The sequence below is a fragment of the Vicugna pacos genome, chromosome 20, assembly GCF_048564905.1.
Source record: "Vicugna pacos chromosome 20, VicPac4, whole genome shotgun sequence".
Classification (NCBI taxonomy): domain Eukaryota; kingdom Metazoa; phylum Chordata; class Mammalia; order Artiodactyla; family Camelidae; genus Vicugna; species Vicugna pacos.
Window position 1 is genome coordinate 2070635 of NC_133006.1, and position 288358 is coordinate 2358992.

At 43.4% G+C, this 288358-nt stretch overlaps 1 protein-coding gene across 3 annotated transcripts; it reads left to right on the forward strand.

Moving 5' to 3' along the window:
- The first annotated feature begins 40728 nt into the window (after nt 1-40728).
- LOC140687538 (trafficking protein particle complex subunit 9-like) lies at nt 40729-221265 on the forward strand. 3 transcript variants are annotated; one of them, XM_072944655.1, is made up of 9 exons: nt 40729-41005; nt 48272-48431; nt 51616-51789; nt 52242-52381; nt 56820-57038; nt 80264-80385; nt 196898-197018; nt 203658-203784; nt 220739-221265. In XM_072944655.1, the coding sequence occupies exons 5-9, from the start codon at nt 57016-57018 to the stop codon at nt 220985-220987; spliced, it is 642 nt and encodes a 213-aa protein (XP_072800756.1). In that variant the 5' UTR covers nt 40729-41005; nt 48272-48431; nt 51616-51789; nt 52242-52381; nt 56820-57015; the 3' UTR covers nt 220988-221265. The 3 variants fall into 3 exon arrangements, 2 of the variants coding, with proteins under 2 accessions (XP_072800756.1, XP_072800757.1); XR_012061915.1 differs by lacking the exons at nt 40729-41005; nt 48272-48431; nt 51616-51789; ... (3 more) ...; nt 203658-203784; nt 220739-221265 and adding exons at nt 140424-140609; nt 194972-195000 and having other exon boundaries at nt 56852-57038; XM_072944656.1 differs by lacking the exons at nt 40729-41005; nt 48272-48431; nt 51616-51789; ... (2 more) ...; nt 80264-80385; nt 196898-197018 and adding an exon at nt 207502-207572 and having other exon boundaries at nt 203535-203784.
- Nucleotides 221266-288358: the final 67093 nt, after the last annotated feature.

Consider the following 288358-nt stretch of genomic DNA (forward strand, 5'->3'; position numbering starts at 1 on the left):
GAGTAAGAATTTAATAGTCGAGAAGTTGTATTTTTGGGTTAAAATTTTGCTTGTGTTTCTGAGTTTGATCCTATGAGAAAGTTCATATTTATGGTCAGGGTCAGAGCAGGTATTAATTGGCCAGTTGAAATCTCCCACTTTGTAAGATCAACAGTGGCCTAAACAGAACTATAAATTCTTTGTAGAATAACGTTTCTGAGGGCTATCTAGTTAGAGCCTTGGAGTAGGGAAACCCACCAAGGTAACACAGAAGTACTAGACATAGGTAATTTATCATAAACTTAACAATTGGAGTAGTTCATAATCAAAGGTTGGAGAAATTATCAAAGTAATTGGTATACAGTCCTGGTCCGGTGTCTTGGGTCAGCAGACTAGCTCAGATGTCGTCTTCTTCTCATCCTGGTATGGAAGCTTTTTCTCCATTTGGGCATTGTTTTAAGGTGAGCAGCGCTCTATAGGCCAGTGCACTGCAGGGGCTGTTTCAGATAGGAAATGAATCCGAGACTCCGTTTCCTTCAGCTTTGGTGTGTATGGTCTAGTTAAGAGTATCTGAAAAAGGGTCTTTCCATTCAGGTTGGAGACAGTTCTTTAAGTCATGCCTGTTGCAGTATGTATAATCCCCTGGCTGCAGGTCATGGGGCATTGGAATTTTACCCAAGGATAGATTACTGAGCTTCAGAATCAAACCTAGAGTATTCTTTTCATAATTCAATTAAACTGTACAGCAGTGTGACATAACAGCAAGGAATGATCTGGGAAGTGTCTTAGTAAATATGGACCTCAATTAACAAAACTAGAATTTAATATCGACTAAAATATAATTTTTTTCTCTCTAAAGTTACCCTCAGTTTTCTCAAATATAGCCAAATCAAGATTAATTTCTTTACAAATTAAATCTGATTATTTGATCATATAGGCTTTTTAAATTGACTGTGTTGGAAGTTTTAATACGGAGTCTCAGGGTAGAATGTTAATAAGGTTTTCTAAGGCCAAGAAAGCCACGTCAAGGCTTTTCATGGATTTTTGCCTTACAGATTTAGGTAAATTCTTTTCTCTTTAAAATCCTTAAAATACCTTTATACTCCTATATCTCTTAGGAGATGATCTCCCTAATTTGTCTGATAGAGCCACTGGGGACCTAAGTATTTTTAGTCTTTTGAGGGATCAGATAGAGAGAAAAGATAACTGTTCCAAGTCTGTATACATAGTTATAATTTATCAAATTGCTGTGAACCATAACTAGCTTAAGGAGAAGAGATTCTTTATGTCTGGGAAACAGGTTAAAAGGCAGTAGTATTTCAAACAATATCAAAAATTATAACCATATTCAGCTGGTTAATCAGTCCCATGTAACTAATTCTTTTAATGAGAGTTTTCATTAGAACTTTAAAATGTCTTACCCAGTTTAGTTCAGTGCTGTAGTTTGAAATTTATTAGAAATCAGTAAATCTCCTTGAAGAGAAAGCATTTTGCAAAACCATCAGAAGAAAACAATTAACTGTCTATAAATGACAAAAGATTTAAAAGCATGGTTAAACACCGTTACACTATAATCAATAAAGAAACCTGTTCACTATACCCATAATTATCACTGGTAACATTTCAGATAAACCAGAATTTTAGGGAGTCCATATAATTTCTACAAAACCTATATTAATAATATTTCTCATTCAATATAACCTTAGAAGTTTTATGATTCATTTGACAATTCCATGTTATTTAAAATGCCAAATGAAACTTTATAGTTAAAAATCTCTCTTTGGGATGTTTCAGGGGCCTTCTGTAGCATCCCAAACTTAACTGGAGATTAAAAGAATTTTAATTAATTAAATTAATTTTTATTTAATTAATTAGAATTTTATATTTGGGGAGCTTTTTGAAAGATTTCAGAACACTTGATCAGATAAACATATAGATCACTGTAATGTAGTACTAATTCATTAACAAGAAAATATGTCAAATGTAAAGGCAGAACAGATCAGCTAAGTGGTATAAGAACTTTTACAATCTGTTACTGAAGGTGGATTAATATTTTAAGAAAATTTTTTCCTCTTAACAGAGAGAAAAACAATTCTAATCTTGTACCAGCTAACTTCTAAGATTCATTTACGTTGCCCAATTTGTTTCTAAACTTAGCCAATTCTGACCACGTACAAAACTTTCCTCAGGGTTCCTTTTCCACAAGCCTTCCACAGCTTTCTATACTTATATTAGAGTGTCCCTTATTTTGTCTTCCATTCAGAGGTAACCAGCTTCAGGAAAAAGTCACTATTTTTCATTAACAAAGTATTATTCCATTCTTACATCTTCCTTTACGCATTTATATTACTTTCCTAGGATACTGAGATCATTCCCTTACTAATAGAGACTATTTCTGTGTGACACCAACCATTTATTAATATTTCTAAACACCTTTAGTTTCACTGTAAGAGGAAGTTAAATGTTAAGTAATTCATATTTCAATCTTATTTTATCTGAAAATGGCATAGATATTTAATAAAATCTTGTCATTTAACTTAATTTAGCACAACTCTAGAATTTAAAGATATCAAACATTTAGAGATTATTTTAAGCATACATTTTTAAAATATATTTTAAATATTTACCCAAAGCTCTCATCTCATTTGCATTTAATTTACTTAAAATTTTACCACAGCACATTACTGTTATTTTTTTTTTTGACAAATCTGCAACAGATATAACAGGATCTTATTTGACTTTCATTAAACCTAGGTACAGTAAAGGTATTATAGTTAAGATGGATGATTTTAAAGATGTCTATATTTATTAGAACATACTTAAACTAAACAATATCAAATATTACCTTAATATTGAATATTTTCCAATTCACATGACACTGAAAGTCAATTTGTTAAGTTTTTATTTTAAAAATACTTAATTTTTAAGCTCTTATATTTTTACATCAATTAAGCAGAGCTCTTTGACTTCGAAATTTTTTTATTTTAGCAGTAGAAATATCTCACTTCTATAATCTGTATGCAGGCTTATAAACAGACAAAAGCTAGAGATCTCATAGCTTCACTTTAAAACTTACTTATATTTATAATAATAGTTGGAGTAAGCTGAATTTGCTTGCTCAAATCACTAAGGCTTACTATTTATGAAACAGATAATTAAGATTTCCTCACAAAGTCTGAAGGACCCGTCAGAGTTCTGAGTTCTAAAATGCCAAAAATTTCATGGCCTCAAGTTTTATTTCGTTGAGCTAATTAGGCTCAGTCCTAGGTCACTGTTTGTTGTATTTATATTTCTGATCTGCAAGACAAAGACACTCTCTACCAGGTCCCCAGATAAATGCTCTGTCACCCAGACCCAATTTTATCTCCTTAATTGGCATTTTTGTATCAGTGAGAAGAGCTGTAAACAAAGAATTCCATGTTTTAAAACTAAGGTTTTCTTTATTTTGTCTTCCAAAGCTTGCATAAGACATTTATTAAGGTCTCTTTTCCTTGAGTTATAAGTTAAACCCAGGGTAAACCTATTTTTTTTTTTAGCTACTCAAATTACTTTTTAGATATACGTTATATTGGACGTCTCAAGTAACTATATTGGTTTCCTTTAATTTGTTCAATTAATATTTTCAGAGGGATAGACATGTGCCCAGCCTTATAATACCAAGAAGGGGAAGCGTTTTTCCACTGAAACATATCTATCCCACAACATAAGCAAAAGGTTTATATAAAGACCATCTAAATATACCAATTTCACAAACTTTTATCTCAATTTTATTAAATCTTATACCTTTAATTTTTATATTTATTAAGTTTAATCAATAATTCTTATTTCTAGAAGGAGTGACAGAAACCTTTTTTTTGTGGGTGTACATTGTATATAATTTTATAGAAGTCTCTAGGATGCCCAAGTTTCAGCCAAAGAGCTTAGGTCCTTCTCGATTTTTAATTTCATTAATTGGTCTGTTGTCCCAATCCTTGATCAAGTATTTCAGTCTACATATAAATATATTTTAAACTGTGGTAAATAAAACGGACTTGTTTGAACTTTAATGTTGGGGGGGAGTAGGTGAACTCTTTGGCCCTTTTTTTTTAACTTTACGTAGTGTAGTATCAAAACCCTGTATGTAAATCCAAAAATGTCCATTTTATTTATCTCATTCAAAATAACCATATAAAAATATTTATCCTTTTGGGATAAGCCACTTATCTGTTTTTTTGACATTTTTACAATCCTTTTTCCAGTTATTCAACCTAATTAACATTAATTATACTAAGTTTTTATTAGCATCTCTAGAAACATTTATCAGAAAGGAAAAACAAAAATGTAGCTTTTCAAACCAGTTATATTTTTATATCTGAGTTCTTAGGTTAACCATTAGATATATTTTTCTGCATTTAAACTTTATTTTAATAGGTACCAATAAAACAGCCGTTTATAATGAGATCTCTTTAAACTTCCACCAATTAAAAAGTTTTTCCAAATTAAAAAATCCATCATATGGCCATCAATTTATATATATATAAATAAATATATATATATATATATATATATAGTGATTTTAAACCAATAAGATGAAGAGGCCCTTCCACATGAGAGTCGGGGTGTTGCCTAAATAAAATTCAAAGGTTTACTCTCCAAAAGCTTAAAGCCTTCGTGGTCCAGGCTGATGCAACAAAGTTTAAGATGGCAAAATATCTGAAAATTGGTACAATCAAAGAATTGCTTAGAATCCCAATTTATTTGCGTCGCCACCGTATGTACACAATACTTGAACTTTTGTAAGGCAGAGTACAAGGTTTCCTTTAAAAACTAAACTAAACATATATATACTTACATGCACACACTTAAAACATCCAGAGAAAGATAAAACGTTTACATTTCAAGGACACAGGAAGAGAAATCCAAGTTCCCACTAAAGGGGATTTTGTTTTTATAAGTTCAGAATGCCAAAAAATGTTTTTATCAGGCCTGGTTATTTCCAGAGTGAGTTTTTTTTTTTCTTATTCCCGATTAATGTTGTAAGTTTTGTATGTACATAAATCTGGCTGGGGTTTTACTTGGAGACTGGCAATCTGTCATTTCTTTTTCTTTTCTTTTCTGTTCTTTATTTTTTTTTTTGAAAGTTCTATTCCCCATTGTAAGGTCGGGTTCTCAGAATAAATTTGCTAGTAAGATTTCCCACAGGGACAACTCTGTGGCATGAAGTCTTTGTGTCTACCACTCCTGGAAGATTCCCTGTCACCCGAGAATGCTGTTACCAGCCAGGAGGATGGTCCAAAATTTGGAGTTGAAAGTTTCCTCATAAGAGTTTTACTTTTATCCTGAAAAATTCAATGGAGGTAACCAAATTGAGGAAAACATTAGACCAGCCTCTTACCTAACCACTCAGTCCTGAACCCAGTGTCTTTCAACTTGGACCCACTCGGGATGTCTCCACTGGGTGGGTAATTCACCTCAGTTTCTTTCAACTGGAGGGCCACGTACCTGGATACACCGCCAGATAAAACTTAGGATCATCAACCAATATGTGAGATCTGAAAACCAGGAGAGACTCAGCCAAATTCATCTGGACCCCCCGAGGAGGCGGATGAGCACAAAGGGCCACTGCTGGTACCAAGGCTCTGGTTACTTGGAGAGTTCAGGTGGAGAGAAATCTGCTGTGGTGCTTCATGGTGTCCAAAACTGTTGACTGAAATAAACGTGCAGCCTAAAAGTTAAGAGTTATGTTTCATTTGGCGGGAGGACTCGAGCCAGGATGACCGTCTCTCAGAACTCTCTGAGGGACTGCTCCCAAGAGGTTGAGGCAGAGCTAGGATATATAGGAGCTTTACAACAAAGACCAGGTTGTTGGAACAATAAAAGATTACTTGTTATCTAAAGAAAGCCAGGTATCTCAAGTTCAAGAATTTAGTGATTTTGTATGAATGGGAGGAAACAAATATTAGGACTCACTGAATTCATTTTTTAGACAAGCACCTAGCTATCTCGGGCCAGTAGCCCGTCCTTTCTTATTCTGAGTCTGCTCAGAGGGCACCATTGTGAGTTGCTGCAGTGGCTGGGCTGCAGGCCTGTCCTCGCCGGGGAGTGGCGGAAGCCTTTAATGACTTGGTATCAGTATTCTTTGTTTACTGACATGGTTGCAGTATTCTCATTCACATTGTAGTATTTTCGTTCACAGACCGAATATGGATAATCTGCAAACTTGGAAAGCAACCGAGATGGAATTACTGCAGATACCTTCTGCTTTAATAAGCCGTGTGCAAACATAAACACGGAGGAAGCATACACTTGGATTTGGAGGTGTAGGAAAGGGATCCTGCACATTGCAGGAGAACGCAATGCAGAATTCCTTAAGTCCAACTTTCTTTACTGTAGTGGTTTCTGAGAACAGTTTATGGTAATTAAACAACATTGACAAACGGTGGCACACATTGCTTTTAAGAGATGGCCGGCTGCAAACTTTTATATTGGACAGGTGGAATTCATAGGCAAGTGGTCAGGTGGATGGGAGAGAGATGGAGCCAAGGCCTGGGCCCAGATTCCGGTTTAAATTGCCATTTCTTCACCATAGGGCCTTGGAATAGAATGCATACTCTCAACCTGTTGGTGAATCTGTGAAATGGGCATGATAATATTCATTTCTTCCTGGGATTGTTGTAAGATCTAAAGAGTATTATAGCACACATGAAGCATTTAACACCCTGGCACTTAGCAGTGTTCACTGTGTGGGGCCGCCCCGCTTAGCGTGCGTCAGAGCCGTAAAGGCAGCATTTGTCTGTTGAGGATGCACTTGTAGCCCCTTGTCTAGGTTGTGAATTTGTTGATTTCCTTTAATACTTGTAACTCTGTGTGACATGGGCAGTTATTTTCATGGACAGATGAGTAATCTCAGGGTAAAGAAGACTTTGTAATTTGCCCAAGGTCAGACCATAATTTTGGGTGCAGGGGCCTCAGTTTAGCATGGGCCCCTGGGCCTTCTGCTCTCTCCGTTCAGCACCAGAGCCAGATATGGAGTTGGCTGTTTCCCTGCCCAGAATATCCGGCAGGACCCAAGACACACCTGGCCCTGTGCTGCTTGAGCAAAAACTCCGGAGGAGAGGGAGTTACAAAAGGGATAAACATAAAAACAGACGACAGCAAACTGTGATCAGCTCTGAGAAGGAAAGGAACACGTCTCGCCGTGCAGAGCTGGGAGCTTTCCCGTCTGGGCTGCTCTGGGGGTGTTCATCTCAGCTAAACAAGTTCTGCTGTTGCAGCAAGGCAGGAAGGCAGGGCGCATGTGGGCAGGTAGACAGGGCCTCATTGATCGTACTCATTCCCCATTAAGCGGCAGCTTTCACGGGCACTTACCTAGTAAACATTGGCCATAATCTTCACGCAATTTGCTTGGTAGTTTTATTGACCCCAGCTTTGAGATGAGGTCATTGAAGCTGGGGAGTTTGTTGCATGCCCGTGATTACCTTGCAAATACCCCCACTGGTCTTTCAACCTAGACTGGTGTGGCTGTCATGCCCCATCCCTGTGAATGGCATCGTGTAGCTTCTCCCAAGTGGCCCAAATGACTGACATTGATATGCTTAATTCGTAGGAAATGGTATGTGGCAATAAGAGAAAAAGATAGTAAGAAATTGTTTGGAAAACAAGAAAAAAACCTATTCTTCCCCAGCTGGGGGAGCGTAACCTGTATCACCCACCCTAATCACTGCCTGTCACCTCCTCCCTGAGGATTCTGTGTTCAGAAGCCACTCTGAGCCTTGGGAGAACATTTTTCCTCATGACACTTTTGACTAGGACCCGCGACATCTCTGTCCCTGGTTAACACTCTCTTCAAAGCCGTTTAAATTTTTTGCAGGTTCCTCCACTCTGATGTAAGTATACCCTATATAACTTCTTGATGCAGCTCCTTAATGAAGATCTTGTGATGGATACCTAGCCAAAACTGGGATGTATGCACATAGAGACTGCAACTTCAGCACATTGTGAGTTCATAATCAGAGGGGTGGGTGACTCAGGAAAGGCTTTTTTAAGGTAACAAGGGGAAAGTGAAAGGACGCTTGCTGTGTGAGAAAGAAACATCTCGGTCACAGCCAGCAAGACACCTGTGTTCATGATGGGGTGTGGCGAGTGCAGAGTTCTCACAAAGAAAGAAGTGATGTGATGGGAGGGAGGACAGTTGGGTAATTTATTGGGGAGGAAAAAAGTGGGCTGAACATTTCCTGGTTGAACAAGAGGATTGTGACATGACGTGCTTGTATTTTGGAGAGAAGGGTTTTGTGGGGACAGGCCTAGGAGTACGCTGTATGGCTGGGGAGTCAGCACAACAGAGAAACACAGAGAACCGGGCAGACCCCAAGGCCCAAGCTGGGGGAGAGGCTGCCCGCAAATTGGAACCCTGGAAGCTGGTTCTGTCCCTTAGCTGGGGCCTCAGACGTCACTTCACAGCCCAGTCCTGTTGATACAAGAATAAAAAACGTTGGGCATGAGAAGGGCTGTGTCCCAGGCTTTCGTTGAGCCCCTGGGATGTGCCCCACCAGATTTTGTTCTTTGACTTCATGCAGTAAAGAATTCAAGAGCAAGCCAGTGTTGAGTAAAGGTATATATATTCAGACAGATACATTGAAATGCAAGAGAAACGTCACGAGGTGTGGGGGTTTCATGCACAGATTAGAAGTAGGTACACACCCCACAGACAGAAGGTCTGTCTTCTCCAAAGAGGGACAGAGAGTGGTGACCGCGAGGTGGCGCTGTGTTGCTTGTTTTCTTGGGCTTGGTGGTTTCATATGCTAAGAAGTAGAAGGACCAGCCTTAGGGCAAGGGGCTAGGATTCCCAGGGAGTTGGCCATTTCCCACCCTTTGACCTTTTGTGGCTATCATTGGGACTGCCATGGTGCCTGGGGCATGTTATTCACCAGGTTACTATTACAATGGATGTTTACTGAATCTCAAGATCTGCTAGAAGTTAAATCTCTTCATCCTGAGCCTCAAGGCCTATTGGGGGTTGAATCCTTCACCATTTTGATGTCAATTGCTGCGGCCTTCCTTGAATGGCTGTGCTCTTCCCCCTTCCATCCTGTATCACTGTGATGACACAAAGACAGCAAAGGCCGGGCCCTAACCGTGCTCCTGCATTTAACGGCAGGAGGTGTGGTGTGGGCTTATGATGACTCTGAGTGGTGAGAAGGATGTTTCAGATTTTCCCACGTGAGACATGGCGACTTACCAGCAGCCTCCCCAGATTTATCTCACGGGCATTATCGCTTGTGTTGTTATGGAAACAAAAGGCCAGCCAAGAAATAAGAATCACACAGAGGGTTGGAGTACTGAGATTTATTACGCTGGCGGGCTCAGAGGGGTTTCTTTTCCAAAGCTCTGAGCACCTCCAAGACGTGCACATGAGGTTTTATAGGGTTAATTACAAGTATGGGGCTAATACCCAATAAGGCTCAAACAACAAAAAGCAAGGAATCAGTACACTGAAGCTTATCAATTTGGAACAGATCACGTTACTGACAACTGTTGACCTTGGATTTTCGGGTTAGCTTATTAGCCCAGTAAACTGACACTAAACTTCAGATTTACCAGGTAGCCCAGCAAAACTTAGATCAGGAAACCGACACTTATCACACTTTGATTTGTGACTTAGCTTGTTAGGCCAGCTGTGGTTTTCCTTCAGTGTCACTTATCTTTTGAATTTTTCTTTTTTTCTTTTTTTTAATATTTAATCCAAATTTAATATCAGGGTTCTTTGGGAAAGAAATTTCTCTTTTTCTTTTCTTTGGTGATCTTTTAGGGGGGCAGTTAATTAGATGTATTTACCTGTTAGTGGAAGCCCTGGGGCTTCAACCCAGGACCCCGTGCACGCTAAGCACACGCTCTACCACCCGCCCCATCATCTTTTCTTTTTGGTTTCGCTGCCAAGAATCCTACAGCTGAATTTCTAGTCAGCCTTAACACTTGCCCTGACTTCATGGAATCCATTTTTATGAGTTTACTTCCCCCTGGTTTCATTTAAGTATTGAATCTCCATTTTCTCTTCACTCTCCGTTTTGCCTTTTGTTGTTATGGTTGTTAAGCTGTGTTTAACAGAATTGTTTAAATTCTCTTTTAGCAAGAGGCTGAATGTAAATAAATATGTAAGCAAACAGCACAATTAAATGCTTTTATACATTCTGAGCTGTTTAGTAGTAACTTAAAAACCGAATTGAATATTAAAGTGATAGCATTTTAAAAATATTTTTTAATTTTTCATAAAAATATAGCTGATTTAAAATATGATATTAGTTTCAGGTGTACAATAGATGCTCCATTTATAGTTACTGTAAAACATTGTCTGTATTCCCTGTGTTGTAAGATACATCCCTCTAGCGTGTTTACATTACATGTTGCAGTTTGTATAAGAAAGTTGGGTAACGCAGAGTCTGGAACGTGGCTGTGTATGACTCAGGTTCACGCTCACCCTGCCTGTCAGAGCTCAGGCCTTCACTCCTTTCTGCAGGGGAGCGAGTGGAGGCAGCTCTCATCAGCGCTGTCACCACCCTCTGAGTGGCAGTGACAGCAGTGACTGTGTGTGGACGTGCAAATTGTTTTTCCAAGAGCTTTATATGCGTTTCTGCATTTAATAATTAAAGCCCTCCTGTGAGGAAGCGTTTTAAGTTTTTAATGCATAATACATTTTATTTTGATATTGATAGATTTCAAACCTCTGGAAAATTTACAGGAGTAGTACAATAAACGCTTAGATACAGTTCACTTTAAAGGGCACTATTTGGCTTTCTGTGTCTGGCTTATTTTAGCATAAAGTTTCAAGGTTCATCCATAATTGTAGCCTGAATCAGTACTTTATTCTTTTTGCTTGATAATATCCTTTTCCTTTGTTTTCGTTTTTGGTCTATTTAAAAATATTTTCATTGAAGTCTTGTTAGTTTATAATTTTGTGTTAGTTTCTTGTGTACAGCACAACACTTCAGCTAAATAGGAACCTACCTGTATTCATTTTCATCCTCTTTTTAAACATAAGTTACTATAAGATATTAAATATATTCTCCTGTGCTATACAGTATAAACTTGCTGTTTATTCTTTACATACTCAGTATCTGCAAATCTTGAACTCCCAGTTTATTCCTTCCCACACCCTCTCCCCACTGGTAACCATAGTTTGGTTTCTATGTCTCTGTGTCTGTTTCTGTTCTGTAGATAAGTTTATTTTTTTGTTTCTTTCTATTTTTTTTTTTTTAGAGTCCACATGTGAGCAATCTCATATGGTATTTTCCTTTCTCTTTCTGGCTTACTTCACTTAGAATGACATTCTCCAGGTCCATTGATGTTGCTGCCAATGTCATTATTTTATTATTATTTTATGGCTGAATAGTAGTCTATTGGACAAATATGCTACAACCTCTTTATCCAGTCATCTCTCAGTGGACATTTCGGTTGCTTCCATGTCTTGATATTGTAAATAGTGCTGCTGTGTACATTGGGGTGTAGGTGTCTTTTTCAATTAGGGTTCCTTCTGGATATATGCCCAGGAGTGGGATTGCTGGGTCATCTGGGAGGTCAATTTTATGTCTTTAGAGGAACATCTATACACTTTTCCACAATGGCTCCACCAAACTGTATCCCCACCACAGTGCAGGTGTGTTCCCAATTCTCCGCAGACTTTCCAGTATTTATTGTCAGTGAACTTCTGAATGATGGCTATTCTGACTGGTGAGAGGTGATACTTGATTGCAGTTTTGATTTGCATTTCTCTGATAATGATAATGAATATTTTTTTTATGTGGCTACTGGCCATTTGTACGTCTTCATTGGAGAAATGTTTCTTTAGGACTTCTGCCAATTTTTGAATTGAATTGTTTGTTTTTCTTTCTTATTAAGTGTAAAAGCTGTTTACATATTCTGGGAATTAAGCCCCTAGCAGTTTCATTTATTGTAAATATTTTCTCCCATTCCATAGGTTGGTTGTCTTTTTGTTTTGCTTACTGTTTCCATAGCTGTGCAAAAGCTTGTAAGTTTAATTAGATCCCTCTTGTATATTTTTGGTTGTTTTTCTATTGCTTGAGTAGACTGCTCTAGGAAAACATTGCTGAGATGTATGTCAGATGTTTTGCCTATGGTTGCTTCTAAGAGGTTTATAGTGTCTTGTCTACATGTTTAAGTCTTTAACACATTTTGTATTCATTTTTGTATATTCTGTGAGGGAGTAGTCTAACTTCAATGATTTACATGCAGCTGTTAAGTTTTCCCTACACCATTTGCTGAAGAGGCTGTCTTTACTCCATTGTATGTTCTCACCTCCTTTGTCAAAGTTTCAATGACCAAAAGTTTGTGGGCCTATTCTTGGTAAATGTGTTTATCCGTTCATTGATGGATGGATATTGTTAGTAACTTTTGGCTACTCTGAATGATACTGCTATGAATATTGATGTGAAATTTTTTATGAGAATATGTTTTCATTCTGTTGGCTGTACATTTGCCCCGCCATATCTGTAGTTTCCACTACATGAATCCAGATGGTTGATTGTAAAGGGACTCGAACATCCTTGGATTATGGTATCCAGGGTGTGGGGTTCCTGAAACCAACCCCCCAAGGATATTGAGAGATGACTCTATATGTAGGAGTGGAATTGCTGAGACATATAACTCTAAGCTTTTGAGGAAATACCAGACTTCTCCAAAGAAGCTGCAACATTGTTCCTTTCCCCTGGCCACATATGAGGTTTCTCTGCCTCCTGAACGACATTTGTTATTGTCCATGTTTTGGTTATAACCATCCTAGTGGGTGTAAAATGAGATCTCATTTTGTTTTTGACTTCCCTAGTGATGCTGAGCATCTTTTCATATGATTATTGGCCATTTGTATATCTATTTAAATTCGTGGTAAATTTAAAAATTGGGTGTATTTTTTTGTATTGTTCAGTTGTAAGCATTCGTTATATATCCTGGATACTACTCTCTTATTAGATACATGCTTTGCAAAATTTTTCTTCTATTCTGCACATTGTCCTTTAACTATATTTTTTTAAACATTAAAACAATTTCTTTACAAGGGAGGTAGTTTGATGTAAAGATTTATTTTATTTTTTTGCAAAGCACGCACTCTCTGACTTGAGATACCCTTTTCCCCTGTCATTTCACTTTCTTGATGATGTCCTTTGTAAGAAAAAGGTTTTAGTTTTGATGAAGTCCAGTTTATCTGCTTTTTCCTTCTATCACTTGTGCTCTTGGTTTTGTATCTAGGAAACCAAAGCCTATCCTAGGCCCACAAAGATTTATACTGTGTCTTCTTTTAGAAAGTTTATAGGTTTAATTTTTACATTTCTGTCTGTGATCTATTTTCAATTAATTTTATTTGTTATATAAAATATGGGTGTTCAGATTCCAGATTGATTCTTTTGCCTGCAGATACCCAGCTGTCCCTGAACCATTAGTTGAATAGACTATTCTTTCAATGGAGTGTTTTTGGCCCCCTAGTGGAAAAGTGTCTGTAAATGTAAGTTTTTCCCCGTGGGTTTTTATTGTGTCTCTTAGACTTATTTATCCAAACTTATGCCAGTATCATACTGACTTAGTACTATAGCATTTTAGTACACTTTAAAGTGAGTCCTCCAACTTTACTCTTCTTTTTCAAGGTTGTTTTTGCTGTCCTGGGCCCCTTGCACGTCCATGTGAATTTTGGGATCAGTTTTTCAATTTTGCATAGAAGTCAGCTGGAATTTTGATAGGGATTCCACTGAATATATAGTTCACTTTGAGGATTCTTAACATTTTTAATAATATTGTCAATCATTCCATGAAAATGGGATGTCTTCCATATATGTAGATCTTTTAAAATTTATTCTGGTGATACTTCAAAAAGTTCAATGTACAAATCTTGTAAATTTTTGTTAAATGTATCTCTCACTTTATTTTTAATGCTGTTGTAAATGGAAAGGCTGAATTTCTTATGGGTGGGACTATGTATCAATCTTCTTATTTGTAGAATTCCTTCACAACAAATACCCTTGGTATATATTTGCTACATAAATCTATCCACAACTATTCCCCACCCCGTGTTATAAGAAACCAAGACCCAAGGTAAGCTACTTGAAAACACCTATGTGGAAGTGAGAAATGAGACCCTTGGGTGGGTCTTTGTGCAGATGATACTGAGAGCTTATTCTGAATGGCTTCTTCTTAATTACTTTTAAACAACCCTTTCAGTGTATTTAGTCAGATACATTAAGATTATGCCCTTTTGATGTGCGGAGTAGCTAAGACTATAATTTTCAAATAAATTCTAGTGAGAGTGTTGTACTTGAAACCTAATTTGCATCAATCTTTGAAGATTTATGTTTCAGGAGCTTTGACTAAAGAACAACTGTCTTTATTCTATAATGAGAACTAAATGCTCAAGCAACATGTAAGAGTTTGAGCAAACTGCCCCCGCCCCGTAGTGCTGGGTGGCTGCAGCTGTAACTGGAGTCAGCACTTACCTCTCCCAGTATGCTTGTGCTGATCTGCTCAAAGTGGTTCGTCCAACAGTTTGTCAGTAGTCTGTTGGACAAAGTCATAAAACATTGATTGAAGGTTGCTAGAATGCAATATATTCTTATTAATATTAAGTAAGCACATATTGAATGCTTACTGTATGATGGAATTGTCCCTCAGCCTCACATGAATATTATTTCTCTTGAAACCTCACATATTTCCTTGTTATTCTCACTTTACAGATAAGGAGACTGAGAATTAGGTCTTCTCTCTTTGGGGGGAGCTCATTATTAATGATGGGCAGTTGTAAGGAAAAAGATATTGATTCATCATGAGAAAACATTTTTGTGAGAGTCAGCAATGAAGAAGATGAACACTGAAGAAGGTGATCATTGTTCGAGTGAGACAAGCCCTGGGTTGTGCGGAGTCAGCATCCCTGTCCTAGACACGGCACGTGTAGAGCTGCGTGGTGGGTGAGGCGGCGCGGCCGTGCAGGGAAAGCGGATGCTGGGGCCTTAGGCTGTACTCAGGCCTGGTTGGGCTTTCTCCTAAGGGGAGTGAACCATCATTGACAGATTTTAAGTAGGAGAGTGGGGTGCTCTCATAGTTCATATTTGTCTTCTAGAATGTTTGGAAACATTTAGAAGGCTTGGCAGGAGATGATGTGATGAGTCAGAGTAGGGTGGCTGCGAGGTGTAGCAGTGTCCAATTTTCAAGTGGTTTTCAGGCCCAGGCTTGTGGCTTAGTAGCCGTGTCAGTTTGAATGACGCACGCAAGGAAGTGAAACAATTTATCTAATCAATTGAAGCAGTGATGTACCCAATTCCCAGGACTATTGTGGAGATCCAGTGAGATACACTGTGCAGTGTGCAGCGTGGTCTCCAGCAGAGGGTCAGTGCTGAGTGAGTGCCAGTGAGTATCTGGTAGGTCAGTTGAGGGTAGTGGGACTCGGTGTCTGAGGATATCTGGTCCCTGAAGGAGGGGTCCATTCACATCTGTGAGTGATGGGCCTGAGTTGGGAGACGCAGGGAGACCTTACCCTCCGACCAGGGGCCCTGGTAAGGACGGCTATGGGAGGAACACCGTGAAGTCAGCTCTTTGCATGTGGAGTTGGAGCTGCCTTTGAGACAACTAACTGCAGTGTCACGAGCTTAAAGAGGAGATCTGGGCCCAGGTTGTGCATTTTCCTAAAATCTCAACTCCTAAGGACGCCGAAGTATTGATCACTGAACGTGAAGTCATACTTTAAAGGACAAACGAATAGTAGTATTATCTCTGTCATCAAAGCTCACGTCTATTTATTCATCACTCACTTTGCTAATTGGGTACTTACAGAGCTCACTTCACCGTCCTCCCGTGGGCTCAGGCTCCACAGAAAAGAGCTGGTGAGACTCCCTCTTTTCTAGAATAAGACACATTTAGCTTGTAGACTTCTGTACCTCGCCAGACTTAGGAAATTAGTTTGTTGGTTTAATTGTATTTTCTGTTGGCCATGTCCTGACAGGAGAGAAATTTTACCTCATGGTCATGTTTCAATTAGCTGTTACTGAGAATTGCTGATCTGATACATAGTGTATGTATTACATTAACTTTGTAGAGTAGTTATCATTTTTCTGTCTTTGCCCTTTAATTTTGTTTGCCCCTTCAGTGTTCTATTCTTTTTGGGGCCTTATTTTTTTTTAATTAAAAAATGTCTGTTAGCAGTTAAGAAAAAGAAGCACAGAAAAAATGCACATGAGAACTAAATTTAGAAAATGTCTAGTGTGTTTTCTGTCTCGGCAATGGAGGGTACTAGAAACTCCTGAAAACCTTCATTACACAAGTTCCTTAAAATGCTGATTGAGAAATAAAACCTTCCTTCCTCATCTTTCAAGCTGCACAACTCATTGTCAAGAAAGTGAGGGAAAATTCTCAGAAGCCAAGACAAACGAGAAAGCAGGGTTTCTGAGAGATACGTGAGCGTTAGAAGCCGTGGTGTGCTGGTTGGCTCCTGAACTGATTTTCAGTTGCCTTGACAGGAGGGAGGGATGTGAGCCCCAGACCTCTCACACTAGGAGTTGGATGGGTGATCATATAATGGGCCAAGCCCATCCTGAGAATCTTGCTTTACTAAAGGGTGAAATAGGAAAAAAAATTCCTCAAAACAAGAAAGTAAGAAAAGTCAATTTTGTTGGAAGAGGGGAAAAATAACAAATCCAAAGTAAGGATATAGTTTAAAGCTGTTCTGGCATGAGAGTGACCACAAACTCCTGGCAGAAAAGCACAGCTACTCCTTGATTGATAAGTTGTATTTTGAATGAATCAGTGAACAGCTATTCCGAAAAAGGCCTCCAGTCTTGTGGATCAAGATACTGGACAGCAAACACCTCTCTTCCAAGGTCTCATTCAAATAACCAGAAAGGTTTTAAAGGAAACTAACAATAATCTGAGTTGTATTTATTGACATTACTATATGCTAAGAATTCAGAGGTGACTATGGAGTTGTCTCCTATTTTATGGACCTTATTTTCTCTTTGGGGAGAAAAATGACATAGTTGGGTATCTTGGTGGAGGGACGTGTTAGTCTGTTGCAATTAGCCAGGAGAGGAGATTAAGGAAACAGTGAAAGATCGGTGAACTTTTTAGCTGAGGACAGTCTTGTTCACTTGGCTTTTAATTGCAGGCTCAATGAGCTGTCACTGGAGGGAATAGATCTTACGGAGGATGGACTTAGCTCAGGCCTCTTTTGAATGGACAAGTGAACCTGGAAAAAGACAGTCAAATCTGTGCAGACATTAAAGTTCACTTGAACGTGCTGCATCCCTGAGCCAAAGATAGGACAAATATGCAGCAATTCTTGAGGACAGAAGAGTGGTTTTTAAGGTTCTCCAAGAATGAATCCCATGGAACCGAGATGGCCAGTTGTCAAACTGAGACTTTGTTCTTTGGACGGTGTACCCAGCAAGGGTATTGGCCTTTTATATGTTTCCATTTGTCTTTAATACATGTCTGTTGATGAGGACATGGGCACAAATGTTTGACACCTTGTCGAGGCGATTTTGGATACCTGCCTAGAAGCACGGGCACAGTTGTGGCTGCTTCATACATCTTGCAGCCCATCCCTTTCCCCGGCTCCGTGATCACGGCAGAGTGGTTCCTTGTTGACCTGTCCGTTTCCTCTGTGACATCATAACCCATGAAAAGACCGGAGCATATTAACTTGGCTTTGTTAAAGTCAAAGAAACAGATCAAATATGGAGTCAGATTTGTTCTTTCCTATTTCAGTAGTACCATGGAGATGGCAGTTTGGGCAGCTTTTTGTAGTGTCCTGGAGGCTTTCTCTCTCAGCTTCTGGGTGCCTCTATTGAAAACCCTTCATTGCTGTCTGGCCTGCTGGTAATGCACACTGCCTGTTTTGCCCTGAAGATGTGTTCTGTTTATAAACTCATCTCTTCTCCTTGGAAAACAACTCAAGAAAAACTCAGTTGGTTTTCCACCAGCCATGGGCAGGGGTGAGGTAAACCGTGTTATTATTTCATAAAATAATAGTAATAATAGTAATAGTCATAGTAGTAGTACTTGTAGTAATAGTAATAATAATAATAATAATAATAATAATAATAATAATAATATTAATAGAAATCTTAAAACAGGACAGAGCACATTGGAGAGAGTCAAAAAATGCTTTCTGGCTTAAATCAAAAGTGATGACTAATGATTCCATGGCTGCTGTATTTGCTAAGCTAATTACTCCTTTGCTCCATTACACATTTCTTTTATCTGAAAAAGAAATACAAGGAAATGGTTTAAAAAAAACTCAGAGAACAAAAATACACAAGTGAAAGAAGTTTTCCCTCATCCTCTGTTCTTTCAGCCCTCTCTGGAGATGCCTCTGTTTACTATCCTTTGGGTGCTTTTCCAGATATGCTTTGCACATTCCCACCTATGTATGTAAATTCCTTTAAAATTTTAGTTATTTTTAACTTAAAGGGGTTTAAATCCTCAAGTGGCATCTGGCCGGGTAATATAACAGAACAAATCTGACTCCATATTAGATTTGTTCCTTTGAATTTAACCCTATGCTCTGTCACCTAGGCTTCATCTTGCTTGTAAAACAATGTTGCCTAGAGCCTGAAATAAACAGGAGACCCTATTCTGAAGGCTCTGACCTTTAAGGATATTTAACACTTTTTCATTCATTAAAAGATAGCAAATTGCAGAATAGAAAATAACGTTTCTTTTGTTGGAGGTTTACAGGGATCTGACCCACGCAGATAGCTGCAAGAAGAAAGGATTCTAACAAGAAGGAATTCCTACACTAAGAAGTTTGCACTAACCAAGCACATAGGAAAGGAGCCTGAATTGTGACTTGGGGAGATGGTTTTCCAGGACATTAGTTTGCCATCTAGGTCTACAGAAACTTGCTATTCCATGCCCCAACATCTGGTCTCCCAACTTATTGGCCTGTCCTGCACTGAGGAGAATTAATTTCGACTTGGTAACACTCCTATCTACCTAGAAAGCTGGGCACTGGAGCTGAGTGTTATGGAAACAGGCCAGCCAAGACAAAAGCACCAATCGGAGTGTTGGAGTACTCAGAATTATTATGCCGGTGGGCTCAGAGGGGCTTCGGCTCCGAAGTTTTGAGTACCTCCAAGACGTGCACATGAGGTTTTAAAGGCTTAGTTACAAGTAAGGGGGCATTAGCCAATAAGGCTCAAAGAACAAAAAGCAAGGAATAAGTAAACTGGAGCTTATCAATTTGTAACAGATCACATTACTGACACTTGTTGAGCTTGGAATTACGAGTTAGGTTGTTAGGCCAATAAACTGACACTAAACTTCAGATTTACGAGATAGCCCAGCATAATTTAGATCAGTAAACTGACACTTATCACACTTAGATTTGTGACTTAGCTTGTTAGCCCAGCTGGACTTTTCCTTCACATGAGGACAGCTCTCCCACACCCAGGGAACTACTGTGAGCCCTTGATGTTTCCACTAGGGTGGGGTATGGTTTACCCAGGAGGGATGGGGACTATGCACCAACACTCAGGCAGTCTGCTCTGTCTGGGGCTCTGATCTTGTACCATCCCGCTCCCCGCCAGCCCAACACCTGGGACAGTGGAGCTAAGGCAGAGATCCTGCCTGCCTGTTTCCCAGCGTGTAAAAGGGGAATATGTGCGCTTCCCAAGGTAGTTCTGAGCGACAACACCTGCGGGTGCTTGGTTCTCAGAGCAACAGAAAACCCAGCTCCGCGTGGGGGCAACGGGTGTGATCTCCCTAGGGTTTCTGCAGAAGCATCGGACGGAGGGTTGGATCACGGTGGTAAAATTGAGCTGCGGGGCTTGAAGGGTAACAGAAGGGTACAGAGGCAGGTCTGCCGCCTAGGGGTGCCCCAGAGGTAAAGCTTTTTTTCTCCAACTCCTCTAAGACCCTCCCTTCTCCAGATCCCTTCCTTCTCTCTGCTCATCCTGTCCATCTGTATCCCTCCAATTTTCCCGTCCTCTCCACCCGCTCCCATCTTCTCCCTCCCTCGCTGTCCCACCTTCTCTCACAGAACCCAGAGAGGAGCGCTGGCCCTCCTGCGCATGCGCAGTCAGTGCCAAGTGGTCCGCTGGTTGGGAGCTCCATATCCGAGCCGGGGATCGGGCCCAAAGGCTTCTCAACTACGTCGCCCGGTAGGCCTTTGGTTCCTGCCTGGGGTCGGGGCCTCTGACTGTGGAAGTGCAAGGTGGGGGCCTCCTGGGAAAGGGGTCAGGCGGCTGCGGGAGGGCGGTCCGCCTGTCACAGACCCCAAGGGCGCTAGTCAGCCCGTGTTCAGATGAATTGCTCAGGCCAGACCCCTCTGCCAGCGCCACCTGCCCCGGCGTCCCGGCCACAGTGTCCAGGGCCTGGTGTGCACCTGCCATCTCTCACCCAGCCGGGATCCACTCAGTCCGCGGCTGGCGTCCCCTTCCCCTCTCCCTCCCGCTAGTCCTCTCCTCCCGGGCTTCCTCTTCTCGTCCGGCGGCCCGTCCCCGCCCCTGGGCGGGCTGTGTCCCGGGCGGGCGGGGTCTGCGGACCCGGACGGGGGCGGGCGCTTGGGACTGTGGCTGGGGCTGTCCTCCGAGCGAGGCTGCAGCCCGCGTCCCCCTCCCCGCTTTCCCTGCCCCGCGACCCCGGGGCTGCCCTGCTCTCCCTTTCCCGCTCCCTGAGGACCAGCTCTGTGGCGTGGGCGCTGCTACCTGGGCTGAAAGCCTCCGGCTCTAACGCCCAGCTTCTCCTGGTGGAGTCGGGAAAAGGGAGCGTCACTGCTAAGCGAGGTTCTGTCTCCCCCCTCCATGTTTCTGCCTCAGGTAAGTACCTTGAACACTTTCAGGTGTTATGATGGCGGTGCTTGTTGATGTCACGTGTTTTTATAGTGAGAGGGATTGCAGTGGTGAAAGCAGGGCTTGGTTCTGTAAAAAATGTGCTGAAGGCATGAGGCTGTGACATCCTCCTTCCTTCCCTCTCCCAGGGTGAAAGGAGTGATCCTCGATTTTCAAAAGATAGTTACAGTCCCTAACTAGCCCAGCCCAGCTATTGTGTGTTAACAGGAACAGCACCACCAGAGGCCTTGGAGACCCAGGGATATTGCAGTCCTAAAGTGCTCCTGGCAGAGTTTGGCTTGTTTAGGTTTTTTGTTTTTCTTAAATTGTGGGACAGACTAGTGTATAAACTGAAAAATAATTGTCAAGAAATAATTTTCATAGGACAGTTTTATTGTGATATAGTTCACAAACCATGAATTCCATCCATTTAAATGGTACAATTCAGCAGCTTTTTGCATATTCACAGTGGTGCATGCATTATTATTCCAGAACGTTTTCATCACTTCAGAAAGAGCAGTGGAAATGAATGACCTATCCACCCCTCCCAAGTGGTGGTTCTAAAGAAATTTCTTGGCTATTCCTGACCATAAATTAACTTGTTATATTCCAAGAAAAATCTGGTAGGAATTCTAACCAGAATTGAAATGAATCTGTCTATCAAAACAGGAAGAATTTATAACTTTATGGCATAAACTTCTTCTACCCATGAATATATCTGGGACCCTATCTTTTCATCTGACCAGAGCCTGGCCCATGTGAAGTTCTCACTACTTTTTGGGCTTGTGAATGATGAGATTCTATACATCGTTAGTTGCAACTGTAGCCTTTCACAGAAGAGAAAAGTAACCTCAGTGAAGCAAGTGACTCTCTGATGGTCAGAAAGAGTGACAGCCAGTGCTGGAGTGATCCAGTGGACTTGGTGTTTGCAGCTAGATTTCTCGACCACCTACAGTTAAGGGGATTAGAGAGTTCTTTTATTTTTTCTTAATGGCGTTGCATTTATTTTTACTTATTTTTTAAAATTATTTTTTATTTAAGTGTAGTCAATTTACAATGTTATTTTCAAGTGTGCAGCAGAGATTCAGTTATAAACATATGCATATGTATATATATATGTTTTAGATTGTTTTTAGTATAAATCACTACAAGAAATTGAATATAGTTCCCTGTGTTATATAGCAGGCCCTTGTCATTTATTTTATATTTACTAATTTGTATCTGTTAATCCCCCCTTTCCTGCCTGCTAAACACAGTTTGCATTCTATGTCCATGTGTCCATTACTAGGAGCACCGTTTTTCCTAGTAATATATGCTCTTTTGCTGCTTTCAGTTTCAGTAATTCCATCTTATCTGTGGGCGCTTTTCTTCTGGTGGCCTTAATGTGGTTTGCACACGTGGTAATAGAGATCTGTATTTGGGAGAACCCCAGGCCTCGTGTAGTCCCTGGTACAGAGTGCCCACTGAATTGATGCTTGAACTGGGAAAAAAGCACAGTAAATGTTGGAATTTCCACTATGGTTGAGAATTCTATAACCTCTTTTGACAAACTTAATATTGGCTGCACCCATTCTGGGTAATTTGGTGGAAATTCATGTTATGGTGGTGAAGAGACGGGGCCTTGTATGCTTCTTCTCTTTCTGTTTTCTAACACTCATTCTCCTGGGCCTTCCAGATCCTCCCCTAGAAGTGCCAGGTCTGGCTTGGTGCTGCACTGAGGCAATATTTGTTAATAAGGCCCTTTCCTCATCTCTTCTGAGCCTCCGGTTTTTTCTCTGCACAATGAGGGCTTAGACTAGATAACTACTTTTCAGTTTCTTTTAAAGCCATGTTTCCTTTGAGAAACAGAAAATGCAAATCTCTCCTCTCAAACCAACCCTTTAGATTTTGAAAAGTCCTCCAAGGAGTGACATAGCTCTTTGTGGAAAATGAATGTGATTGTGATTCCAGGTGACACAGAAAAGACTCTTCAGAGATTGATTGCAGGGAGAGGGCAGGAAATGGGCAGTATGTCACACTTTCTAGTGTGAGCACTGGAGCAGGGGCTTGGATTTAAATACGGTGTCTGACGTGGCCTCTCTCTAATCTTGTAGAATGTGATAAACTTCTCTACCTCAGTTTCTTGATGTGTCAAGTTGGGGTGATAATATTTTAAGGCTTTTGTGAAACATTATGCAAATAAGCCATTTGTGTATGGGTAGAAACAAGACCTGCTAGGGATTCAGGGATTTGTTTAAAAAAAAAAATCTTGTCCATAGCACTCTGTCTGTGTGTATTTAGTAGTTCCTGAAGGGTGAGGGTGAGTCTAAAGTCCATCGTGGGACAGGTGGCCCATGGTTCTCTGTGCCCATGAATGCCCCCTCCTCCCCAGTCCTCTTCCTCAGTCCAGGATGAAGTTCCCTAGTAGATTTACTCAGAGGTCTTGTGAAAATGGCTATTCATTTTATTGTTTCACCAAGAAGGGCTGCCATCATGACCTCAGCCCTCCCCGGCCGCCACACCAACCCGGATCCCACCCCGGTCCATGTCCACTGGCCCCGCCAACGGCGCTGCCATACGTTTACCGTCTGTGAGACGCCGCCCCAGAAAGGATGTCGGCCGCCGACTGACGCGGCCAGAACTAGTGGCCCGGCCAAGCAAACCGCCATCCCCAGCAGCAAACACCGCCATGGCCCCGGGCAGCTGCACACTTCCGGAGCCCGCTGCCTGCCCCAGAAGCGCACGCCAGCCCGCGAGGAGCGCGGCGTCTTTATCCATGGCAACGCCGCGGGGCCCTCCCCTAGCGCTTGCGTCTGCGTCCTCCCGAGGCTAGACGTGCAAGGGCAGAACTTTCGGAGCCAATGGGAGCAAGGGCGCGGCCAGGACGGGGGTGGGGGGAGGCTTATGGGGCAGCTGGGCGGGGCCGGGGCGGGCGGGGCCGCGCGGAGGTCCTCAGCTGCAGGTGGCACCGGCCGGAGGCTGGGGCAATGCTGCCAACAGTGGGCGCGGCGGCGGGGCAGCGGGGCGGGGGCACCCTCACCTGTCTGTGTGCGGGGCTCAGCCTGGGCTCCGCGGCCTCCGCTTGCACCGGAAGTGGACCCAGGCTACCTGTGGGCAAGATAGAGGACTGAGCCCAGGCAGGCACGTCTGGCCAGGTAGGGCACCTGAAGTGCAGATCCGCCAGGCCGGCTGCCGGCCTTGAATACGCGCTGCTAGGCAGTTTCCAAGAAGACGGGATCTGTCCCAAGAGGGGAGGTAGGGCAGGGTGCCAGATGCCTGGTTGGGTGCGGTCTTACAGGAGAGCCACGTTGAGAGGGTGCAGAGCAGCCCCTGTGTTGGCGGGGCTAGGAATTTGGGGTATAGGGTGGGGATGATGTGTGCCATTCCCTGTGGTCTCCCAAAGAACTCGCACCCCCAAGCAAAGGACCCTGCTCCCTCCACCCTTCACTGCATCCCCTGCCTTCCCCAGCACCACCGCCCCTGCCCCCGGAGTGTCCCATGACCTCTCCCCACACCAGGCACCGTCCCTGTTACAGGTACTTATCTCCTGGTGGTTCCAGCCCAAGGGTGGGGGCTGTATCTAACCAGTTAGGATGCCTGGAGCCTTTGTATGAAACCTCAGACTATAATGCAGGCGTGCACAGAGGTCCCTCAAACAGGATTCCCTGCATTCCCTCCCCACCACGCACCCACAGCGCAGCTGCCACACCAGGCCAAGCCTGCAGGAGGACCGCTGTTCCCTCTCCTCCTGTCCCTGATCAAGAGTGCACCGCCCACACTGCTGGGTATTTAGTGGGCCTTAGAAGAGCAGCTGGTATTTTCATGGACAAATATTTGCTCTTTTGGGAAGAGTTGAGTGCAAAGGGATGTAGGGTATGCCTTTTCTGTTGTCCTGGAACTGGTGACTAGGATGCAAACTTAAGTCAAAGCAGTTTTTAGAGAGAGCCGCAATATATCTTACCCAAAGATCACTGTTCCCCTACAAAGGCAACACCACCTGGCGGGTGGGGTCCTGGTCCCTCTTTCTGGAGGTTGGGCTTTGCACCCTCCAGCTGGGACAGAGCCCGAAACAGCTCTGAACACGCTCCAACAGGCTTTCCCAGCACAAACTGCCTTTATTTTGAATCTGGCTGAAGGAAGCAGCTGAGAAATCTGGGTAAATCTTCCTGGGTGTAACCATGCCTTTTGTGCTGAATGAAAGAGCGGCTCTCCACATGCTAACAGCTTAGAACTGAATGTGTGTCGAAGCCTTCATGCATGTAGCATGTTGGGAACAGCGTTTCATGGTGAGGGGAACTCTATAACTTACATGTGTATGGGGAAGCCCTCACTCCAACAGTGTTTTCCTGCACAAACTGCCTTTATTTCGAAATTGGCTCTTGCTGAGAAATCTTGGTAAGTGTTCTTAAGTGTAGCCATGCCCATTATGCAGGATGAAAGAGCGGCTCTACACTTTTTCACATCTCAGAAATGAATGTGTGTTGAAGCCGTCATTCATGTAGCGTGTTGGGAACACAGAATTTAGTGGTGAGAACTATGTAAATTACATGTCTATGATGAAGCACTCTCTCGAGCCGGGTATTCCAGTGCATACTGCCTTTATTTCGAAACTGGCTTCTCAGAAGCCTGTGGTCTCCACTGCAGGTCTGTCTCCAAACCCAGGGCCAGCATGGTAACTCTGCTCCCCCTGTCTATTCTGGAAGTTCTAGGTGTCCTCCATGGCCCTTCCACCATTATGTTTTTGGAAAACCCCGCAGATGGAATGGGCCTGAGAACAGGAGAGCTGGATGCCAGAAGCCACTGCCCAGTGTGAGGCTCCTGGGAGGGGCATCTCCTCTCCGTGGGCTCTGATCTAACCTCCCCTCTCCCCCACCCCCACCCCTCTCCTCCTGCATTTCCTGATTGATCCCTGGATAATGGTCCATACCAGGAATGACCTGGGAGAGGTTTTATGAGTCTTTAAGTGGAAAAAAAAAAGAAATCTTTAGACAAGTTACTGAAAGTAACTTCCAGCTTTACCGGGAAAGACCTCATTCCAATGTTTAAGGCTAGTTGACAGGGTGTCAAATTGCTTAACCACTCACATCTGAGCAAGTGCTACCTCTCTCTCCAGCTCCCCGCAGCATCCACCTGTGGCAACTTGGCCAAAAGAAGGCAAGAAAGCTCTTTCCCCTCGCCAGCACCAGCGTGGCTTTGGAGTCAGTGGAGGCTGAGAGAAAGAGCCCCGCCCTGAGGTTTGAGGGGCCTCCAGCCACAGCCAGAGGAGCGGGGGTTTTCAGAGTGGCCCAGCAGGGAAACCAGGCAAGGCCACCTGGCCCAAGTCTTCCCTGCCCAGAGAGCCCCATGAACTGCTTTGGGCCACACTCCCCGTTTGGGCCCCCTGCAAAAAGATACCACGGGAGCCACACCTGAGAAGGCAGAAGGACAGCCCTTTAGCCTGGGGTCCCAGCAGGTGTGTCCTGTGAGACCTGTGGCCACATAAGTTCCTTGTCTCTCCAGGTCACTGAAGGGACTTTGCTGGGCATCTTGGTGGTCAGGGACATGGGAACACCTCTAAACTCTGAAGAAGGACAGAGAGACTCTTCCTGGAAGCAAGGATTCCAGGGAGACACCTTGCCCAGAACTGGGGGACTGTGTCCTGAGTAGACCCCTGGGAGGCAATGTGGGGCTGTGGGGTCCTCTTCTGAGAAGGGAGCAGGTGAGTTTTCCGGGGGTGGGGTCCTGCTTTGTCCAGACATGTCCTTGTGTAAGACTCATTTACAAACACCTCCAAGTCCACCTAGGGGTGGCCCCAGAGGTGGGGGTAGAGGAGGAGAGTGAAGGGTGCAGACTTAGGGCCCCCTGAGCCACCCAGGGAGCCAAGGGTCAGTGGGAACATCTTGGGAGTCTAGTGCAGGGGTGGAGGACGAGCACTAAGAACATGCCAAGTCATGCAATAAAGTGACCCGTGACCACGAGACACAGGTGGCCGTACACCAAAAGAGGCAGATAGAAATTTAGACCCAGGATCTGAGAACCTTGAGAGGGGCTGGAGGGTCCCAGGAACCCTCAGGAACAGCTCTTCTAGGGGCACAGACATCCCAATACACACATTTCTCATGGAAGCTTTTTGGGGTGCAGAGTGAGTTACCAGGATCCTGAACTTAGTATGGAATCACGGTTCCTGGCAATAAATTGCTGTCATTTGTCCCTGGACATGCACAGGGGAGCTGACTGCTGTGGGGGTCCCTGCAGGACTAGAATCTTCTGGTGTCTGCTCTGTGACCACAGAAACCCAGGGGGATTTCTCAACAGGAGAACCTGGAGACCATGCCTGCAAGGACCACCCTCATGGGATGGCCAAGGAGCTCGTGGTACCCAGGTCACCAAGTGACGAAGTTGTGAGGTTGCCTGGGGAATCGTGGGGGCATGTAGATTTCTGAGGTCAGCACGTGGGCCCAGCACTGCTGGATGGTCTGCACAAAGAGGGGCCTGCCCTCCTGATGATGGCTCTTAACACCTGCAGGGAAACTGCTCCCAGGGCTCCTGGAGGTCCATATTGAGAGTGTCCTGCCAGCCTTGTGGGGTCACCTTCCCCTGATGCAGAAGCAGACCTCTCTCCCTTGAGGCCCAGGGGACACCTGGCTCAGGTGCCACCTGTGTGCCCTGGACACGCAGAGCCCCAGAGCTCTGGCACAGCCTGGGGTGTGGTGGTGTCCGGGCAAGAAAGGCCCTGGGAAGGGGGTCATTCAAGGGCAGAGGCCACTCTGCAGGGATGCTGGACCTGGCAGCAATGCACTGCTTCAGTACTCCCTTGGGTTGGGTCTCCAACCTGTGGGATGGAAGGGCCACTCCTTCCTGTGTTGCAGTCGGGGGAACTAGATCCATCGTCAAGGTCAGCCCTGAAAATGGAGGCTGCGCTACCTCCATTCCTGGAAAGAAAATCAGTCCCCTCCAGTCCAGGTGATTCAGAAAGTCATTCAGCAATGTTCGGGGCCCCCACTTTAGGCTTTGAATTAGAGCTGAGCGGCTTAGGAGGCCAGATCCCTGTCCGTGGCTCCAGGAGCAGGTTTTCTGCTGGGGGACAGGATCCTCACAAACACCTGTGTCTTTGTGGGACACTCCCCTCTGACAAGCTGGGAGGCAGGGTGCAGTTGTGGGAAATCGTGTTTACATGAGCAGAGGGCCACCATGTGGTGGGGGCACAGGAGACTGTGAGAATGAGTCCCACAGCCTTTCTGGAATCAAAAAACTGGCAAATGTGAAAAAGTGCATAATTTGTTTTATTGAACAGGCTGCTTATGTACGTTTGGAGGACCAGGTTCAAGGACTCAGCATCCCTCCAGGACAATAGCCTCAAGAGAAGAACAGACAGAGCAGGAGGAGATCTGGGGTTTCTCCCAGGAATGAGGTGGAACAGGGATTTCTGCAGATTTGCAAGGAGTCCCCGACCACTGAGCATGGGGTTACAGCCCCACGAGACCCCTGTCATGTTTGGCTTGGGCTCTGGTTCTGGCCTGCTCATGTATTCTTCCAGCAGAGTTCCAGAAACTCAGAGGGTGGACTTAGAGGGGCTGCGTTTGGAACCTAGTGAGGAGTTGGAGGGTCCTTTATATTGAGTCCCTTCATCCTAATCACCGTAGCTGAAGCCCAACACCCCCCAGGCCCCCATGGTTGCCGTGGAGGGAGAACAAGCCTGGCAGGCGACCTAGGGGTCCCACTACTGTGTCCTTCCCTTGTCTTCGTTCCCTTTCACCCCGGAAGGTGTGATTGTCTCGTGTCATGGTGGCCTCCACAATGTCCCTCCCAGTAATCTCTCTTCTCCATCAGGTGGGGTTCCCAACCCCGCTCAGCCTTCTCTGCATGGATGCTGAAGGACCAGGCCCACCTGAAGTTCTGAGCTCGAGCAGTAAGGTGGAAACAAAGAAACCAATGGAAAAAAGAAGCAAGTGATTGTGGCAAAGCTCCCCACCACAGAGAAGCTGCCCTGAGTGGAAGGGAGAGTGTGGGCATGCCCGTTTGTTTCCTATCTCCCAGTGCTCTTAGCTTTCTTATTGCCTACCTGCATGGTTACAACAAAATGATCTGCAAAACTGAAAATATTTACTCTCTTGCTTTTACAGAAAAGGCTGGCCAGCCTCTGGTCCGGTACCAGGCAAGAGATTGGAGTTCCTTTCCAGTTTGGAAACATCTTGGCAGGCCCAGGTTTGCAAAGGTCTTTAAGAGTAGTTACGGAGTTTTGCTTTTAAACTTTTTTACGGCTGTATATACTTGTGAGATGTGGTTGTGATGTATAATTCTGAGCCGGGATTTTCTCAAACTGTTTCTCACTTCTTATACCAGACATTCCTAAATTCCAAGTGGAACTGCATATTAAGGAAGCCATGGAATTTAGCAAAAGGATACAGATCTCATTTCCTTTTAAGCATCGGTGTACCTCCATCATGGCAGTATTTGTTATGTGTTATTGATAGGGGAACTAAGTAGTAAACAGATTAATAGAAAATAGGGGATTTTAGGTACACAGGTTCATCTTTTCAACATTGTTTGTAATATTTGCAGTTTAAGATGACCATTCCTGAGAAACAGGCAGCCTCTTAGAATGAAATAGCATTTCCTCTGAACCATAATTAATTTTTATTTTGTAGACAGCAGGAAGGGTAATAACACGTCACACATTTGGGGACGTCAAAGAGAAAATGTAACTTTCTGGGAGCGCACTCCCCCGCCTCCCCCTGCCCTTTTTACTGTCCCATTCTCCCTGGAAGGCTCTTTCTTATCTTCTGCTCATGGCTCCAGTAACTCTTTCTTCCTCCTTGTTCCTCAGCTGGTAAGGTTAGTTTTCTACTTTGAACAAGCAAACAAGCCAACAGAAGAGAAATTTCACAAGCAACTCCCAGCACATCCGCTCGCCTTCTGATGTCTGTGACCTCACTCTCGGTGCCCCACCGCTTATTAAAAGTGGCATCGAAAGCCAGTTCCTCCAAAAGTCCCCGAGGCCCCATCCCTCCCATCTTCTCTGGGTTGTCACTCCCAAAACCATCCTCTCTTTCACTGCCTCATCTATTTTGTTCTCCTGCTAGTTGGCACCATCAGTATATAAACGTCCATCCTCTTAAACCAACAGCACTCCTTGACCCTAATTCACCCCCACCAATTGCCACCCTGTGTCTTTGCAGCAAATCTTTAAGGAGTTGTTTAAACTCACTGTCTGCATCTTCTCTTGAGCCATCCCCTTTTACACCCATTCTGGCTTTTCGCCTGATCCCTCGCTCTATGGAAACTGCCCTGTCAAGGCCATCAGTGACCCCATGTTGCTAAATATAGTGGTCAATTTTGACTCCTCATCATGCTTGGCCCCTCGGCAGCATTTGACCCAGCTCTTCCATCCCTCCTACCCCGTGTTCCTGCTTCACTCAACCCCCAGCCCATCTCTCTGTCTGTTTCTGCTTTTGGCCTGCTGGCTGGTCCTTTGCCAATGTCTCCTGTTTTTTCCAAACATATACTGTGGGTGTTCCCCAGGGTGGGTTCCTGGGCCTCTCCTCTCTCTCTCTGCTATTCCTTTGGTGGAAGCAACCCAGCCTTGGAAATTGGCATGCCATCAATTTCTCGATTTCTCCAAAATTCCCTGATTTCCCCTTTCCATCTGAGCCTTTATCCCTGAGACTCACATCACATTCTTTTCCTTTCATTCATCTTGCTTTCACATTCATACATATGTTCTACTATGAAATTACTTTTCCAAATTTTGAATCAGTACATATATATCATGTAAAATGCTCAAATATGTATTATTTCCACTAAGATGCTAATTCTACCTTAGAACATTTCTGCACTTCTGTATTTATGTGAATAAAGCGAATAGTATTTCTACAAGCCTCATAGTTAAACACTGTTAGTTTGGGGCTATTATGTAACATGAAATAATGGTACATCAACATAGTCGTTTTTCATTTATTTTTATGTAACACCGAGATGAGGTTTTTGCCCTGAAGACTGGTTTTATTGAAATTTTACCTACGTTACGGACAGTCAGTTTATGTGAAAGCCCTCATTTCTCCCCTTTTTGATATATGCTCCATTTGGCTATATATAACATATAACTTGGCATGAAACAAAATTCCCAAATCATTCACATAATACAATTAATATGTTTAATTATATTTTTTAAATGTTAAAAAGAAAAAGAAAACAGATTCCTCTACCTATTAGGCACTTCTGTGGCAATATGTAACACACCCCTTAACCATGACATTGAAGAACTGAGCTGATACCAGCCCCTTTCCACCTGCTCAGCCCCACCTTTTCCCATCCCCTTTCCCATCCGGAGAGGACATCCCTCCCATTGTCCAGGCCCAGATGTTGGAACCATGTCCTTTCTCTCTCTTTCTTTTACACTCACAGACAGCAAATCCAGCTTGTTAGAAAATTCTGGATATTCTGTCTTAATTAAATACCTGCTCTCTGCTCCCCGCCCTCCTAAGAGCCACCTTCAGCCTTTCCTGGATACCAATAGCCTTCTGTTTCCATCTTTGCTTTCCTACAATCTCTCATCCACACAGAGTCAGAGGGAGCCTGTAAAAACATACATTGGGGGTGGTGGGTGTTGCTCAGTGGTAGGGCGCATGCTTAGCATGCTTGAGATCCTGGGTTCAATCACCAGCACATTCATTAAAATAAATAAATTACTTCCCCCCAAAAAACACAAACACAAAAGCATAAGTTGGACTACATCACCCCTCCCCTCAAAACTCACTAAACGGGTCACCATGTCATTAGGAGCCAAAGTCGTCACAAAGGCCTCAGGACCCGGCGTGCTCTGCCTCTCTGCCCACACTCTCCCCCTCACTCTGGGGGCCTCTGGCTCCGGCTCTTCCTTCTTCCTCCGGATCTATTCTGCTTCAAGTTCATTACTCCGTGAGATCTGCCAGGATTGCCTTATTCTCTCCTGCCTGCCTCCCACCCCACCGCCATCACCCGAGTTTGCTCATATCACTCTTTTTTAAAAATTTTTCCAAACTCTTGCTACCCCAACATGCTGCCTGTTTCCTCTGCTAAAATTCTGAGCCCCCAGTGATGGGGAGTCATGTCTATTTTGTTGACTGATAAAGCCCGAGAGCCTTGGGAACGGTCTAGTTAGGAGATTCCCGTATGTAGTAGGAGCTTATACACATTTGCTGAATGAATGTAGATGCCCTGGTCCAATCCGATGGAGCACTTCTGTGACGTGCTCAAAGAATAACTCTCCTTTCCACCTGAGAGGGGGTGACAACTTCCCTGCTGATTAAAGGCAAGAATTTTTTGCTTTATGCTGTTAACCTTAGGCGGGGAGACTGGGGGATCTTCATATATATTTTTAAATTTGGTTCACTCTGCAGTTGGTCTTTGGTCTCTGTATAATTTTGAGAAACTCTTTATAAGTGATCATTCTTTGATCAGATTGAACAGGTTCCAGGGGGAAGGACCAAGCCTGTCCCATCAGCCATCCTATGTGTCTTGTCCTGGGACCCAGTGGATGCTCAGCATGTAAGTGAACCGACAGGAGTGAGTGAAGAGATGGGAGCATCTCATTATTGTGGCGGATCTCTGTCCAATGCCTTGAGATTTGGGGAAGGGTTTACGAGTGCAGAAGGGAGAGCTCAGGTCCTCTGTGCTTTTCCTGAGTGCCCTGGCCTTACCCATTCCCCCAGCCCCCTCTGGGCAGCCAAGCCAAGGAGCTGGGCCACCAGGGGTTGTGCTGATCAATAATCCACCTTCACCCCAATTCCGGGGGTAGGTACACATGGTTGTAGACACTGGAGTCAGGTCCTTGGAGGAATTCCTCACCGAACTATGTTTTGGACCTTTTATTTTTCTCTAGAACCTCCAGCTGAAGAAGATTGTCTTAGACACATGAAAGTTGAGGACACCTTCTGTCCCCTCGCAACCCAGGTGGGCCTGGGAGTCTGCTTTTTCTATTGCCGATGGGCTCGTGTTGATTTGGGCATCCCTGTGCCTGAATTCCTGCAGTACACTCGGTGGTAAGGATGGGGGTGCCTGGCAGGGAGGGAAGCGGGTTGGGAGACTGTACAGCTGGGCTGATGTTAACCTGGGGTGAGCGGGAGCTTGCTGATGCATGGCATCTCGGGGCAGGGAACTCTCCACACTCAAGAGGGGTTCCCACTCCCGCAGGGTCCCTTTGATCAGGGTGCTGGGCTGTCAGGGGACCACAGGGGTCCCAGTGAGGATTAGGGTGCCTTCAGGCAATGGGAAGTGTGGGGTCCAGTGGCAATTGAATTAACTGTGCACCCAAACCCAGCCCCCACCTCTTTCAGCCTGTTTCCTAATCTGCAAAACTGGAATGTTATTAAACATCTCGCGGGGTCATTGATGGGCTGGGACAGACTACACAGTCAGGAGCTGGAATTCTTCTGTCCCCTGATTGTTTGCCTTCTTTCTGACTATTTGCTCTCACAAGCTCAGTCTCTCTGTCTCTCGCTCTTTCACTTCTAAGTTTCTCTCATGCTCTGGTTTCATTTGATTTCCAACCACCGCCCCTCCCCTCCGCCAAACTCCAGATGAGTGAACTTGATTTCTATGTGTCAGTTCCAAATTCCCAGGAAAGATGCTCTGTCACCCTCTGGATCTTCTGTCCAACCCATGAGTTGTGGCCAGATGAGCGAGTCCCTCTGGGACCAGCAGAGGGTCTCTGCCCAGCCCCCAGCCACCACTGTGGGAGCACATAGCTCTCCGTGGAGGAAGTACTGGCTGTGACCTTGTGTCACTAAGTGTGAATTTATGTCTTCTCTTGAACCACCTTCATCCTCCTAAACAAAGATGAAAATTAAACACTCCCGGGATTTGTGTCATGGAACACTCAGGGTGGGGGCTAATGGGGTTGGAATTTCTGCTGTATTTAAGGGGCTACAGTGAATCCCCAACGAGAGCCTGCAAAGGGAACAGCACCAGCCCCACCCGGCACTTAGGGCGCTGAGTCTGCGTGACGTTGAGCCAGGCTTCTGACCACAGCTCAGGGGTCTGGTCTGACCAGTTAGCCTTTGAAACCAACCAGCTTTGGATTCCTCAATCCCACCCTGAGGTTTTACCTGAACCATCAGCTTCTGTATCTCTGAAGACAGATGCTGAGGACCCTTCACGTAAGCCGTTCGCACAGCCCTGTTCAGGCCTTTGTGCTGCACGGTCTGCCCGGCGAGCTGACCGAGGTTGGTATTTTACTGATGTTAGAAGTAGTCTGGTTTCCCGATGTACTGTTTCACTGAACAAGCAACAGAAGCCACTTCTCGCTGATAAAAGCAGAAAAGGGACATAATGAAAAGATACTGGGAGGGTGTGTGGAGTGGCCAGGACCGGAGCCAACCCAGGAGCTGTAGGAGGTGTTAGGGAGCCCCAGGCACCAGGCTGGGAGGGGTGCTACCGGGCCCCCTGCCACCCCAGAAGGGACCCCCCTCCACCCGACCCTCCACCTCACTCACTGCAGGTTCATGTCCCGGCAGGGCCAGGTCACACTGAAGCCACCAGCACACACCTCAGTTGGGGAGCTGGCCCCGTCTGAGCTGCGGGCGTGCCTGGTGTGGGGAGAGGCCCAGTTAGAGGAAGGCAGTTCCCCTACTGTTCCGAGTTAAGGTGCAAGTCAGTGCCCATCACTCAGGAGAGCCAGGCTGGACGGACCTCATTGTGGTGACTAGGCTGTCTGAGTTCACTTATTACTTTCTACGTTTGAAGGCCCTGGAGGGAGAAAAAGTGAAGGTTCTAGTACTTATTTTGTGTTTCCCACGTACCAGGTGTGGTAAACAAGCCACTTCAGACAAGGCCCGGAGCAACCACGTAAATAGGCCACGGAGCAAGTCGTGCAGTCAGGCCTCTGTGGTCCCGAAACCCGTGTCCCCATCGGCTCCATAGTTACCAGTGGAAACTAGGGGGATTTATGGGACTGTGTGCTCCTGTGAGGGCTGGGATATGTGTGTTTAAGTCCACATCTTCAGAAACTCGGCTAGAACCACAGCCACTGATTGCACGGTGGCAGAGGAAGGGAGGATTCCAGCCTCTGGTCCAGCTCGTGTGGAGCTCAGAAGTTCTTCCTCCTGTCCTGAAAATAACACCAAATCTGAGGGAGCTGCAAACCCACTGCTCTTCTTAGATCCCAGAAGACTGAGGGGGAAAGCTGCTTCCAACCCAGAGAGGTTGCAAAGGGAACAGCGGGCAGGCTTGGAGAGTCACAGCTCCCAAGGCAGAACCTGCTTTTGTAAGAACCCTGGGGGCAGGCAGATTTAACAGGTCCCTGAGGCCAGCAGGAGGCTCAGTGTGGGGAAATCAGAGTGTGACAACTCCAGGGGGCCAGTCAGAGAGGCCCCATGCTCTTTTTCATGTATTTTACATCCAGGACCGTGTCCTGTTCTCAGAATGAAGGTCAGAGGATAACTCCTCATGCTTCCTGCCTGGAGAGGAGAAAATAACTGTATTGAAATACACCCAGAACATTCTGTTTCATTGGGGGAAGTTGTTTTTTGTTTGTTTTTTTAATGAGAAATTATTTTACCAGAGCCTAACCAACCTGGGAGAAGGGAAATCCCTTCTGTGTCACCCAAATTGGGGTGGGGGGAAAGAGACACACTTGTGGAGGTCACAGCTCAGGGCACAGGCTCAATGAGAACTAATCACAGGACTGCAGATGCCCTGCTCTGTCCCGCTCCCCCAACACCTTACCTCCATGTCAGTAGGGCCCGTGTGTAATAACAGGAATAATACTAACAGAAGTAAATGTCTCAGGAGTGTCTAGGGAAAACCCAAAGACAGCGGGGAGATGAAAACAAGGACACACAGGCTGTTTTAGCCTCTCACACCAATAGCTGTAGCAAACTACACACAGCCCAGCCCCAGTAGATAAACAGACAACCTCACAGAAGAAATTATTTATTTTGGTTCTCTTACCCAGTGCATTCCATGGTGCATCCTCGCCTAGAATTGAGTGGAAGCAAGTCCATCTCAGAAGGGACATAACTGAAGAGGGATGGCTTCCCAGACTCTGAGGGGCAGAGAGAGCACCAGCCTGGGTTAGAGAAAGGTGAGGGGTGGGGTAGGGTGTGGGCTGCCTTCTTCCCCATATAAGGAACCTTCCTGAGGCCAGCACAGTAGGAGGGAGGGCCATGGGGTGGAAGCAGCCAGACTTCATCCTGAGAACTGTTGGGATGCCTCAAAGGGACCATTCAGGTGCCCAAACTGGGCCCTGATTGAGGGAGCCAGTCGGTCTGACTCAGAGCCCAGGACTGAGGTGGGCTCACAGCAGGCCGGTATTACTTGGCCGGATCCATTTCACTTCTCCGAAGCCCTGTGTAAAACATGAAGCGTGGACGGCCTGGTGAGCACAGCTCTGCCCTCAAGACCGGTTTCAACTCCTCTCTTCCCAGAGAACAGCATCTCTGAACCCGTCCTGGGTGACCTCACAGAGATCACCCTAGTGGCCCAGGCTAGTGACCGGGAACATGTACCTTCCTGCAGGCAACCCCTGACGTCCACTGATGCATCATATACTGGCAAAGAGTGAGTCACTGTGCATTGGTCTAACAGCAGAGACTCTGCCAAAGGCCCAAGAGGTGGTGTGTGGGACATGCAGGGGTGCAGGAGTGTAAGCAGTGCAAAAGTGTAACTGGTGACAGGGGTGCAGGGGCTGTGGAGGGCGCAGGCATTTCAGGGGATGTGGGGGTGGAGGGATGCAGAATTGCAGAGAGTAGCAGGGGTGCAGAGGTGCAGGGAGTGTAGGGATGCAGGGAGGTGCTCAGGGACCTGGCCAGGATAAGAAGGCAAGTGCACATCCTTGCAGTCAGCCTGACCCCGGTAGGCTATTGCAATGCTTTTGGGCTGCGGCGGCGGCGGTGGCGGTTGGGAGGCTGCCCGGGCAAGCCGATCGATTTCTTCTCTTCCCTGCAGCCTGGCCTGGGGTGGGGCTTGGCCGCCGGAGATTCGCCAGATGTTGCACTCCAGGTAAGCTTGCTCCTGGTAGGTGGGGCGGTTAGGTCAGAAGGCAGTGGCAGCGGCAGAGGGGCGGAGCGGGTCTACCCCTGGTGAACGGGTGGAATAGCTGCCTTGTCCCGGCTGCTGGGCCTGGGAGCGGCCTCTTCTTCCCCAGGTCGCCGGACACTCCTGTCCCACTCAGCTTGCTGAGTGCGGAGTGGGGGCGGGGCCGTTAAGGTGCGGGACCCACGGGGGGAGGGAGGCTGCCGCGGGGGAGCCGATCAATTCGCTCCGCTCTCCCCAGAGGCGGAGCCAGGGGCGGCTTCTGCTGCCCTAGAGGCGGGACGCGGGTCTCCAGATGAACTTGCTCCTGGGAGGCGGCGGCGGAGGCGGCAGGGGCAGGGGATGTGTTCCAGGGAGTTGCTCCATTTCTTCTCTCCCCCACGGCCTGGCTTGGGGGCGACGTCTGCCGCCGGAGATTTGCCTCAGGTCCGACTCCAGGTGAGCTTGCTCCTGGGAGATGGGTGCGGTGCGGTCAGGGGGCTGGTAAGGTGGTGGCTGCAGGCATAGGGAGGCTGCCCCGGAGGAGACTGTGGATTAGCTCCATGTCTGCACCGCGTGGCCTGAAGGCGGCCTCTGCTGCTCCAGGTCCCGGGACACCCCTGTCCCATTTTGCCTGCTGGGGGCGGGAGGCAGGGTAGTCAGGGTGCAGGGGTGGCGGTGGTCGGGGGCCTGCAGCGGGGGAGCGGACCATTTGCTCCCATCTTCCCCGCGTCTTGTCCTGGGGGCGGTCGCTGTTGCCCTGTGTTATGAGACGCGTGTATCCTAGTCGGCCTGACCCCGGGAGTTGGACTTGGTACTTTGGGGGTGGTGGCAGCAGCGGCAGGTTTTCCCATGGAACTTGTCCATTTGCTCCCACTTCCCCCCATGGTTTGCCCTGGGGGCGGTCCCTGTTGTCCCAAGTTCGTCGGACGTCCATCTCCAGGTCAGCCTGCTCCCTAGAGGAGGCCACTGTGAGGTCATGGGCAAGAGTGGTGGCTGCTGCGGGGGTAGGGGCTGCCTTGGGGAGCTGGTGGATTGGCTCCCGTCTCCCCGATGGCCTGGTGTGGGAGTGGCCTCTCCTGCCCCAGGTCACCAGACGCACCTGTCCCACTCAGCCTGCTGGGGGAGGGGCGCCCTGGGCGGTGCCTTTAAGGTGCGCGGGTGGCGATGGCGGGGGTAGAAGACCTGCAGCGCGGAGCCTGTCAATTTGCTCTCCTCTTCCCCGTGACCAATCCTGGGGGCGTCCTCTGCTGCCCAAGAAGCCGGATGCCCGTCTCCAGGTCAGCTTGCTCCTGGGAGACGGGCCCGATGCGGTCAAGGGGCAGAGGCAGTTGCGACGGCCGGCTGCCCCGCCTAATGGGGCCACTTCTTCTCCTCTCCCCTGACCTGGCCTGGGGACGTCCTCTCTGGCGCAAGATTCGCCTGACACCCCACACCTGGTCTGATTGCTCCTGGAAGGTGGGCGCGGTGAGATCAGGAGGTGGAGAGGACAGGGGCTGCCCCTGGAGAGCTGGAGGATAAGCTCCAATCTCTCTGCAGGCCTGACGTGGGGGCGGCCTCTGCTGCCCCTCGTTCCCAGGTCACACTTCTTCGGGTCATATTTCCCCGGGGTTGCGGTAGGGTGCGGGGGCGTCGGGGTGTTGGCGGGGGTATGGAGCCTGTCACTCGGGAGCTGGGGGTTTAGCGCCCATCTTTTCCGCAGATTGGCCTGTGGGCAGCCTCTGTTGCTCCAGATCGCAAAGCAATTTCCCTGACAGCTTAGCCACCAGAGGTGGGCAGGATGGGCTGAGAGGGCTGAGGCAGCCGCCAAGGCAGCGACGGAGGGGGCTGTCCCTGGCCAGCTGGTCAATTTGTTCCCATCTCAACCTTTGCTGCCCCAGTTTCGCAGAACGCCCTTCTCCAGTTTATTCTTCTCCAGGGAGGTGGGCGCAGTGCATGCAGCCCGAGGTCTGGGCTCTCCCTTGGGAGGGGCAGAACTCTCTTGTTCTCCTTTGTCTTTATTCTTCAGCGAAGTGGTTACTGGACGCAATTCTTAATTCTGAGAAAGTGTAGCCTGTGTTATGGAAGAGCTGCTGGACAGTGAGGTTTCTGGGTGGATTTTCACATCAGCTGATGCCCCAGGCAGGCAGGAAAGCTATTACTCAGAGCTTCTTAGTCTGGGGTTGGGGATGGCCCCGCCATCCTCACCATGCTTTTTAAAAATGTGTTACTCCCCTCTTTTTCCTAGGTGACATTTTAGGTTATTGGGTCTCAGATTGCTGGCACACTCATCCCTGTTCTCAGACATCTTTTAAACTTGGGTGAAGTGATAAGTAGGGGAAGATGATTTACTGAAAGCTAAGAATACTTAAATTCGCATTAAAGCTACATTCTGTCAATCTTTCTAAAATGATTTTCCTCTGATTCTAAATCCACGACCTAGTGAATGTTGTACTCCTGTGTAAAATCATTGATCTTCACATCACATTTGTTGAGTGGTCAACGAGATTTGTTAATTAGATTATTCCTGAAAGGAAAAGTTCAGGCTTTTCAGAATTCCTTGTCTGATGTCACCCAGGCAGTCACAGTAGAAGACAGAGCTGATATAAAAATCCCTCAGCTGCCTGAACTGCAAAGCTTCTGGGATTACTGATCCCTGAAATGCAGGTGACTCTTGATGATAATCTGGGGGATGGTTTAAATGATCAGATTCTTCCAGTCCTATAAATGGGTTCCGTGGCCCCAGCCCCGGGAGAACTGGACATAAGGGCCATATCGTGTGTGGTGGGATGGGAAGGCAAGGTGTAAGAGCTGGAATCACTGAGATTCCACACTCGCTAAACACAGACTCCAGAGCCTAATTGTTGTCAGGTTCTGTTCTGGATTTGAGAGTGTGTTCATACATGATTCTTGCCCTTCTGGAGTCACTGCCTGGGTGGAAGTAACCTTTACATAGATCTGTGGAGGATGACATTTAAGTAGATGGGCTGTTATGGTTCTCAATGTGCCCAGGCTTGCTCTTCCAGGCACTCGTGGGACTAACGCGAGTCATGTTATTCACTCATTCACTGATTTATTACCCTTGAATTGATCACTCGTCCCACAGTAAGTGAAACAAGGTAACAGGAAGCTGAGTTTTGTCCCCTCTCCTATCACTGATTGTTTTTCAGTCGGGCGCCCTGCGTATGCATTGTGAAACGGTGGTATTTCGTGCCCAATGGGGCAGCACTGTCAGTTCTGAGAATCAGGGGAGACACATGGGTAGGACAGCACCCTGACACACATGGCACCCCCCATCCCGTGAGACAGAATTGTCGATGCTCAGGTGACCCGATGTAGACTGCGGTGCTAAACCTGAGCATGTTTAGTTATCCTGGTGGCTATGAAAATACAGACTACCAGTCGCTACCTCTGGAGACTCTGAGGGTGTGCACCCCAGGATTCTGCATTTTAAGAAGCACTTTAACGAATCCTGATGAAGAGATCTGAGTGTCCCACGGAGAAACACTGGTGTGCGAGGCACCAATATTGAGGATTCTCAGGGAACGATGTCTTTTTAGGATGGTCCATGGGCCCTCACTTTAGACTTTTGCCTTGAGTTTAATTTTATGTGTTCAGAAGTGATGTCTTTCAATCCCAGTGCATGTCAGCATGCTCTGTGCAGGGATTTACTCTCAGTAGATGGCAAAAACTATGATTCTTCAGGTCACCGAGCTACACTGTGAACGATATTTTATTTTGGTTTTCTTTGTAGCAATGCAGAGTCTCCCGAGAAGAGATTTAGACTCAACAGCTTTGTGTCAGACTTTGGAAGACCGCTGCTGCCCAAGGTGTTCTCTGGCAGTGCAATGATGAATCTAGGTCCCTCTTTCACTGCTACATCAATGAAGTGGACCACTTGGACAAGGCCAAAGCTGGTATCCCTACCATAGCCCTTTACAGTGTTATTCGGCTCCAGGAAGCCATCAGATGCAGCAGGTGTCCAGAGGAGGAGCCGAACAGACTCATGAAATGTGACATCCCCAACTTTATCAACACGGACCAGAACTCTGCCTTTGTGGAAGATGATTTCCTGATTTTGTAACTACCGATTGTTCTAGAAAATAAGCCAGTTGCCCAGAACTCACACAAAGACTTGAATTGAGAAACGTGCTTTCTCAGGTATCTTTCTGAAGATGTGAAGTCTGTCTTTGTATGGAAGGAAGTCCCCTTTCACAAAACTGAATGTGTTTGTGTCTGAGAGAGGGAAATGGAGACAGAAAGACGAAGAAGCAGAAGAGAGCCCCCTCAGAAGAGATCTAGTTAAGGTGAGTTTTTGTGCCTTTAAAAAACATTTGGGGTTTTAGGGGGAACAAAGTATTTACACTGTCTTATTCTCCTCATTGGAAACCTTGGCCCCGTCGTCAGAGTCAGCGGCCTTGAACGGGGGTTGCACGCTGCGTTTCATCTGGCACTGCCACTTCCACGCTCTGCCTTTAGCACGTTGCTTTGCCTGTCAGGGTTGCCACCCTTTTAACTGTAAGGTGAGGAGTCTGGAGTAGATGATCCACCCCAGCTCTGCTGTTTTGCAAATTTCTGATTTCGTATTCGGATGAGTCTGGGATACACCCAGAGCAGTATAAACCAGGCCCTACCTCCTGCCTATTGCTGGGGCATCCCTCAGGTCTGTGCCTTCTACTCAACCCTTTACTGAGCCCAGCTTTTGTCAGGAGCCCAAGTGCCTACCGGGATGGCAGGGGACTTGTCTTTCGTGGTCACGGTGGCCAAGAATTCTATTGGTGTGCTGAAACAACTCTTCTGAGATCCTCCACCCACCCCTGCTCAAACCTAATGACAGCACTACGGTTCCTTTCCTAGGAGGAGGATCAATCCATGGTGCATTTTATGACAATCCTGTCCCCAGGGATGCACGGAAGTTTATCAGCTGAGTGAGGGGAGGTGCCTCTGTGTCCCTGTATCTCTGTCTGCTGACAGTTCGCTGCCACCGGCTACTGAACAAGAAAAGTGCTATTCACCATGTTGTGTGTTTTCCAAATGTGTAGGTGATGGTCTTGTGGCTCGTGCGTGGGCTTTGATTTGGGATGGTGAAGGGCTTATAAATACCTCATCAACATGTATTCGAGGTGGCCTGGTGCCACACAGATTTGATTCATGAAGGCATCAAGCCTGCACACTGGTTTGGAAACAACTTGGTTTTGATCATTCACACTGCATGCATGACTCGCTGCTAATCTCTGGGTGGTTTTTTCATTTCAGATTTATTCACCCCATGTCTTGCTTAAGCTGAAAAATACATTTATTTCACCAGAATATTCTCTGATTCTTTGTTTACACACATCCAGTTTTTTTAATTCCTTTAAAAATGATTCTGTGTTTATAATGCCTCCTAATTTCTATCATCTCTATGTTGCCAGTGGCCTGAGACATGCACCAGATTTGATGCCGGAACAGTTCCACCAAAAGAAATCCCTTTGCCGTAATATCTTTTGAGGAAAATATTATTCTTTAAGGCTCTAACAGTAAATCGTAGAAGAAAGCATGGAACATTTCTTGTAGTTAATACATGTTCATGCGAAAAGAAATGATATTTTCATTAAACAATGTTGATTTTAATAACTTTTACAAATGTGAACATTATTATTCATAATTTAAGTAACCAGATAAAACCACAGTTATTTATTATGAAGATTGAAAACTATTTACATGGTCTCTTAATTAGAAGTAGCTTTATTAGAAGACTGAAGGGTATTTAAAAGATGGAAAAATACCCATGATGACACCATCATTTTTATTAACTAAATATCAAGAACTGTGCAGGGATAAGATTTAACCCTCTGCAAACTGCCAAGTTAGCATGAGGTAGTTTGTGGATGCTGCCAGAGGACAGGACACTCCCCCAGGATCAGACACAAAGGACTCCCTGCCAGCACAGAAGGCAGCCTGTGGTTCAAGTTCATATTGGTTCCTGAGTTCCTTTCCTATTGCTGTTGTAACAAAGGACCACAGACTCAGTGGCTTAAAGCAATACACATTCATCTTCTCACTGTTCTAGGGTGCAGTAGTGCAAAGTCAATGTCAGTGGGCTAAAACCAAGGAGTGGCCAAGGCTAAGTTCCACACCTAGGCTCTTGGGAGGGATTCATCATCCTACCTTTCCCAGCTTGCAGAGGTGCTCACACTCCTTGGCCCAGGGCCCTGTGTCACTGTGACCTCTGCTGCCACTTTACATCTCTGTCTCTGACTATATAGATATAGAGGAAGAGTCTTCTACATCTGGTATGGACCCTTTTTCCTACATGGACATTGTATCCTTATTTATGTGCAGATGAAAACCCCTTCCCTCCAGGGTGCGGTGGCATCAGCTCACAAGATGACCACTCTGGGCTTTAAGTGTCCTCTTTGTATTGTCATCAGGGAACTTCTCTTTCCATAGTTAGCTCTGTGTTACTTTGTTGTTATATTTTACCCAGAATTACTGAAAGTTTTACTTAAAAGGGATCCTAATTAGCTCTGTTTACCTGTTTCCAGAGCTGAAAGCTTCAGTTCTAGAGTATCAGTTTGATTTTTCCTAAAAATACATTCCAGTATATTTCTCTGGTGAAAGTCTCTACCCTGTTATCTATTCTCCCATCATTTCCTTATTTTCTTGAATATATTAAAAGTATTTTATAGCCTTTATTGGTAACTCTGATGCCTACATCACCTGGGGTTTGCATCCTTTGTCTAATGCTCCTTATTCTCATGTTATCTGTCATATAGTCTGGACATGTTGCATGTCTAGAAATTCTTTATTACATGGCAGACATTGCAAATGAAAAATCCATGTTATCTTCTGTGAGAGCTTTTCTACCTTCCCGTTAGGCAGACAGTGTGAGGGACTGATCATGTCACTCCAATCAGGCGCTGAGGTGGATCAGGACTAAAGTGCCTTTTTTCTTAAAACAGCTTTGAGGTATACTTGGCAAAATAATTTTCACACGTTTAAAGTGTACAGCTTAATATGTTTTGACGTAAGAATATCCCCAAGGAACCATGACCACACTCAAGACAGTGAACATACCCATCACCCACAAAGCTTCTCTCCTGACTTTTTTTGTCCCTCCCTCCCTCCCCGTCTCTTCCCCTGGGAACCATTGATCTGCTTTCTATCACAACATATTGGTTTGCATTTTCAAGATCCTTATATGAATGGATTCATGCAGTATCTACTCTATGTTGTCTGACTTCTTTCATTCAGTGTAATTATTTTGAGAATCATCTGTGTTGCTGTATTAATAGCTTATTTGTCTTATAGTAGAGTATTGTTTAGTGCTGAGTTTTTACTGAAGAGTTTATTGTGAGCAGTGTTTGTATAGACCATCATTTCTTTCTGCATTTACTTCTTGATGGATGCATGGGTTATTTACAACTTGTGCTATTATAAATAAAATAGCAGTGAATATTTGGTTATAAGTCTTTGTATGGACATATGCTTTTCCTTTCTAAAGCACCAGATGAGGAATGTCTGGATTATATGGTACATAGGTGTTTACCTTTTTAAAAGAATCTGTTAAAGACTTTTCCAAAATGGTTGTACTATTGTAAATTCCTCGTGGTGTGTATCAGTTCTGGTTGCTCTACTTCCTTGCCAGCATCTTGTAAGGTCAGTCTTTCTAACTGTATTCATTCTAGTATGTATGTGAACTAGTATCTCACTGTGGTTTTTAAAAGTATTTCTCTAATCATTAATGACACCTTTAATCAGCATCTTTTCATATGCTTATTATCCATCTGGATATCTTTACTGAAGTGTGTTTTCTGGCCTCATTCATTCAGGTGTTTGAATTATTATTGAATTTTGAGACCTCTTTATTCTGGATCAGATACAAAGAGAGACCATTATCAGATATATGATCTGCAAATAGCTTCTGTCTATGGCTTGTCTTTTCATTTGCTTAGCAGTGTTTAGAAGAGCATTGAAGAGTCTTCATGTTCATAAAGTTCACTCTATCAGTTTCTTTTTAAAATAGATGATACTTTTGGTGTCATAGCAAAGAAAAATTTGCCAAACCCAAGGCCATAAAGCTTAAGCCTATGCTTGTTCTCCTAGCTGTTTTATAGTTTTAGATTTCCTATTAAGATCTATGATCCATTTTGAGGTAAATTTTGTATATTTTGTGAGGTGTGAATCAAAGTTCATTTTTTTTTTTGCGTATCACTATCTAATTGTTCCAGCACTACATGCTGAAAAGATCCTTTCTCCACAGCATCCTTTTTGAGAATCAATTGTCTGTATAAGTCTTGGTTTAGTTCTGAACATTCTATTGTGTTCCATTATTCTATTTTCCTGTTTTACACCAACACCCTAATTTCTGATTACTGTAGCTTTATAAAAAAAAAGTTTGAAAATCAGATAGTGCAAGTCTTCCAACATTGTTTTTCTTGTTCAAAGTTGTTTTGGATTTTTGGGATCCTTTGAATTTTTATATGAATTATAGAATAAGTTTTTAAATTCCTTACATCCTGTTCTGCCAAAATTCCACCCATGTCTTTGGCCGTCTCCAGAGCCACATTTTCTGAAGAAGTCTCTCTAGATCCCAGGTGAAAGGAATTTCCCTTTCGTCTGTGCTCAAATCACATTTGATATTATTTGATTCCATTTAATCATATTTGCCTGTATGTACTTGTCTGATCTTTCCAGCCATTTAGTAAATCTCAAAAGATTAGGAATCTTGACTTGGTTCCCTCTGTGTGCTGAGAAACTAGTTCTATGCTTTGCAGGAGTGAGCCCTGCAGTAAGAGGTATCTGCAGCACACATCTAGCTCATTGCTTGAATATTGTCAAGGAATTCTGCAGATTTAGAATTGTTTATTGATTGTTGTCTCCAAGACGGCTCAGTCTTTTTTATTTCTATTGCTACTGCTGCAGTTTCAAAGAACAATGGGCTAGTTATTTTCCAAATATCAAATCATACTCTAATTGTGTTGTCACGCAAATTATGTGCTGCTGTGTCTTAACAACCTGCTTAGTGTTCACAGGCTCCTTCACTCATGGAAAATTTGGGAGAATGTCATATCCTTAGAGATAGCAATGCTGTCTTTGGCGACCTGAGCAGCAGTATCTGAATTCACTCCTGCTATTTTTCCAGTGTCCCCTCTAGACCTCCTCCAGCCCTCCATGGGGGGCCCTGCAGTTCTGCCCTAGAAAAGCCTGTTGCTTCTCAGGAAGACTTCCCTATGAAACATAATCATGTCCTTCTTGTGGGGACATTCAGTCCAGAGACCTGAAAGCAGGGGAAAATGTTCAGCCTGCTTTTGGTAGAACCTAAATTCTTCCATACTTGTTAGAAGCAATTTCAATGAGGAAACTGTTTTGGCATCTAACAAATCAGCATAAATGACTGATGAGGAAGATCAGCTTCCCCATCCCACTCAGTCGTCATGTTGATGTGACACACACATTGGCAAACATTTTCCCCTGTGAGCAACGTAAAGTTCAAGACGTTATGAATGGCTTTTTATTTTTATTTCTTAGTCTTTCCACATTCACTGTGTCTCGTGAGATTATATGAATCCTGCTTATTTTCAGCCCAGCACTAAACTTTTTAAAAGGATCACGTGTTTAAAAGGCTAGTGGACAATTTTTTAGAAGACAGAAATCCTTAGATTTTGGTCCCAGAGTTGAATCTTGGTTAGTGGTGAATGAAAATTCCCGTTAAAATTTTAAATTCAGTGATATAAAGTCTTAAAAATAGTTAAATATTAGTCAATTTCATTAAAAACTATAAGAGTTATTTACCTTTAAGCCTGTTTCTGGGGCAATTTTGCAATGATTCCCTCCCTTTATCGATTCCCTCTTTATCAGAATCCTTGAGAGGCCCCTGTCATCATTGTCAGTATCATCATCATCATCATGGAACTGATTCTTCTGGAAGATTCTGGGAAAATAAAGAGATGGACGGGATTATGTGTAGGTCAGTGTGTGCATGTACAATAAGAACAGCTGTCAGGCATTAGATGCAAGATACCCATTTCATTTAGGGGAGAATGTGGTCATGAAATCCTGATGTGGTGAATGAAGGAAGCGGTGGGAACAGGATAGTCAATGCAAAGGAGGAGGAAGTGAGTGAGTTGGAGAGCATAGATCCTTGGTTAGTTGATCAGCACATTGGTAAGAATGAGGGGAGTGTGATGGCAGAATCATGTCCCTCCCCGGCCACAGGGTAGCCACCTGTGACATGTTACTGTACATGGCAAAAGGGATGACAGATATTTTAGGATTAAAAATCTTAGAGGATTTCTGTCTCCTAAATTGTCTATTAGTTAGCCTTTAAACCCATGATACATTATTATAGATTAGTGCAGGGGCACAAATAAAAAGGATTCATATAATCTCACCAGACAAACTGAATGTAGAAAGGATAAGGAAGAAAAACAAAAAGTCACTTATAAGTGCCTTGAACCATAAATTGCTCATGAGGAAATGTTACACAAGGTGAATGTCACAGCCACATACATACTGCCTGAGTGGGATGGGACAAGGGGATCCTGAGATGAGACAATAGGGTGAGTAGTCTGGATTGTCCAGGTGGGCTGAATGTAATCACAGGGGTCCTTAAAATGGAGGATATTTCCCAGCTGAGTTTAAAATCAGAGGGAGGTGTAGCGATGGAGCAATGTTCAGAAAGGCTGCTGACCATGAAAATGGAGGAAGTTGAGGGGCACAAGCTAAGGAAGGTGGGTGACCTCTGTAAACTGGAAAAAAAAAAAGGAAACATTCTCTTCTAGACCCTCTAGAAGGAAGGAACCCTGCTGGTATCTTGAATTTATCCCAATGAGAACTGTGTTGGATCTCTGACATCCACAGCCATAAGCTGATAAGTCTGTGCTGGTTTAAGCTATTAAGCTTAATGGAATTTGTTACAGTGGTAATAGGAAAATAACATAGTGAGCGGTAGTGTAAGGGATTAAAGGTCTAGGATGGGGTGTGGAGAGAATTCTGACATTTACACCTAAAAAACAACCAGGTGAAGTGGGAAGGTGTTTTAAGGAAGTCCTACCTGGCAGGGCTGGCAAGCAGACTGGAGTGAGCGAATCCTTGGAGTTAGAGGAATCAATTAAACCTCTACAAGGAAAATAAGAAATAAAATGTAGCAGGGCTTCAGTGTTAGTAGATGTAGGAATGGAAATGGGCAGAGAGATATAAACATTATTTTGAAATTAGCTACAGGTTTGATGACTGCATGTTTGGGAGAGTTAGCCGATGTGTGGACTGAATGCATCCCCTCAAAATCCATATGTCGAAACCTCATCTCCCAGGTTGATGATATAAGGATGCGGGGCCTTTGGGAGGTGATTAGTAGGATAAAATGAGGTCATGAGAGTATTGCCCTCATGAATGGTATTAGTGTTCTTATACAGGGCCCCAAAGTGCTTGCTTCTCTCTCCTCTCTGGGCCATGAAGATAGTGGGAAGACAGCCATCTTCGAGCTGGCAATCCTCTCCCAGATACATTGACCTTGAAAGCCTCAGCCTCCAAACCATAAGGAATATGCTGGTTGTTTAAGCCACCCGACACACGGTAATTTGTTACAGAATCCCAGACTGACGAAGACAGTGGAGAATGCCACTGCGTTTGGCACTGATTGCCTGGAGAATGCTGAAACCCAGGGAAGTGGGCAGCACAGACGTTTACTCATTTAATCCTGCCAACACTGTAGGGGATAGAGTCTACATTTTCCTCGCTATTTAAAAGGTAAGGAAAAAGAGGCACAAATAATAACAATGACAACGACAACAACAACAACAACAGCAACAATAATTTGTCCAAGATTCACACAGAACTCCCTGGAGGGAGAGTGAGAATTAATACTTATGCAGGCTGGCCCCAGAGCCCCTGCTCATAACTACTAAGTCAGATCACCTTGCTTATTTAGATCAGTTTTTTTTCAACTGTGATATGAGTGTACTGTGTCCAGTAACTTATAATTTCAAAATACCTCACTGTAAGGGAAACATTAGTTGCAGGCATTACAACCCACAGAAAGCTAGACATACAAAAATAACTTGTTAGGGCAAGATAACCAATAATGTTTTTAAATATTATACCTGCTGACCCTTTGCAATAAAGTGTTTATTTATAATTCTGTCTGGCTACAGAATAACATCATAATCCTGCATGTGGCTGGTGGCTCCCGTGTTGGACAGCACGGGTCTAGAGAATTTAAATGACTTGCCCAGCCTTGCCCAGGAAGCTCGTGGTGGGATCAGAGCTATAGTCTGGGACTGTTCCTTCCTATCCAACAATTCCCTCATGGAAGTTTAGAAGCTTCTCCTTTGGTGCCCAGCTGTCTATCCGTACTTATGACATCTTGTCAGGTGCCCCGGCCTGGTCCTGAACATCAGCCAGAACCCACTTCTGCTCTTTTTTGGCCAGGTAATACCTTCTAGCAACTTCCATTGCCTTCTTGGCATCAGTTTTTACATGGAAGGGTAGTGGCTAGAGAAGGAAATGTGTCCACATGACAGGTTTTTCATAAATATAGTAGGAGTGGTCAAGAGAAGAAAACCTCAGGAATACGAGTGGAAGCAGGTCATTTAATATACCAAATGCGTACTTTCAATGTATGTTTGTGTTTCCGAGTCCACGCTTGTTCTACTCGTGCATTATAGGCCAACACATCAGGAGACAAGGATTTGGGGCAAGAAATAGCGGCTTTAATTTGTAAAGCCAGCGGAGAAGATGGTAGACCAATGTCCTGGAGAACCATCATCCCAAGTCAGAATTCAGGCTCTTCTTATATTAAAAAGGGGAAGCGGGAATGCTTGGTTGTTGCAAACTTGGTGTATGAATTCTTTGTTGTTAGAATCCTTTGTTCTTGCAGCTCTTCACCTGGGTCAGATCCGTGTAAACCTCCAACAAGCAAATGTTATTTTCTATTCTGTATCTTGTTATCTTTATACGAATGGAAAAGTGATAATATCCTTCAAAGTCAGAGCCTTGAGAATAGGGTCTCCTGTATATTTCAGGATCTAGGCAACATTGTTTCACAAAAGGTGCAGAAACAGCAAGACTAAGCCTAGGAAACAGGGCACAGGTTTAAAGTCAAAGGAACAGATCTAATATGGAGTCAGATTTGTTCTTTCCTATTTCAGTAGTGCCATGGAGAAGGCACTGTGGGCAGCTTTCTGTAGGGTCCTGGAGGCTTTCTCTCTCAGCCTCTGTGCGCCTCTATTGAAAACCCGTCATCGCTATCTGGCCTGCTGGAAAACCAGTCCGCCTGTTTTGCCCTGAAGTTGTGTTCTGTTTATAACTCATCTCTACTCCTTGGAAAACAACTCAATAAAAACTCAGTTGGTTTCCCACCAGCCCTGAGCAGGGGTGAGGGATAGCATGTTATTATTTTATTAAAAAAATATATAAAAGAGTTTTAAAACAGCACTGGGCACATAGGAGAGAGACAATCAATGCTTCCTGGCTTAAATCGAAAATGATGACTCAGTGAGTCTATGGCTGCTGTATTTGCTGAGCTAGTTACTCCTTTGCTCCATTACACATTTATTTTAACTGAAAAAGAAATATATGCATATGGTTAAAAAAATTCAAACAGAGCAAAAAATACTCAAGTGAAAGAAGTTTTCCCTCATCCTCTGTTCTTACATGCCTCCCTGGAGATGCCAATGTTTACAATCCTTTGTGTGCTTTTCCAGATATGCTATGCAAGTTCCCACCAATGTATGTAAATTCCTTTAAAGTTTTACTTATTTTTAACTTTAAGGGATTTAAATCCTCAAGTGGCTTCTGCCACAGTAATAGAAAAGAAGAAATCTGACTCCATATTAGATCTGTTCCTTTGACTTTAACCCTGTGCTCTGTCTCCTAGGCTTCTTCTTGCTTGTAAAACAATGTTGCCTAGAGCCTAAAATATACAGGAGAGCCTATTCTGAAGGCTCTGACCTTTAAGGGTATTTAACACTTTTCCAATCATATAAAGATAACACGTTGCAGAATAGAAAATAACGTTTGTTTTGTTGGAGGTTTACAGGGATCTGACCCAGGGAGATAGCTGCAAGAACAAAGGATTCTAACAAGAAGGAATTCCTACACCAAGAAGTTTGCAAAAACCAAGCACATAGGAAAGCAGCCTGAATTCTGACTTGGGGAGATGGTTTTCCAGGACATTAGTTTGCCATCTAGGTCTACAGAAACTTGCTATTCCATGCCCCAACACTTGGTCTCCCAACTTACTGGCCTGTCCTGCACTGAGGAGAATGAATTTGGACTCAATAACACTTCTACCTACCTAGCAAGTTGGACACTGGGACTGAGGGCAGCTCTCCCACACACAGGGGCCTACGGTGAGCCCTTGATTATTCCCCGAGGTTGGGGTGTGGTTTACCCAGGAGGGATGGGGACTCTACACCAACACTCAGGCAGTCTGCTCCTTCTGGGGCTCTGACATTTTACCTCCCGCTCCCTGCCAGCCCAACATTTGGGACAGTGGAGCTAAGGCAGAGATCGTGCCTGCCTGTTTCCCAGCGTGTAAAAGGGGAATATGTACTCTTCCCAAGGTAGTTCTGAGAAACAACACCTGCGGGTGCTTGGTTCCCTGAGCAACAGTAAACCTAGCTCCTTGTGGGGGCAACGGGTATGATACCCGTAGGGTTTCTGCAGAGACCTTAGCTGGAGGGCTGGGCCAGGGACGTAAAAGATGAGCTGTGGGCAATGACGGGTAAGAGAAGGGTGTATAGGCAGGACTGCTGCCTCCTTCGGGGTGCCACAAGAGGTAAAACGCTTTCTCCCCATCTCTGTTACTCCCCTCCCAATTCCAGATAACTGCCTTCCCTCTGCTCCTCCTGTCCATGTGTCTCCCTCCACTTTTCCCCGCCTCCCCTCCTGCTCCCCTATTCTCCCTCCCTCGGTTCCCCTTCTCTCTCAGGACCCAGAGCGGATCGCTGGCCCTCCTGCGCATGCGCAGTTGCTGCCAGCTGGACCGCGGGTTGGAAGCTCCAGCTCCGAGCCGGGGATCGGCCCCAATGGCTTCTCAGCTCTGTCGCCCTGTAGGCCTTTGGCTACTGCCTGGGGCCGGGGCCTCTGGCTGTGGAAGTGCAAGGTGAGGGGATATCGGGAAAGGGGTGAGGCGGCTGCGGGAGGGCGGTCGGCGTGTCACAGCCCCCCAGGGCGCCAGTCAGCGTGTGTTCAGCTGGATTGCTCGGGCCAGACCCCTCTGCCCGCGCCACCTGCCCCGGCGCCCCGGCCACAGCTGTCCAGGGCCAGGTGTGCCCCTGCGCCTCTTGGCCCAGCCGGGCTCCCCTCAGTCCGCGGCTGGCGTCCGCTTCCCCTCTCCCGCCCGCGAGTCCTCCCCTCCCGGGCTTCCTCTCCTCGGCCGCCGACCCGTCCCCACCACTGGGCGGGCTGTGTCCCGGGCGGGCGGGGTCTGCACACCCGGACGGGGCGGGCGGCTTGGGCTGGGGCTGGGGCTGGCCTCCGAGCGGGGCTGCAGCCCGCACCCCCCCTTTCCCTCCCCCCTAGGGCTGCCCTCCTTTCCCTTTCACCCTCCCTCAGGACCAGCTCAGTGGCGTGTGTGCTGCTCCCCGGACTGAGAGCCTCTGGCTGTAGCGCCCAGCTTCACCTGGTGGAGTCGGGAAAAGGGAGCATCAGTGCTGAGCAAGCTTCTGTCTCCTCCCTCAGTGTTTCTGCCGCAGGTAAGTATCTTGAACACTTTCAGGTGTTATGATGGCGGTGCTTGTTGATGTCACGTGTTTTTATAGTGAGAGGGATTAACAGTGGTGAAAGCAGGGCTTGGTTCTGTTAAAAATGAGCTGAAGGCATGAAGCTGTGATATCCTCCTTCCTTCCCTCTCCAAGGGTGAAACGTGTGACAGTCAATTTTAAAAAGATAGTTACAGTCCCTAGCTAGCCCAGCCCAGCTAGTGTGTGTTAACAGGAACAGCATCACCAGAGGCCTTGGAGACCCAGGGATATTGCAGTCCTAAAGAACTCCTGGCACAGTTTGGTTTGTATTGGTTTTTTGTTTTTCTTAAATTGTGGGACAGACTAGTGGTATAAAAAGAAAAATATTTGTCAAGAAATATTTTTTCATATAACAGCGTTATTGTGATATAGTTCACACACCATGAAGTACATCCATTTAAATGGTAAAATTCAGCAGCTTTTAGCATATTCACAGTTGTGCAACCTTTATTATTCCAGAACGTTTTTATCACTTCAGAAAGAGCAGTGGAAATGAATGACCTATCCACCCCTCCCCAGTGGTGGTTCTAAAGAAATTTCTTGGCTAATCTTGACCATAAATTCACTTGTTACATTCCAAGAAAAATCTGGTAGGAATTGTAATCAGAATTGCAATGAATCTGTCTATCAAAACAGGAAGAATTAACGTCTTTATGGCACAAACTTCTTCTACCCATGAATATATTTCGGACCCTATATTTTCCTCTGTCCAGAGCCTGGCCCATGGGAAGTCCTCACTACTTGTTGGGCTTGTGAATGATGAGATTCTATACATCGTTAGTTGCAGCTGTAGCCTTTCACAGAAGAGAAAAGAAACCTCAGTGAAGCAAGTGACTCTCTGATGGTCAGAAAGAGTGACAGCCATTGCTGGAGTGATCCAGTGGACTTGGTGTTTACAACCAGAATTCTCCACCACCTACAGCTAAGGGGATTAGAGTGTTCTTTTATTTTTTCTTAATGGCGTTGCTTTTATTTTTACTTATTTTTTAAATTATTTTTTATTTAAGTGTAGTCAATTTACAATGTTAGTTTCAGGTGTACAGCAGAGATTCAGATATAAACATATGCATATGTATATACATATGTTTTAGATTGTTTTTAGTATAACTCATTACAAGAAATTGAATATAGTTCCCTGTGTTATATAGCAGGTCCTTGTCATTTATTTTATATTTACTAATTTGTATCTGTTAATCCCTCCTTTCCTGCCTGCTAAATACAGTTTGCTTTCTATGTCCATGAGTCCATTTATAGGAGCACCATTTTTCCTAGTAATATATGCTCTTTGGCTGCTTTCAGTTTCAGTAATTCCATCTTATCTGTGGGCGCTTTTCTTCTGGTTGCCTTTATGTGGTTTGCACACGTGGTAATAGAGATCTTTATTTGGGAGAACTCCAGGTCTCGTGTAGTCCCTGGTACAGAATGCCCACTGAATTGATGATTGAACTGGGAAAAAAGCACAGTAAATGCTGGAATTTCCACTATGGTTGAGAATTCCAGGTTTCAATAACCTGTTTAGACAACCTTACTATTGGCTGCACCCATACTGGGTAATTTGGTGGAAATTCATGGTATGGTGGTGTAGAGACGGGACCTTATATTCTTCTTCTCTTTCTATTTTCTAACACTCATTTTCCTGGGCCTTCCAGATCCTCCCCCAGAAGTGCCCAGGGCTGGCTTAGTGCTGCGCTGAGGCAATATTTGTTAATAACGCCCTTTCCTCTTCTCCTCTGAGCCTCCGTTTCTTTCTGTGCACAATGAGCGCTTAGACTAGATAAATACTTTTCAGTTTCTTTTAAAGCCATGTTTCCTTTGAGAAACAGAAAATGCAAATATCTCCTCTCAACCCAACCCTTTAGATTTTGGTATGTCCTCCAAGGAGTGACATAGCTCTTTGTGAAAAATTGATGTGATTTTGATTGCAGGTGACACAGAAAAGACTCTTCAGAGATTTATTGCAGGGAGAGGGCAGGAAAGAGGCAGTATGTGACACTTTCTAGTGTGAGCAACGGAGCAGGGACTTGGATTTAAATACGGTGTCTGACGTGGCCTCTCTCTAATCTTGTAGAATGTGATAAACTTCTCTACCTCAGTTTCTTGATGTGTCAAGTTGGGGTGATAATATTTTAAGGCTTCTGTGAAACATTATACAAATAAGACATTTGTGTCTCGGTAGAAACAAGATCTGCTAGGGATTCAGGGATTTGTTTAAAAAAAATTCTTGTCCATAGCACTCTGTCTGTGTGTATTTAGAAGTTCCTGGAGGGTGAGGGTGAGTCTAAAGTCCATTGTGGGACAGGTGGCCCATATTTCTCCGTGTCCCAGTTTACCCCCTACTCCCCAGTCCTCTTCCTCAGTCCAGGATGAAGTTCCCTAGTAGATTTACACAGAGGTCTTGTGGAAATGGCTTTTCATTTTATTCTTTCACCAAGAAGGGCTGCCATCATGATCTCTGTGGTCAGGTTTTGAAGGGCTGCCATCATGATATCTGGTAAGAATTCTATGCAATTTGGAGTTCCAATTTAATGAAAAGAAAAAAATTACAAATAGAAAATTAGAACAAGGGTGGTGACAGGGGCTCTTTTAAGTGGACACCATTAGCTTTGTTAGCTTCAGGTGCTGTGGCCTGTTGCCACGAGGACCCATCCTCTTGCTCTGAAGTTGGAGGGACTAGTGGGCTCAGTGGGAATGTTAACTGAGTGTATCTCATGGGCTGGGCATTGTCCTATTTGTACTGTGTGTTCCTTATTTGAGACAGTGAGCTCACCTAACTTCGATAACCTCTTTAAAATATTAGACTTTTAATTTTGAGATGTAATGTAGATTCCCATGTGGTAGTAAGAGATTATATGGAGAGGGCCTATGGACCCTTTGCCCAGTTTTCTTAATGGTTCCATCATGCAGTGTTGGGGTACAATTCATTACTGACTCACTAACAATTTGAGGTTTGTGTTATTGCCCTTATTTCTATTCACGATTAAACTGGGGCTTCGTGAAGCACGCAGGCCTGTCCAGGTCACCCACATTGTTAATGCAGAGTCGGGTGAACGTGGGCTTGGGATTTCCAGGCAGTACCATTATGATGGTTTGTGGCAGGGAGCAGCATTCACTTTGCTTGTTTATTCATTCATTCAACAAACATTTATTGAGTAAACTCTGTGGGTCAGATGCTTTCATAGAGTTATCTGATTCTTCAGCAGTACTGAGAATCAGGTAATGTTTATATTTTTTAATCTGAGAAAATTAGCTCTGAGAGGTTATAACCTCCCCAAAGGAAGTATAACTCATAAAGGAGGGATAGAACATGTGTACAGTCACCTCCTTTTATGCAGGTGGTACCCTATGCATTTTACATTTTCAAACATCCGTAATCCAGATATATTCTTGTAAGGCAAGGCTTTTTTTTTAATTGAAGTATAGTCAAGTTTACAATGTTGTGTCAATTGCAAGGTGTTTTTTGACTTTTGAATTAAAAAATACTTTTTCAGGAGGGAAATTAGGTGTATTTATTTGTTTGATTTTTTAAAATGAGGTACTGGGGTTTGAACCCAGGACCTCGTACATGCTAAGCATGTGCTCCACCAATGAACAGTACCCTCTACCCCAAGGCAAGTTTTCTTATCCATTATTATGAAGCTTAGGAGTTCAAATAAATTGAATAGGAATCCAGATCTTTTGATCCTACTGTGGTCCTTCTCTTTATATTCTGCTGAAGGGGGTTGGGGAAGCATTTCCTTTGTTCATTTCTTTATTCAGCATTTTTGAGCAGTGACTTTGCATCAGGGCCTTGCTAGGTGCTTGGAAATAGAAAATAAGAAATGACCTTTCTCTGCAGAGGCAGGAAGCCTAGACCAAAAGCTGGGTCATGTGATCCGAGCTACAGTAGCCATATGCAGACTCTGAGGACAAACTGTACCCTTGGATTTGCTTTGGCTTCCCTTGTCTTCTGGCTGGTACACACCAGGTCACCGCAACCCAGATGGGCCCGTAGCACACAGCAGAGAATGTACCTCGATCTCCTCTCCCCTCTCGGCAGGGCCTGCAACATGAGCATCCCTGACTACGTGCAGTGTGCTGAGGACCACCAGACTCGTCCTGTTGTGGTCCAATCCATAGAGATCATCTCAGAGGAGAATTTCTTTTGCATCTATCAGCTACTCACCTCGGTTAGCCATATCAGCCCTTGTGGCTCCCAGTGGACACTCTGTATCCACTACAGGCACCGCTATGTGCCCGAGAATCGGTGGAGCGTCTTCCAGAAACACCCCAAGGTCGTGGGCCTTGTCACCATTACCGAATGTCTCTCTGCCAAGGCCTTCGAGAAGCTCCACATGCAGAGGAGCTGTATGGTGCATCGCTTAATGACTCTCAGCTTTTTGTCTTTGTGCAGCATGGGGAGGTAGCCGAGCAGACACGCACCGACGTTGCCTTCAATCTAAGAGTACTGCAGGGTGGTGGAGAAGAGGATCGAGGACTTCACTGAGTCACTCTTCATCTTGCTCAAGTCCAAGTGGCTGGATGGTGGCCCCAAGAATTCTGGGGACAAGATCCCCCTCCCCTGCATCCCGTTTGAGAAGGAGGACTTCATGGGACTGGACACAGACAGCAGGTAAGTTTACCTGGAAGCCAGTCCACCTTGGCTGTGTGCTGGATTGCTTCCCTACATCCAGAAAGGGATCAGCAAGGAAGAAGTCAATCTTGTAGCCAAGGGGGGAGGGAGGTGCAGCCCGCCGGTTTCCAGACATTTCAAAGTGAATCCGCCTTTATTTCAGAGAGATCCTTTTAGGGTTAGTGTGGACACTTACTCCCGCTTTACAGCCAGGAACATGGTGGGACCCCTGGAGTTGCTGTCCAATAAAGTAGCCAAAGCCACATGCTAGGAGCACTGGGGAGGAGGCTGGACTCAGCTGAGATGTACTGTAGGTCAAATGCACATCAGACGCTGAGGCTTGTCTAGTAAAAGTACATAAACTATCTCTCTACTTCCTATATTGATAACATGTCAAAATAATAGTATTTTACATACAGTAGATTAAGTAAGATCTGTTCTTAAAATCACATTCTAGTATTTGTTTTTTGTTTGTTGGTTTGTTTCTTTGTTTCAAATTTTAAACGTGGCAACTGGGAAACTTTCTTTACATGGCTCTCATTTCATTTCTGTTGCGCAGCCTGTCCTGGTACATGCTCATCCCTTTGCTTATAGATGAGATGCTGAGCCCCGAGAGGCAGAACGAGGCGCTGGTTGAGCTGCGGCTGGAGCCGCTGTCACCTGCCTCCCAGGCCCAGCACCTTTTCAGCTCAGGCCGTCTCTTCCTGCCCGACAGCCACCATGCCAAGTTAGGACATCAGAAACACCGCCAGGGACTTCCTAATGAACTCCTTATGCAGGGAAAGGCGTATCACGGTGTATGGGACAGAGCAGGGAAATGTTCATTCCCACTTTGTCCCTGTGATTAAGTCAATGGCCCCACTTTGCCTCGGAAGTACAGATGAGCTCTTCTGGGCTGCCTACCCCCCACCTTCTGCTCTGTTTCCCCGTATATCTATCATGTTTTCCCTCGGGCTGAAGAGGGTGAGATGCCTTTGCCGAGACGTGGTCCCCCTTTGCTGGGGTGAGTGAGGGAAGCTGTGTCCCCCCGGCCTACGGCCTCGGTCCTTGAGTCTGGAGAGGGCTCATGGTGGTCCCACAGGTGGCGGTCAGAAGACCTGGCATGTGCTACCGGGCCCGCTTTGGAGGTGGTGCTCTGTGATTCTTGAACTTACCTAAGATCAGATCCTACTTTCTGGTTGTTGGTAAGTTGGAGGAGAAGATGCTAGGGAATTAATAAAAAGAATGTCTAGACCAGCCCTGTGAGTGAGAAGCACAGGGGACACTAGTCCCACCTGCGAGAGCCCACCTAGCAGGCTCTGGATGAATTTTCTGTTCCTCCCCAGAAATACCTCTATGGCTTAAGGAAGAGGAGAGGCATGTCGTGGCCATGATCTGTACTTGTCCTCACAGGGCCCTGTGATCTACATGCCCGCACTCCCCATCTGCTTCTTGGAGATGAGCTGGCATGTTTAGGAGCCTGGGCACTGCTGAGGGCATAGCTCCCAGCACCGTGCTACACAGAGTCTCGCTCCGTTCACCTCATCTGTCAACTCCTGCTGAGGCCCCAGACATTAGTCAAGTAGGTGCATCAGCGAAACCTAAGCAGGGACCACCTTCTCCCCCTGGACAGACTGGTGAGTGAGCAGTGGAAGCCTGGAGCCCTGCCCCAGCCCCCACGCCAGTGCCACTTCTTTTGTCATAGGAGGCACTGGTGACATTTTTGCTCAACAAATGCTTGTCTCTGAGTCTGCAGACCCACCAGAGAATGCCAGCTTGTTTTTGCCTTTTGAAGTCTGCCCTTGGGACTTGGCGGAGTAGCCGGATGTGTACTTAGCCCACAGTGGTTCAGCGCATTAAACCTGCCTCCTTGTGGGTCTGTCTATTCTGGTACCATAAGGGCTCAGCCAGCATCTGAACGTCATTGAGATAACGCGGCCAGTGAGCTCGGGTCAAGCATATTCTCCTCCAGTCACTTTTACTCCATTGTTTCTTTTACTATTCCACAGTCATTAATTTTTTAAACAATGCTTTGGTGCAGGAGCAGAGCCTCATTCTCTCCTGCTACTCTTGGTGGAAGTGAGTAAAACGGTCCAGACTGAAATGCGACAATAATTTGTAGCTCAAAAGTTGCCTAGTCGCTTGTAGGTCGAATTTTGGTTAGGGGAGCTGAACACGTTGTGGTCCCCCGGCAGCGCCGCTCCCCTCAGGCCCCTGCTTTCCCTTGAGCAGGAGGTGAGGTTGGGCCTCACCATCCCCGCGTCCCTGGCCTCACACACTCACATAAATTCTTGTACATGCAGTCAAAATTATTTTTGTTCTTGTGTGATTCTAATTTTCTCTTGTTCCTCTTTTCCTTTTTCTTTACTCCTTTTTCACTTGTACTGCCCAGTGAGCATGTTGTTGCTTCTGAAAATGTGGGCTGTGCACACCCTGCATTTGAAATAGCCAGATTGCCCTCCGTACAGTCTCCATCGCTTTAAAAAGCAACAAATTAACAGCTGTATTGATCCATCTATTATCTTAGTCATTTTTTATTTTCTAATTTTTTGGAATATTTGCTTTGTTAGCTCATCACCCACTGGTGTTTGATACCTGTTGAAATCCTTGCTTTTGAGGAACATGTTTGGTCCTCCTTTTATTTGGTGACAAATGCGCCCTTATTAAATTTGTTTCATTGTTTTGAAGAAGTAAGATGTGAATTGATTTAGTCGGCTGCTCAGGGATTCTTTTCATGGAGTATTTAAGCTTGTAAGGTCAAACTCTGCAGCATTTTGCTCGATTCCTGCTTTTACACAAACGTGCTCAGCACGCGGTTCCTGGCTGTCGCTGTGTGACGTGCGTGACGTCGCTTCCTGGCCGGCGGTCACTGGTGAGGATGTGGCCGCCACGGAGGTGACAGCTGCAGGGGACGCTGTTGGAGGAAGCGGTCACCGTTTGGTTCTTTAATTTTTTTTTTTTGCATTCAACTTCCCCGTGCCATTTACTTTACTTTGCCTTCATAAAGGGGCAGAATTGGGTCTAAAATCCATGCCACTATTTTTTCCCTTTACGAGGCTGGTTTTTCTGAGTATCAGGACAACATGGCCTTCTCCTAAGTAGCTGGCTCACCTGGATCTGTTGGGCAAAGGGACTGCTAAAAGGGCAGTAGCTTCCTCTCTGCTCCAGCCAGTGGGCATTCAGAGCTGGGTCTGTGGTTTGCCTCAGCAGCCGTGCAGACCTTCCTGCCTCGGCCTTTACTTTTAACCCATGTTGGCAGTAAAGAGCTGAATCCGTTTCTGTTGCAGCTGACGCCCACCACGTGGGCCCCCTAACGTGTCGTTAGTTTGTGGTAGTCAGTCCCCAACACCCCAGTCAACAATGAAGGAAGATGATTTGTCCAACCCAGGACCTTGGATCCTCAACCCTACCCTGGTTCATCTCACCTGGTGGAATTGTTTGGCCACCACCATCATGCTGACCATGAGGCCTTGTTTCTCCTTTCATGCTCTGGTCCAAATGTGGACACTTCATTTTTCACTGAATTTGTCTCGCTTGAGACAGGCCAGAATATCTGAATGAGTCCATCACATTCTGGGTGGGGAACCGAACAGAAGTAAGTGTCGCAAGTAGATGGAGTCTAGGCTGTCCGGGTTGGCAAATGCAGGCTGGGATCTGTGATGGCTGGGCTGTACACTGGACACAGGCCTTTCCCATGGCTCCTGAGAGCCCATGAGTTGAAGTGATAACAGCCTTGCGTGGGTTCCCCCATCCTCATCTGCTCATTGGCAAGTGTGTCTGCTAATTAGGAGCTCCCCCAGACCTCGGGCCCTTCAAAGCTCAGACCATGGGAGAACCTTGAGTCCCTTCTCCTGGGCCTCCTGTGTGAGAATCCACTGCCTTCTGAGGTGAACAGCGGCAGGAGATGCCTCCCCATCCAGGGAGCACCCTACGGAGGACTTTTAGTGCACCATGCTGTGAGCTTGTGTGTTTCCGGCCATGGTCCCTACAGAACTACACTTGAGATGGGCTTATTGATGGAGATAACAGGACTGATTCCAGGGCAGGGCCGGGGGGAGGGAACAGTGGAAATTGAATGTGACCTCAGACACCTCGGTGGGTGCTGGGGCTGTTACTAAAATGGGGAGTCTGGGAGATACCTGACAGGAATGGAATTCCAGAGTAAATGGTGGACATGAGGCATTTTTAAGATGCCATTTGTCATCCAAATTAGGACTTCAAAGAGGCACTCGGGTCGATGAGCCTGGGGCTCAGGTGAAGGAGCCGGACTCGAGATACACGTTGGGAGTCGTCATTCTTAGCTGGTGTTCACAGCCTTGCATGTGAATTAGATCATCTCGAGAGCTGCAGACTGAGACTGAGGGGGGCAGGGCTGTGTCTTGGTTGGAGGAAAGCCCAGACCATACAGCTCTGGTGTGTCAGTCAGTGGCGTTTGCCATTTTCAAAGCAATGCCAGTTATCCTTAAGGGGCCAGGGGCTGGGCAGGGCCAGCCAGGAAGAAATCTGAAGGGAGGGTCGTGGCCACGTGTGCGTCTTGGGAAGGTGCAGAGGCTGCAGGGTACGGGAGGGTAGACTCCTCAGAAGCTAGAGTTGCAGTGAGGAGTGGGGAGAAGTTAGTCACAATCACCTGTGAGGGAGGGAGGGAGGCCTAGGGAGCCCCACCTTACCGGACTCGCTTTCCCATGAACAGAAGGCAGTCAGACAGAGGATCTGAGGTGAGAAGGGATGGGTACTGGGAGGGGAGCCAACCTGGAGAATGGTGCTTGCAAAATTCTGGAATAGTCTCCCTGAAAAATAGAGTTAAAAATCCCCAGACTCTTAAGAACATTGTTAGTGACTTGGGAGGAGGCAGTTGTTTTTCTGGCCTCCTAAGGGTAAGGCATGTATCCAGGGATACACAGAAGATACGGGCAGTCTGTTCCGGGGGCTTGATCGTTACCGGGGGAACAGTGCAAGTTTAAAGGGGGAGAAGGGCAGCGGAGGGAAACTAGCCAGGCCCCGTGTCAGGTACCAGTCGGCCGGCCTACTTGCGTGTTTCATTCACATCCATGCCTCCCAGGTGGGCGGTGGCTGCCCCCTTTTGGGGATTGGGAAGCCTTCTCAGAGGGGTTAAAGAATTGGTCCATTTAGCGACTAGTAAATGCTGTAGCAGGATTCAAGCAGGGCCTTGTCAGAATTCAAGGGCATGTTCTCTCTACTGTTTCCAGTACTTCCCTGTTATACCTGGAATGGTGAAGTGGGTCAGTTTTGGAGCCTTTCAGAAAAAGTATGATTTAAGCGCCTCTGGACTGTTTCACAAAGCTCAGCATTCTTTGATGGTTCTGAAGCACGCAGTGATTTTCGTCCCAGAGAGGTAACGTCTAACTCCTTTGATGATGACGTGGTTGCAAATGGTGTACAGGTGCAAAACCAGACTTTGCAGCTTCTGAAGGGAAACTCTCCAGTTCTCCCTTGGTCGGCTTTCTTCCACAGGATGTAACTGTGCTGCAGCGTAGGCCTGAGCTTTCCATATGGAGTGAGAGTTTAATATCCGATGTTAGCATAAAACGGTCAGATGAAGAAAATCGAAGTTGACAATTTATTTTTGGGTTTCATTAGTCAAAATATACTATCAGTTAATGGCCCATATAGCAAATGAAATTGAGTACAGGACATTGCATTTCTTACTTTGTATTTAGAGTTCTCTTACAGAATAATGTTGCCTGCTTTGGAACATCAGCTCCACCACTCACGGCACCTATCAGTGTGTTGGTGTGATTGCATTTACAGAGTGAATGTAATCTAGGCTTCCTCAGCCTCAAACACTTCAGTGCAGAATCACGGGCTGTAGCCGTCTGTTAGTCACGCAAATACTTCTAAAATTATATGATTCCAGAAAAGAAAGAAGAGAGAGAGAGAGATTGCCTTTATCAAATTTCCTTTCAGTTCTAACTGAAAACTGTTGTTGAGCAGCTCTGGTTTCCTTTGGATAAGAATATATACATTTCTTTGCATGTAACCTGGGTTTTGGGCTAGAACACAAAGTTCTTGCTGTCCACAAGCCACAAAAATAGTAGCCAAATGGCACACGTGTGAAATAGTTTATACTTTTTTCTGAGAAAGTATCCTTGAATTTGGGACTTGGGCTGTGATTTCTGCTTTTTGATTCCCCCACCTGTCTTGTAATCTCTCACTCCTTCCCACGTGGTTCCCAAGTGTTCATGGTCTCAAAGGAGCGGGCAAACACCCAGTTGGTCACCATGTACTGCTGCTATAGATAGAGCCCAGACAAGACCTAAAGGACATTATCAGAGAGGACTTCCTGGAAGAAATGGGCTGTACATTCAGTTGTGAGGACAGAGTAAGAGTCAGCCAAGAGAAGGAGTCAAGAATGTGGCTCAGGTCGCAGGTGCAGCCCGGGCAGAGGCCTGGAGGCTTTTGGCGTGGGGACCCGGGGAGAGTGCCCTGTGCGGTCCAGGGTGGAGGGAGCCCCTGCTGGGGAGGACACTGGAGAGAGTCCGGGGTGTAGGGCTTTGGAAGAAGTTGAGTTTTACTAGAACTGACACAGTAGGCAGTGAAGGGTGTCAACAGAAGTGACCCTCAGGGAAGGTACTTCTGGTTTTGCTTCTGATATACTACAGACAAAAGGGTCGGGACGGGTGAGAGCAGGTATGTCTGTCCCTTTGAGATCCAACCCGTCATTCATTTATTCATAACACGTGCACTTCAGTGAGTCTAGGGGAGAGAGAGTGTAGCCACATAAATAAGCAAAATGTATTTGCTTCTTGAGAGCTTAGCGTTGTCAGTTAGCCTAGAATGTTCTAGGAAGAGAGGAACAAATTGTGGAGGTTGGAGGGAGGGAAGGCTTCCTTGGGAAACAGTCAAAATGAACCTGGAGGCAAGTGGGAAGTAGGAGCAGGTCAGGGGGCTCCTGAGGTCACTGGGGACCTATGTACTGAGATGAGGCTGGGCGAGCAGGGTCTGGGGTGGGGCTAGAACTCTACCAGGGAGCCTCTGAACTGTTTGAAGTGGGGTTGATGTAATCAAATTTGTGCTTTGGGAAGGCTGTCGTGGCTTTGTTTGTGTGTGTAGCGGGGAAGAGGTGGAGGGTGCCACCAACTGGGGGATCATTTGAAGACCATTCACAGGCTGGGATATGGGCTTCGGGGCTACTTGGGGACGGCAGGGGCAGTGTGGATGCCGGCTTTTCTTATGGGGGACTTGTTAGCGGGGCTGCCCTAGAGGCACCTTGTGGCTGGAAGAAAACTGATGGAGGCTGCCAGGTGGACATTCCTCTTCTCTCTTTCCATGCCTAGTGTGATTATCTTAGCTCAGCCAACATTTGGAACAAAAGAGCTAATCTCCAGGGTTGCCCAGGCCTTTGTAGAGCTCCTTCGAGTGAGATCTGATAGGATTTAGGTTTGTGTTCAGATCTGGATGTTCACTTAGCTAGAAACGTCCTGTCATTTCGATTTCCATAGGGGTTTTTATTCCTGATAAAGATTGCTTTCTTGGTGAGAGGAAAATTATTACAGCTGTTGTCTTTTTCAAAAAAAATCATATGTTTTAAGAGCTTTAATATTCAAAAGAATAGGAATATATAAAATATTTAAGGAAGTCTTTGGTGTGGTTTCTTTGCTTTCTGAGCTAATGTGGACTTAGAGCCTTTGTATTACTTAATAGCACATCCTTGTCAGTATTTAAAGAGCTGTTAGTGAGCACCCCAGGCCCCACCTCTCAAAGAATCGTTAAAGTTTGCTCTGAAATAGTGAGGTCATAAACGTCTTGTTTTCAGAAATCAAAAGGTTTTAAATACGCACCATAGCTCCATTTATAAAATAATAATAAGTTCAAAATTAAGAAAATGGAGAATAATTGACTTTTTTTAAAGCCTAAACATAAACTTTCTTGTGCTAATTTTGCAACTGGAAATTTTGAAAAGAAAAATCCTACTGCAATATCATCTACGTGGTATATATATATGAGTTTCACGTTTGAAAAGTAACTGCGCAGTGGTTTTCAAAGTCAGGAGCATTCCAGCTCAAATACTGGCAGTGGTGGCTGCTGGTTTTCAATGGAAGAGCCTAAATTTGCCTTCTTAGCTTTTTTTTTTTTTTTGTACTGCGAAGGTTGAGTAGTGCTTTGCCAGCATGATTTTCGGGCAATTTGAGGGCAGATGTCGTGTTCCAGCAGTGAGATATTTCCATGCATTTTATTTTCTGGACATCACCAGGGCACATGTGGGGTTTGTGCCTGCAGGCTGGAATGCTGCAGGACTCCCTAATCCATCACCATTATGTCCTGGTGCTGCTCCGGTCAGTGAATGATTTTCTGTGACTTGGAGGTAATGTGGTCTGATGGTGATGATCAGACGTGCAGTTAAATGCTATTAATTGAAATAAGAGTAACCTAGAAACATTGCTCTAACAATACAGGATGAGGGAGGAGGATTGGCTGAGCTGCTTGCAGTGGGATGTCTTCTCAGGTGACTCCCTCACCGTGATTCCTGCCAATATCCGCCCCAGCCCTGCACGGTAGTCCTGCTGAAGCAAGCAAGCACTTTGCTCAGAAACGCACTGAATTTCCTTGCGCCTCTGTTTGTTGGCTTTTTTTTGAAAACACATTTTGCCCTTTGCTTAAATGCCATCCATGCTAGTCACCCCTTACACTCATTCTTCTGGACCTCGTCCATACATAGCTGCTGAATGGATGAACAGAATGTAGTATCTCCATGTAGTGGAACATTATTCACACGTAAGAGTGAATAAAAAAGAAAAAAAAAAGAGGAAAATGAAAAATGCCACCTGTTTTGGGAAGTCCACCCTGACTGTTCAACCCACACTTTTCCCTTTGAAACACAATCACTTATGCTCCACTCTACTCTTTTTGATAGTACTTACCACCTTCTAATAATCTTTAACGTTTCCAAAAAAAATAAAAAATAAAGAGATGCTGATGCCACTTCAAAATATACAAGCCTTGCTAACAGCATGTTAATTGAAAGGAAGCAGACACAAACGGCCAGATATTGTTGATTTCAGTGATCTGAAAAGCCCAGAAAAGGCACATGCAGAGGCAGAGAGCAGGTGATGGTTGGAAGGGGCTGGGTGGAGGGGGATTACGGAGTGAATGCTAGTGATAGGGGGATTCTTTTGGGCTGATGAAGTGTTCTGGAAATAGAAGGTGTTGAGGGCTGCACAACTGTGATTGTGCAGAAGACTGCTGAGCGCTGTGTCTGGGAGTGCCTGTTGTTGGGGCATCTTTATTTTGTTCACATCCTGCAATGTGAAGGGCCATCTTCTGCTGTGGTCATTCTACTCCTGTGAGTGGTGAGGGTCAGGACTTTGTAGAGTCCTGTTTCTTTTCTCCCTCTGGCTGAGTGTAGGCAAAAAAATTTAAGCCTGAGAAAGTGCTCCATCTACAGAAATGTCTTTCAGTTTTGCCTGGTGTAAAAATCTTGAGAGCTTTTAACCGTTGAGGCTAGTCTGTGGGGGTAAATAGCCTATGAAGCCTGGGTGAGCCCGGGAAGAGCCGCACTTCCCTCCCAGACACGGGTGGGGATTTCACCCCCTTTCAGGCAGTGAAGGGCCCAGACCCGTGGGCAGACTTGACAATCGTGAATATTTACGTGTATCCGCTGCTTCATCTTGGATATTAATTTCAAGCTGAGTCAGTTTGTGACGGCAGCCTCATCCTACAGCAGGAATTTATAGTATCTGCTCTTTGAGGTGAAGACCTGACAGACTTGATTATTTAACAGTCTGCTTTGAATTGATATCTCAGATTCCTTTGTCAAAAGCAAAACAGCAGAAATACAGACGTCCTTTAATTCCAATGTGACCTGGAACGGGTTTAGTGTCTGTGCCTCAGTGGCCTTATCTGCGGGTGGGGAAGATGATAACAGTGCTTCCCTCAGAGGAGCTGGTGAGGGGAGAGTGAGAAGCACAAATGGAGGACTTACACGAGATGCTCATAAATGACCGAATTTAGTGCTCTCCGCCTGGTGAGGCCTTAGGGGTAGAGATGTCAGAACAGAGCAGTCCTAGCCGGAGCTCGATACGTGATGGTAGCTGTTATGATCAGTATCACCACTGTGGGTTATCAGGTAGTTTTAAGACTTGGTAATATGATTTCATGAATAATGTTAAAAGACTAGACATCTCAGATCCAGTTTACATAGTCCTCAAGATTTCTTCTGAGAATTGGATGGTTTCTTCCCTATCTTAAATCTGAGATGAGTCTCTAAAAATTTCCGTATTCCTCCATCCTTTTGCTTTAATTCTCTATTTCTTAAAAAAACAAAGTTTTTAGATGGAGTTACTGGGGACTGAATTGAGGGCCTCATGCATGCTAAGCACATACTCTCCCAAATGAGGTATAATCTCTTCCCTGATTTTTTTTTAAATTTACATCTTAATTTTCAGAGGTTAGAGGCCTCTAATTATTTTTCTGGAGACTTGTCCATGGACCTGTAAATCTACAATTAATGGACAAAATTTGGTTTATTAAAAAAAATTCTATAGAATATTCTACAGTCCACCCAAAAGGAAATACTCATGGACTTAAAATGTTTCTCCTTTAAGGTGATTTCTCCTGTTTGGTCGAGCTTAATTTGTTAACAGCCATCCTCATCATCATAATGACCAAACTCGCTGTGAGTGGACGCCTAACTGAGGCTAAAATGCTTTGCTCATATTTTACTTCATAGCAAGTGTTTGATTGTAGGTATCAGTGTCTCCTTTTTTGTAGCTGAGGGATTGAGAGATGGGTCAGCTTGCCCCAAATGACACGCAGCTGGCGGTGGCTAGCTCGATGCTGGAATCCAGGCTGCACAGGATGAATTCTCAATTGCTCCTCTAATCAGCTTCCCGTTGAGTGTTTTCCCGAACTCCTGTGAGCCCATAAATGACCGATTTTAGCTATCTCAGCCTGATGAGGTCTTCAAAGGAGAGACACCAGTGAGAATGAGAGGCAGAGTGGCATAAATTAAAATTGTACATTTTCACAAATGTTTTATTCTCAGGTAATGACTGTAAAGGAAATAGTTTTTTAATTTAGTGCTTTGTGAGAACTAAAAACAAAACATTTAAAATAACTATTGTGCAAGAGAGAAGTGGTCTTTGAAAGTCCAACTGTTGCTAATGATGTTACTTGTTTTTTCTAGTGGTGCTTATTTACTGAAAAATTTCCAAACACTGAATTTGTTTTATGTAGTCTTAGTATGAAAGAAAACTTTGTCAGTGAGTATTGTAAGTAAAATCCTTACTCTTTTCTTTCCTGATGATGAATATCTTAGTTGTTTACATGGCTTAAGTATATTTCGTCATTTGTGAAATTTGAGTAATATGGTTTACCTTGTCTGACTGTGAGAGCTGGACGCCTTGTATACAAAGCACCGTAGAGGTGCTTAATAAAAATGTGCTTTCACAGTGACTGATAGTTTAGAAGTATCAACTCTGAATACTAAAAAGGGTAGCTTATTTCTGATGCATATTCAATATGTGTATATATGATATACATTAATATGGCTTAAAGTAACTAGGATTGTTTTTTTTAAGTGCAGTATGAAGCTTTAATGAAATCTGTGTCATTCTAGTGAGACAGGGACTACTTAAATTGCCTTAAGCAGACGACCTTGAAGATTATTTACACAGAATGTAAGCTCAGAATTCATGTTGCCGTGTAACCATCCATCAGACATTTAATTTCTCGGGATCCTGACCAGAACCATTAAGTTTAGAAGAATCCACATTGATTATTATCAGGGAATAAGCTTCTCTCTTTTGTGACTAAAGAAAATTTTGATTTTTTTCTGCACTCTTTTCAGGTTTTAAAATTTCAAAATTTTGATTTGACATGTCACTTTTTTAATAGAGAGAATAAAGCTCATGCTGTTTTAATATGTAAATAAATGTTTTTGTATTTCAATACCCTTCTATGATTTCCTGGCTCTTTGAGAAGTATTTTGCAAGATACTTAGATTACCTACTGTTGGAAAAATACAGACGTGACTTTTATGAATATAGGCGTAGTACAGTTCTGTTGGTTTTTACTACAGTGCAAGACATGAGACCTAGGAGAGCTTTGCTGCTGATTGCCAGGAGGACAGATCTCAGGTCTCAGTCTCCCCTCGTGTAAAATGAAGTGGCTGGACTGGATTCTTTCCTCTTCTAAGATGAGCTTCCATGAGCCTATGTCTTTTGTTTATATTTAGGAGTATTAGCAATATCAGATTAAATACTGAATACCCCTCCATCCCCCCGAAGCAAAGTGCAGTATATGCTACATAAGCTTCTAGTTATCTGATTCTCGTTTCTCATCTTACAGTCAATTTTTGTGTTGCATGTTTCCCGGCAACCTGGAAGGTCTTTTTAGCCATAGGTGGCGCTGTTGCAACTTTTTACAGTCTTAATTTTTCTGTTTGTAAAATAAGGCTTAAACAATGTGATTTTATTTTGATTCCTTTGCTTAATGCTTCAGAATAGCACAACGTCCATTATGTCTTTCTACCTGGAAAATTTTTTCTGCTTATATCATAGTTTTATTCTTTTATCTCGCTGTGAACATTTCAGACTTGCTGTGCAAACAATGGCAAAATCGGGCTTTTCTTCTAGTGTTAGAAACCAGTGAGCCGGGATATTATAAAACAGCTAGAAGCTGCCTCTGGAGCACCATAAAGCTGAAAGGTGTGTTGAGTTCCCTGAGTATTGACCCCGCCGCTGTGTGTTAATTGGTGGGAGTTGATTTGGTACATATATGATGGGGTGTAGTTTCTTGACTTGGGTTTGCCTGCACGTGCTGACACTGAACCATGTGATCCTGAGTCAGCTCGTTCTGAGTTTTCCCCTCGTCTGTGAGAAGGGGACACTCATATCTGCTTTGTAGAATTGTGAGAATTAGTAATTATGTAACATGTTTACCACAGTGGGTATGTCAAGAGAGCTCATAAACTTTAGCTGCTGTTTTGTGTGCAGCCATCATTTTATAGTCTTTGGTAATTACAAAGAAACAAGAAAATAAGAAAAGCTGATTTTATGATGAAAGATATTTGAGGACGTTCCATAATTCCTACACCCATAATTTAGCATCAGCAGAGTCAGAACTGTTACACAGTCGCCCTGGACCAACGTTAAGCCACAGAAATTTTTGTTACTTCATATATGTTGGGGCCTAAGGGGAACCAATACTTATACACATGTTGTCTCCAGCAGCCAACTGAGAGATGACACAAAAGAGTAGGCAGGCGATAAATGTCTTCTTTGTTACTGATGAAGCCACGTTCTCCATGAACTTCAGGGCTGTGGATAAATGAGTGTCATGATACTGTGTCCCAGAAGTAGAGACTCACCCTGTCCCAGGTATCTCTGGGCCACAGCAAGCCTTCCCTTGAGAGAATGAGCCCCATCATGCACAGGGCTGTTCTGCAATGGAGCTGAGCATCCAGGGTGCTTCCCTAGGGTAGTCAACACTGGAGGGAAAGGAAGGGTTTCACATGCCCTGCTTGTCTCCCCGGAATCACAACTCAATCTGTTAATGTGAGGAGGGCTAGCTGTGGGCCAGGGGTCAGGGCTGTGAAGGGAGTAGCACTCTGCATGGCCCAGAGGAGTGGGGAGGAGGTATCCCTTCCATCAGTTTAAACAGGTGGTGGGATGGAACAGAAGGGTTCATCCCATGAGTTTATAAAAGGAGAAATAAGAATTTCCTTTGGGTATTAGTCTAGCCAGGAAACACAGAAGATGATTAGGAAGGAGACTTGTAAACCACTGTAATATTAATTTGACATTTGTTGAGCACCCAAAATGTGCTACATTCTTTTCTGAGCGTTTTACAGAAATGAATCCTTCAATCTTCTCAACAAGCGAGTAAGGAAGGTTTGATTGTTATCCCAGTTTCACAGTGTGGAAATTGAGGCACACAGAGGGTAAGTTGACCAAGGTCACAGAACTAGTAAGTGGCAGAGCAAGTATTTTAACCCTGGCTGTATGGTATTGTGGCTCCCAGAATGGGCTTTGGGTGTTTAGATGTATCTGCATCCCTCGATTTCTGTACGTCTGTGCATCAATTAGCCCAGAAAGGACAGGGAAAGGAGAGTTACACAGGTGCTCACAGTCGTGTCTCGGCAACTGTCCACGAAGAGTGCACCGTGATTAGAATTAATTGTTTTCCAGGCAGCAGATCTGTTGGTATAACAGAAATTTAGTCCATTGAATTCATCTAGAAATCCTTCCTGCTCTGCTTCTGTCCACACTTGCCATGTGACTGCCTGCCCGTGTTTGGGCCGTGGAGGAGAACATATACTCATGGTTGAACTCTGATATTGCAGTCTGGTTCATAGTTTCACATCTTCTGTTACATTAATAAGTTAAATTTCTGGTTTTCTTGCATCAGTGTCTCATGAGTTTGGTTAATGTGAAACCAGTCCATGGGAGCCCAGGGGTTATGATGGTATAAATTTTTAGCACGTTGTGGCACTTCTAGCCATGCAGACATGACTGGGGGATGTACGCCTTTCTCACTGATTTCTCCCAACAGCAGGGTCCTCTCACGGATGTGAGGCTGGGAGCTCTCTGAGTAGCTCAGTCAGAGGCCAAGTCCACCAATCCGAAAATGATGAAGTACCTGGAAGTGGGTTTAATAAAAGTAAAGGGCTTCCAGGTAGTCCGATGGGCTGTTCAAGAAATTTGGTGAAAAGCTGTCCACTGTCTGTGGTTTAGCTGCTTCTTTGCTATTGAAAAGTCTGGAGTAGATGAAGGGATTTTAAAAAGCAGAAAGGAGTGATTTCAGGTGGTACATCCACACCGGTGAGAAGTGATGGATGACCGCCTGTGTGAGGCACAGACAGAGTCTTACAAACTTCATAAAACAGCTTCAAATGCTCTGCCATCTGAGTGCGCTTCATATGGGGTCCAGTTCATCACTGGTCACGCTGTGAGGGCAAGTAACTGACGATGGCAGAAAGGACACGGAGGCATCAAAAAGGTCTCACTCATGTTCCCTGTTTAAAGAATGTGGCACAGTGTATTATATTTGAGCTGGTTTTTCACTGAACAGTTTTTAGTGTTTTCTGGGACTCCCCAGTGCCCCAAGGTTCCATGCAGCTGGGTGTCCCCTCATTGCAGCTCCGTCAGCGCTTGCCCTGGGCTGATGTGGTGTCACGGGAAGCAGGACGGTCAGCGTCCCCGGCTCCTCTGAGCTCCGTCTCCTCATCTGCAGAGCCTGGTTTCCCATCCGTGTCTACTTAGTAGGGTTGCTGAGAATCACACGTGATGGTTATCAGGTGTGATTTCTGGTTGTCTCTGCGATTGGCAAATAGCCAATAATTGATAGAAACTCTTGTTTTTTTTTATTGTAATTGTGTCTCCTAGATTGCAGTGGTTTTTAGTCTGCATTTTTTTATAACTTTACTCATTTTTAAATATGCCCTTATTTTATTTATTTTTTTTTGAGGTACTGGGGACTGAAGCCAGGACATTGTGCATGCTATGCAGGTGCTCTACAACTGAGTAATACCCACCCTCCTTTTCTGCACTTAAAAATAAATATTGCAATACACAAAATAGCTCTTAAACTCCATCATGGGACCTGGTCTCTGTATAGGCAAATGAACACGTATACTATTTCGATAAGAATAAATGCTGTTGAGACATACGTTTCTGAATCTGTTAATGTGCTTAAAAACGATCATAGCTAGTGATAAACACGAGACTTAGATCCAGGACTTTTTAGGGTATGTTTTGCCATCATGGGAAATTACATTCTACCGAGAAGGCTAATTGGGTCTCTTTGATATTTGGATGGTTTAGCAGGTGATCAAGGCTTTCCAAAGCTGACAGTTTTGTATTTTAAACTAACTACAAAGTTATCTTCTAGAAGATGGAAATCCTAAGCTTGTGAATTTCCCAGTAATCCAGGGGGTATGTGTCTGTGTCTGTGTCTGTGTGAACGTTTGTGTGTGTGATTTCAGGAATGTAGAAATAAGTTCCATATAGACTTCTGATATCTTTCTCTTCCAGTTCAAGGTTTAAGCATATACTTACACAAATAAATTGATTTTCTTTTGTCATTTGGCATATTGGCGGGAATAAGAGGTTCTCATACTTGTTTCAGAAGGGTTGGGAAGCATGAGCTTAGAAAACGGGAGGAGAAAGAGGCAGGGAGACACTTCACACTTTGTGCAGTATATGAGAAACGGTAGCTTTTCTTTTCTCTTTTCTTCTAAAGCAAACTGGCTCTGAATTGTAACACACTATTACTCAGAATTGCTTTTCTAATCAGATACAAGTGCCTCAGATTTTTCAAGGCAACATGAATGATGAAATGTGTTTTAGCATTTATCTTTAAAAGTAGTTTTATTTCTCAAGTAAAAGACTATAGCCTGTTTCTTCCAGCGTCTCAAGAAATTCTCATTGATCTATGTACATGTTCTATGTGCTTCTTTTCTTTTCTTTTTTTTTAAGTGCTTGTTTCATTGTGGTGTGAATCAATGTTTAAAATTTCTGGATTTTGATCTTTAGAAAATGCTGATATATCAGAACTGTTAAAAATCTGATTGTTCTTTGGTCCTTGTTTGGTGGGGCACCCTATTGATTACTCTTGTCTGTTAAAGAGAGAAATTCTTCCTCTAGCCTGCAGATCATTAAGTGTATGGTTTGCAGTATGCCTTTAAATTTCATTGAATGCATTGAACATGATTGTCCAGTGAATTTTGAGTTGACTCATAGTAATGACTTTGCTTTGATTCTGTGGCTTTTGCTCCTCTCCACAAGAGCTTGAATTCTCTGTTGCATTTTGTATACGTGTTCTTCACAGTGGAAGAAATTTTGCATTTTTTACAGAGGTGGTTTTTCCTAACACCTCTGAATGCCTTCTGTAATTGATACAACAAAAATCTGTTATTTCAATGCTTAATTATTTCATAAACTAGTTTTTGGCTTAATCAGAAACAATGACAGAGTGATAATAAAAAATAGGAAAACTTTCCTTCCTTTGAAGAATAGAAATCAGGTGGTCAGGCTCACCCATGCTTTGGGCCTGACACACTTAATCTCATGTCATTGTGTATCATGATTCGGAGATGGAGTTGCTTCAGGTTTATTGATTTTTGTTTTAACATTTGTGTTGAATTCTTTCTCCAGGCTTATGTATCCTGTTGGGTTTGTTGAAACTGTAGAAGGGAAACAAAAGCTTTTTTTGGTTTCCGGAGGCCTGAGTTGCTGATGATAAGGGTTGAGGGTGGGCTGAGGAACAGAGTGACACTCCCTCTGCTCCCAGCTGAAATTGATGAACAATGAAATCAATTAAGTGTATCGGTATTTGACCAATAGAAGTTAGCGAGCCCAAACTGGCTAGTTATGCCCAAAGAAAGTACTGAATTCACCTGCAGAATTAGGTGCTTTACCAAGAAGAAGCAGCTTAGAGCAATCAGAAAAATCAGTCCTATGATGAGATATAAAGTAAATATAATATCTTTTATTTCTGAAACTTTTCTACGTTAAGTTGTGTAGAGCTAAAATTAAGTTTCAAGCACCAGGAGTTAACAGTGTGGGTGGTTCTGTATGATCATTATTCAGGAATGTGCCTAGACTCTGCTAGAGTGGCTGAAGCTGGCAGGAAAAGACCCAGAGCCAGGATTTGTCACCTTAGGGTGTCCTCCATAATGGTTCCATGTGGGAGCCCATGATTGGGTTAACAAATTGTAACAGACCCCAGCCGCCTGTCAAATTTAAGAAGAAAACGTATGCTTAGTAACTGCTTTGCAAGCAAGTGCCTGTGCATCCTCACTCCTGTCTCCTTGCCTTAAAAAGCAGAGATAATGCTTTGCTTGCGTAGATGATGTTTTAGATAGCACTCTGCTCATCGCAAAGCAATGACCCAGGCCCACAGCTATAAAGGCTGGGCTTGTGTGCAGTTAGATACTCTATTATCCCCCAAGCAAGGACCTAGCTGGTCTGGTGGTCTGCTTTGTAATTCACATGTCTAAAGAATGTATCTTATTCCCCTCACCCCATGACTTACCTAAAGATACACTAAGCCTTTGTACTCATGGTGGATTCTACAATCTCTGTCTCATCCTTCTTTCCCCAAGTTCCTGCTTACTATCACACAACTGTTAATGACGTTTTCCTTTGATTATACACAATAAATATGGGATCATTTGAGAGGCTCGTGGAGTTGGGTCCCTACGCCCTCTCTCTTTCGTGACTTTTTCCACAGAGTCTTGAGTATTCATTCCCTGTACGTAAGACTTCTGCCAGCCAGAACCCACAGTTCCAGGTGAGAAGGATGCAGGCTTTATCTCTCCTACCCGAGGGAGAGAGAGTAGAAAATTGATATCTGCTCTTCCGTGGTCCCTTCCTGCCCCAGGTCTGCTCCAGTTCACCTGCAGCCTTCTGGCCTCTGCTCACACTGCCTCTGTCCCAGGACTGACAGCAGCCTTTTCTTCCCTGGTAAACATTTCCTGTGCCTTTTAGAAGTTGGTCTCTTCTCTGCAATACAACCCTGGCAGATGTGATGGTGGTAAACGTGCTGGAGGGCAGTCACTTGGGGACTGCCAGGAGCCATGCTGATTCTCCTGAGTCTCTCATTCGGGGTTACAGAACTGTCGAGCAGCAGAGGAAGCCCTTTAACGTGAGGCCAGCTCAGCATTGCATCACTTTCATTTTATTTTTGAATTTTCAGTGGAGAAATTATTTGTAGCAAACTGTTCCAGATTTTTGGCTGCCTGCTTTCCTCACCACCATTTCCTTGTTGGCTCTGGTGCTTGTTGTAAGAACCAGGTTTCTTCTCTGGTTATTTGTAGCAGCTGGGCTTGCCGAATCCTTGATCTGCATTTGAAGCAGAATGCTTCTTCGTGATGTCAAGCTGATTTTCCTATTTCTGAATATTTCGTGTACACTCAGCAACTCTTTCAAGTGAAATGCTCTTGTCCAATTCTGTTAACCCATATTTGCCGATCTCCTGCTTTCATGCTGAGGGCAGTTTCTTCTTCCTGTAATAAAAGTTAGCAATTTGCATTTACTATTTGAAGGTTCTGGCCCTAGGTGCTTTTGTCCTTAACAGTTTTAATACAATTCACCCATTAAAATGTGCAGCGGTTTTTACTCAAAGCCCAGAATTGTGCATCGCAGTCAATCTTAGAATATTTTCATCCCCCAACAGGAAGCCCTGTATGCACAAGCAGTCATTCCCATCTTCCTCATCCTCCCCCAGCCCCAGGCAGCCATTGTTCTCTCTCTATGGATGTGCCTGTGCTGGACATTTCATGTAAAACAAGTTATTTCATGTAAATGGAACTGTCTATTGTGACTGACTTCTTTCACACTGAGTAACTTTTTCAATGTATTTCCAGGTTGTGGCCTGGGTCAGTACTCTATGCTTTGCTATTGCTGAATTATATTCTACTGTATATCTGGGCCCTACTGTTTACCCATTCATCAGGTGATAGTCGTTTGTGTTGTGTCTGCTTTTTGTTTGTGAAGAGTAATGGCGCCGTGAATACTCCTGTAGGAATTTTTATGTGGACATTTGTTTTCAGTTCTCTTACTTGTGTGACCAGAGAGCAGAAATGCTGGGTCATTCATAAACCAAATGTTCAACTCTCTGAGGACCTGCCAGGCTGTTTTCTAAAGTGGCCACCCTGTGTTACATCCTCAAAAGCAAGGGCTGCGCGCTCCGCTTCCTCTGTGTCTTCATTAGTGCTTGTTACACATTTTTTTTATTATAACCTATTGTAGTAAGTGTGAAGCGGTTTCTCCTAGTGGTTTTGACTTGATTTCTTTTACAGCTAATGATATTGAACATCGTTTGATTGTGCTTATTGGCCATTTGTATATTTTCTTTGAAAAATACATTTTCAGATACTTTATACACATTTTAATTGAGTTCTCTTTTTCTTGTTGAGTTGTAGGAGTTTTTTCTTTTATTTGAAGATACAAATACTTAATCAGATAAATAATTTGAAAAAATTTTCTCCTCTCTGATGTTTTTTCACCTTCTGGATGGTGTCCTTTGAAGCAAATTTTTAACATTTGATGAACTCCAATTTATCACTGTTTTCTTTGTTCCTTGAGCTTTTGGGGTAATATTTAAAATCTGAGGTATTTTATTTAAACTTTTATATAAAAAATAACTTAATTCTTAAGACTGTTCTAGGAGATGGGTGCTGTGGCTGTCCCCAGTCTATGGATAGGAGACTGAGGTGCAGAAAATTTCACTGAAATATCAGTGTCACAGCTACCCAGTGCTGTGGGATTTCAGACCCTCATGTTTGTCCCCAGCATTTGTGATCTTCACCACCATGCTCCACTACTGCCTGGAATCATTAATGAAAAAGTTTTCCTTTTTTGATTTCTTGATTGTTTGTTTTCTCATTGGGGAACTCACCTCTTCATTTTCCTTGCAGAGATCTGTGTAGGTTTATTTTAGATCTCATGTACTTATTTATTACACAGGCTCCAGCGATGATTGTGCCTAGTTGATCTAATCAATTCATACTCAAGTCTTTCCTGCTCATGACACTAAAAAGAGAGTCATGATTTACATAATGCTCAAAGAAGAACGTACTTGAGTGATTTTATTTTTCTAACCAATCAAACAAATCAAATAAAAACCCGGTGTTGGAACAGATTATAAGTCCTGCAGAATAGGGTCACTGTCTTCCTTGTGTTTCATTTGATTTGTCACAGTGTCTGGATAGTGCCTTGCTGTCCAACAGTTTTGTGAGTATACGGTGCTCGTGAATCATTGTAAGGAAAGAATTTTGACAACAGACTGTGTTGTTCATTTCACAAGGGAAAAGATCATATAGAAATACTGCTCAGATTTATTTTAAAATTAAGCTTGGTGTTTTGAGAAGGGTTCAAGAAACCATACAAAAATCTTTTTCACTAATTTTAAATCTATCTTAGACACATTATGCATACATAGCAGAGTAACTTATCAACTAGTTTTGACAAGAGGAGTGTATTATTGATTATCTATTTTAGTTGAAATATTCTACCTGGGATAAAGTAATCAGTGCCCATAAATGAACAAATATGTTTGTATTTCTATGCAACATGGGGGCAGACTTCATATGTTTCTATATAATATATATGACTGTGTGTTTTAATCTGTCTGTCAGTGTTTTTATAGTTTTTCAGCAATGTTGTAACTTTAGAATTCTTCTATGGAAATCACCCCCAATTCTAGTGCAGTTTGTACTGTGTATCCTGTCTTATGCATGGGATTCCACTGTCCCCTCTGTGAGGAATTTCTTCTCCTATTGAGTTAGTAGCAGAGTTAAAGGAACTGTGATTTCTAGGCCTTTGCTCTCCATGTGTTTGCAGTTGGCTGTCAATCAAGATTTTCTCTTTCTTGAGTTTTCATTGTTCAATTAGAATTTTGGAAATAACAATTAATATGTTGCAACACTCTCCCTAGAAACTTGATGTGTTTGTGCTTTTCCGTTTCCAATTTACAAAAAATGTAAATTCACTCCTGTTTTTAAATAGTCCTTTTTCACTAGATATTTGTTTACTTCTTTATAGTCAAAATATTTTCTTCCCAATGAATGAATCGGTTTGCATGTTTTAAAAGATACTTTACTTTTTAAATTTCTTATTCTAACAGGTATATTCGTTGTACAGAATTTAGAAAATAAGGATAAACACAATTATAACTTAAAAATGGCCTCTAATCTCACCTGGAGATACAGTTGTAAGGTTTGAAATTGAGAATTACAAGTCCTCTCAAACTCTTCTTCTATTTCAAGTACGGTTTGGTTACTGAGATCCTCGAATTCTCATATGAATTGTAGCAGCAGATAGTCAGTTTCTGCAGAGGAACCCACTAGGATTGTGATCGAGTCCACGTTGAATATATGGATCGCTCTGGGGAGCACTGCCATCCCAAGAATGCTGTCATTTGATTCAGGAATGTGCGTGGTGTGTCTGTCCAGGTATTTAGGTATTCTTTAACTTTTTTCAGCATTGCATAGAGTTTACATTGGATTATTTTACTATATATTTTGCCTTTATACTGAGGACAAGTGTGCAAGGTACCGGGATCAGAAGTGTATTGGAGCTCCGCAACTTGCTGCCACCATGGACGCTGTGCTCTTGCTTCGCCCACTGTACAATGTTGCACAAAATAGGACCTAAGTAACTCTCCCTTGAAAGAATGATTATATGATTGCTGGATGATGCTTGAGATTCCTTGTGATGATGTCTTTTTCCCAGAATTTCGCCTCTTCTTAACTATGCCCTTTCCCTTCCTTTCCTCCAGCCTGTGTTTCAGCCTGCCTGTGGCATTGATTTTCCTTGTCTGTGGACTCTTCCTTTCACTAGTTCGTGATAATGTTACATGTGAGATGTGGAAATTTGCTAGATGTCAAGAAAGAGCAAATCCATTGCATGCTAGATTTTTTAGAGTGTGTTATTGTATTATCGATTGAAATTAAATCAGGCTGACCCATTGAGCCATCCCCTGAGCTCTTTTTGCCTTCCTACAGGTGATACTGCTCTCGTTGCTGCATGTGCCCTTCCCCCAGACTTGGTTTTGGAGTTGAGTAAGTCACCATCACTGGAGCCCTCTCTTTAAATGATGACGAGAACATTTGCTCTATCTCCTTGTTTGGGGACTTCGATGAGATGAGGCAACAGATAAAGAATGGAGCCCCACCTCATTCTGATCCCCGCTCTTTCCATTCCTTTCTCCATGGGAAGAGTACAATTCAAAAATATAAAGATTGTGAGCTAATGAGATAGACAAGACAACCGATCATTTATTAAATACCCTTTCATGCCAGAAACAAATGTATTATACACACAAAAAGCACATAAAATACGGTAGTACTGTGGTTACAAACGAGGGTCCGAGTTCGAGTCCTGGTCTGGAGTGACAAGTCCTGTGAGATGGAGAATTGATAGGTCGGCTTAGCCTCTCTTGGACTTGTTTTCTGTCCTGCAGAGATGGGGCTCGCTAGGCATCCCTCCCCCGTAGAGGTGCTGAGAGGTGTAAAAGACACGTGTAGGCAGACCGAGCACAGCTGCTCTTTCCTCGTAAGTGCAGGATAGCATCGCTTTTGCGGTGATGGCTTTATGACCGCACCATGTAGACTCTCAGTGCTCCAAAGGGATGCCTTGCAGATTGGAGATGGGATTCTCACTTCTGTAAATACCCAAGGATTGTGTTATTGGGCCTTGCTGATTTGACTCTATTCTTTAGAAAGTACATAATGTAGATATATTTTTCAAACATGCATGAATTTTTTCATTTATTATTTATAGTTCTACCCTCTCATCTCTTGGTGTGACTTTTCATGGAATCCAGGAAACAGTCCTAAGCAACCTGCCTCTTCACACTTCTCCGTGGTGGTTTCCTTCCGTGACTAGAAGAGGGTTTTGCATAGGTAATTTTGATTGCTCCCCTTCTCTTGGAGACTCTCTGTTTTTCTGCCCATCTCTCACCTGTCCATCTGTCCATTTCTCTACCCACTCATTCTTCTGACTTGTTTCAATAAGCATTTCAGGCAGCTTACAGAAGAACAGATACCAAATAAACAGGTGAGAAAATGGGGCCAAGTTCATACAGTGAGGCTAGGAGTTGAGCCTGTGTGAGAGTTGCCAGCGTGAGACACACGCCTCTGCCTTGTGACTTATAAGATAGACAACATCAATGTGCCTGAAGCTCCCAGCAGACACAGGGAAACAGGGTTTGTGGGAGATGCTCATTGGCTGTGAAATAAATAAGTGGCTTAGTAGAAGCCCAGCCTTTCAAAGTACTAAGGCTTAGGAGAATATTTTAGTGTCTTCCAAAATCAGATTATTGCATCTTTTCTTTTTCAGAGTTTTATGTATAGTTGGTTTACATTCTATACCTGGAAATTTCTCCAAAACTGCTGCCCACGTGAGTCCCATGTCTCGGGAATGGGGTGGTTCTGCTCATTGACGGGTGTTGGCCAGAAACGGAAAATGACAGCCTCAAAGGAGCCTGGGATTTATCAGTTATGTTTTGTCAGTGCTGTAGATTTCAGAAAATGCTTTCACCTTTTCTTTCCATCTGAGGCAGCAGCGCGCTCTCTTACCAGCATCAGGAGCTCAGGGCCACGGGATGGTGGGGGCTGACTGCACTGCCGTCAAGACAGCTGAGCTAGTCACTGCAGGTGTGGTTCTTTTACATACTGCAGTTCATGCTCTTTACTAGAATGTTTCAACAGGGAGTTAATTAACTGAGTTAATTAACATTTTATAAATATGATGCTTTGTTGAAAAGACAGTCATAGGCAGAATATAAGTTGTGATCACTTTAAAAATGGTTTCATTACTGAAATTTCAGTAGGAAAGATCCAGTTTATCTTATTTCCGCCTCTCTTTAAAAGTAACAAAGAAACAAGACAGAAAAAGCAGAGGATGATTTCTGTTCTTCCTCTCGGCTTGCAGGTGCCCTCACCTCCAGTGGCATCCATCCAGACACCAGCACTGACACTGGCCGTGCTCAGAACTGCCTCAGCCCTGAAGACACTGCTGACAAATGGAAGGGGGCCGCGCCCTGTTACAGCAGGTGCTCTCACTTTGTGGGTCCTTATGTAACTGCGCGGTGTTATTCAGGATCGCCCTTTCTACACTTTGTGACGCTGCTGCGGTGTCTCCTAGTTATTTGTTTCTGTAAGTACTCGTGTAATTTTCCAATGTGTGGTACTAGACATCTAAAAATGCATTTTTCAGATGAAAAATAGTGTGTATTTAATATAAATGTCTGAAAAAAGGGTCAAAAGGATCTATCCTGGTGCCAGTACTCAGAGATAATAATTAACACATTAACATCTATTTTCTGTTCTTTTCATCAGTGTGTATTACCTCTGTCATAAAAACCAGCGAGCAATGTGTGCCTGTATACTGTGTGGAGACCTCCATTTTCCATTCGGCTTATTTCACATTTTTCTACAATATTCTATCTCCCCTGGCATGATTTTTAATGACTAGTATAGCATTCTGTCTTGTGGAGTCCTCGTCCATTTTACTTTGGACTTAAATAAACTTTTAAATTCCAAGTATACTTAACTGAAATTCTGAAAAGAGATCTGTTGTGGTACCGAAAGTCCCCTACATCCCTTCCCCTTTTTTCCTGAGAGTAAAAACTGCTGACAATGTGGAGTATATATTTCATGACCTTTATGCCTATGTCATATAAATAAACACATACATACACGTATTTGAGAAATCTATGTCTATGTGTGTGTATATATGCTTTATTGAAAAATAAGGCCATACTATATGTTTTCCGCAGCTCAGTTTATTCACTCAGGTATATATCACAGACGTCCTCTCCCTCCAGACTCACCCGGTCCTTTCAGATAGAGTAGAGGGTTTTCCTGATATGCAGGTTTGGTCTCTTGTGTAAGGACACCTTTCGTGGGAGCGTACTGTGGACAAGGCCTTGGACCACGCCGAAACACCGGAACTTTAGTGCCCACAGCTCACCGTGATTTACCGCATCATTGTCTTGATGGTGGACACTTAAGTTTTCTCCATTTTCCACTGTCAGAAAGGGTGTTTGACTGGCATACTTCTTATACAAACATTCCTGTGATCTTGTATGAGTATTATTTTCGTTAAGTTTTCTGGAAATTTAGTCCTTGGATGTGACAACTACATAAATCACAGGCTCCTTTCAAGTGAATCAAGAAATTCCTTCTCCTGTGGGGCATGAAAAGATGTAGAATAACTTATGTAACCAATTCTCTATCGCTGGATATGATTTCACTTCAGCTTTTCTTCTCACCATTGTAAACAGTGCTGTGTAAATGCTCTGATAAGTACATCTTTTTGAACTGAATTTTTCTAAATGAAACGATTCCAAAATGTGGAGTTCAGCCTGTGTGTACACACGTTTTTCAGAGTTTACATATCCATTGACATGTCATCCTCCAAAAGATCGCTCACAGTTTGTTCTCTCAAAGATGGACACTAGCTAGAATATCTTTTAAAAATATGTGCCAATATGATGAGCAAAAGTACTTTTTCATTGTTTTAATTTGCACTTGATGACCAGTGAGGTATTGAGCATTTTTCACTCATTAGCCATCTGACTTTTAAAAAGTGAATGATCTCTTTTGTCCTTTGCACACATTTAAGTGAGGCAGCTTCTTGTTGCTTTGTGACAGCTCTATGTATATTATGAACATTAACCCCTTGTCTTCATCAACATGTATCAGAGAGCTTTTCCTTGTCATTTTTTGCCTTTCATTTTGTTCAGTAGGTTCATTTTTGTTGTGGCCCAAAATAATCTTAAGATTGTAAATGTCTTCTTTTGGGGTTTTATTCCTGATATTATTCTTAGAAATACTTTCTTATAATGGTATAAATTTCTTCTGTAGGTTTTTTTAATCTCTAAGATGGAGATGATGATGGTACTTGTTATAGTGAAGAGAAGTTGAATTAACATGAGCAAAGAATTATATTCGCTGTTATTAGTACTTTCTAATATTCACATCACATTCTGTAATTTTTCTTGCGGTCATTATGACTGGAATAGAATTTGTTTTTTCCAGGGGATTCTCTGATTGTCCCAAGACAATTATTGAATTCCTACTTTGCTTTTTAACTTGAAATCCCACCTGTAAAGAATACTTATGTACACTAGAGTCTCTTTTTGAGCTCATGGTTTATTTTTATCAATCTTACTTTCTTACACTAGCACTATATCTTACATATTGTAAACATTTATTTAATATCTGACAGTGCGATTTTTTGATTCTCTTTTCGATCCCAAATTTTCTTGGTTAGTATTATGACTTTATTATTCCTGAAGAATTCTAATATAATTTTTCAAGTTAAAAAAAAAAAAGAAGTGCTGTCGTGGGATTTTTTAGTACTTTTGAATTATCTTTAGGAGAATGTACATTTTTACAAAACTGCTTTCCTCCATACAAAATGTTGATGTCTCTACTTTCACACCTCTTACTTTACCCCACAGTACAGTCGTGTACTTCCTCCATGTACAACATGGGCATTGTTTTTGAGTTTATTCCAGATTATTGTTGATGTTTTTGTTAATTTTTTAAGTCAGAATTTTTTGCTATTGTATATTTTAACTGTTAAAACTGACACCTAGGAAGGCAGATTCGGTTTGTAAATACTCACTTTGTAAGTTCTCATTTAAATTGTAAGTATTAAGTACTTGTTACAGAATCCTTTCTTTTCTGTTTTTAAAAATTTGTTTCCAAGATTCTCAAAATGGTCATAGCAAAGTAGTATAGGTGGGGACAGAGATGGAGAGAGGTAGTGTGGCTCATGTACAAACTGTGAGCACTTTCATGGCTGTGTTTACGCTGGAAAAGCCGCTGAAGAGTCCAGGATAAAACAGGGGTGGCTTTGTATGCAGTTGAAAGCCAGCTTTCTTCCCTGGTGAAGCCTGGTGGGCGTGACAGGTAGATGATCAAGGTCGAATGGAGGTTATTGGCTGCACAGAGCACTGTGTCTGAGAACTGGAGAATATCGCCATGGGAAATGCTTGGTGCCAGGAACAAAGCAGAGGAGCTGGGTACCCTGTGTGTTAAGGAATTTCCAGCCCTCGGAGTGGGAAGATCAGACTCTGCATTCAGATCTGAGTTTGAATTCATCCTCTTTAGTTTACTTGTCCTCTGACTTTTGTCAAGCTATATACCCTCTTTCACTTCCTGTTTTCTTATCTCTCAAAATAGGAGAATTACAGCCTGCTGCAAGATTGTTTGATCAGGTTAAATAATTAGTGTCTATAAGATGCCACGTACAGTCACAAGCTCAGTGAGGAATGGGCTGTCACCTGTTCTTCTGCAACTCAGTGCTTGACAAGACATGTGGGAAAGCCAGTCCCTAATTTGTGTGTGATGCAAGTAGGAACAAAATTAATGTCTTGCCTTTCCCTAGCAGTATACTTACAGCTTTGCTTCATTTACTTCTTTCCTCCTTTCCTTTCCCCTTTCCCATCCTCCACCAAAAGATCCTGAGACTCTCTCAGAATAGTAGATTCAAATTACTTTAAAGGTTGGCTCATCCTCATGAAATGATAGTAACATAAAAAAAATCTGTGCACATCCCACAATACATTGTATTTGATTTACACACACACGTGTGCACACATACACACACACAATCAGGCTACCTTCCACTTGCAGAGGGATAAGGACCACTTTTTCTGAGTTTTCACTCACTGAGCTTGAGAACAATGTCTCTTACTCAGACTTTCACCAGGCTTCGTGCATGGTGTTTTTAATTGAATTTCGGCTTTGTGGCCATAGATATAGTCTCCTAATAGAAGAGAGAAAGTGGAGACATAGACATTCCGCTGAGATATTGGTGTCATCATATTTTAGTTGGAAAGGACTTAAGACAGCATAGAGTCGTAATATTATATGGGTGAGAATCCATGATGTTGTAACTTGGACAAGAACATGGACCTTCTGCCGTCTTGTCCACAAAGGTGAAGAGGCAACTGGGCAGGGGATGGTAGGGATCCTTCTTGCTTGAGTTCCATGTTCTTGCTAGTTTTCATTGCTCAGTTGCCTTTAGTTTATGTCCATGAGGCCTCTCATGGGAAGGTCACTCTGTCCTGATAGATTGAGTTTCTTATCAGCAAAAAGCTCTGGACCCACTCATATTTCCCAGAGTTTTCTGCTGACCTGTTGACACTTTATATAATTGAGACCTAAGAAACTACTGAATATAAAATCCTTATTGTTATTGTTTGCCCTCGAGTTCCATAGGAAGGGGTGCTGTCTCAGGCTGTCTAAAGCCAGATCTGAACAAAGATAGGGTGACAGGCTGTGCTGCTGGTCCTCCACAGTTGAAGGGGATTTCCAACTTAGCTTTATATTCAAGGCAGATGAGTTCAAATCTTGCCTTTACCAGTTATTATCTTTGTGAATTTGGGGAGAAACTGTACTTTTTTGTGTCCAAATTTGTTTATCTGTAAGTAAGTTCAGTATTTATTTTAAGGTTTCTGTTTTAGAATTGAATGAGCTAATACTCTCATTTATACCTAAAATAGTGATCTCATGGTTCTATGCTGGTGCCTTGGTAGTTGATTACTAAGGGACTCCGCAGTGAGATTGGGGGTGGGGGACCCTGGATAATAGAGCTTATATTCCAGGATATGCTTGTAAAAGACTGGATGTGCAGTGGATTTTTAGTAAATATCTACTCCTTTCCTAATCTGCATTGATTGTGTATATATCTTTATACTAATATATGAACAATTTTTATTGCAATTTAAATATCTTTGTAGTATTTACAATATCTAGTTATAAAAATACGTGAAATAAAAAGATTTGAATTTATTTTCTTTTCAATAAGCAAAACAAAATAAAATAGAAAAGAAAAAAGTTTTGAAGGAGTAGAAATAATTTTATTTCTGTGGAATCAATTCCTTGTAATAGGTTTTTTGTTCATGTTGTTAAAAAGCATATAAAATTGATAGGTTGTGAAATACTGGAAATGAGGAAACAGTGGAGACATACTACCTCTAAGGCAGTCAATTTGTTACCAAGTCCAAACTCGTTCTGCTTGCTGCATGACAGGCCAGTTAATCGGGAGATGAGATGTTGGAGTAAGGAAAAGAGACTTTATTTGTAAAGCTGGCAGACCCAGAAAATGGCATATTGTTATCCAGTAGAACTCTCTTCCCCAGGGCAGAATTCAGTCTCCTTTTATACTAAAAAGTGGCGGGGATGTGGCTGGTTGTTGCAAACTTCTTGCTGTATGAATTGTTTGTCCTTGAAATCCTTTGTTCCTGCAGCTGTCCATGTGGGTCAAATTATGGTGCCCCTGTAAATCCTCCAAAAAAAAGAAAGGTTATTCACTATTTTACAACTTGCCATCTATACATAAGTGTAGAAGAGCAAATATCCTTAAAGATCAGAGCCCGGAGAATAGACCCTCCTGGATATTTCAGGCTAAAGGCAACTTTCTTTTACAAAAGGTGCAGAGATAGCAAGTCTGAGCCTAGAAAACAAGGTACAGGATTAAAGCCAAATGAACACATCTAACATGGAGTGAAATTTGTTCTTTCTATTACAATTTCTTTTTCTCCCTCATAAATAATTTTAGTAAGAAACATGAGCAATTTTTTTATTTTTGCTTCTTAATAAAGGACTACAACTACAATTTAGTGAGCAGGGATGCTGTGCGTGCCTTGGTGTCACAGCAAACTCTTGTTGTTGGTGGTCGACCCTGCAACATGCCTGATGCCCCATGAGTGTTGGTGAGGGTCCCCCTAACCAGGGGCTCTATTCAGGAACCACCATATGCGCGTTGACCTCTGGCACCTCTTTTTCAGCTGCAGGAAATTTTTTCAGATTCTATGATAGAAAAATCACTCCAGCTAGGGATAATCAGGGAATAAATGAAGAGGAAAAGGGCTTGAAGTAGAGTAGAAGAGAAAGACAGAAGCTCAGGGAGCCTGGGGGCTTGGCAGCGCTGCCTCGGGAGAGAGAGGAGCAGAGGTGTGGATGGGACCGGCTACGGAACCAGCTCCTGCAGCTTTCCCTGCACCCAAGCCACACAGCTTTTAATAGGGCCCAGGACTCTCTCCTGGCTGGATGTCACCCTGGGCAGAACCTTGAGAGTCGAAGGTAAGGGGTGGGCAGCACTCACCTAGGGGGTCACTGAGGACTTTGTTCAAGTCCACATTAACTTTTCCAGTCATGTGCCTTCACCTGTTCTTTATCTCAGGATCTGAGAAGCAGGAGCAAGGAACTCAGGGAGAGATCCAGGAAGATATCTGACTGTGTTAAGAGACGACAGTCACAGTGACACTGGGAGCGAAGACACTTGCAGCAAAGTAAAATAACTTCACAACTATTGCATCAGAGCTGCATGTGTGAGAGAGCCTAAGCCTGTCTCAGAGTGCAGGGGACAAGCGGAATGGAATGGTAAAATTAACACTGACAATTGAAATTTTGTTAAATAGCCTGCTACTTTTAATTTTATCACTTCAATGTATGCAGGTGTATTTCTATGAGCATTTATAGGTTCACACAACCCCACCAGCCCCTCTTGCCCCCATGGGGGATGGGATTTCTCAAGCACAGTGCCCCTCCTGCTTGCTTGGGCCACGCTGCGGGTCCTCACCTGGGGCCGGACTGCTACAGTACACTGAGTCCCCGAGGCACGGCCTGGGATACATGACAGGAACAACTGTGCTCTTGGCTGAGGGCCTCCATTTCCCCCTGCAGTGTAAGAATGCCGGTGACTCAGTTAGAAGCATGCATCCAAGCCGTCCTTCCGTGTCATCACCATCTAGAAGCGGTGCCTGAATCTTCTGAATTTCTGCAGAATGTGGTTTACAATCACCTTGAACAAGTGAGTGTGTGTCCTCTTTCAAGTGGAGGAGTTACTGCCGTTTTCCTGGAACTTACTCACCACTAGTCCATCTGATTTTTCTGTGCTAGGATTCAGTATGGCCTGCTAATAACTCTGCAGTCAGATCTTGAACCCCTGATGAAGAGGATTATTTATTTTCTTTCTTTAGATGATAGTATTTTACTTTCAAATTTCTGAGTTTTCAGTTCTTGGAGGAATTTTTTCGGGGGTTGGAGAAACAACTTTGCTCTTACCATCTTTGTGACCTGTTGCTATATGCATCTCACCTGTCTTCTGTCACTTGTGAGGCGGTACTATTTTTGACCCTGTCCGGGTTGTTCATATTTTAAAACATAAAATCTGTAAAAGTAGAGTCCCTTTTACTCCAAAGACATTCCACAAATACTCCTTTAATCTGGGTATGGTTTTAAGAAGACACAATAATTAGAATATATACTTGCAGGTTGCCAGTGCAAAATCCCCAAATTAATAGTCAAGCTCAACATCTAAAATCTTTCTAATCTACCATGGATTTGTATGGATAAGTGAAGTAGTTTGCTAAGAACTCAATCCTCCCAAGCTGATGCTCTGCCAGATGGTGGAGCCGAGGGACGAGGGTGTGTCCTGCCCTTTCTGAGCTGACAGTTTCATGGCAAAGACCTTCACCAGGTGAAGAAATTGAAGTTTCTTCTAAGAACAGTGGGTCTGAAATGAGTCCAAAAGCGTGGGAGAGACACAATCACATTTGTCTCAAGTAGGGGAGAGTGGCTGTGGGGCCACTTGGGAGACTCATGAGTCCAGGTGGGCAGTGTTGTTGGCTTCCACTTGAGCGGTGGGACGGTCAGTGGGTAAAAGCGAACAGATTGAAGGCATGTTTAGATGGTAAAGAGGAAAGGATCAATGATTTCTGAGAAGGTAGCATGGAGTAAGGCCCAGGTTTCTGGGTGGATTAATGAGTTAAATAATGGTCCTGCTGTGTTCTGAGGAGGGAAAGCAGCAGAGGGAGTTCTGGGGGAAAACTGATGAGTTCAGCTGTGAGTAAAGTGAAAGGCTGTTAGATGTGTGGTCTGGGAGCTCTGGTGAGAGCCAGTAGTGAGTAGTGGGCGGGGAGAGAGACTTTCAAATCATTTTGTCTTGTGAAAATACATACAAGAATGAGTAATGACACAACCCCTGTATATTCTGGATTTAAAACCCAGTAACATTTTGCTATATTGACTGCAGGGGTTCTTAATTTTTTAATAGAAATAAAATAAATAGAAACAAAATAGTGGAGTTAATGAATATCTTAGAGTTGATGTGTGTCCTTGTATGTATTTTCATACCTCATCTGTTTATAAACATAATCTACAAAAAGTTAACTTGCTTAGCATTAGAGTTAAACAGAGGGACGTGACACACTCTGTTGGTTCAAGGTGATTTCTTGGGCAAATTATGTAGCCTCTCTGTGCCTTAGTTGCATCTTCTGTGACTGCCCCCATGCCCCTCATCACAGCTGATTTCCTAGACTAGAAGTTGGGAGGGAGGCTGCTGAAGGGAGTAAGAGGTGGCAACTGCTAGGGTCACTGAAGAGAGAGACAAAAACAGATTAAAGCCAAGAAACTGAGTGCTAATACCCTCAAAGGAGAAAGACTCCCTTAGTTTTTTGAGCCACTTAGCCTAAGAGAAAGAAAATCATGTGGATCCAAAGCTCTTGAGCATATGAGTATTGTGGGTGGGAGGGTTTCATCAGAAAAGGGTTGAGAAAAGGCCTTTTGGTTTCCCTTTACGTTTCCAGTAAGGATGAGGTGCAGAAGAAAAACCGCCCGTTTCACAGTTGAAGGTGCTGTTTTGTGCGAAACTGACCGAAGGTTGGAAACCATTCATCAGTGGTGCTGGCAAAAGAAGAGACTGCTGGATTGGGTGGGGCACTTGCTGTGACTTCCAGGTGACCTGCTGGCTGGGGGCTGTGAGGCGGGCAGTAGGTTTGCAGTGTGACCTGGGTATAATCCCTGGCAGTGAGGCTGCTGATCTGACTAGCAGAGCTGGGCAGACACCGTCCTAACGGGGCTGCTAGGGATGAGGCCTGGGATACCTGCCATGCTGAGGGCGAGAGGAGAGCTCCCCTGAGGTTGTGTCCCTGTGAAGATTAGAAACGTCCTCCTGCAGGGGAGGAAGAGCCTCTGAGCAGCGGGCCGGATGCACAGGCAAGACCAGCCTGAGCACGGAGATTTCAGGAAGCCGGAATTCATACAGGCCCGAACAGCCTTGTTCCTGAGAAACTGGAGGGAAAAGATGCTGCAAATGCAGGCTAAGTTCAGACACTATTGTGTGTCATGAGTGATAGGAAAAGACTGTTCAGGCAGCCACGAGAGAACCCTGTGGTTGTCCCAGTTGGGCGTCACACAGGAGGGAGGCGCAGAGTTATATACTTTGCCACTTATTAGCTGTGTGACTTTGAGCAATATCACCCCACTTCTCTCTATATATATCTACATCTGTAAAGAGACACAGTGACAAGCTCGTGTCATCAGAATGCTTTGTTTAGCTCTGATCCCCTTTGTCCAGTCCTGTCAGTGCTGCCCTGCAAGGTTCTGCAGCGGCTGCTCTTGCCCTGTGATGGGAGGGCATAAAAGGGCATTGTAGCACCCGAGGGCAGAAAGGGGTTGCTTTAAAAGCAGACCTGTAGCCTCCTGCAGCTGCAGACCTGCATGCAGTTTGGTTCATGTTCGTGGAGAGGACTTTGGAGGCCTTAGCGTCGTCTTAAGACTTGTTTTCCCTTGGGACCTGATTTGCCTTTGCAGATTAATGTTGAAGATTTGGGCTTCTGGCAAAGCTGTTTTCAGAGATGGGTATATACGTAAAATATCATATAAAATAAAATGATTTATTTAACGTGAGCGACTTTGCAGCTGTTGGGAAGAGCTGTGTTGGCCTGGTCTCCACGGAGGACACCAAGGGTCAGCAGAGCGTGCGGGAGGGAAGGCAGCCTGCAGTGCTTCTGCGGGGGGTTCTCCCCAGCATGGTGCTCTGCTGAGTTGACTCTTCTCTGAGTTTGGTTGCCAGAGGAGCAGACAGCAAAGTTATGAGTTCTGGAGGGATTGTATAATGACAGGAAGAAATAGGAACCTGGAGATTTTCTGGACTAAAACACGCTTTTGGTTCCTGATTCAGTGTGTTCCATTACAGAATTGATGAGTTGTGTCTATTCTGGGACTTCATTGAAATAAACCTTCAGCCTAAATGTTAAGGGATTTGGTTTATTTGGCTGGAGGACTCGAGCCGGGATGACAGCCTCTCAGATCACTCTGAGGGACTGCTCCCAAGAGGTAGGGGAGGAGCTAGGATAAATAGAATCTTTACAACAAAGATCAGGTAATTGGAACAATAAAATATTGCTTGTTATCTAAAGAAAACCAGATATCTCAAGTTCAAGTATTTAGTGGTTTTCTATGTATGGTGGGAAGCAAACATTTGGGTCATTGAATTCATTCCTTTGGCAAGCCCCTGGCTATCTAGGGCCAGTATCCTGTCCTTTCTTACTCTGAGTCTGCTCAGAGGGCACCACTGTGAGTGGCTGAGAGGCCGGGCTGTAGGCATGAACTCGCTGGGGGTTGGCAGCAGCCGCTGATGATTTGGATTCAGCATTCTTTGTTTACTGTCATGGTTGCAGTATTTTCATGCACATTGTAGTATTTTCATTCACAGTGTTCCCCCTTGGTCCTAAATTCGACCAATATTTTGAGAGACATTTCATGACCAATTTTGTCCCACGTTGCTAGGATGGCTCATTCCTAGTTCAGGTGAAGAATCTTCTGAGTTGCCATTCAAGGTGTTAGTTTTTTTTATCAGGCCCTGTTGATACTAAAAGTTCTCTGGATCACCTGTCTTACTACTCTATTATGATCCAGGAAGTGTTTAACCTTCTTTGCTCATTCCCATACCTAGAATCACACTATTATATTTATTTTATTCAGGGTTATAAATTTTATCTGTTTCTTCAAGATGTTTAGCCATCATCAATCTTGTGGGCCTAGTTACACATTGGGAAATGTAATAGACAACAATTTTATAAAATAGACAGGATATAAGTAATACAGCTAGTAACGTTAATAAAGTCACGAGTAAGAATTTAATAGTCGAGAAGTTGTATTTTTGGGTTAAAATTTTGCTTGTGTTTCTGAGTTTGATCCTATGAGAAAGTTCATATTTATGGTCAGGGTCAGAGCAGGTATTAATTGGCCAGTTGAAATCTCCCACCTTGTAAGATCAACAGTGGCCTAAACAGAACTATAATTTTTTTTAGAATAATGTTTCTGAGGGCTACCTAGTTAGAGCCTTGTATTAGGGAAACCCACCAAGGTAACACAGAAGTACTAGACATAGGTAATTTATCATAAACTTAACAATTGGAGTAGTTCATAATCAAAGGTTGGAGAAATTATCAAAGTAATTGGTATACAGTCCTGGTCCGGTGTCTTGGGTCAGCAGTCTAGCTCAGATGTCGTCTTCTTCTCATCCTGGTATGGAAGCTTTTTCTCCATTTGGGCATTGTTTTAAGGTGAGCAGCGCTCTATAGGCCAGTGCACTGCAGGGGCTGTTTCAGATAGGAAATGAATCCGAGACTCCGTTTCCTTCAGCTTTGGTGTGTATGGTCTAGTTAAGAGTATCTGAAAAAGGGTCTTTCCATTCAGGTTGGAGACAGTTCTTTAAGTCATGCCTGTTGCAGTATGCATAATCCTCTGGCTGCAGGTCATGGGGCATTGGAATTTTACCCAAGGATAGATTACTGAGCTTCAGAATCAAACCTAGAGTATTCTTTTCATAATTCAATTAAACTGTACAGCAGTGTGACATAACAGCAAGGAATGATCTGGGAAGTGTCTTAGTAAATATGGACCTCAATTAACAAAACTAGAATTTAATATCGACTAAAATATAATTTTTTTCTCTCTAAAGTTACCCTCAGTTTTCTCAAATATAGCCAAATCAAGATTAATTTCTTTACAAATTAAATCTGATTATTTGATCATATAGGCTTTTTAAATTGACTGTGTTGGAAGTTTTAATACGGAGTCTCAGGGTAGAATGTTAATAAGGTTTTCTAAGGCCAAGAAAGCCACGTCAAGGCTTTTCATGGATTTTTGCCTTACAGATTTAGGTAAATTCTTTTCTCTTTAAAATCCTTAAAATACCTTTATACTCCTATATCTCTTAGGAGATGATCTCCCTAATTTGTCTGATAGAGCCACTGGGGACCTAAGTATTTTTAGTCTTTTGAGGGATCAGATAGAGAGAAAAGATAACTGTTCCAAGTCTGTATACATAGTTATAATTTATCAAATTGCTGTGAACCATAACTAGCTTAAGGAGAAGAGATTCTTTATGTCTGGGAAACAGGTTAAAAGGCAGTAGTATTTCAAACAATATCAAAAATTATAACCATATTCAGCTGGTTAATCAGTCCCATGTAACTAATTCTTTTAATGAGAGTTTTCATTAGAACTTTAAAATGTCTTACCCAGTTTAGTTCAGTGCTGTAGTTTGAAATTTATTAGAAATCAGTAAATCTCCTTGAAGAGAAAGCATTTTGCAAAACCATCAGAAGAAAACAATTAACTGTCTATAAATGACAAAAGATTTAAAAGCATGGTTAAACACCGTTACACTATAATCAATAAAGAAACCTGTTCACTATACCCATAATTATCACTGGTAACATTTCAGATAAACCAGAATTTTAGGGAGTCCATATAATTTCTACAATACCTATATTAATAATATTTCTCATTCAATATAACCTTAGAAGTTTTATGATTCATTTGACAATTCCATGTTATTTAAAATGCCAAATGAAACTTTATAGTTAAAAATCTCTCTTTGGGATGTTTCAGGGGCCTTCTGTAGCATCCCAAACTTAACTGGAGATTAAAAGAATTTTAATTAATTAAATTAATTTTTATTTAATTAATTAGAATTTTATATTTGGGGAGCTTTTTGAAAGATTTCAGAACACTTGATCAGATAAACATATAGATCACTGTAATGTAGTACTAATTCATTAACAAGAAAATATGTCAAATGTAAAGGCAGAACAGATCAGCTAAGTGGTATAAGAAGTTTTACAATCTGTTACTGAAGGTGGATTAATATTTTAAGAAAATTTTTTCCTCTTAACAGAGAGAAAACCAAATCTAATCTTGTTCCAGCTAACTTCTAAGATTCATTTACATTGCCCAATTTGATTCTAAACTTAGCCAATTCTGACCACGTACAAAACTTTCCTCAGGGTTCCTTTTCCACAAGCCTTCCACAGTTTTCTATACTTATATTAGTTTGTCCTTTATTTTGTCTTCCATTCAGAGGTAACCAGCTTCAGGAGAAAGTCACTATTTTTCATTAACAAAGTATTATTCCATTCTTACATCTTCCTTTACGCATTTATATTACTTTCCTAGGATACTGAGATCATTCCCTTACTAATAGAGACTATTTCTGTGTGACACCAACCATTTATTAATATTTCTAAACACCTTTAGTTTCACTGTAAGAGGAAGTTAAATGTTAAGTAATTCATATTTCAATCTTATTTTATCTGAAAATGGCATAGATATTTAATAAAATCTTGTCATTTAACTTAATTTAGCACAACTCTAGAATTTAAAGATATCAAACATTTAGAGATTATTTTAAGCATACATTTTTAAAATATATTTTAAATATTTACCCAAAGCTCTCATCTCATTTGCATTTAATTTACTTAAAATTTTACCACAGCACATTACTGTTATTTTTTTTTTGACAAATCTGCAACAGATATAACAGGATCTTATTTGACTTTCATTAAACCTAGGTACAGTAAAGGTATTATAGTTAAGATGGATGATTTTAAAGATGTCTATATTTATTAGAACATACTTAAACTAAACAATATCAAATATTACCTTAATATTGAATATTTTCCAATTCACATGACACTGAAAGTCAATTTGTTAAGCTTTTATTTTAAAAATACTTAATTTTTAAGCTCTTATATTTTTACATCAATTAAGCAGAGCTCTTTGACTTCGAAATTTTTTTTTTTAGCAGTAGAAATATCTCACTTCTATAATCTGTATGCAGGCTTATAAACAGACAAAAGCTAGAGATCTCATAGCTTCACTTTAAAACTTACTTATATTTATAATAATAGTTGGAGTAAGCTGAATTTGCTTGCTCAAATCACTAAGGCTTACTATTTATGAAACAGATAATTAAGATTTCCTCACAAAGTCTGAAGGACCCGTCAGAGTTCTGAGTTCTAAAATGCCAAAAATTTCATGGCCTCAAGTTTTATTTCGTTGAGCTAATTAGGCTCAGTCCTAGGTCACTGTTTGTTGTATTTATATTTCTGATCTGCAAGACAAAGACACTCTCTTCCAGGTCCCCAGATAACTGCTCTGTCACCCAGACCCAATTTTATCTCCTTAATTGGCATTTTTGTATCAGTGAGAAGAGCTGTAAACAAAGAATTCCATGTTTTAAAACTAAGGTTTTCTTTATTTTGTCTTCCAAAGCTTGCATAAGACATTTATTAAGGTCTCTTTTCCTTGAGTTATAAGTTAAACCCAGGGTAAACCTATATTTTTTTTTAGCTACTCAAATTACTTTTTAGATTTACATTATATTGGACGTCTCAAGTAACTATATTGGTTTCCTTTAATTTGTTCAATTAATATTTTCAGAGGGATAGACATGTGCCCAGCCTTATAATACCAAGAAGGGGAAGCGTTTTTCCACTGAAACATATCTATCCCACAACATAAGCAAAAGGTTTATATAAAGACCATCTAAATATACCAATTTCACAAACTTTTATCTCAATTTTATTAAATCTTATACCTTTAATTTTTATATTTATTAAGTTTAATCAATAATTCTTATTTCTAGAAGGAGTGACAGAAACCTTTTTTTTGTGGGTGTACATTGTATATAATTTTATAGAAGTCTCTAGGATGCCCAAGTTTCAGCCAAAGAGCTTAGGCCCTTCTCGATTTTTAATTTCATTAATTGGTCTGTTGTCCCAATCCTTGATCAAGTATTTCAGTCTACATATAAATATATTTTAAACTGTGGTAAATAAAACGGACTTGTTTGAACTTTAATGTTGGGGGGGAGTAGGTGAACTCTTTGGCCCTTTTTTTTTAACTTTATGTAGTGTAGTATCAAAACCCTGTATGTAAATCCAAAAATGTCCATTTTATTGATCTCATTCAAAATAACCATATAAAAATATTTATCCTTTTGGGATAAGCCACTTATCTGTTTTTTTGACATTTTTACAATCCTTTTTCCAGTTATTCAACCTAATTAACATTAATTATACTAAGTTTTTATTAGCATCTCTAGAAACATTTATCAGAAAGGAAAAACAAAAATGTAGCTTTTCAAACCAGTTATATTTTTATATCTGAGTTCTTAGGTTAACCATTAGATATATTTTTCTGCATTTAAACTTTATTTTAATAGGTACCAATGAAACAGCCATTTATAATGGGATCTCTTTAAACTTTCATCAATTAAAAAGTTTTTCCAAATTAAAAAATCCATCATATGGCCATCAATTTATATAGATATAAATATATATATATAGTGATTTTAAACCAATAAGATGAAGAGGCCCTTCCACATGAGAGTCGGGGTGTTGCCTAAATAAAATTCAAAGGTTTACTCTCCAAAAGCTTAAAGCCTTCGTGGTCCAGGCTGATGCAACAAAGTTTAAGATGGCAAAATATCTGAAAATTGGTACAATCAAAGAATTGCTTAGAATCCCAATTTATTTGCGTGGCCACCGTATGTACACAATACTTGAACCTTTTGTATGGCAGAGTCCAAGGTTTCCTTTAAAAACTAAACTAAACATATATATACTTACATGCACACACTTAAAACATCCAGAGAAAGATAAAACGTTTACATTTCAAGGACACAGGAAGAGAAATCCAAGTTCCCACTAAAGGGGATTTTGTTTTTATAAGTTCAGAATGCCAAAAAATGTTTTTATCAGGCCTGGTTATTTCCAGAGTGAGTTTTTTTTTTTTCTTATTCCCGATTAATGTTGTAAGTTTTGTATGTACATAAATCTGGCTGGGGTTTTACTTGGAGACTGGCAATCTGTCATTTCTTTTTCTTTTCTTTTGTGTTCTGTATTTTTTTTTTTTTGAAAGTTCTATTCCCCATTGTAAGGTCGGGTTCTCAGAATAAATTTGCTAGTAAGATTTCCCAGAGGGACAACTCTGTGGCATGAAGTCTTTGTGTCTACCACTCCCGGAAGATTCCCTGTCACCCGAGAATGCTGTTACCAGCCAGGAGGATGGTCCAAAATTTGGAGTTGAAAGTTTCCTCATAAGAGTTTTACTTTTATCCTGAAAAATTCAATGGAGGTAACCAAATTGAGGAAAACATTAGACCAGCCTCTTATCTAACCACTCAGTCCTGAACCCAGTGTCTTTCAACTTGGACCCACTCGGGATGTCTCCACTGGGTGGGTAATTCACCTCAGTTTCTTTCAACTGGTGGGCCACGTACCTGGATACACCGCCAGATAAAACTTAGGATCATCAACCAATATGTGAGATCTGAGAACCAGGAGAGACTCAGCCAAATTCATCTGGACCCCCCGAGGAGGCGGATGAGCACAAAGGGCCACTGCTGGTACCAAGGCTCTGGTTACTTGGAGAGTTCAGGTAGAGAGAAATCTGCTGTGGTGCTTCATGGTGTCCAAAACTGTTGACTGAAATAAACGTGCAGCCTAAAAGTTAAGAGTTATGTTTTATTTGGCGGGAGGACTCGAGCCAGGATGACCGTCTCTCAGAACTCTCTGAGGGACTGCTCCCAAGAGGTTGAGGAAGAGCTAGGATATATAGGAGCACTACAACAAAGACCAGGTTGTTGGAACAATAAAAGATTACTTGTTATCTAAAGAAAGCCAGGTATCTCAAGTTCAAGAATTTAGTGATTTTGTATGAATGGGAGGAAGCAAATATTAGGACTCACTGAATTCATTTTTTAGACAAGCACCTAGCTATCTCGGGCCAGTAGCCCGTCCTTTCTTATTCTGAGTCTGCTCAGAGGGCACCATTGTGAGTTGCTGCAGTGGCTGGGCTGCAGGCCTGTCCTCCCCGGGGAGTGGCGGAAGCCTTTAATGACTTGGTATCAGTATTCTTTGTTTACTGACATGGTTGCAGTATTCTCATTCACATTGTAGTATTTTCGTTCACAGACCGAATATGGATAATCTGCAAACTTGGAAAGCAACCGAGATGGAATTACTGCAGGTACCTTCTGCTTTAATAAGCCGTGTGCAAACATAAACACGGAGGAAGCATACACTTGGATTTGGAGGTGTAGGAAAGGGATCCTGCACATTGCAGGAGAACGCAATGCAGAATTCCTTAAGTCCACCTTTCTTTACTGTAGTGGTTTCTGAGAACAGTTTATGGTAATTAAACAACATTGACAAACGGTGGCACACATTGCTTTTAAGAGATGGCCGGCTGCAAACTTTTATATTGGACAGGTGGAATTCATAGGCAAGTGGTCAGGTGGATGGGAGAGAGTTGGAGCCAAGGCCTGGGCCCAGATTCTGGTTTAAATTGCCATTTCTTCACCATAGGGCCTTGGAATAGAATGCATACTCTCAACCTGTTGGTGAATCTGTGAAATGGGCATGATAATATTCATTTCTTCCTGGGATTGTTGTAAGATCTAAAGAGTATTATAGCACACATGAAGCATTTAACACCCTGGCACTTAGCAGTGTTCACTGTGTGGGGCCGCCCCGCTTAGCGTGCATCAGAGCCGTAAAGGCAGCATTTGTCTGTTGAGGATGCACTTGTAGCCCCTTGTCTAGGTTGTGAATTTGATTTCCTTTAATACTTGTAACTCTGTGTGACATGGGCAGTTATTTTCATGGACAGATGAGGAATCTCAGGGTAAAGAAGACTGTGTAATTTGCCCAAGGTCAGACCATAATTTTGGGTGCAGGGGCCTCAGTTCAGCATGGGCCCCTGGGCCTTCTGCTCTCTCCGTTCAGCACCAGAGCCAGATATGGAGTTGGCTGTTTCCCTGCCCAGAATATCCGGCAGGACCCAAGACACACCTGGCCCTGTGCTGCTTGAGCAAAAACTCCGGAGGAGAGGCAGTTACAAAAGGGATAAACATAAAAACATACGACAGCAAACTGTGATCAGCTCTGAGAAGGAAAGGAACACGTCTCGCCGTACAGAGCTGGGAGCTTTCCCGTCTGGGCTGCTCTGGGGGTGTTCATCTCAGCTAAACAAGTTCTGCTGTTGCAGCAAGGCAGGAAGGCAGGGCGCGTGTGGGCAGGTAGACAGGGCCTCATTGATCGTACTCATTCCCCATTAAGCGGCAGCTTTCACGGGCACTTACCTAGTAAACATTGGCCATAATCTTCACGCAATTTGCTTGGTAGTTTTATTGACCCCAGTTTTGAGATGAGGTCATTGAAGCTGGGGAGTTTGCTGCATGCCCGTGATTACCTTGCAAATACCCCCACTGGTCTTTCAACCCAGACTGGTGTGGCTGTCATGCCCCATCCCTGTGAATGGCATCGTGTAGCTTCTCCCAAGTGGCCCAAATGACTGACATTGATATGCTTAATTCGTAGGAAATGGTATGTGGCAATAAGAGAAAAAGGTAGTAAGAAATTGTTTGGAAAACAAGAAAAAAACCTATTCTTCCCCAGCTGGGTGAGCGTAACATGTATCACCCACCCTAATCACTGCCTGTCACCTCCTCCCTGAGGATTCTGTGTTCAGAAGCCACTCTGAGCCTTGGGAGAACATTTTTCCTCATGACACTTTTGACTAGGACCCGCGACATCTCTGTCCCTGGTTAACACTCTCTTCAAAGCCGTTTAAATTTTTTGCAGGTTCCTCCACTCTGATGTAAGAATACCCTGTATAACTTCTTGATGCAGCTCCTTAATGAAGATCTTGTGATGGAAACCTAGCCAAAACTGGGATGTATGCACATAGTGACTGCAACTTCAGCACATTGTGAGTTCATAATCAGAGGGGTGGGTGACTCAGGAAAGGCTTTTTTAAGGTAACAAGGGGAAAGTGAAAGGACGCTTGCTGTGTGAGAAAGAAACATCTCGGTCACAGCCAGCAAGACACCTGTGTTCATGATGGGGTGTGGCGAGTGCAGAGTTCTCACAAAGAAAGAAGTGATGTGATGGGAGGGAGGACAGTTGGGTAATTTATTGGGGAGGAAAAAAGTGGGCTGAACATTTCCTGGTTGAACAAGAGGATTGTGACATGACGTGCTTGTATTTTGGAGAGAAGGGTTTTGTGGGGACAGGCCTAGGAGTACGCTGTATGGCTGGGGAGTCAGCACAACAGAGAAACACAGAGAACCGGGCAGACCCCAAGGCCCAAGCTGGGGGAGAGGCTGCCCGCAAATTGGAACCCTGGAAGCTGGTTCTGTCCCTTAGCTGGGGCCTCAGACCTCACTTCACAGCCCAGTCCTGTTGATACAAGAATAAAAAACGTTGGGCATGAGAAGGGCTGTGTCCCAGGCTTTCGTTGAGCCCCTGGGATGTGCCCCACCAGATTTTGTTCTTTGACTTCATGCAGTAAAGAATTCAAGAGCAAGCTAGTGTTGAATAAAGGTATATATATTCAGACAGATACATTGAAATGCAAGAGAAACGTCACGAGGTGTGGGGGTTTCATGCACAGATTAGAAGTAGGTACACACCCCACAGACAGAAGGTCTGTCTTCTCCAAAGAGGGACAGAGAGTGGTGACCGCGAGGTGGCGCTGTGTTGCTTGTTTTCTTGGGCTTGGTGGTTTCATATGCTAATAAGTAGAAGGACCAGCCTTAGGGCAAGGGGCTAGGATTCCCTGGGAGTTGGCCATTTCCCACCCTTTGACCTTTTGTGGCTATCATTGGGACTGCCATGGTGCCTGGGGCATGTTATTCACCAGGTTACTATTACAATGGATGTTTACTGAAGCTCAAGATCTGCTAGAAGTTAAATCTCTTCATCCTGAGCCTCAAGGCCTATTGGGGGTTGAATCCTTCACCATTTTGATGTCAATTGCTGCGGCCTTCCTTGAATGGCTGTGCTCTTCCCCCTTCCATCCTGTATCACTGTGATGACACAAAGACAGCAAAGGCCGGGCCCTAACAGTGCTCCTGCATTTAACAGCAGGAGGTGTGGTGTGGGCTTATGATGACTCTGAGTGGTGAGAAGGATGTTTCAGATTTTCCCACGTGAGACATGGGGATTTACCAGCAGCCTCCCCAGATTTATCTCACGGGCATTATCGCTTGTGTTGTTATGGAAACAAAAGGCCAGCCAAGAAATAAGAATCACACAGAGGGTTGGAGTACTGAGATTTATTACGCTGGCGGGCTCAGAGGGGTTTCTTTTCCAAAGCTCTGAGCACCTCCAAGACGTGCACATGAGGTTTTATAGGGTTAATTACAAGTATGGGGCTATTACCCAATAAGGCTCAAACAACAAAAAGCAAGGAATCAGTACACTGAAGCTTATCAATTTGGAACAGATCACGTTACTGACAACTGTTGACCTTGGATTTTCGGGTTAGCTTATTAGCCCAGTAAACTGACACTAAACTTCAGATTTACCAGGTAGCCCAGCAAAACTTAGATCAGGAAACCGACACTTATCACACTTTGATTTGTGACTTAGCTTGTTAGCCCAGCTGGGGTTTTCCTTCAGTGTCACTTATCTTTTGAATTTTTCTTTTTTTCTTTTTTTTAATATTTAATCCAAATTTAATATCAGGGTTCTTTGGGAAAGAAATTTCTCTTTTTCTTTTCTTTGGTGATCTTTTAGGGGGGCAGTTAATTAGATGTATTTACCTGTTAGTGGAAGCCCTGGGGCTTCAACCCAGGACCCCGTGCACGCTAAGCACACGCTCTACCACCCGCCCCATCATCTTTTCTTTTTGGTTTCGCTGCCAAGAATCCTACAGCTGAATTTCTAGTCAGCCTTAACACTTGCCCTGACTTCATGGAATCCATTTTTATGAGTTTACTTCCCCCTGGTTTCATTTAAGTATTGAATCTCCATTTTCTCTTCACTCTCCGTTTTGCCTTTTGTTGTTATGGTTGTTAAGCTGTGTTTAACAGAATTGTTTAAATTCTCTTTTAGCAAGAGGCTGAATGTAAATAAATATGTAAGCAAACAGCACAATTAAATGCTTTTATACATTCTGAGCTGTTTAGTAGTAACTTAAAAACCGAATTGAATATTAAAGTGATAGCATTTTAAAAATATTTTTTAATTTTTCATAAAAATATAGCTGATTTAAAATATGATATTAGTTTCAGGTGTACAATAGATGCTCCATTTATAGTTACTGTAAAACATTGTCTGTATTCCCTGTGTTGTAAGATACATCCCTCTAGCGTGTTTACATTACATGTTGCAGTTTGTATAAGAAAGTTGGGTAACGCAGAGTCTGGAACGTGGCTGTGTATGACTCAGGTTCACGCTCACCCTGCCTGTCAGAGCTCAGGCCTTCACTCCTTTCTGCAGGGGAGCGAGTGGAGGCAGCTCTCATCAGCGCTGTCACCACCCTCTGAGTGGCAGTGACAGCAGTGACTGTGTGTGGACGTGCAAATTGTTTTTCCAAGAGCTTTATATGAGTTTCTGCATTTAATAATTAAAGCCCTCCTGTGAGGAAGCGTTTTTAATGCATAATACATTTTATTTTGATATTGATAGATTTCAAACCTCTGGAAAATTTACAGGAGTAGTACAATAAACGCTTAGATACAGTTCACTTTAAAGGGCACTATTTGGCTTTCTGTGTCTGGCTTATTTTAGCATAAAATTTCAAGGTTCATCCATAATTGTAGCCTGAATCAGTACTTTATTCTTTTTGCTTGATAATATCCTTTTCCTTTTTTTTTCGTTTTTGGTCTATTTAAAAATATTTTCATTGAAGTCTTGTTAGTTTATAATTTTGTGTTAGTTTCTTGTGTACAGCACAACACTTCAGCTAAATAGGAACCTACCTGTATTCATTTTCATCCTCTTTTTAAACATAAGTTACTATAAGATATTAAATATATTCTCCTGTGCTATACAGTATAAACTTGCTGTTTATTCTTTACATACTCAGTATCTGCAAATCTTGAACTCCCAGTTTATTCCTTCCCACACCCTCTCCCCACAGGTAACCATAGTTTGGTTTCTATGTCTCTGTGTCTGTTTCTGTTCTGTAGATAAGTTTATTTTTTTGTTTCTTTCTATTTTTTTTTTTAGAGTCCACATGTGAGCAATCTCATATGGTATTTTCCTTTCTCTTTCTGGCTTACTTCACTTAGAATGACATTCTCCAGGTCCATTGATGTTGCTGCCAATGTCATTATTTTATTATTATTTTATGGCTGAATAGTAGTCTATTGGACAAATATGCTACAACCTCTTTATCCAGTCATCTCTCAGTGGACATTTCGGTTGCTTCCATGTCTTGATATTGTAAATAGTGCTGCTGTGTACATTGGGGTGTAGGTGTCTTTTTCAATTAGGGTTCCTTCTGGATATATGCCCAGGAGTGGGATTGCTGGGTCATCTGGGAGGTCAATTTTATGTCTTTAGAGGAACATCTATACACTTTTCCACAATGGCTCCACCAAACTGTATCCCCACCACAGTGCAGGTGTGTTCCCAATTCTCCACAGGCTTTCCAGTATTTATTGTCAGTGAACTTCTGAATGATGGCTATTCTGACTGGTGAGAGGTGATACTTGATTGCAGTTTTGATTTGCATTTCTCTGATAATGATATTGAATATTTTTTCATGTGGCTACTGGCCATTTGTAAGTCTTCATTGGAGAAATGTTTCTTTAGGACTTCTGCCAATATTTGAATTGAATTGTTTGTTTTTCTTTCTTATTAAGTGTAAAAACTGTTTACATATTCTGGGAATTAAGCCCCTAGCAGTTTCATTTATTGTAAATATTTTCTCCCATTCCATAGGTTGGTTGTCTTTTTGTTTTGCTTACTGTTTCCATAGCTGTGCAAAAGCTTGTAAGTTTAATTAGATCCCTCTTGTATATTTTTGGTTGTTTTTCTATTGCTTGAGTAGACTGCTCTAGGAAAACATTGCTGAGATGTATGTCAGATGTTTTGCCTATGGTTGCTTCTAAGAGGTTTATAGTGTCTTGTCTACATGTTTAAGTCTTTAACACATTTTGTATTCATTTTTGTATATTCTGTGAGGGAGTAGTCTAACTTCAATGATTTACATGCAGCTGTTAAGTTTTCCCTACACCATTTGCTGAAGAGGCTGTCTTTACTCCATTGTATGTTCTCACCTCCTTTGTCAAAGTTTCAATGACCAAAAGTTTGTGGGCCTATTCTTGGTAATTTTGTTTATCCGTTCATTGATGGATGGATATTGTTAGTAACTTTTGGCTACTCTGAATGATACTGCTATGAATATTGATGTGAAATTTTTTATGAGAATATGTTTTCATTCTGTTGGCTGTACATTTGCCCCGCCATATCTGTAGTTTCCACTACATGAATCCAGATGGTTGATTGTAAAGGGACTCGAACATCCTTGGATTATGGTATCCAGGGTGTGGGGTTCCTGAAACCAACCCCCCAAGGATATTGAGAGATGACTCTATATGTAGGAGTGGAATTGCTGAGACATATAACTCTAAGCTTTTGAGGAAATACCAGACTTCTCCAAAGAAGCTGCAACATTGTTCCTTTCCCCTGGCCACATATGAGGTTTCTCTGCCTCCTGAACGACATTTGTTATTGTCCATGTTTTGGTTATAACCATCCTAGTGGGTGTAAAATGAGATCTCATTTTGTTTTTGACTTCCCTAGTGATGCTGAGCATCTTTTCATATGATTATTGGCCATTTGTATATCTATTTAAATTCGTGGTAAATTTAAAAATTGGGTGTATTTTTTTGTATTGTTCAGTTGTAAGCATTCATTATATATCCTGGATACTACTCTCTTATTAGATACATGCTTTGCAAAATTTTTCTTCTATTCTGCACATTGTCCTTTAACTATATTTTTTTTAAACATTAAAACAATTTCTTTACAAGGGAGGTAGTTTGATGTAAAGATTTATTTTATTTTTTTGCAAAGCACGCACTCTCTGACTTGAGATAACCTTTTCCCCTGTCATTTCACTTTCTTGATGATGTCCTTTGTAAGAAAAAGGTTTTAGTTTTGATGAAGTCCAGTTTATCTGCTTTTTCCTTCTATCACTTGTGCTCTTGGTTTTGTATCTAGGAAACCAAAGCCTATCCTAGGCCCACAAAGATTTATACTGTGTCTTCTTTTAGAAAGTTTATAGGTTTAATTTTTACATTTCTGTCTGTGATCTATTTTCAATTAATTTTATTTGTTATATAAAATATGGGTGTTCAGATTCCAGATTGATTCTTTTGCCTGCAGATACCCAGCTGTCCCTGAACCATTAGTTGAATAGACTATTCTTTCAATGGAGTGTTTTTGGCCCCCTAGTGGAAAAGTGTCTGTAAATGTAAGTTTTTCCCCGTGGGTTTTTATTGTGTCTTTTAGATTTATTTATCCAAACTTATGCCAGTATCATACTGACTTAGTACTATAGCATTTTAGTACACTTTAAAGTGAGTCCTCCAACTTTACTCTTCTTTTTCAAGGTTGTTTTGCTGTCCTGGGCCCCTTGCAAGTCCATGTGAATTTTGGGATCAGTTTTTCAATTTTGCATAGAAGTCAGCTGGAATTTTGATAGGGATTCCACTGAATATATAGTTCACTTTGAGGATTCTTAACATTTTTAATAATATTGTCAATCATTCCATGAAAATGGGATGTCTTCCATATATGTAGATCTTTTAAAATTTATTCTGGTGATACTTCAAAAAGTTCAATGTACAAATCTTGTAAATTTTTGTTAAATGTATCTCTCACTTTATTTTTAATGCTGTTGTAAATGGAAAGGCTGAATTTCTTATGGGTGGGACTATGTATCAATCTTCTTATTTGTAGAATTCCTTCACAACAAATACCCTTGGTATATATTTGCTACATAAATCTATCCACAACTATTCCCCGCCCCGTGTTATAAGAAACCAAGACCCAAGGTAAGCTACTTGAAAACACCTATGTGGAAGTGAGAAATGAGACCCTTGGGTGGGTCTTTGTGCAGATGATACTGAGAGCTTATTCTGAATGGCTTCTTCTTAATTACTTTTAAACAACCCTTTCAGTGTATTTAGTCAGATACATTAAGATTATGCCCTTTTGATGTGCGGAGTAGCTAAGACTATAATTTTCAAATAAATTCTAGTGAGAGTGTTGTACTTGAAACCTAATTTGCATCAATCTTTGAAGATTTATGTTTCAGGAGCTTTGAGTAAAGAACAACTGTCTTTATTCTATAATGAGAACTAAATGCTCAAGCAACATGTAAGAGTTTGAGCAAACTGCCCCCGCCCCGTAGTGCTGGGTGGCTGCAGCTGTAACTGGAGTCAGCACTTACCTCTCCCAGTATGCTTGTGCTGATCTGCTCAAAGTGGTTCGTCCAACAGTTTGTCAGTAGTCTGTTGGACAAAGTCATAAAACATTGATTGAAGGTTGCTAGAATGCAATATATTCTTATTAATATTAAGTAAGCACATATTGAATGCTTACTGTATGATGGAATTGCCCCTCAGCCTCACATGAATATTATTTCTCTTGAAACCTCAAATATTTCCTTGTTATTCTCACTTTACAGATAAGAAGACTGAGAATTAGGTCTTCTCTCTTTTGGGGGGAGCTCATTATTAATGATGGGCAGTTGTAAGGAAAAAGATATTGATTCATCATGAGAAAACATTTTTGTGAGAGTCAGCAATGAAGAAGATGAACACTGAAGAAGGTGATCATTGTTCGAGTGAGACAAGCCCTGGGTTGTGCGGTGTCAGCATCCCTGTCCTAGACACGGCACGTGTAGAGCTGCGTGGTGGGTGAGGCGGCGTGGCCGTGCAGGGAAAGCGGATGCTGGGGCCTTAGGCTGTGCTCAGGCCTGGTTGGGCTTTCTCCTAAGGGGAGTGAACCATCATTGACAGATTTTAAGTAGGAGAGTGGGGTGCTCTCATAGTTCATATTTGTCTTCTAGAATGTTTGGAAACATTTAGAAGGCTTGGCAGGAGATGATGTGATGAGTCAGAGTAGGGTGGCTGCGAGGTGTAGCAGTGTCCAATTTTCAAGTGGTTTTCAGGCCCAGGCTTGTGGCTTAGTAGCCCTGTCAGTTTGAATGACGCACGCAAGGAAGTGAAACAATTTATCTAATCAATTGAAGCAGTGATGTACCCAATTCCCAGGACTATTGTGGAGATCCAGTGAGATACACTGTGCAGTGTGCAGCGTGGTCTCCAGCAGAGGGTCAGTGCTGAGTGAGTGCCAGTGAGTATCTGGTAGGTCAGTTGAGGGTAGTGGGACTCGGTGTCTGAGGATATCTGGTCCCTGAAGGAGGGGTCCATTCACATCTGTGAGTGATGGGCCTGAGTTGGGAGACGCAGGGAGACCTTACCCTCCGACCAGGGGCCCTGGTAAGGACGGTTATGGGAGGAACACCGTGAAGTCAGCTCTTTGCATGTGGAGTTGGAGCTGCCTTTGAGACAACTAACTGCAGTGTCACGAGCTTAAAGAGGAGATCTGGGCCCAGGTTGTGCATTTTCCTAAAATCACAACTCCTAAGGACGCCGAAGTATTGATCACTGAACGTGAAGTCATACTTTAAAGGACAAACGAATAGTAGTATTATCTCTGTCATCAAAGCTCACGTCTATTTATTCATCACTCACTTTGCTAATTGGGTACTTACAGAGCTCACTTCACCGTCCTCCCGTGGGCTCAGGCTCCACAGAGAAGAGCTGGTGAGACTCCCTCTTTTCTAGAATAAGACACATTTAGCTTGTAGCCTTCTGTACCTCGCCAGACTTAGGATATTAGTTTGTTGGTTTAATTGTATTTTCTGTTGGCCATGTCCTGACAGGAGAGAAATTTTACCTCATGGTCATGTTTCAATTAGCTGTTACTGAGAATTGCTGATCTGATACATAGTGTATGTATTACATTAACTTTGTAGAGTAGTTATCATTTTTCTGTCTTTGCCCTTTAATTTTGTTTGCCCCTTCAGTGTTCTATTCTTTTTGGGGCCTTATTTTTTTTTAATTAAAAAATGTCTGTTAGCAGTTAAGAAAAAAAAAGCAAAGAAAAAATGCACATGAGAACTAAATTTAGAAAATGTCTAGTGTGTTTTCTGTCTCGGCAATGGAGGGTACTAGAAACTCCTGAAAACCTTCATTACACAAGTTCCTTAAAATGCTGATTGAGAAATAAAACCTTCCTTCCTCATCTTTCAAGCTGCACAACTCATTGTCAAGAAAGTGAGGGAAAATTCTCAGAAGCCAAGACAAACGAGAAAGCAGGGTTTCTGAGAGATACGTGAGCGTTAGAAGCCGTGGTGTGCTGGTTGGCTCCTGAACTGATTTTCAGTTGCCTTGACAGGAGGGAAGGAGTTTAGCCCCAGGCCTCTCACACTAGGAGTTGGATGGGTGATCATATAATGGGCCAAGCCCATCCTGAGAATCTTGCTTTACTAAAGGGTGAAATAGGAAAAAAAAATTCCTCAAGACAAGAAAGTAAGAAAAGTCAATTTTGGTGGAAGAGGGGAAAAATAACCAATCCAAAGTAAGGATATAGTTTAAAGCTGTTCTGGCATGAGAGTGACCACAAACTCCTGGCAGAAAAGCACAGCTACTCCTTGATTGATAAGTTGTATTTTGAATGAATCAGTGAACAGCTATTCCGAAAAAGGCCTCCAGAGTCTTGTGGATCAAGATACTGGACAGCAAACACCTCTCTTCCAAGGTCTCATTCAAATAACCAGAAAGGTTTTAAAGGAAACTAACAATAATCTGAGTTGTATTTATTGACATTACTATATGCTAAGAATTCAGAGGTGACTATGGAGTTGTCTCCTATTTTATGGACCTTATTTTCTCTTTGGGGAGAAAAATGACATAGTTGGGTATCTTGGTGGAGGGAGGTGTTAGTCTGTTGCAATTAGCCAGGAGAGGAGATTAAGAAAACAGTGAAAGATCGGTGAACTTTTTAGCTGAGGACAGTCTTGTTCACTTGGCTTTTAATTGCAGGCTCAATGAGCTGTCACTGGAGGGAATAGATCTTACGGAGGATGGACTTAGCTCAGGCCTCTTTTGAATGGACAAGTGAACCTGGAAAAAGACAGTCAAATCTGTGCAGACATTAAAGTTCACTTGAACGTGCTGCATCCCTGAGCCAAAGATAGGACAAATATGCAGCAATTCTTGAGGACAGAAGAGTGGTTTTTAAGGTTCTCCAAGAATGAATGCCATGGAACCGAGATGGCCAGTTCTCAAACTGAGACTTTGTTCTTTGGACGGTGTACCCAGCAAGGGTATTGGCCTTTTATATGTTTCCATTTGTCTTTAATACATGTCTGTTGATGAGGACATGGGCACAAATGTTTGACACCTTGTCGAGGCGATTTTGGATACCTGCCTAGAAGCACGGGCACAGTTGTGGCTGCTTCATACATCTTGCAGCCCATCCCTTTCCCCGGCTCCGTGATCACGGCAGAGTGGTTCCTTGTTGACCTGTCCGTTTTCTCTGTGACATCATAACCCATGAAAAGACCGGAGCATATTAACTTGGCTTTGTTAAAGTCAAAGAAACAGATCAAATATGGAGTCAGATTTGTTCTTTCCTATTTCAGTAGTACCATGGAGATGGCAGTTTGGGCAGCTTTTTGTAGTGTCCTGGAGGCTTTCTCTCTCAGCTTCTGGGTGCCTCTATTGAAAACCCTTCATTGCTGTCTGGCCTGCTGGTAATGCACACTGCCTGTTTTGCCCTGAAGATGTGTTCTGTTTATAAACTCATCTCTACTCCTTGGAAAACAACTCAAGAAAAACTCAGTTGGTTTTCCACAAGCCATGGGCAGGGGTGAGGTAAACCGTGTTATTATTTCATAAAATAATAGTAATAATAGTAATAGTCATAGTAGTAGTACTTGTAGTAATAGTAATAATAATAATAATAATAATAATAATAATATTAATAGAAGTCTTAAAACAGGACAGAGCACATTGGAGAGAGTCAAAAAATGCTTTCTGGCTTAAATCAAAAGTGATGACTAGTGATTCCATGGCTGCTGTATTTGCTAAGCTAATTACTCCTTTGCTCCATTACACATTTCTTTTATCTGAAAAAGAAATACAAGGAAATGGTTTAAAAAAAACTCAGAGAACAAAAATACACAAGTGAAAGAAGTTTTCCCTCATCCTCTGTTCTTTCAGCCCTCTCTGGAGATGCCTCTGTTTACTATCCTTTGGGTGCTTTTCCAGATATGCTTTGCACATTCCCACCTATGTATGTAAATTCCTTTAAAATTTTAGTTATTTTTAACTTAAAGGGATTTAAATCCTCAAGTGGCTTCTGGCCGGGTAATATAACAGAACTAATCTGACTCCATATTAGATTTGTTCCTTTGAATTTAACCCTGTGCTCTGTCACCTAGGCTTCATCTTGCTTGTAAAACAATGTTGCCTAGAGCCTGAAATAAACAGGAGAGCCTATTCTGAAGCCTCTGACCTTTAAGGATATTTAACACTTTTTCATTCATTAGAAGATAGCAAATTGCAGAATAGAAAATAACGTTTCTTTTGTTGGAGGTTTACAGGGATCTGACCCACGCAGATAGCTGCAAGAACAAAGGATTCTAATAAGAAGGAATTCCTACACTAAGAAGTTTGCACTAACCAAGCACATAGGAAAGGAGCCTGAATTGTGACTTGGGGAGATGGTTTTCCAGGACATTAGTTTGCCATCTAGGTCTACAGAAACTTGCTATTCCATGCCCCAACATCTGGTCCCCCAACTTATTGGCCTGTCCTGCACTGAGGAGAATTAATTTCGACTTGGTAACACTCCTATCTACCTAGAAAGCTGGGCACTGGAGCTGAGTGTTATGGAAACAGGCCAGCCAAGAAAAAAGCACCAATCAGAGTGTTGGAGAACTCAGAATTATTATGCCGGTGGGCTCAGAGGGGCTTCGGCTCCGAAGTTTTGAGTACTTCCAAGACGTGCACATGAGGTTTTAAAGGCTTAATTACAAGTAAGGGGGGATTAGCCAATAAGGCTCAAAGAACAAAAAGCAAGGAATAAGTACACTGGAGCTTATCAATTTGTAACAGATCACATTACTGACACTTGTTGAGCTTGGAATTACGAGTTAGGTTGTTAGGCCAATAAACTGACACTAAACTTCAGATTTACGAGATAGCCCAGCAGAATTTAGATCAGTAAACTGACACTTATCACACTTAGATTTGTGACTTAGCTTGTTAGCCCAGCTGGACTTTTCCTTCACATGAGGACAGCTCTCCCACCCCCAGGGAACTACTGTGAGCCCTTGATGTTTCCACTAGGGTGGGTATGGTTTACCCAGGAGGAATGGGGACTATGCACCAACACTCAGGCAGTCTGCTCTGTCTGGGGCTCTGATCTTGTACCATCCCGCTCCCCGCCAGCCCAACACCTGGGACAGTGGAGCTAAGGCAGAGATCCTGCCTGCCTGTTTCCCAGCGTGTAAAAGGGGAATATGTGCTCTTCCCAAGGTAGTTCTGAGCGACAACACCTGCGGGTGCTTGGTTCTCAGAGCAACAGAAAACCCAGCTCCGCGTGGGGGCAACGGGTGTGATCTCCCTAGGGTTTCTGCAGAAGCATCGGACGGAGGGTTGGATCACGGTGGTAAAATTGAGCTGCGGGGCTTGAAGGGTAACAGAAGGTACAGAGGCAGGTCTGCCGCCTAGGGGTGCCCCAGAGGTAAAGCTTTTTTTCTCCAACTCCGCTAAGACCCTCCCTTCTCCAGAGCCCTTCCTTCTCTCTGCTCATCCTGTCCATCTGTATCCCTCCAATTTTCCCGTCCTCTCCACCCCCTCCCATCTTCTCCCTCCCTCGCTGTCCCACCTTCTCTCACAGAACCCAGAGAGGATCGCTGGCCCTCCTGCGCATGCGCAGTCAGTGCCAAGTGGTCCGCTGGTTGGGAGCTCCATATCCGAGCCGGGGATCGGGCCCAAAGGCTTCTCAACTATGTCGCCCGGTAGGCCTTTGGTTCCTGCCTGTTGCCGGGGCCTCTGACTGTGGAAGTGCAAGGTGGGGGGCTCCCAGGAAAGGGGTCAGGCGGCTGCGGGAGGGCGGTCCGCCTGTCACAGACCCCAAGGGCGCTAGTCAGCCCGTGTTCAGATGAATTGCTCAGGCCAGACCCCTCTACCAGCGCCACCTGCCACGGCGCCCCGGCCACAGTGTCCAGGGCCTGGTGTGCACCTGCCACCTCTCACCCAGCCGGGATCCCCTCAGTCCGCGGCTGGCGTCCCATTCCCCTCTCCCTCCCGCTAGTCCTCTCCTCCCGGGCTTCCTCTCCTCGTCCGCCGGCCCGTCCCCGCCCCTGGGCGGGCTGTGTCCCGGGCGGGCGGGGTCTGCGGACCCGGACGGGGGCGGGCGCCTGGGACTGGGGCTGGGGCTGTCCTCCGAGCGAGGCTGCAGCCCGCGTCCCCCTCCCCTCTTTCCCTGCCCCGCGACCCCGGGGCTGCCCTGCTCTCCCTTTCCCGCTCCCTGAGGACCAGCTCTGTGGCGTGGGCGCTGCTACCTGGGCTGAAAGCCTCCGGCTCTAACGCCCAGCTTCTCCTGGTGGAGTTGGGAAAAGGGAGCGTCACTGCTAAGCGAGGTTCTGTCTCCCCCCTCCATGTTTCTGCCGCAGGTAAGTACCTTGAACACTTTCAGGTGTTATGATGGAGGTGCTTGTTGATGTCACGTGTTTTTATAGTGAGAGGGATTGCAGTGGTGAAAGCAGGGCTTGGTTCTGTAAAAAATGTGCTGAAGGCATGAGGCTGTGACATCCTCCTTCCTTCCCTCTCCCAGGGTGAAAGGAGTGATCCTCGATTTTCAAAAGATAGTTACAGTCCCTAACTAGCCCAGCCCAGCTAGTGTGTGTTAACAGGAACAGCACCACCAGAGGCCTTGGAGACCCAGGGATATTGCAGTCCTAAAGTGCTCCTGGCATAGTTTGGCTTGTTTAGGTTTTTTGTTTTTCTTAAATTGTGGGACAGACTAGTGTATAAACTGAAAAATAATTGTTAAGAAATAATTTTCATAGGACTGTTTTATTGTGATATAGTTCACACACCATGAATTCCATCCATTTAAATGGTACAATTCAGCAGCTTTTTGCATATTCACAGTGGTGCATGCATTATTATTCCAGAACGTTTTCATCACTTCAGAAAGAGCAGTGGAAATGAATGACCTATCCACCCCTCCCAAGTGGTGGTTCTAAAGAAATTTCTTGGCTATTCCTGACCATAAATTAACTTGTTATATTCCAAGAAAAATCTGGTAGGAATTCTAAACAGAATTGAAATGAATCTGTCTATCAAAACAGGAAGAATTTATACCTTTATGGCATAAACTTCTTCTACCCATGAATATATCTGGGACCCTATCTTTTCATCTGACCAGAGCCTGGCCCACGTGAAGTCCTCACTACTTTTTGGGCTTGTGAATGATGAGATTCTATACATCGTTAGTTGCAACTGTAGCTTTTCACAGAAGAGAAAAGTAACCTCAGTGAAGCAAGTGACTCTCTGATGGTCAGAAAGAGTGACAGCCAGTGCTGGAGTGATCCAGTGGACTTGGTGTTTGCAGCTAGATTTCTCGACCACCTACAGTTAAGGGGATTAGAGAGTTCTTTTATTTTTTCTTAATGGCATTGCATTTATTTTTACTTATTTTTTAAAATTATTTTTTATTTAAGTGTAGTCAATTTACAATGTTAGTTTCAAGTGTACAGCAGAGATTCAGTTATAAACATATGCATATGTATATATATATATGTTTTAGATTGTTTTTAGTATAAATCACTACAAGAAATTGAATATAGTTCCCTGTGTTATGTAGCAGGTCCTTGTCATTTATTTTATATTTACTAATTTGTATCTGTTAATCCCCCCTTTCCTGCCTACTAAACACAGTTTGCTTTCTATGTCCATGAGTCCATTACTAGGAGCACCGTTTTTCCTAGTAATATATGCTCTTTTGCTGCTTTCAGTTTCAGTAATTCCATCTTATCTGTGGGCGCTTTTCTTCTGGTGGCCTTAATGTGGTTTGCACACGTGGTAATAGAGATCTGTATTTGGGAGAACCCCAGGCCTCGTGTAGTCCCTGGTACAGAGTGCCCACTGAATTGATGCTTGAACTGGGAAAAAAGCACAGTAAATGTTGGAATTTCCACTATGGTTGAGAATTCTATAACCTCTTTTGACAAACTTAATATTGGCTGCACCCATTCTGGGTAATTTGGTGGAAATTCATGTTATGGTGGTGAAGAGACGGGGCCTTGTATGCTTCTTCTCTTTCTGTTTTCTAACACTCATTCTCCTGGGACTTTCAGATCCTCCCCTAGAAGTGCCAGGTCTGGCTTGGTGCTGCGCTGAGGCAATATTTGTTAATAAGGCCCTTTCCTCATCTCTTCTGAGCCTCCGGTTCTTTCTCTGCACAATGAGGGCTTAGACTAGATAACTACTTTTCAGTTTCTTTTAAAGCCATGTTTCCTTTGAGAAACAGAAAATGCAAATCTCTCCTCTCAAACCAACCCTTTAGATTTTGAAAAATCCTCCAAGGAGTGACATAGCTCTTTGTGGAAAATGAATGTGATTGTCATTCCAGGTGACACAGAAAAGACTTTTCAGAGATTGATTGCAGGGAGAGGGCAGGAAAGGGGCAGTATGTCACACTTTCTAGTGTGAGCACTGGAGCAGGGGCTTGGATTTAAATACGGTGTCTGACGTGGCCTCTCTCTAATCTTGTAGAATGTGATAAACTACTCTACCTCAGTTTCTTGATGTGTCAAGTTGGGGTGATAATATTTTAAGGCTTTTGTGAAACATTATGCAAATAAGCCATTTGTGTATGGGTAGAAACAAGACCTGCTAGGGATTCAGGGATTTGTTTAAAAAAAAAAAATCTTGTCCATAGCACTCTGTCTGTGTGTATTTAGTAGTTCCTGAAGGGTGAGGGTGAGTCTAAAGTCCATCGTGGGACAGGTGGCCCATTATTCTCTGTGCCCCTGAATGCCCCCTCCTCCCCAGTCCTCTTCCTCAGTCCAGGATGAAGTTCCCTAGTAGATTTACTCAGAGGTCTTGTGAAAATGGCTATTCATTTTATTGTTTCACCAAGAAGGGCTGCCATCATGATCTCTGTGGTCAGGTTTTGAAGGGCTGCCATCATGATATCTGGTAAGAATTCTATGGAATTGGGTGTTTCTATTTAATGAAAAGAAAAAAATTACAAATAGAAAATTAGAACAAGGATGGTCACATGGGCTCTTGGAAGTGGACACCATTAGAAGTTGGAGGGACTAGTGGGCTCAGTGGGAATGTTAACTGAGTGTATCTCATGGGCTGGGCATTGTCCTATTTGTACTGTGTGTTCCTTATTTGAGACAGTGAGCTCACCTAACCTCGAAAACCTCTTTAAAAAATTAGACTTTTTATTTTGAGATGTAATGTAGATTCCCATGTGGTAGTAAGAGATAATATGGAGAGAGCCTATGGACTCTTTGCCCAGTTTTCCTTAATGGTTCCATCTTGCAGTGTTGGGGTACAATTCATTACTGACTCACTAACAATTTGAGGTTTGTGTTATTGCCCTCATTTCTATCCACGATTAAATTGGGGCTTAGAGAAGCACACAGGCCTGCCCAGGTCACCCACATTGTTAGTGCAGAGCCTGGTGAACGTGGGCTTGGGATTTCCAGGAAGTATCATTATGATGGTCTTTGGCAGGGAGCAGCATTCACTTTGCTTGTTTATTCATTCATTCAAAAAACATTTATTGAGTAAATTCTGTGGGTCAGATGCTTTCTTAGGGTTATCTGATTCTTCAGCAGTACTGAGAACCAGGTAATGTTTATATTTTTTAAACTGAGAAAATTAGCTCTGAGAGGTTATAACTCCCCCAAAGGAAGAATAGCTCATAAAGGGGGGATAGTACATTTGTACAGTCACCACTTTTTATGCAGGTGGTACCCTAGGCATTTTACATTTGCAAACATCCGTAATCCAGATATATTCTTGCAAGGCAAGGATTTTTTTTAATTGATGTATAGTCAAGTTTACAATGTTGTGTCAATTGCAAGGTGTTTTTTGACTTTTGAATTAAAAAATACTTTTTCAGGAGGGAAATTAGGAGTATTTATTTGTTTGATTTTTTAAAATGAGGTACTGGGGTTTGAACCCAGGACCTCGTACATGCTAAGCATGTGCTCCACCAATGAACAGTACACTCTACCCCAAGGCAAGTTTTCTTATCCATTACTATGAAGCTAAGGGGTTCAAATCAATTGAATAGAATTCCAGATCTTTTGATCCTACTGTGGTCCTTTTCTTTATATTCTGCTGAAGGGGTTTGGGGAAAGCATATCCTTTGTTCATTTCTGTATTCAGCATTTTTGAGTAGTGACTTCATATCAGAGCCTTGCTAGGTGCTTGGAAATATAAAATAAGAAATGACATTTCTCTGCAGGGGCAGGAAGCCTAGACCAAAAACTGGGTAATGTGATCCGAGCTACAGTAGCCATGTGCAGACTATGAGGACAAACTGTACCCCCGGATTTGCTTTGGCTTCCCTTGCCTTCTGTCTGGTACACACCAGGTCACCGCAACCCAGATGGGCCCATAGCACACAGCAGAGTATGTACCTCGATCTCCTCTCCTGTCTCGGCAGGGCCTGCAACATGAGCATCCCTGACTACGTGCAGTGTGCTGAGGACCACCAGACTCTTCCCGTTGTAGTCCAAACCATGGAGATCATCTCAGAGGAGAATATCTTTTGCATCTATCAGCTACTCACCTCGGTGAGCCATATCAGCCCATGTGGCTCCCAGTGGACACTCTGTATCCACTACAGGCACCGCTATGTGCCCGAGAATGGGTGGAGCGTCTTCCAGAAACACTGCAAGGTCGTGGGCCTTGTCACCATTACCGACTGTCTCTCTGCCAAGGCCTTGGAGAAGCTCCACGTGCAGAGGAGCTGTATGGCACCTCGATAATGACTCTCAGCTCTTTGTCTTTGTACTGCATGTGGAGGAAGTCGAGCAGCCGCGCACCGACGTTGCCTTCAAATTTAGAGGACTGCAGGGTGGTGGAGAAGAGGATCGAGGACTTCACTGAGTCACTCTTCATCTTGCTCAAGTCCAAGTGGCTGGATGGTGGCCCCAAGAATTCTGGGGACAAGATTCCCCTCCCCTACATCCTGTTTGAGAAGGAGGACTTCATGGGACTGGACACAGACAGCAGGTAAGTTTACCTGGAGGCCAGTCCACCCTGGCTTTGTGCCGGATTGCTTCCCTACATCCAGAAAGGGATCAGCAAGGAAGAAGTCTGTCTTGTAGCCAAGGGGGTATGGAGATGCAGCCCGCCGGTTTCCAGACATTTCAAAGTGAATCCGCCTTTGTTTCACAGAGATCCTTTTAGGGTTAGTGTGGACACTTACTCCCGCTTTACAGCCATGACCATGGTGGGACCCCTGGGGTTGCTGTCCAATAAAGTAGTCAAAGCCACTGATGCTAGGAGCACTGGGGAGGAGGCTGGACTGAGCTGAGATGTGCTGTAGGTCAAATGCACATCAGACACTGAGGCTTGTCTAGTAAAAGTATATAAACTATCTCTTTACTTCCTATATTGCTTACATGTCAAAATGATAGTATTTTACATACAGTAGATTAAGTAAGATCTGTTCTTAAAATCAGTTTCTAGTATTTGTTTTTTGTTTGTTGGTTTGTTTCTTTGTTTACCATTTTAAACGTGGCAAATGGGAAACGTTATTTACATGGCTCTCATTTCATTTCTGTTGGGCAGCCTGTCCTGGGACAGTCTCATCCCTTTGCTTATAGATGAGATGCTTAACCCCGAGAGGCGGAACGAGGAGCTGGTTGAGCTGGGGCTGGAGCCGGTGTCTCCTGCCTCCCAGACCCAGCACCTATTCTGCTCAGGCCCTCTCTTCTTGCCCGACAGCCTCCATGCCAAGTTAGGACATCAGAAACACCGCCGGGGACTTCCGAATGAACTCCTTATGCAGGGAAAGGCGTATCACGGTGTATGGGACAGAGCAGGGAAATGTTCATTCTCACTTTTTCCCTGTGATTAAGTCAACGGCCCCACATTGCCTCGGAAGTACAGACAAGCTCTTCTGGGCTGCCTACCCCCCCAACTTCAGCTCTGTTTCCCGGTGTATCTGTTGTGCTGTCCCTCGGGCAGAAGAGGGTGAGATGCCTTTTCCGAGACGTGGAAACCTTTGCTGGGGAGAGTGAGGGAAGCTGTGTTCCCCCGGCCTACGGCCTCTGTCCTTGAGTCTGGAGAGGGCTCATGGTGGTCCCACAGGTGACGGTCGGAGAACCTGGCAAATGTTTCTGGGCCCGCTGTGAAGGAAGTGCTCTGTGACTCTTGAACTTAGCTAAGATCAGATCCTACTCTCTGGTTGTTGGTAAGTTGGAGGAGAAGATGCTAGAGAATTGATAAAAAGAATGTCTAGACCAGCCCTGTGAGTGAGAAGCACAGGGGACACGAGTCCCACCTGCGAGAGACAATGTAGCGGGCTCTGGATGAATTTTCTGTTCCTCCCAGACATACCTCTATGACTTAAGGAAGGGGGAGGCATGCTGTAGCCATGATCTGTACTTGTCCTCTCAGGGCCCTGTGATCTACATGCCCGCACTCCCCATCTGCTTCTTAAGATGAGCTGGCATGTATAGGAGCCTGGGCACTGCTGAGGGCATAGCTGCCAGAACCGTGCTACACCAAGGCTGGCTCCGTTCACCTCTCCTGTCAACACCTGCTGAGGCCCCAGGCATTAGTCAAGGTAGGTGCATCGGTGCAACATAAGCAGGGACCACTTCTCCCCCTGGACAGACTGGTGAGTGAGCAGTGGAAGCCTGGAGCCCTGCCCCAGCCCCCACGCCAGTGCCTCCTCTTTTGTCATAGGAGGCACTGGTGATATTTTTGCTCAACAAATGCTTGTCTCTGAGTCTGCAGCCCCACCAGAGAATGCCAGATTGTTTTTGTCTTTTGAAGTCTGCCCTTGGGACTTGGCGGAGTATCCGGATGTGTAATTAGCCCACAGTGGTTGACACTGTCCCCATTGTTTACCCAGAACCTCGTGTACCAGGCATGGCTCCCAGTATCGAAATACAGCAGCGCATTAAACCTCCCTCCTTTTGGGTCTGTCTGTTCTGGTACCATAAGGGCTCAGCCAGCTTCTGAACGTCAGTGAGATAACGCGGCCAGTGAGTTCGGGTCAAGCACATTCTCCTCCAGTCACTTTTACCCCATTGTTGCTTTTAGTATTCCACAGTCATTAATTATTTAAACAATTCTTTGGTACAGGAGCAGAGCCTAATTCTCTCCTGCTACTCTTGGTGGAAGTGAGTAAAACGGTCCAGACTGAAATGCGACCACAATTTGTAGCTCAAAAGCTGCCTTGAAGCTTGTAGGTGGAATTTTGGTTAGGGGCGCTGACCACGTTGGGGTCCCCCGGCAGCGCCGCTCCCCTCAGGTCCCTGCTTTCCCTGGAGCAGGGGGTGAGGGTGGGTCTCACCATCCCCTCATCCCTGGCCTCACACACTCACGTAAATTCTTGTACATGCTGTCAAAATCATTTTTGTTCTTGTGTGTTTCTAATTTTCTCTTGTTCCTCTTTTCCTTTTTCTTTATTCCTTTTTCAATTGTACTGCCCAGTGAGCATGTTGTTGCATCTGAAAATGTGGGCTGTGCACACCCTGCATTGGAAATAGCCAGATTGCCCTCCATACTGTCTCCATCGCTTTAAAAAGCAAAATCTTAATATCTGTCTTGATCCATGTATTATCCTAGTCATTTTGTATTTTCTAATGTTTTGGAATATTTGCTTTGTTAGCACATTACCCACTGGTGTTAGATACCTGTTAAAATCCTTGCTTTGAGGGACCTGTTTGGTCCTCCTTTTATTTGGTGACAAATGCGCCCTTATTAAATTTGTTTGATTGTTTTGAAGAAGTAAGATGCGAATTGATTTAGTCGGCTGCTCAGGGATTCTTTTCATGGAGTATTTAAACTTGTAAGGTCAAACTCTGCAGCATTTTGCTCGATTCCTGCTTTTACACAAACGTGCTCGGCACGCGGTTCCTGGCTGTCGCTGTGTGACGTGCGTGACGGCGCTTCATGGCCGGTGGTCACTGGTGAGGAAGTGGCCGCCACGGAGGTGACAGCTGCAGGGGACGCTGTTGGAGGAAGCGGTCACCGTTTGGTTCTTTAAATTTTTTTTTTGCATTCAACTTCCCCGTGCCATTTACTTTACTTTGCCTTCATAAAGGGGCAGAATTGGGTCTAAAATCCATGACACTATTTGTTCCCTTTACGAGGCTGGTTTTTCTGGGTATCAGGACAACATGACCTTCTCCTAAGTAGCTGGCTCACCTGGATCTGTTGGACACAGGGACAGCTAAAAGGGCCGTAGCTTCCTCTCTGCTCCAGCCAGTGGGCATTCAGAGCTGGGTCTGTGGTTTGCCTCAGCAGCCGTGCAGACCTCCCTGCCCCGGCCTTTACTTTTAACCCATGTTGGCAGTAAAGAGTTGAATCCGTTTCTGTTGCAGCTGACATCCACCACTGACAGCCGTGTCGTTAGTTTGTGGTAGTCAGTCTCCAACACCCCAGACAACCGTGAAGGAAGATGATTTGGCCGACCTAGGACCCTGGATTCTCACCCTCACCATGGTTCATCTCACCCGGTGGAAGGGTTTGGCCACCACCATCATGCTGACCATGAGGCCTTGTTTCTCCTTTCATGCTCTGGTCCAAATGTGAACACTTCATTTTTCACTGAATTTGTCTCGCTTGAGACAGGCCAGAATATCTGAATGAGTCCATCACATTCTGGGTGGGGAACAGAACAGAAGTAAGTGTCGCAAGTAGATGGAGTCTAGGCTGTCCGGGTTGGCAAATGCAGGCTGGGATCTGTGATGGCTGGGTTGTACACTGGACACAGGTCTTTCCCGTGGCTCCCGGGAGCCCAGGAGTTGGAGTGATAACAGCCTTGCGTGGGTTCCCCCATCCTCATTTGCTCACTGGCAAGTGTGTCTGCTAATTAGGAGCTCCCCCAGACCTCGGGGCCTTCAAAGCTCAGACCACGGGAAAATCTTGAGTCCCTTCTCCTGGGCCTCCTGTGTGAGAATCCAGTGCCTTCTGAGGTGACCAGCGGCAGGAGATGCCTCCCCTTCCAGGGAGCACCCTACGGCGGACTGTTAGTGCACCATGTTGTGAGCTTGTGTGTTTCCGGCCATGGTCCCTGCAAAACCACACTTGAGATCAGCTTATTGGCGAAAATAACAGGACTGATTCCAGGGCAGGGCCTGGGGGAGGGAACAGTGGAAATTGAATGTGACCTGAGACAACTAGGTGGGTGCTGAGGCTGTTACTAAAATGGGGAGTCTGGGAGGTACCTGCCAGGAATCGAATTCCAGAGTAAATGGTGGACATGAGGCATTTTTAAGATGCCATTTTTCATCCAAGTTAGGACTTCAAAGAGGCACTCGGCTCTATGAGACTGGGGCTCAGGTGAAGGAGCTGGACTAGAGATACAAGTTGGGAGTCGTCATTCTTAGCTGGTGTTCACAGCCTTGCATGTGAATTAGATCATCTCGAGAGCTGCAGACTGAGGCTGAGGGAGGGGAGGGCTGTGCCTCGGTTGGAGGAAAGCCCAGACCATGCAGCTTTGGTGTGTCAGCCAGCGGCGTTTGTCATTTTCAGAGCAATCCCATTTATCCTTAAGGGGCCTGGGGTTCAGCAGGGCCAGCCAGAAAGAAATCCAAAGGGAGAGTCTTGGCCACGTGTGCGTCTTAGGAAAGTGCAGAGGCTGCAGGATACGGAAGGTTAGAATCCTCAGAAGCTGGAGTTGGAGTGGGGAGAAGGTATTCACAGTCACCTGTGAGGGAGGGAGGGAGGCCTAGGGAGTCCCCACCCTACCGGACTCGCTTTCCCATGAACAGGAGGCAGTCAGACAGAGGATCTGAGGTAAGAAGGATGGGCACTGGGAGGGGAGCCAACCTGGAGAATGGTGCTTGGAAAGTTCTGGAATAGTCTCCCTGAAAAATAGAGTTAAAAATACCCAGACTCTTAAGAATATTGTTAGTGACTTGGGAGGAGGCAGTTGTTTTTCTGGCCTCCTAAGTGTAAGTCATGTATTCAGGGATACACCGAAGATACGGGCAGTCTGTTCCGGGGACTTGATCCTTACCAGGGGGATCAGTGCAAGTTTAAAGGGGCAGAAGGGCAGCGGAGGGAAACTAGCCAGGCCCCGTGTCAGGTAGCAGTCGGCCACCCTACTTGCGTGTTTCATTCACATTCATGACTCCCAGGTGGGCGCTGACAGCCCCCTTTTGGGGATTGGGAAGCCTTCTCAGAGGGGTTAAGGAATTGGTTTGTTTAGCGGTTGATAAATGCTGTAGCAGGATTCAAGCAGAGCCTTGTCAGACTTCAAGGGCATGTTCTCTCTACTGTTTCCAGTACTTCCCTGTTATACCTGGAATGGTGAAGTGGGTCAGATTTGGAGCCTTTCAGAAAAAGTATGATTTAAGTGCCTCAGGACTGTTTCACAAAGCTCAGCGTTCTTTGATGGTTCTGAAGCATGCAGTGCTTTTCGCCCCACAGAGGTAACGTCTAACTCCATTGTCGATGATGTGGTTGCAAATGATATACAGGTGTAAAACCACACTTCGCAGCTTCTAAAGGGAAACTCTCCAATTCTCCCTTGGTCGGCTTTCTTCCACGGGGTGTAACTGTGCTGCAGCATAGGCCTGAGCTTCCGTATGGAGTGAGGATTTAATATCCGATGTTAGCATAAAATGGTCAGATGAAGAAAACCGACATTGACAATTTATTTTTGGGTTTCATTAGTCAAGATATACTATCAGTTAATGGCCCATATTGCAAATGAAATTCAGTATAGGACATTGCATTTCTTCCTTTCTATTTAGAGTTCTCTTACCGAATAAGGTTGCCTGCTTTGGAACATCAGTTTCACCACCACGGCACCTATCAGTGTGTTGGTGTGATTGCATTTACAGAGTGAATGTAATCTGGGCTTCCTCAGCCCCAAACACTTCAGTGCAGAATCACGGGCTGTAGACGTCTGTTAGTCACGCAAATACTTCTAAAATTATATGATGCCAGAAAAGAAAGAAGAGAGAGAGAGAGATTGCCTTTATGAAAGTTCCTTTCAGTTCTAACTGCAAACTGTTGTTGAGCAGCTCTGGTTTCCTTTGGATATGAATATATACATTTCTTTGCATGTAACCTAGGTTTTGGACTAGAACACCAAGTTCTTGCTGTCCACAAGCCACAAAAATAGTAGCCAAATTGCACACGTGTGAAATAGTTTATACTTTTTCTGAGAAAGTATCCTTGAATTTGGGACTTGGACTGTGATTTCTGCTTTTTGCTTCCCTCAACCGTCTTGTAATCTCTCACTCCTTCCCACGTGGTTCCCAAGTGTTCGTGGTCTCAAAGGAGCGGGCAAACGCCCAGTTGGTCACCATGTACTGCTGCTATAGATAGAGACCAGACAAGACCTAAAGGACATTATCGGAGAGGAATTCCTGGAAGAAATGGGCTCTACATTCATTTGTGAGGACAGAGTAAGAGTCAGCCAGGAGAAGGAGTCAAGAATGTGTCTCAGATCGCAGGTGCAGCCCGGGCAGAGGCCTGGAGGCTTTTGGCGTGGGCACCCGTGGAGAGTGCCCTGTGCGGTCCAGGGTGGAGGGAGCCCCTGCTGGGGAGGACACTGGAGAGAGTCCGGGATGTAGGGCTTTGGAAGAAGTTGAGTTTTACTAGAACTGACACAGTAGGCAGTGAAGGGTGTCAACAGAAGTGACCCTCAGGAAAGGTACTTCTGGTTTTGCTTCTGATATTCTACAGACCGAAGGATCGGGACGGGCGAGAGCAGTTATGTCTGTCCCTTTGAGACCCAACCGGTCATTCATTTATACATTACACGTGCACTTCTGTGAGTCTAGGGGAGAGAGGGTGTAGCCACATTAGTAAGCAAAATGTATTTGCTTCTTGAGAGCTTAGCATTGTCAGAATTTGACTTAGCCTAGAATGTTCTAGGAAGAGAGGAACAAATTGTGGAGGTTGGAGGGAGGGAAGGCTTCCTTGGGAAACAGTCAAAATGAGACTGGAGCAAGTGGGAAGTAGGAGCAGGTCAGGGGCCCCTGTGGTCACTGGGGACCTGTGTACTTAGGTGAGGATGGGCGAGCAGGGTCTGGGGTGGGGCTAGAACTCTAACAGGGAGCCTCTAAAGGGTTTGAAGTGGGGGTTGATGTAATCAAATTTGTGATTTGGGAAGGCTGCCGTGGCTCTCTGTGTTTGTATAGCGGGGAAGAGGGGGTGGGTGCCACCAACTGGGGGATCATTAGAAGACCATTCACAGGCTGGGATATGGGCATCCGGGCTACTTGGGGATGGCAGGGGCAGTGTGGATGCCGGCTTTCCTTATTGGGGGACTTGTTAGCGGGCCGACCTAGAGGCATTTTGTGGCTGGAAGAAAACTGATGGAGGCCGCCAGGTGGATTTTCCTCTTCTCTCCTTCCCTGCCTAGTGTGATGATCTTAGCTCAGCCAACATTTGGAACAAAAGAGCTAGTTTCCAGGGTTGCCCAGGACTTTGTAGAGCTCCTTCGAGTGAGATCTGATAGGATTTAGGTTTGTGTTCAGATCTGGATGTTCACTTAGCTAGAAACGTCCTGTCATTTCGATTTCCATAGGGGTTTTTATTCCTGATAAAGATTGCTTTCTTGGTGAGAGGAAATTTAATACAGCTGTTGTCTTTTTCAAAATAATCATATCATTTAAGAACTTTAATATTCAAAAGAATAGAAATATATAAAATATTTAAGGAAGTCTTTGGTGTAGTTTCTTTGCTTTCTGAGCTAATGTGGAGTTAGAGCCTTTGCATTACTTAATAGCACATCCTTGTCAGTATTTAAAGAGCTGATAGTGGGCGCCCCAGGCCCCACCTCTCAAAGAATCGTTAAAGTTTTCTCTGAAATAGTGAGGTCATAAAGGTCTTGTTTTCAGAAATCAAACGGTTTATAATACGCAGCATAGCCACATTTATAAAATAATAATTAGTTCAAAATTAAGAAAGTGGAGGATAATTGATTTTTTTAAAGCCTATAAATAAACTTTCTTGTGCTAATGTTGCAAATGGAAATTTTGAAAAGAAAAATCCTACTGCAATATCATCTACATGGAATACATATATGAGTTTTACGCTTGAAAAGTAACTGCGCAGTGGTTTCCAAAGTCAGGAGCATTCCAGCTCAGATACTGGCAGTGATGGTTGCTGGTTTTCAATGAAAGAGCCTAAATTTGCCTTCTTAGCTTTTTTATTTTTGTATTGAGAGGGTTGATTAGTGCTTTGCGAGCATGATTTAGGGGCAAATTGAGGGCAGATGTCGTGTAAAAACAGTGAGATATTTCCATGCATTTTATTTTCTGGACATCTCCAGGGCACATGTGGGGTTTGTGCCTGCAGGCTGGAATGCTGCAGGACTCCCTAATCCATCACCATTATGTCCTGGAGCTGCTCAGGTCATTGAATGCTTTTCTGTTGCTTGGAGGAAAGGTGGTCTGATGGAGATGATCAGATGTGCAGTTAAAGTGCTATTACTTGAAATAAGAGTAACCTAGAAACATTGCTCTAACAATACAGGATGAGGGAGGAGAATTGTCTGAGCTACTTGCAGTGGGGAGTCTTCTCATGTTTCTCCCACACCGTGACTCCTGCCAATATCCGCCACAGTCCTGCACGGTAGTCCTGCCGAAGCAAGCAAGCACTTTGCTCAGAAACGCACTGAATTTCCTTGTGCCTCTGTTTGTTGGCTTTTTTTTGAAAGCACATTTTGCCCTTTGCTTAAATGCCATCCATGCTAGTCAACTCTTACACTCATTTTTCTGGAACTCGTCCATAAATAGCTGCTGAATGGATGAACAGAATGTAGTATCTCCATGTAGTGGAACATTATTCACACGTAAGAGTGAATGAAAAAGAAAAAAAAAAGAGGAAAATGAAAAATGCCACCTGTTTTGGGAAGTCCACCCTGACTGTTCAACCCACACTTTTCCCTTTGAAACCCAATCACTTATGCTCCACTCTACTCTTTTTGATAGTGCTTACCACCTTCTAATAATCTTTAACGTTTTCAAAAAAAAAAAAAAGAAAGAGATGCTGATACCACTTCAAAATATACAAGCCTTGATAACAGCTTGTTAATTGAAAGGAAGCAGACACAAACGGTCAAATATTGTTGATTTCAGTGATCTGAAATGCCCAGAAAAGGCACATGCAGAGACAGAGAGCAGGTGATGGCTGGAAGGGGCTGGTTGGAGGGGGATTAGGGAGTGACTGCTAGTGATAGGCGGATTCTTTAGGGGTGATGAAGTGTTCTGGAAATAGAAGGTGATGGGTGCTACACAACCGTGATTGTGCAGAAGACTGCTGAGCGCTGTGTCTGGGAGTGCCTGTTGTTGGGGCATCTTTATTTTGTTCTCATCCTGCAATGTGAAGAGCCATCTTCTGCTGTGGTCATTCTACTCCTGTGAGTGGTGAGGGTCAGAGACTTTGCAGAGTCATGTTTCTTTTTTCCCCCTGGGTGAGTGTAGGCAAAAAAAGATTTAAGCCTAAGAAAGTGCTCCATCTGCAGAAATGTCTTTTTGTTTTGCATGGTGTAAAAACCTTGAGAGCTTTTAATCGTTGAGGCCAGTCTGTGGGAGGAAATAGCCCGTGAAGCCTGTTTGAGCCCGGGAAGCACCGTGCATCTCTCCCAGACACGGGTGGGGATTTCACCCCCGTTCAGGCAGTGAAGGGCCCAGACCCGTGAGCAGACTTGACAATCGTGAATATTTACGTGTATCCGCTGCTTCATCTTGGATATTAATTTCAAGCTGAGTCAGTTTGTGGTGGCAGCCTCATCCTACATCAGGAATTTATAGTATCTGCTCTTTGAGGTGAAGACCTGACAGACTTGATTATTTAACAGTCTGCCTTGAATTGATATCTCAGATTCCTTTGTCAAAAGCAAAACAGCAGAAATACAGACGTCCTTTAATGCCAATGTGACCTGGAACGGGATTAGCCTCTGTGCCTCAGTTGCCTTATCTGTGAGTGGGTAAGATGATAACAGTGCTTCCCTCAGAGGAGCTGGTGAGGGGAGAGTCAGAAGCACAAATGGAGGACTTACACGAGGTGCTCATGAATGACCTAGTTTAGTGCTGTCAGTCTGGTGAGGCCTCAGGGGCAGAGATGTCAGAACAGAGCAGTCCTAGCCGGAGCTCGATCCGTGATGGCAGCTGTTATGATCAGTATCACCACTGTTGATTATCAGGTAGTTTATGACTTGGTAATATGAATTCATGAATAATGTTAAAGAACTAGATATCTCAGATCCAGTTTACATAGTCCTCAAAATTTCCTCTGAGAAATAGATGGTATCTTCCCCATCTTAAATCTGAGATGAGTCTCTAAAAAAGTCTGTATTCCTCCATCTTTTTGCTTTAATTCCCCATTTCTTAAAAAACAAAGTTTTTAAATGGAGTTACTGGGGACTGAACTGAGTGCCTCATGCATGCTAAGCACATACTCTCCCACATGAGGTATAACCTCCTCCCTGATTTTTTTTTAATTTACTTTCTTAATTTACGGAGTTTAGAGGCCTCTAATTCTTTTTCTGGAGACTTGTCCATGAACCTGTAAATCTATAATTAATGGACAAAATTTGGTTTATTAAAAAAATCAATAGAATATTGTGCAATCCATCCAAAAAGAAATGCTCATTGACTTAAAATGTTTCTCCTTTAAGGTGATTTCTCCTTTGTGGTCTAGCTTAATTTATTAACAGGCATCCTCATCATCATAATGACCAAACTTGCTGTGAGTGGACACCTACCTAAGGCTAAAATGCTTTCTTCATGTTTTAGTTCATAGCAGGTGTTTGATTGTAGGTATCAGTGTCTCCTTTTTTGCAGCTGAGGGATTGAGAGATGGAGCAGCTTGTCCCAAATTACACGCAGCAGGCTGTGGCTAGCTCGGTGCTGGAACCCAGGCTGCACAGGATGCTTTCTTAATTGCTCCTCTAATCAGCCTCCCGTTAAGTGGTTACCCAAACACCTGTGACTCCATAAATGGCCGAGTTTAGTGATCTCAGCTTGATGATGCCTTCAAAGGAGAGACACCATTGAGAAGGTGAGACAGAGTGGCAGAAATTACAATTGTTTATTTTCACAAATTTATAATTCTCAGGTAATTACTTAAAAAGTTAATTTTATATTTTAGTGCTCTGTAAGCACTAAAAACATAACATTAAAAATAATTATAGTGCAAAAGAGAAGTGGGCTCTGAAAGTCCAACCACTGCTATTGATGTTACCTGTTTTTCTCTAGTGGCCCTTATTGACAGAAATACTTACAAAGACTGAATTGGTTTTATGTAGTCTTAATATGGAAGAAAAGATTGTCAGTGAATATTGTAAGTAAAGTCTTTACTCTTTTCTTTCCTGTTGATGAATATGTAAGTTGTTTTCATGGCTTAAGTACATTTCCTCATTTGTGAAATTTTAGTTATATTGTTTAATTTGTCTGACTGTGAGAGTTAGACGCCTTGTATACAAAGAACACAAGAGGTGCTTAATAAAAGTGCTGTCACAATGACAGATATTTTAGATTGATCAACTCTGAATACTAAAGAGTGTCGCTTATTTCTGATGCATATTTAATAAGTATATGTATGATATATTTGAATATGGTTTAAAGTAACAAGGATTCATTTTTTTTTGGTGTAGTATGAAGTTTTAATGAAATCTGTATCATTCTAGTGAGACAGGGACTAGTTAAATTGCCTTAATCAGATGACCTTGAAGATTATTTACACAGAATATGTATTGTTACAAATCAGAATTTATGTTGCCGTGTAACCATCCACTCAGATATTTAAATTCGTGGGATTCTGACCAGATCAAATAAGTTTAGTAAAATCCACATTGATCATTTTCAGGGAATAAGCTCCTCTCTTTTGTGATTAAAGAAAATTTTGATTTTTTTCTACACTCTTAACAGGTTTAAAATATCAAAACATTGATTTGACACATTACTTTTTTAATAGAGAGAATAAAGCTCATGCTGTTTTATTATGTAAATAAATATTTTTGTATGTCGACAATCTTGTATGATATTCTGGATCTTTGAGAAGTATTTTGCAAGATATTAGATAACCTACTGTTGGAAAAATACAAACGTGACTTTTATGAACATAGGCGTAGTACAGATCTGTTGGTTTTTGCTACAGTGCAAGACATGAGGCCTAGGATGCCTTTGCTGCCGATTGCCAGGAGGACACATTCCATGTCTCAGTTTCCCCTCCTGTAAAATGAAGTGGCTGAACTGGATTCTTTCCTCTTCTAAGATGAGTTTCCATGAGCCTATGTCTTCTGTTTATATTCAGGAGTATTAGCAGTATCAAATTAAATACTGAATATCCCTCCCTTCCCCCGAATCAAAGTGCAGTATATGCTACATAAGCTTTTAGTTATCTGATTCTCCTTTCTGATCCTACAGGCAATTTTTGTGTTGCATCTTTCCCGGCAACCTGGAAGGTCATTTTAGCCATAGGTGGCACTGTTGCACCTTCTTACAGTCTTAACATTCCTGTTTGTAAAAGAAGGCTTAAATAACTTTATTTTATTTTGATTTCTTTACTTAATGCTTCAGAAGAGCCCAATGTCTTTTATGTGTGTCTACCTGGAAAAGTTATTCTGCTTATATCTTAGATTTATTCTGTCATCTCACTGTGAACATTTCAGACTTGCTGTGCAAGCAATGGGAAAATCGGGCTTTTCTTCTAGTGTTAGAAACCAGTGAGCCGGGATTTTATAAAACAGCTAGAAGCGGCATCTGGACGACCTTAAAGGTGAAAAGTGTATTGAGTTCCCTGAGTTTTGACCCCGCCGCTGTGTGTTAATTGGTGGTAGGAGATTTGGTACATATACGAAGGGGTGTAGTTTTTTGACTTGGGTTTGGTTGCACGTGCTGCCACTGAGCCACGTGAGACTGAGACAGTTCGTTTTGAGTTTTTCCCTCGTCTGTGAGATGGGGACATTCATATATGAATTGTAGAATTGTGAGAATTAGAAATTATGTGCAGTGTTTACCACAGTGTGTATGTCAAGAGGGCTCTTAAACTTTAGCTGCTGTTTTGTGTGAAGCCATCATTTGGGAGTCTTTGGCAATTACTAAGAAACAGGAAAATAAGAAGAGCTGTTTTTATGATGAAAGATATTTGAGGAGGTTCCATAGTTCCTATACCCATAATTTAGCATCAGCAGAGTCAGGACAGTTACACAGTCGCCCTGAACCAATGTTAAGCCACAGAATTATTTGTTGCTTCATATATTTTGGGGCTTAAGGAGATCCAATACTTATACACATGTTGTCTCCAGCAGCCTACTGAGAGATGACACAAAAGAGTAGACAGGCGATAAATGTCTTCTTTGTTACTGATGAAGCCACGTTCTCCATGAACTTCAAGGCTGTGGGAAAATGCGTGTCATGATACTGTGTCCCAGAAATACAGACTCACCCTGTCCCATGTAGCTCTGGGCCACAGCGAGCCTTCCCTTGAGAGGACCTGCCCCTTCATGCACAGGGCTTTCCTGCCATGGAGCTGAGCATCCCAGGTGTTTCCCAATGGTGACCAACACTGGAGTGAAAGGGAGGGTTTCACATGCCCCGCTTGTCTCCCCGGACTCACACCTCACTCTGTTAGTGTGATGAGTGCTAGCTGTGGGCCAGGGGCCAGGGGTGTGAAGGGAGAAGCACTCTCCATGGCCCAAAAGAGTGGTTAGGGGGCATCCCCTCCCTCAGTTTAAACAGGTGGTGGGGTGGAACATAAGGGTACTCCCCAATTGTTTATAAAAGGAGAAATAAGGATGTTCTTTGGGACTTAGGCTAGCCAGGAAACACATAAGATGATTAGAGGGGAGACTTGTAAATCACTTTGATATTAAGTTGACATTTGTTGAACACCCAAAATGTGCTACATTCTTTTCTGAGCATTTTACAGAAATGAATCCTTCAATCTTCTCAACAAGCGAGTAAGGAAGGTTTGATTGTTATCCCAGTTTTACAGTGTGGAAATTGAGGCACACAGAGGGTAATTAAGTTGGCAAAATCACAGAACTAGTAATTGGCAGAGCTGGTATTTAAACCCTGGCTGTCTGGTTTTGAGGCTCCCAGAGATGGGCTTTTTGTGTTTAGCGTTATCAGCATCCCTGAATCTTTGTACCTCTGTGCATCAGTTAGCCTATAAAGGACAGGGAAAGGAGAGTTACATGGGTGCTCATAGTCATGTCTTGCCGCTGTCCACGGAGAGTGCACCGTGATTGGCGTTAATTGTCTTCTGGGCAGTAGATCTGTTCGTATAATAGAAATTTAGTTCATTGAGTTAATCTAGAAACCCTTCCTGCTCCGTTTCTGTCCATGCTTGCCATGTGACTGCCTGCCCGTTATTGGGCAGTGGAGGAGAAAATGTACTCATGGTTGAACTCTGATATTTCAGTCTGGTTCATAGATTCACGTCTTCTGTTACATTAATAAGCTAAGTTTCTGGTTTTCTTGCATCAGTGTCTCATGACTTTGGTTAATGTGAAACCAGTCCATGGGAGCCCAGGGGTGATGACGGTATAATTTCTGAGCACGCTGTGGCACTTCTACCCATGCAGACGTGGCTGAAGGATGTCCACCTTCCTCACTGATTTCCCCCAACAGCAGGGTCCTCTCCCACCCCTGGATGTGAGGTTGGGAGCTCTCTGAGTAGGCCAGTCAGAGGCCCAGTTAACCAATCAGAAAATGATGAAGTACCTGGAAGTGGGTTTAATAGAAGAAAAGGGCTTCCAGGTAGTCAGATGGGCTGTTCGAGTCCATTTGGTGAAAAGCTGTCCACTGTCTGTGGTTTAGCTGCTTCTTTGCTATTGAAAAGTCTGGAGTAGATGAAGGGATTTTAAAAAGCAGAAAGGAATGATTTCAGGTGGTACGTCCACACTGGTGAGAAGTGATGGATGACCACCAGTGTGAGGCATAGACAGAGTCTTACAAACTTCATAAAACAGCATTAAAAGCTCTGCCATCTGAGTGCACTTCATATGGGGTCCAGATCATCATTGGTGACGCAGTGAGGGCAAGTAACTGATGATGGCAGAAAGAACATGGACGCATCAAAAAGGTCTCGTTCACGTTCCCTGTTTAAGGGATGCGGCACAGTGTAATATATTTGAGCTGGTTTTTCACTGAAAAATTTTTAGTGTTTTCTGGGACTCCCCAGTACCCCAAGGGTCTATGCAGCTGGGTGTCCCCTCAGTGCAGCACTGTCAGCGCTTGCCCTGGGCTGACGCGGTGTCACACAGAGTAGGACGGTCAGCGTCCCCGGCTCCTCTGAGCTCCGTCTCCTCATCCGCAGAGCCTGGTTTCTCATCCGTGTCTACTTAGTAGGGTTGTTGAGAATCACACGTGAAGCTTCAGGGGTGACTTGTGGTTGTCTCTGTGATTGGCATATAGTGAATATTTGATAGAAACACTTGTTTTTTTAGTATAATTGTAGTACCTAGGTTGCAGTGGTTTTTAGTCTGCGTTATTTTATAACTTTATTCTTATTTTTTTTGTTTTGCAACTTTGTTTATTTATTTTTATTTTTATTTTTTAACATTTTTTATTGATTTATAATCATTTTACAGTGTTGTGTCAAATTCCAGTGTTCAGCACAATTTTTCAGTCATTCATGGAAATATACACACTCATTGTCACTTTTTTTCTCTGTGATTTATCATAACATTTTGTGTATATTTCCCTGTGTTTATTCTTTTTTTTTTACATTTTTTATTGATTCATAATCATTTTACAGTGCTGTGTCAAATTCCAGTGTTCAGCACAATTTTTCAGTCATTCATGGACATATACACACTCATTGTCACATTTTTTTCTCTATGATTTATCATAACATTTTGTGTATATTTCCCAGTGCTATACAGTGTAATCTTGTTTATTTATTCTACAATTTTGAAATCCCAGTCTATCCCTTCCCACCCTCTACCCCCCCCCCCGGTAACCACAAGTCTGTATTCTCGGTCCATGAGTCTATTTCTGTCCTGTATTTATGCTTTGTTTTTGTTTGTTTTTGTTTTTTAGATTCCGCATATGAGCGATCTCATATGGTATTTTTATTTCTCTTTCTGGCTTACTTCACTTAGAATGACATTCTCTAGGAGCATCCATGTTGCTGCAAATGGCATTATGTTGTCGGTTTTTATGGCTGAGAAGTATTCCATTGTATAAATATACCACATCTTCTTTATCCAGTCACCTGTTGATGGACATTTAGGTAGTTTCCATGTTTTGGCTATTGTAAATAGTGCTGCTATGAACATTGGGGTGCAGGTGTCATCCTGAAGTAGTTTTCCTTCTGGGTACAAGCCCAGGAGTGGGATTCCTGGGTCATATGGTAAGTCTATTCCAGTCTTTTGAGGAATCTCCACACTGCCTTCCATAGTGGCTGCACTATTCTTATTTTTAAATATGCACTTAGTTCATTTATTTTTTTGGAGGTACTGGGGACTGAAGACAGGACATTGTGCATGCTAATCAGGTGCTCTACAACTGAGTAAAACACACCCTCCTTTTCTGCACTTGAATATAAATATTGCTATACACAAAATAGCTCTTAAACACCATCATGGGACCTAGTCACTGTATAGACAATTGAACACGTATGCTATTTCAATAGGAATAAATGTTGATGAGACATACATTTCTGAATCTGTTAATGTGCTTAAAAACGATCATAGGTAGTGATAAACACGAATCTTTGATCCAGTACTTCTTAGGGTCTGTTTTGCCATCAAGGGAAATTACATTCTACAGAGAAGGCTAATTGGGTCTCTTTGATATTTGGATGGTTTAGCAGATGATGAAGACTTTCAAAAGCTGAAAGTTTTGTATTTTAAATTAACTACAAAGTTATCTTCTACAAGTTGTAAGTACTAAGCTTGTGAAGTGCTCAGTAATCCAGGGGGTATGTGTCTGTGTCTGTGTGAACGTTTGTGTGTGTGATATCAGGAAGATAGAAAGAAGTTCCATATAGACTTCTGATAACTTTCTCCTCCATTTCAAGGTGTAGGCATATATTTACATAAATAAATTGATATTCTTTTGTCATTTGGCATGTTGGGAATAAGACTTTCTCATACTTGTTTCAGAAGGGTTAGGGAGGTTGAGCTTAGGAAATGGGAGGATATAGAGACAGGGAGGTTCTTTAAACTCTGCAGAATGAGAAATAGTAACTTTTCTCTTTTCTTCTAGAGCAAACTGTCACTGAATTGTAACATAATATTACTCAGAATTGCTTTTCTGATCAGATACAAGTACCTCAGATTTTTTAAGGCAACATGAAAGATGAAATATGTTTTAGCATTTATCTTTAAAAGAAGTTTTATTTTTCAAGTAAAAGGTTATAGCCTGTTCTTTCTTCCAGCGGTACAAGAAATTCTCATTGATCTATATAAATGACCTCTGTGCTTAGATTCTTTGTGTTTTTTTTTCTTTAAGTGCTTGTTTCATTGTGGTTTGAATGAATGTTTAAAATTTCTGGATTTTGATCTTTAGAACATGCTGATTTATCAAAACTGTTAAAAACCTGATTGTTCTCTGCTCCTGGTTTGGTGGGACAACCTACTGATTTCTGTTGTCTGTTCAAGAGTGAAATTCTTCCTCTAGCCTGCAGATTATTAAGTGAATGGTTTGCAGTGTGCCTTTAAAATTATTTGTATGCATTGAGCATGTTTGTCCAGTGAAATTTAAATTGACTCATTGTAATGACTTTGCTTTGATTCTGTGGTTTTGATCCTCTCCACAAGAATTTGAATTCTCTGTTGCATTTTGTATACGTGTTCTTAACAGGGGAAGAAATTTTACATTTTTTACAGAGGTGGGTTTTCCTATCCCCTCTGAATGCCTTCTAAAATTGATACATTAAAAATCTGTTATTTCAGTGCATAATTATTTCATAAACTATTTTTTGGCATAATCAGAAACAATGACCAAGAATGATAATAAAAAATACGAAAACCTTCCTTCCTTTGAAGAATAGAAATCAGGTAGTCAGGCTCCCTCATGCTTTGTGCCTGACACACTTAATCTCATGTCATTGTGTATCATGATTCGGAGATGGAGTTGCTTCAGGTTTATAGATTTTTGTTTTAAAATTTGTGTTGAATACTTTCTCCAGACTGATGTTTCCTGTTGGGTTTGTGGAAAGAGTAGAAGGGAAAAAAATACTTTGTTTTGTTTTCAGGAGGCCTGAGTTGATGAGAAAAGTGTTGAGGGTGGGCTGAGGAAAAGAGTGACACTCCCTCTCCTCCTGGCTGAAATTGATGAACAAAGAAATCAATTAAGTATATCGATATTTGACCAATAGAATTTAGCGAGCCCAAACTGGCTAGAAATGCACAACGGAAATTACTGAATTCAGCTGCAGAATGAGGTGCTTTACCAAGTAGAAGCAGCAGAGAGCAATCAGAAAAATCAGTAATATGATGAGATATAAAAGGAATATCTTTTATTTCTGAAACTTTTCTACGGAAAGTTGTGTAGAGCTAAAATTAAGTTTCAAGCATCAGGAGTTAAGAGAGTGGGTGGTTCCGTAGGATCGTTATTCTCGGATGTGCGTAGACCCTGCTAGAGTGGCTGAAGATGGCAGGAAGAGACCCACATCCAGGATTAGTCATCCTAGGGTGTCCTCCATAATGGTTCCATGTGGGAGCCCATGATTGGGTTAACAAATTATAACACAGCACAGTCGCCTCTGAACTTTAAGAAGAAAAAATATGCTTTGGTACTGCTTTGCAAGCAAGTTCCTGTGCATCTTCACTCCAGTCTCCTTTCCTTAAAAAGCAGAGACAATGCTTTGCTTGTGTAGTTGAGGTTTTAGGTAGCACTCTGCTGGTTGCAAAGCAAGGACCGAGACCCTCAGCTATAAACGCTGGGCTTGTGTGTTGTTAGTCTATTATCCCCAAAACAAAGACCTGGCTGGTCTTTTGGTGTGCTTTGTAATGAACATATCTAAAAGTGTATCTTGTTCCCCTCACCCCATGACTTCCCTAAACATACACTAATCCTTTGTACTCATGGTGTATTCTACAATCTCTGCCTCATCCTGTCTTTCCCGAATTTCCTCCTTACTATCTCACAACTGTTAACGAATTTTTCCTTTGATTATACACAATAAATATGGGAACATTTGAGAGGCTCATGGAGATGGCTCCCTACTCCCTCTCGATTTCTTGACTTTTTCCACAGAGTCTTGAATAATCATTCCGTGTCGGTAAGACTTCTGCCAGCCAGAACCCACAGTTCCAGGTGAGAAGGATGCAGGCTTTATCTCTCCAACCGGAGGGAGAGACAGAAGAGAATTGAGATATGCTCCCCCGTGATCCCTTCCTGCCCCAGGTCTACTGCAGTTCACCTGCAGCCTTCTGGCCTCTGCTCAGTGGGCCTCTGTCCCAGGACTAAACTCATCCTTTTCTTCCCTTGTCAACATTTCCGGTACCTTTCAGAACTTGGTCTCTTCCCTGCAATTCAACCCTGGCAGATGTGATGGTGGTCAGCGTGCTGGTGGGCAGTCCTTTGGGGACCCCCAGGAGCCATGCTGATTCTCCTGAGTCTATCAATCTGGGTTACAGAACAGTCGAGCACCGAAGGAAGCCCATTCACGTGATGTCAACACAGCATTTCATCACTTTCATTTTATTTTTAAATTTTCGGTGGAGAAAATATTTGTAGCAAACTCTTCCAGATATTCGCCGCCTGCTTTCCTCACCACCATTTCCTTGTTGGCTCTGGTGCTAGTTTTATGAATCAGGATTCTTCTCTGCTCATTTCTGGCAGCAGGGCTTGCCGAATCCTTGATCTGCATTTGAAGCAGAATGCTTCTTCGTGATGTCAAGGTGATTCTCCTATTTCTGAATATTTCGTGTACACTCAGCAACTGTTTCAAGTGAAATGCTCTTGTCCAATTTTGGTTAACTCACATTTGCTGATCTCCTGCTTTCATGCTGAGGGCAGTTTCTTTTTCCTCTAATAAAAGTTAGCAATTTGCATTTACTCTGGAAGGTACTGCCCCGAGATGCTTTTGTTCTTAACAGTTTTAATACAATTCACCCATTAAAATGTACATCGGTTTTTACTCTATGCCCAGAATTGTGCATCCCATTCAATCTTAGAACATTTTCATCCCCCCAACAGGATGCCCCGTATGCATAAGCAGACATTCCCATCTTCCCCATCCTCCCCCAGCCCCAAGGAGCCACTTTTCTCTCTGTGGATTTGCCTGTGCTGGACATTTAATGTAAATCGAGTCACTTCATGTAAGTGGAACCGTCTATTGTGACCGACTACTTTCACACTGAGTAACGTTTTCAATGTTTGTCCATGTTGTGGCCTGAGTCACTATTCTATTCTTTGCTATTGCTGAATAACTTTCCACTGTATGGCTGGGCCCGTCTGTTTACCCATTCACCAGGTGATAGGCATTTGGGTTGTTTCTGCTTTTTGGCTGTGATGAGTAATGTCGCCGTGGACACTCATGTGGGATTTTTTATGTGGATATCTGTTTTCAGTTCTCTTTCATGTGTGCCCAGAGAGCAGAATTGCTGGGTAAGTCAGAAACGAAATGTTCAACTCTCTGAGGCCCTGCCAGGCTGTTTTCCAAAGTGGCCACGCTGTGTTACGTCCTCACCAGCAAGGGCTGTGCGCTCCACTTCCTCTGTGTCCTCATTAGTGCTTGTTACCATTTTTTTTATTATAACCTATTGTTGTGAGTGTGAAGCGGCTTCTCCTAGTGGTTTTGACTTGATTTTCCTTACAGCTAATGCTATTGAACATCATTTCATTGTGCTTATTGGACATTTCTATGTTTTTCTTGAAAAATACCTTTTCAGAACATTTATTAATTTTTTAATTGAGTTGCCTTTTTATTGTTGAGTTGTAGGTGTTTTTTTTCTTCATTTGGAGATACAAATTCCTTATGAGATAAATGATTTGAAAAAATTTTCTCTAGTGTGTTGTTTTTTCACTTTCTGAATGGTGCCCTTTGAAGCAAAGTTTTAAATTTTGATGAACTCCAATTTATCTCTGTTTTCTTTGTTCCATGTGTTTTGGGCTATTATTTTAAATCTGAAGTATTTTATTTAAGCTTTTATGTATAAAATATCTAAATTTGTAGAAACAGTCTAGGAGATGGGTGCGGTTGTTTTCCCCCGTCTTTGGATAGGAGACTGAGGTGCAGAAAATTTCACTGAAATATCAGTGTCACAGCTACCCAGTGCTGTGGGAGTTCAGACCCCTCATGTTTGTCCCCAGCATTTGTGATCTTCACCACCATGCTCCACTACTGCCTGGAATCATTAATGAAAACATCTTTCCTTTTTTGATTTCTTGTTAGTTTGTTTTCTCATTGGGGACCTCATCTCCTTATTTTCCTTTCGGATGTCAGTGTAGATTTATTATAGGGCTCATGTAGGCAGAAGCATTGCTATCAGTTAACTTCTATATTACTCACTCTCCAGTGATGATTGTTGCTAGTTGACCTAATCAAGTCATGCTTAAGTCTTTCCTGCTCATGACACTAAAAACAGTCATGACTTACAGAACGCTCAAAGAAGAAAGTACTTGATTGATTTTATTTTGCTACCCAATCAAACCAATCAAGTAAAAACCCTAGTGTTGACACAGACTATAAGCCCTCCAGAATAGGGTCACTGTCTTCCTTGTGTTTCATTTATTTGGTCACAGTGTCTGGATAGTGCTTTGCTGTCCAGCAGTTTTGTGAGGATACTGTGCTCGTGAATATTTGTAAGCACAGAATTTTGACAACAGACAGTGTTGTTCATTTCACAAGGGAAAAGATAATATAGAAATACTGCTCAGATCTATTTTAAAATTAAGCTTGGAAATTTGAGAAGAATTCAAGAAGCCATACAAAGCTCTTTTTCACTAATTTTAGATCTATCTTAGATACTTTATGGTTACATAGCAGAGTAACTTATCAAGTAGATTTGACAAGAGGAGAGTTATATTGATTATTTGATTTAGTTGAAATATTCTACCAGGGATAAAGTCATAAGTGCCCATAAATGAACAAATATGTTTGTATTTCTATGCAACATGGGAGCAGACTACATATGTTTCTATATAATATATATGACTGTGTGTTTTAATCTGCCTGTCAGTGTTTTTTATAGTTTTTCAGCAATGTTATAACTTCAGAATTCTTCTAAGTTATTCACTCCCGATATTACTGCAGTTTGTACTGTGTATTCTATCTTATGGATGGGATTCCACTGTCCCCTCAGTGAGGAATTTCCTCTCCTATTCCGTTAGTAGCAGAGTTAAAGGAACTGTGATTTCTAGGCCTTTGCTTTCCATGTGTTTGCAGTTGGCTGTAAATCACGAATTTCCCTTTCTTGAGTTTTCATTTTTCAATAAGAATTTTTAAAATAATTGTTAATATGTTTCACCAGTCTCCCTAGAAACTTGATGTGTTTGTGCTTTTCAGTTTTCAATTTATGAAAATTGTAAATGCACACTTGTTTTTAAGTAGTCCTTTTTCACTAGATATTTGTTTACTTCTTTAGAGTTAAAATAATTTTTCCCAATGAATGAATCGGTGTTCATGTTTTAAAAGATAACTTACTTTTTATTTTTCTTATTCTAACAGGTATATTTGTTGTACAGAATTTAGAAAATAAGGATAAACAAAATAATAACTTAAAAATGGCCTCTAATCTCACTTGGAGATACAGATGTAAGGTTTGAAATTGAGAATTACAAGTCCTCTGACGTTGTACTTCTCTTTCAAGTACGTTTTGGTTACTGAGACCCTCGAATTCCCATATGAATTGTAGCAGCAGCTAGTCAGTTACTGCAGAGGAGCCCGCTGGGATTGTGATCGAGACCACGTTGTATGTATGCATCGCTCTGGAGAGCACTGCCATCCCAAGAATGCTGTCATCTGATCCAGGAATCTGCGTGGTGTGTCTTTCCAGGTATTTAGGTATTCTTTAATTTATTTCAGCAATGTGTATGGTTTACATAGTATTATTTTATTTATTTTTTGCCTTTATACTGAGGACAAGTGTGCAAGGTACCAGGATTAGAATTGTATTATAGCCCCGCAACTTGCTGCCACCATGGACGCTGCGGTCTCTCTTTGCCCTTTGTAAAATCTCGCACAAAATAGGACCTAAGTAACTCTCTCTTGAAAGAATGATTATATGATTGCTGGATGATGCTTGAGAGTCCTTGTGATGATGTCTTTTTCCCAGACTTTCCTCTCTTCTTAACTATGCCCTTTCCCTTCCTTTCTTCCAGCCTGGGTTTCAGCGTGCCTGTGGCATTGATTTTTCTTGTCTGTGGACTCATCCTTTCACTAGTTCATGATAATGTTACATGTGGGCTGTGGAAACTTGCTAGATGTCAAGAAAGAGCAAATCCATTGCATGCTAGATTTTTTAGAGTGTGTTATTGTATTATCGATTGAAATGAAATCAGGCTGACCCATTGAGCCATCCCCTGAGCTCTTTTCGCCTTCCTACAGGTGATACAGCTCTCGTTGCTGCATGTGCCCTTCCCCCAGACTCGGTTTTGGAGTTGAGTAAGTCACCATCACTGGAGCCCTCTCATTAAAAATGAAGAAAACCTTTGCTCCTTCTCCCTGGTTGGGGACTTGGATGAGATGAGGTAACAGATAAAGAATGGAGCCCCACCTATTTCTGACCACCGCTCTTTCCGTTCATTTCTCCAGGGGAAGGGTACAATTCAAAAATATAAAGATTGTGAGCTAATGAGATAGACAAGACAACCGATCATTTATTAAATATCCTTTCATGCCAGAAACAAATGTATTATACACACAAAAAGCACATAAATTACGGTAGTACTGTGGTTACAAACGTGGGTCCGAGTTCGATTCCTGCTCTGGAGTGACAAGTCCTGTGAGATGGAGAAATGGTAGATCGGCTTAGCCTCTCTTGGACTTGTTTTCTGTCCTGCAGAGATGGGGTTCGCTAGGCATCCCTACCCCGTAGAGGTGCTGTGGGGTGTAAATGACGTGAGTGGGCAGCCCGAGCACACCTGCTCGTTCCTCGTAAGTGCAGGATAGCACAGCTTTTGCGGTGATGCCTTTATGACCACACCGTGTAGACTCTCAGTGCTCCGAAGGGATGCCTTGTGGATTGGAGATGGGATTCTCACTTCTGTAAATACCCAAGAATTGGGTTATTGGGCTTTGCTGATTTGAATCTATTCTTTAGAAAGTACATAATGTAGATATATTTTTCAAACATGCATGCTTTTTAACTTTTATTATTTATACTTCTACCCTCTCATCTCTTGGTGTGACATTTCATGGAATCCAGGAAACAGTCCTAAGCCACCTGCCTCTTCACACTTCTTTGTGGTGGTTTTCTTCCCTGACTAGAAGAGGGTTTTGCATAGGAAATTTTGTTTGCTCCCCTTCTCTTGGAGTCTCCCTGTTTGTCTGCCCATCTCTCACCTGTCCATCTGTCCATTTCTCTACCCACTCATTCTTCTGACTTGTTCCAAGAAGCATTTCAGGCAGCTTACAGAAGAACAGATACCAAATAAACAGGTGAGAAAATGGGGCCAATTTCAGACAGTGAGGCTTGCAGTTGAGCCTGTGTGAGATTTGCAGGCGTGAGACACACGCCTCTGCCTTGTGCCTTATAAGATAGACAGCATCAATATGCCTGAGGCTCCCAGCAGACACAGGGAAACAGGGTTTGTGGGAGATGCTTACTGTCTGTGAAATAAATAAGTGGCTTAGGAGAAGCCCAGACTTTCCAACTACTAAGGCTTAGGAGAATATATTGAGTGTCTTCCAAAATCAGATTATTGCATCTTTTCTTTTTCAGAGTTTTATGTATAGTTGGTTTACATTCTATACCTGGAAATTTCTCCAAAACTGCTGCCCACGTGAGTCCCATGACTCGGGAATGGGGTGGTTCTGCTCATTGACGGGTGTTGGCCAGAAACGGAAAATGACAGCCTCAAAGGAGCCTGGGATTAAGCAGTTATGTTTTGTCAGTGCTGTAGATTTCAGAAAATACTTTTACCATTTCTCTCCGCCTGAGGAAGCAGCGTGCTCTCTTCCCAGCATCAGGAGCTCAGGGCCACGTGATGGTGGGGCTGACTGCACTGCCGTCAAAACAGCTGTGCTAGTCACTGCAGGTGTGGTGCTTTCACGTAGTGCATTTCATGTTCTTTAATAGGTTTCAACAGGTAGTTAATTAACTGAGTTAATTAACATTAAATAAATATAATGCTTTGTTGAAAAGACAGTTATAGGCAGAATATAAGTTGTGAACAATATAAAAACTATTTCAATACTGAAATTTCAGTAGGGAAGATTCAGTTTATCTTATTTCCACCTCTCTTTAAAAGAGAAAAGAAACAAGACAGAAAAAGCAGAGGATGATTTCTGTTCTTCCTCTCGGCTTGCAGGTGCCTTCACCTCCAGTGGCATCCATCCAGACACCAGCACTGACACTGGCCGTGCTCAGAACTGCCTCAGCCCTGAAGACACAACTGACAAATGGAAGGGGGACGCGCCCTGTTACAGCGGGTGCTTTCAATTTTTGAGTCCTTATGTAACTGTGCGGTGTTATTCAGGATCACCCATTCTGCACTGTGTGACGGTGCTTCGGTGTCTCCTAGTTATTTATTTCTGTAAGTACTCATGTATTTTTTCCAATGTGTGTTACTAGACATCTAAAAATGCATTTTTCAGATGAAAAATAATGTGTATTTAATATAAAATTCTGAAAAAAGGGTCAAAAGGGTCTATCCTGTTCCCAGTATTCAGAGATAATAATTAACACTTTAAAATCTATTTTCTGTTCTTTTCATCAGTGTGTATTACCTCTGTCATAAAAACCAGCAAGCACTGTGTGCCTGTTTGCTGTGTGGAGACCTCCATTTTCCATTCAGCTTATGACAATTTTTTTTACAGTATTCTATCTCCGCTGGCATGATTTTTAATGACCATTATAGCATTCTGTCTTGTGGAGTCCTCGTCCATTTTACTTTGGACTTAAGTAAACTTTTATATTCCAAGTAAACTTAACTGGAATACTGAAAAGAGAACTGTGGTGGTACCGAAAGTCCCCTACTTCCCTTCCCCTTTTTTCCTGAGAGTAAAAACTGCTGACAATGTGGAGTATATATTTCATGACCTTTATGCCTATGTCATATATATATACACATACATAAACTTATATGAGAAATCTATGTATATGTGTGTGTATATATGCTTTATTGAAAAATAAGGCCATACTTTATGTTTTCTGCAGTTCGGTTTATTCACTCAGGTATATATCACAGACGTCCTCTCCTTCCAGACTCACCCGGTCCTTTCAGATAGAGTAGAGTGGTCTCCTGATGTGCAGGTTTGGTCTCTTGTGTAAGGACACCTTTCGTGGGAGCGTACTGTGGACAAGGCCTTGGACCACGCCGAAACACCGGAACTTTAGTGGCCACAGCTCACCGTGATTTACCGCATCATTGTCTTGATGGTGGACACTTAAGTTTTCTCCATTTTCCACTGTCAGAAAGGGTGTCTGACTGGCATCCTTCTTGTACAAACATTCCTGTGATCTTGTATAAGTATTCCTTTAGTTAAGGTTTCTGGAAATTTAGTCCTTGGATGTGACAACTACATAAATCACAGGCTCCTTTCAAGTGAATCTAGAAATTCCTTCTCCTGTGGGGAATGAAAAGATGTAGAATAACTTATGTAACCAATTCTCTATCCGTGGGTATGATTCCACTTCAGCTTTTCTTCCCACCAATGTAAACAGTGCTGTGTAAATTCTCTGATGAGTACATTTATTTGAACTGATTCTTTTTGTAAATGAAACGATTCCTAAAAGTGAAGTTCAACCTGTGTGTACACACGTTTTCCAGGGTTTACATATCCATTGACATGTCGTCCTCCAAAAGATCGCTCACAGTTTGTTGTCTCAAAGATGGACACTAGCTAGAATATCTTTTAAAAATATTTGCCAATATGATGAGCAAAATGATTTTCATTGTTTTAGTTTCCACTTTATGACCAGTGTGGTATTGAGCATTTTTCACTCATTAGCCATCTGACTTTTAAAAAGTGAATGATCCCTTTTGTCCTTTGCAAATATTTAAGTGAGGGAGCTTCTTGTTGCTTTGTGACAGCTCTATGTATATTATGAACATTAGCCCCTTGTCTTCATCAACATGTATCACAGAGCTTTCCCTTGTCATTTTTTGCCTTTCATTTTGTTCAGTAGGTTCATTTTTGTTATGGCCCAAAATAAACTTTAGATAGTAAATGTCTTCTTTTTCGGTTTTATTCTTGATATTATTCTTAGAAATGCTTTCTTATAATGGTATAAATTTCTTCTGTAGGTTTTCTTAATCTCTAAGATGGAGATGATAATAGTGCTTGTCATAGTGAGGAGAAGCTGAATTGATATGAGCAAAGAGTTGTATTTGCTCTTATTAGTACTTTCTAATATTTACATCACTTTCTGTAATTTTTCTTGCAGTCATTTTGACCGGAATAGAATTTGTTTTTTCAAGGGGATTCTGTGATTGTCCCAAGACAATTATTGAATTCCTACTTTGCTCTTTAATTTGAAATCCCACCTGTAAAAATACTTATGTACACTAGAGTCTCTTTTTGAGCTCATGATTTATTTCTGTCAATCTTACTTTCCTACACTAGCACTATATCTTACATATTGTAAAAATTTATTTAATATCTGACAGTGCAAATTTTTTGATTTGCTTTTCGATCCCTATTTTTCTTTGCTAGTATTATGATTTCATTTTTCCTGAAGAATTCTAATATAATTTTTTCAAGTTAAAAAAAAGGATAAGTGTTGTCATGGGACTTTTTGGTAATTTTGAATTATCTTTAGGAGAACGTACATCTTTACAAAACTGTTTTCCTCCATACAAAGGTTGATGTCTCTACTTTCACACTTCTTACTTTACCCCTCAGTACAGTCCTGTACTTCCTCCATATACAACATGGGCATTGTTTTTGAGTTTATTCCAGATTATTGTTGATGTTTTTGTTAATTTTTTAAGTGAGAAATTTTTGCTATTATATTTTTTAACTGTTAAAACTGACACCTAGGAAGGCAGATTCGGTTTGTAAATACTCACTTTGTAACTTCTCATTTAAAATTGTAAGTATTAAGTACTCGATACAGAATCCTTTCTTTTCTGTTTTTAAAAATTTGTTTCCAAGATTCTCAAAATGGTCATAGCTAAGTAGTATAGGTGGGGAGAGAGATGGAGAGAGGTAGTGTGGCTCATGTACAAACTGTGAGCACTTTCATGGCTGCCTTTATGCTGGAAAAGCTGCTGAAGAGTCCAGGTTAGACCAGGGGTGGCTTTGTATGCACTTGAAAGCCAGCTTTCCTGCCTGTATGGTGAAGCCTGGTAGGCGTGGCAGGTAGATGATCAAGGTCGAATGGAGGTTATTGGCTGCACAGAGCGCTGTGTCTGAGAACTGGAGACCATCGCCATGGGAAATGCTTGGTGCCAGGAACAATGCAGAGGAGCTGGGGACCCTGTGTGTTAAGGATTATCCAGCCCTCGGAGTGGGAAGTTCAGACTCTGCATTCAGATCTGAGTTTGAATTCATCCTCTTTAGTTTACTTGTCCTCTGACTTTGGTCAAGCTATATACCCTCTTTCACTTCCTGTTTCCTTGTCTCTCAAAGTAGGAGAATTACAGCCTGCTGCTAGAGTGTTTGATCAGGTTAAATAATTTGTGTCTATAAGATGTCATGTACAGTCACAAGCTCAGTGAGAAAAGGGCTGTTGCCTGTTCTTCTGCAACTCAGTGCTTGACAAGACATGGGGGAAAGCCAGTCCGTAATTTGTGTGTGATGCAAGTAGGAACAAAAATAATGTCTTGCCTTTCCCTAGCAGTACTCTTACAGCTTTGCTTCATTTACATCTTTCCTCCTTTCCTTTCCTCTTTCCCATCCTCCACCAAAAGAGCCTGAGACTCTCTCAGAATAATAGATTCAAATTAATTTAAAGGTAGGCTCATTCTCACGAAATAATAGTAACAGAAAAAAAAATCTGTGCACATCCCAGAATACGTTGTATTTGATTTACACACACACACGTGTGCACACACACACACACACACGCACAATCAGGCTACCTCCCACTTGCAGAGGGAGAAGGACCACTTTTTCTGAGTTTTCACTCACTGAGCGTGAGAACAATGTCTCTTACACAGACTTTCACCAGGCTTCGTGCATGGTGTTTTTAATTGAATTTCGGCTTTGTAGCCATAGATATAGTCTCCTAATAGAAAAGAGAAAGTGGAGACATAGACATTCTGCTGAGATATTGGTGTTATCATATTTTAGTTGGAACGGACTTAAGACAGCATAGAGTCATAACATTTCATGGGTGAGAATCCATTTCGTTGTCACTTGGACAAGAACCTGGATCTTCTGCCATCTTGTCCACGTGGGTGAAGAGGCAACTGGGCAGGGGATGGCAGGCATCCTTCTTGCTTGAGTTCCATGTTCTTGCTAGTTTTCATTGCTCAGCTGCCTTTAGTTTATGTACATGAGGCCTCACATGGGAAGGTCACTCTGTCCTGATAGAATGAGTTTCTTATCAGCAAAAAGCTCTGGACCCACTCATATTTCCCAGAATTTTCTGCTGATCTGCTGACACTTTATATAATTGAGACTTAAGAAAATACTGAATATAAAATCCTTATTGTTATTGTTTGCCCTCGAGTTCCATAGGAATGAGGTGCTGTCTCAGGCTGTCTAAAGTTAGATCTGAACAATGATAGGGTGATAGGTTGTGCTGCTTTACCTCCAAAGTCAAAGGGGATTTCCACCTTAGCTTTTAGAATCAGGCAGATTAGTTCAAATCTTGCCTTTACCAATTATTATCTTTGTGTCTTGGGGGAGAAACTGTACTTTTTTGTGTCCAAATTTGTTTATCTGTAAATAAGTTCAGTATTTATTTTAAGGTTTCTGTTTCAGAATTGAATGAGCTAATACTCTCATTTATACCTAAAATAGTGATTGCATGGTTCTATGCTGGTGCCTTGGTAGTTGATTACTAAGGGACTCCGCAGTGAGATTGGGGGTGGGGGACTCCGGGTTAATAGAGCTTATATTCCAGGATATGCTTGTAATAGACTGGATGTGCAGTGGATTTTTAGTAAATATCTACTCCTTTCCTAATCTGCATTGATTGTGTATATATCTTTATACTAATATATGAACAATTTTTATTGCAATTTAAATATCTTTGTAGTACTTACAATATGTAGCTTTAAAAAATACGTGAAATAAAATGATTTGACTTTTATTTTCTTTTCAATAAGCATAACAAAACAAAATAAAAAGAAGAAAATGTTTGAAGGAGTAGAAATAATTTTATTTCTTGGAATCAGTTCCGTATAATAGGTTTTTTGTTCGTGTTGTTAAACAGCATATAAAACTGATAAGTTGTGACATTCTGGAAATGAGGAAACAGTGGAGACATACTACCTCTAATGCAGTCACTTTGTTACCAAGTCCAAACTCGTTCTGCTTGCTGCATGACAGGCCAATAAATCGGGAGATGAGATGTTGGAGTAAGGAATAGTGACTTTATTTGAAAAGACGGCAGACCCAGAAAATGGCATATTGATATCCAGTAGAACTCTCTTCCCCAAGGCAGAATTCAGTCTCCTTTTATACTAAAAAGCGGCGGGGATGTGGCTGGTTGTTGCAAACTTCTTGCTGTACGAATTGTTTCTATTTGAAACCCTTTGTTCCTGCAGCTGTTCATGTGGGTCAAATTATGGTGCCCCCGTATAACCTCCAAAAAAAAGAATTTTTTTGCAACTTGCCATCTGTACATAAGTGTAGAAGAGCTAATATCCTTAAAGATCAGAGCCCAGAGAATAGGCCCTCCTGGGTATTTCAGGCTAAAGGCAACATTCTTTTACAAAAGGTGCAGAAACAGCAAGTCTGAGCCTAGAAAACAAGGTACAGGTTTAAAGTCAGACGAACACATCTAACATGGAGTGAAATTTGTTCTTTTCTATTAGAATTACTTTTTCTACCTCATAAATAATTTTAGTAAGAAACATGAGCAATTTTTTTATTTTTGCTTCTTAATAAAGGACTACAACTACACTTTAGTGAGCAGGGATGCTGTGCGTGCTTTGGGGTCACAGCAAACTCTTGTTGGGGGTGCTCGACCCTGCAACATGTCTGATGCCCCGTGAGTGTTGGTGAGGGTCCCCCTAACCAGGGGCTCTCTTCAGGAACCACCATATGGGCATTGACCTCTGGAGACCTGTTTTTCAGCTGCAGGAAAATTTTTCAGAATCTGTGATGGGAAAATCACTCCAGCTGGGTATAATCAGGGAATAAAGGAAGAGGAAAAGGGCTTGAATTAGAGTAGAAGAGAAAGACAGAAGATCAGGGAGCCTGGGGGCTTGGCAGCGGGGCCTCGGGAGAGAGAGTAGCAGAGAAATGGAAGTGACCGTCTACGGAACCAGCTCCTGCACCTTTCCCCGCACCCAAGCCACACAGCTCTTAATTGGACCCAGGAATCTCTCCTGTCTGGATGTCACCCTGGGCAGAACCTTGAGAATCGAAGGTAAGGGGTGGGCAGCACTCACCTAGCGAGTCACTGAGGACTTTGATCAAGTCCACATTGACATTCCCAGTCATATGCCTTCACCTGTTCTTTATCTCAGGATCTGAGAAGCAGGAGCAAGGAACACAGGGAGAGATCCAGGAAGACATCTGACTGTGTTAAGAGACGACAGTCACAGCGACACTGGGAGTGAAAACACTTGTAGCAAAATAAAATAACTTCACAACTATTGCATCAGAGCTGCATGTGTGAGAGAGCCTAAGCCTGTCTCAGAGTGCAGGGGACAAGAGGAAAGGAATGGTAAAATTAACACTGATAATTGAAATTTTGTTAAATAGCCTGCTACAGTTAATTTTATCACTTCAATGTATGCAGGTGTATTTCTATGAGCATTTATAGGTTCACACAACCCCACCAGCCCGTCTTGCCCCCATCGGGGATGGGATTTCTCAAGCACAGTGCCCCTCCTGCTTGCGTGGGCCACGCTGCGGGTCCTCGCCTGGGGCCGCACTGCTACAGGACACTGAGTCCCCGAGGCACGATCTGGGATACATGACAGGAACATCTGTGCTCTTGGCTGAGGGCCTCCGTTTCACCCTGCTGTGTAAGAATGCCGGTGACTCAGTTAGAAGCATGCATCCAAGCCGTCCTTCCGTGTCATCACCATGTAGAAGCAGTGTCTGAATCTTCTGAATTTCTGCAGAATGCGGTTTACAGTCACCTTCAACAAGTGAGTGTGTGTCCTCTTTCAAGTGGAGGAATTACTGCCGTTTTCCTGGAACTTACTCACCACTAGTCCATCTGATTTTTCTGTGCTAGGATTCAGTATGGCCTGCTAATAACTCTGCAGTCAGATCTAGAAACCCTGATGAAGAGGATTATTTATTTTCTTTCTTTAGATGATAGAATTTTATTTTCAAAATTGTGAGTTTTCTGTTCTTGGAGGAATTTTTTCGGGAGTTGGATAAACAACTTTGCTCTTACCATCTTTGTGACCTGTTGCTATATGCGTCTCACCTGTCTTCTGTCACTTGTGAGGCGGTTCCATTTGTGACCCTGTCCTGGTTGTTCATGTAATAAAACATAAAATCTGTAAAAGTACAGTCCCTTTTACTCCGAAGACATTCCACAAATACTCCTTTAATCTGGGTGTGGTTTTAACAAGACACAATCATTAGAACATATACTTGCAGGTTGCCAGTGCAAAATCCCCAAATCAATTGTCTAGCTCAACATCTAAAATCTTTCTAATCTACGTTGGATTTGTATGGATAAGTGAAGTTGTTTGCTAAGAACTCAAGACCAGGTTTATAATACAGGCTGATTTAGCTCAGTAGGTCCTCCCAAGGTGAAGCTCTGCCAGAGGGCGGGGCCAAGGGAAGAGGGCGGGTCCTGCCCTCCCTGAGCTGACAGTTTCATGGCAAAGACCTTCACCAGGTGAAGAAATTGAAGTTTCTTCTAAGAAAATTGGGTCTGAAGAGTCCAAAAAGCGCGGGAGTGACACAATCCCATTTGTCTAAAGTAGGGAAGAGTGGCTGTGGGGCCACTTGGGAGACTCATGAGTCCAGGTGCGTAGTGTTGGTGGCTTCCACTTGAGTGGTAGGACAGTCAGTGGGTAAAAGCGAACAGATTGAAGGCATGTTTTGATGGTTAAAATGAAAGGATCAATGCTGTCTGTGAAGGTAGGATGGAGTAAGGCCCAGGTTTCTGGGTGGATTAATGAGTTAAATAATGGTCCTGCTGTGTTCTGAGGACGGAAAGCAGCAGAGGGAGTTCTGGGGGAAAACTGATGAGTTCAGCTGTGGGTAAAGTGAAAAGGTATTAGATGTGTGATCTGGGAGCTCTGGTGAGAGCCAGTAGTGAGTAGGGGGCGGGGAGAGAGACTTTCAAATCATTTTGTCTTCTGAACATACATATAAGAATGAGTAATGACATAACCCCTCTATATTCTGGATTTAAAACCCAGTAACATTTTGCTATATAGGCTGCAGGGGTTCTCAATTTTTTAATAGAAATAAAATAAATTGAAACAAAACAGTGGAGTTAATGAACATCTTAGAGTTGATGTGTGTCCTTGTATGTATTTTGATTTCTCATCTGTTTATAAACATAATCTACAAAAAGTTAACTTGCTTAGCATAACTGTTAAATAGAGGGACGTGACACACTCTGTTGGTGGCTCAAGGTGATTTCTTGGGCAAATTATGTAGCCTCTCTGTGCCATAGTTGCATCTTCTGTGACTGCCCCCGGGCCCCTCATCACAGCTGATTCCCTAGAATAGATGTTGGGAGGGAGGCTGCTGAAGGGAGTAAGAGGTGGCAACTACTAGGGACACTGAAGAGAGAGACAAAAACAGATTAAAGCCAAGAAACTGAGTGCTAATACACTCAAAGGAGAAAGAATCCCGCAGTGTTTTGAGCCCCTAAGCATAAGGGAAACAAAATCACGTGGATCCAAACTCTTGAGCATATGAGTATTGTGGGTGGGAGGGTGTTATCAGAAAAGGGTTGAAAGAGGCCTTTTGGTTTCCCTTAACGTTTCCAGTAAGGATGGGGCACAGAAGCGAAAACCACCCGCTTCACAGTAGAAGGTGCTGTTTTGTGCAAAACTGACGAAGGTTGGAGACCAGTGATCAGTTGTGCTGGCAAATGAAGAGACTTCTGGATTGGGGCACTTGCTGTGACTTCCAGGTGACCTGCTGGCTGGGGGCTGTGAGGCGGGCAGTAGGTTTGCAGTGTGACCTGGGCATAATCCCTGGCTCTGAGGCCCCTGCAAGTTTCTGCAGCAGCTGCTCTTGCCCTGCGATGGGAGGGCATAAAAGGGCATTGTAGCACACGAGGGCAGGAAGGGGCTGCTTTAAAAGCAGACATGTAGCCTCCTGCAGCTGCAGACCTGCAGGCAGTTTGGTTCATTGTCGTGGAGTGGACTTTGGAGGCCTTAGTGTCGTCTTAAGACTTGTTTTCCCTTGGGGACCGGGTTTGCCTTTGCATATTAATATTGAAGGTTTGGGCTTCTGGCAAAGCTGTTTTCACAGATGGGTATATACGTAACATATCGTATAAAATAAAACGTTTTTATTTAATATGTGGGACTTTGCAGTTTTTGGGAACAGCTCTTTTGACCTGGTCTCCACGGAGGACACTAGCGGTCGGCAGAGCGTGCGGGAGGGCAGGCAGCCTGCAGTGCTGCTGCAGGGGGTTCTCCCCAGCATGGTGCTCTGCTGAGTTCACTCTTCTATGAGTTTGGTTGCCAGAGGAGCAGACAGCATAGTAATGAGTTCTGGTGGGATTGTATAATGACAGGAAGAAAGAGGGAGCCGTAGTTCTTCGGGACTACTACACTCTTTTGGTTCCTGATCCAGTGTGTCCCATTACAGAATTGATGAGTTGTGTCTATTTTGGGACTTGATTGAAATAAACGTGCAGCCTGAATGTTAAGAGTTATGTTTTATTTGTCAGGAGGACTCGAGCCAGGAAGACCGCCTCTCGGAACACTCTGAGGGACTGCTCCCAAGAGTAGGGGAGAAGCTAGGATTATATAGGAGCTTTACAACAAAGACCAGGTAGTTAGAACAATAAAACATTGCTTGTTATCTAAAGAAAGCCAGGTATCTCACGTTCAAGGATTTAGTGCTTTTCAATATATGGGAGGAAGCCAACATTTGGGCTCACTGAATATATTCTTTAGACAAGCACCTAGCTATCTAGGGCCAGTAATCTGTCCTTTCTTATTCTGAGTCTGCTCAGAGGGCACCGTTGTGAGTGGCTGCAGGCCTGTTTTCACTGGGGTGCAGCAGCAGTCGCTGATGACTTGTTTTCAGCATTCTTTGTTTAGTGACATGGTTGCAGTATTTTCATTCACATTGTAGTATTTTCGTTCACAGAAAATTATGATATTACCCTGATTATGGATAATCTGGAACCTTGGAAAGGAACCGAGATGGAATTACTGCAGGTAACTTCTACTTTAATAAGCCGTGTGCAAACATGAACACGGAGGAAGCATACAAAAGGATTCGGTGGTGAATGGGAAGGGTTTCTGCACGTTACAGGAGAAGGCAAGGCAGAATTCCTCTTCTTTGTGGGCAGGGACGTGAGTCCAACTTTCCTTTCTGAAGTGCTTTCTGAGAACAGTTTATGGTAATTAAGGAACATAGACAAACGGTGGCACACATTGCATTTAAGGGCTGGCCGGTTTCAAACTTGGGTATTGGACAGGTGGATTTCATAGGCAAGTGGTCAGGTGGATGGGACAGAGATGGAGCCCAGGCCTGGGGCCATATTAACGTTGAAATCGCCATTACCTCACCATAGCACCTTGGACTAGAATGTAACCACTCTTAACCTGTTGGTGAATCTGTGAAATGGGCATGATAATATTCGTTACTTTCTGGGATTGTTGTAAGTTCTAAAGGGTATTATAGCACACATGAAACACTTAACACACTGGCACTTAGCAGTTTACACTTTGTGCGGCCACCAAGCTTGGCGTGTGTCAGAGCCGTAAAGGCAGTATTTATCTGTTGAGGATGCACTGGTAGCCCCTTGGCTAGGTTGTGAATTTGGTGATTTCCTTTAATACTTGTAACTCTGTGTTCCATGGGCAGTTATTTTCATAGACAGATGAGGAATCTCAGGGTAAAAAAGACTGTAATTTGCCCAAAGTCAGACCATAATTTTGGGTGCAGGGGCCTCGGTTCAGCATGGGCCCCTGGGACTTGTGCCTTCTCCGTTCAGCACCAGAGCCAGATGTGGGCTCGGCTGTTTCCCTGCCCAAAATATCCGGCAGGCCGCAAGACACAACTGGCCCCGTGCTGCTTGAGCAAAATCTCCCGAGGAGAGGCAGTTACAAAAGGGATAAACATAAAAACAGACGACAGCAAACTGTGATCAGCTCTGAGAAGGAAAGGAACACGTCTCGCCGTGCAGAGCTGGGAGCTTTCCCGTCGGGCTGCTCTGGGGGCGTTCATCTCAGCTTACCAAACTCTGCTGCTGCACCAAGGCAGGAAGGCAGGGCGCGTGTGGCCAGGTAGACAGGGCCTCATTGATCGTACTCATTCCCCATTAAGCGACAGCTCTCACGGGCACTTAACTAATAAACAGATGTTGGCCATAATCGTCACGCATTTTGACTGGTAGCTTTATTGGCGCCAACTTTGAGAGGAGGTCATTGAAGCTGGGGAGTTTGCTGCATGCCCGTGATTACCATGGAAATATTCCCACTGGTCTTTCAACCTAGACTGGTGTGGCTGTCATGTCCCGGCCCTGTGAATGGCATCGTGTAGCTTCTCCCAATTGCCCCAAATGACTGACATTGATATGCTTAATTCGTAGGAAATGGTATGTGGTAATAAGGGAAAAAAGGCAGTAAGAAATTGTTTGGAAAACTAGAAAAATACCTATTCTTTCCCGGCTGGGGGAGCGTACCCTGTATCACCCACCCTAATCACTTCCTGTCACCTCCTTCCTGCCGACTCCATGTTCAGAAGCCACTCTGAGCCTTGGGAGAACATTTTGCCTCATGAAACTTTTGACTAGGACCCGTGATTTCTCTGTCCCTGGTTAACTCTCTCTTCAAAGCCATGTAAATTTTTTGCAGGCTCCTCCACTCAGATGTAAGAATAGCCTCTTTAAACTTCTTGATGCAGCTCCTTAATGAAGATCTTGCGATGGAAACCTAGCCAAAACCTGGGAGGTATGCACATAGTGACTGCAATCACAGCACTTTGTGAGTTCAGAATCAGTGGGGTGGGTGACTCAGGAAAGGCTTTTTTAAGGTAATAAGGGGAAAGAGAAAGGACGCAGGCTATGTGAGAAAGAAACATCTCGGTCACAGCCAGCAAGACACCTGTGTTCAGGATGGGGTGTGGCGAGTGCAGAGTTCTCACAAAAAAAGAACTGATGTGATGGGAGGGAGGACAGTTGGGTACTTTATTGGGGAGGAAAAAAGTGGGCTGAACATTTCCTGGTTGAACAAGAGGATTGTGACATGATGTGCTTGTATTTTGGAGAGAAGGGTTTTGTGGGGACAGGCCTAGGAGTACACTGTCTGGCTGGGGAGTCAGCACAACAAAGAAACACAGAGAACCGGGCAGACCCCAAGACCCATGCTGGGGGAGAGGCTGCCTTCAAGCTGGAGCCCTGGAGGCTGCTTCTGTCCCTTAGCTGGGGTCTCAGACCTCCCTTCACAGACCAGTCCTGTTGATAGAAGAATAAAAAAACGTTGGGCATGAGAAGGGCTGTGTCCCAGGCTTTTGTTGAGTCCCTGGGTTGTGCCCCACCAGATTTTGTTCCTTGACTTCATGCAGTAAAGAATTCAAGAGCAAGCCAGTGTTGAGTAAAGGTATATTTATTCAGAGAGATACATTGATAGGCAAGAGAAACTTCACGAGGTGTGGGGGTTTGATGCTCAGATTAGAAGTAGGTACACACTTCACAGACAAGAGTGTGGGCCTTCACCAAAGAGGGAAAGAGTGGTGACCGCGAGGTGGCGATGTGTTGCTTGTTTTCTTGGGCTTGGTGGTTTCATATGCTAATAAGTAGAAGGACCAGCCTTAGGGCAAGGGGCTGGGATTTCCAAGGAGTTGGCCATTTCCCACCCTTTGACCTTTTGTGGCTATCATTGGGACTGCCATGATGCCTGGGGCATGTTATTCACCACGTTACTATTACAATGGGTGTTTACTGAATCTCAAGATCTGCTAGAAGTTAAATCTCTTCATCCTGAGCCTCAAGACCTATTGGGGTTTCAATCCTTCACCATTTCTATGTTAATTGCGGTGGCCTTCCTTGAATGGCTGTGCTCTTCCCCCTTCCATCCTGTATCACTGTGATGACACAGAGACAGCAAAGGCCAGGCCCTACCTGTGCTCCTGCATTTAAAGGCTGCAGGTTTGGGGTGGGCTTATGATGACTCTGAGTGTTGAGAAGGATGTTTCAGATTTTCCCACGTGAGACATGGGGACCTGCCAGCAGCCACTGCAGATTTATCCCACGGGCATTATCCCTTGTGTTGTTATGGAAACAACAGGCCAGCCAAGAAACAAGAATCACTCAGAGGGTTGGAGTATTGAGATTTATTACGTTGGCGGGCTCTGAGGGGCTTCTTTTCCAAAGCTCTGAGCCCCTCCAAGATGTGCACATGATGTTTTATACGGTTAATTACAAGTATGGGACTATTAGCCAATAAGGCTCAAACAACAAAAAGCAAGGAATCAGTACACTGAAGCTTATCAATTTGGAACAGATCCCGTTACTGACAATTGTTCACCTTGGATTTTCGGGTTAGCTTATTAGCCCAGTAAACTGACACTAAACTTCAGATTTACCAGGTATCCCAGCAAAACTTAGATCAGTAAACCGACACTTACCACACTTAGATTTGTGACTTAGCTTGTTAGCCCAGCTGGGGTTTTCCTTCACAGTGTCACTTATCTTTTCTATTTTTCTTTTTTGCTTTTTTTAAGTATTTAATCCAAATTTAATATCAGGGTTTTTTGGGAAAGAAATTTCTCTTTTTCTTTTCTTTGGTGATCTTTTATGGGGGCAGGTAATTAGACGTATTTATCTGTTAGTGGAAGCCCTGGGGCTTCAACCCAGGACCCCGTGCACGCTAAGCACACGCTCTACCACCCGCCCCATCATCTTTTCTTTTTGGTTTAGCTGCCAAGAATCCTACAGCTGAATTTCTAGTCAGCCTTTAACACTTGCTCTGACTTCATGGAATCCATTTTTATGAGTTTATCTCCCCCTAGTTTCATTTAAGTATTGAATCTCCATTTTCTCTTCATTCTCAGGTTTGCCTTTTTGTTGTTAAGGTTGTTACGCTGTTTTTAAAAGAATTGTTTAAATTCTCTTTAGCAAGAGGCTGAATGTGAATAAATACGTAAACAAACAGCACAATTAAATGCTTTTATACATTCTAAACTATTTAGTAGTTACTTAAAAACCGAATTGAATATTAAAGTGATAACATTTTAGAAATATTTTTTAATTTTTTAGAAAGATATAGCTGATTTAAAATATGATATTAGTTTCAGGTGTACAATAGATGCTCCATTTATAGTTACTGTAAAACATTGTCTGTATTCCCTGTGTTGTAAGGTACATCCCTCTAGCGTGTTTACATTACATGTTGCAGTTTGTGTAAGAAAGTTGGGTAATGCAGAGTCTGGGACGTGGCTGTGTCTGACCCAGGTTCACGCTCACCCTGCCTGTCAGAGCTCAGGCCTTCACTCCTTTCTGCAGGGGAGCGAGTGGAGGCAGCTCTCATCAGTGCTGGCACCACCCTCTGAGTGGCAGTGACAGCAGTGACTGTGTGTGGACGTGCAAAGTGTTTTTCCAAGAGCTTTATATGCGTTTCTGAATTTAATAATAAAAGCCCTCCTGTGAGGAAGCGTTTTAAGCTTTTAATGTATAATACATCTTATTTTGATATTGATAGATTTCAAACCACCAGAAAATTTAAAGGAGTAGTAAAATAAAACCTTAAATACAGTTCACCTTAAAGGGCACTATTTGACTTTTTGTGTCTGGCTTTTTAGCATAAAGTTTCAAGGTTCATCCATATTGTAGCCTGAATTAGTACTTTATTCTTTTTGTTTGATAATATCATTTTCCTTTTTTTCATTTTTGGTCTATTTAAAAATATTTTCATTGAAGTCTAGTCAGTTTATAATTTTGTGTCAGTTTCTTGTGTGCAGCACAACATTTCAGTTAATTAGGAACATACCTGTATTCATTTTCATACTCTTTATAAACACAAGATACTATGAGATATTAAATATATTCTCCTGTGCTATACAGTATAAACTTGCTGTTTATTTGTTACATACTCAGTATCTGCAAATCTTGAACTCCCAATTTATTCCTTCCCACACCCTCTCCCCTCTGGTAACCATAGTTTGGTTTCTATGACTCTGTGTCTGTTTCTGTTCTGTAGATAAGTTTATCTTTTTGTTTCTTTCTTTTTTTTTTAGATTCCACCTGTGAGCAATCTCATATGGTATTTTCCTTTCTCTTTATAGCTTACTTCACTTAGAATGACATTCTCCACGTCCATTGATGTTGCTAAAAATTGCATTATTTTATTATTATTTTATGGCTGAATAGTAGTCTATTGGACAAATATGCTACAACCTTTTTATCCAGTCATCTCTCAGTGGACATTTCGGTTGTTTCCATGTCTTGCTATTGTAAATAGTGCTGCTGTGAACATTGGGGTGTAGGTGTCTTTTTGAATTAGGGTTCCTTCTGGATATATGCCCAGGAGTGGCATTGCTAGTTCATATGGGAGGTCAATTTTTTGTCTTTACAGGAACATCTATACACTTTTCCACAATGGCTCCACCAAACTGAATTCCCTCCACTGTGTAGGAGTGTTCCCAATTCTCCGCAGCCTCTCCAGTATTTATTGTCAGTGAACTTCTGAATGATGGCTATTCTGACTGGTGAGAGGTGATACTTGATTGCAGTTTTGATTTGCATTTCTCTGATAATGATATTGAACATTTTTTCATGTGGCTACTGGCCATTTGTACGTCTTCATTGGAGAAATGTTTCTTTAGGACTTCTGCCAATTTTTGAATTGATTGTTTGTTTTTTTTTCATATTAACTGTAAAAGCTGTTTACATATTCTGGGAATTAAGCCCCTAGCAGTTTCATTTATGGCAAATATTTTCTCCCATTCCATAGGTTGGTTGTCTTTTTGTTTTGCTTACTGTTTCCATAGCTGTGCAAAAGCTTGTAAGTTTAATTAGATCCCTCTTGTATATTTTTGGTTGTTTTTCTATTACTTGAGTAGACTGATCTAGGAGAACATTGCTGAGATGTATGTCAGATGTTTTGCCTATGGTTGCTTCTAAGAGGTTTATAGTGTCTTGTTTACATGTTTAAGTCTTTAACAGATTTTAATTCTTTTTTGTGTATGCTGTGTGGCAGTAGTCTAGCTTCAATGATTAACATGCAGCTGTTCAGTTTTCCCTACACCATTTGCTGAAGAGGCTGTCTTTACTCCATTGTATGTTGTCACCTCCTTTGTCAAAGTTTCAATGACCAAAAGTTTGTGGGCCTATTCTTGGTAATTTTGTTTATCTGTTCATTGATGGATGGATATTGTTAGTAACTTTTGGCTACTCTGAATGATACTGCTATGAATATTGATGTGAAATTTTTTATGAGAATATGTTTTCATTCTTTTGGCTGTACATTTGGCCCGCCATATCTGTAGTTTCCACTACATGGATCCAGATGGCTGATTGTAAAGGGACTCGAACATCCTTGGATTATGGTATCCAGGGTGTGGGGTTCCTGAAACCAACCACCCAAGGGTATTGAGGGATGACTCTACATATAGGAGTGGAATTGCTGAGCCATACAACTCTAAGCTTTTGAGGAAATACCAGACTTCTCCAAAGAAGCTGCAGCATTGTCCCTTTCCCCTGGCCGCATATGAGGTTTCTCTGCCTCCTGAATGACATTTGTTATTGTCCATGTTTTGTTTATAACCATCCTAGTGGGTGTAAAATGAGATCTCATTTTGTTCTTGATTTCGCTAGTGATGCTGAGCATCGTTTCATATGCTTATTGGCCATTTGTATATCTATTTAAATTCATGGTAAATTTAAAAATTGTGTCTATTTTCTTGTATTGCTCAGTTGAAAGCATTCGTTATATATACTGGATACTACTCTCTTATTAGATACATGCTTTGCAAAATTTTTCTTCTATTCTGCAAACTGTCTTTTCACTATATTTTTTTAAACATTAAAACAATTTCTTTACAGGGGAGGTAGATAGATGAAATGATTTATTTTATTTTTCTTACTAAGCACGCCCTCTCTGACTTGAGATAACCATTTCCCCTGTCATTTCACTTTCTTGATGATGTCCTTTGTAATAAAAAGATTTTAAATTTGGTGAAGTCCAGTTTATCTGCTTTTTTCTTCTATCACTTGTGCTCTTGGTTTTGTATCTAGGAAACCAAAGCCTATCCTAGGCCCACAAAGATTTATACTGTGTCTTCTTTTAGAAATTTTATAAGTTTAAATTTTACATTTCTGTCTGTGATCTAATTTGAATTAATTTTATTTGTTATATAAAATATGGGTGTTCAGATTCCAGATTGATTCTTTTGCCTGCAGATACCCAGCTGTCCCTGCACCATTTGTTGAATAGGCTATTCTTTCAATGGAGTGTTTTTGGCCCCCAGGTGGAAAACTGTCTGTAAATGAAAGTTTTCCCCGTGGGTTTTTATTGTGTCTCTTAAATTTATTTATCCAAACTTATGCCAGTTTCATACTGACTTAGTGCTATAGCATTTTAGTACACTTTAAAGTGAGTCCTCCAACTTTACTCTTCTTTTTCAAGGTTGTTTTTGCTGTCCTGGGCCCCTTGCACGTCCATATGACTTTTGGGTTCAGTTTTTCAATTTTTGCAATGAAGTTGGCTGGAATTTTGATAGGGATTCCACTGAATATATAGATCACTTTGAGGAGTCTTAACATTTTTAATAATATTGTCAATCATTCCATGAAAATGGAATGTCTTCCATATATGTAGATCTTTTAAAATTTATTTTGTTGATACTTCAAAAAGTTCAATGTACAAATCTTGTAAATTTTTGTTAAATGTATCTCTCACTTTATTCTTAATGCTGTTGTAAAAGGAAAGGCTGAGTTTCTTATGGGTGGTACTATATATCAATCTTCTTATTTCTAGAATTCCTTCACAGCAAATACCCTAGGTATATATTTGCTACATAAATCTATCCACAACTATTCCCCGCCCCGTGTTATAAGAAACCAAGACCCAAGGTAAGCTACTTGAAAACACCTATGTGGAAGTGAGAAATGAGACCCATGTTTGGGGCTTTGTGCAGATGATACTGAGAGCTTATTCAGAATGGCTTCTTCTTAATTACTTTTAAACAACCCTTTCAGTGTATTTAGTCAGATACATTAAGATTATGCCCTTTTGATGTGCGGAGTAGCTAAGACTATAATTTTCAAATAAATTCTAGTGAGAGTGTTGTACTTGAAACCTAATTTGCATCAATCTTTGAAGAATTATGTTTCAGGAGATTTGACTAAAGAACACCTATCTTTATTCTATAACGAGGACTAAATGCTCAAGCAACATGTAAGAGTTTGAGCAAACTGCCCCCGCCCCGTAGTGCTGGGTGGCTGCAGCTGTAACTGGAGTCAGTGTTTACCTCTCCCAGTACGCTAGTGCTGATCTGCTCAAAGTGGTTCATCCAACAGTTTGTCAGTAGCCTGTTGGACAAAGTCATAAAACATTGATTGAAGATTGCTAGAATGCAATATATTCTTACTAATATTAAGTAAGCACACATTGAGTGCTTACTGTATGATGGAATTGTCCCTCAGCCTCACATGAATATTATTTCTCTTAAAACCTCATATATTTCCTTGTTATTCTCACTTTATAGATAAGGAGACTGAGAATTAGGTCTTCTCTCTTTAGGGGGGAGCTCATTATCAATGATGGGAAGTTGTAAGGAAAAAGATATTGATTCATCATGAGAAAACATTTTTGTGAGAGTCAGCAATGAAGATGAACACTGAAGAATGTGATCATTGTTTGAGTGAGACAAGCCCTGGGTTGTGTGGAGTCAGCATCCCTGTCCTGGACACGGCACGTGTAGAGCTGCGTGCTGGGTGAGGCAGCGCGTCCACGCAGGGAACGCGGATGCTGGGGTCTTAGGCTGTGCTCAAGCCCGGTGGGGCTTTCTCCTAAGGGCAGTGCACCATCATTGACAGATTTTAAGTAGGAGAATAGGCTGCTCTCGTAGTTCACATTTGTCTTGTAGAATGCTTGGAAAAGTTTAGAAGGCTTGGCAGGAGGTGATGTGCTGAGTCAGAGTAGGGTGGCTGCGAGGTGTAGCAGTGTTCAATTTTCAAGTGGTTTTCAGGCCCAGGCTTGTGGCTTAGTAGCCGTGTCAGTTTGAATGACACACACAAGGAATTGAAACAATTTATCTAATCAATTGAAGCAGTGATGTACCCAATTCCCAGGACTGTTGTGGAGATCCAGTGAGATACACTGTGCAGTGTGCAGCGTGGTCTCCAGCACAGAGTCAGTGCTGAGTGAGTGCCAGTGAGTCTCTGGTAGGTCAGTTGAGGGTGGTGGTACTCTGTGACTGAGGATATCTGGTCCCTGAAGGAGGGGTCCATTCACATCTGTGAGTAATGGGCCTGAGTTGGGAGACGCAGGGAGACCTTACCCTCCGACCAGGAGCCCTGGGCAGGACGGCTATGGGAGGAGCACCGTGAAGTCAGCTCTTTGCAGGTTGAGTTGGGAGTGCCCTTGAGATATCTACGCAGAGTCACGAGCTTAAAGAGGAGGTCTGGGCCCAGGCTGTGCATTTTCCTAAAATCTCAACTCCTGAGGACACCGATGTATTGATCACTGAAAGTGAAGTCATACTTTAAAGGACAAATGAATAGTAGTATCATCACTGTCAACAAAGCTCACGTCTATTTATTCATCACTCACTTTGCTAATTGGGTACTTACAGAGCTCACTTCACCGTCCTCCCGTGGGCTCAGGCTCCACAGAGAAGAGCTTGTGTGTCTCCTTCTTTTCCAGAAGAAGACACATTTAGCTTGTAGCCTTCTGTACCTCGCCAGACTTAGGATATTAGTTTGTTGGTTTAATTGTATTTTCTGTTGGCCATGTCCTGACAGGAGAGAAATTTTACCTCATGGTCATGTTTCAATTAGCTGTTACTGAGAATTGCTGATCTGATACATAGTGTATGTATTATATTAACTTTGTAGAGTAGTTATCATTTTTCTGTCTTTGCCCTTTAATTTTGTTTGCCCCTTCAGTGTTCTATCCTTTTTGGGGCCTTATTTTTTTTTAATTAAATAATGTCTGTTAGCAGTTAAGAAAACAAAAGCAAAGAAAAAATGCACATGAGAGCTAAATTTAGAAAATGTCTAGTGTGTTTTCTGTCTCGGCAATGGAGGGTTGTATAACCTCTTGGAAACCTTCATTAGACAAGTTTCTTAAAATGCTGATTGAGAAATAAAACCTTCCTTCCTCATCTTTCAAGCTGCACAACTCATTGTCAAGAAAGGGGAAATCCTCAGAAGCCAAGACAAACGAGAAAACAGGGATTCTGGGAGATAAGTGAGCGTTAGAATCCGTGGTGTGCTGGTTGGCTCCTGAACTGATTTTCAGTTGCCTTGACAGGAGGGAAGGAGTTTAGCCCCAGGCCTCTCACACTAGGAGTTGGATGGGTGATCATATAATGGGCCTTGCCCGTCCTGAGAATCTTGGTTTACTAAAGGGTGAAAGAGGAAAAAGAAAATTCCTCAAGACAAGAAAGTAAGGAAAGTCAATTTTTTGGAAGAGGGGGAAAATAACAAATCCAAAGTAAGGATATAGTTTAAAGCTGTTCTGGCATGAGAGTGACCACAAACTCCTGGCAGAAAAGCACAGCTACTCCTTGATTGACAAGTTGTGTTTTGAATGAATCAGTGAACAGCTATTCCGAAAAAGGCCTCCAGAGTCTTGTGGATCAATATACTGGACAGCAAACACCTCTCTTCCAAGGTCTCATTCAAATAACCAGAAAGGTTTTAAAGGAAAGTAGCAATAATCTGAGTTGTATTTATTGACATTACTATATGCTAAGAATTCAGAGGTGACTATGTAGTTTTCTCCTCTTTTATGGACCTTACTTTCTCTTTGGGGAGACAAAATGACATAGTTGGGTATCTTGGTGGAGGGAGGTGTTAGTCTGTTGCAATTAGCCAGGAGAGGAGATTAAGAAAACAGTGAAGGGTGGGTGAACTTTTTAGCTGAGGACAGTCTTGTTCACTTGGCTTTTAATTGCAGGCTCAATGAGCTGTCACTGGAGGGAATAGATCTTACGGAGGATGGGCTTAGCTCAGGCCTCTTTGGAATGGACAAGTGAACCTGGAGAAAGACAGTCAAATCTGTGCAGACATTAAAGTTCACTTGAACGTGTTCCATCCCTGAGCCAAAGATAGGACAAATATGGAGCACTTCTTGAGGGCAGATGAGTGGTTTTTAAGGTTCTTCAAGAATGAATCCCAGGGAACCGAGATGGCCAGTTGTCAAATTGAGACTTTGTTCTTTGGACGGTGTACCCAGCAAGGGTATTGGCCTTTTATATGGTTCCATTTGTCTTTAATACATGTCTTTTGATGAGGACGTGGGCACAAGTGTTTGACACCTTGTCGAGGCGATTTTGGATACCTGCCTAGAAGCACGGGTACAGTTGCGGCTGCGTCATACATCTTGCAGCCCATCCCTTTCTCCGGCTCTGTAATCACGGCAGAGTGGTTCCTTGTTGACCTGTCCATCTCCTCTGTCACATCATAACCCATGAAAAGACCGGAGCATATTAACTTGGCTTTGTTAAAGTCAAAGTTACAGATCAAATATGGAGTCAGATTTGTTCTTTCCTATTTCAGTAGTGCCATGGAGAAGGCAGTTTGGGCAGCTTTTTGTAGTGTCCTGGAGGCTTTCTCTCTCAGCTTCTGGGCGCCTCTGTTGAAAACCCTTCATAGCTGTCTGGCCTGCTGGAAAAGCACTCTGCCTGTTTTACCCTGAAGATGTGTTCTGTTTATAAACTCATCTCTACTCCTTGGAAAACAACTCAAGAAAAACTCAGTTGGTTTTTCACCAGCCATGGGCAGGGGTGAGATAATCCATGTTATTATTTCATAAAATAATAGTAATAATAGTAATATTAATAGTAGTAGCAGTAGTAGTAGTAGTAATAATAATAATAGGAATAATTATATTAAAAGAATTCTTAAAACACGACTGCACATTGGAGAGAGTCAATAAATGCTTTCTGGCTTAAATCAAAAGTGATGACTCAGTGATTCCATGGCTGCTGTATTTGCTATGCTAGTTACTCCTTTGTTCCATTACACAGTTTTTTTAACTGAAAAAGAAATACAAGCAAATGGTTAAAAAAAAAACTCAAACAGAGCACAAAAATACACAAGTGAAAGCAGTTTTCCCTCATCTTCTGTTCTTTCAGCCCTCTCTGGAGATGCCACTGTTTGCTATCCTTTGGGTGCTGTTCCAGATATGCTTTGCACATTCCCACCTATGTATGTAAATTCCTTTAAAATTTTAGTTATTTTTAACTTAAACGGATTTAAATCCTCAAGTGGCTTCTGACCGGGTAATAGAACAGAACAAATCTGACTCCATATTAGATCAGTTCCTTTGAATTTAACCCTATGCTCTGTCTCCTAGGCTTCATCTTGCTTGTAATCAATGTCGCCTGGAGCCTGAAATATACAGGAGAGCCTATTCTGAAGCCTCTGACCTTTAAGGATATTTAACACTTTTTCATTCATTAGAAGATAGCAAATTGCAGAATAGAAAATAACGTTTGTTTTGTTGGAGGTTTGCAGGGATCTGACCCACGCAGATAGCTGTAAGAACAAAGGATTCTAACAAGAAGGAATTCCTGCACTAAGAAGTTTGCAACAACCAAGCACATAGGAAAGGATCCTGAATTGTGACTTGGGGAGACGGTTTTCCAGGACATTAGTTTGCCATCTAGGTCTACAGAAACTTGCTATTCCATGCCCCAACATCTGGTCTCCCAACTTATTGTCCTGTCCTGCACTGAGGAGAAAGAATTTCGACTTGGTAACACTCCTATCTACCTAGAAAGCTGGGCACTGGAGCTGAGTGTTATGGAAACAGGCCAGCCAAGAAACAAGCACCAATCGGAGTGCTGGAGTACTCAGAATTATTATGCCGGCGGGCTCAGAGGGGCTTCTGCTCCGAAGTTCTGAGCACCTCCAAGATGTGCACATGAGGTTTTAAATACTTCAATACAAGTAAGGGGATATTAGCCAATAAGACTTAAAGAAAAAAAAGCAAGGAATCAGTACACTGGAGCTTATCAATTTGTAATAGATCACGTTACTGACACTTGTTGAGCTTGGAATTACAAGTTAGGTTGTTAGGCCAATAAACTGACACTAAACTTCAGATTTACGAGATAGCCCAGCAGAACTTAGATCAGTAAACCGACACTTATCACACTTAGATTTGTGACTTAGCTTGTTAGCCCAGCTGGACTTTTCCTTCACATGAGGACAGCTCTCCCACCCCCAGGAAACCACTGTGAGCCCTTGATGTTTCCACTAGGGTGGGGTATGGTTTACCCAGGAGGGATGGGGACTATGCACCAACACTCAGGCAGTCTGCTCTGTCTGGGGCTCTGATCTTGTACCATCCCGCTCCCCGCCAGCCCAACACCTGGGACAGTGGAGCTAAGGCAGTGATCCTGCCTGCCTGTTTCCCAGCGTGTAAAAGGGGATTATGTACCTTTCCAAGGTAGTTCTGAGCGACAACACCTGCGGGTGCTTGGTTCTCAGAGCAAGAGAAAACCCAGGTCCGCGTGGGGGCAATGGGTGTGATCCCCATAGAGTTTCTGCAGAAGCATCCCATGGAGGGCTGGATCAGGGAGGTAAAACTTGAGCTGCGGAACTTGAAGGGTTACAGAAGGGTACAGAGGCAGGTCTGCCGCCTAGGGGTGCCCCAGAGGTAAAGCTTTTTCTCTCCAACTCCGCTAAGACCCTCCCCTCTCCAGATCCCTCCCTACTCTCTGCTCATCGTGTCCATCTGTATCTCTCCAATTTTCCCGTCCTCTCCACCCGCTCCCATCTTCTCCCTCCCTCCCTCCCTGTCCCACCTTCTCTCACAGAACCCAGAGAGGATCGCTGGCCCTCCTGCGCATGCGCAGTCACTGCCAAGTGGTCCGCTGGTTGGAAGCTCTATATCCTAGCCGGGGATCGGGCCCAAAGGTTTCTCAACTCTGTCGCCCGGTAGGACTTTGGTTCCTGTCTGGGGCCGGGGCCTCTGGCTGTGGAAGTGCAAGGTGGGGGGCTCCCGGGAAAGGGGTCAGGCGGTTGCGGGAGGGCGGTCCGCCTGTCACAGTCCCCAAGGGCGCCAGGCAGCCCGTGTTCAGATGAATTGCTCAGGCCAGACCCCTCTACCCGCGCCACCTGCCCCGGCGCCCCGGCCACAGCTGCCAAGGGCCAGGTGTGCCCCTGCCACCTCTCACCCAGCCGGGATCCCCTCAGTCCGCGGCTGGCGTCCCCTTCCCCTCTCCCGCCCGCGAGTCCTCTCCTCCCTGGCTTCCTCTCCTTGGCCGCCGGCCCGTTCACGCCCCTGGGAGGGCTGTGTCCGGGCGGGCGGGGACTGCGGACCCGGACGGGGCGGGGGGCTGGGGCTGGGGCTGGGGCTGACCTCCGAGCAGGGCTGCAGCCCGCGTCCCTCCCCTTTCCCTCCCCCCCGGGGCAGCCCTCCTCTCCCTTTCCCGCTCCCGGAGGACCAGCTCAGTGGCCTGGGCACTGCTCCCTGGGCTGAGAACCTTCGGCTGTAACGCCCTGCTTCTCCAGTTGGAGTCGGAAAAAGGGAGCCTCAGTGCTGAGCGAGCTTCTGTCTCCTCCCTCAGTTTTTCTGCTGCAGGTAAGTACTTTTAACACTTTCAGGTGTTATCATGGCTGTGCTTGTTGATGTCACGTGTTTTTATAGTGAGAGTGATTACAGTGGTGAAAGCAGGGCTTGGTTCTGTTAAAAATGAGCTGAAGGCATGAGGCTGTGACATCCTCCTTCCTTCCCTCTCCCAGGGTGAAAGGAGTGATCCTCGATTTTCAAAAGATAGTTACAGTCCCTAACTAGCACAGCCCAGCTAGTGTGTGTTAAGAGGAACAGCACCACCAGAGGCCTTGGAGACCCAGGGATATTGCAGTCCTAAAGAGCTCCTGGCACAGTTTGGTTTGTTTTGGTTTTTTGTTTTTCTTAAATTGTGTGATAGACTAGTGGTATAAACAGAAAAATAATTGTCAAGAAATATTTCTTCATGTAACAGTGTTATTGTGATATAGTTCACACACCATGAATTCCATCCATTTAAATGTTACAATTCAGCAGCTTTTAGCATATTCACAGTTGTGCAACCATTATTATTCCAGAACGTTTTCATCACTTCAGAAAGACCAGTGGAAATGAATGACCTATCCACCCCTCCGAAGTGGTGGTTCTAAAGAAATTTCTTGGCTATTCCTGACCATAAATTAACTTGTTACATTCCAAGAAAAATCTGGTAGGAATTCTAATCAGAATTGCAATGAATCTGTCTATCAAAACTGGAAGAATTAATGTCTTTATGGCATTAACTTCTTCTACCCATGAATATATCTGGGACCCTATCTTTTCATCTGTCCAGTGTCTGGCCCATGGGAAGTCCTCACTACTTGTTGTACTTGTGAATGATGAGATTCTATACATTGTTAGTTGCAACTGTAGCCTTTCACAGAAGAGAAAAGTAACCTCAGTGAAGCAAGTGACTCTCTGATGGTCAGAAAGAGTGACAGCCAGTGCTGGAGTGATCCAGTGGACTTGGTGCTTGCAACCAGAATTCTCCACCACATACAGTTAAGGGGATTAGAGTGTTCTTTTATTTTTTCTTAATGGCGTTGCTTTTATTTTTACTTATTTTTTTAAATTCTTTTTTATTTAAGTTTAGTCAATTTACAATGTTAGTTTCAGGTGTACAGAAGAGATTCAGTTATAAACATATGCATATGTATATATATGTTTTAGATTGTTTTTAGTATAACTCATTACAAGAAATTGAATATAGTTCTCTGTGTTATACAGCAGGTCCTTGTCATTTATTTTATATTTACTAATTTGTATCTGTTAATCCCCCCTTTCCTGCCTGCTAAACACAGTTTACTTTCTATGTTCATGAGTCCATTTATAGGAGCACCGTTTTTCCTAGTAATATATGCTCTTTGGCTGCTTTCAGTTTCAGTAATTTCATCTTATCTGTGGGTGCTTTTTTTCTGGTGGCCTTTATGTGGTTTGCACACGTGGTAATAGAGATCTGTATTTGGGACAAATTCAGGCCTCTGTAGTCCCTGGTACAGAGTGCCCACTGAATTGATGCTTGAACTGGGAAAAAGGCACAGTAAATTTTGGAATTTCAACTATGGTTGAGAATTCCAGGGTTCTATAACCTGTTTAGACAACCTTAATATTGGCTGCACCCATACTGGGTAATTTGGTGGAAATTCATGGTATGGTGGTGTAGAGACAGGGAATTGTATGCTTCTTCTCTTTCTGTTTTATTACACTCATTCTCCTGGGCCTCCCAGATCCTCCCCCAGAAGGGCCCAGGTCTGGCTTGGTGCTGCGCTGAGGCAATATTTGTTAATAAGGCCCTTTCCTCTACTCATCTGAGCCTCCGGTTCTTTCTCTGCACAATGAGGGCTTAGACTTGATAAGTAATTTTCAGTTTCTTTTAAAGCCATGTTTCCTTTGAGAAACAGAAAATGCAAATCTCTCCTCTCAGCCCAACCCTTTAGATTTTGATAAGTCCTCCAAGGAGTGACATAGCTCTTTGTGGAATATGAATGTGATTGTGATCCCAGGTGAAACAGAAAAGACTCTTCAGAGATTGATTGCAGGGAGAGGGCAGGAAAGGGGCAGTATGTCACACTTTCTAGTGTGAGCACTGGAGCAGGGGCTTGGATTTAAATATGGTGACTGACGTGGCCTCTCTCTAATCTTGTAGAATGTGATAAACTTCTCTACCTCAGTTTCTTGATGTGTCAAGTTGGGGTGATAATATTTTAAGCCTTTTGTGAAACATTATACACATAAGCCATTTGTGTATGGGTAGAAACAAGACCTGCTAGGGATTCAGGGATTTGTTTAAAAAAAATCTTGTCCATAGCAGACTGTCTGTGTGTATTTTAAGTTCCTGGAGGGTGAGGGTGAGTCTGAAGCCCATTGTGGGACAGGTGGGCCATAGTTCTCTGTGCCCCAGATTACCCCCTCCTCCCCAGTCCTCTTCCTCAGTCCAGGATGAAGTTCCCTTGTAGATTTTCTCAGAGGTCTTGTGGAAATAGCTTTTCATTTTATTGTTTCACCAAGAAGTTCTGCCATCATGATCTCTTTGGTCAGGCTTTGAAGGGCTGCCATCATGATATCTGGTAAGAATTCTATGGAATTGGGAGTTTCTATTTAATGAAAAGGAATAAAAATTACAAATAGAAAATTAGAACAAGGGTGGTTTCAGGGGCTCTTTGAAATGGACACCATTAGCTTTGTTGGCTTCAGGTGCTGTGGCCTGTTGCCACGAGGACCCATTCTGTTGCTCTGAAGTTGGAGGTACCAGTGGGTCCAGTGGGAATGATAACTGAGTGTATCTCATGGGCTAGGCATTGACCTATTTGTACTGTGTGTTCCTAATTTGAGACAGTGAGCTCACCTAACCTCAATAACCTCTTTAAAAAATTAGACTTTTTATTTTGAGATGTAATGTTGATTCCCATGTGGTAGTAAGAGATTATATGGAGAGGGATTATGGATCCATTTGCCCAGTTTTCCTTCATGGTTCCATCTTGCAATGGTGAGGTACAATTCATTACTGACTCACTAACAATTTGAGGTTTGTGTTATTGCCCTCATTTCTATTCATGATTAAACTGGGGCTTAGAGAAGCACACAGGCCTACCCAGGTCACCCACTTTGTTAGTGCAGAGTCGGGTGAACGTGGGCTTGGGATTTCCAGGCAGTACCATTATGATGGTCTGTGGCAGGGAGCAGCATTCACTTGCTTGTTTATTCATTCATTCAACAAACATTTATTGAGTAAACTCTGTGGGTCATATGCTTTCTTTGGCTTATCTGATTATTCATCACTACTGAGAATCAGGCAATGTTCATATTTTTTAATCTGAGAAAATTAGCTCTGAGAGGTTATAACCCTCCGAAAGGAAGTAAAGCTCATTAAGGAGGGATAGTACATTTGTACAGTCACCTCTTTTTATGCAGGTGGTACCCTAGACATTTTACATTTGCAAACATCCGTAATTCAGATATATTCTTGTAAGGCAAGGATTTTTTTTTTAATTGAAGTATAGTCAAGTTTACAATGTTGTGTCAATTGCAAGGTGTTTTTTGACTTTTGAATTAAAAAATACTTTTTCAGGAGGGTAATTACGTGTATTTATTTGTTTCATTTTTTAAAATGAGTTACTGGGTTTTGAACCCAGGACCTCGTACATGGTAAAAATGTGCTGTACCACTGAACTGTATCCTCTTCCCCTAGGCAAGTTTTCTTATCCATTATTATGAAGCTTAGGGGATCAAATAATTTGGATACAAATCCAGATCTTTTAATCCTACTGTGGTCCTTTTCTTTATATTCTGCTGAAGGGGTTTGGGGAAATCATTTTCTTTGTTCATTTTTTATTCAGCATTTTTGAGCAGTGACTTTGCATCAGGGCCTTGCTAGGTGCTTGGAAATAGAAAATAAGAAATGACCCTTCTCTGCAGAGGCAGGAAGCCTAGACCAAAAGCTGGGTAATATGATCCGAGATACATTAGCCATGTGCAGACTCTGAGGACAAACTGTACCCCCGGATTTGCTTTGGCTTCCCTTGCCTTCTGGCTGGTACACACCAGGTCACAGCAACCCAGATGGGCCCGTAGCACACAGCAGAGTATGTACCTCGATCTCCTCACCCCTCTCGGCAGGGCCAGCAACATGAGCATCCCTGACTACGTGCAGTGTGCTGAGGACCGCCAGACTCGTCCCGTTGTGGTCCAACCAATGGAGATCATCTCAGAGGAGAATTTCTTTTGCATCTATCAGCTACTCACCTCGGTGTGCCATATCAGCCCATGCGGCTCCCAGTGGACATTCTGTATCCACTACAGGCACCACTATGTGCCCGAGAATGGGTGGAGCGTCTTCCAGACACACCGCAAAGTCGTGGGCCTTGTCACCATTACCAACTGTCTCTCTGCCAAGGCCTTGGAGAAGCTGCACGTGCAGAGGGGCTGTATGGCACCGCGCTTAATGACTCTCAGCTCTTTGTCTTTGTGCTGCATGGGGAGGTAGCCGAGCAGCCGTTCACCGACGTGTCCTTCAATCTACGAGGACTGCAGGGTGGTGGAGAAGAGGATCGAGGACTTCACTGAGTCACTCTTCATCTTGTTCAAGTCCAAGTGGCTGGATGGTGGCCACAAGAATTTTGGGGCAAGATTCCCCTCCTCTGCATCCTGTTTGAGAAGGAGGACTTCATGGGACTGGACACAGACAGCAGGTAAGTTTACCTGGAGGCCAGCCCACCCTGGCTTTGTGCCGGATTACTTCCCTACATCCAGAAAGGGATCAGCAAGGAAGAAGTCTGTCTTGTAGCCAAGGGGGGAGGGAGGTGCAGCCCGCTGGTTTACAGACATTTCAAAGTGAATCCGCCTTTGTTTCAGAGAGATCCTTTTAGGGTTATGTGGACACTTACTCCCGCTTTACAGCCAGGACCATGGTGGGAACCCTGGAGTTGCTGTCCAAGAAATTAGCCAAAGCCACTGATGCTAGGAGCACTGGGGAGGAGGCTGGACTGAGCTGAGATATGCTGTAGGTCAAATGCACATCAGATGCTGAGGCTTGTCTAGCAAATGTATATAAACTATCTCTTTACTTCCTACATTGATTACATGTCAAAATGATAGTATTTTACATACAGTTGATTAAGTAAGATCTGTTCTTAAAATCAGTTTCTAGTATTTGTTTTTTGTTTGTTGGTTTGTTTTTTTGTTTACTATTTTATACATGGCAACTGGGAAACTTTCTTTACATGGCTCTCATTTCATTTCTGTTGGGCAGCCTGTCCTGGGACAGTCTCATTCCTTTGCTTTTGGATGAGATGCTTAACCCCGAGAGGCGGAACGGGGCACTGGTTGAGCTGGGGCTGGAGCCGGTGTCTCCTGCCTCTCAGGCCCAGCACCTGTTCGGCTCAGGCCCTCTCTTCTTGCCCGACAGCCACCATGCCATGTTAGGACATCAGAAACACCGCCAGGGACTCCCGAATGAACTCCTTATGCAGGGAAAGGCGTATCACGGTGTATGGGACAGAGCAGGGAAATGTTCATTCTCAGTTTGTCCCTGTGATTAAGTCAAAGTCCCCACTTTGCCTTGGAAGTACAGACGAGCTCTTTTGGGCTGCCTACCCCCCCACCTTCTGCTCTGTTTCCCGGTGTATCTATCGTGCTGTCCCTCGGGCAGAAGAGGGTGAGATGTCTTTGCCGAGAAGTGGTCCCCCTTTGCTGGGGAGAGTAAGGGAAGCTGTGTCCCCCCGTCCTATGGCCTCTGTCCTTGTGTCTGGAGAGGGCTCATGGTGGTCCCACAGGTGACGGTCCGAGAACCTGGCACATGCTGCTGGGCCCGCCGTGAAGGCAGTGCTCTGTGATTCTTGAACTTACCTAAGATCAGATCCTACTTTCTGGTTGTTGGTAAGTTGGAGGAGAAGATGCTAGAGAATTGATAAAAAGAATATCTAGACCAGCCCTGTGAGTGAGAAGAGAAGTGGACCCGAGTCCCACCTGCGAGAGCCCACCTAGCGGTCTCTGGATGAATTTTCTGTTCCTCCCAGATATACCTGTATGGCTTAAGGAAGGGGAGAGGCTTGTCGTGGCCATGATCTGTGCTTGTCCTCACAGGGCCCTGTGATCTACATGCCCGCACTCCCCTTCTGCTTCTTGGGGATGTGCTGGTATGTTTAGGAGCCTGGGCACTGCTGAGGGCATAGCTCCCAGCACCGTGCTACACCGAGTCTGGCTCTGTTCACCTCACCTGTCAACACCTGCTGAGGCCCCAGGCATTAGTCAAGGTAGGTGCATCGGTGCAACGTAAGCAGGGACCACCTTCTCCCCCTGGACAGACTGGTGAGTGAGCAGTTGAAGCCTTGAGCCCTGCCCCAGCCCCCACGCCAGTGCCTCCTCTTTTGTCATAGGAGTCACTGGTGACATTTTTACTCAACAAATGCTTGTCTCTGAGTCTGCAGAGCCACCAAAGAATGCCAGCTTGTTTTTGTCTTTTGAAGTCTGCCCTTGGGACTTGGCGGAGTAGCCGAATGTGTACTTAGCCCACAGTGTTTGACACTGTCACCATAGATTACCCAGAACCTCATGTACCAGGCATGGCTCCCGGCATCAAAATACAGCAGCGCATTAAATCTCCCTCCTTGTGGGTCTGTCTGTCCTGGTACCATAAGAGCTCAGCCAGCTTCTGAACGTCAGTGAGATAACGCGGCCTGTGAGCTCAGGTCAAGCACATTCTCCTCCAGTCACTTTTACCACATTGTTGCTTTTAGTATTCCACAGTCATTAGTTTTTTAAACAATGCTTTGGTGAAGGAGCAGAGCCTAATTCTCTCCTGCTACTCTTGGTGGAAGTGAGTAAAACGGTCCAGAATGAAATGCGACAATAATTTGTAGCTCAAAATCTGCCTAGACGCTTGTAGGTGGAATTTGGGTTAGGGGCGCTGACAACGTTGGGGTCGTCCGGCAGCACCGCTCCCCTCAGGCCCCTGCTTTCCCTGGAGCAAGAGGTGAGGGTGGGTTTCACCATCCCCGCGTCCCTGGCCTCACACACTCACGTAAATTCTTGTACATGCTGTCAAAATCATTTTTGTTCTTGTGTGTTTCTAATTTTCTCGTCTTCATCTTTTCCTTTTTCTTTATTCCTTTTTCACTTGTACTGCCCAGTGAGCATGTTGTTGCATCTGAAAATGTGGGCTGTGCACATCCTGCATTGGAAATAGCCAGATTGCCATCCGTGCTGTCTCAATCATTTTAAAAAGCAAAAACTTAACAGCTGTCTTGATCCATGTATTATCCTCGTCATTTTGTATTTTCTTAATTTTTGGAATATTTACTTTGTTTGCACATTACCCACTGGTTTTTGATACCTGTTAAAATCCTTGCTTTGAGGAACCTGTTTGGTCCTCTTTTTATTTGGTGACAAATGCGCCCTTATTAAATTTGTTTCATTGTTTTGAAGAAGTGAGATGCGAATTGATTTAGGCGGCTGCTGAGGGATTCTTTTCATGGAGTATTTAAACTTGTAAAGTCAAATTCTGCGGCAACTTGCACGATTCCTGCTTTTATACAAACGTGCTCGGCACGAGGTTCCTGGCTGTCGCTGTGTGACGTGCGTGACGGCACTTCCTGGCCGGTGGTCACTGGTGAGGAAGTGGCCGGCTCGGGGGTGAGCATCTGCAGGGGACGTTGTTGGAGGAAGCAGTCACCGTTTGGTTCTTTAATTTTTTTTTTTTTTTGCATTCAACTTCCCCGTGCCATTTACTTTACTTTGCCTTCATAAAGGGGCCGAATTGGGTCTAAAATCCATGCCACTATTTTGTTCCCTTTACGAGGCTGGTTTTTCTGAGTATCAGGACCACATGGCCTTCTCCTAAGTAGCTGGCTCACCTGGATCTGTTGGACACAGGGACAGCTAAAAGGGCCATAGCTTCCTCTCTGCTTCAGCCAGTGGGCATTCAGAGCTGGGTCTGTGGTTTGCCTCAGCAGCCGTGCAGACCTTCTTACCCAGGGATTTACTTTTAACCCATGTTGGTAGTAAATAGCTGAATCCGTTTCTGTTGCAGCTGACGTTCACCACTGACGGCCGTGTCATTAGTTTGTGGTAGTCAGTCTCCAACACCCCAGACAACCATGAAGGAAGATGATTTGGCCGACCTAGGACCTTGGATTCTCACCCTCACTATGGTTCATCTCACCCGGTGGAAGGGTGTGGCCACCACCATCATGCTGACCATGAGGCCTTGTTTCTCCTTTCATGCTCTGGTCCAAATGTGGACACTTCATTTTTCACTGAATTTGTCTCGCTTGAGACAGGCCAGAATATCTGAATGAGTCCATCACATTCTGGGTGGGGAACAGAACAGAAGTAAGTGTCGCAAGTAGATGGAGTCTAGGCTGTCCGGGTTGGCAATTGCAGGCTGGGATCTGTGATGGCCGGGCTGTACCCTGGACACAGGCCTTTCCCGTGGCTCCCATGAGCCCAGGAGTTGGAGTGAGAACAGCCTTGCCTGGGTTCCCACATCCTCATCTGCTCACTTTCAAGTGTGTCTGCTAATTAGGAGCTCCCCCAGACCTCGGGCCCTTCAAAGCTCAGACCACGGGAGAACCTTGAGTCCCTTCTCCTGGGCCTCCTGTGTGAGAATCCAGTGCCTTCTGAGGTGTCCAGTGGCAGGAGATGCCTCCCCCGCCAGGGAGCACCCTACGGAGGACTGTTATTCAGTGCACCATGCTGTGAGCTTGTGGGGTTCCGACCATGGTCCCTGCAGAACCACACTTGAGATGGACTTATTGTCATAAATAACAGGACTGATTGCAGGGCAGGGCCGGGGGGAGGGAAGAGTGGAAATTGAATGTGACCTCAGACAACTAGGTGGGTGCTGGGGCTGTTACTAAAATGGGGAGTCTGGGAGATACCTGCCAGGAATCGAATTCCAGAGTAAATGGTGGACATGAGGCATTTTTAAGATGCCATTTTTCATCCAAGTTAGGACTTCAAAGAGGCACTCGGTTCGATGAGCCTGGGGCTCAGGTGAAGGAGCCGGACTAGAGATACACGTTGGGAGTCGTCATTCTTAGCTGGTGTTCACAGCCTTGCATGTGAATTAGATCTTCTCGAGGGCTGCAGACTGAGGCTGAGGGGTGGCAGGGCTGTGCCTGGGTTGGAGGAAAGCCCAGACCATGCAGCTTTGGTGTGTCAGTTAGCTGCATTTGCCATTTTCAGAGCAATGCTATTTATCCTTAAGGGGCCAGGGGGTGGGCAGGGCCAACCAGGAAGAAATCTGCAGGGAGGGTCGTGGCCACATGTGCGTCTTGGGAAGGTGCAGAGGCTGCAGGGTCTGGGAGGGTAGAGTCCTCAGAAGCTGAAGTTGGAGTGGGGAGTGGGGAGAATGTAGTCACAGTCACCTGTGAGGGAGGGAGGGAGGCCTAGGGAGTCCCCACCTTACCGGACTCTCTTTCCCATGAACAGAAGGCAGTCAGACAGAGGATCTGAGGTGAGAAGGGATGGGTAAAGGGAGGGGAGCCAACCTGGAGAATGGTGCTTGGAAAGTTCTGGAGTAGTCTCCCTGAAAAACAGAGTTAAATATACCCAGACTCTTAAGAACATTGTTAGTGACTTGGGAGGAGGCAGTTGTTTTTCTGGCCTCCTGAGGGTAAGGCATGTATACAGGGATACACAGAAGATACGGGCAGTCTGTTCCGGGGGCTTGATCGTTACCGGGGGAACAGTGCAAGTTTTAAGGGGGAAAAGGGCAGCGGAGGGAAACTAGCCAGGCCCCGTGTCAGGTACCAGTCGGCCGCCCTACTTGCGTGTTGCATTCACATCCATGCCTCCCAGGTGGGCAGTGGCAGCCCCCTTTTGCAGATTGGGAAGCCTTCTCAGAGGGGTTAAGGAATTGGTCTGTTTAGCGGCTAGTAAATGCTGTAGCAGGATTCAAGCAGGACCTTGTCAGACTTCAAGGGCATGTTCTCTCTACTGTTTCCAGTACTTCCCTGTTATACCTGGAATGGTGAAGTGGGTCAGTTTTGGAGCCTTTCAGAAAAAGTATGATTTAAGTGCCTCAGGACTGTTTCACAAAGCTCAGAGTTCTTTGATGATTCTGAAGCACGCAGTGCTTTTCGCCCCACAGAGGTAACGTCTAACTCCTTTGAAGATGACGTGGTTGCAAATGATGTACAGGTGCAAAACCAGACTCTGCAGCTTCTGAACGGAAACTCTCCAGTTCTCCCTTGGTCAGCTTTCTTCCGCGGGATGTAACTGTGCTGCAGCGTAAACCTGAGCTTTCCGTATGGAGTGAGTATTTAATATCCAAAGTTAGCATAAAACGGTCAGATGAAGAAAACCGACGTTGACAATTTATTTTTGGGTTCCATTAGTCAAGATATACTATCAATTAATGACCCATATAGCAAATGGAATTCAGTATAGGACATTGCATTTCTTGCTTTCTATTTAGAGTTCTCTTACAGAATAAGGTTGCCTGCTTTGGAACATCAGCTTCACCACCACGGCACCTATCAGTGTGTTGGTGTGATTTCATTTACAGAGTGAATCTAATCTGGGCTTCCTAAGCCCCAAACACTCCTGTGCAAAATCACGGGCTGTAGCCATCTGTTAGTCACGCAAATACTTCTAAAATTATATGATGCCAGAAAAGAAAGAAGAGAGAGAGAGAGATTGCCTTTATCAAATTTCCTTTCAGTTCTAACTGCAAACTGTTGTTGAGCAGCTCTGGTTTCCTTTGGATAAGAATATATACATTTCTTTGCATGTAACCTGGGATTTGGGCTAGAACACCAAGTTCTTGCTGTCCACAAGCCACAAAAATAGTAGCCAAATTGGACCCGTGTGAAATAGTTTATACTTTTTTCTGAGAAAGTATCCTTGAATTTGGGACTTGGGCTGTGATTTTTGCTTTTTGATTCCCCCACCTGTCTTGTAATCTCTCACTCCTTCCCACGTGGCCCCCAAGGGTTCGTGGTCTTATTAGGAGCAGGCACCCAGTTGGTCTCCATATATTGCCGCTATAGATAGAGCCCAGACAAGACTTAAGGACATTATCAGAGAGGACTTCCTGGAAGAAATGGGCTCTACATTCAGTTGTGAGGAGAGAGTAAGAGTCAGCCAGGAGAAGGAGTCAAGAATGTGGCTCAGGTCGCAGGTGCAGCCCGGGCAGAGGCCTGGAGGCTTTTGGCGTGGGGACCCGGGGAGAGTGCCCTGTGCAGTCCAGGGTGGAGGGAGCCCCTGCTCGGGAGGACACTGGAGACAGTCCGTGGTGTAGGGCTTTGGAAGAAGTTGAGTTTTACTAGAACTGACACAGTAGGCAGTGAAGGGTGTCAACAGAAAGTGACCCTCAGGAAAGGTACTTCAGGTTTTGCTTCTGATATTCTACAGACAGAAGGATTGGGATGGGCGAGAGCAGGTATGTCTGTCCCTTTGAGATCCAACCTGTCATTCATTTATTCATAACACGTGCACTTCTGTGAGTATAGGGGAGAGAGTGTGTAGCCACGATAATAAGCAAAATGTATTTGCTTCTTGAGAGCTTAGCATTGTCAGAAGTTGACTTAGCCTAGAAAGCTCTAGGAAGAGAGGAACAAATTGTGGAGGTTGGAGGGAGGGAAGGCTTCCTTGGGAAACAGTCAAAATGAGCCTGGGGGCAAGTGAGAGGTAGGAGCATGTCAGGGGACCCCTGAGGTCACTGGGAACCTGTGTACTGAGGTGAGGCTGGGCAAGCAGAGTCTGGGGTGGGGCTAGAACTCTAACAGGGAGCCTCTGAAGCATTCGAAGTGGGGTTGATGTAATCAAATTTGTGATTTGGGAAGGCTGCCGTGGCTCTGTGTGTGTAGCGGGGATGAGGGGGTGGGTGCCACCAACTGGGGGATCATAAGAATACCATTCACAGGCTGGAATATGGGCATCGGGGCTACTTGGGGACGGCAGGGGCAGTGTGGATGCCGGCTTTCTTTATGGGGGGCTTGTTAGCGGGGCCGCCCTTGAGGCACCTTGTGGCTGTAAGAAAACTGATGGAGGCTGCCAGGTGGACTTTCGTCTTCTCTCTTTCCCTTCCTTGTTTGATGATCTTAGCTCAGCCAACATTTGGAACAAAAGAGCTAATTTCCAGGGTTGCCCAGGACTTTGTTGAGCTCGTTCGAGTGAGATCTGATTGGATTAAGTTTGTGTTCAGATCTGGATGTTCACTTAGCTAGAAACGTCCTGTCATTTCGATTTCCATAGGGGTTTTTATTCTTGATAAAGATTGCTTTCTTGGTGAGAGGAAATTTAAAACAGCTGTTGTCTTTTTCAAAAAATCCTCTTTTAAGAATTTTAATATTCAAAAGAATACGAATATATAAAATATTTAAGGAAGTCTTTGGTGTGGTTTCTTTGCTTTCTGAGCTAATGTGAAGTTAGAGCCTTTGCATTACTTAATAGCACATCCTTGTCAGTATTTAAAGAGCTGTTAGTGAGCGCCCCAGGTCCCACCTCTCAAAGAATCGTTAAAGTTTGCTCTGAAATAGTGAGGTCATAAAGGTCTTGTTTTCAGAAATCAAACGGTTTATAATACACAGCATAACTCCATTTATAAAATAATAATAAGTTCAAAACTAAGAAAGTGGAGGATAAATGATTTTTTTAAAGCCTAAACATAAATTTTCTTGTGCTAATGTTGCAAGTGGAAATTTTGAAAAGAAAAACCCTACTGCAATATCATCTATTTGGAATACATATATGAGTTTCACGTTTGAAAACTATCTGCGCAGTGGTTTTCGAAGTCAGGAGCATTCCTGCTCAGATACTGGCAGTGATGGTTGCTGGTTTTCAATGGGAGAGCCTAAATTTGCCTTCTTAGCTTTTTGGTTTTTTTATAGTGAGAGGGTTGAGTAGTGCTTTGCCAGCATGATTTTGGGGCAATTTGAGGGCAGATGTCGTGTGCCAGCAGTGAGAAATTTCCATGCATTTTATTTTCTGGACATCACCAGGGCACATGTGGGGTTTGTGCCTGCAGGCTGGAATGCTGCAGGACTCCCTGATCATTCACCTTTATGTCCTGGAGCTGCTCCGGTCAGTGAATGATTTTCTGTGGCTTGGAGATAATGTGGTCTGATGGAGATGATCAGATGTGCAGTTAAAATGCTATTACTTGAAATAAGAGTAACCTAGAAACATTTCTCTAACAATACAGCATGAGGGAGGAGGATTGGCTGAGCTGCTTGCAGTGGGGAGTCTTAGTTGACTCCCTCACCGTGACTCCTGCCAATATCCACCCCAGCCCTGCACGGTAGTCCTGCCGAAGCAAGCAAGCACTTTGCTCAGAAACAGACTGAATTTCCTTGTGCCTCTCTTTGTTGGATTTTTTTGAAAGCACATTTTGCCCTTTGCTTCAATGCCATACATGCTAGTCACCTCTTACACTCATTTTTCTGGCCTCGTCCATAAATACCTGCTGAATGGATGAACAGAATGTAGTATCTCCATATAGTGGAACATTATTCACACGTAAGAGTGAATAAAAAAGACAAAAAAGAAGAGGAAAATGAAAAATGCCACCTGTTTTGGGAAGTCCACTTTGACTGTTCAACCCACACTTTTCCCTTTGAAACCCAATCACTTATGCTCCACTCTACTCTTTTTGATAGTACTTACCACCTTCTAATAATCTTTAACGTTTTCAAAAAAAAAAAAAAAAGAAAGAGATGCTGATACCACTTCAAAATGTACAAGACTTGATAACAGCATGTTAATTGAAAGGAAGCAGACACAAATGCCCACATATTGTTGATTTCAGTGATATGAAAAGCCCAGAATAGGCACATGCAGAGGCAGAGAGCAGGTGATGGTTGGAAGGAGCTGGTTGGAGGGGGATTAGGGAGTGACTGCTAGTGACAGGGGGATTCTTTTGGGGTGATGAAGTGTTCTGGAAATAGAAGGTGATGAGGGCTGCACAACCGTGAGTGTGCAGAAGACTGCTGAGCACTGTCTCTGGGAGTGCCTGTTGTCGGGGCATCTTTATTTTTTTCTCATCCTGCAATGTGAAGAATCATCTTCTGCTCTGGCCATTCTACTCCTGTGAGTGGTGAGGGTCAGAGACTTTGTAGAGTCATGTTTCTTTTTTCCCCCTGGCTGAGTGTAGGCAAAAAAGATTTAAGCCTGAGAAAGTGCTCCATCTGCAGAAATGTCTTTTAGATTTGCATGGTGTAAAAATCTTGAGATCTTTTAATCATTGAGGCCAGTCTGTGGGGGGAAATACCCCGTGAAGCCTGGGTGAGCCGGGGAAGAGCTGCGCTTCTCTCCCAGACACGGGTGGGGATTGCACCCCCGTTCAGGCAGTGAAGGGCCCAGACCCGTGAGCAGAGTTGACAATCGTGAATATTTACGTGTATCCGCTGCTTCATCTTGGATATTAATTTCAAGCTGAGTCAGTTTGTGGCGGCAGCCTCATCCTACATCAGGAATTTATAGTATCTGCTCTTTGAGGTGAAGACCTGACAGACTTGAGTATTTAACAGTCTGCCTTGAATTGATATCTCAGATTCCTTTGTCAAAAGCAAACAGCAGAAATACAGAATTCCTTTAATGCCAATGTGACCTGGAATGAGTTTAGTCTCTGTGCCTCAGTGGCCTTATCTGTGAGTGGGAAAGATGATAACAGTGCTTCCCTCAGAGGAGCTGGTGAGGGGAGAGTCAGAAGCACAAATGGAGGACTTACAAAAGATGCTCTTGAATGACCGAATTTAGTGCTCTCAGCCTGGTGAGGCCTGAGGGGCAGAGATGTCAGAACAGAGCAGTCCTAGCCGGAGCTCGATCCGTGATGGAAGCTGTTATGATCAGTATCACCACTGTGCGTTATCAGGTAATTTTAAGACTTGGTAATATGAATTCTTGAATAATGTTAAAGGACTAGACATCTCAGATCCAGTTTACATAGTCCTCAAGATTTCTTCTGAGAAATGGATGGTTTCTTCCCCATCTTAAATCTGAGATGAGTCTCTAAAAAATTCTGTATTCCTCCATCTTTTTGCTTTAATTTTCCATTTCCTAAAAAACCATGTTTTTAAATGGAGTTAATGGGGACTGAACTGAGTGCCTCATGCATGTTAAGCACTTACTCTCCCAAATGAGGTATAATCTCCTCCGTGATTTTTGTTAAAATTTACTTTCTTAGTTTACAGAGTTAAGAGGCCTCTAATTCTTTTTCTGGAGACTTGTCCATGAACCTGTAAATCTATAATTAATGGACAAAATTTGGTTTATTAAAAAATCATTAGAATATTCTGCAATTCATCCAAAAATAAATGCTCATTGACTTAAAATGTTTCTCCTTTAAGGGGATTTCTCCTGTTTGGTCTAGCTTAATTTGTTAACAGCCATCCTCATCATCATAATGACCAAACTCACTGTGAGTGGACACCTACCTAAGGCTAAAATGTTTTCCTCATGTTTTAATTCATAGCAGGTGTTTGATTGTAGGTATCAGTGTCTCCTTTTTTGCAGCTGAGGGATTGAGAGATGGAGCAGCTTGTCCCAAATTACACGCAGCAGGCTGTGGCTAGCTCGGTGCTGGAACCCAGGCTGCACAGAATGCATTCTTAATTGCTCCTCTTATCAGCCTCCCGTTAAGTGGTTACCCGAACACCTGTGACTCCATAAACGGCCGAGTTTAGTGATCTCAGACTGATGAGGCCTTGAAAGGAGAGACACCATTGAGAAGTTGAGACAGAGTGGCAGAAATTAAAATTGTTCATTTTCACAAATTTTTAATTCTCAGGTAATTACATAAAAAGTTATTTTTTTTATTTTAGTGCTCTGTAAGCACTAAAAACAAAACATTAAAAATAATTATAGTGCAAAAGAGAAGTGAGCTCTTAAAGTCCAACCACTGCTAATGATGTTGCTTGTTTTTCTCTTGTGGCCCTTTTTGACAGAAATACTTACAAAGACTGAATTGGTTTTATGTAGTTTTAATATGGAAGAAAAGATTGTCAGTGAATATTGTAAGAAAAGTCTTTACTCTTTTCTTTCCTGTTGATGAATATGTACTTTATTTTCATGGCTTAAGTACATTTCCTCATTTGTGAAATTTGAGTAATATCGTTTAATTTGTCTGACTGTGAGAGGTAGATGCCTTGTATACAAAGAACCCAAGAGGTGCTTAATAAAAGTGTGTTGTCACAATGACAGATATTTTAGAAGGATCAACTCTGAATACTAAAGAGTGTCGCTTATTTCTGATACATATTCAATATGTATTTGTATGATATATTTGAATATGGTTTAAAGTAACAAGGATTCATTTTTTTTTTGGTGTAGTATGAAGTTTTAATGAAATCTGTATCATTCTAGTGAGACAGGGACTAGTTAAATTGCCTTAATCAGATGACCTTGAAGATTATTTACACAGAATATGTATTGTTACAAATCAGAATTTATGTTGCCGTGTAACCATCCACTCAGACATTTAAATTCGTGGGATTCTGACCAGATCCGTTAAGTTTAGTAAAATCCATATTGATCATTTTCAGGGAATAAGCTCCTCTATTTTGTGATTAAAGAAAATTTTGATTTTTTTCTACACTCTTAACAGGTTTAAAATATCAAAACATTGATTTGACACATTACTTTTTTAATAGAGAGAATAAAGCTCATGCTGTTTTATTATGTAAATAAATGTTTTTGTATGGCAACAAAATTGTATGATATCCTGGCTCTTTTAGTATTTTGCAAGATACTTAGATAACCTACTGTTGGAAAAATACAAACGTGAATTTTATGAATATAGGCCTAGTACAGATCTGTTGGTTTTTGCTACAGTGCAAGACATGAGGCATAGGAGAACTTTGCTGCTGATTGCCAGGAGGACAGATCCCATGTCTCAGTTTCCCCTCCTGTAAAATGAAGTGGCTGAACTGGATTCTTTCCTCTTCTAAGATGAGTTTCCATGAGCCTATATCTTCTGTTTATATTCAGGAGTATTAGCAATATCAGATTAAATACTGAATATCCCTCCTTTTCCCCGAATCAAAGTGCAGCATGTGCTATATAAGTTTTATTTATCTGATTCTCGTTACTGATCCTACAGGCAATTTTTGTGTTGCATCTTTCCTGGTAACCTGGAAGGTCATTTTACCCATAGGTGGCACTGTTGCACCTACTTACAGTCTTAACTTTCCTGTTTGTAAAAGGAGGCTTAAACAATGTTATTTTATTTTGATTACTTTACTTAATGCTTCAGAATAGCCCAATGTCCATTATGTCTGTCTAACTGGAAAAGTTATTCTGCTTATATCTTAGATTTATTCTGTCATCTCACTGTGAACATTTCAGACTTGCTGTGCAAACAATAGCAAAATCGGGCTTTTCTTCTAGTGTTAGAAACCAGTGAGCCGGGATTTTATAAAACAGCTAGAAGCGGCATCTGGAGGACCTTAAAGGTGAAAAGTGTATTGAGTTCCCTGAGTTTTGACCCCGCCGCTGTGTGTTAATTGGTGGTAGGAGATTTGGTACATATACGAAGGGGTGTAGTTTTTGATATGGTTTGCCTGCACGCGCTGCCACTGAGCCACTTGAGCCTGAGTCAGTTCGTTTTGAGTTTTTCCCTCGTCTGTGAGATGGGGGCATTCGTATCTGATTTGTAGAATTGTGAGAATTAGAAATTATGTGCAGTGTTTACCACAGTGTGTATGTCAAGAGGGCTCTTAAACTTTAGCTGCTGTTTTGTGTGAAGCCATCATTTGAGAGTCTTTGGCAATTACTAAGAAACAGGAAAATAAGAAGAGATGGTTTTATGATGAAAGATATTTGAGGAGGTTCCATAGTTCCTATACCCATAATTTAGCATCAGCAGAGTCAGAACTGTTACACAGTCGCCCTAAACCAACGTTAAGCCACAGAATTATTTGTTACTTCATATATTTTGGGGTTTAAGGAGATCCAATACTTATACATATGTTGTCTCCAGCAGCCTACTGAGAGATGACACAAAAGAGTAGACAGGCAATAAATGTCTTCTTTGTTACTGATGAAGCCACGTTCTCCATGAACTTCAAGGCTGTGGGAAAATGCGTGTCATGATACTGTGTCCCAGAAATACAGACTCACCCTGTCCCATGTAGCTCTGGGCCACAGCGAGCCTTCCCTTGAGAAGACCTGCCCTTTCATGCACAGGGCTTTCCTGACATGGAGCTGAGCATCCCGCGTGCTTCCCAATGGTGACCAACACTGGAGTGAAAGGAAGGGTTTCACATGCCCTGCTTGTCTCCCCGGACTCACACCTCACTCTGTTAGTGTAATAAGTGCTAGCTGTGGGCCAGGGGCCAGGGGTGTGAAGGGAGAAGCACCCTCCATGGCCCAGAGGAGTGGTTAGGAGACATCCACTCCCTCAGTTTAAACAGGTGGTTGGATGGAACATAAGGGTGCTCCCCAAGAGTGTGTAAAAGGAGAAATAAGGATTTTATTTGGGACTTAGGCTAGCCAGGAAACAGATAAGATGATTAGAGGGGAGACTTGTAAAACAATTTGATATTAAGTTGACATTTGTTGAACACCCAAAATGTGCTACATTCTTTTCTGAGCATTTTACAGAAATGAATCCTTCAATCTTCTCAACAAGCGAGTAAGGAAGGTTTGATTGTTATCCCAGTTTTACAGTGTGGAAATTGAGGCACACAGAGGGTAATTAAGTTGGCAAAATCACAGAACTAGTAATTGGCAGAGCTGGTATTTAAACCCTGGCTGTCTGGTTTTGAGGTTCCCAGAGATGGGCTTTGGGTGTTTAGCATTATCGACATCCCTGAATCTTTATACCTCTGTGCATCAGTTAGCCTAGAAAGGACAGGGAAAGAGTGTTACACAGGAGCTCATAGTCATTTCTTGGCCGCTGTCCACGGAGAGTGCACCGTGATTGGCGTTAATTGACTTCTGGGCAGTAGATCTGTTCGTATAATAGAAATATAGTCCATTGAATTAATCTAGAAACCCTTCCTGCTCCGTTTCTGTCCATGCTTGCCATGTGACTGCCTGCCCGTGATTGGGCCGTGGAGGAGAAAATGTACTCATGGTTGAACTCTGATATTTCAGTCTGGTTCATAGATTCACATCTTCTGTTACATTAAAAATTTAAGTTTCTGGTTTTCTTGCATCAGTGTCTCATGAGCTTGGTTAATGTGAAACCAGTCCATGGGAGCCCAGGGATGATGACGGTATAATTTCTGAGCACGTTGAGGCACTTCTACCCGTGCAGACGTGGCTGGAGGATGTCCAGCTTCCTCACTGATTTCCCCCAACAGCATGGTCCTCTCCCACCCCTGGATGTGAGGTTGGGAGCTCTCTGAGTAGGCCAGTCAGAGGTCGAGCCCACCAATCAGAAAATGATGAAGTACCTGGAAGTGGGTTTAATAGAAGACAAGGGCTTCCAGGTTGTCAGATGGGCTGTTCGAGTCCATTTGGTGAAAAGCTGTCCACTGTCTGTGGTTGAGCTACTTCTTTGCTGTTGAAAAGTCTGGAGTAGATGAAGGGATTTTAAAAAGCAGAAAGGAGTGATTTCAGGTGGTACGTCCACACCGGTGAGAAGTGATGAATGACCGCCTTTGTGAGTCATAGACAGTCTTACAAACTTCATAAACCAGCTTTAAAAGCTCTTCCATCTGAGTGCACTTCATATGGGGTCCAGATCATCACTGGTCGCACTGTGAGGGCAAGTAACTGATAATGACAGAAAGGACACGGAGGCATCAAAAAGGTCTCAGTCACTTTCCCTGTTTAAAGGATGCAGCACAGTGTAATATATTTTAGCTGGTTTTTCACTGAAAAGTTTTTAGTGTTTTCTGGGACTCCCCAGTGCCCCAAGGTTCCATGCAGCTGGGTGTCCCCTCAGTGCAGCTCTGTCAGCGCTTGCCCTGGGCTGACGCGGTGTCACGGGGAGCAGGACAGTCAGCGTCCCCGGCTCCTCCGAGCTCCGTCTCCTCATCCGCAGAGCCGGGTTTCTCATCCGTGTCTACTTAGTAGGGTTGCTGAGAATCACACGTGATGTTTCAGGTGTGACTTTTGGTTGTCTCTGTGATTGGCATATAGTTAATATTTGATAGAAACACTTGTTTTTTTAGTATAATTGTAGCACCTAGATTGCAGTGGTTTTTAGTCTGCATTTTTTATAACTTTATTCTTATTTTTAAATATGCACTTATTTTTATTTATTTTTTTTGGAGGTACTGGGGACTGAAGCCAGGACATTGTGCATGCTAAGCAGGTGCTCTACAACTGAGTAATACACACCCTCCTTTTCTGCACTTGAAGGTAAATATTGCTATACACAAAATAGCTCTTAAACACCATCATGGGACCTAGTCACTGTATAGACAATTGAACACGTATACTATTTCAATAGGAATAAATGTTTTTGAGACATACATTTCTGAATCTGTTAATGTGCTTAAAAACGATCATAGGTAGTGATAAACACGAATCTTTGATCCAGTTCTTCTTGGAGACTGTTTTGCCATCAAGGGAAATTACATTCTACAGAGAAGGCTAATTGGGTTTCTTTGATATTTAGATGGTTTAGCAGATGATGAAGGCTTTCAAAAGCTGACAGTTTTGTATTTTAAAGTAACTACAAAGTTACCTTCTACAAGTTGTTAAGTACTAAGCTTGTGAAGTGCCCAGTAATCCAGGGGGTATGTGTCTGTGTCTGTGTCTGTGTCTGTGTCTGTGTCTGTGTGAACGTTGGTGTGTGTGATTTCAGGAAGGTAGAAAGAAATTCCATATAGACTTCTGATACCTTTCTCCTCCATTTCAAGGTGTTGGCATATATTTACACTAATAAATTGATATTCAGTTGTCATTTGGCATATTGGGAATAAGACTTTCTCATACTTGTTTCAGAAGGATTAGGGAGCATGAGCTTAGGAAATGGGAGGAGATAGAGGCAGGGAGGTTCTTTAAACTTTGTGCAGAATTAGAAACAGTAACTTTTCTCTTTTCTTCTAAAGCAAACTGGCACTGAATTGTAACATACTATTACTCAGAATTGCTTTTCTGATCAGATACATGTACCTCAGATTTTTAAATGCAACATGAATGATGAAATGTGTTTTAGCAGTTATTTTTAAAAGTAGTCTCTTTTCAAGTAAAAGGCTATAGCCTGTTCTTTCTTCTAGCGGTACAAGAAATTCTCATTGTTCTGTTGCAATGATCTATGTGCTTACTTTCTTTTTTTTTTTTTCTTTAAGTGCTTTTTTCATTGTGGTTTGAATGAATGTTTAAAATTTCTGGATTTTGATCTTTAGAATATGCTGATTTCTCAGAACTGTTAAAAACCTGATTGTTCACTGCTCCTTGTTTGGTGGGGCACCCTATTGATTTCTGTTGTCTGTTAAAGAGTGAAATTCTTCCTCTAGCCTGCAGATCATTAAGTGAATGGTTTGCAGTGTGCCTTTAAAATTATTTGTATGCATTGAGCATGTTTGTCCAGTGAATTTTAAATTGACTCATTGTAATGACTTTGATTTGATTCTGTGTCTTTTGCTCCTCTCCACAAGAATTTGAATTCTCTGTTGCATTTTGTATACGTGTTCTTAACAGGGGAAGAAATTTTGCATTTTTTACAGAGGTGGGTTTTCCTATCCCCTCTGAATGCCTTCTAAAATTGATACAATAAAAATCAGTTACTGCAGTGCATAAATATTTCATAAATTATTTTTTGGCATAATCAGAAACAATGACCAAGAATGATAATAAAAAATACGAAAACCTTCCTTCCTTTGAAGAATAGAAATCAGGTAGTCAGGCTCCCTCATGCTTTGTTCCTGACACACTTAATCTCATGTCATTGTGTATCATGATTTGGAGATGGTATTGTTTCAGGTTTATAGATTTTTGTTTTAACATTTGTGTTGAATTCTTTCTCCAGGCTGATGTTTCCTGTTGGGTTTGTGGAAAGAGTAGAAGGGAAAAAAATACTTTGTTTTGTTTTCAGGAGGCCTGAGTTGATGGGAAAAGAGTTGAGGGTGGGCTGAGGAAAAGAGTGACACTCCCTCTCCTCCTGGTTGAAATTGATAAACAAAGAAATCAATTAAGTATATCGATATTTGACCAAAGGAAGTTAGCGAGCCCAAACTGGCTAGAAATGCACAATGGAAATTACTGAATTCAGCTTCAGAATGAGGTGCTTTACCAAGTAGAAGCAGCTTAGAGCAATCAGAAAATCAGTAATATGATGAGATATAAATGGAATATTATATCTTTTATTGCTGAAACTTTTCTACGTTAAGTTGTGTAGAGCTAAAATTAAGTTTCAATCACCAGGAGTTAAGAGAGTGAGTGGTACTTTAGGATCGTTATTCACGGATGTGCCTAGACCCTGATAGAGTGGCTGAAGATGGCAGGAAAAGACCCACATCCAGGATTTTCATCCTAGGGTGTCCTCCATAATGGTTCCATGTGGAAGCAGATGATTGGTTTAACAAATTGTAACACACACCAGTCGCCTCTGAATTTTAAGAAGAAAAAATATGCTTTGATACTGCTTTACAAGCAAGTTCCTGTGCATCCTCACTCCAGACTCCTTACCTTAAAAAGCAGAGACAATGCTTTGCTTGTGTAGTTGAGGTTTTAGATAGCACTCTGCTGGTTGTAAAGCAAGGACCGAGACCCTCAGCTATAAACGCTGGGCTTGTGTGTTGTTAGATAATGTATTATCCCCAAAACAAGGACCTGGCTGGTCTGGTGGTCTGCTTTTTAATGAACATATCTAAAAATGTATCTTGTTCCCCTCACCCCATGACTTCCCTAAAGATACACTAATCCTTTGTACTCATTGTGTATTCTACAATCTCTGCCTCATCCTGTCTTTCCCGAATTTCCTCCTTACTATCTCACAACTGTTAACGAAGTTTTCCTTTGATTATACCCTATAAATATGGGAGCATTTGAGAGGCTCATGGAGATGGCTCCCTAATCCCTCTCGATTTCTTGACTTTTTCCACAGAGCCTTGAATAATCATTCCTTGTCGGTAAGACTTCTTCCAGCCAGAACCCACAGTTCCAGGTGAGAAGGATGCAGGCTTTATCTCTCCTACCGGAGGCAGAGACAGAAGAGAATTGAGATATGCTCCCCCGTGATCCCTTCCTGCCCCAGGTCTACTGCAGTTCACCTGTAGCCTTCTGGCCTCTGCTCAGAGGGCCTCTGTCCCAGGACAGACCTCAGCGTTTTCTTCCCTTGTCAATATTTCCTGTGCCTTTCAGAACTTGGTCTCTTCTCTGCAATTCAAACCTGGCAGATGTGATGGTGGTCAGCGTGCTGGTGGGCAGTCCTTTGGGGACCCCCAGGAGCCATGCTGATTCTCCTTAGTCTCTCAATCGGGGTTACAGAACAGTCGAGCACCGAAGGAAGCCCATTCTCGAGATGTCAACAGAGCATTTCATCACTTTCATTTTATTTTTCAATTTTTGGTGGAGAAATTATTTGTAGTGAACTGTTCCAGATATTTGCCGCCTGCTTTCCTCATCACCATTCCTTGTTGTCTCTGGTGCTAGTTTTATAAACCAGGTTTCTTCTCTGGTCATTTCTGGCAGCTGGGCTTGCCGAATCCTTGATCTGTATTTGAAACAGAATGCTTCCTCGTGATGTCAAGGTGATTTTCCTATTTCTGAATATTTCGTGTACACTCAGCAACTGTTTCAAGTGAAATGCTCTTGTCCAATTTCGGTTAACTCACATTTGCTGATCTCCTGCTTTCATGCTGAGAGCAGTTTCTTTTTCCTCTAATAAAAGTTAGCAATTTGCATTTACTATGGAAGATACTGGCCCAAGGTCCTTTTGTTCTTAAGAGTTTTAATACAATTCACCCATTAAAATGTACATCGGTTTTTACTCTATGCCCAGAATTGTGCGTCCCATTCAATCTTAGAATATTTTCATCCCCCCAACAGGAAGCCCTGTACGCATAAACAGACATTCCCATCTTCCCCATCCTCCCCCAGCCCCAAGGAGCCACTTTTCTCTCTGTGGATTTGCCTGTGCTGGACATTTCATGTAAATCGAGTCACTTCATATAAGTGGAAACGTCTATTGTGACTGACTTCTTTCACACTGAGTAACGTTTTCAATATTTGCTCATGTTGTGGCCTTAGTCACTATTCTATGCTATGCTATTGTTGAATAACATTCCACTCTATGGCTGGGCCCCACTGTTTACCCATTCATCAGGTGATACGCATTTGGGTTGTTTCTGTTTTTGGCTGTGATGAGTAATGTCGCCGTGAACACTCATGTGGTATTATTTATGTGGATATTTGTTTTCAGTTCTCTTACGTGTGTGCCCAGAGAGCAGAATTGCTGGGTAAGTCAGAAACGAAATGTTCAACTCTCTGAGGCCCTGCCAGGCTGTTTTCCAAAGTGGCCACGCTGTGTTACATCCTCACCAGCAAGGGCTGCGTGCTCCACTTCCTCTGTGTCCTCTTTAGTGCTTGTTACGCTTTTTTTTTTATTATACCCTATTGTAGTGAGTGTGAAGCGGTTTCTCCTAGTGGTTTTGACTTGATTTCCCTAACAGCTAATGGTATTGAACATCATTACATTGTGCTTTATGGACATTTGTATATTTTCCTTGAAAAATACCTTTTCAGATACTTTATTAACCTTTTAATTGAGTTGCCTTTTTATTGTTGAGTTGTAGGGTTTTTTTTTTCTTCATTTTGAGATACAAATTCCTTACCAGATAAGTGATTTGAAAAAATTTTCTCCTCTGTGTTGTTGTTTCACTTTCTGGATGGTGCCCTTTGAAGCAAAGTTTTAAATTTTGATGAACTGCAATTTGTCTCTGTTTTCTTTGTTTCTTGTGCTTTTGGGGTATTATTTAAACTCTGAGGTATTTTATTTAAGCTTTTATATATAAAATAACTTAATTCTTAGGACCGTTATAGGAGATGGGTGCAGTTGTTGTCCCCAGTCTATGGATAGGAGACTGAGATGCAGAAAATTTCACTGAAATGTCAGTGTCACATCTACCTAGTGCTGTGGGATTTCAGACCCTCATGTTTGTCCCCAGCATTTGTGATCTTCTCCACCATGCTCCACTACTGCCTGGAATCGTTAATGAAAATGACTTTCATTTTTTGATTTCTTGTTAGTTTGTTTTCTCATTGGGGACCTCATCTCCTTATTTTCCTTTCGGATATCAGTGTAGATTTATTTTAGGTCTCATGTAGGCAGAAGCATTGCTATCAGTTAACTTCTTTATTACTCACTCTCCAGTGATGATTGTTGCTAGTTGACCTAACCAAGTCATGCTTAAGTCTTTCCTGCTAATGACACTAAAAACAGTCATGACTTATAGAATGCTCAAAGAAAGTACTTGATTGATTTTATTTTGCTACCCAAACAAACCAATCAAGTAAAAACCCCAGTGTTGACACAGACTATAAGCCCTCCAGAATAGGATCACTGTCTTCCTTCTGTTTCATTTATTTGGTCACAGTGTCTGGATAGTGACTTGCTGTCCAGCAGTTTTGTGAGGATATGGTGCTCGTGAATCATTGTAAGCACAGAATTTTGACAGCAGACTGTGTTGTTCATTTCACAAGGGAAAAGATAATATAGAAATACTGCTCAGATCTATTTTAAAATTAAGCTTGGAATTTTGAGAAGAATTCAAGAAACCATACAAAGCTCTTTTTCACTAATTTTAGATCTATCTTAGACACATATGGTTACATAGCAGAGTAAGTTTTCAAGTACATTTGACAATAGGAGTGTAATATTGATTATTTGTTTTAGTTGAAATATTCTACCTGGGATAAAGTAATCAGTGCCCATAAATGAACAAATATGTTTGTATTTCTATGCAACATGGGAGCAGAGTTCATGTTTCTATATAATATGTATGACTGTGTGTTTTAATCTGTCTGTCAGTGTTTTTGTAGTTTTTCAGCAATGTTGTAACTTCAGAATTCTTCTAACATATTCACTCCCGATACTACTGCAGTCTGTACTGTGTATCCTATCTTATGCATGGGATTCCACTGTCCCCTCAGTGAGGAATTTCCTCTGCTATTGAGCTAGTAGCAGAGTTAAAGGAACAGTGATTTCAAGGCCTTTGCTCTCCACGTGTTCGCAGTTTCCTGTCAATCACGATTTTCTCTTTCTTGTGTTTTCATTGTGCAATTAGAATTTTTGAAAATAATTATTAATATGTTTCACCAGTCTCCCTAGAAATTTGATGTGTTTGTGCTTTTCAGTTTTCAATTTATGAAAATTGTAAATGCAGACTTGTTTTTAAGTAGTCCTTTTTCACTAGATATTTGTTTACCTCTTTATAGTTAAAATAATTTTCCCCAATGAATGAATCGGTGTGCATGTTTTAAAAGATACTTTAGTTTTTATTTTTCTTATTCTAACAGGTATATTCGTTGTACAGAATTTAGAAAATAAGGATAAACACAATAATACCTTAAAAATGGCCTCTAATCTCACTTGTAGATACAGTTGTAATGTTTGAAATTGAGAATTACAAGTCCTCTCACTTTGTTCTACTCTTTCAGGTACGTTTTGGTTACTGAGACCCTCGAATTCCCATATGAATTGTAGCAGAAGCTAGTCAGTTATTGCTGAGGAGCCCGCTGGGATTGTGATCAAGACCACGTTGTATGTGTGCTTCACTCTGGGGAGCACTGCCATCCCAAGAATATTGTCATGTGATCCAGGAATTTGCGTGGTTTGTCTTTCCAGGTATTTAGGTCTTCTTTAATTTATTTCAGCAATGTGTATGGTTTACATAGTATTATTTTACTTTAATTTTTGCATTTATACTGAGGACAATTGTGCAAGGTACCAAGATTAGAATTGTATTATAGCCCCGCAACTTGCTGCCACCATGGACGCTGTGGTCTCTCTTTGCCCTTTGTAAAATCTCGCACAAAATAGGACCTAAGTAACTCTCTCTTGAAAGAATGATTATATGATTGCTGGATGACGCTTGAGAGTCCTTGTGATGATGTCTTTTTCCCAGACTTTCCCCTCTTCTTAAATATGCCCTTTCTCTTCCTTTCCTCCAGCCTGAGTTTCAGCCTGCCTGTGGCATTGATTTTCCTTGTCTGTGGACTCTTCTTTTCACTAGTTCATGATAATGTTACATGTCGGCTGTGGAAACTTGCTAGATGTCAAGAAAGAGCAAATCCATTGCATGCTAGTATTTTTAGAGTGTGTTATTGAATTATCAATTGAAATTAAATCAGGCTGACCCATTGAGCCATCCCCTGAGCTCTTTTCGCCTTCCTACAGGTGATACTGCTCTCGTTGCTGCATGTGCCCTTCCCCCAGACTTAGTTTTGGAGTTGAGTAAATCACCATCACTGGAGCCCTCTCTTTAAAAGATGAAGAGAACATTTGCTCCTTCTCCCTGCTTGGGAACTTGGATGAGATGAGGTAACAGATAAAGAATGAAGCCCCACCTCATTCTGACCACTGCTCTTTCCGTTCATTTCTCCAGGGGAAGAGTACAATTCAAAAATATAAAGATTGTGAGCTAATGAAATATACAAGACAACCGATCATTTATTAAATACACTTTCATGCCAGAAACAAATGTATTATACACACAAAAAGCACATAAATTACGGTAGTACTGTGGTTACAAACGTGGGCCGAGTTCGAGTCCTGCTCTGGAGTGACAAGTCCTGTGAAATGGAGAACTTGTAGGTCGGCTTAGCCTCTCCCGGACTTTTTTCTTTCCTGCAGAGACAGGGCTCGCTAGTCATCCCTCCCCCGTAGAGGTGCTGTGGGTTGTAAACGACGCGCGTGGGCAGGCCAAGCACAGCTGCTCGTTCCTCGTAAGTGCAGGATAGCACAGCTTTTGCGGTTACGGCTTTATGATCGCACCGTGTAGACCCTCAGTGCTCCGAAGGGATGTCTTGTGGATTGGAGATGGGATTCTCACTTCTGTAAATACCCAAAGATTGTGTTATTGAGCCTTGCTGATATAAATCTATTCTTTAGAAAGTACATAATGTAGATATATTTTTCAAACATGCATGCTTTTTTTCTTTTATTATTTATACTTCTACCCTCTCATCACGTGGTGTGACTTTTGATGGAATCCAGGAAACAGTCCTAAGCCACCTGCCTCTTCACACTTCTTCGTGATGGTTTTCTTCCTTGACTAGAAGAGGGTTTTGCATAGGAAATTTTGTTTGCTCCCCTTCTCTTGGAGTCTCCCTGTTTGTCTGCCCATCTCTCACCTGTCCATCTGTCCATTTCTCTACCCACTCATTCTTCTGACTTGTTCCAAGAAGCACTTCAGGCAGCTTACAGAAGAACAGATACCAAATAAACAGGTGAGAAAATGGGGCCAAGTTCACAAATTGAGGCTCGGAATTGAGCATGTGTGAGAGGTGCAGGCGTGAGATACACGCCTCTGCCTTGTGACTTATAAGATAGACAGCATCAATGTGCCTGAGGCTCCCAGCACACCCAGGGAAGCAGGGTTTGTGGGAGATGCTCACTGGCTGTGAAATAAATAAGTGGCTTAGGAGAAGCCCAGCCTTTCCAAATACTAAGACTTAGGAGAATATTTTGAGTGTCTTCCAAAATCTGAGTATTGCATCTTTTCTTTTTCAGAGTTTTATGTATAGTTGGTTAACATTCTATACCTGGAAATTTCTCCAAAACTGCTGCCCACGTGAGTCCCATGACTCGGGAATGGGGTGGTTCTGCTCATTGACGGGTGTTGGCCAGAAACGGAAAATGACAGCCTCCAAGGAGCCTGGGATTAAGCAGTTATGTTTTGTCAGTGCTGTAGATTTCAGAAAATGCTTTTACCGTTTCTCTCCATCTGAGGAAGCAGCGTGCTCTCTTCCCAGCATCAGGAGTTCAGGGTCTTGGGATGGTGGGGGCTGACTGCACTGCCGTAAAGACAGCTGAGCTAGTCACTGCATGTGTGGTGCTTTCACGTAGTGCATTTCATGTTTTTTAAAAGGTTTCAACATGTAGTTAATTAACTGAGTTAATTAACATTTAATAAATATGAGGCTTTTTTGAAAAGACAGTTATAGGCAGAATATAAGTTGTGAACACTTTAAAAATGGCTTCATTACTGAAATTTCAGTAAGGAAGATTCAGTTTATCTTATTTACGCCTCTCTTTAAAAGTAACAAAGAAACAAGACAGAAAAAGCAGAGGATGATTTCTGTTCTTCCTCTCGGCTTGCAGGTGCCCTCACCTTCAGTGGCATCCATCCAGACACCAGCACTGACACTGGCCGTGCTCAGAACTGCCTCAGCCCTGAAGACACATCTGACAAATGGAAGGGGGCCGCGCCCTGTTACAGCAGGTGCTCTCACTTTGTGGGTCCTTATGTAACTGCGCGGTGTTATTCAGGATCGCCCTTTCTACACTGTGTGACGGTGCTGCGGTGTCTCCTAGTTATTTGTTTCTGTAACTACTCATGTATTTTTTCCAATGTGTGGTACTAGACATCTAAAAATGCATTTTTCAGATGAAAAATAATGTGTATTTAATATAAAAGTCTGAAAAAAGAGTCAAAAGGGTCTATCCTGGTCCCAGTACTCAAAGATAATAATTAACACTTTAACATCTATTTTCTGTTCTTTTCATCAGTGTGTATCAGCTCTGTCATAAAAACCAGCGAGCACTGTGTGCCTGTTTACTGTGTGGAGACCTCCATTTTCCATTCGGCTTATTACACATTTTTCTACAATATTCTATCTCCCCTGACATGATTTTTAATGACCAGTATAGCATTCTGTTTTGTGGAGGCATCGTCCATTTTACTTCGTACTTAAGTAAACTTTTAAATTCCAAGTATACTTAATTGAAATTCTGAAAAGAGAACTGTGGTGGTACCGAAAGTCCCCTACTTCCCTTCCCCTTTTTTCCTGAGAGTAAAAGCTGCTGACAATGTGGAGTATATATTTCATGACCTTTATGCCTTTGTCATATATATATACACACATACATACACGTATATGAGAAATCTATGTATATGTGTGTGTATATATGCTTTATTGAAAAATAAGGCCATACTATATGTTTTCTGTAGCTCGGTTTATTCACTAACGTATATATCATAGACCTCCTCCCACTCCAGACTCACCCGGTCCTTTCAGATAGAGTAAAGGGGTCTCCTGATGTGCAGGTTTGGTCTCTTGTGTAACGACACCTTTCGTGGGAGAGTACTGTGGACAAGGCCTTGGACCACGCTGAAACGCTGCAACTTTAGTGCCCACAGCTCTCCGTGATTTACCGCATCATTGTCTTGATGGTGAACACTTAAGTTTTCTCCATTTTCCACTGTCAGAAAGGGTGTTTGACTGGCATCCTTCTTGTACAAACATTCCTGTGATCTTGTATGAGTATTCCTTTAGCTAAGGTTTCTGGAAATTTAGTTCTTGGATGTGACAACTTCATACATCACAGGATGCTTTCAAGTGAATCTTGAAATTCCTTCTCCTGTGGGGAATGAAAAGATGTAGAATAACTTATGTAACCAATTCTCTATCGCTGGATATGATTTCACTTCAGCATTTCTTCCCACCATTGTAAACAGTGCTGTGCAAATGTTCTGATGAGTACATCTTTTTGAATTGATTTTTTCTAAATGTAACGATTCCTAAAAGTGGAGTTCAGCCTGTGTGCACACACGTTTTTCAGAGTTTACATATCCATTGACATGTCATCCTCCAAAAGATCGCTCACAGTTTGTTGTCTCAAATATGGACACTAGCTATAATATCTTTTAAACATATTTGCCAATATGACGAGCAAAATGATTTTCATTATTTTAGTTTGCACTTGATGACCAGTGAGGTTTTGAGCATTTTTCACTCATTAGCCATCTGACTTTTAAAAAGTGAATGTTCCCTTTTGTCCTTTGCAAACATTTAAGTGGGGGAGCTTCTTGCTGCTTTGTGACAGCTCAATGTGTATTATGAACATTAACCCCTTGTCTTCATCAACATGTATCAGAGAGCTTTTACTTGTCATTTCTTGCCTTTCATTTTGTTCAGTAGGTTCATTATTGTTGTGGCCCAAAATAATCTTAAGATAGTAAATGTCTTCTTTTTGGGTTTTATTCTTAGTAATGCTTTCTTATAATGGTATAAATTTCTTCTGTAGGTTTTTTTAATCTCTAAGATGGAGATGATAATGGTACTTGTTACAGTGAGGAGAAGCTGAATTGATATGAGCAAAGAGTTGTATTTGCTCTTATTAGTACTTTCTAATATTTACATCATTTTCTGTAATTTTTCTTGTGGTCATTTTGACAGGAATAGAATTTGTTTTTTCCAGGTATTCTCTGATTGTAACAAGACAATTATTAAATTCATACTTTGCTTTTTAATTTGAAATCCCACTTGTAAAAAATACTTATGTATACTAGAGTCTCTTTTTGAGCTCATGATTTATTTCTGTCAATCTTACTTTCTTACTCTAGCACTATATCTTACATATTGTAAAAATTTATTTAATATATTACAGTGCGAATTTTTTGATTCTTTTTTCGATCCCTAAATTTCTTGGCTTGTATTATGACTTTATTATTCCTGAAGAATTCTAATATAATTTTTTCAAGTTAAAAAAACCAGATAAGTGTTGTCATGGGATTTTTTAGTAATTTTGAATTATCTTTAGGAGAACGTACATCTTTAAAACTGCTTTCCTCCATACAAAAGGTTGATGTCTCTACTTTCACACTTTTACTTTACCCCTCAGTACAGTCCTGTACTTTCTCCATGTACAACATGGGCATTGTTTTTGAGTTTATTCCAGATTATTGTTGATGTTTTTGTTAATTTTTTAAGTGAGAAATTTTTGCTATTATATTTTTTAACTGTTAAAACTGACACCTAGGAAGGCAGATTCGGTTTGTAAATACTCACTTTGTAACTTCTCATTTAAAATTGTAAGTATTAAGTACTTGTTAAAGAATCCTTTCTTTTCTGTTTTTAAAAATTTGTTTCCAAGATTCTCAAAATGGTCATAGCTAAGTAGTATAGGTGGGGAGACAGATGGAGAGAGGTAGTGTGGCTCATGTACAAACTGTGAGCACTTTCATGGCTGCCTTTATGCTGGAAAAGCTGATAAACAGTCCAGCTTAAACCAGGGTGGCTTTGTATGCACTTGAAATCCAGCTTTCCTGCCTGTATGGTGAAGCCTGGTAAGCGTGGCAGGTAGATGATCAAGGTCGAATGGAGGTTATTGGCTGCACAGAGCACTGTGTCTGAGAATTGGAGACCATCGCCATGGGAAATGCTTGGTGCCAGGAACAATGCAGAGGAGCTGGGGAACCTTGTGTTAAGGATTTTCCAGCCCTGGGAGTGGGAATATCAGACTCTGCATTCAGATCTGAGTTTGAATTCATCCTCTTTAGTTTTCTTGTCCTCTGACTTTTGTCAAGCTATATACCGTCTTTCACTTCCTGTTTTCTTGTCTCTCAAATTAGGAGAATTACATCCTGCTGCTAGAGTGTTTGATCAGGTTAAATAATTTGTGTCTATAAGATGTCACATACAGTCACAAGCTCAGTGAGAAATGGGCTGTCGCCTGTTCTTCTGCAGCTCAGTGCTTGACAAGACATGGGGGAAAGCCAGTCCCTAATTTGTGTGTGATGCAAGTAGGAACAAAATTAATGTCTTGCCTTTCCCTAGCAGTATTCTTACAGCTTTGCTTCATATACTTCTTTCCTCCTTTCCTTTCCCCTTTCCCATCCTCCACCAAAAGAGCCTCTCAGAAAAATAGATTCAAATTACTTTAAAGGTTGGCTCATCCTCATGAAATGATAGTATCATAAAAAAAACTGTGCAAATCCCAGAATATATTTTATATGATTTACACACACACATGTGCGAGCAAACACACACACACACAAAATCAGTCTACCTCCCACTTACAGAGGGAGAAGGTCCACTTTTTCTGAGTTTTCATTCACAGAGAGTGAGAACAATGTCTCTTACACAGACTTTCACCAGGCTTCGTGCATGGTGTTTTTAATTGAATTTCTGTTTGTGGCCATAGATATAGTCTCCTAATAGAAGAGAGAAAGTGGAGACATAGACATTCCACTGAGATATTGGTGTCATCATATTTTAGTTGTAAAGGACTTAAGACAGCATAGAGTCGCAACATTTTATGGGTGAGAATCCATGATGTTGTAACTTAGACAAGAACCTGGGTCTTCTGCCATCTTGTCCACGCGGGTGAAGAGGCAACTGGGCAGGGGATAGTAGGGATCCTTCCTGCTTCACTTCCATGTTCTTGCTAGTTTTCATTTCAGCTGCCTTTAATTTATGTTCATGAGGCCACTCATGGGAAGGTCACTCTGTCCTGATAGATTGAGTTTCTTATCAGCGAAAAGCTCTGGACCCACTCATATTTCCCAGAGTTTTCTGCTGACCTGCTGACACTTTATATAATTGAGACCTAAGAAACTACTGAATATAAAATCCTTATTGTTATCGTTTCCCCTCAAGTTCCATAGGAATGGGGTGCTGTCTCAGGCTGTCTAAAGCCAGATCTGAACAAAGATAGGGTGATGGGCTGTGCTGCTGGACCTACACAGTCGAAGGGGATTTCCACCTTAGCTTTATAATCAGGCAGATTAGTTCAAATCTTGCCTTTACCAATTATTATCTTTGTGTCTTGGGGGAGAATCTGTACTTTTTTGTGTCCAAATTTGTTTATCTGTAAATAAGTTCAGTATTTATTTTAAGGTTTCTGTTTTAGAATTGAATGAGCTAATTCATTCATTTATACCTAAAATAGCGATCGCATGGTTCTATGCTGGTGCCTTGGTAGTTGATTACTAAGGGAATCGGCAGTGAGAATGGGGGTGGGGGACCCCTGGATAATAGAGCTTATATTCCAGGATATGCTTGTAAAAGACTGGATGTGCAGTAGATTTTTAGTAAATATCTACTCCTTTCCTAATCTGCATTGATTGTTTATATATCTTTATACAAATATATTAACAATTTTTATTGCAATTTAAATATTTTTGTAGTATTTACATTATATAGCTATAAAAATACATGAAATAAAATGATTTGACTTTTATTTTCTTTTCAATAAGCAAAACAAAATAAAATAGAAAAGAAAAAAGTCTTGAGGGAGTAGAAATAATTTTATTTCTGTGGAATCAATTCCGTATAATAAGTCTTTGTCATGTTGTTAAACAGCATATAAAATTGATAGGTTGTGACATACTGGAAATGAGGAAACAGTGGAGACATACTACCTCTAATGCAGTCATTTTGTTACCAAGTCCAAACTCGTTCTGCTTGCTGCATGACAGGCCAATAAATGGGGAGATGAGATGTTGGAGTAAGGAATAGTGACTTCATTTGAAAATCTGGCAGACCCAGAAAATGGCATATTGATATCCAGTAGAACTCTCTTCCCCAAAGCAGAATTCAGTCTCCTTTTATACTAAAAAGCGGCGGGGATGTGGTTGGTTGTTGCAAACTTCTCGCTGTACGAATTGTTTGTCCTTGGAATCCTTTGTTCCTGCAGCTGTCCATGGTGGGTCAAATTAAGGTGCCCCCGTAAAACCTCCAAATAAAAGAAAGGTTATTATCTATTTTGCCACTTGCCATCTGTACATAAGTGTAGAAGAGCTAATATCCTTAAAGATCAGAGCCCGGAGAATAGGCTGTCCTGGATATTTCAGGCTAAAGGCAACTTTTTTTCACAAAAGGTGCAGAGATAGCAAGTCGGAGCCTAGAAAACAAGGTACAGGTTTAAAGCCAAACGAACACATCTAACATGGAGTCAAATTTGTTCTTTTCTTTTACAATTTCTTTTTCTAACTCATAAATAATTTTAGTAAGAAACATGAGAATTTTTTCTATTTTTGCTTCTTAATAACGGATTACAACTACACTTTAGTGAGCAGGGATGCTGTGCGTGCCTTGGGGTCACAGCAAACTCTTGCTGGGGGTGGTCGACCCTGTAACATACCTGATGTCCCGTGAGTGTTGGTGAGGGTCCCCCTAACCAGGGGCTCTCTTCAGGAACCACCATATGGGCATTGACCTCTGGAGACCTCTTTTTCAGCTGCAGGAAATTTTTTCAGATTTTGTGATGGAAAAATCTCTCCAGCTGCAGATAATCAGGGAATAAAGGAAGAGGAAAAGGGCTTGAAGTAGAGTAGAAGAGAAGGACAGAATATCAGGGAGCGTGGGGACTTGGTAGCGGGGCCTCGGGAGAGAGAGGAGCAGAGGTGTGGAGGGTCCCGGCTACGGAACTAGCTCCTGCACCTTTCCCCGCACCCAAGCCACACAGCTTTTAATTGGGCCCAGGACTCCCTCCTGTCTGGATGTCACCCTGGGCAGAACTTTGAGAATCGAAGCTAAGGGGTGGTCAACACTCACCTAGGGGGTCACTGAGGACTTTGCTCAAGTCCACATTGACTTTTCCAGTCATGTGCCTTCACCTGTTCTTTATCTCAGGATCTGAGAAGCAGGAGCAAGGAACTCATGGAGAGATCCAGGAAGATATCTGACTGTGTTAAGAGACGACAGTCACAGTGACACGTGGAGCGAAGACACTTGCAGTAAAGTAAAATAACTTCACAAGTATTGCATCAGAGCTGCAAGTGTGAGAGAACCTAAGCCTGTCTCAGAGTGCAGGGGACAAGAGAAAAGGAATGGTAAAATTACCACTGACATTTGAAATTTTGTTAAAAAGAATGCTACTGTTAATTGTATCACTTGAATGTATGCAGGTGTTTTTCTATGAGCATTCATAGGTTCACAAAACCCCACCAGCCACTCTTGCTCCCATCTGGTGTGGGCTTTCTCAAGCACAGTGCCCTTCCTGCTTGGGTGGGCCACGCTGCTGGTCCTCGCCTGGGGCCGGACTGCTACAGGACACTGAGTCCCCGAGGCACGACCTGGGATACATGACAGGAACATCTCTGCTCTTGGCTGAGGGCCTCCGTTTCCCCCTGCAGTGTAAGAATGCCGGTGACTCAGTTAGAAGCATGCATCCAAGCCATCCTTCCGTGTCATCACCATCTAGAAGCGGTGCCTGAATATTCTGAATTTCTGCAGAATGTTGTTTACAATCACCTTGAACAAGTGAGTGTGTGTCCTCTTTCAAGTGGAGGAATTACTGCCGTTTTCCTGGAACTTACTCACCAGTAGTCCATCTGATTTTTCTGTGCTAGGATTCAGTATAGCCTGCTAATAACTCTGCAGTCAGATCTTGAAACCCTGATGAAGAGGATTATTTATTTTCTTTCCTTATATGATAGTATTTTACTTTCAAAATTCTGAGTTTTCTGTTCTTGGAGGAATTTTTTTGGGGTTTGGAGAAACAACTTTGCTCTTACCATCTTTGTGACCTGTTGCTATATGCATCTCACCTGTCTTCTGTCACTTGTGAGGCGGTTCCATTTGTGACCCTGTCCGGGTTATTCATGTTATAAAACATAAAATCTGTAAAAGTACAGAACCCTTTTACTCCGAAGACATTCCACAAATACTCCTTTAATCTGGGTGTGGTTTTAACAAGACACAAACATTAGAACATATACTTGCAGGTTGCCAGTGCAAAATCCCCAAATGAATAGTCTAGCTCAACATCTAAAATCTTTCTTATCTACCTTGGATATGTATGGATAAGTGAAGCAGTTTGCTAAGAACCCAAGACCAGGTTTAGGATACAGGGTGATGTAGCTCAGCGGGTCCTCCCAAGCTGATGCTCTGCCAGAGAGTGGGGTTGAGGGGAGAGGGCGTGCCCTGCCCTCCATGAGCTGACAGTTTCATGGCAAACACCTTCACAAGGTGAAGAAATTGGAGTTTCTTCTATGAACGGTGGGTCTGAAAAGAGCCCAAAAAGCATGGGAGTGACACAATCCCATTTGTCTCAAGTAGGGGAGAGTGGCTGTGGGGCCACTTGGGAGACTCGTGAGTCCAGGTGGGCAGTGTTGGTGGCTTCCACTTGAGCGGTAGGATAGTGGGTAAAAGCGAACAGATTGAAGGCATGTTTAGATGGTAAAAAGAAAGATTTAAAGCTGTCTGTGAAGGTAGGATGGAGTAAGGCCCAGGTTTCTGGGTGGATTAATGAGTTAAATGATGGTCCTGCTGTGCTCTGAGGAGGGAAAGCTGCAGAGGGATTTCTGGGGGAAAACTGATGAGTTCAGCTGTGGGTAAAGTGAAAGGTTGTTAGATGTGTGGTCTGGGATCTCAGGTGAGAGCCAGTAGTGAGTAGGGAGAGGGGAGAGAGACTTTCAAATAATTTTATCTTGTGAACATACATATAAGGATGAGTAATGACACACTTAACCCCTCTATATTCTGTATTTAAAACCCAGTAACATTTTGCTATATTGGTTGCAGGGGTTCTTAATTTTTTAATACAAATAAAATAAATAGAAACAAAATAGTGGAGTTAATGAATATCTTAGAGTTGATGTGTGTCCTTGTATGTATTTTGATTTCTCATCTTTATAAACATAATCTACAAAAAGTTAACTTGCTTAGAATAAGAGTTAAACACAGGGACATGACACACTCTGTTGGGGGTTGAAGGTGATATCTTTGGCAAATTATATAGCCTCTCTTTGCCTTTGTTGCATCTTCTGTGAATGCCCCCGTGCCCCTCATCACAGCTGATTTCCTAGACTAGAAGTTGGGAGGGAGGCTGCTGAAGGGAGTAAGAGGTGGCAACTGCTAGGAACAAAGAAGACAAAGACAAAAACAGATTAAAGCCGAGAAACTGAGTCCTAATACCCTCAAAGGAAAAATAATCCCGCAGTGTTTTGAGCCACTTATCGTAAGGGAAACAAAATCACGTGGATCCAAATCTCTTGAGCATATGTGTATTGTGGGTGGGAGGGTATCATCAGAAAAGGGTTGAGAAGGGGCTTTTTGGTTTCCCTTAACGTTTTCAGTAAGAATGGGGTGCAGAAGCAAAAACCACCCGCTACACAGTAGAAGGTGTTGTTTTGTGCGAAACTGACCAAAGTTTGGAAACCAGTCATCAGTGGTGCTGGGAAATGAAGAGGCTTCTGGATTGGGTGGGGCACTTGCTGTGACTTCCAGGTGACCTGCTGGCTGGGGTCTGTGAGGCGGGCAGTAGGTTTGCAGTGTGACCTGGGCATAATCCCTGGCTCTGAGGCTGCTGGTCTGACTAGCAGACCTGGGCAGATGCAGTCCTATTGGGGCATCTCGCGATGTGGCCTGGGACACCTGCCATGCTGAGGGCGAGAGGAGGGATCCCCTAAGGGGGTGTCCCTGTGAAGAGTAGAAACGTCCTCCTGAAGGGGAGGAAGAGCCTCTGAGCAGCGGGCCGGATGCACAGGCAAGAGCAGCCTGAGCACGGAGATTTCGGGGACCTGGAAGTCATAAAGTGGCCCGAACAGCCTTGTTCCTGAGAAACTGGAGGGAAAAGATGCTGCAAATGCAGGCTAATTTCAGACCCTGTGGTGGGTCATGAGTGATAGGAAAGAACTGGTCAGGCAGGCACGAAAGAACCCTGTGGTTGTCCCAGTTGGGGCGTCACACCAGAGGGAGGAGCAGAGTTATAGACTTTGTCACTTTTTATCTGTGTGACTTTGAACAATAACACCCCACCTCTCTCTATATATATCTTCATCTGTAAAGTGACAGAGTGACAACTCGTGTCATCAGAAGGCTTAGTTTAGCTCTGATCCTCATTGTCCAGTCCTGTCAGTGCTGCCCTGCAAGGTTCTGCAGTGGGTGCTCTTACCCTGAGATGGGAGGGCGTAGAAGGACATTGTAGCACCCGAGGGCAGGAAGGGGTTGCTTTAAAAGCAGACATGTAGCCTCCTGCAGCTGCAGACCTACAGGCAGTTTGGTTTATGGTCGTGGAGAGGACTTTGGAGGTCTTAGCATCGTCTTAAGACTTGTTTTCCCTTGTGGACCTGATTTGCCTTTGCAGATTAATGTTGAAGATTTGGGCTTCTGGCAAAGCTGTTTTCAGAGATGGGTATATATGTAACATATAGTATAAAATGAAAGGTTTTATTTAATATTTGGGACTTTGTAGCTGTAGGGAACAGCTCTGTTGGCCTGGTTTCCACGGAGGACACTAGCAGTCGTCAGAGCGTGCGGGAGGGCAGGCAGCCTGCAGTGCTGCTGCGGGGGTTCTCCCCAGCAGGACGCTCTGCTGAGTTGACTCTTCTCTGAGTTTGGTTGGCAGAGGAGCAGACAGCAAAGTAATGAGTTCTGGTGGGATTGTATAATGACAGGAAGAAAGAGGGAGCCGTAGTTCTTAGGGACTACTACACTCTTTTGGTTCCTGATCCAGTGTGTCCCATTACACAATTGATGAGTTGTGTCTATTCTGGGACTTGATTGAAATAAACGTGCAGCCTGAATATTAAGAGTTATGTTTTATTTGTCAGAAGGACTCGAGCCAGGATGACCGCCTCTAAGAACACTCTGAGGGACTGCTCGCAAGAGTAGGGGAGAAGCTAGGATTATATAGGAGCTTTACAACAAAGACCAGGTAGTCAGGACAATAAAACATTGCTTGTTATCTAAAGAAAGCCAGGTATCTCAAGTTCATGAATTTAATGCTTTTCAATATATGGGAGGAAGCCAACATTTGGGCTGACTGAATATATACTTTAGACAAGCACCTAGCTATCTAGGGCCAGTAATCTTCCTTTCTTATTCTGAGTCTGCTCAGAGGGCACCATTGTGAATGGCTGCAGGCCTGTCTTCACTGGGGGGTGGCGGCAGCCGCTGATGACTTGTTTTCAGCATTCTTTGTTTAGTGACATGTTTGCAATATTTTCATTCAATTTGTAGTGTTTTCATTCACAGAAAATTATGGTATTACCCTGATTATGGATAATCTGGAAGCTTGGAATGGAACCGAGATGGAATTACTGCAGGTAACTTCTACTTTAATAAGCCATGTGTAAACATGAACACGGAGGAAGCATACAAAAGGATTCGGTGGTGAATGGGAAGGGTTTCTGCACGTTACAGAAGAAGGCAAGGCAGAATTCTTCTTTGTGGGCAGGTATGTGAGTCCAACTTTCCTTTCTGAAGTGCTTTCTGAGAACTGTTTATGGTAATGAACCATCATTGACAAACGGTGACACACATTGCATTTAAGAGCTGGCTGGCTTCAACTTGGGTATTGGACAGGTGGAATTCATAGGCAGTGGTCAGGTGGATGGGACAGAGATGGAGCCCAGGCCTGGGCCCATATTCAGGTTGAAATCGCCATTTACTCACCATAGCGCCTTGGACTTGAATGTAACCTCTCTTAAACTGATGGTGAGTCTGTGAAATGGGCATGATAATATTCGTTACTTCCTGGGCTTGTTGTAAGTTCTGAAGATTATTATAGCACACATGAAGCACTTAACACACTGACACTTAGCAGTGTACACTTTGTTCGACCACCACGCTTGGTGTGTGTCAGAGCCTTAAAGGCAGCATGTGTCTGTTTAGGATGCACTGGTAGCCCCTTGGCTACTTTGTGAATTTGGTGATTTCCTTTAATACTTGTAACTCTGTGTGCCATGGGCAGTTATTTTTATGGACAGATGAGGAATCTCAGGGTAAAAAAGACTGTGTAATTTGCCCAAAGTCAGACCATAATTTTGTGTGCAGGGGCCTCGGTTCAGCATGGGCTCCTGGGCCTTCTGCTCTCTCCGTTCAGCACCAGAGCCAGATGTGGGCTCGGTTGTTTCCCAGCCCAGAATATCCGGCAGGCCACAAGACACACCTGGTCCTGTGCTGCTTGAGCAAAATCTCCGGAGGAGAGGCAGTTACAAAAGGGATAAACATAAAAACAGACGACAGCAAATTGTGATCAGCTCTGAGAAGGAAAGGAACACGTCTGGCCGTGCAGAGCTGGGAGCTTTCCCGTCGGGGCTGCTCTGGGGGCGCTCATCTCAGCTAAACAAGCTGTGCTGCTGCACCAAGGCAGGAAGGCAGGGCGCGTGTGGCCAGGTAGACAGGGCCTCGTTGATCGTACTCATTCCCTATTAAGTGGCAGGTGTCACAGGCACTTAACTAATAAACAGACGTTGGCCAGAATCATCACGCATTTTGCTTGGTAGTTTTATTGGCGCCAACTTTGAGAGGAGGTCATTGAAGCTGGGGAGTTTGCTGCATGCCCGTGATTACCATGGAAATACCCCCACTGGTCTTTCAACCTAGACTGGTGTGGCTGTCATGTCCCAGCCCTGTGAATGGCATCGTGCAGCTTCTCCCAAGTGGCCCAAATGACTGACATTGATATGCTTAATTCGTAGGAAATGGTATGTGGCAATAAGAGAAAAAGGTAGTAAGAAATTGGAAAACTAGAAAATAACCAATTCTTCCCCTGCTGGGGGACCGTACCCTGTGTCTCTCACCCCACTCACTGCCTGTCACCTCCTCCCTGCCGACTCCATGTTCAGAAGCCACTCTGAGCCTTTGAAGAACATTTTGCCTCATGACACTGTTGACTAGGACCTGCGACCTCTCTGTCCCTGGTTAACTCTCTCTTCAAAGCCATTTAAATTTCTTGCAGGCTCCTCCACTCAAATGTAAGAATAGCCCCTTTAAACTTCTTGATGCAGCTCCTTAATGAAGATCTTGGGAAGGAAACCTAGCCAAAACCTGGGAGGTATTCACAGAGTGAATGTAACCTGAGCATTTTTTGACGTTCAGAATCAGAGCGGTGGGAGACACAGGAAGGCCTTTTTAAGTTAGAAAGTGGAAAGAGAAAGACTCGGGATGTTTCAGACTGAAACATCTCGGTCCCAGCCAGCAAGGCACCTGCGTTCAGGATGGTGTGTGGGGAGTGCAGAGTTCTCAAAAAGAAAGAAGTGGTGGGATGGCAGGGAGGACATTTAGGTACTTAACTGGGGAAGGAAAAAGTTGGCTGAACAATTCATGGTTGAACAAGAGGATTGTGACATGATGTGCTTGTATTTTGGAGAGAAGGGTTTTGTGGAGCCAGGCCTAAGGAGAAATCTCTCTGACTGGGGAGTCAGCACAACAAAAAAACACAGAGAACCAGGCAGACCCCATGGCCCCTGATGGGGGAGAGGCTGCCCACCAATTGGAGACCTGGAGGCTGCTTCTGTCCCTTAGCTGGGGTCTCAGACCTCACTTCACATCCCAGTCCTGTTGATACAAGAAAAAATATGTGGGGCATGAGAAGGGCTGTGTCCCAGGCTTCCGTTGAGCCCCTGGGATGTGCCCCACCAGATTTTGTTCCTTGGCTTCATGCAGTAAAGAATTCAAGAACAAGCCAGTGTTGAGTAAAGGTAGATTTATTCAGAGAGATACATTGACAGGCATGAGAAACGTCACGAAGTATGGGGGTTTGATGCTCAGATTAAAAGTAGGCACACACTCCACAGAAATAGTATGGGCCTTCTCCGAAGAGGTAGAGAGAGGGGTTCCTGGGATGTGGCTCTGTGTTGCTCCTTTTCTTGGGCTTCGTGGTTTCATATGCTAATAAGTAGAAGGACCAGCCTTAGGGCAAGGGGCTGGGATTCCAGGGAGTTGGCCATTTTCCACCCTTTGACCTTTTGTGGCTAGCCTTGTGACTGCCATGGTGCCTGGGGCCGTGTTATTCACCATGTTACTATTACAATGGGTGTATAATGAAGCTCAGGATCTACTAGAAGTTAAATCTCTTCATCCTGAGCCTCAAGACCTATTGGGGGTTGAATTCTTCACCATTTTGATGTTAATTGCTGTGGTCTTTCTTGAATGGCTTGCTCTGCCCCCTTCCATCCTGTCTCACTGTGATGACACAGAGAGAGCAAAGGCCGGGCCCTGCGTGTGTTCCTGCATTTAACAGCGGGAGATGTGGGGTGGGCTGAGGATGACTCTGAGTGGTGAGAAATATGTTTCAGATTTTCCCACATGAGACATGGGGACCTGCCAGCAGCCATCGCAGATTTATCTCACGGGCATTATCGCTTGTGTTGTTACGGAAACAACAGGCCAGCCAAGAAATAAGCAGCACTCAGAGGGTGGGAGTACTGAGATTTATTATGCCAGCGGGCTCAGAGGGGCTTCTGTTCCCAAGCCCTGAGCACATCCAAGACGTGCACATGAGGTTTTATAGGGTTAATTACAAGTATGGGGCTTTTAGCCAATAAGGCTCAAACAACAAAAAGCAAGGAATCAGTACACTGAAGCTTATCAATTTGGAACAGATCACGTTACTGACAATTGTTGACTTTGGATTTACGAGTTAGCTTGTTAGCCCAGTAAACTGACACTGAACTTCAGATTTACGAGTTAGCCCAGCAAAACTTAGATCAGTAAACCGACATTTATCACACTTAGATTTGTGACTTAGCTTGTTAGCCCAGCTGGGGTTTTTGTTCACAGTGTCACTCATCTTTTCTATTTTCCTTTTATTTTTAAAGTATTTAATCCAAATTTAATATCAGGATTTTTTTGGAAAGAAATTTCTCTTTTTCTTTTCTTTGGGGCTCTTTTGGGGGGTAGGAAATTAGGTATATTTATCTGTTAGTGGAGGCCCTGGGGCTTGAACCCAGGACCCTGTGCACACTAAGCACACGCTCTACCACCTGCCCCATCATCTTTTTCTTTTTGCTTTAGCTGCCAAGAATCTTACAGCTGAATTTCTAGTCAGCCTTTAACACTTGCCCTGACTTCATGGAATCCATTTTTATGAGTTTACCTCCCCCTGGTTTCATTTAAGTATTGAATCTCCATTTTCTCTTCACTCTCATTTTGCCTTTTTGTTGTTATGGTTGTTAAGCTGTGTTTAAAAAATTGTTTAATTTCTCTTTTAGCAGGAGGCTGAAGTAAATAAATATGTAAACAAACATCACACTTAAATGCTTTTATATATTCTAAGCTGTTTAGTAGTTAATTAAAAACAAAATTGAATATTCAAGGGATAACATTTTTAAATTATTTTTTAATTTTTTATAAAGACATAGCTGATTTAAAATATATGTTTCAGGTGTACAATAGATGCTCCATTTATAGTTACTGTAAAACATTGTCTGTATTCCCTGTGTTGTAAGATACATCCCTCTAGAGTGTTTACATTACATGTTGCAGTTTGTATAAGAAATTTGGGTAACGCAGAGTCTGGGACGTGGCTGTGGCTGACCCAGGTTCACGCAAACCCTGCCTGTCAAAGCTCAGGCCTTCACTCCTGTCTGCAGGGGAGCGAGTGGAGGCAGCTCTCATCAGCGCTGACACCACACTCTGAGTGGCAGTGACAGCAGTGACTGTGTGTGGACGTGAAAATTGTTGTTCCAAGAGTTTTACATGCTTTTCTGCATTTAATAATTACAGCCCTCCTGTGAGGAAGGTTTTAAGTTTTTAATGAATAATACATTTTATTTTGATATTGATAGACTTCAAAACTCCGGAAAATTTACAGGAGTAGTACAATAAATGCTTAGATACAGTTCACCTTAAAGGGCACTATTTGCCCTTTTGTGACGGGCTTATTTTAGCATAAATTTTCAAAGTTCATTCATATTGTAGCCTGAATCAGTACATTATTCTTTTTGTTTGATAATATCCTTTTCCTTTTTTTTCGTTTTTGGTCTATTTAAAAATATTTTCATTGAAGTCTAGTCAGTTTATAGTGTTGCATCATTTTCTTGTGTACAGCACAAAACTTCAGTTAAATAGGAACATACCTGCATTCATTTTCATATTCTTTTTAACCATAAGTTACTATAAGTTATTAAATATATTCTCCTGTGCTATACAGTATATACTTGCTGTTTATTGTATACATACTCAGCATCTGCAAATCTTGAACTCCCAATTTATTCATTCCACACCCTCTCCCCTCTGGTAACCATAGTTTGGTTTCTATGTCTCTGTGTCTGTTTCTGTTCTGTAGATAAGTTTATCTTTTTGTTCCTTTGTTTTTGTTTTTTGTTTTTTTTTGTTTTAGATTCCACATGTGAGCGATCTCATATGGTATTTTTCTTTCTCTTTCTGGCTTATTTCACTTAGAATGTCATTCTCCTGGTCCATTCATATTGCTGCAAATGGCATTATTTTATTATTATTTTATTGCTGAATAGTAGTCTATTGGACATATATACTACAACCTCTTTATCCAGTCGTCTGTCAGTGGACATTTAGGTTGTTTCCATGTCTTGATATTGTAAATAATGCTGCTGTGAACATTGGGGTGAAAGTGTCTTTTTGAATTACGTTTCCTTTCGGATATATGCCCTGGAGTGGGTTTGCTGTGTCATCTGGGCCCCCAAGGTTTTGTCTTTTGAGGAACCTCTATACAGTTTTCCACAATGGCTCCACCAAACTGCATTCCCACCACAGTGTAGGAGTGTTCCCAATTCTCCACAGCCTCTCCAGCATTTAGTGTCTATGAACTTCTGAATGATGGCTATTCTGACTGGTGAAAGGTGATACTTGTTTGCAGTTTTGATTTGCATTTCTCTGATAATGATATTGAGCATTTTTCATGTGCCTATTGGCCATTTGTATGTCTTCATTGGAGAAATGTTTCTTTAGGTCTTCTGCCCATTTTTGGATTGAATTGTTTGTTTTTCTATTTTATCAAGTGTAAAAGCTGTTTACATATTCTGGGAATTAAGCCCTTGTCACTTTCATTTAATGCAACTATTTTCTCCCACTCCATAGGTTGTCTTTTTGCTTTAATTTTTGTTTTCTTTTCTGTGCAAAAGCTTGTAAGTTTAATTAGAACCCACTTGTATATTTTTGCTTGTATTTCTATTGCTTGAGTAGACTGCTCTTGGAAAATATTGTTCAGATATATGTCAGATGTTTTGCCTATGTCTTCTTCTAAGAGGTTTATAGTGTCTTGTCTACAGTTTTAAGTCTTTAAGCCATTTTGAATTCATTTTTTTGTATGTTGTGAGGGGGTAGTCTAACTTCATTGATTTACATGCAGCTGTGCAGTTTTCCCTGCACCATTTGCTGAAGAGGCTGTCTTTGCTCAATTGTATGTTCTCACCTCCTTTGTCAAAGATTCAATTACCAAAAGTTTGTGGGACTATTCTTGGTAATTTTGTTTATCCATTCATTGATGGATGGATATTTTTAGTGACTTTTAGCTACTCTGAATGATACTGCTATGAATATTGATGTGCAAGTTTTTGTGAGAATACATTTCCATTCTGTTGGCTGTACAGTTGGCCCACCATATCTGTAGTTTCCACTTCATGGATCCAGATGGCTGATTGCAAAGGGACTTGATCATCCTTGGATTATGGTATCCAGGGTGGGGGGTTCCTGAAACCAAACCCCCGAGGACACTGAAGGATGACTCTACATGTAGGAGTGGAATTGCTCAGCCACATAACTCTAACCTTTTGAGGAAACATCGGGCTCTTCCAAAGAAGCTGCACCATTGCCCCTTTCCAACGGCTGCATATTGAGGGTATCCATTTCTCTGCCTCCTGACTGACACTTGTTATTGTCCATGTTTTGATTATAACCATCCTAGTGAGTTTAAAATGAGATCTCATTTTGATTTTGATTTCGCTAGTGATGCTGACCATCTTTTCAGATGCTTATTGGCCAATTGTGTATCTATTTAAATCCTTGGCAAATTAAAAAATTGGGTCGATTTTCTTTGTATTGTTCAGTTGTCAGCATTTGTTTTATATCCTGGATACTAGTCTCTTATTAGATATATGCTTTGCAAGATTTTTCTCCTATTCTGCAGATTGTCATTTCACTTTAATTTTTTTAAACATTAAAACAATTTCTTTATAGGGGAGGTAATTAGATTTATTCATTTTGTTTTTCTTCCTTAGCACGCACTCTATCATTTGAGCTACCCCTTTCCCCTTTCATTTCACACTCTTGATGTTGTCCTTTGTAACAAATGATTTTAATTTGATGAAGTCCATTTTATCTATTTTGTTTTATCACTTGTGCTCTTGGTATTGTATCTAGGAAGCCATAGCCTATCCTATGACCACAAAGATTCATACTATGTCTTCTTTTAGAAAGTTCATATATTTAGTTTTTACGTTTCTGTCTGTGATCCATTTTGAATTAATATTTGTTATATAAAATACGGGGTCCAGATTCCAGATTCATTCTTTTGCCTTCAGATACCCAGGTGTCTCTGCTCCATTTGTTGGATATACTATACTTTCAATGGAGTGTTGTTGGCACATTTCTGGAAAACTGACTGTAAATGTAAGTTTCCCCCCAGGATTTTTTATTGTGTCTCATAGATTTCTGCATCCAAACTTATGACAGAAGCATAATGACTTGAGTGCTATAGATTTGCTGTAACCTTTGAGTGAGTCCTCCAAATTTGCTCTTCTTTTTCAAGATTGTTTTGGCTGACCTGGGTCCCTTGCTTTCAATATGAATTTTGGGATCAGTTTTTCAATTTTTGCAAAGAAGTCAGCTGGAATTTTGATAGGGATTCCATTAAATATGTAGATTACTTTGGGAAGTCTTAACATTTTTAACAATATTTTCTACCATTGCATGATCATGGGATGCCTTCCATATATGAAGATATTTTAAATTTTTTTTGGTGATACTTCAAAATATTCAATGTACAAATCTTGTAAACTTTTGTTAAATGTATCTCTCATTTTATTTTTTATGCAGTTGTAAATGGAACGGCTTAGCTTCATAAGGGTGGGACTATATATATCAATTTATTTATTTCTAGGATTCCTACATAGCAAATACCCTAGGTTTATATTTGCTACATTGATCTATCCACAATTCTTCCCACCCCCGTGTCATAAGAAACCAAGACCCAGCTTAAGCCATCTGAACACCTATGTGGAAGTGAGAAATGAGACCTTTGGGTGGGGTTTGTGTAGATGATACTGAGATCTTATTCAGGATGGCTTCATCTTAATTTCTTTTAAACAATCCTTTCAGAGTACATAGTCAGATACATTAGGAAAATGCTGTTTTGATGTGCGGAGGAGCTAAGACTATAATTTTCAAGTAATTTCTAGTGAGAGTGTTGTACTTGAAACATAATTTGCATCAATCTTTGAAGATTTATGTTTCAGGAGCTTTGAGTAAATAATACCTGTCTTTATTCAATAACTACAACTAAATGCTCAAGCAACATGTAAGAGTTTGAGCAAACTGCTCCCGCCCCGTAGTGCTGGTTGGTTGCAGCTGTAACTGGAGTCAGCGCTTACCTTGCCCAGTACACTTGTGCTGATCTGCTCAAAACAGTTCGTCCAACAGTTTGTCGGTAGTCTTTTAGACAAAGCCATAAAGCATTGATTTAAGGTTGCTGGAATGTAATCTATTCTTATTAATATTAAGTAAGCACATATTGAGTACTTACTGTATGTTGGGAATTGTCCCTCAGCCTCACATGAATATTACTTCTAATAAAACCTCTCATATTTCCCTGTTATTTGCACTTTACAGATAAGGAGACTGAGGATTAGGTCTTCTCTCTTTTGGGGGGAGCTCATTATCAATGATGGGAAGTTGTAAGGAAAAAGATATTGATTCATCCAGAGAAAATATTTTTCTGAGATTCAGTATTGAAGAAGGTAACCACTGAAGAGGGTGATCATTGTTTGAGTGAGACGAGCCCCGGGTTGTACGGAGTCAGCATCCCTGTCCTGGACGCTGCACGTGTAGAGCTGCGTGGTGGGTGAGGCGGCGCGGCCGCGCAGGGAAAGCGGATGCCGGGCCGTTGGGCTGTGCTCAGGCCCGGTGGGGCTTTCTCCTAAGAGCAGTGGACCGTCATTGACAGATTTTAAGTAGGCTAGTGCGATGCTCTCGTAGATCACTTTTGTCTTGTAGAATGCTTAGAAACATTTAGAAGGCTCGGCAGGAGGTGATGTGATGAGTCAGAGTAGGGTGGCTGCGAGGTGTAGCAGTGTTCAATTTTCAAGTGATTTTCAGTCCCAGGTTTGTGGCTCAGTAGCCGTGTCACTTTGGATGACACACCCAAGGAAGTGAAACAATTTATCTAATCAATAGAAGCAGTGATGTACCGAACTCCCAGGACTGCTGTGTAGATCCAGTGAGATAACGTGTGCACAGTGTGCAGCATGGTCCCCAGCACAGAGTCAGTGCTGAGGGAGTGCCAGTGAGTACCTGGTAGGACAGGTGTGGGTGGTGGATCTCGTTGACTGAGGAAATTTGCCCCTGAAGGAGGGGTCTTGTCACATCTGTGAGTGATTGGCCTGAGCTGGGAGAGGCAGGGAGACCTTGCCCCCGACCAAGGGCCCTGGGCAGGATGGCTATGGGAGGAACACCGTGAAGTTAGCTCTTTGCAGGTGGAGTTGGAGGTGCCCTTGAGACATCTAAGTGCAGTGTCACAATCACAGAAGTGGTCTGGTCCCGGGCTGTGCATTTTCCTGCTGAGATATTGATCTCTGAACGCGAAGACATACTTTACAGGACAAGTGAATAGTAGTATCATCTCTCATCAAAGCTCACATCTCTTTATTCATCACTCACTTTGCTAATTGGGTACTTACAGAACACACTTCACTGTCCTCCCCTGGGCTCAGGCTCCACAGAAAAGAGCTGGTGAGTCTCCCTCTTTTCCAGAAGAAGACACACTTAGCTGGTAGACTTCTATACCTCGCCAGACTTAGAATTTTAGGTTGTTGATTTAATTCTATTTTCTGTTGGTCATCTCCTGACAGGAGAGACGTTTTACCTCATGGTCAGTTTTCAATTAGCTGTTACTGAGAATTGCTGGTCTGATCCATAGTGTATTTATTCTATTAACTTTGTAGAGTACTTATCATTTTTCTGTCTTTGCTCTTTAATTTTGTTTGCCCCTTCAATTTTCTATCTTATTTGGGACCTTATTTTATTTTTTAATTAAAAAATGTCTATTAGCAGTTAACAAAACAAAAGCAAAGAAAAAATGCACATGATAGCTAAATTTAGAAAATATCTTGTGTGTTTTCTGTCTCAGCAATGGAGGGTTCTAGAAACTCGTGAAAAGCTTCATTACATAAGTTCCTTTAAATTCTGATTAAGAAATAAAACCTTCCTTCCTCATCTTTCAAGCTGCACAGCTAATTGTCAAGAAAGTGAGGGGAAATTCTCAGAAGCCAAGACAAACCAGAAAGCAGGGATTCTGGGAGATACGTGAGCCTTAGAAGCCCTGGGGTGCCGGTTGGCTCCTGAACTGAGTTTCAGTTGCCCTGGCAGGAGGGCAGGAGGTGAGCCTGTGGCCTCTCACACTGGGAGTTGGATGGCTGTTCTTATATAAGGCCAAACACATCCTGAGAATCCTGCTTTATAAAAGGTTGAATTAGAAAGAAAAGAATAAAAGCATTCCTCAAGGCAAGGAAGTAAGGAAAGTAAAATTTTTTGGAAGCGGGAAAAATAACATATCCAAAGTAAGGATTTAGTTTAAAGCTGTTCTGGCATGAGAGTGACCACAAACCCATGGCAGAAAATCACAGCTCCTCCCGGAAAGAGAAGGTGTGTTTTGAATGAATCAGTGGACAGCCATTCTGAAAAAGGCCTCCAGAGTCTTCTGGATCAAGATACTGGACTCAAACACCTCCCTCCCATGGTCTCATTTAAATAACCAGAAAGGTTTTAAAGGAAAGAAGCCATAATCATAGTTCTATTTATTGACATTACTTTATGCTAGGAATTCAAAGGTGACTATGGAGTTGTCTCCTCTTTTATGGACCTTACTTTCTATTTGACATAGTTGGGGAACTTGGTGGAGGGTGGTGTTAGTATGTTGCAATTAACCAGGAGAGGAGTTTAAGAAAGCAGTGAAGGGTTGGTGACATTTTTCGCTGAGGACAGTCCTGTTCAGTTGGCTTGTAATTACAGGCTCGTTGAGTTGTCACTGGAGGGAATTAATCTTAAGGAATTTGGACTTAGCTCAGGCCTCTTCAGAATGGACAAGTGAACCTGGAGAAAGACAGTCAAATCTGTGCAGACATTGAAGTTCATTTCAACATGTGGTATCCATGAGCCAAAGATAGGACTAGTAGGCAGCACTTCTTGAGGACAGAGGAGTGGTTTTTAAGGTTCTTCAAGAATGAATCCCAAGGTACCGGGATGGCCAGTTGTCAAACTGTGACTTTGCTCTTTGGACGGTGTATCCACCAAGGGTATTGGCCGTTTATAAGTTTCCATTTCTCCTTAATACATGTCAGGTTATGAGGACGTGGGCATAAACGTTTCACACCTTGTCAAGGTGACTTTGGGTACCTGCCTAGAATCATGGGCACAGTTGCGGCTGCGTCATACATCTTGCCGCACATCCCGCTCCCCGGCTCCGTGATCACGGCAGAGTGGTTCCTTATTGAGCTGTCCATCTCCTCTGTGACATCGTAACCAAACAAAAGATTGGAGAGTATTAGCTTGGCTTTTTTCTTTTCTAACATTCCCTTCAAATTATGATGACTGATAGTGGACCCAGTTACGTTTGCAGATGATTTACAAGTAGGGCTGTCAGTACAAACCTTGTAATCCCCGCTGTGTGATCTAGAGAAGAAAGTTACACTCTTTCCAAATTGTTTTGATGCACTTATGTGGGAAAATGATGTATGTTTGAATATGTATTTCCTCTCTTACTCATCATGGCTAGAGATGAATATTTGTAGACATGGAATGAGTACTCTGTATTTGAACTGTATGGTCCCCTAAATTCTCCCCAGCTTTTTAAAGTCATCACTGGAGTGCTACCTCCAGAGTGCCGCAAAGCATCCAACACTGCCTGCTCTTCGGACACTGTAAGTTTCCAAGTTGGAGAAGGCTGCTGGCTGGTGAGGCAATCTCTCGCACATCTCTGGTTGGGTCATGTGAGCTGAGAACACAAGAATTGGCAGACAGTAACTAACCACGATCACGTCCATTTCTGGAACACTCATGGAGGATTTTACACCTATGCTAGTGGAATACGTTATTTCATTTAGTTTTCCCAAAAATCATAATTAGATTTTATCACCTGTATTAAAAAGGAAACTGTCAAAGCGAGTGACGTGCAGACTTTGGACTGGAACACGGGTCTTTCTGATCCCTGTCTCTGTTCCCTCCCCGGCCTATCCTTGCAAATGACCAGGAGACTCTTCCTCTGTCTTGAGTTTCCCTCTGATGTTACCACTCTCTTTGTTTCTAAGAGAGGAAAACAAGTCTAAACTTACTTTCCAGTTGGAAATGGAATGGAGAGTTAACGTTGGAAGCCGGGAGAATCTGTCCTGTGATGAAGTGGTCTCCGAGCCACTTCCACTGGGATGTCACATCACTGTCTGGGCCCCTTGCTCAGCCTGTGCACAGGTGACAGCGCAGTTGTGCCGAGCAGTCCTCCCGGACAGGGCAGTGGGTTGGAAATGAGTTTGGGGATTTGGTTTCATTACACAAGTTCCTGAGGGCCTTGACCTGGCACTTCGAGTGGGAGCATTCCCTGTCCCACAGACTGTGCTCTGGGCCCGTGCAGACCTGACGTGGCCTCAGCCTGAGTCTCAGGGCCCGTGGTGATGAGGAGCATTTTAGCCCAGGGTCTGTCGGAGGCTCTGAGACTACTGGGCTGTGGGACTTTGTCCAGGATGATAATAATTCCTCCCTGAGTTTCAGATTTCCTTGCCTGTGAGCCGGGGTAGTAGTTGTTTCTGAGATGATTGTAATGATTCAGTAATGGGCGCAGCGTGTGCTGACAGGTAGCTGGGTGCTTTAGGAGCAGAAGTCGCAATCACTCTGTCAGCCTCTCCCTGTGCGCTCTGTGCTTTGAGAAGTTGTGTGTTTGGTGAAAGTCCCGCCCAGACCCTAGGGTCTAGATGAACTGTTGTTCCTTTACTTTCCCTTCCTTTTCCTCTTTCCCTTCTCTGTGTCCCATGTTTAGGTAGCAGATTCCTCTATTTCAGGGAATACGGGCTTTTCTAGTAAAGGGACAGGTGGAATGCGGAGAGGTGGGGCCCAGAGGGGGTCTGGAGTGTCTGCACAGTGCTGCTTCCCTGCGTTTCTGCATCCGATCCCATCAGTGCACTAAGTCAGCCTTCCTCTTCCTTCCTGTGTCATCGGGTCTCTGTTTTAAGGGAAAACCATTTTTATGGGTCTTTTTTCACTTACGTGTTTCATTCAGATGCTTGTTGCTTTTCTCCCTGTGCTTCAGCGTTCCGAGGAGAAAATTCAGCCGTGCAGCATCCTCTCCGAGCTCTACGAGTTGATCGGCTTCCACTGCAAGTCCACCTTCTTCAAGCGGGTGGCCCCCGTGCGGCACGCGGCCCCCGGCATCCCGGAGCCTGGCGGGAAGGCCTGCTCCCGACTCCTCCTGCGGACACTTCCTGGCTACAGTCTGTCACTGGACTTGCAGGACTTCAGCAAATGTGTTGGAACTAAAACATTGCTTCAGCCCCATTAACCATGCCTGGTTTGGGCCCTGCTGTCCTGCCTCATCAGGGTGAATCTTGATTCATTTAGAACAGGGCTCAGCAGACTTTTCCTTTCAAGGGCTTGGGGGTAAATATTTCAGGGTCTGAAAACCTCCTGATCTCTGGTGCAGCTGCTCAGCTCTACTGTTTAGATGCCAGAACAGCCAGATAGTCCACACACCCATAGAGCTTTATTAACAGCGGTGGCTGGGGCTGGATTGGGTGTATGAACTGCAGTTTGCCCCCACAGCCTCCTCAATATTGACACCTGCACCAGAGTGTACATTTGTGACAATGGGTGAACCTACACTGACATGTCATCATCACCCATAGCCCATAGTTGACACTAGGATTTACACATTGTGTTGTGCACTCTGTGGGTTTGGACAGATGTACAATGACATGTATCCACCATCACAGCATCATACAGAGTCGTGTGTCTTAGTGACCTTAAAATGCTCCGTGCTGCACCTCATTCATTGCTCTTTCCCCTCTAGCCTCTGGCAGCCACTGATCTTTCAGTCTCTGTGTTTTTCCCTTTCCCAGAACACCATACAGTTGGAATCAGACAGTTGCTGAAACTTCCCAGATTGGCTTCTTTCACTTGGTAATATGCATTTAAGGTTCCTCCATGTCTTTTCATTCCTTGATAACTCATTTCATTTTAGCACCAAATAATAGTCCATTTTCTGGCGGGACCACAGTTTATCTATCCATTCACCTACTGAAGAAGAGCTTAGTTGCTTCTGAATCCTGTTGAGTATGAATAAAGCTGCTATTAACATCTGTATGCAGATTTGTGTGTGAACATAAGTTTCCATTTCATCGAGTAAACACCAAGGAGCACAGTTGCCGGATCATATGTTAGAATTACGTCTAGCTCTGTAAAAAATTGCCAGACCGTCTTCCAAAGTACCTGGGCCATTTATCATTCCCACCAACAATGCATTATAATTTCTGGTGCTCCACATCCTCACCAGCATTCGGTGCTGTCAGTGTTCTGCATTTTGGCAGTTCTGACAGGTGTGCAGTGGTATCTCGCTGTTTCAGTCTGCATCCCCTTGATGACAGGTGCTGTGGAGCATCTTTCCAAAGGCTTCTTTGGCATCCAGATTTCTTCTTTGATGAGGTGTGTGTTCAGGCATTTTGCTCATTTTTTAATCAGGTTATTCATCCTTCTTGTTGAGTGTAAAGAAATTTTGGTATATTCTGGATTTCAGCCCTTTATCAGTGTGTCCCTGCCCTTCACCTTCAGTGCCAGAGTTGTCCTTTGGGTCTCAGTGGAGTGTCAGATCTTCAAAGAGATTCCCTGTCTTCCCTCAGCCTAAATACTGTCCTTGTATTTTTCACTTTCAGTGACTCATTTTGTTCTTTTTAAATAGCATTTCCCATAATTTGTAAGTATATTAAAGACAAAAGGGCAATGATTGAACACCGCCTGCCCCACCAGGCTGTGTGCCCTGTGAGAGCAGAGGCCCTGTCCCCACTCACCGTTTCCCATGACAGCACATGGCACATGTCCATGTAAAAGTGTGTAACGTGGGGCCAAACCTGATGAGCAGCTATGACGACATGTGTTGTCTACCATTTATTGAGTAGACTTTGTTTCTGATCTTAATTATTAAATCATATGAATGAAACATGGTTGTTTTGAAAAATAAAACAACAAAGCACACCTCAATGTGATTGGTAATTTCTACTTAGATTTCTGACCCAGGAGGGGATGTTCACCATCATTTTGTGGAGGAGGTTGGGAAGGTAAAGTAAGAGAGTGAGATCAAATAAAGTAAAAATGATAACAGTCAGTTGGCTTTATTTTCACTGAAATAAAAGTTATTTTAAACCCTATCTCAGCTGTTGTCCTGTTGTTTTAAACATTTCTCATAGAATTAAATGGAAGCCCACTAAACCCTGAAAGGGAAACTGTGTGCTCAGGTCCTGAAAATTGTTTATGTCTATTTCTTGAGATACAAATTTCCCTGCTGGTTACAGAAATACGAGGCGGGAACACAACAGTGCACTGCATGTGTCTGCCGGCTTCACGGGCTGCTCAGTGTCAATTTCATTTTCTTGGGTTGCAGTTTAGGACGGATTTCCATGAGAAATATTGCTCAGACTTTTCCTGAATGAAGGATTGAATTTTCCACAGGAAATATTATGAAACAGAGTGACAAGGCACAAGGGTTTCCCATAAAGGAATAGTTGATATAATAAACTCTCACTATGGTGAATACTTTTAATAAAAGCAAGTTGAAACTTTTATCACTAGGTCAAATGGCACATATCCGTCTGAAGAAAAAAGATGCAAATTTTATAGAAGAAGTGGTTTGAATCAAGTAGAAATTATGATTTCTACACTATTTGTTGTAAGAACTTATACTCAGTCTTATCATAATTGCCGGTGGTAGGAAGTGGATCATTATTTATTTATTAAAAAAAATTCACAAGGTGCTATTTGCCCCATTCTTGATGCAGCAGTCCTGTGGTTAGATAAGTTCGGACATTTAGGAAACTTAGCTAGGTTTTCCGGACATTGATTTCAGCCACTTTATATTTACTACAATCTCTTCTTTTGTGTCGGCATATGGTCCATACATAAATATGGGGAGGAACAACCTCCAACTCGGTTTTACAGTGCAAATCGCATGAAATTCAAACCGGCACTAGGAAACAGACTGAGAAACCACAGTAAGGGTTTCTCCTGCAACCCGTTCCCTTTGTGCTGGATGAACGAACGTCTCTCCACATGCTCAGTTCTGAGAGATAAGTGTGGGTGAAAGCCGTCCTTCACCTAGCTTGAAGGGAACACAAAGTTTCTTTTCAGTTGCCAACTCCACTCCATACATATATATGGGGAGGAACAAGCTCCAACTCGGTTTTACAGTGAAAACGGCAGGCACTTCAAACCGGCACTAGGAAACAGACTGAGAAACCAGAGTAAGGGTTTCTCCTGCAACCCTTTCCCTTTGTGCTGGATGAACGAACGTCTCTCCACATGCTCAGTTCTGAGAGATAAGTCTGTGTGAAAGCCGTCCTTCACCTAGCTTGAAGGGAACACAAAGTTTCTTTTCAGTTGCCAACTCCACTCCATACATATATATGGGGAGGTACAAGCTCCAACTCGATTTTACAGTGAAAACGGCAGGCACTTCAAACCGGCACTAAGAAAAAGACTGAGAAACCAGAGTAAGGGTTTCTCCTGCAACCTGTTCCCTTTGTGCTGGATGAACGAACGTCTCTCCACATGCTCAGTTCTGAGAGATAAGTGTGTGTGAAAGCCGTCCTTCACCTAGCTTGAAGGGAACACAAAGTTTCTTTTCAGTTGCCAACTCCACTCCGTACATATATATGGGGAGGTACAAGCTCCAACTCGGTTTTACAGTGAAAACGGCAGGCACTTCAAACCGGCACTAGGAAACCGACTCAGAATCCAGAGTAAGGGTTTCTCCTGCAACCCGTTCCCTTTGTGCTGGATGAACGAACGTCTCTCCACGTGCTCAGTTCTGAGAGATAAGTGTGTGTGAAAGCCGTCCTTCACCTAGCTTGAAGGGAACACAAAGTTTCTTTTCAGTTGCCAACTCCACTCCATACATATATATGGGGAGGTACAAGCTCCAACTCGGTTTTACAGTGAAAACAGCAGGCACTTGAAACCGGCACTAGGAAACAGACTGAGAAACCACAGTAAGGGTTTCTCCTGCAACCCGTTCCCTTTGTGCTGGATGAACGAACGTCTCTCCACGTGCTCAGTTCTGAGAGATAAGTGTGTGTGAAAGCCGTCCTTCACCTAGCATGAAGGGAACACAAAGTTTCTTTTCAGTTGCCAACTCCATTCCATACATATATATGGGGAGGTACAAGCTCCAACTCGGTTTTACAGTGAAAACGGCAGGCACTTCAAACCGGCACTAGGAAACAGACTGAGAAACCAGAGTAAGGGTTTCTCCTGCAACCCGTTCCCTTTGTGCTGGATGAACGAACGTCTCTCCACATGCTCAGTTCTGAGAGATAAGTGTGTGTGAAAGCCGTCCTTCACCTAGCTTGAAGGGAACACAAAGTTTCTTTTCAGTTGCCAACTCCACTCCATACATATATATGGGGAGGTACAAGCTCCAACTCGGTTTTACAGTGAAAACGGCAGGCACTTCAAACCGGCACTAAGAAACAGACTGAGAAACCAGAGTAAGGGTTTCTCCTGCAACCCGTTCCCTTTGTGCTGGATGAACGAACGTCTCTCCACATGCTCAGTTCTGAGAGATAAGTGTGTGTGAAAGCCGTCCTTCACCTAGCTTGAAGGGAACACAAAGTTTCTTTTCAGTTGCCAACTCCATTCCATACATATATATGGGGAGGTACAAGCTCCAACTCGGTTTTACAGTGAAAACGGCAGGCACTTCAAACCGGCACTAGGAAACAGACTGAGAAACCAGAGTAAGGGTTTCTCCTGCAACCCGTTCCCTTTGTGCTGGATGAACGAACGTCTCTCCACATGCTCAGTTCTGAGAGATAAGTGTGTGTGAAAGCCGTCCTTCACCTATCTTGAAGGGAACACAAAGTTTCTTTTCAGTTGCCAACTCCACTCCATACATATATATGGGGAGGTACAAGCTCCAACTCGGTTTTACAGTGAAAACGGCAGGCACTTCAAACCGGCACTAAGAAACGGACTGAGAAACCAGAGTAAGGGTTTCTCCTGCAACCTGTTCCCTTTGTGCTGGATGAACGAAGGTCTCTCCACATACTCAGGTCTGAGAGATAAATGAGTGTGAAAGCCGTCCTTCACCTCGCTTGAAGGGAACACAAAGTTTCTTTTCAGTTGCCAACTCCAATCCGTACATATATATGGGGAGGTACAAGCTCCAACTCGGTTTTACAGTGAAAACGGCAGGCACTTCAAACCGGCACTAGGAAACAGACTGAGAAACCAGAGTAAGGGTTTCTCCTGCAACCCGTTCCCTTTGTGCTGGATGAACGAACGTCTCTCCACATGCTCAGTTCTGAGAGATAAGTGTGTGTGAAAGCCGTCCTTCACCTAGCTTGAAGGGAACACAAAGTTTCTTTTCAGTTGCCTACTCCACTCCATACATATATATGGGGAGGTACAAGCTCCAACTCGGTTTTACAGTGAAAACGGCAGGCACTTCAAACCGGCACTAGGAAACAGACTGAGAAACCAGAGTAAGGGTTTCTCCTGCAACCCGTTCCCTTTGTGCTGGATGAACGAACGTCTCTCCACATGCTCAGTTCTGAGAGATAAGTGTGTGTGAAAGCCGTCCTTCACCTAGCTTGAAGGGAACACAAAGTTTCTTTTCAGTTGCCAACTCCACTCCATACATATATATGGGGAGGTACAAGCTCCAACTCGGTTTTACAGTGAAAATGGCAGGCACTTCAAACCGGCACTAGGAAACAGACTGAGAAACCAGAGTAAGGGTTTCTCCTGCAACCCGTTCCCTTTGTGCTGGATGAACGAACGTCTCTCCACATGCTCAGTTCTGAGAGATAAGAGTGTGTGAAAGCCGTCCTTCACCTAGCTTGAAGGGAACACAAAGTTTCTTTTCAGTTGCCAACTCCACTCCATACATATATATGGGGAGGTACAAGCTCCAACTCGGTTTTACAGTGAAAACGGCAGGCACTTCAAACCGGCACTAAGAAACAGACTGAGAAACCAGAGTAAGGGTTTCCCTGCAACCTGTTCCATTTGTGCTGGATGAACGAAGGTCTCTCCACATACTCAGGTCTGAGAGATAAATGAGTGTGAAAGCCGTCCTTCACCTACCTTGAAGGGAACACAAAGTTTCTTTTCAGTTGCCAAATCCACTCCATACATATATATGGGGAGGTACAAGCTCCAACTCGGTTTTACAGTGAAAAAGGCAGGCACTTCAAACCGGCACTAGGAAACAGACTGAGAAACCAGAGTAAGGGTTTCTCCTGCAACCCGTTCCCTTTGTGCTGGATGAACGAACGTCTCTCCACATGCTCAGTTCTGAGAGATAAGTGTGTGTGAAAGCCGTCCTTCACCTAGCTTGAAGGGAACACAAAGTTTCTTTTCAGTTGCCAACTCCACTCCATACATATATATGGGGAGGTACAAGCTCCAACTCGGTTTTACAGTGAAAACGGCAGGCACTTCAAACCGGCACTAAGAAACAGACTGAGAAACCAGAGTAAGGGTTTCTCCTGCAACCTGTTCCCTTTGTGCTGGATGAACGAAGGTCTCTCCACATACTCAGGTCTGAGAGATAAATGAGTGTGAAAGCCGTCCTTCACCTAGCTTGAAGGGAACACAAAGTTTCTTTTCAGTTGCCAACTCCACTCCATACATATATATGGGGAGGTACAAACTCCAACTCGGTTTTACAGTGAAAACGGCAGGCACTTCAAACCGGCACTAGGAAACCGACTCAGAATCCAGAGTAAGGGTTTCTCCTGCAACCCGTTCCCTTTGTGCTGGATGAACGAACGTCTCTCCACATGCTCAGTTCTGAGAGATAAGTGTGTGTGAAAGCCGTCCTTCACCTAGCTTGAAGGGAACACAAAGTTTCTTTTCAGTTGCCAACTCCATTCCATACATATATATGGGGAGGTACAAGCTCCAACTCGGTTTTACAGTGAAAACGGCAGGCACTTCAAACCGGCACTAGGAAACAGACTGAGAAACCAGAGTAAGGGTTTCTCCTGCAACCCGTTCCCTTTGTGCTGGATGAACGAATGTCTCCCCACATGCTCAGTTCTGAGAGATAAGTGTGTGTGAAAGCCGTCCTTCACCTAGCTTGAAGGGAACACAAAGTTTCTTTTCAGTTGCCAACTCCACTCCATACATATATATGGGGAGGTACAAGCTCCAACTCGGTTTTACAGTGAAAACGGCAGGCACTTCAAACCGGCACTAGGAAACAGACTGAGAAACCAGAGTAAGGGTTTCTCCTGCAACCCGTTCCCTTTGTGCTGGATGAACGAACGTCTCTCCACATGCTCAGTTCTGAGAGATAAGTGTGTGTGAAAGCCGTCCTTCACCTAGCTTGAAGGGAACACAAAGTTTCTTTTCAGTTGCCTACTCCACTCCATACATATATATGGGGAGGTACAAGCTCCAACTCGGTTTTACAGTGAAAACGGCAGGCACTTCAAACCGGCACTAGGAAACAGACTGAGAAACCAGAGTAAGGGTTTCTCCTGCAACCCGTTCCCTTTGTGCTGGATGAACGAACGTCTCTCCACATGCTCAGTTCTGAGAGATAAGAGTGTGTGAAAGCCGTCCTTCACCTAGCTTGAAGGGAACACAAAGTTTCTTTTCAGTTGCCAACTCCACTCCATACATATATATGGGGAGGTACAAGCTCCAACTCGGTTTTACAGTGAAAACGGCAGGCACTTCAAACCGGCACTAAGAAACAGACTGAGAAACCAGAGTAAGGGTTTCCCTGCAACCTGTTCCCTTTGTGCTGGATGAACGAAGGTCTCTCCACATACTCAGGTCTGAGAGATAAATGAGTGTGAAAGCCGTCCTTCACCTAGCTTGAAGGGAACACAAAGTTTCTTTTCAGTTGCCAACTCCACTCCATACATATATATGGGGAGGTACAAGCTCCAACTCGGTTTTACAGTGAAAACGGCAGGCACTTCAAACCGGCACTAAGAAACAGACTGAGAAACCAGAGTAAGGGTTTCTCCTGCAACCTGTTCCCTTTGTGCTGGATGAACGAAGGTCTCTCCACATACTCAGGTCTGAGAGATAAATGAGTGTGAAAGCCGTCCTTCACCTAGCTTGAAGGGAACACAAAGTTTCTTTTCAGTTGCCAACTCCACTCCATACATATATATGGGGAGGTACAAGCTCCAACTCGGTTTTACAGTGAAAACGGCAGGCACTTCAAACCGGCACTAGGAAACCGACTCAGAATCCAGAGTAAGGGTTTCTCCTGCAACCCGTTCCCTTTGTGCTGGATGAACGAACGTCTCTCCACATGCTCAGTTCTGAGAGATAAGTGTGTGTGAAAGCCGTCCTTCACCTAGCTTGAAGGGAACACAAAGTTTCTTTTCAGTTGCCAACTCCATTCCATACATATATATGGGGAGGTACAAGCTCCAACTCGGTTTTACAGTGAAAACGGCAGGCACTTCAAACCGGCACTAGGAAACAGACTGAGAAACCAGAGTAAGGGTTTCTCCTGCAACCCGTTCCCTTTGTGCTGGATAAACGAACGTCTCCCCACATGCTCAGTTCTGAGAGATAAGTGTGTGTGAAAGCCGTCCTTCACCTAGCTTGAAGGGAACACAAAGTTTCTTTTCAGTTGCAAACTCCACTCCATACATATATATGGGGAGGTACAAGCTCCAACTCGGTTTTACAGTGAAAACGGCAGGCACTTCAAACCGGCACTAGGAAACAGACTGAGAAACCACAGTAAGGGTTACTCCTGCAACCCGTTCCCTTTGTGCTGGATGAACGAACGTCTCTCCACATGCTCAGTTCTGAGAGATAAGTGTGTGTGAAAGCCGTCCTTCACCTAGCTTGAAGGGAACACAAAGTTTCTTTTCAGTTGCCAACTCCACTCCATACATATATATGGGGAGGTACAAGCTCCAACTCGGTTTTACAGTGAAAACCGCAGGCACTTCAAACCGGCACTAGGAAACAGACTGAGAAACCAGAGTAAGGGATCTCCTGCAACCCGTTCCCTTTGTGCTGGATGAACGAACGTCTCTCCACATGCTCAGTTCTGAGAGATAAGTGTGTGTGAAAGCCGTCCTTCACCTAGCTTGAAGGGAACACAAAGTTTCTTTTCAGTTGCCAACTCCACTCCATACATATATATGGGGAGGTACAAGCTCCAACTCGATTTTACAGTGAAAACGGCAGGCACTTCAAACCGGCACTAGGAAACAGACTGAGAAACCAGAGTAATGGTTTCTCCTGCAACCCGTTCCATTTGTGCTGGATGAACGAACGTCTCTCCACATGCTCAGTTCTGAGAGATAAGTGTGTGTGAAAGCCGTCCTTCACCTAGCTTGAAGGGAACACAAAGTTTCTTTTCAGTTGCCAACTCCACTCCATACATATATATGGGGAAGTACAAGCTCCAACTCGGTTTTACAGTGAAAACGGCAGGCACTTCAAACCGGCACTAAGAAACACACTGAGAAACCAGAGTAAGGGTTTCTCCTGCAACCTGTTCCTTTTGTGCTGGATGAACGAAGGTCTCTCCACATACTCAGGTCTGAGAGATAAATGAGTGTGAAAGCCGTCCTTCACCTAGCTTGAAGGGAACACAAAGTTTCTTTTCAGGTGCCAACTCCACTCCGTACATATATATGGGGAGGTACAAGCTCCAACTCGGTTTTACAGTGAAAACGGCAGGCACTTCAAACCGGCACTAGGAAACCGACTCAGAATCCAGAGTAAGGGATCTCCTGCAACCCGTTCCCTTTGTGCTGGATGAACGAACGTCTCTCCACATGCTCAGTTCTGAGAGATAAGTGTGTGTGAAAGCCGTCCTTCACCTAGCTTGAAGGGAACACAAAGTTTCTTTTCAGTTGCCAACTCCACTCCATACATATATATGGGGAGGTACAAGCTCCAACTCGATTTTACAGTGAAAACGGCAGGCACTTCAAACCGGCACTAGGAAACAGACTGAGAAACCAGAGTAATGGTTTCTCCTGCAACCCGTTCCATTTGTGCTGGATGAACGAACGTCTCTCCACATGCTCAGTTCTGAGAGATAAGTGTGTGTGAAAGCCGTCCTTCACCTAGCTTGAAGGGAACACAAAGTTTCTTTTCAGTTGCCAACTCCACTCCATACATATATATGGGGAGGTACAAGCTCCAACTCGGTTTTACAGTGAAAACGGCAGGCACTTCAAACCGGCACTAAGAAACACACTGAGAAACCAGAGTAAGGGTTTCTCCTGCAACCTGTTCCTTTTGTGCTGGATGAACGAAGGTCTCTCCACATACTCAGGTCTGAGAGATAAATGAGTGTGAAAGCCGTCCTTCACCTAGCTTGAAGGGAACACAAAGTTTCTTTTCAGGTGCCAACTCCACTCCGTACATATATATGGGGAGGTACAAGCTCCAACTCGGTTTTACAGTGAAAACGGCAGGCACTTCAAACCGGCACTAGGAAACCGACTCAGAATCCAGAGTAAGGGTTTCTCCTGCAACCCGTTCCCTTTGTGCTGGATGAACGAACGTCTCTCCACATGCTCAGTTCTGAGAGATAAGTGTGTGTGAAAGCCGTCCTTCACCTAGCTTGAAGGGAACACAAAGTTTATTTTCAGTTGCCAACTCCATTCCATACATATATATGGGGAGGTACAAGCTCCAACTCGGTTTTACAGTGAAAACGGCAGGCACTTCAAACCGGCACTAGGAAACAGACTGAGAAACCAGAGTAAGGGTTTCTCCTGCAACCCGTTGCTTTTGTGCTGGATGAACGAAGGTCTCTCCACATACTCAGGTCTGAGAGATAAATGAGTGTGAAAGCCGTCCTTCACCTAGCTTGAAGGGATCACAAAGTTTCTTTTCAGTTGCCAACTCCACTCCATACATATATATGGGGAGGTACAAGCTCCAACTCGGTTTTACAGTGAAAACGGCAGGCACTTCAAACCGGCACTAGGAAACAGACTAAGAAACCACAGTAAGGGTTTCTCCTGCAACCCGTTCCCTTTCTGATGGATGAACGAACGTCTCTCCACATGCTCAGTTCTGAGAGATAAGTGTGTGTGAAAGCCGTCCTTCACCTATCTTGAAGGGAACAAAAAGTTTCTTTTCAGTTGCCAACTCCATTCCATACATATATATGGGGAGGTACAAGCTCCAACTCGGTTTTACAGTGAAAACCGCAGGCACTTCAAACCGGCACTGGAAACAGGCTGAGAAACCACAGTAAGGGTTTCTCCTGCAACCCGTTCCCTTTGTGCTGGATGAACGAACGTCTCTCCACATGCTCAGTTCTGAGAGATAAGTGTGTGTGAAAGCCGTCCTTCACCTAGCTTGAAGGGAACACAAAGTTTCTTTTCAGTTGCCAACTCCACTCCATACATATATATGGGGAGGTACAAGCTCCAACTCGGTTTTACAGTGAAAACGGCAGGCACTTCAAAAAGGCACTAAGAAACGGACTGAGAAACCAGAGTAAGGGTTTCTCCTGCAACCTGTTCCCTTTGTGCTGGATGAACGAAGGTCTCTCCACATACTCAGGTCTGAGAGATAAATGAGTGTGAAAGCCGTCCTTCACCTCGCTTGAAGGGAACACAAAGTTTCTTTTCAGTTGCCAACTCCAATCCGTACATATATATGGGGAGGTACAAGCTCCAACTCGGTTTTACAGTGAAAACGGCAGGCACTTCAAACCGGCACTAGGAAACAGACTGAGAAACCAGAGTAAGGGTTTCTCCTGCAACCCGTTCCCTTTGTGCTGGATGAACGAACGTCTCTCCACATGCTCAGTTCTGAGAGATAAGTGTGTGTGAAAGCCGTCCTTCACCTAGCTTGAAGGGAACACAAAGTTTCTTTTCAGTTGCCTACTCCACTCCATACATATATATGGGGAGGTACAAGCTCCAACTCGGTTTTACAGTGAAAACGGCAGGCACTTCAAACCGGCACTAGGAAACAGACTGAGAAACCAGAGTAAGGGTTTCTCCTGCAACCCGTTCCCTTTGTGCTGGATGAACGAACGTCTCTCCACATGCTCAGTTCTGAGAGATAAGTGTGTGTGAAAGCCGTCCTTCACCTAGCTTGAAGGGAACACAAAGTTTCTTTTCAGTTGCCAACTCCACTCCATACATATATATGGGGAGGTACAAGCTCCAACTCGGTTTTACAGTGAAAATGGCAGGCACTTCAAACCGGCACTAGGAAACAGACTGAGAAACCAGAGTAAGGGTTTCTCCTGCAACCCGTTCCCTTTGTGCTGGATGAACGAACGTCTCTCCACATGCTCAGTTCTGAGAGATAAGAGTGTGTGAAAGCCGTCCTTCACCTAGCTTGAAGGGAACACAAAGTTTCTTTTCAGTTGCCAACTCCACTCCATACATATATATGGGGAGGTACAAGCTCCAACTCGGTTTTACAGTGAAAACGGCAGGCACTTCAAACCGGCACTAAGAAACAGACTGAGAAACCAGAGTAAGGGTTTCCCTGCAACCTGTTCCATTTGTGCTGGATGAACGAAGGTCTCTCCACATACTCAGGTCTGAGAGATAAATGAGTGTGAAAGCCGTCCTTCACCTACCTTGAAGGGAACACAAAGTTTCTTTTCAGTTGCCAAATCCACTCCATACATATATATGGGGAGGTACAAGCTCCAACTCGGTTTTACAGTGAAAAAGGCACGCACTTCAAACCGGCACTAGGAAACAGACTGAGAAACCAGAGTAAGGGTTTCTCCTGCAACCCGTTCCCTTTGTGCTGGATGAACGAACGTCTCTCCACATGCTCAGTTCTGAGAGATAAGTGTGTGTGAAAGCCGTCCTTCACCTAGCTTGAAGGGAACACAAAGTTTCTTTTCAGTTGCCAACTCCACTCCATACATATATATGGGGAGGTACAAGCTCCAACTCGGTTTTACAGTGAAAACGGCAGGCACTTCAAACCGGCACTAAGAAACAGACTGAGAAACCAGAGTAAGGGTTTCTCCTGCAACCTGTTCCCTTTGTGCTGGATGAACGAAGGTCTCTCCACATACTCAGGTCTGAGAGATAAATGAGTGTGAAAGCCGTCCTTCACCTAGCTTGAAGGGAACACAAAGTTTCTTTTCAGTTGCCAACTCCACTCCATACATATATATGGGGAGGTACAAACTCCAACTCGGTTTTACAGTGAAAACGGCAGGCACTTCAAACCGGCACTAGGAAACCGACTCAGAATCCAGAGTAAGGGTTTCTCCTGCAACCCGTTCCCTTTGTGCTGGATGAACGAACGTCTCTCCACATGCTCAGTTCTGAGAGATAAGTGTGTGTGAAAGCCGTCCTTCACCTAGCTTGAAGGGAACACAAAGTTTCTTTTCAGTTGCCAACTCCATTCCATACATATATATGGGGAGGTACAAGCTCCAACTCGGTTTTACAGTGAAAACGGCAGGCACTTCAAACCGGCACTAGGAAACAGACTGAGAAACCAGAGTAAGGGTTTCTCCTGCAACCCGTTCCCTTTGTGCTGGATGAACGAACGTCTCTCCACATGCTCAGTTCTGAGAGATAAGTGTGTGTGAAAGCCGTCCTTCACCTAGCTTGAAGGGAACACAAAGTTTCTTTTCAGTTGCCAACTCCACTCCATACATATATATGGGGAGGTACAAGCTCCAACTCGGTTTTACAGTGAAAACCGCAGGCACTTCAAACCGGCACTAGGAAACAGACTGAGAAACCAGAGTAAGGGATCTCCTGCAACCCGTTCCCTTTGTGCTGGATGAACGAACGTCTCTCCACATGCTCAGTTCTGAGAGATAAGTGTGTGTGAAAGCCGTCCTTCACCTAGCTTGAAGGGAACACAAAGTTTCTTTTCAGTTGCCAACTCCACTCCATACATATATATGGGGAGGTACAAGCTCCAACTCGATTTTACAGTGAAAACGGCAGGCACTTCAAACCGGCACTAGGAAACAGACTGAGAAACCAGAGTAATGGTTTCTCCTGCAACCCGTTCCATTTGTGCTGGATGAACGAACGTCTCTCCACATGCTCAGTTCTGAGAGATAAGTGTGTGTGAAAGCCGTCCTTCACCTAGCTTGAAGGGAACACAAAGTTTCTTTTCAGTTGCCAACTCCACTCCATACATATATATGGGGAAGTACAAGCTCCAACTCGGTTTTACAGTGAAAACGGCAGGCACTTCAAACCGGCACTAAGAAACACACTGAGAAACCAGAGTAAGGGTTTCTCCTGCAACCTGTTCCTTTTGTGCTGGATGAACGAAGGTCTCTCCACATACTCAGGTCTGAGAGATAAATGAGTGTGAAAGCCGTCCTTCACCTAGCTTGAAGGGAACACAAAGTTTCTTTTCAGGTGCCAACTCCACTCCGTACATATATATGGGGAGGTACAAGCTCCAACTCGGTTTTACAGTGAAAACGGCAGGCACTTCAAACCGGCACTAGGAAACCGACTCAGAATCCAGAGTAAGGGATCTCCTGCAACCCGTTCCCTTTGTGCTGGATGAACGAACGTCTCTCCACATGCTCAGTTCTGAGAGATAAGTGTGTGTGAAAGCCGTCCTTCACCTAGCTTGAAGGGAACACAAAGTTTCTTTTCAGTTGCCAACTCCACTCCATACATATATATGGGGAGGTACAAGCTCCAACTCGATTTTACAGTGAAAACGGCAGGCACTTCAAACCGGCACTAGGAAACAGACTGAGAAACCAGAGTAATGGTTTCTCCTGCAACCCGTTCCCTTTGTGCTGGATGAACGAACGTCTCTCCACATGCTCAGTTCTGAGAGATAAGTGTGTGTGAAAGCCGTCCTTCACCTAGCTTGAAGGGAACACAAAGTTTCTTTTCAGTTGCCAACTCCACTCCATACATATATATGGGGAGGTACAAGCTCCAACTCGGTTTTACAGTGAAAACGGCAGGCACTTCAAACCGGCACTAAGAAACACACTGAGAAACCAGAGTAAGGGTTTCTCCTGCAACCTGTTCCTTTTGTGCTGGATGAACGAAGGTCTCTCCACATACTCAGGTCTGAGAGATAAATGAGTGTGAAAGCCGTCCTTCACCTAGCTTGAAGGGAACACAAAGTTTCTTTTCAGGTGCCAACTCCACTCCGTACATATATATGGGGAGGTACAAGCTCCAACTCGGTTTTACAGTGAAAACGGCAGGCACTTCAAACCGGCACTAGGAAACCGACTCAGAATCCAGAGTAAGGGTTTCCCCTGCAACCCGTTCCCTTTGTGCTGGATGAACGAACGTCTCTCCACATGCTCAGTTCTGAGAGATAAGTGTGTGTGAAAGCCGTCCTTCACCTAGCTTGAAGGGAACACAAAGTTTATTTTCAGTTGCCAACTCCATTCCATACATATATATGGGGAGGTACAAGCTCCAACTCGGTTTTACAGTGAAAACGGCAGGCACTTCAAACCGGCACTAGGAAACAGACTGAGAAACCAGAGTAAGGGTTTCTCCTGCAACCCGTTGCTTTTGTGCTGGATGAACGAAGGTCTCTCCACATACTCAGGTCTGAGAGATAAATGAGTGTGAAAGCCGTCCTTCACCTAGCTTGAAGGGATCACAAAGTTTCTTTTCAGTTGCCAACTCCACTCCATACATATATATGGGGAGGTACAAGCTCCAACTCGGTTTTACAGTGAAAACGGCAGGCACTTCAAACCGGCACTAGGAAACAGACTGAGAAACCAGAGTAAGGGTTTCTCCTGCAACCCGTTCCCTTTCTGATGGATGAACGAACGTCTCTCCACATGCTCAGTTCTGAGAGATAAGTGTGTGTGAAAGCCGTCCTTCACCTATCTTGAAGGGAACAAAAAGTTTCTTTTCAGTTGCCAACTCCATTCCATACATATATATGGGGAGGTACAAGCTCCAACTCGGTTTTACAGTGAAAACGGCAGGCACTTCAAACCGGCACTAGGAAACAGACTGAGAAACCAGAGTAAGGGATTCTCCTGCAACCCGTTCCCTTTGTGCTGGATGAACGAATGTCTCCCCACATGCTCAGTTCTGAGAGATAAGTGTGTGTGAAAGCCGTCCTTCACCTAGCTTGAAGGGAACACAAAGTTTCTTTTCAGTTGCCTACTCCACTCCATACATATATATGGGGAGGTACAAGCTCCAACTCGGTTTTACAGTGAAAACGGCAGGCACTTCAAACCGGCACTAGGAAACAGACTGAGAAACCACAGTAAGGGTTTCTCCTGCAACCCGTTCCCTTTGTGCTGGATGAACGAACGTCTCTCCACATGCTCAGTTCTGAGAGATAAGTGTGTGTGAAAGCCGTCCTTCACCTAGCTTGAAGGGAACACAAAGTTTCTTTTCAGTTGCCAACTCCACTCCATACATATATATGGGGAGGTACAAGCTCCAACTCGGTTTTACAGTGAAAACCGCAGGCACTTCAAACCGGCACTGGAAACAGACTGAGAAACCACAGTAAGGGTTTCTCCTGCAACCCGTTCCCTTTGTGCTGGATGAACGAACGTCTCTCCACATGCTCAGTTCTGAGAGATAAGTGTGTGTGAAAGCCGTCCTTCACCTAGCTTGAAGGGAACACAAAGTTTCTTTTCAGTTGCCAACTCCACTCCATACATATATATGGGGAGGTACAAGCTCCAACTCGGTTTTACAGTGAAAACGGCAGGCACTTCAAAAAGGCACTAAGAAACACACTGAGAAACCAGAGTAAGGGTTTCTCCTGCAACCTGTTCCCTTTGTGCTGGATGAACGAAGGTCTCTCCACATACTCAGGTCTGAGAGATAAATGAGTGTGAAAGCCGTCCTTCACCTAGCTTGAAGGGAACACAAAGTTTCTTTTCAGTTGCCAACTCCACTCCGTACATATATATGGGGAGGTACAAGCTCCAACTCGGTTTTACATTGAAAACGGCAGGCACTTCAAACCGGCACTAGGAAACCGACTCAGAATCCAGAGTAAGGGTTTCTCCTGCAACCCGTTCCCTTTGTGCTGGATGAAAGAACGTCTCTCCACATGCTCAGTTCTGAGAGATAAGTGTGTGTGAAAGCCGTCCTTCACCTAGCTTGAAGGGAACACAAAGTTTATTTTCAGTTGCCAACTCCATTCCATACATATATATGGGTAGGTACAAGCTCCAACTCGGTTTTACAGTGAAAACGGCAGGCACTTCAAACCGGCACTAGGAAACAGACTGAGAAACCAGAGTAAGGGTTTCTCCTGCAACCCGTTGCTTTTGAGCTGGATGAACGAAGGTCTCTCCACATACTCAGTTCTGAGAGATAAATGAATGTGAAAGCCGTCCTTCACCTAGCTTGAAGGGATCACAAAGTTTCTTTTCAGTTGCCAACTCCACTCCATACATATATATGGGGAGGTACAAGCTCCAACTCGGTTTTACAGTGAAAACGGCAGGCACTTCAAACCGGCACTAGGAAACAGACTGAGAAACCAGAGTAAGGGTTTCTCCTGCAACCCGTTCCCTTTCTGATGGATGAACGAACGTCTCTCCACATGCTCAGTTCTGAGAGATAAGTGTGTGTGAAAGCCGTCCTTCACCTAGCTTGAAGGGAACACAAAGTTTCTTTTCAGTTGCCAACTCCATTCCATACATATATATGGGGAGGTACAAGCTCCAACTCGGTTTTACAGTGAAAACGGCAGGCACTTCAAACCGGCACTAGGAAACAGACTGAGAAACCAGAGTAAGGGATTCTCCTGCAACCCGTTCCCTTTGTGCTGGATGAACGAATGTCTCCCCACATGCTCAGTTCTGAGAGATAAGTGTGTGTGAAAGCCGTCCTTCACCTAGCTTGAAGGGAACACAAAGTTTCTTTTCAGTTGCCTACTCCACTCCATACATATATATGGGGAGGTACAAGCTCCAACTCGGTTTTACAGTGAAAACGGCAGGCACTTCAAACCGGCACTAGGAAACAGACTGAGAAACCAGAGTAAGGGTTTCTCCTGCAACCCGTTCCCTTTGTGCTGGATGAACGAACGTCTCTCCACATGCTCAGTTCTGAGAGATAAGTGTGTGTGAAAGCCGTCCTTCACCTAGCTTGAAGGGAACACAAAGTTTCTTTTCAGTTGCCAACTCCACTCCATACATATATATGGGGAGGTACAAGCTCCAACTCGGTTTTACAGTGAAAACGGCAGGCACTTCAAACCGGCACTAGGAAACAGACTGAGAAACCACAGTAAGGGTTTCTCCTGCAACCCGTTCCCTTTGTGCTGGATGAACGAACGTCTCTCCACATGCTCAGTTCTGAGAGATAAGTGTGTGTGAAAGCCGTCCTTCACCTAGCTTGAAGGGAACACAAAGTTTCTTTTCAGTTGCCAACTCCACTCCATACATATATATGGGGAGGTACAAGCTCCAACTCGGTTTTACAGTGAAAACGGCAGGCACTTCAAACCGGCATTAGGAAACAGACTGAGAAACCAGAGTAAGGGATCTCCTGCAACCCGTTCCCTTTGTGCTGGATGAACGAACGTCTCTCCACATGCTCAGTTCTGAGAGATAAGAGTGTGTGAAAGCCGTCCTTCACCTAGCTTGAAGGGAACACAAAGTTTCTTTTCAGTTGCCAACTCCACTCCATACATATATATGGGGAGGTACAAGCTCCAACTCGGTTTTACAGTGAAAACGGCAGGCACTTCAAACCGGCACTAAGAAACAGACTGAGAAACCAGAGTAAGGGTTTCCCTGCAACCTGTTCCCTTTGTGCTGGATGAACGAAGGTCTCTCCACATACTCAGGTCTGAGAGATAAATGAGTGTGAAAGCCGTCCTTCACCTAGCTTGAAGGGAACACAAAGTTTCTTTTCAGTTGCCAACTCCACTCCATACATATATATGGGGAGGTACAAGCTCCAACTCGGTTTTACAGTGAAAACGGCAGGCACTTCAAACCGGCACTAGGAAACAGACTGAGAAACCAGAGTAAGGGTTTCTCCTGCAACCCGTTCCCTTTGTGCTGGATGAACGAACGTCTCTCCACATGCTCAGTTCTGAGAGATAAGTGTGTGTGAAAGCCGTCCTTCACCTAGCTTGAAGGGAACACAAAGTTTCTTTTCAGTTGCCAACTCCACTCCATACATATATATGGGGAGGTACAAGCTCCAACTCGGTTTTACAGTGAAAACGGCAGGCACTTCAAACCGGCACTAAGAAACAGACTGAGAAACCAGAGTAAGGGTTTCTCCTGCAACCTGTTCCCTTTGTGCTGGATGAACGAAGGTCTCTCCACATACTCAGGTCTGAGAGATAAATGAGTGTGAAAGCCGTCCTTCACCTAGCTTGAAGGGAACACAAAGTTTCTTTTCAGTTGCCAACTCCACTCCATACATATATATGGGGAGGTACAAGCTCCAACTCGGTTTTACAGTGAAAACGGCAGGCACTTCAAACCGGCACTAGGAAACCGACTCAGAATCCAGAGTAAGGGTTTCTCCTGCAACCCGTTCCCTTTGTGCTGGATGAACGAACGTCTCTCCACATGCTCAGTTCTGAGAGATAAGTGTGTGTGAAAGCCGTCCTTCACCTAGCTTGAAGGGAACACAAAGTTTCTTTTCAGTTGCCAACTCCATTCCATACATATATATGGGGAGGTACAAGCTCCAACTCGGTTTTACAGTGAAAACGGCAGGCACTTCAAACCGGCACTAGGAAACAGACTGAGAAACCAGAGTAAGGGTTTCTCCTGCAACCCGTTCCCTTTGTGCTGGATGAACGAATGTCTCCCCACATGCTCAGTTCTGAGAGATAAGTGTGTGTGAAAGCCGTCCTTCACCTAGCTTGAAGGGAACACAAAGTTTCTTTTCAGTTGCAAACTCCACTCCATACATATATATGGGGAGGTACAAGCTCCAACTCGGTTTTACAGTGAAAACGGCAGGCACTTCAAACCGGCACTAGGAAACAGACTGAGAAACCACAGTAAGGGTTTCTCCTGCAACCCGTTCCCTTTGTGCTGGATGAACGAACGTCTCTCCACATGCTCAGTTCTGAGAGATAAGTGTGTGTGAAAGCCGTCCTTCACCTAGCTTGAAGGGAACACAAAGTTTCTTTTCAGTTGCCAACTCCACTCCATACATATATATGGGGAGGTACAAGCTCCAACTCGGTTTTACAGTGAAAACCGCAGGCACTTCAAACCGGCACTAGGAAACAGACTGAGAAACCAGAGTAAGGGATCTCCTGCAACCCGTTCCCTTTGTGCTGGATGAACGAACGTCTCTCCACATGCTCAGTTCTGAGAGATAAGTGTGTGTGAAAGCCGTCCTTCACCTAGCTTGAAGGGAACACAAAGTTTCTTTTCAGTTGCCAACTCCACTCCATACATATATATGGGGAGGTACAAGCTCCAACTCGATTTTACAGTGAAAACGGCAGGCACTTCAAACCGGCACTAGGAAACAGACTGAGAAACCAGAGTAATGGTTTCTCCTGCAACCCGTTCCATTTGTGCTGGATGAACGAACGTCTCTCCACATGCTCAGTTCTGAGAGATAAGTGTGTGTGAAAGCCGTCCTTCACCTAGCTTGAAGGGAACACAAAGTTTCTTTTCAGTTGCCAACTCCACTCCATACATATATATGGGGAGGTACAAGCTCCAACTCGGTTTTACAGTGAAAACGGCAGGCACTTCAAACCGGCACTAAGAAACACACTGAGAAACCAGAGTAAGGGTTTCTCCTGCAACCTGTTCCTTTTGTGCTGGATGAACGAAGGTCTCTCCACATACTCAGGTCTGAGAGATAAATGAGTGTGAAAGCCGTCCTTCACCTAGCTTGAAGGGAACACAAAGTTTCTTTTCAGGTGCCAACTCCACTCCGTACATATATATGGGGAGGTACAAGCTCCAACTCGGTTTTACAGTGAAAACGGCAGGCACTTCAAACCGGCACTAGGAAACCGACTCAGAATCCAGAGTAAGGGATCTCCTGCAACCCGTTCCCTTTGTGCTGGATGAACGAACGTCTCTCCACATGCTCAGTTCTGAGAGATAAGTGTGTGTGAAAGCCGTCCTTCACCTAGCTTGAAGGGAACACAAAGTTTATTTTCAGTTGCCAACTCCATTCCATACATATATATGGGGAGGTACAAGCTCCAACTCGGTTTTACAGTGAAAACGGCAGGCACTTCAAACCGGCACTAGGAAACAGACTGAGAAACCAGAGTAAGGGTTTCTCCTGCAACCCGTTGCTTTTGTGCTGGATGAACGAAGGTCTCTCCACATACTCAGGTCTGAGAGATAAATGAGTGTGAAAGCCGTCCTTCACCTAGCTTGAAGGAATCACAAAGTTTCTTTTCAGTTGCCAACTCCACTCCATACATATATATGGGGAGGTACAAGCTCCAACTCGGTTTTACAGTGAAAACGGCAGGCACTTCAAACCGGCACTAGGAAACAGACTGAGAAACCAGAGTAAGGGTTTCTCCTGCAACCCGTTCCCTTTCTGATGGATGAACGAACGTCTCTCCACATGCTCAGTTCTGAGAGATAAGTGTGTGTGAAAGCCGTCCTTCACCTAGCTTGAAGGGAACAAAAAGTTTCTTTTCAGTTGCCAACTCCATTCCATACATATATATGGGGAGGTACAAGCTCCAACTCGGTTTTACAGTGAAAACGGCAGGCACTTCAAACCGGCACTAGGAAACAGACTGAGAAACCAGAGTAAGGGATTCTCCTGCAACCCGTTCCCTTTGTGCTGGATGAACGAATGTCTCCCCACATGCTCAGTTCTGAGAGATAAGTGTGTGTGAAAGCCGTCCTTCACCTAGCTTGAAGGGAACACAAAGTTTCTTTTCAGTTGCCTACTCCACTCCATACATATATATGGGGAGGTACAAGCTCCAACTCGGTTTTACAGTGAAAACGGCAGGCACTTCAAACCGGCACTAGGAAACAGACTGAGAAACCAGAGTAAGGGTTTCTCCTGCAACCCGTTCCCTTTGTGCTGGATGAACGAACGTCTCTCCACATGCTCAGTTCTGAGAGATAAGTGTGTGTGAAAGCCGTCCTTCACCTAGCTTGAAGGGAACACAAAGTTTCTTTTCAGTTGCCAACTCCACTCCATACATATATATGGGGAGGTACAAGCTCCAACTCGGTTTTACAGTGAAAACCGCAGGCACTTCAAACCGGCACTGGAAACAGACTGAGAAACCACAGTAAGGGTTTCTCCTGCAACCCGTTCCCTTTGTGCTGGATGAACGAACGTCTCTCCACATGCTCAGTTCTGAGAGATAAGTGTGTGTGAAAGCCGTCCTTCACCTAGCTTGAAGGGAACACAAAGTTTCTTTTCAGTTGCCAACTCCACTCCATACATATATATGGGGAGGTACAAGCTCCAACTCGGTTTTACAGTGAAAACGGCAGGCACTTCAAAAAGGCACTAAGAAACACACTGAGAAACCAGAGTAAGGGTTTCTCCTGCAACCTGTTCCCTTTGTGCTGGATGAACGAAGGTCTCTCCACATACTCAGGTCTGAGAGATAAATGAGTGTGAAAGCCGTCCTTCACCTAGCTTGAAGGGAACACAAAGTTTCTTTTCAGTTGCCAACTCCACTCCGTACATATATATGGGGAGGTACAAGCTCCAACTCGGTTTTACAGTGAAAACGGCAGGCACTTCAAACCGGCACTAGGAAACCGACTCAGAATCCAGAGTAAGGGTTTCTCCTGCAACCCGTTCCCTTTGTGCTGGATGAAAGAACGTCTCTCCACATGCTCAGTTCTGAGAGATAAGTGTGTGTGAAAGCCGTCCTTCACCTAGCTTGAAGGGAACACAAAGTTTATTTTCAGTTGCCAACTCCATTCCATACATATATATGGGTAGGTACAAGCTCCAACTCGGTTTTACAGTGAAAACGGCAGGCACTTCAAACCGGCACTAGGAAACAGACTGAGAAACCAGAGTAAGGGTTTCTCCTGCAACCCGTTGCTTTTGAGCTGGATGAACGAAGGTCTCTCCACATACTCAGTTCTGAGAGATAAATGAGTGTGAAAGCCGTCCTTCACCTAGCTGGAAGGGATCACAAAGTTTCTTTTCAGTTGCCAACTCCACTCCATACATATATATGGGGAGGTACAAGCTCCAACTCGGTTTTACAGTGAAAACGGCAGGCACTTCAAACCGGCACTAGGAAACAGACTGAGAAACCAGAGTACGGGTTTCTCCTGCAACCCGTTCCCTTTCTGATGGATGAACGAACGTCTCTCCACATGCTCAGTTCTGAGAGATAAGTGTGTGTGAAAGCCGTCCTTCACCTAGCTTGAAGGGAACACAAAGTTTCTTTTCAGTTGCCAACTCCATTCCATACATATATATGGGGAGGTACAAGCTCCAACTCGGTTTTACAGTGAAAACGGCAGGCACTTCAAACCGGCACTAGGAAACAGACTGAGAAACCAGAGTAAGGGATTCTCCTGCAACCCGTTCCCTTTGTGCTGGATGAACGAATGTCTCCCCACATACTCAGTTCTGAGAGATAAGTGTGTGTGAAAGCCGTCCTTCACCTAGCTTGAAGGGAACACAAAGTTTCTTTTCAGTTGCCTACTCCACTCCAAACATATATATGGGGAGGTACAAGCTCCAACTCGGTTTTACAGTGAAAACGGCAGGCACTTCAAACCGGCACTAGGAAACAGACTGAGAAACCAGAGTAAGGGTTTCTCCTGCAACCCGTTCCCTTTGTGCTGGATGAACGAACGTCTCTCCACATGCTCAGTTCTGAGAGATAAGTGTGTGTGAAAGCCGTCCTTCACCTAGCTTGAAGGGAACACAAAGTTTCTTTTCAGTTGCCAACTCCACTCCATACATATATATGGGGAGGTACAAGCTCCAACTCGGTTTTACAGTGAAAACGGCAGGCACTTCAAACCGGCACTAGGAAACAGACTGAGAAACCACAGTAAGGGTTTCTCCTGCAACCCGTTCCCTTTGTGCTGGATGAACGAACGTCTCTCCACATGCTCAGTTCTGAGAGATAAGTGTGTGTGAAAGCCGTCCTTCACCTAGCTTGAAGGGAACACAAAGTTTCTTTTCAGTTGCCAACTCCACTCCATACATATATATGGGGAGGTACAAGCTCCAACTCGGTTTTACAGTGAAAACGGCAGGCACTTCAAAACGGCATTAGGAAACAGACTGAGAAACCAGAGTAAGGGATCTCCTGCAACCCGTTCCCTTTGTGCTGGATGAACGAACGTCTCTCCACATGCTCAGTTCTGAGAGATAAGTGTGTGTGAAAGCCGTCCTTCACCTAGCTTGAAGGGAACACAAAGTTTCTTTTCAGTTGCCAACTCCACTCCATACATATATATGGGGAGGTACAAGCTCCAACTCGGTTTTACAGTGAAAACGGCAGGCACTTCAAACCGGCACTAGGAAACAGACTGAGAAACCAGAGTAAGGGTTTCTCCTGCAACCCGTTCCCTTTGTGCTGGATGAACGAATGTCTCCCCACATGCTCAGTTCTGAGAAATAAGTGTGTGTGAAAGCCGTCCTTCACCTAGCTTGAAGGGAACACAAAGTTTCTTTTCAGTTGCCAACTCCACTCCATACATATATATGGGGAGGTACAAGCTCCAACTCGGTTTTACAGTGAAAACGGCAGGCACTTCAAACCGGCACTAGGAAACAGACTGAGAAACCACAGTAAGGGTTTCTCCTGCAACCCGTTCCCTTTGTGCTGGATGAACGAACGTCTCTCCACATGCTCAGTTCTGAGAGATAAGTGTGTGTGAAAGCCGTCCTTCACCTAGCTTGAAGGGAACACAAAGTTTCTTTTCGGTTGCCAACTCCACTCCATACATATATATGGGGAGGTACAAGCTCCAACTCGGTTTTACAGTGAAAACGGCAGGCACTTCAAACCGGCACTAGGAAACAGACTGAGAAACCAGAGTAAGGGATCTCCTGCAACCCGTTCCCTTTGTGCTGGATGAACGAACGTCTCTCCACATGCTCAGTTCTGAGAGATAAGTGTGTGTGAAAGCCGTCCTTCACCTAGCTTGAAGGGAACACAAAGTTTCTTTTCAGTTGCCAACTCCACTCCATACATATATATGGGGAGGTACAAGCTCCAACTCGATTTTACAGTGAAAAAGGCAGGCACTTCAAACCGGCACTAGGAAACAGACTGAGAAACCAGAGTAATGGTTTCTCCTGCAACCCGTTCCATTTGTGCTGGAGGAACGAACGTCTCTCCACATGCTCAGTTCTGAGAGATAAGTGTGTGTGAAAGCCGACCTTCACCTAGCTTGAAGGGAACACAAAGTTTCTTTTCAGTTGCCAACTCCACTCCATACATATATATGGGGAGGTACAAGCTCCAACTCGGTTTTACAGTGAAAACGGCAGGTACTTCAAACCGGCACTAAGAAACACACTGAGAAACCAGAGTAAGGGTTTCTCCTGCAACCTGTTCCCTATGTGCTGGATGAACGAAGGTCTCTCCACATACTCAGGTCTGAGAGATAAATGAGTGTGAAAGCCGTCCTTCACCTAGCTTGAAGGGAACACAAAGTTTCTTTTCAGGTGCCAACTCCACTCCGTACATATATATGGTGAGTTACAAGCTCCAACTCGGTTTTACAGTGAAAACGGCAGGCACTTCAAACCGGCACTAGGAAACCGACTCAGAATCCAGAGTAAGGGTTTCTCCTGCAACCCGTTCCCTTTGTGCTGGATGAACGAACGTCTCTCCACATGCTCAGTTCTGAGAGATAAGTGTGTGTGAAAGCCGTCCTTCACCTAGCTTGAAGGGAACACAAAGTTTATTTTCAGTTGCCAACTCCATTCCATACATATATGGGGAGGTACAAGCTCCAACTCGGTTTTACAGTGAAAACGGCAGGCACTTCAAACCGGCACTAGGAAACAGACTGAGAAACCAGAGTAAGGGTTTCTCCTGCAACCCGTTGCTTTTGTGCTGGATGAACGAAGGTCTCTCCACATACTCAGGTCTGAGAGATAAATGAGTGTGAAAGCCGTCCTTCACCTAGCTTGAAGGGATCACAAAGTTTCTTTTCAGTTGCCAACTCCACTCCATACATATATATGGGGAGGTACAAGCTCCAACTCGGTTTTACAGTGAAAACGGCAGGCACTTCAAACCGGCACTAGGAAACAGACTGAGAAACCAGAGTAAGGGTTTCTCCTGCAACCCGTTCCCTTTCTGCTGGATGAACGAACGTCTCTCCACATGCTCAGTTCTGAGAGATAAGTGTGTGTGAAAGCCGTCCTTCACCTAGCTTGAAGGGAACACAAAGTTTCTTTTCAGTTGCCAACTCCACTCCATACATATATATGGGGAGGTACAAGCTCCAACTCGGTATTACAGTGAAAACGGCAGGCACTTCAAACCGGCACTAAGAAACAGACTGAGAAACCAGAGTAAGGGTTTCTCCTGCAACCTGTTCCCTTTGTGCTGGATGAACGAAGGTCTCTCCACATACTCAGGTCTGAGAGATAAATGAGTGTGAAAGCCGTCCTTCACCTAGCTTGAAGGGAACACAAAGTTTCTTTTCAGTTGCCAACTCCAATCCATACATATATATGGGGAGGTACAAGCTACAACTCGGTTTCACAGTGAAAACGGCAGGCACTTCAAACCGGCACTAGTAAACCGACTCAGAATCCAGAGTAAGGGTTTCTCCTGCAACCCGTTCCCTTTGTGCTGGATGAACGAACGTCTCTCCACATGCTCAGTTCTGAGAGATAAGTGTGTGTGAAAGCCGTCCTTCACCTACCTTGAAGGGAACACAAAGTTTCTTTTCAGTTGCCAACTCCATTCCATACATATATATGGGGAGGTACAAGCTCCAACTCGGTTTTACAGTGAAAACGGCAGGCACTTCAAACCGGCACTAGGAAACAGACTGAGAAACCAGAGTAAGGATTTCTCCTGCAACCCGTTCCCTTTGTGCTGGATGAACGAATGTCTCCCCACATGCTCAGTTCTGAGAGATAAGTGTGTGTGAAAGCCGTCCTTCACCTAGCTTGAAGGGAACACAAAGTTTCTTTTCAGTTGCCAACTCCACTCCATACATATATATGGGGAGGTACAAGCTCCAACTCGGTTTTACAGTGAAAACGGCAGGCACTTCAAACCGGCACTAGGAAACAGACTGAGAAACCACAGTAAGGGTTTCTCCTGCAACCCGTTCCCTTTGTGCTGGATGAACGAACGTCTCTCCACATGCTCAGTTCTGAGAGATAAGTGTGTGTGAAAGCCGTCCTTCACCTAGCTTGAAGGGAACAAAAAGTTTCTTTTCAGTTGCCAACTCCATTCCATACATATATATGGGGAGGTACAAGCTCCAACTCGGTTTTACAGTGAAAACGGCAGGCACTTCAAACCGGCACTAGGAAACAGACTGAGAAACCAGAGTAAGGGTTTCTCCTGCAACCCGTTCCCTTTGTGCTGGATGAACGAATGTCTCCCCACATGCTCAGTTCTTAGAGATAAGTGTGTGTGAAAGCCGTCCTTCACCTAGCTTGAAGGGAACACAAAGTTTCTTTTCAGTTGCCTACTCCACTCCATACATATATATGGGGAGGTACAAGCTCCAACTCGGTTTTACAGTGAAAACGGCAGGCACTTCAAACCGGCACTAGGAAACAGACTGAGAAACCAGAGTAAGGGTTTCTCCTGCAACCCGTTCCCTTTGTGCTGGATGAACGAACGTCTCTCCACATGCTCAGTTCTGAGAGATAAGTGTGTGTGAAAGCCGTCCTTCACCTAGCTTGAAGGGAACACAAAGTTTCTTTTCAGTTGCCAACTCCACTCCATACATATATATGGGGAGGTACAAGCTCCAACTCGGTTTTACAGTGAAAACGGCAGGCACTTCAAACCGGCACTAGGAAACAGACTGAGAAACCACAGTAAGGGTTTCTCCTGCAACCCGTTCCCTTTGTGCTGGATGAACGAACGTCTCTCCACATGCTCAGTTCTGAGAGATAAGTGTGTGTGAAAGCCGTCCTTCACCTAGCTTGAAGGGAACACAAAGTTTCTTTTCAGTTGCCAACTCCACTCCATACATATATATGGGGAGGTACAAGCTCCAACTCGGTTTTACAGTGAAAACGGCAGGCACTTCAAACCGGCATTAGGAAACAGACTGAGAAACCAGAGTAAGGGATCTCCTGCAACCCGTTCCCTTTGTGCTGGATGAACGAACGTCTCTCCACATGCTCAGTTCTGAGAGATAAGTGTGTGTGAAAGCCGTCCTTCACCTAGCTTGAAGGGAACACAAAGTTTCTTTTCAGTTGCCAACTCCACTCCATACATATATATGGGGAGGTACAAGCTCCAACTCGGTTTTACAGTGAAAACGGCAGGCACTTCAAACCGGCACTAGGAAACAGACTGAGAAACCAGAGTAATGGTTTCTCCTGCAATACGTTCCATTTGTGCTGGATGAACGAACGTCTCTCCACATGCTCAGTTCTGAGAGATAAGTGTGTGTGAAAGCCGTCCTTCACCTAGCTTGAAGGGAACACAAAGTTTCTTTTCAGTTGCCAACTCCACTCCATACATATATATGGGGAGGTACAAGCTCCAACTCGGTTTTACAGTGAAAACGGCAGGCACTTCAAACCGGCACTAAGAAACACACTGAGAAACCAGAGTAAGGGTTTCTCCTGCAACCTGTTCCCTTTGTGCTGGATGAACGAAGGTCTCTCCACATACTCAGGTCTGAGAGATAAATGAGTGTGAAAGCCGTCCTTCACCAAGCTTGAAGGGAACACAAAGTTTCTTTTCAGTTGCCAACTCCACTCCGTACATATATATGGGGAGGTACAAGCTCCAACTCGGTTTTACAGTGAAAACGGCAGGCACTTCAAACCGGCACTAGGAAACCGACTCAGAATCCAGAGTAAGGGTTTCTCCTGCAACCCGTTCCCTTTGTGCTGGATGAACGAACGTCTCTCCACATGCTCAGTTCTGAGAGATAAGTGTGTGTGAAAGCCGTCCTTCACCTAGCTTGAAGGGAACACAAAGTTTCTTTTCAGTTGCCAACTCCATTCCATACATATATATGGGGAGGTACAAGCTCCAACTCGGTTTTACAGTGAAAACGGCAGGCACTTCAAACCGGCACTAGGAAACAGACTGAGAAACCAGAGTAAGGGTTTCTCCTGCAACCCGTTGCTTTTGAGCTGGATGAACGAAGGTCTCTCCACATACTCAGGTCTGAGAGATAAATGAGTGTGAAAGCCGTCCTTCACCTAGCTTGAAGGGATCACAAAGTTTCTTTTCAGTTGCCAACTCCACTCCATACATATATATGGGGAGGTACAAGCTCCAACTCGGTTTTACAGTGAAAACGGCAGGCACTTCTAACCGGCACTAGGAAACAGACTGAGAAACCAGAGTAAGGGTTTCTCCTGCAACCCGTTCCCTTTCTCATGGATGAACGAACGTCTCTCCACATGCTCAGTTCTGAGAGATAAGTGTGTGTGAAAGCCGTCCTTCACCTAGCTTGAAGGGAACAAAAAGTTTCTTTTCAGTTGCCAACTCCATTCCATACATATATATGGGGAGGTACAAGCTCCAACTCGGTTTTACAGTGAAAACGGCAGGCACTTCAAACCGGCACTAGGAAACAGACTGAGAAACCAGAGTAAGGGATTCTCCTGCAACCCGTTCCCTTTGTGCTGGATGAACGAATGTCTCCCCACATGCTCAGTTCTGAGAGATAAGTGTGTGTGAAAGCCGTCCTTCACCTAGCTTGAAGGGAACACAAAGTTTCTTTTCAGTTGCCTACTCCACTCCATACATATATATGGGGAGGTACAAGCTCCAACTCGGTTTTACAGTGAAAACGGCAGGCACTTCAAACCGGCACTAGGAAACAGACTGAGAAACCAGAGTAAGGGTTTCTCCTGCAACCCGTTCCCTTTGTGCTGGATGAACGAACGTCTCTCCACATGCTCAGTTCTGAGAGATAAGAGTGTGTGAAAGCCGTCCTTCACCTAGCTTGAAGGGAACACAAAGTTTCTTTTCAGTTGCCAACTCCACTCCATACATATATATGGGGAGGTACAAGCTCCAACTCGGTTTTACAGTGAAAACGGCAGGCACTTCAAACCGGCACTAAGAAACAGACTGAGAAACCAGAGTAAGGGTTTCCCTGCAACCTGTTCCCTTTGTGCTGGATGAACGAAGGTCTCTCCACATACTCAGGTCTGAGAGATAAATGAGTGTGAAAGCCGTCCTTCACCTAGCTTGAAGGGAACACAAAGTTTCTTTTCAGTTGCCAACTCCACTCCATACATATATATGGGGAGGTACAAGCTCCAACTCGGTTTTACAGTGAAAACGGCAGGCACTTCAAACCGGCACTAGGAAACAGACTGAGAAACCACAGTAAGGGTTTCTCCTGCAACCCGTTCCCTTTGTGCTGGATGAACGAACGTCTCTCCACATGCTCAGTTCTGAGAGATAAGTGTGTGTGAAAGCCGTCCTTCACCTAGCTTGAAGGGAACACAAAGTTTCTTTTCAGTTGCCAACTCCACTCCATACATATATATGGGGAGGTACAAGCTCCAACTCGGTATTACAGTGAAAACGGCAGGCACTTCAAACCGGCACTAAGAAACAGACTGAGAAACCAGAGTAAGGGTTTCTCCTGCAACCTGTTCCCTTTGTGCTGGATGAACGAAGGTCTCTCCACATACTCAGGTCTGAGAGATAAATGAGTGTGAAAGCCGTCCTTCACCTAGCTTGAAGGGAACACAAAGTTTCTTTTCAGTTGCCAACTCCACTCCATACATATATATGGGGAGGTACAAGCTCCAACTCGGTTTTACAGTGAAAACGGCAGGCACTTCTAACCGGCACTAGGAAACAGACTGAGAAACCAGAGTAAGGGTTTCTCCTGCAACCCGTTCCCTTTCTCATGGATGAACGAACGTCTCTCCACATGCTCAGTTCTGAGAGATAAGTGTGTGTGAAAGCCGTCCTTCACCTAGCTTGAAGGGAACAAAAAGTTTCTTTTCAGTTGCCAACTCCATTCCATACATATATATGGGGAGGTACAAGCTCCAACTCGGTTTTACAGTGAAAACGGCAGGCACTTCAAACCGGCACTAGGAAACAGACTGAGAAACCAGAGTAAGGGATTCTCCTGCAACCCGTTCCCTTTGTGCTGGATGAACGAATGTCTCCCCACATGCTCAGTTCTGAGAGATAAGTGTGTGTGAAAGCCGTCCTTCACCTAGCTTGAAGGGAACACAAAGTTTCTTTTCAGTTGCCTACTCCACTCCATACATATATATGGGGAGGTACAAGCTCCAACTCGGTTTTACAGTGAAAACGGCAGGCACTTCAAACCGGCACTAGGAAACAGACTGAGAAACCAGAGTAAGGGTTTCTCCTGCAACCCGTTCCCTTTGTGCTGGATGAACGAACGTCTCTCCACATGCTCAGTTCTGAGAGATAAGAGTGTGTGAAAGCCGTCCTTCACCTAGCTTGAAGGGAACACAAAGTTTCTTTTCAGTTGCCAACTCCACTCCATACATATATATGGCGAGGTACAAGCTCCAACTCGGTTTTACAGTGAAAACGGCAGGCACTTCAAACCGGCACTAAGAAACAGACTGAGAAACCAGAGTAAGGGTTTCCCTGCAACCTGTTCCCTTTGTGCTGGATGAACGAAGGTCTCTCCACATACTCAGGTCTGAGAGATAAATGAGTGTGAAAGCCGTCCTTCACCTAGCTTGAAGGGAACACAAAGTTTCTTTTCAGTTGCCAACTCCACTCCATACATATATATGGGGAGGTACAAGCTCCAACTCGGTTTTACAGTGAAAACGGCAGGCACTTCAAACCGGCACTAGGAAACAGACTGAGAAACCACAGTAAGGGTTTCTCCTGCAACCCGTTCCCTTTGTGCTGGATGAACGAACGTCTCTCCACATGCTCAGTTCTGAGAGATAAGTGTGTGTGAAAGCCGTCCTTCACCTAGCTTGAAGGGAACACAAAGTTTCTTTTCAGTTGCCAACTCCACTCCATACATATATATGGGGAGGTACAAGCTCCAACTCGGTATTACAGTGAAAACGGCAGGCACTTCAAACCGGCACTTAGAAACAGACTGAGAAACCAGAGTAAGGGTTTCTCCTGCAACCTGTTCCCTTTGTGCTGGATGAACGAAGGTCTCTCCACATACTCAGGTCTGAGAGATAAATGAGTGTGAAAGCCGTCCTTCACCTAGCTTGAAGGGAACACAAAGTTTCTTTTCAGTTGCCAACTCCAATCCATACATATATATGGGGAGGTACAAGCTACAACTCGGTTTTACAGTGAAAACGGCAGGCACTTCAAACCGGCACTAGGAAACCGACTCAGAATCCAGAGTAAGGGTTTCTCCTGCAACCCGTTCCCTTTGTGCTGGATGAACGAACGTCTCTCCACATGCTCAGTTCTGAGAGATAAGTGTGTGTGAAAGCCGTCCTTCACCTAGCTTGAAGGGAACACAAAGTTTCTTTTCAGTTGCAAACTCCACTCCATACATATATATGGGGAGGTACAAGCTCCAACTCGGTTTTACAGTGAAAACGGCAGGCACTTCAAACCGGCACTAGGAAACAGACTGAGAAACCACAGTAAGGGTTTCTCCTGCAACCCGTTCCCTTTGTGCTGGATGAACGAACGTCTCTCCACATGCTCAGTTCTGAGAGATAAGTGTGTGTGAAAGCCGTCCTTCACCTAGCTTGAAGGGAACACAAAGTTTCTTTTCAGTTGCAAACTCCACTCCATACATATATATGGGGAGGTACAAGCTCCAACTCGGTTTTACAGTGAAAACGGCAGGCACTTCAAACCGGCACTAGGAAACAGACTGAGAAACCACAGTAAGGGTTTCTCCTGCAACCCGTTCCCTTTGTGCTGGATGAACGAACGTCTCTCCACATGCTCAGTTCTGAGAGATAATTGTGTGTGAAAGCCGTCCTTCACCTAGCTTGAAGGGAACAAAAAGTTTCTTTTCAGTTGCCAACTCCATTCCATACATATATATGGGGAGGTACAAGCTCCAACTCGGTTTTACAGTGAAAACAGCAGGCACTTCAAACCGGCACTAGGAAACAGACTGAGAAACCAGAGTAAGGGTTTCTCCTGCAACCCGTTCCCTTTGTGCTGGATGAACGAATGTCTCCCCACATGCTCAGTTCTGAGAGATAAGTGTGTGTGAAAGCCGTCCTTCACCTAGCTTGAAGGGAACACAAAGTTTCTTTTCAGTTGCCTACTCCACTCCATACATATATATGGGGTGGTACAAGCTCCAACTCGGTTTTACAGTGAAAACGGCAGGCACTTCAAACCGGCACTAGGAAACAGACTGAGAAACCAGAGTAAGGGTTTCTCCTGCAACCCGTTCCCTTTGTGCTGGATGAACGAACGTCTCTCCACATGCTCAGTTCTGAGAGATAAGTGTGTGTGAAAGCCGTCCTTCACCTAGCTTGAAGGGAACACAAAGTTTCTTTTCAGTTGCCAACTCCACTCCATACATATATATGGGGAGGTACAAGCTCCAACTCGGTTTTACAGTGAAAACGGCAGGCACTTGAAACCGGCACTAGGAAACAGACTGAGAAACCACAGTAAGGGTTTCTCCTGCAACCCGTTCCCTTTGTGCTGGATGAACGAACGTCTCTCCACATACTCAGTTCTGAGAGATAAGTGTGTGTGAAAGCCGTCCTTCACCTAGCTTGAAGGGAACACAAAGTTTCTTTTCAGTTGCCAACTCCACTCCATACATATATATGGGGAGGTACAAGCTCCAACTCGGTTTTACAGTGAAAACGGCAGGCACTTCAAACCGGCATTAGGAAACAGACTGAGAAACCAGAGTAAGGGATCTCCTGCAACCCGTTCCCTTTGTGCTGGATGAACGAACGTCTCTCCACATGCTCAGTTCTGAGAGATAAGTGTGTGTGAAAGCCGTCCTTCACCTAGCTTGAAGGGAACACAAAGTTTCTTTTCAGTTGCCAACTCCACTCCATACATATATATGGGGAGGTACAAGCTCCAACTCGGTTTTACAGTGAAAAAGGCAGGCACTTCAAACCGGCACTAGGAAATAGACTGAGAAACCAGAGTAATGGTTTCTCCTGCAATACGTTCCATTTGTGCTGGATGAACGAACGTCTCTCCACATGCTCAGTTCTGAGAGATAAGTGTGTGTGAAAGCCGTCCTTCACCTAGCTTGAAGGGAACACAAAGTTTCTTTTCAGTTGCCAACTCCACTCCATACATATATATGGGGAGGTACAAGCTCCAACTCGGTTTTACAGTGAAAACGGCAGGCACTTCAAACCGGCACTAAGAAACACACTGAGAAACCAGAGTAAGGGTTTCTCCTGCAACCTGTTCCCTTTGTGCTGGATGAACGAACGTCTCTCCACATGCTCAGTTCTGAGAGATAAGTGTGTGTGAAAGCCGTCCTTCACCTAGCTTGAAGGGAACACAAAGTTTCTTTTCTGTTGCAAACTCCACTCCATACATATATATGGGGAGGTACAAGCTCCAACTCGGTTTTACAGTGAAATCGGCAGGCACTTCAAACCGGCACTAGGAAACAGACTGAGAAACCAGAGTAAGGGTTTCTCCTGCAACCCGTTCCCTTTGTGCTGGATGAACGAACGTCTCTCCACATGCTCAGTTCTGAGAGATAAGTGTGTGTGAAAGCCGTCCTTCACCAAGCTTGAAGGGAACACAAAGTTTCTTTTCAGTTGCCTACTCCACTCCATACATATATATGGGGAGGTACAAGCTCCAACTCGGTATTACAGTGAAAACGGCAGGCACTTCAAACCGGCACTAGGAAACAGACTGAGAAACCAGAGTAAGGGTTTCTCCTGCCACCCGTTCCCTTTGTGCTGGATGAACGAACGTCTCTCCACATGCTCAGTTCTGAGAGATAAGTGTGTGTGAAAGCCGTCCTTCACCTAGCTTGAAGGGAACACAAAGTTTCTTTTCAGTTGCCAACTCCACTCCATACATATATATGGGGAGGTACAAGCTCCAACTCGGTTTTACAGTGAAAACAGCAGGCACTTCAAACCGGCACTAGGAAACCGACTGGGAATCCAGACTAAGGGTTTCTCCTGCAACCCGTTCCCTTTGTGCTGGATGAACGAACGTCTCTCCACGTGCTCAGTTCTGAGAGATAAGTGTGTGTGAAAGCCGTCCTTCACCTAGCTTGAAGGGAACACAAAGTTTCTTTTCAGTTGCCAACTAGACTCCATACATATATATGGGGAGGTACAAGCTCCAACTCGGTTTTACAGTGAAAACGGCAGGCATTTCAAACCGGCACTAGGAAGCAGACTGAGAAACCAGAGTAAGGGTTTCTCCTGCAACCCGTTCCCTTTGTGCTGGATGAACGAACGTCTCTCCACATGCTCAGTTCTGAGAGATAAGTGTGTGTGAAAGCCGTCCTTCACCTAGCTTGAAGGGAACACAAAGTTTCTTTTCAGTTGCCAACTCCACTCCATACATATATATGGGGAGGTACAAGCTCCAACTCGGTTTTACAGTGAAAACGGCAGGCACTTCAAACCGGCACTAGGAAACCGACTCAGAATCCAGAGAAAGGGTTTCTCCTGCAACCCGTTCCCTTTGTGCTGGATGAACGAACGTCTCTCCACATGCTCAGTTCTGAGAGATAAGTGTGTGTGAAAGCCGTCCTTCACCTAGCTTGAAGGGAACACAAAGTTTCTTTTCAGTTGCCAACTCCACTCCATACATATATATGGGGAGGTACAAGCTCCAACTCGGTTTTACAGTGAAAACGGCAGGCACTTCAAACCGGCACAAGGAAACAGACTGAGTAACCAGAGTAAGGGATCTCCTGCAACCCGTTCCCTTTGTGCTGGATGAACGAACGTCTCTCCACATGCTCAGTTCTGAGAGATAAGTGTGTGTGAAAGCCGTCCTTCACCTAGCTTGAAGGGAACACAAAGTTTCTTTTCAGTTGCCAACTCCAATCCATACATATATATGGGGAGGTACAAGCTCCAACTCGGTTTTACAGTGAAAAGAGCAGGCACTTCAAACCGGCACTAGGAAACCGACTGGGAATCCAGACTAAGGGTTTCTCCTGCAACCCGTTCCCTTTGTGCTGGATGAACGAACGTCTCTCCACGTGCTCAGTTCTGAGAGATAAGTGTGTGTGAAAGCCGTCCTTCACCTAGCTTGAAGGGAACACAAAGTTTCTTTTCAGTTGCCTACTCCACTCCATACATATATATGGGGAGGTACAAGCTCCAACTCGGTATTACAGTGAAAACGGCAGGCACTTCAAACCGGCACTAGGAAACAGACTGAGAAACCAGAGTAAGGGTTTCTCCTGCAAACCGTTCCCTTTGTGCTGGATGAACGAACGTCTCTCCACATGCTCAGTTCTGAGAGATAAGTGTGTGTGAAAGCCGTCCTTCACCTAGCTTGAAGGGAACACAAAGTTTCTTTTCAGTTGCCAACTCCACTCCATACATATATATGGGGAGGTACAAGCTCCAACTCGGTTTTACAGTGAAAACGGCAGGCACTTCAAACCGGCACTAGGAAACAGACTGAGAAACCAGAGTAAGGGATCTCCTGCAACCCGTTCCCTTTGTGCTGGATGAACGAACGTCTCTCCACATGCTCAGTTCTGAGAGATAAGTGTGTGTGAAAGCCGTCCTTCAACTAGCTTGAAGGGAACACAAAGTTTCTTTTCAGTTGCCAAATCCAATCCATACATATATATGGGGAGGTACAAGCTCCAACTCGGTTTTACAGTGAAAACAGCAGGCACTTCAAACCGGCACTAGGAACCGAATGGGAATCAAGACAAAGGGTTTCTCCTGCAACCCGTTCCCTGTGTGCTGGATGAACGAACGTCTCTCCACGTGCTCAGTTCTGAGAGATAAGTGTGTGTGAAAGCCGTCCTTCACCTAGCTTGAAGGGAACACAAAGTTTCTTTTCAGTTGCCAACTCCACTCCATACATATATATGGGGAGGTACAAGCTCCAACTCGGTTTTACAGTGAAAACGGCAGGCACTTCAAACCGGCACTAGGAAACCGACTGAGAAACCACAGTAAGGGTTTCTCCTGCAACCCGTTCCATTTGTGCTGGATGAACGAACGTCTCTCCGCATGCTCAGTTCTGAGAGATAAGTGTGTGTGAAAGCCGTCCTTCACCTAGCTTGAAGGGAACACAAAGTTTCTTTTCAGTTGCCTACTCCACTCCATACATATATATGGGGAGGTACAAGCTCCAACTCGGTTTTACAGTGAAAACGGCAGGCACTTCAAACCGGCACTAGGAAACAGACTGAGAAACCAGAGTAAGGGTTTCTCCTGCAACCCGTTCCCTTTGTGCTGGATGAACGAACGTCTCTCCACATGCTCAGTTCTGAGAGATAAGTGTGTGTGAAAGCCGTCCTTCACCTAGCTTGAAGGGAACACAAAGTTTCTTTTCAGTTGCCAACTCCACTCCATACATATATATGGGGAGGTACAAGCTCCAACTCGGTTTTACAGTGAAAACAGCAGGCACTTCAAACCGGCACTAGGAAACTGACTGGGAATCCAGACTAAGGGTTTCTCCTGCAACCCGTTCCCTTTGTGCTGGATGAACGAACGTCTCTCCACGTGCTCAGTTCTGAGAGATAAGTGTGTGTGAAAGCCGTCCTTCACCTAGCTTGAAGGGAACACAAAGTTTCTTTTCAGTTGCCAACTCCACTCCATACATATATATGGGGAGGTACAAGCTCCAACTCGGTTTTACAGTGAAAACGGCAGGCACTTCAAACCGGCACTAGGAAACAGACTGAGAAACCAGAGTAAGGGTTTCTCCTGCAACCCGTTCCCTTTGTGCTGGATGAACGAACGTCTCTCCACATGCTCAGTTCTGAGAGATAAGTGTGTGTGAAAGCCGTCCTTCACCTAGCTTGAAGGGAACACAAAGTTTCTTTTCAGTTGCCAACTCCACTCCATACATATATATGGGGAGGGACAAGCTCCAACTCGGTTTTACAGTGAAAACGGCAGGCACTTCAAACCGGCACTAGGAAACCGACTCAGAATCCAGAGAAAGGGTTTCTCCTGCAACCCGTTCCCTTTGTGCTGGATGAACGAACGTCTCTCCACATGCTCAGTTCTGAGAGATAAGTGTGTGTGAAAGCCGTCCTTCACCTAGCTTGAAGGGAACACAAAGTTTCTTTTCAGTTGCCAACTCCACTCCATACATATATATGGGGAGGTACAAGCTCCAACTCGGTTTTACAGTGAAAACAGCAGGCACTTCAAACCGGCACTAGGAAACTGACTGAGAAACCAGAGTAAGGGTTTCTCCTGCAACCCGTTCCCTTTGTGCTGGATGAACGAACGTCTCTCCACGTGCTCAGTTCTGAGAGATAAGTGTGTGTGAAAGCCGTCCTTCACCTAGCTTGAAGGGAACACAAAGTTTCTTTTCAGTTGCCAACTCCACTCCATACATATATATGGGGAGGTACAAGCTCCAACTCGGTTTTACAGTGAAAACGGCAGGCACTTCAAACCGGCACTAGGAAACAGACTGAGAAACCAGAGTAAGGGTTTCTCCTGCAACCCGTTCCCTTTGTGCTGGATGAACGAACGTCTCTCCACATGCTCAGTTCTGAGAGATAAGTGTGTGTGAAAGCCGTCCTTCACCTAGCTTGAAGGGAACACAAAGTTTCTTTTCAGTTGCCAACTCCACTCCATACATATATATGGGGAGGGACAAGCTCCAACTCGGTTTTACAGTGAAAACGGCAGGCACTTCAAACCGGCACTAGGAAACCGACTCAGAATCCAGAGAAAGGGTTTCTCCTGCAACCCGTTCCCTTTGTGCTGGATGAACGAACGTCTCTCCACATGCTCAGTTCTGAGAGATAAGTGTGTGTGAAAGCCGTCCTTCACCTAGCTTGAAGGGAACACAAAGTTTCTTTTCAGTTGCCAACTCCACTCCATACATATATATGGGGAGGTACAAGCTCCAACTCGGTTTTACAGTGAAAACGGCAGGCACTTCAAACCGGCACAAGGAAACAGACTGAGAAACCAGAGTAAGGGATCTCCTGCAACCCGTTCACTTTGTGCTGGATGAACGAACGTCTCTCCACATGCTCAGTTCTGAGAGATAAGTGTGTGTGAAAGCCGTCCTTCACCTAGCTTGAAGGGAACACAAAGTTTCTTTTCAGTTGCCAACTCCACTCCATACATATATATGGGGAGGTACAAGCTCCAACTCGGTTTTACAGTGAAAACAGCAGGCACTTCAAACCGGCACTAGGAAACCGACTGGGAATCCAGACTAAGGGTTTCTCCTGCAACCCGTTCCCTTTGTGCTGGATGAACGAACGTCTCTCCACGTGCTCAGTTCTGAGAGATAAGTGTGTGTGAAAGCCGTCCTTCACCTAGCTTGAAGGGAACACAAAGTTTCTTTTCAGTTGCCAACTCCACTCCATACATATATATGGGGAGGTACAAGCTCCAACTCGGTTTTACAGAGAAAACGGCAGGCACTTCAAACCGGCACTAGGAAACAGACTGAGAAACCAGAGTAAGGGTTTCTCCTGCAACCCGTTCCCTGTGCTGGATGAACGAACGTCTCTCCACATGCTCAGTTCTGAGAGATAAGTGTGTGTGAAAGCCGTCCTTCACCTAGCTTGAAGGGAACACAAAGTTTCTTTTCTGTTGCAAACTCCACTCCATACATATATATGGGGAGGTACAAGCTCCAACTCGGTTTTACAGTGAAATCGGCAGGCACTTCAAACCGGCACTAGGAAACAGACTGAGAAACCAGAGTAAGGGTTTCTCCTGCAACCCGTTCCCTTTGTGCTGGATGAACGAACGTCTCTCCACATGCTCAGTTCTGAGAGATAAGTGTGTGTGAAAGCCGTCCTTCACCAAGCTTGAAGGGAACACAAAGTTTCTTTTCAGTTGCCTACTCCACTCCATACATATATATGGGGAGGTACAAGCTCCAACTCGGTATTACAGTGAAAACGGCAGGCACTTCAAACCGGCACTAGGAAACAGACTGAGAAACCAGAGTAAGGGTTTCTCCTGCCACCCGTTCCCTTTGTGCTGGATGAACGAACGTCTCTCCACATGCTCAGTTCTGAGAGATAAGTGTGTGTGAAAGCCGTCCTTCACCTAGCTTGAAGGGAACACAAAGTTTCTTTTCAGTTGCCAACTCCACTCCATACATATATATGGGGAGGTACAAGCTCCAACTCGGTTTTACAGTGAAAACAGCAGGCACTTCAAACCGGCACTAGGAAACCGACTGGGAATCCAGACTAAGGGTTTCTCCTGCAACCCGTTCCCTTTGTGCTGGATGAACGAACGTCTCTCCACGTGCTCAGTTCTGAGAGATAAGTGTGTGTGAAAGCCGTCCTTCACCTAGCTTGAAGGGAACACAAAGTTTCTTTTCAGTTGCCAACTAGACTCCATACATATATATGGGGAGGTACAAGCTCCAACTCGGTTTTACAGTGAAAACGGCAGGCATTTCAAACCGGCACTAGGAAGCAGACTGAGAAACCAGAGTAAGGGTTTCTCCTGCAACCCGTTCCCTTTGTGCTGGATGAACGAACGTCTCTCCACATGCTCAGTTCTGAGAGATAAGTGTGTGTGAAAGCCGTCCTTCACCTAGCTTGAAGGGAACACAAAGTTTCTTTTCAGTTGCCAACTCCACTCCATACATATATATGGGGAGGTACAAGCTCCAACTCGGTTTTACAGTGAAAACGGCAGGCACTTCAAACCGGCACTAGGAAACCGACTCAGAATCCAGAGAAAGGGTTTCTCCTGCAACCCGTTCCCTTTGTGCTGGATGAACGAACGTCTCTCCACATGCTCAGTTCTGAGAGATAAGTGTGTGTGAAAGCCGTCCTTCACCTAGCTTGAAGGGAACACAAAGTTTCTTTTCAGTTGCCAACTCCACTCCATACATATATATGGGGAGGTACAAGCTCCAACTCGGTTTTACAGTGAAAACGGCAGGCACTTCAAACCGGCACAAGGAAACAGACTGAGAAACCAGAGTAAGGGATCTCCTGCAACCCGTTCCCTTTGTGCTGGATGAACGAACGTCTCTCCACATGCTCAGTTCTGAGAGATAAGTGTGTGTGAAAGCCGTCCTTCACCTAGCTTGAAGGGAACACAAAGTTTCTTTTCAGTTGCCAACTCCACTCCATACATATATATGGGGAGGTACAAGCTCCAACTCGGTTTTACAGTGAAAAGAGCAGGCACTTCAAACCGGCACTAGGAAACCGACTGGGAATCCAGACTAAGGGTTTCTCCTGCAACCCGTTCCCTTTGTGCTGGATGAAAGAACGTCTCTCCACGTGCTCAGTTCTGAGAGATAAGTGTGTGTGAAAGCCGTCCTTCACCTAGCTTGAAGGGAACACAAAGTTTCTTTTCAGTTGCCAACTCCACTCCATACATATATATGGGGAGGTACAAGCTCCAACTCGGTTTTACAGAGAAAACGGCAGGCACTTCAAACCGGCACTAGGAAACAGACTGAGAAACCAGAGTAAGGGTTTCTCCTGCAACCCGTTCCCTGTGCTGGATGAACGAACGTCTCTCCACATGCTCAGTTCTGAGAGATAAGTGTGTGTGAAAGCCGTCCTTCACCTAGCTTGAAGGGAACACAAAGTTTCTTTTCTGTTGCAAACTCCACTCCATACATATATATGGGGAGGTACAAGCTCCAACTCGGTTTTACAGTGAAATCGGCAGGCACTTCAAACCGGCACTAGGAAACAGACTGAGAAACCAGAGTAAGGGTTTCTCCTGCAACCCGTTCCCTTTGTGCTGGATGAAAGAACGTCTCTCCACGTGCTCAGTTCTGAGAGATAAGTGTGTGTGAAAGCCGTCCTTCACCTAGCTTGAAGGGAACACAAAGTTTCTTTTCAGTTGCCAACTAGACTCCATACATATATATGGGGAGGTACAAGCTCCAATTCGGTATTACAGTGTAAACGGCAGGCATTTCAAACCGGCACTAGGAAACAGACTGAGAAACCAGAGTAAGGGTTTCCCCTGCAACCCGTTCCCTTTGTGCTGGATGAACGAACGTCTCTCCACATGCTCAGTTCTGAGAGAAAAGTGTGTGTGAAAGCCGTCCTTCACCTAGCTTGAAGGGAACACAAAGTTTCTTTTCAGTTGCCAACTCCACTCCATACATATATATGGGGAGGGACAAGCTCCAACTCGGTTTTACAGTGAAAACGGCAGGCACTTCAAACCGGCACTAGGAAACAGACTGAGAAACCAGAGTAAGGGTTTCTCCTGCAACCCTTTCCCTTTGTGCTGGATGAACGAACGTCTCTCCACATGCTCAGTTCTGAGAGATAAGTGTGTGTGAAAGCCGTCCTTCACCTAGCTTGAAGGGAACACAAAGTTTCTTTTCTGTTGCAAACTCCACTCCATAGATATATATGGGGAGGTACAAGCTCCAACTCGGTTTTACAGTGAAAACGGCAGGCACTTCAAACCGGCACTAGGAAACAGACTGAGAAACCAGAGTAAGGGTTTCTCCTGCAACCCGTTCCCTTTGTGCTGGATGAACGAACGTCTCTCCACATGCTCAGTTCTGAGAGATAAGTGTGTGTGAAAGCCGTCCTTCACCTAGCTTGAAGGGAACACAAAGTTTCTTTTCAGTTGCCAACTCCACTCCATACATATATATGGGGAGGTACAAGCTCCAACTCGGTTTTACAGTGAAAACAGCAGGCACTTCAAACCGGCACTAGGAAACCGACTGGGAATCCAGACTAAGGGTTTCTCCTGCAACCCGTTCCCTTTGTGCTGGATGAACGAACGTCTCTCCACGTGCTCAGTTCTGAGAGATAAGTGTGTGTGAAAGCCGTCCTTCACCTAGCTTGAAGGGAACACAAAGTTTCTTTTCAGTTGCCAACTCCACTCCATACATATATATGGGGAGGTACAAGCTCCAACTCGGTTTTACAGTGAAAACGGCAGGCACTTCAAACCGGCACTAGGAAACAGACTGAGAAACCAGAGTAAGGGTTTCTCCTGCAACCCGTTCCCTTTGTGCTGGATGAACGAACGTCTCTCCACATGCTCAGTTCTGAGAGATAAGTGTGTGTGAAAGCCGTCCTTCACCTAGCTTGAAGGGAACACAAAGTTTCTTTTCAGTTGCCAACTCCACTCCATACATACATATGGGGAGGAACAAGCTCCAACTCGGTTTTACAGTGAAAACGGCAGGCACTTCAAACCGGCACTAGGAAACCGACTCAGAATCCAGAGAAAGGGTTTCTCCTGCAACCCGTTCCCTTTGTGCTGGATGAACGAACGTCTCTCCACATGCTCAGTTCTGAGAGATAAGTGTGTGTGAAAGCCGTCCTTCACCTAGCTTGAAGGGAACACAAAGTTTCTTTTCTGTTGCAAACCCCACTCCATACATATATATGGGGAGGTACAAGCTCCAACTCGGTTTTACAGTGAAAACGGCAGGCACTTCAAACCGGCACTAGGAAACAGACTGAGAAACCAGAGTAAGGGTTTCTCCTGCAACCCGTTCCCTTTGTGCTGGATGAACGAACGTCTCTCCACATGCTCAGTTCTGAGAGATAAGTGTGTGTGAAAGCCGTCCTTCACCTAGCTTGAAGGGAACACAATGTTTCTTTTCTGTTGCAAACTCCACTCCATACATATATATGGGGAGGTACAAGCTCCAACTCGGTTTTACAGTGAAAACGGCAGGCACTTCAAACCGGCACTAAGAAACAGTCTGAGAAACCAGAGTAAGGGTTTCTCCTGCAACCCGTTCCCTTTGTGCTGGATGAACGAACGTCTCTCCACATGCTCAGTTCTGAGAGATAAGTGTGTGTGAAAGCCGTCCTTCACCTAGCTTGAAGGGAACACAAAGTTTCTTTTCAGTTGCCAACTCCATTCCATACATATATATGGGGAGGTACAAGCTCCAACTCGGTTTTACAGTGAAAACGGCAGGCACTTCAAAACGGCACTAGGAAACAGACTGAGAAACCAGAGTAAGGGTTTCTCCTGCAACCCGTTCCCTTCGTGCTGGATGAACGAATGTCTCCCCACATGCTCAGTTCTGAGAGATAAGTGTGTGTGAAAGCCGTCCTTCACCTAGCTTGAAGGGAACACAAAGTTTATTTTCAGTTGCCAACTCCACTCCATACATGTACATGGGGAGGTACAAGCTCCAACTCGGTTTTACAGTGAAAACGGCAGGCACTTCAAACCGGCACTAGGAAACCGACTCAGAATCCAGAGTAAGGGTTTCTCCTGCAACCCGTTCCCTTTGTGCTGGATGAACGAACGTCTCTCCACGTGCTCAGTTCTGAGAGATAAGTGTGTGTGAAAGCCGTCCTTCACCTAGCTTGAAGGGAACACAAAGTTTCTTTTAATTTGCAAATTCCACTCCATACATATATATGGGGAGTTACAAGCTCCAACTCGGTCTGTTTCCTAGTGCCGGTTTGAAGTGCCTGCCGTTTTCACTGTAAAATCGAGTTGGAGCTTGTACCTCCCCATATATATGTATGGAGTGGAGTTGGCAACTGAAAAGAAACTTTGTGTTCCCTTCAAGCTAGGTGAAGGACGGCTTTCAAACACACTTATCTCTCAGAACTCAGCATGTGGAGAGACGTTCGTTCATCCAGCACAAAGGGAACGGGTTGCAGGAGAAACCCTTACTCTGGATTCTCAGTCGGTTTCCTAGTGCCGGTTTGACGTGCCTGCCGTTTTCACTGTAAAACCGAGTTGGAGCTTGTACCTCCCCATATATATGTATGGAGTGGAGTTGGCAACGGAAAGGAAACTTTGTGTTCCCTTCAAGCTAGGTGAAGGACGGCTTTCACACACACTTATCTCTCAGAACTGAGCATGTGGAGAGACGTTCGTTCATCCAGCACAAAGGGAACGGGTTGCAGGAGAAACCCTTACTGTGGTTTCTCAGTCTGTTTTCTAGTGCCGGTTTGAAGTGCCTGCTGTTTTCACTGTAAAACCGAGTTGGAGCTTGTACCTCCCCATATATATGTATGGAGTGGAGTTGGCAACTGAAAAGAAACTTTGTGTTCCCTTCAAGCTAGGTGAAGGACGGCTTTCACACACACTTATCTCTCAGAACTGAGCATGTGGAGAGACGTTCGTTCATCCAGCACAAAGGGAACGGGTTGCAGGAGAAACCCTTACTCTGGTTTCTCAGTCTGTTTCCTAGTGCCGGTTTGAAGTGCCTGCCATTTTCACTGTAAAACCGAGTTGGAGCTTGTACCTCCCCATATATATATATGGAGTGGAGTTGGCAACTGAAAAGAAACTTTGTGTTCCCTTCAAGCTAGATGAAGGACGGCTTTCACACACACTTATCTCTCAGAACTGAGCATGTGGAGAGACGTTCGTTCATCCAGCACAAAGGGAAAGGGTTGCAGGAGAAACCCTTACTCTGGTTTCTCAGTCTGTTTCCTAGTGCCGGTTTGAAGTGCCTGCCGTTTTCACTGTAAAACCGAGTTGGAGCTTGTACCTCCCCATATATATGTATGGAGTGGAGTTGGCAACTGAAAATAAACTTTGTGTTCCCTTCAAGCTAGGTGAAGGACGGCTTTCACACACACTTATCTCTCAGAACTGAGCATGTGGAGAGACGTTCGTTCATCCATCACAAAGGGAACGGGTTGTAGGAGAAACCCTTACTCTGGATTCTCAGTCGGTTTCTTAGTGCCGGTTTGAAGTGCCTGCCTTTTTCACTGTAAAACCGAGTTGGAGCTTGTCCCTCCCCATATGTATGTATGGAGTGGAGTTGGCAACTGAAAAGAAACTTTGTGTTCCCTTCAAGCTAGGTGAAGGACGGCTTTCACACACACTTATCTCTCAGAACTGAGCATGTGGAGAGACGTTCGTTCATCCAGCACAATGGGAACGGGTTGCAGTTGCCAAGTCAACTCCAGAAATATATATGGTTAGTAATAAGCTCCAACTCGGTTTTACAGTGCAAACCGCTGGAACTTCAAACCGGCACTAGGAATTAGACTGAGAAAACAGAGTAAGTGTTTCTCCTGCAACCCGTTCCTTTTGGGCTGGTTGAACGAACTTCTTTCCACTTGCTCAGTTCTGTAAGATAAGTGTGTGTGAAAGCCGTCCTTCACCTAGCTTGAAGGGAACACAAAGATTCTTTTAATTTGCAATCCCCACTCCATACATATATATGGAGAGGTACAAGCTCCAACTCGGTTTTACAGTTCAAACCGCAGGAAATTTAAACCTGCATCGGGAAACAGACTGAGAAACCAGAGTAAGTGTTTCTCCTGCAACCCGTTCCGTTTGTGCTGCATGAACGAAGGTCTCTCCACATGCTAAGGTCTGAGAGATATGTGTGTGTGAAATCCGTCCTCCACCCAGCTGAAGGGAACCCAAAATTTCTTTTCAGTTGCTAACCCCACACCATACATATATATGGGGAAGAATAAGCACCAACTCGTGTTTACAGAGAAAGAGGCAGGCACTTCAAAACAGCACAAGGAAACAGACTGACAAACCAGAGTTATTGTCTTTCATGCAAACCGTTCCCTTTGTACTGGATGAACGAACGTCTCTCCACATGCTCAGTTCTGAGAGAGAAGTGTGTGTGAAAGCCGTCCATCAGCTAGATTTATGGGAACACATATTTTCATTTCGTTGCAAATCCCACTCCTTACATATATATGGGTAGGTACAAGCTACAACTCTTTTTTAGAGTGAAAACGGCTGGCACATAAAACTGGCACTAGGAAACAGACTGAGAAACCAAAGTAAGTGTTTCACCTACAACCCGTTCCCCTTGTGCTGGATGAACGAACGTCTCTCCACATGCTCAGTTCTCAGAGATAAGTGTGTGTGAAAGCCGTCCATCAGCTAGATTTTTGGGAACACAAAGTTTCTTTTCGTTGCAAACCCCTCTCCATACATATGTATGGGGAGGAAGAAGATCCAACTCTGTTTTACAGTGAAAAAACAGGCACTTCAAACCGGCACTTGGAAACAGACTTAGAAAACTTAGATAATGTTTCTCCAGCAACACGTTCCCATTGTGCTGGATTGACGAACGTCTCTCCACATAATCAGTTCGGAGAGATAATTGTGTGTGAATGCCGCCCTTCACCTTGCTTGAAGGGAACCCAAAATTTGTTTTAGTTTCAAAACCCAATCTATACACATATATTTGGATGTACAAGCCCCAACTCGGATTTACAGTGAAAACGGCAGGAACTTCAAATCGGCACCAGGAAACAGGCTGAGAATCCAGAGAAATTGGTTCTCCTGGAAACCATTCCCTTTGTGCTGGATGAACGAACGTCTCTCCACATGCTCAGTTCTGAGAGATAAGTGTGTGTGAAAGCCGTTCTTCACCTAGCTGGAAGGGAACACAATTTTCTTTCCAGTTACAAACTCCTCTCCATAAATATATATGGAGAGGTACAAGCTCCAACTCGGGTTTACAGTGAAAACGGCAGGCACTTCAAACCGGCACTAGGAAACAGACTGAGAAACCAGAGTAAGGGTTTCTCCTGCAACCCGTTCCCTTTGTGCTGGATGAACGAACGTCATTTCACATGCTAAGTTCTGAGAGATAATTCTGTGTGAAGCCATCCTTCAACTAGCTTGAAGGGAACACAAAGTTTCTTTTCAGTTGCAAGCTCCACTTCATACATATATATGGGGAGGTAGAAGCTCCAACTCGGTTTTACAGTGAAAAAAGCAGGCACTTCAAACCGGCACTAGGAAACAGACTGAGAAACCAGTATAAGTGTTTCTCCTCCAACCCGTTCACTTTGTGCTGGATGAAGGAACGTCTCTCCACATGCTCAATTCTGAGAGATAAGTGTGTGTGAAACCGTCCTTCACCTAGCTTGAAGGGAACACAAAGTTTCTTTTCAGTTGCAAGCTCCACTTCATACATATATATGGGGAGGTAGAAGCTCCAACTCGGTTTTACAGTGAAAAAAGCAGGCACTTCAAACCGGCACTAGGAAACCGACTGAGAATCCAGAGTAAGGGTTTCTCCTGCAACCCGTTCCCTTTGTGCTGGATGAACGAACGTCTCTCCACATGCTCAGTTCTGAGAGATAAGTGTGTGTGAAAGCCGTCCTTCACCTAGCTTGAAGGGAGCACAAAGTTTCTTGTCAGTGGCAAACTCCACTCCAGAAATATATATGGGGAAGAATAAGCTCCAACTCGGTTTTACAGTGCAAACCGCAGGCACTTCAAACCGGCACTAGGAATCAGACTGAGAAACCAGAGTAAGTGTTTCTCTTGCAATCCGTTCCCTTTGTGCTGGATGAATGAACGTCTCTCCTCGTGGTCAGTTCTGAGAGAAAAGTGTGTGTGAAAGCCGTCCTTCATCTTGCTTGTTTGGATCACAAATTTTCTTTTTAGATGCATACTCCAATGCATACTTATATATCGGGAGGTTCAAGCTCTAACTGTATTTTACTGTGAAATCTCCAGCAAGTTCAAATTGGCACTGGAAACATACTGGGAAACCAGAGTAATTATTTCTCCTGTATCCCGTTCCCTTGTGCTAAATGAACGAACATCTCTCCACATACACAATTCTGAGAGATGTGTATGTGAAACTCATCCTTCATCCAGCTTGTTGGAAACACAGGGTTTCTTTTCACTCTCAAACCCCACTGCATACATATTTATTGCTAGGTACAATCTCTAACCCTTTTTTACACTGTATATTGCAGGAACTTATAAACGGCAGTAGGAAACTGACTGAGAAACCTGAGTATGTGTCTCTCCTGCAACCCTTTCCCTTGGTGCTTGATGAATTAACGTCTATCCACGTGCCCATTTCTGAGAGATAATGTGTGTAGGCGGTCCTTCACCTAGCTTGTTGGGAACGCAATATTCATTTTCAGTTGCAAACTCCACTGCTTATCTATTTATGGGGAAGTACATGTTCCAACTCTGGTTTACTGTGAAATGTTCAGGTATTTCTAACTGGCACTAGGAAACAGACTAAGAAACCAGAGTAAGTGTTTCTCCTCACCCATTTCCTTGTTCTTTGAGAGCGAACGTCTCTCCACATGCTCAGTTCTGAGATATAAGTGTGTGTGAAAGCTTCCTTCAACTAACTTTTTCGGAACGCAAACTTTCTTTTCAGTTTGAAGCTTCACATTTGGAGAGACTTTTTTTCATCTAGCACAATTGAAACTCGTTTCTGTTAGAAACCTCAACCTGGTTTCTCAGTCTGTTTCCTATTTCCGATTTTAATTTCCTGCGATTTTGAATATAAACATTTTTGTAGCTTATACCTCCCCACATATATGTTTGTAGTGTGGTTTCCAAATGAAAAGAATCTTTGTGTTCCCAAAATGCTTGGTGATTGTTGGTTTTCACACACACTTCTCTGTCATATTTGAGCATGTGTAGTGTCGTTCGTCTATGTATCATTAAGTGAATGTGTGTCAGTTATAACACTTACTCTTGTTTCTCATTATGTTTCCTAGAGCTGCTTAGACGTTCCTGCAGTTTTCAGTGTTAAATCGAGTTCGAGCTATTACCTCCCCATATATATGTATATAGTTTTTTTCCAGTAGAAACAACTATGTGTTCCCAACAAGCTAGGTGATCACGGATTTCACAGAAACTTTATTGTCAGAGTTCAGTATGTGAACAGTCGTCCATTCATCTAACCGAAAGTGAATGGGTTGCAGTAGATTCATTTACTCTGTTTTCTCAGTATGTTATTTAGTGTCAACTTGAAGTTCATGCAATTTTCACTGTAAAACCGAGTTGAGCTATTACCCCCCTATTTATGTATGTAGATTGTTTTCCCACTGAATGAAATTCTGTGTTCCCTTCATGCTATTTTTTTGATGGCTTCCACACCGTCTGAACTCTCAGTACTTAGCAAGTGGAGAGACATTTGTTCATATAGCATAAATAGAGTAGGTGCCACTAGAAACTCATACTCTGGTTTCGCTGTATTTTTAATATTTTCGGTTTGAACTTCATGATGTTTTCACTGTAAAACCTAGTTGGAAAACGTACCTGCCAATGTATATTTATGTAGTGTGTTCCTCACTGTAAACAAACTATGTGATCCCGATAAGATTTTTGATTTTCGGCTTTCACACACATTCAATTTTTGAAACTGACTACATGAGGAGGGATTCGTTCATCTACACTAAACAGAATGGATTGCTGTATATACACTTACTGTGGGGTCTGAGTATGTTTCCTAATTCTGGTTTCAAATTGATGCATTTTTCACTGTAAAACCGAGTTGGAGCTAGTATGATCCCATATATATATATATATATATATATATATACAGTGTAGTTTCCCACTCAATAAAACTTTGTTTTCCCAAAAAGCTAGGTAATTGATGACTTTTACACTGACCTAAATCTCAGAATTTAGCATGTGGAGAGAGTTTAGTTCATCTAACCTAAAGGGAATGGTTTGTAGTAGAAACGCTAACTTGGTTTCTCAGTATGTTTCCTAGTGACGGTTTGAATTTCATGCAGTTTTCACTGTAAAACCGAGTTGGAAATATTACCTCCCCATATATATTTATATGGTGTAGTTTTCCAGTGTAAAGGAAGTGTGTGTTCCAAACAAGATAGTTGGTTGACGGCTTTCACACACTCTTAAATCTCAGAATTGAGCTTGAGTTGTGACGTTTTTTCATCTAACATGAAGGGAATGTGTTGCAGTTGAAACATTTACTCTGGTTTCTCAGTATGTTTCCTATTGCCGTTTTGAAGTTTATACACTTTTCACTTTAGACACGAGTTGGAGCTTGTACCTCCCTATATATATATATATATAGAAAGAGAGTAGTTTCCCACTGGATAGAATGTGTGTGTTCCCAAGTTGCTAAGATGATTGACGGCTTTCACACACAATTAATTCTCAGAATTGAGCATGTGAAGAGACGTTCGTTCTTTTAGCCAAAAGATAATGGTTTGCAGTAGAAAGAACTTCCCTGGTTTGTCAGGATGTTTCTTAGTGTCCGTTTAAAGTTCATGTATTTTTCAGTGTAAACCCGAGTTGGAGGTATTACCCCAATACATATATATATATGTAGTGTTGTTCTGCACTCTTTAGAAACTATGTTTTCCCTACAAGCTAAGCTATGTTTTACATATGCACACATTCATCCCTCATAACTGAGCATGTGTAGAGGCTTTCGTTCAATTAGGATAAAGGGAATTGTTTGCTGTTGAAACACTTACACGGGTTTCTCAGTCTGTTTCCTCGTGCCGGTTTGAAGTTCATGCAGTTCTCACCGTAAAACCGTGTTGAGGCTAGTACCTCCCCATATAAAATCATGTCATGTATTTTCCCCATGAAAAAGATTGTGTTTCCCTAACAAGCTAGGTGTTTGATGGCTTTCACACTCACTTACTCTCAGAATTGAGCATGTTAAGATACGTTCTTTCATCTAGCATAAAGAGAAGAGGTAACACTTGAAATAACTACTCTGATTTCTCAGTATGTTTCCTAGTGGCGGTTTGAAATTCATGCAGTTTTCAGTGTAAAAACGACTTGGAGCTATTACCTTCCAATATAGATATATGTAGTGTATTTCCCCACTCAAAGGAAACTATGTTTTCCCTACAAGCTAAGTTATAGTTTACATTCGAACATATTCAACACTCAGAACTGAGCATGTGGAGAGGCATTCTTTCAACTAGCTTAAAGGGAATGATTTGCAGTAGAAACATTTTCTCTGTTTTCTCAGTATGTTTCCTATTTTGGGTTTGAAGTTCATGCAGTTTTAACTGTAAAACCGATTTGGAACTAGTACCTCCCCATATATAGGTATTTAGTGTTGTTTCCCACTGAAAAGAATTTGTGTGTTCCCAAAAAGTTAGCTTACTAACGGGTTTTATACTCATTTAACTCTCAGAATTGAGCATGTGTAGAGACATTCATTCATATAGCATAAAGGGAATAGTTAGCAATAGAAACACTTACTCTGGTTTCTCAGTATATTAACTAGTGCCGGTCTGAACTTCATGCATTTTTCACTTTTGAACCGACTTGGAACTAGTACCTCCTCATTTATACGTATGTAGTGTATTTCCCCAATCAAAAGTAACTGTGTGTTCCCTACAAGCTAAGTGATAGATGGCTTTCACACAGAGTTAGCTCTCAGAACTGAGCATGGGGTGAAGCGTTAGTTCATCTAGGATGAAGGGAATGGGTTGCAGTTGAAACACTTATCTGGATTTTCAGTTATGTTTCCTAGTGCCAGTTTGAAGTTCATTCAGTTTTCATTGTAAAATTGACTTCGGGCTAGTACCTCCCCATATATATGTATGTAGTTAGTTCGGCACTCAAAAGAAACTGTGTTCCCTACAAGCTAAGTGATAGATGGTATTCTCTAGCATTAAACTCAGAACAGAGCATGTGGACAGGCTTTCATTCGTCTAGTATAAAGGGAATGGTTTGCCCTAGAAATAATTACTCTTGTTTCTTAGTATGTTTCCTAGTGTCGGTAAATTTGCTGCAGGTTTCACGGTGAAACAGTTGGACCTAGTACCTCTCCATATATATGAATGTATTGTAGTTTTCCACTCAAAAGAATATGTTTGTTTCCAACAAGCTAGTTGACTGTCGGCTTTCACACACACTTAACTCTCAGAATTGAGCATGTGGAGTCTGGTTCGTTCATCTAGCATAAAGGGAATGGGTAGCATAAGAAACACTTACTCTGATTTCTCAGTATATTTCCTTGTGCCGGTTTGAATTTCATGCAGTTTTCACTGTAAAATCGACTTGGAGCTAGTACCTCCCCATATATATGTATGTAGTGTAGTTCCCCAGTCAAAAGAAACTGTCTGTTCCCCACAAGACTAGTGATAGATGATTTTGCACACATTCAACCCTCAGAACTGAGCCTGTGGAGAGACGTTCGTTCATCTAGGATGAAGGGAATGATTTGCCGTAGAAACACTTACTATGGTTTCTCAGTATATTTCCTCGTGCCAGTTTGAATTTCATGCATTTTTCACTGTGAAACAGAGTTGGAGCTAGTACCTCCCCATATATATTTATATAGTGTTATTCCCAACTCAAAAGAAACTGTGTGTTCCCCAAAAGCTAGGTGATTGACGGCTTTCACGCACACTTAAGTCTCAGAATAGAGCATTTTAAGATACGTTCATTCATCTACCATAAAGGGAATGGGTTGCATTAGAAACACTTACTCTGGTTTCTCTGTTTCGTTCCTAGTGCTGGTTTGAATTTCATGCACTGTTCACTGTAAAGTCGACTTGGAAATATTACCTCCCATATATATGTATGTATTGTTTTTCCCCACTCAAAAGAATCTGTGTGTTCCCTACAAGCTAACCGATAGAAGGCTTTTGAACACATTCATCTCTCAGAACTGAGCATGGAGAGAGGCGTTCATTCATCTAGGATGAGGGCAATGGGTTGCAGTAGAAACACTTAGTCTGGTTTCTCATTATTTTTCCAAAGTCCGGTTTGAATTTCATGCAATTTCCTCTGTAAAACCAGGTTGTTGCTAGTATCTCACCATATAGATATTGTGTAGTTTCCAATAGAAAAGAAACTGTGTTTTCCCAACAAGCTAGTTGTTTGATGGCTTTCACACACATTCAACTCTCAGAATTGAACATGTGTAGAGGCTTTCGTTCATGTAGCAAAAATGGATTTTGTAACTTTAGAAACACTTACTGCGATTTGTACATATGTTTTCTAGTGCCGGTTTAAAGTTCATGCAGTTTTCAGTGTAAAACCATGTTGGAGCTACTACCTATCCATATATATATATGTACTTTAGTTCCACACTCTATAGAAACTGTGTGTTCACAACAAGATAGGTCATTGACTGATTACACGCACATTCAACTCTCAGAATTGAGCATGTGGAGACGCGTTCATTAATGTAGCATAAAGGGATTGAGGAGCCATAGAAACACTTAATGTGATTTCTCAGTATGCTTCTTAGTGTCAGTTTCAAGTTCATGCACTTTTCTCTGTTAAACCGAGTTGGAGCTAGTACCTCCCCATATATATTTATGTCGTGTGTTTTCCCACTGAAAAGAAACTGTGTGTTCCCAACTAGCTAGGTGATTGACGGCTTTCACACACACTCAGCTGTCAGAATTGAGCATGTGGAGAGGCGTTCATTCATCTAGCATAAGTGGAATTTGAAAGCGATTATAATGACCTATGTTGGTATTAAAACAGTAAAGGGAGCATTATTTAAGAGCCTGTATAGTTATGGTCAGCATACATGACAGAATTTCATTTTCAGCAGATTTCTTTTTTTATGGTTCAGAAAACTTAATTCTTTCCTGTAACTGGATATAGATAGTGAATGTTTTATAGTCTTTTAGCAACTGCTTTAAACTAGAATTGTTACTTTGCTTTTGGTCTTTAAACTAAGGGAATATCCAGAATTCCAGCGGCAGTTCAAATGAAAGGGCCTGAACCTTGCCTATTAATTGTTTTAAGTAGAGTAAGAACAACTGTAGACTAGGGTACTGTGGATAACTGAAGGGCTGCTTGGATATGTTATATGTAAGTTATATTTTCAAAAATTATTTATATCATGAAAATCAATCAACCTTGGTGATCTATTTGGTATAATTTAATCTTTAATAATGTAGATTTTGATAGCCCTCTTATTTATGTAACTTATGAAAACAAGTTGGCTTTATATAACTACTTTTTAAATAAATGATTAAATTTTGGGTTTTTTTTATCATTTGCTTCTTAAAAATAGGATATTAATTACACAATATGTATTTTCCTTCAAGTTCATACTTTTTTCCCTAAACTATCTTGACTTGTTTAGATAAGTTAACCCATAGTCTGATTTATTTTAAACACTCAGAATGTTCTTCTGTCTGTTGCTTTATTAGAGAGCAAGAATTCCTTGTTATTTTTAATAAAATATACTTGCAGGAAACTATACTGGGATTCTTTCATTCACAGAGTCAAGCAATGATTCCTGTTTTGTTAGATCAGCTGTCTAGGCCTCTTAACTTCCAAACGATTACATGGACAAAGTTAAAAACACCATAAATGATCCACTAAGAAAGTTTATTGTGTTCCTTGATTAAAAGTATAAATATGGGTCAGCCTTAAATTCGGATGTAAAGCTGTTATGAATTACATGAGTCTTCTCCAAAATTCTTTTGTTAAACATTTTTTATTGATTTATAATCATTTTACAATGTTGTGTCTAATTCCAGTGTTCAGCACAATTTTTCAGTCATTCATGGACATATACACACTCATTATCACATTTTTTTCTCTGTGAGTTATCATAACATTTTGTGTATATTTCCCTGCAAAATTCTTTAATTTGGGCTTTAAACCCTCCAATAAAATACTGGTTTGAAGGAAGAAGAAAGTCGAGAATTGATTCAATCCAAATTCTATGGGAATAAACAAAGCTAAATGTTTTAGTCATTTTTTGAAGCGGAACAGATATGTTTTCTGCACCATATGATTTTAATATTATTCATCTGAACATACGGTTTAGACACCATGAGACCACAAGCCAACAAACAAGATGTCAGGTAAAGCAAGAAAAAAAACTGAGGGGACTTTCTACTGCAAAATTTCCCCTAAATCGAACTGTAATAGAGAACAAATCTGACACCACATTGGATCTGTTCCTTTAGTTTGAAGCACTGTGCCCTGTTTTCCAGGCTTAAACTTGCTGGCTCTGCACCTTTTGTAAAACAACGTTGCCTTTAGCCTAAAACCTACAGGAAAGCCTATTCTCGGGGCTCTGACCTTTAATGATGTTAGCACTTCTGCACTTATGCAAGGATGGCAAGTTGCAAAATAGAGAATAACCTTTGTTTTGTTGGAGGTTTAAAGGGACACCACAGCCTGACCCACATGGATGACTGCAAGAACAAAGAATGCCTGCAGCAAGAAGTTTGCACAGCCAACCACACTCCCTCCCCTTTTTAGCTTAAAAGGGGCCTGAATTCTGACTTGGGCAAGATGATTCTCCAGGACATTAGTCCCCCATCTTCTTGGTCTGCCAGCTTTCTGAATAAAGTTACTATACCTTGCTCCAAAACCTTGTCTCCTGATTTATTTTTGTATCACTGTTGTGTAGCGAGCAGAAAAAGTTTGGCCTCGGTAACAGAACCAGCTTTGTCATTCCGTCTGATGTGAAATCTCTCTGGGTGTACACGTGCTTGCCTGGTGGTGGTGGTGGTGGTAGGCAAAAATATTTCACTTCTCCTGATTTCAATAGGCTAAAATTTCCTGCTATTTAAGTCAAATCTAGACTTTTACAGAATCACCTGCAGATGTGCTTCTGGAAGCCAGAAAAATTCCAACAATGAAAATAATTCTATTGTCTCCAGACAAGATACTTTTCCTCAAAACTAAGTAGCTGTGAGACACACTTCAGGAGTACAGATTGATGCAGTGTGCTTCATTTCCCATGTTGTTCCAACACAATTTTCCAGTTATATCAAAGTAAATTAAAATCGGTCTTCAACAGCAGATGCTCTGGCATGATACAACAATGTCAATTCCACTTATTTATTGAGCCAGAGCAGCTTTAGAGTAAATGATTTTATACCAAACGCCTGCTTGATGTCCTCTCTTCTCCCTTGTGGCTAATTCCTTCTTCTTTCTTCCTAAAAGTTCTCCTGTTATGGAGTTAGCCCTTACTGTGCACATTCAATTGGGAAGGCACAAATTAAATAAATGAGGGGATGACATGCATATTTAATTCTTATTTATACATAAATACAAGCACAGAGGACCTGTGTCTTGGAAGACGTCACTTCCTAATGTGGGCAAGAGGATGGTCTATAGTTCAATCAAAGATCTAAAAGCAGTTTTCTAGGATATAATAAAGCAATGCCTGAGTTATAAGACAGAACAACCCCTGGATGTGAATCAGTGGCACCAACCAGTGGGGGCACATGTGTGCACACACACGCCCATGCACACGGAGCAGCCTTGGAGACACTCCATCTGTGCTGATGGAGCAAAGTCATGCTGGGGAGATGAGGAAAAAGTGCCTAATACAATCAAATCAGGACATCTGAGGAATGGGTAATAGGAGTCAATTGAATTTTCTGCTTTGCTGAAGGTCAAACAAAAACACTTTTAGTTTCAAACGTCATTATTAAAAATGTTCTTAAAGCACAGGAGCCTGTTTTCCTGCCTTGCTTAGTGTCATATGCCATATTAAACATGACAGATTTATGCTTCTCTGACTGTGGAATGGGAAAGGCCTTGCTGTCATATTCTGAATATTAGTCTATGTTTTGCAGCACAGTGGATACTGAAAATGGGGCAAATTGAGTGAATGGGAATGGACATAACCTAGCAGTCATTGACTGTGTGTGATTTGCCAACTTTCTCCAAAAAGTAGGGGTAGCAAGCAAATCAGATAAATTCAGGGATCGTGGGGTGGGGAGTCGGGTGGGCTGAGAGCTGGGTGGTCTCAGGTAGCTGTTTTACTGTGTAAAATAGTGACTATGATCCACAGTGACACACTGTCAAATTCTTGTGCCTGTAGCTGTGATACCTGGCCAAGTCTGTGCAGCCAATTTTATCGATGGTGCATAATGAAAATAACTAACCTTCCCTGAGGACCATCTTATGTGACATCCATTCATTGACTCACTGAATTCCCTAAGCACACTTTTTGGTACATAACAGTCTTAAAATATGAAGCAGAGATAAAATGAAGCTCTAAAGTGTTGAAACCTTGCCCGAAATCATGCAGATGGGAAGATGCCATGCCGGGAGCTAAGCTTGGGCCAGACTACAGAACCTGGAGGGCCCAGCAAGTCCCCTCACTCAGGAACCTGGCCCACAGCCACTGCCAGGCCCTGTTCTGTTTCTATGAGTGTTCATGGGAAAGTGCCATGGACTTAGCATAAATATGACTTGATTAAGGAATTCAAACTGGGATAGAATTTTGTTGGGGACTGTAAGCTGGGAGTGAAACTGTCAGTGAAGTAAGGGAGGAAACAGCCCTGGTTGTAAGAACATTTCTAGGGAAGAAGGCTCCCTAATGGGCTGGCATGGGAATCGCTGTGGTTGTGAGCCCCCTGTTGCCCTGTGTGGGAGTGGGCAGGGAAGGAGAAAGACTGTTCAGACTGGTCAAAGTCACTACAGTTTGTAAAGAGCTGAGGTCTGTTCCCTCACAGCTCAGACACATGCAGGACATGAGGATGCTTAGCTAATGACCAACAGTGGGTAGCAAAGCCCAAGAGTGGGGTGGGGAGGAGAGATGGGACCACCTTCTAGAAGAACCTCTGCCCCAGGGTCCAGGAATGTAATGAATGATTGGGGATTCACAAAGGGTTTTTATGGCCTCATCAGGTAGTTCCTACTTTAAAATGATAGTCTGGAATATATGGTAAAATACGGTGGAATGACTGCTCTTATTTTAGTTTCTGCAAACACTTAAATGGATGGATTTCTATCTCCATTATACAAGCACTGCTGGGTAACCTTTAGAGCCATGTGAGGATCAAATGAGTGAGTACTTATTAATACTATTACCATGCTTCTACTGAATTAACACTTCAGCAACAGTATAATGGCCACGCTTCTTAACAACTGCCTCTGTAAGAGCTCTTGTAAGTCACAAATAAAAATTATAAAGAAAATATATTAAAATAATAACAATTACAGTTACAACAAATATGTTGCTTATAGCAATGATAGTGTTAGCATCTCCCTCTCATATTAAACAATACCCAACATTGGATTCCTTAGGAAGCAATGCCAATGCATGTTTGGACTTTTCAAAGTCTTCAGCCCATGAAGCCTTTTTACTCACATTGGTCCACCACAGCCAGAATTGCTGTTTCTTGCATGGTGGGCTGCCACGCTGCAATGTCCTGGGCTTTTTCTGGCACCATGCGTCTATACTGGATAGTCAAGTTTCCACATACCCACTCTGATTTGCAATATATTGTTCTCCAGAGCCAACGGAGGGGCCACTGGAAAGAGGCCACAGATAAGGTGGTGAACCCAAACTGAATACCTGTTAAAGGAATGGACACACAACATGGAGTGGTGGATGGATGGAAGGACAACAACAATTCCTCTACTCCTGTAAAGAGAGAGGGGCAAATGGTGAACTAAATCCCAAAGAGAAAAGACATTCATGGTAATAATATTATTCAACAGTGAAAGAATCCAAACAAAAGGCAAATATAAAATCTCTCGGAAGAAGACTCATTACAAACTGTTTCTTTCACGTATATAACCTTAGTAGGAATAACATACTTAAAAATCTTCAACCAATCATAGTTATTTGCTGGTAATAAACTTGGGAATCTTGAAGCATATTATTCACTCTCAGTGTTGATAATACAATCTTGGAAGATGATTTGTCATTGAGGATTAAGAAAAAGAATACTGTGGTTGTATATAAGAATTTAAAAAGGAATAAGGAATGTACTTTTGGGAAAGCTCTGCATAGAGAATGTTGGAGGAAATGCACTGAAAATAGGCAAGTGAGCAAGCTCCCTTGAGTCTGGGAAGGTGAGTGCAGCACATTCAGAGAGTCTATGAAGTTATTACAAGTCACAGAAAGGTATGCAATTAAAATGTCTTCCTAAGAAAAATATCCTTCTTCAGGAATTTTTATCTTGATATTTCTATGGTCTGTGTGGTCACAGGAAGTCAAAGTTATGGTGGTGGCTTAGAAGTTCTTTTCTCTCTGTCTGTAATTTACAGGACATTGCTACAGATGGGGCAGCAGAGATCTGCGGTAAGCTGTTCCATGGGGTGGGGGAGCAGTTAGAAATCATAAGGCCAGAGATCTAAAAGACTTTTAGACCCTAACTGGCAGACTTTTAAGTAAACTAGCACAGGTATGTAACTAAGACAGTGGATGAGAGGCAAGTTTGTAGTCCCTTCAGTGTTACTGCTCAGTCAAGGGATAGGGACCACTCTGGCCAGGAATGGCAAGACAGTGGATTGGGTGGATGGGTAGGAGGAGCTGACATTTGCTTCTGACCTGAGAGGCAGGGGTGTGTTGCAGAAAAACCGACAGTGCTGGAAAGAAGCCTCATGTCCACAGCCTAAAAGGAGCTGTCATATTCAGGGAGGTCACAGAGAAAGAACCAGAGTTAGTGATGCCACAAGGTCAGCAGCGTGGCAGCAGTGATATCAGTATATGTTTCCATAACCCACCTAACCCTACATGAACACATCTGCCTACAGGGGGCAGGTAAGTAGCAGAAATATGTGGAGTGGGTGCAGCCACTGGCAAATTGGCAAGTGGACATCTTAATGAAATGCACTGCTCACAGTCACCATATTGGAAAGAGGGCCCCACACTGTCAGATCCCTTTCTTATTCAAGAGAAACTAGAAATTAAGACTTCATTAGCAATCATCCCTCTTCAAACCCAGAAAAGATATCATTTATAATGACAACAAAGGCACAGACTATTCAGAAATAAATTAATGAAAAATGTTAAAATGATTCTGATAAATGACTTAAAAAGAGAAAAAAATGATAATTGAATGAACAGTAGAATGCACCATCCTCTTCAGTTGGCAGACTCAAATTTGGGGGACTTGAACATTTTTTCTCCAAAATAAATTTAGTATCTGAATGCAAATTTAGTTAATAATCCTGAATGGATTTAAGAAAAAATTCTGAAAGGTGATCCTAAATTTCTTCCAGAAATATACACAAATATACAAATAAAATAATGAGGAGGGATGTTTGAATTTGTAATATTAGGGACATTCTGGAAAAGGATAAAATAGGACCAACTGTAGGAGATATTAATCTATGGTCATGGAAACAGTATAGAAATAGTGCACTGAGAGAATGAATGAAATAGAACACATTTCAAGAATAGACGTGGATATTTAAGAGATTTTAGAAATATTATAAAACTGACACTTAAAATCAGTGGATTCAGGTACTGGTGTAATTAGCTAAATCATTAGAAGGCCTGGTACACTGTCCTCAATTTTGACATTAAAATAAATTCCAGAAAATTTTTAATTAAAAATAAAACACTAGAAATAACCCAACATGATTTAATCTGTTCAGATATTCAAGCGAGAAGAACTTTCTAAAAAGCTTTTGGAACAAAGACCAACAAGAGCAAAGGCCTAGCAACTCAGCAAGGCCAGAAACGCCCCCTGTAAAACAAAGCTGACCCTCTCCCAACCCTCTCTCACGGACCTGTATTGCTCTCTGATACTTTCTATACTTTCTTCTTCCCTTTAAAGTCCAGTTTCTTGGAGAAGTGCCTGCGCTGATGACTCCTCCAGGGCTCAGAGCCCTGCATCCCCCACAGCCCCACCACGGCACTGATACAGGAGTTGCACTGCCGGTGGCTGCGTGTTTCAAACCAGTGGGCATTCTCAGCTCCTGTTTATTTGATTACCAGGTAGCTTTTGCCGTGGACAAATATTTTCCTTTCAGTGGAACATTTTCCCCCGTTAATTTTTGTTTTACTTAAATAAATTTTAAAAGCCCAGGCAGAAAAGTGTGTGTGCACATATGCACACACACAGATACACACAGATCTGTTTTTTAAAGGCTACATTAGTGTAGTCCAACTCCGCCTTTTCCTCAGTTTAGACAAGTAAAGGTGGGCTTTAGCCCTTGCTTTTATGCCCCACACACCCCCCCTTTCTCACTTCGCTCCCTTTAGTCAGTGTTCAAATTCCTCTTAAGCCAGGTTACAGCCTTCTCTGTGTTGCCTCAAATCGTTTTCTCTCAACTGCACTGCTATTCTTCTTTCTCTTGGTGGACCTCTCTTCTCCCATTTGCCATGTACATGGCCCTTTTCCCCAGGGCCTTGTCTTCAGTCCTCCACCTGGCAGGACTGAATCGCCCCCACGGCCTCACCCACAGCTCCTCTGAGCTCCTGACTGGTGAATCCAGCTTAACAACGGACATCACTCCTTATATGTCCCATAGACACTTCGCACTCAAAATGACACACACAGAACCATCTCCTCGAAACCAGCTCCTCTCCTTACACTCCCCCTGCAGATCTGCTCTCCGGATGGGTCACTGGAAAGTCACCTCAGCAGCTCTGCGGCCCGCCGCCCCGGCCCTCCAATCCCCACTGCAGCAGTCACCACTTCTGCCGCCCATGTCTCTCTCTTTCTGCCCACGGCCTCTCAGCAGGCGTGTGCCATTTGTTGTCTGGGTTACCTGCGTTGGTCCCCGAAATATCCTTTCCCCCCAAAATATGGGCCTCTCCCCCTAAAATAGTATCTTCCATTCTGCTGCCAGAATAACCAGATATTCTGCAACATAAACATTATGCAATTCTCTTACTTACAAATAATCCAATATATCCCTGCTTCCTTAAGGATACATTGAAGTCTAAGCACACAAGGCCCATCGTGACAGAGGCCTTGTGCACCTGACATTCCCACCTATGGATCCTTTGTTCTAGCCCTACTTGTTGTTCTTCAGTCTGGCCAAGCCGCTTCATGCTGTGTACACATATATGTCTCCACCTCTCTGCATGAAGTGTCCACTCCCTCTACCACAAAATAGAGAGCTAACGTCCTTTCACCTTTCAAGATTCAGTTCAAATATTTCCAGCTCTAGGAAGTCCAATTTGTGTTCACCTGCTTAGCAATCCATCAACTACTCGCCATGCCTCGCCTAGCCTGGGGAATGCAGACACCAAGTCTTACCTGTTTTGGTCTCCCCAGCAGTTGATACAGTGTTTGGCATAGCAGTGCTCAATGCTTGTTGGTTGGATAAATGAATGAATCAGTAAAGAGATGAGAGGTCTACAATCCCCCCCAGTTACTCAGCTGCCATTTTGGGAAGTTCATTCTGCGGAGTTAAGGAAATGTGAGTGCAGGTGGTGGGCAGACAGAACAGTGGTGAGGGCGTGGGGGAGACAGGCCTGGTCCTGGAGAGCGCAGGATAGGCGTGGGTGGGAGAGCACTGGAGAGAGAGGGAATGGAGGGGGCGGGTGCAAGGAGATGTTGAAGAACAACTGATATTAAATGCAGTAAATTAAATGGAGAACATAATATATGAAGGGGAAATCAAGTTAACAAAGCAAGGGTGGAAAAGGCAGTACCAGAGATGAAGAGCTCTCACTTCATCCCTCACAGCATTTCACTTATGGCACCTGCCCTCTGTGAAGGCAGTGTCAAATTCTTGAGAGACTGGTGTTTGTGCTGTGGGTGCTCTAAGTACAAAACGGTATCTTATGGCTTCCAGATTTTAAGACTGATAGATAATTTCTCTTATGTCCCATGTCTGAGTTCTCAGGCAGCAGGATCATTCGCTGGTGGGGGGAGAGATATTGTGGTTAACAACTCAGGGTTACTCTAATAATCTCAAAGGACAGTGGGGAATTCATGAAAACAAATAAAAGAGAAATTTCACTCAGAAAAAACCATATGTCATATAGAACTTTGTGGGGGCATTGGGGGCAATGTTACCGCCACCTCATCTAACAGTTTTATTTGAGTGTGTTGAAACTCCAAGCTCAAGTCACTTAAACAAGTAGGAGAACCAGGGTCCAGGCTGTGGTGCTCCAGACATGGACGGGAAGATGAAAAGCCTGACTACTGCCTCCGACAGGATCAGTCCAGTCGGGGAGTACAATGGACATGGACACGATCACACACCATCAAGACAAGAATCAAGTGCAATTCATGCCTAGACAGGAGAGCAGATAATCTCTAAATAGTGGAGGGGTCCCTGCCAAGGCTTGGCAAGTGTCCTTCCAGGCAGAAAAGCAGAGAAATATAATTCAGGCGAAGGAGACTAAGGTTGGTGGCTGGGTGCAAGGCCTAACGAAGCACAGATGGAGGGCTCCAGGGTCATCTGTCAGTAGCTGTTCCCCTTCAGCAGCTAAGAGGCATAACTAAAAAGGCAAGTGGGGTGTCATTAATGATCATGGGGAAAACTGGGAGGAGGAAATTGAGGTCAGGAGATCACCACCAAAGGCAATTTATTTTAGAGGAACAAAAATAATTCAAAAAGCACTTGGAAATTCTATCTCCCATGAATGAAAAGAACACAAAATAAGTTTCACTCCAGCGTTGAATACAGAATAACAGACTGCCTACTCTCAGAAATGGATTGAATTTTCTAATTCATCAGGGATTATTTAGATAATAGGAAAACGAATAAATCTGAACAATCTCTCTAGAATAGCTGTTACTCCATCCTGTTATGTAGGGTAGAGTTAGGCTGAATTATTTAATTGATATTTTAATGAGACTATAAATTTCTAAAAGCCTTATCAATTTCTCCCAAAAGCGTACAACTTTTCCTTTCATGACATTTATTTGACTTAATTAGAATAACTTTTTTCCAAGGCTTTTTTTGTGTGTGTTAAAATACCTAATGATATGCTGCCCCCAGAATGTTGTTGTTATTATTAATACTGATAATAGCCCCAATAAGACATATTTACAATTATGACTCATTTTGGAATAACAGGTCATTGGTTTAAAGTCCTTTTGAAAATAAGAAGAATAAACGAACATAATTACTACACCAGGGACAGCAGCTGCACCCTTAATGGAACCTGGTCACTAAACACAACAAAAGCAAAGATGAAACTCAAATCAGACACCAGGCCACAAAGCATAGCTGACTGAAGATGCCACAAGATGACCTTTCATTCACCGAGGGAACCAGATGCATTTCTATGTATAATGTATATTGTTAAAAGCAATTATTTTATATATAGAATGTAATTTAGGAAAAAGAAAACTCCATCTGTAGACTTATAAACAGGAAGCACAAAGGGGTGCCTTTGCCAACAAGAACCTGCATGCATAAATGCAAAGCCTACTGACAAAAATCCTTTCCTGTCTCCTAAGCTTAAAAAAAAACTACTTCAAGGCAGTGGTGAGCTGAAAGGGCTCAGATACAAAACGTGCACATCATCAGCCTTCTAGTAGATAAAAGTGCGCCATGCATAATAGAAAAGATAACGTTTCCTATGGAAATCTATTTTGAGATTCAACAATTTAAAGGCAACTGAGAGCTCAAAACCAAGTTCAACCAAAGAGGAACAGAGCCCAAGCAAATGTACAGAAATGGACAAAGTCATTGGAGAAGGAGGGGATCTGTGTTCTACCGATACTCCAGATCAGCAAATTCATCCTGAATTCAAGCCAGTGATGTGACATGATGTCACTCAAGGAATCAGGCAGAAACCATCAGCCAGAAGAAATAGGAACAATATCAAAGGCAGGTGTGAGATGTGGAAGGGGTGACCCTGTGAACCTTGCTGCAATGAGGCAGGATGTGCTTGCGGGCTTTCTGCACAGGCTGGCTGGCTCACATGACTCTATTTAGAAGGATATCAGCCAACAGCTGTGCCACACGGGCTACAGCCTGAGCTGAGTCACATCTAGTAACGGTTCTGAGTTCATCCTTAGACGACATGACCAGAAGGATCTGAGAATCAATGGAGGAGACGTATCTGAATGAGTATTCCATTTCATTCCTTGGCAGTAAATCTTCAGCTTTGTGCAACATAAATATTGACAAAGATACACACAGGCACCCTATTTGAAAGCCTGACTGCATAATTGCATCTAGTCGAGAAAAGCGGGCTCCGTTTCAGTATGCTAGGACATTGTTTGGCTCGGTAACCAATGCTTCTGAGACCCAAAGCATACTCTAGTATAACCGACAGCACAGAAATCTCCATTGATGACTTACTCATTTCAGGGTATTCATAAAATAACCCCAGTTTGCCCATGGGATACAGATGGTTTTCCCGTTCCCATCATGGGTTGGTCTGTTCTGCTCCCAAAACTGTGGCATCATTAGATTCATGATCCAGCTGTCAAACAGATCAAATTATAAGGCAGGATATTATCAGACCAAGGTCATAAAGGTATTACTGATATCTCAAGCTGAACACATCATCTTCCCAAGAATTTAATTTCTTGTTTTCAGGATAAATTTCTTTTTATTGCTGCCTCCCTACCCTCAAATATTGTGAAAACTAGTCCTGACTACGTGCCTTGGGTTTACCAAAATTGTAACGACTACTACTACTTTATCTCCTACCTCCTTTTCAGGTGTTCATTTTAGCTTTTAGAAGATGCCTTCCCTCATTTGTCTTTTTTACCCCCACTTCTCTCCTATTATCCACCATGGCCTTTCCAGTCTGAAAGTCGTCAGAGAAAATAAGTAAAAGAAAGAAATACAGGTTCTGTGAGCTGGTGATAAGTGCTGTGGAGGAAAATAAAGGAGAGTGAAGAATGTGTGCTAGGGAGGAGTGGGGATGGGGCAGTGACCTTTGAATAAGGCAAAGACTGAAGCAAAGGGGTGGGCAGAGGAGGGGCAGAGGAAACAGTGATCACAGGCCTGGAGGTCCCTCACGCTGGACAGACAGCATGGAGACTGGTGTGGGCCACAGTGAATAGGAAATAAGTGGTGGTTTTGGGGGTGGAGCCTTAGAGGCTGCCGTGAGGATGTGGGCATTTTTCCCTTTGAAGGAATTGCGGAGCCATGGAGGGTCACCGAGCAAAAATGTGATACTCTAATGTTGGATAGAACAGGTCCAAGACCCTAATACAAGCTGAACAAATCAAGGGACAAAGAAGTGACATGCCACCTCAAATTCAGTGCAGAGCTTGAAAGAAACACAGCCTCGACTCCCAGCCCAATGCTCTGTCCCCTTCTGGATGCTGTCCCACAGAGCTGTCTCTAAAGTTATGTTTTTTCCTCACTCAGAGGCTTGTGGGCCAACTGAATGCTTCCCCCTTTTCAAATGGCAATTTATCCTGAAAGGAAATCAGAGTTGGCAGTGAAACAAGGCATGGACCTGTAGCCTACAGAGCTGTTGTCCCTGAAAGCAACAGCTGGCGCGTGGTTTACTCGTGGAGTTCAGCAGAAGAGAAAGAGCAACAACAGACAACTTAGCATCTGGCTGAGTTTCGGCTGACTGCACTGCACGTTTGGATGTATTTCAAATTTGGACAGTGAGGCGGCTTCACACGAAAGGCAGGTGTATACATCATACATGCCCACACGTCTGTATGCATACACACGTAGACACACACAGAGCATATGATGTGACTTGTAAAGAGCTGCCTCTGCTTGGTTTCCCACGGCCTCTAATTTCAGCATTAACCTTTCACTGGCCATGCTCCCAGGTTTGCTACGAGATTTCTTTGCAATGGAACATGCCCTTCGCTTCACAAACGTTCCCCAATTCTTTCAATGACATTAGGGGAAGAGCAGGGAGCCCTGGGAAATGCTGGGGATATGGACTCGAGATACCCCTGAATCTGAATCCACACTTCATGGCTTATTTGTTATTTAACTTTATTTACATTCAAAATGCAATTGTTGCAGATCTCAGAAGATGATTTACACTCACTGCTATGGCAGAATGTTGCGGTTAGTAGACTCACCACAGGATCCTCTTATTCAACACGTTCTTCCAATATTTCAGATATTACTGTATCACAAATGCCCATTTCTATATTTTGATATCTGCTTTTCAGTATAATTATCTTTCTTCTTTATTCTCTATATATTATGATTTTAGAACATTTTTCTGAGAAGTGTTCCACAGGCACTTTACATATGATACTTGGATAAAGAGATCCTGGAGATCAAAACCACATTTAAATCCTTAGATAAACTCAGCTGTGTCATATACATGGCTAGGTTTA

Bases quoted from the DNA above. Each gene is read 5' to 3' on its own strand.
- LOC140687538 (XM_072944655.1), top strand. From the start codon at position 57,016: ATGGGACTGGACACAGACAGCAG. The intron at 80,386-196,897 runs GTAATTTTGATT...CTCGGCTTGCAG, and splicing joins TAGAAGAGGGTTTTGCATAG to GTGCCCTCACCTTCAGTGGC. The intron at 197,019-203,657 runs GTGCTCTCACTT...TTCCCCCTGCAG, and splicing joins GCCGCGCCCTGTTACAGCAG to TGTAAGAATGCCGGTGACTC.